This window comes from Rhineura floridana, chromosome 4, assembly GCF_030035675.1.
Source record: "Rhineura floridana isolate rRhiFlo1 chromosome 4, rRhiFlo1.hap2, whole genome shotgun sequence".
Classification (NCBI taxonomy): domain Eukaryota; kingdom Metazoa; phylum Chordata; class Lepidosauria; order Squamata; family Rhineuridae; genus Rhineura; species Rhineura floridana.
Genome location: NC_084483.1, coordinates 136,365,084 through 136,608,253, shown reverse-complemented (window position 1 = coordinate 136,608,253; position 243,170 = coordinate 136,365,084). Strand labels below are relative to the sequence as shown.

The following is a 243,170-nucleotide window of genomic DNA, read 5'->3' as shown; positions in this document are numbered from 1 at the left end:
CGCCGACACCATCTCCCTAGAAAGGTCTGTTTGAGCTGAGACCGGGGTGATGGTCCAAGAGCCTCTGGAGGGCGAGGAGATTAAAAGATTTTTCTTTACCGAATGCCCCCTTTACGGACGAGATGCAGCTGTTGCTGGAACTCGTGCTGCGCTGAAGGTCCTGCAGGAATCTCCCTTGCCGCACACTCGGAGAGCGGACCACGGTGAAAACCGTGGCAGCTCAGTGCATTGCATTGCTGGTTGGTGCCCATTGGCACTGATAGGGGCAGAAGGCAGAGAGCCCGAAAAAGTGGAGCCTGGGCCAACTAATTTGAACTTGAAAACTAAGGAAGAAGTCTACAGCCAGTACCACCCCCTGGACTGGTCTGTAAGAAGGCAGGCAGTGTAGGGGCTTGCAGAGAGAGGTTAGTTGGGCAGCGCCCCAAGTGGCGTAATGGAGCAGAGTATACAGTACAGTACTCACTTTTTAAGTTTCAGATCAAGCTCACACTCTTTCGGATTTTTATACTGCTGCCAGAGTTCATGATGCAGGTAAACCACTTATGGGGCAGGGGTGGGCAGCCGTTTTTCTCTTTCCTTGCAGCCAACTTCAACAGGTGATCTCTCTTCTCTCGTCCTACGCCATGGAGGTGCAGTGATGTGGTAACCTCCAAGTTAGATTACTGCAATGCTCTACATGGGGCTGCCTTTGAAGGTTCAGAAACTGCAGCTTGTGCAAAATGCAGCAGCCAGATTGATAACAGGGACCAGACGGTTCGAACATATAAAACCGATTCTGGCCTGCTTGCATTGGCTGCCTGTATGTTTCTGAGCTCGATTCAAGGTGCTGGTTTTAACCTATAAAGCCTTACACGGCTTAGGACCATAATACCTGATGGAACGCCTCTCCCGACACGAACCCACCTGTACACTACGCTCCACTTCAAACGCCCTCCTCCATGTGCCTACTACGAGGGAAGCTCTGAGGCTGGCAACAAGGGCAAGGGCCTTCTCTGTGGTGGCCCCCAAATTATGTAATGATCTGCTTGACGAGGTGTGCCTGGCACCAACACTGTTATCTTTTCGGCACCAGGTCAAGACTTCCCTCTTCTCCCAGGCATTTTAGCATGTTTTTTAATTATTATTATTTTTTAAATGTGTTTTTTAAATTTGTGTATTTGTTTTTAATGTTTTTAATTGTTGTAAACCACCCAGAGAGCTTCGGCTGTGGGGCAGTATGTAAATGCAATAAATAATAATAATGTAGGACGCTGAACAGTTGCATTTCTGCCTTAGCATTGTTAAAGGCACAGGAGCCTTACCAGAAAGATAGAATCATAGTAGAGTTGAAAGGTGCCTATAAGGCCAACAAGTCCAACCCCCTGCTCAATGCAGGAATCCAGATCAAAGCATACCTGACAGGTGGTTGTGCAGCTGCCTCTTGAATGTCTTCAATGTTTGAGAGCCCACCACCTCCCTAGGTAATTGGTACCATTGTCGTACTGCTGTAACAGTTAAGTTTTCCCTGATGTTCAGACAAAATATGGCTTTCTGTAACCTGAGCCTATTATTCTGTGTCCTGCTATATCTCCCCTCAGTCTTCTCTTCACCAGGCTAAACATGCCCATTTCTTTCAGACTCTCCTAATAGGGCTTTGATTCCAGTCCCCTGATCATCCTTGTTGCCCTCCTCTGAATCAGTTCCAGTTTATCTGCATTCTTCCTAAAGTGCCATGGTCCAATACTGGACACAGTACTCAGATGAGGCCTAACCAGTGCCGAATAGAGGGAAACTAATACTTCACACAATTTGGAAACTATACTTCTGTTAATATAACCTAAAACAGTACTTGCCTTTTCTGCAGCCACATCACAGTTAGTTGTTATTCAGCTTGTGATCAGCAACAATCCAAAGATCCTTCTCACACATAGTATTGCTGAGCCATCTTATAACTGCACATCTGGCTTATTTTTCCTAGGTGTAGAACTTTGCACTTATACTTGTTAAATTTCATTGTTGTTTTCAGTCCAATGCTCCAGCCTGTCAAGATCCCTTTGAATTTTGTTTGTCTTCCAGGGTATTAGCTATCCCTCCCAATATTGTATCATCTTCAAATCTTATAAGCATTCCCAAGTCATTAATAAAATGTTACAGTAACAACTGTAACAGCAAACAATTATGCAGATGATCATACAGAAGCAAAACACAAAACATTAGTCTAAGCGGATATCAATGTTCTGGGTACTTCAGTGTGCATGGAATAGAGCAGCAAGGGAATGGAGCTCCTGTTGCATCACTACTAGGGCTAAAATAATAGCACCATAGCAGGTATGAAGATGACAAGACACTTCTTTAAAAAACTGATTTCAAATATGCAGCAAACCAAGAACTTTGGAAAAACCTTTAAAGGGTTTTTGTGCATTATACTATAGTCAGCATGGATTTTTCACCTTCCACAATGTTAAATTGAAAATACCACCCATGCCATTCTGATGCTTCCCATATGCTCATTTCAAAACAAAACCTTATAAAACGTATAGTCCTGAAACTCCTGCTTAACAACCCTCTAAATTTTCATGATACACAAAACAGAGAGAATCGAGAGTTCAAATTGTAAAGAGAGGGGAAAAACAGACCCCTTTTGGACTTTTTGGTCAGAGTTCTCATAATGTTGAAATTAATTAAAAATCAGCCATGTTCACAAAGTACCTGTAATCCTATTACTGACCTTGCCCCATACTCTGACCTTCATCTTCTGCAGTTTAAAAGTTAAAAAAATGCCTGGCTGATTTGTAATTAATTTAAGAAATTTTGCATTGAAGTCTACCATAACGTCGGGCATGCTCAGTAAGAACCATCAGTGTTCAAGTCAGACTCAGAGCTGCTGGGCTTGCCTAACCAGAGGGCCACACCCACACCAGCCGTTTATTTCACTTTAGACAGTCATGGCTTCCTCCAAAGAATCCTGGGAAGTGTAGTTTGTGGAGGGTGATGAGAGGAGACTCCTACTCCCAACAGCTCCGGTGGCCAAAGTGATTTAACAGTCAGCCGCTCTGATTGAAGCTCTGTGAGGGGAATGGGGCATCTCCAAGCAACTCTCAGCACACTTCACTAACTACACTTCCCTGGATTCTTTGGAAGAAGCCAAGGCTGTCTAAAGTAAAATAAAGGTCTGGTGTGGATATGGCCAGGGACAGCTTTTAAATTTGGGTGGGAGGCTACATGTGCCTACTGTAGAATAAAAAAGTGGGGGAAACCCTGAAAAAAATGATACTGTTCATGTTTTCCTTTTGGAAATGAAATGAGCTTCCCCTCTGCCCAGTGTCCACCCACCCAATCTCCCCCCTCCCCTTCCTGCTCTCCTCCTCCCCTTCCTGCCGTTACCAAATTCTTCCAAACTACATAGGAATTGTTTGCATTTTTACAAATTTGTAGGGTAGTACAGTATGTCAGAGAGGAGGTCAAGTCTCCTGCTCCCCTGGTGCATTCACTATAGCTGCCCAATTTCCCTGCTTTTTAAAGTTTGATAGAAATATCTGTGGGCTATAGGTACGTTCTTAAACTGCAAGGTTTTTTTTTGCCTATTAGTGATTTTTTTAAAAATCAGAATGTTTTAGCAACAGACTTCCCCGTCTCCCATTAGAAACAAGCCGCTTACTCCTTCCTCTTCTGAGATTTTTCTTCTCTCAGACTTGAAATTAATTTTTTTCTAAAGTCACTGACATAACGGGTCTTTAATAATTGCAGTCTAGACTCCTATGGAACCCATGTATTACGCATGTTTACCTGCATCTGTGCCAGAGGTGTTCAGATACGCCATTCCAGATATTGGGATGGGGAGGCATCATAGTGGTTTTCAGCCAGTCAGAGGTGTGAGAGATATCTAATGGACACAAAGAGAAGGGCTACTTCTTCCCTAAGTGGTTTGCAGGTCAGGGCAGCTGCATGCCATTGATATTCCATGTGTGTATCAATTTAGTACTACAAGATGGGATGCGTTAGAAAATTCACCACTGAACAAACAGCTCTCTAGTGGTTCTGGACTGCACTTGTGAAGATGGAACATAAACAAATTAAACTAAACTTCCATTCTCCCCTATGAAGCAGGTGAGAAAGGATGGCAGCAGTAAGCAGAAGTGGATTTTTATACTTACTTTCTATCCCCCCCCATCTGCAATCCTTGGGGCTTCTGTTCGCATGTCTATTTAAAGGTACACAATTGCCATCTCCTGCAACCTTACGCAAACGCGACTGAAAGATCTTGGTCCCTTACAGGGCCAGTTTATAGAGGACTGCAGATGGGACAAAAATTACTTAAATAGAAGTAAACAGGAAGAGAGGGATATTGATATTGCATGGCTACATTGTCTGTTCTCCCACAGAATATATGGTCCTTGTGCTTCAGCAAAACTGATGACTAGCTGAGCTGGGATAGGTTGCTATTACCCATTATGGTTAGGCCCTGGATTGATTTACCTACTTCCTGCACCCAGTTTGACAACACATGTCCATTTTAAAGCATATATTAATCCATTGCCCAAAGGCTAAGGGAAAGGAAATATAAACGAGTATAATACAAGCCAGGACAAAGCAAACTGGATAAAACCCAACATTAATAAACCAATTAAGTCAGAAATTCATGTTCTTTTGTAATAATTTCTGGAAATGTGTCTTGTAGTCAGAATTAAAATAAACCCACAATCAAAAGGGATTATAAAGTTCCAGAGTAAGAGTTAACAGCTTTATTTTAATAGAATTTCTAGCAATATTGCATAAGCAGCTGAAAACTCCAAAACTTATTCAGGGCACATATAAAACACTCACCCCTTAATGTATGCTTGAGAGCAGTTCCTATGCAGCGGTGATAGAAATATCATAGTTTCCTTGAGTATTTCAAAATTGTTTCTTGCAAATGTAATTGCCAATTGTGTCAATTCTCATTGTCCCTGAACATTTTGCTTAAATATTCAAGCAATGCTGTAAGCCCAGGGTTCCCCTCAAGTGATTCAATTTGTTTATAAGCTTCAGACTCTAGTTCTTTTAATGTATTCCGTGTATATTCAAAGGAGCCCACATTCTCAAGGTAATGTACACAGTATTTTTTTATATCCACATTTTCAGTCCTTTGTCGCAGAATATTCTGCACTTGTGTGCTTTCTGGCCTAGACCATATGGCGTGGATAGTTGGGAAAGAGAATTTCCCTTCAGTTAGGTCTTCACAAAAACTTTTGTTCTCGCTATATTCTTTGGAGTGCAAGTTTGCATAGTCATCCCTAATTTGAAAGAAGAGCCCAAGTGTGTTAAGGAGTGGTTTCAAATCTTTTTTACAACTAGAGAACAATTGCATGAGGCCCACGGCTAGTCCAAAAAGGCCACCTGTCTTTTGCAAAACCATGGCTTTATACTCTGCTTCTGTTGGACAGGTGTAAGTATCTCTCCAATAAATATCCAGCCCTTGGCCCTTATGAAGTTCCAGAAGTTGGCGGGTGAACACTTTTACAGCATCAGGATGATCAAGTGTTAGAACTTTTTCCAAGCCAAGGAAATACACAAAGTTTGCACAATTTATTACAGATGGTATTCCATAGATGCTATGGGCCACTGGAAACCCTCGTCGTAGTTTTGAATTGTCTTCTATGTCATCTATAAGCAAACTTGCATTGTGCAACATTTCGGTCACTTCAATGATAACCTAATAAAAAGAAAAGAAAAGAATCACGTTCTACTTGCTGCTTTTACAATAATTCACTAGCGTTTTTACTTTCCCATATGCTGTTGGGAGATCTTAACTTCTGATCCCAATGTATCAATATTATTCTCTACACTTCTCATACTTGTCATTCCAATTCTTTTAAGGCTGATATACTGTATGCATAATTGCCAATACCAATGAAAGCATGTGTTCCCCTCAGTGCTCCTGTGTGCCTAAAAATCATGTGGACGCTTTATGGCTCCCCACCTGGGGACACCAGTGTACCCAGTGACCAAACAGTGCCTGCCAGGCTCTCCACTCCTGAATGCCCCATTATTCTTCTCCTGAATGCCCCAGTTTCTTCTCTCTTTAGCCATTGTCTGCTCTCTAACCATTCTGATTGGCTGACACAGGAGATGAGACCAGTTCTAATTGGATGTTTCCAGCGAGTGTGACAACTCTAAGGAGATAAGTGGCTGTGCCTTGGAGGAAGATGGTACATGGGGAGGGATGAGAGATGTATGGGTAAATACTGGGAAAATAAAAGTGTGCATCAGTGATGATGGAGGGATGGAGGAAGATTAGCAATCATCTTGATGTGCATGTGCCAGAGGGCTAAAAGAAGGGTTAAGTTCTCATTAATACTGATGTTTGAAAAATATAAGATAAAGGACTGGAAAGATAAAATCTACCTTAACATAAACACACACAATGCTCAAAAAGGAGGTAAGGTGCACATATAAAAAACAAAAGGAAGTATAATAAACATTTAATGCACATATATTATAGAACCAACATGAAATCACAACTGCAGTTGTTGCCACCACTCACCATATGCTCAGAGGCACATTGGCAATTTTCCCCCAGCTACACAGGAAATGGACTGGACTGTGAAAGACCAACCCAAATTTCATTTGCATCTTTACAAAATTGTAGGGCAGTACAATATCTCAGAGAGGAGCCCAGGTCTCCTGCTCCCCTGGTACATTCACTATAACTGCCCAATTTCCCGGCTTTTTAAAGTTTGATAGAAATACCTGTTGGCTATAGGTACGTTCTTAAACCGCAAGGGTTTTTTGCCTATTAGTGAATAAATATATTCACTACTGGGCCTAAAGATGCAGCTCAGCTGTGGAATTTATTCCTCCAGCCATGAAGCATGTAACATACCTCAGCTGGAATTGTCAACAATTTACATTAACCCTTGATAGTCCACCAGAAGCACTTCACAATAAAGACAGTAACATGATAATTAATAGCACCTATGAACTCAGTAAATTTAAGAATAATAATTCAATATATACATTTCAAAAATACAAATCACAAAAATAGAACCTCATACTCTGCAAAGAACCAATGAAATAGGACCCAAAACAATTATTACATCACAGGGGTATAGTTCAGGTCTTCATTTAGTCCATCTGGTACCATAGACTTCAAATGATACATCTAGAAGAGTTCCTTTCTTTTCAGTCTTGCTTCCAGTTGTCTTTCTACTCCTGTAACTTTCTCAAGAGTCCAAAATCTTACTTCCTTTTCAGTATGTCCACAAATTATATAATGTTTTACCATAAGGGCACGTAATCTATTTTTGATAGAACTCTTATGTTCACTAATTCTCATTTTGATTTTTCTAGTTGTAATCTTATATACGTAGGAATGACAAGGGCACTGTATAGCATATACAACCCCCTTGGTGTTACCGTTGTAAAACCCTCCGAGGACATACCTCATACCTGATTGGTATAATTTATTTATTTATTTGTTTACTTATTAAACTTGTATACCGCCCCATAGCCAAAGCTCTCTGGGCAGTTTACAATAACTAAAAACAAATACAATTTAAAATACATCTTTTAAAAAACAATTTAAAACACAATAAAAAAAATTAAAACAATATAGAATGCTAAAATGCCTGGGAGAAGAGGAAAGTCTTGACCTGGCGCCAAAAAGATAGCAGTGTTGGCACCAGGCGCACCTCATCAAGCAGATCATTCCATAATTTGGGGGCCACCACTGAGAAGGCCCTCTCCCTTGTTGTCATTCTCCAAGCTTCCCTCGGAGTAGGCACCCGGAGGAGGGCCTTTGATCTTGAACGTAGTGTACGGGTGGGTTCGTATTGGGAGAGGCATTCCATCAGGTATTGTGGTCCCAAGCCGTGTAAGGCTTTAGAGGTCAACAATACCAGCACCTTGAATCGAGCTCAGAAACATACAGTCAGCCAGTGCAAGCGGGCCAGAATCAGTTTTATATGTTCTGGTCCCTGTTACCAATCCGGCCGCTGCATTTTGCACAAGCTGCACTTTCCAAACCGTCTTCAAAGGCAGCCCCACATAGAGTGCATTGCAGTAATCTAATTTAGAGGTTACCAGAGCATGGACAACTGAAGCCAGGTTATCCCTGTCCAGATAGGGACGTAGTTGGGCCACCAACCGAAGTTGGTAGAAGGCACTCCGTACCACCGAGGCTACCTGAGCCTCAAGTGACAGAGATGGTTCTAGGAGAACCCCCAAGCTACGAATCTGCTCCTTCAGGGGGAGTGCAACCCCATCCAGGACAGGTTGGACATCCACCATCCGGTCAGAAGAACCACCCACTAGCAGCATCTCAGTCTTGTCTGGATTGAGCCTCAGTTTATTAGCCCTCATCCAGTCCATTGTCGCAGCCAGGCACCGGTTCAGCACATTGACAGCCTCACCTGAAGAAGATGAAAAGGAGAAATAGAGCTGCGTGTCATCAGCATACTGATGGCAACGCACTCCAAAGCTCCAGATGACCGCACCCAACGGTTTCATGTAGATGTTGAACAGCATGGGGGACAGAACTGACCCCTGCGGAACCCCATACTGGAGAGTCCAGGGTGCCGAGCAATGCTCCCCAAGCACCACTTTCTGGAGGTAAACTGCCAAGTAGGAACGTAACCACTGCAATGCAGTCCCTCCCACTCCCAACTCAGCCAGTCTCCCCAGAAGGATACCATGGTTGATGGTATTGAAAGCCGCTGAGAGATCAAGGAGAATCAACAGAGTTACACTCCCCCTGTCTCTCTCCTGACAAAGGTCATCATACAAGGCGACCAAGGCTGTTTCTGTGCCAAATCCAGGCCTGAAACCCGACTGAAATGGATCCAGATAATCGGTCTCATCTAAGAGTGTCTGGAGCTGGCCCGCAACCACTTGTTCAAGGACCTTGCCCAGGAATGGAACATTTGCTACCGGCCTACAGTTATTAAGATTTTCTGGGTCCAGGGAGGGTTTCTTCAGGAGTGGTCTCACTACCGCCTCTTTCAGGCCGCCAGGGACAACCGCCTCTCACAGACAGGCATTAATCACCTCCCTGGCCCAGCCGGCTGTTCCATCCCTGCTAGCTTTTATTAGCCAAGAAGGGTAAGGATCAAGAACAGAAGTGGTTGCACGAACCTGTCCAAGCACCTTGCAAACTGTGAATTTGACACAATTGATACAGGTACTAACACTGATTACATGGGAAGTTTCCAGTGGCTTTGATGTAAATGCACGTTTTTCCCCATCTTTTTTGAACATTGAAAATATAAGATGCCACCTCTCCCTTAACCCTCTGACACACAGGTATGAAGGTGGTAAACAGTTGAAAAAAACTCCTGCTATTGCACTGAGATCTGGATGTGTGCCACTGGGTGTCCTGCCCATTCATTTAAATAAATATTACATTTGTTAGTCACTTTATTAAGAAGTTTTAGTAAGATTATAAAAATTAAAACCAGAAAATGTTAAATAATGTACAATACAAAATACATAAAACACTCACCCAATAACATAAGAAAAGTCCTAACCAACTTACTAGAAGATGAGCACCATTGCGGTGGCCAGCTTAGTTACCAAAGGCCTGTGAGAATAAAAGGCCTTAGCCTGGCACTGAAAAACTAATAAAGATGGCACTAGGCATTCCACAGACAGGGGGCCACCATGGAAAAGGCCTGTTCTCATGTGGCTACCCTCCACATCTCCCTCAGGTGAGACACAGAGAAGAGCTACTGATGAAGACCACAGGCTCCAGGCTGGTTGATATGAGGAGAGGTGGCCCTTGGGGTATGGCAGTCCTCAGCTGAGTAAGTCTCTGGACCATTCTCTGGCTGACTGGCTTCAGAGATCAGGCAGATGGTAACATGAGATGGGGCCTTTTCTGTGGGTAGTTCAGCTGGCTAGCACCCTCCCACAAGGAAGTCTTTAGGCACTGGGTCAAAACTTTTATTTGCCTGGGCAAATATGTGATGTCTTATTCTTCTGCTGTTATGCTGTGTTTTCTGCTGATTTTACTGATGACTTACTAAAGGCAGAGTATAAACATAATGAATAAAATATTAGGGCTTGTATACACATACAGAAGTTCAAAAGCCTGCAAACTGCTCTCAATCTTATCCTCAAAGCTGCATAGCATTATGTACAAATTTAAAGTTTTCAATCCCTTTGGTGCATTTGTACATGTAGCACAGAACACAGGATGTTGGTCCTGGCCAGAATGGGGGATCTAAATATATATATATATAAATAAATCATAGCTCTGCTTCTCCAGTACAGGAGCAAAGTTAGCAAAAAGGAGTTGATTATCTTGTATAATATGATATCACTACAATTTAAAAAAAGATGTATAGATTTACACGCACATCAATTTAACTTTAAGAATGCAACTTACTTGTAGCTTATCTTCAGGAACATTTAGCCAGTGATTAAAAGCTTGGGAGAGTTTGGTTCTTACTTGTTTTCCTGTAATTTAAAAAAGTTAAAGGCATTTTTACTTTGAGAAAGCATGAAAGTTTGTGAAATTTCCAAACTAGTATTCACCTCATAATTATACTTCACTGGGAAAGTGGTGTATGAGTTTTTTGTATGCAAGTGGTCCAAATTCAGGAAAACTTTGCTATGTAGATCAACAATGAGTACTTCCAAAGTTTATAAACAGTTATGTTTATAGTATGAGGTAGAATAGACAATATATGTTGTCTGGCCTGGTTGGAATCTTTACTTACTTCAGGTTCTTGTGAAGATATGTTTACTATGCCTCTGTGCTGGGACACATACCCTGAGATATGAGAAACCTAAGGAAGCCACACCCTGTATGCTGCTTTATATTTTCTTTATCTACTAAGCACTACCACAGTAAATCCTAACACTGTTTTAGACATGTACACTGATCACAGCATTAAGTTATTAAGGTGCGGTTATAATTTGGTATGCTTAGAGCTAAGTCTGTAGGCAGACTACCACATTTATGAAAAAAAACATTCCCTGGTGTACCATAGTCTGGGCAGCCATTTGTTCAGATCTTTACAGCTGCATCTGTTACAAGCCAGAAGAATGTAGTTAATTAGCATATTTTGTCTGCATGTTATTGATATAATCTGGACATAATCTGAGGATCGTGGCTGCCCCCCAAGCACTATGGGCTGACATTGATTTTATTTTACCAGATTATATTTCCGTAAGTTTAGCATTTATTTTAAATCAACTCAGATGTCTTTTGTTAGGTTCCAAAGTGCTCTACAGGAATTTTATATGTATACTATAGGGCTTCTGTAGCTCCCATTTCCTACTGCAGGGTGCACCCTATAGTACTTGAACAACTGTGACTGGATGTTGGGGACTCCCTGTATGGTATCCACCAGTACAGGGAACTGCTGTCACAAGAGGAAATAGATGAAATTCCAGAAGCACTTAAGCATGCATAATGTGCTACAAGATCCCACCACTTATGAATTTAGAAGTCATGAGATTTAAGGGTGAAAAAAAGGCAGATGGACTTTTTACTTGCTTCCGGGGTAGATGGATATAGATAGATCATCGAGAAAAATACCAATTTAAATAGAATTTCCCATTATTAAATTCATACATGTAATTAACAAAAATCTGAATCTGGGACAGTTCTGCCACTGGCAGGCATTCAGCTCTAAGGTAGTGGTGGAGCTGAAACAAACCACAGCACAAGATACCATAGCACATCTGTATTACTTAAACAATGCGTTTGTTAAGAGTGCGTCATGTAACAGCTGAAATTTCTCAGCATTTTGGAACTTAGGTTACATGGAAAGCCCTTAACACAACATGCAAAACCAAAATGTTTTTTGTTAATTGAATTTGATTACATTTTGAGGTTACATACTTTCTCATCAGCAAAGTTGAAGTTGAAAATGAGAAAGAAAAAGAAAGGAAGAAAGAAAATACACCATTGAGAAGGTCACAAGCAATTTATCCTATCTCTACTAATTGGCTAATTAAGTGAAATAAGGTTAGAAATAAGGAGTGCCATCTTTTTTCGTAACCAGGATCCTGTGTCTTTACTAAGGCTACCAACTATTACTGGCTGCCACTCCTCTACCTGCAACAACTGGTTCATTGGGAGTCATGTTGGTTTCCATGCTCTACAATCACCCTAGCTGATTTCTGCACATTGTATTGTGACAGATTTGCTCTGTTCAGGGTAGAAGTCGAAGCATACTGTCTATGTAGCAGGCTGTGAGCCTGGCAGTTAAGCTGCACCTTAGCTTTCCTTGAAGCAGATGCCACATCAAAGGGGAGAGAGTAAACTCCCTCTCCTTGTATTAGCACACAGGAAATTTAGGATTCAGGAACAAGTGTTCAGATAGATAAGATAGTAGATTCCTCAATATATCTGAATACATGAAAGAAATACAATAAATTGCAGCTACAGAATGACATATTAAATCTCTTAGACATGGCAAGGTATCTGGTATGCATCTGAATGTACAAAGAAATTATCAATTTAGGAATGTTTTTCAGTGTTTATACAAACAATTGTCTGACTGAGTGGAACTCCTTAACGCAGCCTTTCCCAACCGGTGTGCCTCCAGATGATGTTGGACCACAACTCCCATCAGCCTCAGCCATTGGCAATGCTGGCTGAGGCTGATGGGAGTTGTGGTCCTTCAGAAAATGGAAGTCTTGTCCGAATGAAGAAAATAAAAAAGAACACAAACTCTGGCAAAAGAAATGCAAGAAGACAATAAGGGATGCTAAAAAAGAATTTGAGGAGCACATTGCTAAGAACATAAAAACCAACAACAAAAAATTCTATAAATACATTCAAAGCAGGAGACCATCTAGGGAGACAATTGGACCCTTGGATGATAAGGGAGTCAAAGGTGTACTAAAGAACGATAAGGAGATTGCAGAGAAGCTAAATGAATTCTTTGCATCTGTCTTCACAGTGGAAGATATAGGGCAGATCCCTGAACCTGAACTAACATTTGCAGGAAGGGATTCTGAGGAACTGAGACAAATAGTGGTAACGAGAGAGGAAGTTCTAAGCTTAATGGACAATATAAAAACTGACAAATCACCGGACCCGGATGGCATCCACCCGAGAGTTCTCAAAGAACTCAAAGGTGAAATTGCTGATCTGCTAACTAAAATATGTAACTTGTCCCTTGGGTCCTCCTCCGTGCCTGAGGACTGGAAAGTGGCAAATGTAACGCCAATCTTCAAAAAGGGATCCAGAGGGGATCCCGGAAATTACAGGCCAGTTAGCTTAACTTCTGTCCCTGGAAAACTGGTAGAAAGTATGATTAAAGCTAGATTAACTAAGCACATAGAAGAACAAGCCTTGCTGAAGCAGAGCCAGCATGGCTTCTGCAAGGGAAAGTCCTGTCTCAGTAACCTATTAGAATTCTTTGAGAGTGTCAACAAGCATATAGATAGAGGTGATCCAGTGGACATAGTGTACTTAGACTTTCAAAAAGCGTTTGACAAGGTACCTCACCAAAGGCTTCTGAGGAAGCTTAGCAGTCATGGAATAAGAGGAGAGGTCCTCTTGTGGATAAGGAATTGGTTAAGAAGCAGAAAGCAGAGAGTAGGAATAAACGGACAGTTCTCCCAATGGAGGGCTGTAGAAAGTGGAGTCCCTCAAGGATCGGTATTGGGACCTGTACTTTTCAACTTGTTCATTAATGACCTAGAATTAGGAGTGAGCAGTGAAGTGGCCAAGTTTGCTGACGACACTAAATTGTTCAGGGCTGTTAAAACAAAAAGGGATTGCGAAGAGCTCCAAAAAGACCTCTCCAAACTGAGTGAATGGGCGGAAAAATGGCAAATGCAATTCAATATAAACAAGTGTAAAATTATGCATATTGGAGCAAAAAATCTGAATTTCACATATACGCTCATGGGGTCTGAACTGGCGGTGACCGACCAGGAGAGAGACCTCGGGGTTGTAGTGGACAGCACGATGAAAATGTCGACCCAGTGTGCAGCAGCTGTGAAAAAGGCAAATTCCATGCTAGCGATAATTAGGAAAGGTATTGAAAATAAAACAGCCAATATCATAATGCCATTGTATAAATCTATGGTGCGGCTGCATTTGGAATACTGTGTACAGTTCTGGTCGCCTCATCTCAAAAAGGATATTATAGAGTTGGAAAAGGTTCAGAAGAGGGCAACCAGAATGATCAAGGGGATGGAGCGACTCCCTTACGAGGAAAGGTTGCAGCATTTGGGGCTTTTTAGTTTAGAGAAAAGGCGGGTCAGAGGAGACATGATAGAAGTGTATAAAATTATGCATGGCATTGAGAAAGTGGATAGAGAAAAGTTCTTCTCCCTTTCTCATAATACTAGAACTCGTGGACATTCAAAGAAGCTGAATGTTGGAAGATTCAGGACAGACAAAAGGAAGTACTTCTTTACTCAGCGCATAGTTAAACTATGGAATTTGCTCCCACAAGATGCAGTAATGGCCACCAGCTTGGATGGCTTTAAAAGAAAATTAGACAAATTCATGGAGGACAGGGCTATCAATGGCTACTAGCCATGATGGCTGTGCTCTGCCACCCTAGTCAGAGGCAGCATGCTTCTGAAAACCAGTTGCCGGAAGCCTCAGGAGGGGAGTGTCCTTGCACTCGGGTCCTGCTTGCGGGCTTCCCCCAGGCACTTGGTTGGCCACAGTGAGAACAGGATGCTGGACTAGATGGGCCACTGGCCTGATCCAGCAGGCTCTTCTTATGTTCTTAACATCTGGAGGCACACTGGTTGGAAAAGGCTGCCTTAACGATTTACAATATAAGTAATGACTTTATTATCAGTGTGATTTAATTGCTCCTCATTGATGGTAGTCACTCTGAGATGTTATGTCTTGGAGATAAGCTTAACGTTTATGATTTTATGGCTAGAGATGTTTTAGTGTGGCACCAAAGGTGTTCTGTTTTCTATCAGATGCCATGATGGTTGGCCCATCATGAATAGACAAAGGGATGACTATTCCCTGTGTATTAAATTTAAATGTGCTCCATTTGATTGCAGGGAATTATTAATATGAATATTAGCTCTGAATCCTCCATCATCTCTGGGTCCAGCTAGGTTAGGTAAATGGGAGTATTTGCCACAGGATGGTTGTTAATGGCACAGGAACTGACCCAGCTAAGGGGTTTTCAGGTCAACTGGCAAGTCTAGCCTTTAAATCAGCGATTCCCAACGTGGGCGGTAGCGCCCCCCTGGGGGTTGTTACAGCCTTTCAGGGGGGCGTTGGCGTGACTACAAAGTTTAGGGGGGGCGTTTGGGTTCATTAGGGGGCATTGACATTTGGCGGTCTGATGCGACAGTTGAAGCATTTAAGTTTAATTTTATTTAATACACAAATCATTAATTTTTAAACTGTTTTGTCCCCAGTTAGAATGTATTTAATAGTCTCAATTCATGGAAATAACACTATAGTGTGTGCTCTTCAGTAAAGAAATTCTGAATAGCACCCAGTGTCATATCAAGGAATGGGGATATTAGCCATGCCCCGGCACTAGGTAATGTTCCGATGCTGTCTTGAGGGATGTTGGAACCAATCATGAGAGAGTGTTTGATAAGCTGGGTGCATTGGTGGAGGGCGCATTCTTCCAATGGATGAGTGCTGTGGGCAAACGGGTGATGCAGAGAGTCAGTTATTCACTGGTTTTCTTTAGGAATGGGTCACACTCGCTACCCACTGTTTTTGTGATGTTTAAATGAACTTGTTTAACGAAACAATGCTGGTAAACTGAATGAGTTTGTTGTTAAGTAACACAGTGTATTCTATCCGTTGGGATATTGTTAGTCGTGGTGACTTAAGACTATTACTATCCAAGTATACTCCAGATAATGTGAAGTTAGCCAAAACTCATCAAGCTCAAGGATCACACTAATATTTCATAATAAATCTCATTTTATTTACTTTTCTATAACTATGTATGTATATTAATAAATCATATTAAGAATTCAATGTGTAATCTAAGTGCAATAAAAAGGCATAATAAAAACGATCAGTAATAATCACTGAAAATACCTTTTATGCATTACTCATATTTTAAGGGAAGAATAGGAAGCATTGGAATATTCTTAATCTGAGGGGGGCATTGGGCACAAAAAGATTTTGCAAAGGGGTGCTGGGTCAAAAAAGGTTGGGTAACGCTGCTTTAAATGCTGCAATGGAAGTAGACAAGATTCAGCAGATAAAGCACACACAGCTGCCCCTAGATTTCCCTCCGTCTTTCCTTTGTGCCTTCAAATGCTGCCCATCAGAAATCCAACTGCTGTGTACATCAGATATATTTTCCCCTCCCTGCATGCCTCTCAAAACTGTTTTTACTGATCTCCTGCAATTTCTTCCTCCCTGTCACCTTTTATATCTAACTTCTAACCTGTTGCCTATCTAAACTATAAACTCTTCAAGGCTTTGCCTGGTGTATGAAAATCGTGCCCAGCAACAGCAAGCTTCTATACTTCCAGAGACTAAGATTGACCAGAAACCATTGCCTAGCAACAGTAGAATTAGCAACTCCATTGACTTATTGGCCTAAAAATGCATTTTAGTAAGAACTACAAATATTACCCAACCCATGGGTAAAATCACATGCCAGATGTTCCCCGTGGCCTAAAACAAACCAGTTCCCAAAACACAGTACAAACAGAGAAATCTTTCCAGAAAATCCACCCCAACAAGAATAATGCACAGGTCAACATGCTAGAGTCTCTCAAATATTCAACAAAATAAGACACTGCAGCTCCTTTCAGCACTGTTAATCCTCAGATGTATCGCTTTTACACTTTTGTTGTTATGTGCCTTCAAGTCGACTACGACTTATGGCAACCCTATGAATCAGCGACCTCCTACAGCATCTGTCATGAAGCACCCTGTTCAGATCTGGTAAGTTCAGGTCTGTGGCTTCCTTTATGGAATCCATCCATCCCTTGTTTGGCCTTCCTCTTTTTCTACTCCCTTCTGTTTTTCCCAGCATTATTGTCTTTTCTACTGAATCATGTCTTCTCATGTGTCCAACGTATGATAACCTCAGTTTCATCATTTTAGCTTCTAATGGTAGTTCTGGTTTAATTTGTTCTAACACCCAACCACACCTGGTTGGCCACTGTGAGAACAGGATGCTGGACTAGATGGGCCACTGGCCTGATCCAGCAGGCTCTTCTTATGTTCTTATGTTCAATGCAGGAATCCAAATCAAAGCATTTCCTATTCCACCATAGCCACGTTTCCTGCTTTAAATTCAAGTCAAGAGTTTTCTCTTCTCCCAGGCATTTTAGCATGTTTTTAAATTGTTTTTTAAAAATGTGTTTTTAAATTTGTATATTTGTATATTCGTTTTTAATGTTTTTAATTGTTGTAACGCGCCCAGAGAGCTTCGGCTATGGGGTGGTATACAAATGTAATAATAATAATAATAATAATAAACAACTGCAGATTGTTGTTACATCCAAACTAATAATTGCAATTTAGCATTAAGCTTCATTTAAACAAGGCAGAATTAGTGAGATATTAGTGGGTGCGTCCTATCTATGTATGACATGCTTTGCACTGCCCTGATGTGCATGAGAAAAGCAGGACGGTGGGAGAGTTAAGCCCAAACACAAATATTATCGAGGTGTTTAACAATAAAAAAATAAAACTATAAACATTCTAGTATAAAACAGAACTAAAATAAAACCAGCCTCAGTGAAGGATTGATACAGCTAAGGTAAAAACATTAAAAGCTCTTAGGATTCCAAGTTAAAATGCCTGGAAAGATAAGGTCTTCACCTGGCTCCAAGAAGACTTTAACATGGGCACTAGGCAAAGTCCTTTGAGGGGGCCTTCCACAAGCAGAGCGCCATCACCAAAAAGACTCCCTCAACATCATCTCTCATTTGGTGGGAACAACTGGAGAAGGGTCTCTGGAGATGACCTTAGGATCTGGGTAGATCATCTTCACATATGTGCAAATGTTTACAGAAGTTATCAGATGTTTTTTTTTTTTTTTCAATAATTTTTATTCAGATTTTCATAAAACATACAAGACGAAATCATAAAACATTCAAAGACAAAAAACAAAATCAAAAATAGTTAAACAAAAAGAAAAAAAGGAAAAAAAAAAACAAAAATAAAAAATAAAGAGTAAAATATTGACTTCCCATTTGTCAAAGATCAAATCAGTTATAAGTCTATAATATATAACAATCCTGTCTCTTAAGTCATATTATAAAATCACTTTCCTCCAGTAGTTATCTTACTTAATCATCAAATCTCATAAACATTACTTTATTCTTTCCACAAAAAGTCAAAGAGAGGTTTCAATTCTTTAAGAAATATATCTATCAATTTTTTTTTCCAGATAAGCATATCGATTAATCCATCTCATTACTAATTATGATAATCTTATTGTCATAACCATAGTCAAAATAAACATTTCAATTAATCCATCACATCAGAATCTGTTAGGTTCAGTAATTTCAATAGCCATTGTTCTATTATCCCTATTAGTTCCATTTTCCATCTTCCATCTTCAGTAGTCTTGTTAAGTCCAGTAATTTCAGTATCCAATCTTCCATTAACAGTATTCCATAATAATCTTGCTGTCAAAGCCATAGTCATATAGTAAGAGTCTGATGGGAATTACCTCTATCCCAAATATTTTCTTGCCATCCATTCTGAATAGGTTGCTGAAATACTGCTGTAAAATCATATCTCTGTTCTTTTTTTCAAAATACACTGGGTCATCTCTTGAAAGTTTTTCCATTGTCACATGGCTGCAGTTAATTCCATAGATTTTCTCTATATTGGGCTCCATCACATCATTCCAGTCCAGAAGATTATCCATGCCATTGATAACTTTATCTCTAGAATCTTCATTAATTTCTTCAGAGATAACATTGAGTTCCAAACAATAGATTTTATTTCTAAAGTCCATAGACTCCAAATCTTGTTCCTGTTCCACGTTTGTTCCAATCTCCGGGATCTCCTCTCTCACAGGGACCCCTGTTCCAGTCTCCAGGGTCTCCTCTCTCACAGGGACCCCTGTTCCAGTCTCCAGGGTCTCCTCTCTCACAAGGACCCCTATGTCTTTAATCTCCTGTGTCTCCAAACAATAGATTTTGTTTCTAAAGTCCATAGACTCCAAATCTTTTTCCTGTTCCACGTTTGTTCCAATCTCCGGGGTCTCCTCTCTCACAGGGACCCCTTCCAGGGTCACCTCTCTCACAGGGACCCCTATATCTTTAATCTCCTGCTTCATTTTACTCAATTCAATTTTCAACTCCTTACAGCCCTGTCGCAGGTTTTGTTTCGTTATCTCAATCTCATCCATTATTTTCTGAAACATAGTTATTTCCAGATTCTCAGCCACTTTCTTAATTGCCATTTTAAAAGAAAAATATAGGAAAACCACTTCTTATTTCAGCAACAATTGGGTTAATACTCCAAACTTGGTGACATCACAGTATAAACAGAGCAGACAGCCTTATCTCTCCATGCTTAAGTAAACAAAATGCAGTTCCCAGGATCGAAACAATTAATGGCGGTCGTCAGGAAACAGATTCGTCAAAATAAAATAGACCAAAAAGAGAGTAGTCTCAGACAATATAATATTCTTCAAAATAAAAATCTGGAATAGAAATCCCTCTTCTGTGTATATCTTTAGAATGCAAATCCAGGACAGCTTTTTGCAACAAAAACAGAGATAAGCTATTAATTAGTGAGTAGCAGAGAGAAGTTATGGCTCCCCAGTGAGATGTCAAAAACCGATCAATCTGGCAAATCTCTTTTAAACAGCAACAATTTAAGTCAAGTAAAAGAAAAATATAGAAAGAAGGGTGCTTGCCTGTTAGTGCGTTCTCTCTTAGAAGATAAGATGAACGTTCGCTTTATCAGATAGAGCTTGTTGTTGAAAATCCGTCCCACCTTCGTCGGCTGGACCTCGTCCCATAAATTAATGAGATCTGGTCGTCCCAACAAAAATAGGCTTTGAGGTTAATCTCTTCGTTTCTCCCTACCCGGGAGAAGTTTAATCAGTCAAAAAAAAAAAAATCTGACTGATATATCTGAATAAGCTTCTTTTGAGGCAGGAGCCCGTCTCAAAAGCAGGCACAGGCTAAGTCACCCTTCCCGGAAGTTCCAAGTTATCAGATGTTTTTAAAGATGCTAGCTGAAGTGGACTCAAGAACAGAGACCAAAAAAGTTCGGTAATAAGATACACGTAGATCAGATTCACGTACCATAAAAGCATTCTAACAGGAGCAGAAACCAAGTCATTTATAATTGTTCTTTAACCAGAAAACTGAGAAACCATATGATCAGGCACAATGAACTATCTGAAACTTCAACAGTTTACAGCATTGCTGAAGCTAAGCAGGTGCAGAACTGGTTAGAAATTTGGATGAGTCATGTTGAGAGTATAAAAGTACAATTTAAAAAGGGAAAACATAGAATATATAATGTCAGGCGACAATGGGAAGAAATCAGAGACTGGTTTGAGAGCTTTGTGACATTAAGCTTAGGTTTTAAGCTAAAAAAAGCACACTAGCAGAACAAAGTGAGTGCTATGGCCATCAGTCTGGATACTAGTTTCAGACACTACTAAAACTCAAAGAATGAAATGTTACCTGGTAATTGAAGTAGGTAGTTATACGGCTCCAACAGAATTCTTTTAGATGTCTCTTCTACTTGTTCCATTTTTTAAAATTTCTGAAAAGGAATGGTTCAATCTGTTTAGAAAAAATCTATTAAAATCAGGCTCCACAAATTAGGTCCAGACTTGGTAGCCAAACATTATTTCTAATAGCCAGCAAGAATATAGCAAACATGCCCTTTCTAAAAAGCAAGTGTGCCCTGCCCCTCCAATAGAATTAGAGAGTAGAGCTAACAGTGTAGATGCCATTGCTCCCCATAAGCCTAAGCTGCCCACATGGCTCTTTCTGAAGCTTCCCCTAGCAAGGGTGTTATAGCCACACTCTTGGCAAGGAAGTGCATGGGGGACACACGCCCCCAAAATATTCAGCCCTGGTTTTCCAAACTCCCATGCAGCAGTTATGCACAATTAAAATACTCCTTCTCCAAATTCTCTTAACTCCCTTGCCATAGGTTAAGCTCTGTTTCTTGCACCCACCCTGACAAAGGGCGTGTCACAGTGAAGCCCAGCAAGCACCTTTTTTAAAAGTCAGGGCTTAAAGGCTAGGAAGCAGCCCTTCATTCTTTCAAAGAAATTCTCTCCAGATTTTCCTTCATTCCCTGTAGCAGTTCCTTCCCTTGCGATCCAGTCATCATTTTCTGTCCCCTATAATAGCCTCTAGTTTCTGGAGGACAAAACAAAGGAAGTTGGTGCAAAACTTCTGGGGTTTTTGTTCTGCTACAGAAAAGTGTGTGTGTGTAATATAAGCCAGTTGTAAGTGGGGCTGGGGAACAGCGAACACTATAGATGCACACAGAGAAAGAAGCAAATACAGTCTAAGGGATGTAAAAGGGAGGTTTGAAATTCCCACTTCCTTCTCCTTTTCAGTCAGTCAGGAATGCTGGGATGGATGAAGCAAGATTGACAACAAGACACAGTAGCAGCCCCTTGTTCTTGCTATGAACTTTATCTGATTAATAGGGAAAATGACAGTAAAAAACACAAAAAGGTAAGACAGGTGGCTTTGCCTGGCTGCTCTCCAGAATTAAGTTCTTGATTGTCATGGCAACCGTGGTGACCTTATTTGCTGACTGTTAATGTAGTTTACAGATTTCTTAAAACATATAAAGCTCTCACAGTGGAATATGGCATAGGGAAAACAGAGCACGGATGCTAATTTAATACAAGCTGTGGGGCCAATATGCAGATGACAAAAGCAAGTGGGCAGTCCCTACAGGCTTTACTCTAAAAATACTATTTCTTAAGTAATTTTTACATGATGTCACTCCAAGTAGCACTTTTACAAAGTTCCCAAGATTAGTAGTCTGCCACATTACTCAGAAAGCATCACTACAAGAACTTCCTGAACACATGCTTATTTATACACATCCCCAACACAAATTATCTTAACTTTTTATCTTAACTTAATTATCTTAACTTAATTATCTTAACAATTAATTAACAAATTATCTTAACTTAATATTGTCCATCATTTCAGAATATACATTCTTACACACCCTGTACAGTTTTCTCATCTAGAACTTTCTGAATTTAGGGAATTTATATTCTCAAGCATCGTTTAGGCATGCTTTTCTGTGGAAATCAATACAATTCTTTTCCTCCTTCTTACCTATGTTTCTTGCTGCACTGCAGATGCATCTGCTTCAGACTAAAACAATTTGTCTCATGCAATTCAAATACAGAAACTGCAGTAATAACATGGTCCCATGCCAATTCAGCAATCATTGTTGACTAGCAGACACCTAACAAGTTGTTGCCTGGCATATAAATTCCCAGTACTTCCACAAATTTTCTTTGTAAAAGAGTAAGTAATGGGATAGTGCAACACCTTAATTGTAGAAAACAAATACGAAAGCATTTATCTATCACTATGCTGATAAGTGCTTGCTATCCAGTTTGAAATCCAGAAAGCACTTTCACAGACTTTGTGTGAAAAGCACAAAGTTACAAAGACCAATAATGTTGTGAAGCCTACACAGCAAACCTATGCTGAGTTTTGTAAACCAATCATGCCACCTTAACTACTGGTCAATAAAGTTTTAACATCAGTGCTGAACTGGAATTTCAGGGGAGGGTTTTAAATTTCCTTAGTAATCAATTTGCCAATGCTTAATTAAAGTTGCAAGGGTAAGATTGCAGCTTCAGATTGATAGACAAATAGTCAAGGAATACCTAATCACTTTGAACAAGTTCAAATCTCCAGGGCATGATGAACTGCATCCTAGAAGGAACTAGCTGAAGAACTCTTGGAACCACTTATTATCTTTGGAAATCATGGAGGATAGGTGAAGTGCCAGATGACTGGAGGAGGGCTAACATTCCTATCTTTAAAAAGGGCAAAAAAGAAGAACTTGGGAACTATAGACCAGTCAGCCTGACATCTCTCCACACTTCAAGAAGGATGCAGAGAAACTGGAACGGGTTCAGAGGAGGGCAACAAAGATGATCAGGGGACTGGAAACAAAGCCCTATGAGGAGAGACAAAGAACTGGGCACGTTTAGCCTGGAGAAGAGAAGACTGAGGGAAGATATGATAGCACTCTTCAAGTACATGAAAGGTTGTCACATAGAGGAGGACCTCGATCTCTTCTCGATCGTCGCAGAGTGCAGGACACAGAATAATGGGCTCAAGTTGCAGGAAGCCAGATTTCGACTGGGCATCTGGAAAAACTTCCTAACTGTTAGAGCCATACAAGAATGGAACCAATTACCTAGAGAGGTAGTGGGCTCTCCGACACCGGAGGCATTCAAGAGGCAGCTGGACAGCCATCTGTCGGGAATGCTTTGATTTGGATTCCTGCACTGAGCAGGAGGTTGGACTCGATGGCCTTGTAGGCCCCTTCCAACTCTACTATTCTATGACTCAATCCCTGGGAAATTTTGGAGCAGATTATAAAGAGGTCAATCTGTAACCACTTTGAAAACAATGCAGTGATTACCAGAAGCCAATATGGATTTGTCAAGAACAAATCCTGCCAGGCTAATCTTATCTCATTGTATGAATAGGGTAACCTCTCTGGTAGACCATGGGAATACATTGGACATAAAACACCTCAACTTCAGCAAAGCGTTTGACAAAGTGCCCCATGATATTCTAATTAGCAAGCTAGATAAATGTGGGCTGGATGGAACAACTATCAGGTGCATCCACAGTTGGCTACAGGATAATATTTCAACAGTGCTTATCAATGTTTCCTTCTCAAACTGGGGACAGGTAACGAGTGGGGTACCACAGGGCTCAGTCCTGGGCCCAGGCTCTTCACATTTTTATTAATGACTTGAATTAGGAAGTACAGGGAATGCTGATCAAATCTGCAGATGATACAAAATTGGGAGAGATACTTAATACCCTGGAGGACAGAAACAAAATTCAAAGGGATCTTGATAGACTGCAGCACTGGTCTGAAAACAGAATGAAATTTAACAGGGATAAGTGCAAAGTTCTACAAGTAGGAAAAATAAACGAAATGCACAGTTATAAGATGGGGACCCTTGGCTCAACAATACTACATGTGAGAAGGATCTTGGAATTGTTGCTGATCACAAGCTGAATATGAGCTAACAATGTGATGTGGCTGCAAAAAAGGCAAATACTATTTTAGCCTGCATTAACAGGAGTATAGTTTCCAACTCATGTGAAGTACAGTACTAGTTCCCCTCTATTCAGCACTGGTTAAGCCTCATCTTGAGTACTGCATCCAGTTCTGGACACCACACTTTAAGAAGGATGCAGACAAACTGGAAGGCATTCAGATGAGGGCGGCAAGGATGATCAAGGGACTGGAAACAAAGCCCTATGAAGAGAGACTGAAAGGACTGGGCATTTTTAGCCTTAAGAAGAGAAGACTGAGGGGAGATATGATAGCACTCTTCAAGTACTTGAAAGGTTGCCACACAGAGAAGGGCCAGATTCTCTTCTCCATCCAGAGTGCAGGACACAGAATAACGGGCTCAAGGTACAGGAAGTCATATTTCGACTGAACATCAGGAAAAACTTTCTAACTGTTAGAGCAGTATGACAATGGATCCAATTACCTAGGGAGGTGATGAGCTCTCCAACACTGAAGGCATTCAAGAGGCAGCAAGACAGCCACCTATCAGGTATGCTTTAAACTGGATTCCTGCATGAAGCAGGGGGCTGGACTCGATGGCCTTAGGCCCCTTCCAGCTCCACTGTTCTGTTATTCTAATCAACATTTGGTATCAGATGGCCTATTAATGTCTGAATCACTTTTGGTCATTATCCTGATAATGGTCTTATTTTTATAATAAAACCTTCAATAAGACATGCTTCACAATAGTTACATCATTTATTATTTTTTCTATTATATTAATAAAGAGGAATAGAGGTTATATCTGCATATGTGTCTGTATGCATCAATTCTGAATAAATCATAAGCAGTCTTTAAACTTTAAACAGACATAACCTAGAGCACCTTATATGAAGACAAATCAATGGTTGCCATTATACCTCAGATTATTTCAGAGACTGCCAACTAAATTGCCAAGGCCAGTTCACAATACATCATTTTAACATAGAAATTGCTACTTATACAGAAAGACACTAATCAATTTTGTAGTTTTCTTTGTTGTTTTTTTGCTGTGGTGACAAAGATGAGTTTGTGCAAATCATGTTTGCAGTGCATCTTTCATTTGCAGTGCACATTTAGCGTTACTTGTGTACATTAGTACCGATATTTAACCAATTAAGAACATAAGAACATAAGAAGAGCCTGCTGGATCAGGCCAGTGGCCCATCTAGTCCAGCATCCTGTTCTCACAGTGGCCAACCAAGTGCCTGGGGGAAGCCTGCAAGCAGGACCTGAGTGCAAGAACACTCTCCCCTACTGAGGCTTCCAGCAACTGGTTTTCAGAAGCATGCTGCCTCTGACTAGGGTGGCAGAGCACAGCCATCACGGCTAGTAGCCATTGATAGCCCTGTCCTCCATGAATTTGTCTAATCTTCTTTTAAAGCCATCCAAGCTGGTGGCCATTACTGCATCTTGTGGGAGCAAATTCCATAGTTTAACTATGCGCTGAGTAAAGAAGTACTTCCTTTTGTCTGTCCTGAATCTTCCAACATTCAGCTTCTTTGAATGTCCACGAGTTCTAGTATTATGAGAGAGGGAGAAGAACTTTTCTCTATCCACTTTCTCAATGCCATGCATAATTTTATACACTTCTATCATGTCTCCTCTGACCCGCCTTTTCTCTAAACTAAAAAGCCCCAAATGCTGCAACCTTTCCTCGTAAGGGAGTCGCTCCATCCCCTTGATCATTCTGGTTGCCCTCTTCTGAACCTTTTCCAACTCTATAATATCCTTTTTGAGATGAGGCGACCAGAACTGTACACAGTATTCCAAATGCGGCCGCACCATAGATTTATACAACGGCATTATGATATTGGCTGTTTTATTTTCAATACCTTTCCTAATTATCCCTAGCATGGAATTTGCCTTTTTCACAGCTGCCGCACACTGGGTCGACATTTTCATCGTGCTGTCCACTACAACCCCGAGGTCTCTCTCCTGGTCAGTCACCGCCAGTTCAGACCCCATGAGCGTATATGTGAAATTCAGATTTTTTGCTCCAATATGCATAATTTTACACTTGTTTATATTGAATTGCATTTGCCATTTTTCCGCCCATTCACTCAGTTTGGAGAGGTCTTTTTGGAGCTCTTCGCAATCCCTTTTTGTTTTAACAACCCTGAACAATTTAGTGTCGTCAGCAAACTTGGCCACTTCACTGCTCACTCCTAATTCTAGGTCATTAATGAACAAGTTGAAAAGTACAGGTCCCAATACCGATCCTTGAGGGACTCCACTTTCTACAGCCCTCCATTGGGAGAACTGTCCGTTTATTCCTACTCTCTGCCTTCTGCTTCTTAACCAATTCCTTATCCACAAGAGGACCTCTCCTCTTATTCCATGACTGCTAAGCTTCCTCAGAAGCCTTTGGTGAGGTACCTTGTCAAACGCTTTTTGAAAGTCTAAGTACACTATGTCCACTGGATCACCTCTATCTATATGCTTGTTGACACTCTCAAAGAATTCTAATAGGTTACTGAGACAGGACTTTCCCTTGCAGAAGCCATGCTGGCTCTGCTTCAGCAAGGCTTGTTCTTCTATGTGCTTAGTTAATCTAGCTTTAATAATACTTTCTACCAGTTTTCCAGGGACAGAAGTTAAGCTAACTGGCCTGTAATTTCCGGGATCCCCTCTGGATCCCTTTTTGAAGATTGGCGTTACATTTGCCACTTTCCAGTCCTCAGGCACGGAGGAGGACCCGAGGGACAAATTACACATTTTAGTTAGCAGATCAGCAATTTTACATTTGATTTCTTTGAGAACTCTCGGGTGGATGCCATCCGGGCCTGGTGATTTGTCAGTTTTTATATTGTCCAGTAAGCTTAGAACTTCCTCTCTCGTTACCACTATTTGTCTCAGTTCCTCAGAATCCCTTCCTGCAAATGTTAGTTCAGGTTCAGGGATCTGCCCTATATCTTCCACTGTGAAGACAGATGCAAAGAATTCATTTAGCTTCTCTGCAATCTCCTTATCGTTCTTTAGTACACCTTTGACTCCCTTATCATCCAAGGGTCCAATTGTCTCCCTAGATGGTCTCCTGCTTTGAATGTATTTATAGAATTTTTTGTTGTTGGTTTTTATGTTCTTAGCAACGTGCTGCTCAAATTCTTTTTTAGCATCCCTTATTGTCTTCTTGCATTTCTTTTGCCAGAATTTGTGTTCTTTTTTATTTTCTTCATTTATTTTCTTCATTCGGACAAGACTTCCATTTTCTGGCTTTTCGCCTCTAAGAGCTTCCTTGACTTTGCTCGTTAACCATGCTGGCATCTTCTTGGCCCTGGCGGTACCTTTTCTGATCTGCGGTATGCACTCCAGTTGAGCTTCTAATATAGTGTTTTTAAACAACTTCCAAGCATTTTCGAGTGATGTGGCCCTCTGGACTTTGTTTTTCAGCTTTCTTTTTACCAATCCCCTCATTTTTGTGAAGTTTCCTCTTTTGAAGTCAGATGTGACCGTGTTGGATTTTCTTGGCAATTGGCCAGTTACATGTATGTTTAATTTAATAGCACTGTGGTCACTGCTCCCAATCGGTTCAACAACACTTACATCTCGCACCAGGTCCCGGTCCTGTATAATACTTCAATATATCTATTTTAACTAGATTATGACTAACTTGGTAATGGTTCTGAAATTCTTCATTTCTAAATTATCATATTGTCAACATGAGATTATAAGTCTATTAGGGCTCATCTTCCATCTTTCTCTTATATGCTCAAAAAGAAACGATGACGCTTATGTAATAAAGTAAGCTCTCAAGGCTCACACACGGCAGTCTACACACTGCAAAAAAAAACACCTCACAGCATAATCACTTATTGTAGCAAACGCGAACCTTCCCACCACCATCAAGGGGTACAAACATGGTAAAGGGCACAGCAGCCCTAAACGAAACCCTTGTATAGGTCAACTCCATTAAACTAGTCACATTTCAATACAGTACAGTACTGCAAGCATTCCTGAAGCTCAATGAAAACACACACAATTATACCAAACATTTTAACAACAGCTAGAGCTTTTACTTTATTTACCCAGTGCCAGAAGTTTAGGACAGCTTACAAGGAACACTTCAAACCGTAAGCGAACTAAGTTAACCCTCTGAGCAAGCACCCGTTAAAACCATACAAGCAACATCGTTATTCCACCCTCTTAACCGGGACTCCACAGACCCACTTTAAGAAAAGTAGAAACGCACACCCGTTCCCCACAGAGAAAGAAAGAGGGTTATTAAAGTGAATTAAGTCATTTTGAATGCATACCTGGTCCTTCCCCACAGAGAAAGAAAGAGGGTTATTAAAGTGAATTAAGTCATTTTGAATGCATACCTGGTCCTACCGGATAGCAGCCTCTCTTGAACGCGAGCTACACCCCCGCAGCTGACTGCGCCAAGTTGAGAGAGGAGATGGGAAGAAGTGAGCGGGTAGGAAAGACGAAGCGCCGGGCAAGAGGACCAACAGCAGCTGCTGCTTCGCCGGCCACTCCTGACAACACCAGAAGAACTCGCCGACGGCACCGCGCCTCAGCTTTATAGCAGCCAGCGGGAGAGGGCGGGAGAAAGGAGCCTCCAACGAGGGAGCGAGCGAGGAAAGGGGAGGAGGGAGGAAACCCGGCACCCCTTTCTGCCGCCCGGTTTACAGGAAGCCAGGCGGTTAGGGGTGGCGGAGAAGGGGCGGCGACGGAAAGGAACCTCTTTTCGAACAGCGCCGTCTCCAACCTACCGTGGTCTCCACCGCTTCTTCGCTAGCCCACACCAACCTCTCTGGCAGCCCTCAGCCAGGCTCGGCCCAGTAACAGCGGGCACAGTGCCCCACCCCCTTCCGCCTCAATCACCACCTTCGCCTGATGGGGGGAAAATGCGCCACCGGAGCTTGTCGGCGCAGGCGCGAGCTCCTCCCACACCCGCTTTAATAATCTCCCTTCGGTTCTCTCTACCGCCCCCGCCCCCATTTTCATCGCTGCTTCCCGATGCACTTTGGGAATTGTGGTACAGATGAGGGAAAAGTCCCGTTGTCAATTGCGACAAAAGGGCTGGTGAAAAACTATGCTACCCAGGACGCCGCGCGGCGCCGAGTCTCCGTTTCCATAGATCTGGGGAGAGAATTACATCAGTGTTTCTGAGAGAGGGGCTAATGGCGCTAGAAAATAGGCGGGCTTTGTAGTTTTGAAGCCAATAGCGGGCAGGTAAGGCGGAGAGAGGGTGGGCTTTCAGTTGTCACTCACGCTTCGGGTCTTGGGGGAGGGTAGCGAAGAGCTTGGAGCGGAGCCGCTTCTGTCGCGGTCGCCACCGGGGTTCGGACGGGAGGGACTGTTCTGCTGTATTGCCGAGCGGGAGCCCTCGCCTGCCTTCAGAGCCAGGCCAGAGATTGCTCTATAGACGCGTGATTTTTGGCCAGGGGATCGAGTCGAGAGCTGGGAGGAGGCTCCATCCTCCTCGTCCCCCCCCGCAGGTTTGGGGGGGACCAGCGAGAGAGCGGGCGACAGCCGTGGAACAAAGGTAACGTAGTCCGGTGTAAGATCTTCTCTGCCCCCGTGACCCTACGTGGCCGGTAAGGCTCCTCTGTGGAGACTGGTGCCTTCTGCAGCGGTGATCAGAGAAAAAGAGAGGGGGAAAGAAGCGCTTCTGGTTTGTTGTTTTTCTCCTTGTTGAGGCTGCGTCGGGACTCGCCGATCCCCCCCACCCCATCCGAAACCTTCGGGTCTCTCGAAGGAAGGAACTGGGGGGTACTTGTCCGGGAGCCTCCTTTGGAGGTCGAGATGGGAGGGAAGGCGCCTCTTGTTTCTCCTTTACTGACCGTCGTTTGCTTGATTTCCTCGATCGCTGACCTGCTCTGAGCAGGGAGCTGCGGCTGTTGCTGAAACTCCTGCCGTGGAGTCAGCGTTGAGGAGGGGGGGAGCAAAGAGAGAGAGAGGAAGACAGGTTGCTGTAAGGTTTTTTGGGAGCCGCATTTCTTAACACGGTATGGGGAGGAGAAGGAGAAGAGCTACATGTCGAGCCCCCCCCTCCCTTCGCTCCTTGTCCTAGTACAATGGAGAACCTCCCCTCCCGCAGGGAAGAGTATGTGCGTGTCTGCATGGACGAGAAAGCGCCTCTGTCCTGGCTGGACACCCTCACAACCTGTATCTCCCTTATCCAGAGACCCCTTCTTATTTGGGTGGGTGAGGGTATAAGAGCCACTCCCAGTGAGCCAAAGGCGAAGGGCTCCTTCTTCCTCAGGCGGTACCCAGAAAGGGGGAGCGGGGGGGTGTTAAGAAACGGTTGTTGTTGTGGCAAGTTTCTCCTCTGACAGAAATGGCGTCAAAGGCAGCGAGTGAGGGGGAAGCCGAGCCGCGGTGTGTGTGAGGCTCCGAGAGGAAGCGGCGGCTATAACTGAAGTGGCGAGGTGGTGGTGGCGGCAGGGAAGAAAGGGGGCCCTGTGTAGAGGGAATGAGAGAGGTAGGGTAGGGGGATCTCGGGAACGGGGGCGAAGCTCCTGTGGAATGCCCCCCTCGCAGAGCACGAAAAGGGGGTGGTGCGGTGGCTCAGTGCTTTGTTTTAAATTTCAGGTCCAGCCTCGGCAGCTCAACCTCTTTCGGGTTTTTCTACTGCAGCCTGAGTTCATCATGAAGGTAAACCACTTATGGGGCGGGGGATGGGGAGCCGGCGGAGGGTTATGTCTATTCTGGTGTGACGATTGGAGCCGTTTCAAGATCTAGACTGCGGGCTGTGTGTGTTGGTTTGGTTTTTGTAAACTCTTCCTATGCTGTGCAGAGGGCATAATGTTAATGTAAATCTAGTATGCTCTAGTTTTTCTTCTGCAACACCCTTTCAAAGGAGAATGAGGACATGGCTGCTTGGGCCAGCCTTGGTAGTTTGGCGGAGGAATAGGGGATGTTTGTTCCCCTTAGGAAAGCACGAAGTTGGGCTGGGGGAGGTCTCCTAACCACTTGTATTTAATTAGTTTGAGGCTAAATAATAGATTTAATTTACTTTTTATTTATAGGAGCCCCACTGAATTGACATTTGTGGGCTGCTGGAAGGGTCTATATGGGAGGGAAGATTATCTGCAGCAGAAAATATTGCTGCAAGATGCAGAAATATTTTTAAAACTGCTTTTTGCTGTTGGATGCAGTGAGTATTTGTATGACATGTTCCCATTAAGTGCAGGCACTGACAGCTAGTGATGAAAATGTGATGAAAGAAATATTAATACAGTGTTACTTATTTTAAAAACTGGAACTGTCTGTGAGCACAGAACCTGGTGTAGGATATTATCTAAACATCCAGAGCAAGCCCCTAATCAAAGTCTAAATCTGGCTTTCAGGCTTTACAAAACCTGTTACAGGCACTTCCTGAATAACTGAAAATGGAATACTGCAGAATACTTGAATGATATGCACTGTCTACCATATTTGTTATTAAATATTGTAAGCTGCTTCATCTGTTGAGTAAGGCCTTTCTTGAGGGATGTGGATAGCTACAGTTATACATCAGCTGTTCCGGAAATGCTAACATAAAATCAAATGTTTCACACAATTTAAGTTGGTAGTTCTCACCAAATAAGCTCTGTGACTATATTCTCTTTTGATAAAATAGTTGTTTTCCCCCCAGAAAGAATTAGTGAGTTGTATCAAAATCTGTTGTTTTTTACGTTAAGGCTGTTTGTGATAAATAAAAGCATAGTCTTTTCAGTCCAAAGACTGTTTGTTTTAAAAATATGTATAACTTAATTCTTGTTGCTTATATATGCAACTTTAGGACTTCTGTAGGGTGAAAGATTCATGATTAGATATTATTTGTATAGCAATAGCCATGCAGTTCTAAAGTATGGAGTCATGCAGTTCTGCAGTTGTTGAAAATAGGAGGCAATATTGTAGTGTAGTCTTTGCTTTGTAACAATTGAAAACCCTGTTTGTGTTAAATGAAAATACTTTTGAAAGTGCTGAGTATATTTATTTTTAGTTTCTTAGGATAAGTGTATGAAATGAAAGTAACAGTGTATTTCATACTTCAGAAATGGGTGTACTTCAAAAATGGGTGTTTATCATTTTGATTCCATAATATTATAGTTTTAGCTCATACCAATCTTGTCACAATCTGATTTTGTACATGTTTGTTCTGTCTGCATCAGCCAATGATTTTAGCATATAGAACTTGACTCAAATATATATGTTTATTTAGAAATGTCCCACTTTATTCAGTGGGCTTAATCCCAAATAAGTGTTCATAGAATTGGATTGAAAGAACTGAAATAAAATAGATCAATAATTTATAAAGACTTATAAATAATTTATAATTTATAGCTATTATGAAGAAAATCATGGCAGAAATATGCATTTTGGAAAATGGCCACTTTGCTTCCTCCCAGATTCTTGGACAGATGAGATACTTATAGGTGTCAGTAGTTTCTGTCCTTTTGGGAAAGCAGAGCCTTGGCTAAAACAAGAGGGCACAAACTTTTGCCGCTCCATAAAGAGGATGAACTTACAAAAGGCAACATTCTCAATGCCATATGGCTTTGGTCACTGACAGCTGTAGTATTCATTCTTTATACTCTGGCAGCATTGAATTCTGCATATCCTGCTCCAGACTTCATTCTGTTGCATGTCAGCACTTTGAGTAATAGTCAGAATACACGTGCAGAGAAGGAAAAATAAGGAGCATCTAGGCATTAGTTCACCCTGTAGTACTGTTAGTGCTGTGACTCATCGAGATGTTCCTTTTTGTTCTGTACTGGGGAATAAGTTACTTCCCAGCTTCAGGATTATACCCTCTACTATCTTTTCTTCGATTGCACCATGCCACAATGTAACTGAATGCCTTATATCTGTAAATGGGTAATATATTTTTTAAAACGTTGGCTTTAAACTTTTAGAAAATAACTCATTGCTTTCATTTATAACCCATGTTTAAAGAATGCTTTGTAGTATATCAGTACTGCTGTAAGGGTAACACTGATAAGAATAATAGGACTGTAAGCAAGGGTGGTTGTTTTTCTTTTTCTATTAATATTATGTTTTACTAGAATGAACTTGTGTAAAAAAATGATGTGGAAGATAGTGCTTCAGTAGATGAGAGGAAGCAGTGAAAATTTTAATTGTGTGTGTGAACTCGACAGAGTCACCAACGTGGAAATAAAATTAATTATAGGACAATGCCACAAGCTCTGACTGATGGGCCTACTGGCTGTTTCCTTAAGTGAAGGAGGCAAAGTTGTCTTTATTGGTTCATGTTCAAGGCTACTGGTCTGAAAAATCCATTTTTTTCCAGCTTGCCATTTTGCTTTTTTGCTATTGTTTGAAGTTGCACAAGGGACTCTTCTGTGCTACAGTCCCTTATCAGTAACTGAATGATAAATGTAATTTTTCTCTTGAGTTGACCACACTCAGATGTAGGTATCATTAAGTACATAAAAACAAAGATTCACTTTACTTATATCTTAGCAAGTTGCCTTTATTATTAAGGTGTGTTGATAATCCCTAGGAGCATCTGTGCCAGTTCCAAGACATTTAGTCCCTTTGTGTGAATAAATGAATGGAATAGAAATTAATAAACTATAGATTTGTGATGAACTAATAATCCTGAAACAATGGATTTTAAATAAGTGTTAAATGTCTCTTTTCCCACTTTAATCTCATAGTACTCATTGTAACTAGAGATCAATTAGCTCAGTATGCCAGGGAACAGCATGAAAAACTGTAGTAATTTATGTATTATGGGGATTATTGCATATTTCCTTTGGCTTCACAAATAGTCAGTCATGCAAGTTTTTAAGTGTACTTCAATAGATCAGTTTCCTTACTGATGAATATACCAAATTCTCTGATAAGAAGCACTGATTCAAATGTATTTTCCAATAAAGAAGGTGGATGATTAAGGAGCAGTCTTCAGTCATTGCCTTTTTCGTCAAGTCATTATAACTTTTGTTTCTTTATATGTCTGGAATAAAACTAATACAGTAAGAGTGAATTGTTGTGTTCCTGATTCCACTATAACTGTATATTGTCAGCTTTTCATGCTCTGCTGTAGAGCCCATCTTCTTTTAGAACATGTTTGGACACTCCAGTGTCTCAGACACGTGGGAGAGGTGAAAGGAAAAGAGGTGTAGAGATAGGAACGTTTTTTCATATGTGGTTGCAGTGTGTACATGTTCAGACATTCTGTATTGCAGTCCTCACAGAAATAGGTAAAATCACTAACCAGATAATTAATCTAGATCCACAATTGGTCTTACGCTATTCAATAGGGAATCCAGGAATATTTTGCCTAAGTGACCTGTCCGTTGGCAGCAACAGTAGCAAAACATTGGAAAGTGATGGTTGTAAATGTGATAGAAATTAGATATCAGCAGATTTGGAATCTAGCATTCATGAAAAAACATACACACATTGAGAAAAGGAACTGCTAGAAACAGATTTCATGCAGTATGGAATTGCTTTATTACATACGTTGCTAAAATGGAACGTGAATGTGGTCTTCTACTGACATATGGTCAGTTATGGAAGAATGAGGTTGGATAAGGCCTGAAATGGATGGATTAGTAGCAATATCTTGTGGTATAATATTCTGGATACTCTACTTGGCAAATGCTTTATATTCTGTTTCTGTTGTTTTTTATATCTAAAAATAAATAAAATGTTAAGGAGTGAGGCCTCCAAATACACATGTGCTCTTGCAGTTGACTTAAAATGCAGTTAAATTATACAGCTAAAACTATAAAAAGATGTATTGTTGAAAAAATAATATTTGAAGTGCTTTAAAAGCAGGACATTTTAAACTACAGTTCTTCATTTTGGGAATGTGCTTTATAGAATCCCTTAACCTATTATAAGGTGGTCATTCAGAACAAGGATCACTTCATCAAATGATGAATTTTCTTCATGAGTATTAATTTCCTACACAGAAAATATACGTATGCTGTAGTACGCTTTGTGTCAAATACAGGTGTGTCTTTTGGACCATGTAAACACAGAAAGCTTCAACTGGCAATGGATTCATGCAGACTGCACATGTGGTGAAAGGTGTGTTCATTGACGGTGTGTGACACAGGTTGTGTGAAATATCTTTAAGCCTCTTTGTGAGGAGGGTATGCTAACATTCATACTGTTGATATATCCACTTCTTTAACCACCTCTGCCCTCTTCCCCCCCAAATCACTGATGTGCTCATAGATCTTGCTGTTGCAGTGACTAAGAGAGGCAGTGAAGGTTTTCAGGGTTGTTGTTTTGTAACAACACTGTGAAGGAATATCAGTCATTTGTGGTGGTGTTTCTATATAAACTGCTTGAAGTGAAATAGTACCATCACGCTTTGGTTGAAAGCTCAATTGTTCTTTCAGACAATGTGCCATAACCTAGTTAAGAATTTAGCAATGTTCCCCTTTTCTAGGCAACTGGGTAGAAACAAATACAGGATTAAAACAGAAATGCTTTTAAGAGTGCAGACACTAGAAGTAAGATAAAGCAGAAAGGAAGGAAATACTTATAGGATGTTTATCTCTAGAATTGATTATGAAGTTGTGAAAGTAGCATTTCATGAAAGAAATACTTGCTTATATACCCTTTCTAACCTGCCACTGGTGTGCCTTGTTTCCCTTCCTCCTTTTCCTCATGCTTGCATAACTCTAATGCAATAACAAAAAGAAATGTTTAGACAATACTATTGTGTGTTACTTTATAAAGTCTGTTATTTTAAGAACAGTAATCCAAGATCTCCTTTAGATTAAATATTTGCTCTAATTGCAAGAAAGTGTGATGAAGAAATATTTGAAAAAAATGTTTATAGTTAGTTTACTCTCAGGAACCCACAGATCTAGCCAGGCCACTATTAGTGGTTGCTACCACCACATGCTTTCCTGAATCCTGTGCAAACTGCAGAGAACCCAGGAAAGGAAAAGTGTTGTGCCCTTGTGTTAGACTTTCAAAGAAGGTAGTAGTAGTAACTTGGCTGTTGTTACCTTATGCAACAAGCCCATTATGAAGAGAGAGAGAGAAACCAGCCTTTCTTTTCTATCATACCTGTGGAGAAAGGGAGGCAGGCTTCTCTTATTCATGATGATATTTTGTAGGAGGTGTCACTAGCAGCTAGGCTATACAAGGCTTCCAGAAACCTCGCATGTCACCCCACCCCACCTTTCCTCCCCCAAATTCTCCATAGAAGACCTGTGTGAGACAGACCAACTCTCCTTTCCACCATGCAGACTTTGGGTGAGAAAATGAGGGAAAGTTGTCCTGTGAGGTTCGTTTTGCTGGAAGTGTGGAGTTTTCCACTAGAGAGGAAAGAGTTACTTGCCATTGTCAGGCACACAAGTTGAATTTATGGAACCCTGTTAACTGCAGATCAGGAAAGAGATCCTAATTAGCTCTTCTAATGATATTATGCCTTAAATGGTCAAGAAATACTGGGATGGATCCAGACTTACCACTCCATGAATGAAAGGGCTCCTTCCGTTTGTGGAGGGTACCAGGATCCAGCAGACTTTGCTGAAGGAAATGGGGGGGGTGATTTTCACTTAGTCCCCTCAGCCCTAGCTCTCCTGCTATTTCAGGGGCTTCTTCCAATCTTCCTGGGGAAGTATTAGGAGATGCAGCAGGAAGGAAGAATTGGTGAAAATTGCCTTCCTCCTGTGTAAATAGAACTTTAATGAGTGTGATTCTGGATTCAACCCAGTGAGTTTCATTTGTAGGAAGTGTCTCATTAAAGTTTTTTAAACTTGCAAATTTATTTATTTCTATACTTATATTCTACCCTCATCGCAAATGAAGCCCAGGGGAGTAAACAAAAACACTAAAAACACCCTAAAACATCTTAAAAACAAAAGACTTTAAAACATCTTAAAACAGCTTAAACAATCTTTTAAAAAATCTTTTTAAAAAAGCTTTAAAACAGCTTAAAAAGTAATTGCAACACAGACACGGGCTGGGATAAGGTCTCTACTTAAAAGGCTTGTTGACAGAGGAAGGTCTTCAGTAGGTGCTGAAAAGATAACAAAGATGGTGCGTGTCTGAAATTTAAGGAGAGGGAATTCCAAAGGGTAGGTGCCACAACACTAAAGGTCTGCTTCCTATGTTGTGCGCAACAGACCTCCTGATAAGATGGTATCTGCAGGAGGTGATCAACTGGGTATATAAGGGGTAAGACATATTTCAGGTATCCTGGTCCCAAGCTGCGTAGAGCTTTATAAACCAAAACCAGAACCTTGAACTTAGCCCAGTAGCTAATAGGCAGCCAGTGCAATTCTTTCAGCAGAGGTGTAACATGTTGGTGATACCCTGCCCCAATGAGCAGTTGTGCTGCTGCATTTTGCACCAGCTGCAGCTTCTGAACAAACCTCAAGAGCAGCCCCACACAGAACACGTTACAGTAATCCAACCTGGAGGTTACCAATGCACGGACAACACTGGTTGGGCTATCCCGGTCCAGAAATGGCCCCAGGTGTCTTATAGCCGAAGCTGGTAAAAGGGATTCCTAGCCACTGGGGTCACCTGGGCCTCTAGCAACAAAGGTGGATCCAGGAGCACCCCCAGATTACAAATCTGCTCTTTCAGAGAGAGTACTACCCCATCCAAAACAAGCAGTTGACCAATTATTCGAACTTGGGAACCACCAACCCACAGCAACTCCATCAAATTCTTAAAAGGTTGGGTAGAGAAGTTGTAGCATGTCTTTTATTTATGATTTTCTGGGAGCGGGGGAATTAACGAAAACTAGACAGACGCCTGGAAGAAAATGTGGGGTTTTAGCTCAGTTAAATAAGAAACACTGTTCTTTTTAAAAAATAAGAAATGTAATACAATACAACAGGGATGGGAAATCTGGGGGTCTTCAGATGTTGTTGGACTCCAGCTGCCATAATCCCTAACCATTGGTCATGCTGGTTGAGGATTATGGAAATTGGAGTTCAACAATATCAGGAGGGCCACAGTTTCCCTATCCCTGCAATCAGGGCTGTGGAGTCGGTACGCCAAACTTTCAATGCCGACTCCTCTATTTTTCTACTGTCTGACTCTGACTCCTTCATAAATGGCAAATGTATATTAACTAGTAATAACAAATTTACTGTAGTAAAATGGTAGCACAAGGCATTTCATCGCCATCACGTGAATCATCAGGCTAGATTGATAGAACATAAAATATATTTATTTGATTAAAATTTCTGAACAAGAAAAGGTAAAGGTGTCCCCACACTTATAGTGTGAGTCGTTTCCGACTCTTAGGGTGACGTCTTGCAACATTTACTAGGCAGACCGTATATATGGGGTGGGATTGCCAGTTCCTTCCCCGGCCTTTCTTTACCCCTCAGCATATGCCGGGTGCTCATTTTACCGACCACAGATGGATGGAAGGCTGAGTGGACCTTGACCCTTCTTACCGGAGATTCGACTTCCTCCTTCCGTTGGAATTGAACTCCGGCCGTGAGCAGAGCTTTTATTTTGAAGCTGGAGTCAAGAGTCGGTGACATTTCTACTGACCGACTCCAACTCCACCCAAAATTGCTTCCGACTTCGACTCCACAGCCCTGACTGCAATATATACTCATTTTTGAGATACCAATAGTTTGGGATGACCAAAGTAGGTAGAACAAACTTTTTTGCCCCATGTGCACCTTGAACAGTGCTGAGTCTTGGCAGGCCACTTAATGATTTTTCTGCCTGTTGTACCAATTGTAATGTGTTGTACTTGATGCCATATGATTTTTCATTGTATTTTGTAACTTTCTTAAAGGTTTTCTTTACAATTAAGCAGTATACCAATTTTGTTAAATAAATACAATTCTATAGACATGCCATAGACCTCTTGAATAAAACTTGTGGACCACCACGGTTTGGAAACCTGTGATGTAGAAAAAGGAGACACCTTAGGATTGTGTGGAACAGTATCTTGTCTATGAATTTAAACAAAATGACAGATTTTCACAAAATACAAAGCCAGGAAAATATTTTGGACCTTAATTTTCCTTTATATTTGGACAATGATATGCTAACACTGACACTTTGCTTCTTTGAAATATCTTTTTCCCTAGGACTAAGCAATTGAATTTGAATCTGGATGTAGTCATCCTTGCTCATTCATGTTCCCATGAAGCATGTTTTGTCCCAAAGTAGTTAAGAGTAGAGCTGCCACTGGAATACCATAAGTAAGAATATTGTTTAATATTTGTGTAACATGAGAATTTAAAATGTATGTGTGTAATACAGTATGTTAAGGCTGCAGTGTTTGCAATTTACTAGCACTGTCTTGCCCGTGTTTCCTCCATATGCCGAAGCATGCAAAGATTTTGCAGAACAAATTTGACAAACTTTAAAGCTTAAATTTAGAGGTGGCATCTATTTCAAAATTATGCACCATATAACTGCTTCCTGTGAACCCAGTTAGTTTATAAAATTGCCAGGTCACAACCTGGAAAACTTCCTGTTCAGAGGCCCATAAATTCTCTTGCCACATGAACATTCATCTCACTTCTGGCAATCATAGCATGTTCCCATTTTTGTCTCAAGCTTGGAGCTCAGGCTATGGCAAGGGATTATCTCTGCAGTCATATGATACTTTTGAGGTGCTTCAGGTGGCTTTAAAGCACAGCATGTCATAAATGTGTTCCCACTCTTTTTCTGAGCTGGGGCAGAGGATGTTCTCTAACCTTCTGCAAGGGATGGCCCCTGACTTCTTTAGCACTTTGGGGAAAGTAAGAGGTGTAGTGTCTTGATGCCCACAGAGTTACGTTGGCTACTAAGGCCAGTTTTGTGAATAGCTCCAGCTGCAAAGGAGGGTGTGGCCATGGCTTTTCTTGCCTTGTCCACTGCTAACCATGGTTCACACGCTCTGCCATACCTTGCTGCAGGATGTATGACTTTCATTTTGCCTTATATTAGGCCGGAGAAGATGGGTGCTGGTACTGTGTGAGATGTGGTGAAGAAATTAGGACTGTAGGTTGGTATAGATTGGAGGGTTGTCTGAGTTGCACTTGGCAACCCTGGTGGCTAGTTCAGATGTTTACAGAGTGGTCTGAAGGATTCCATGCCCCTACCTTTCACAAATAAATTATCTCTCCCTGCCCTTCTTTTCTTGCATGGAAATCTCCATTGCCCACCTGCCCCCATCTTCCATATTCAGCATTATGTGTGACTGTTGCTAACTCTGTCTTGGAATGAATCTGCTCCTAAACTTGATTTGAAACCCTTATTTTAATTGGGTTTTTCTAATTCAGTTTAGGATCACACATGAATTCATTTCTCCAGGTGTAATAATGAATATACAAAACACCAAGCCTGAGTTGAAAAGGTAAGGGGAGAGTACACATGACCCTATGGCCTGTTCCTGGTCCTGAAAGTTCAGTTCCAGTATTGTGTCTGAATTAGGCCTGTGGATGTGAGTCCATAAAAACAATTTATATTGTGTAGAAACATTACGCGAGGATTGAGTATAGAATCTTTATAGTATCTTAAGGTGAGACGAATGCTCCTCTTTGAATAGGAATTGGGGTTTCTAGGAATTTGTTCTTCTGCTGCAGTTGTTGCCTTGTAAGCCTAAATAAGGTACAGGTTCCTTCTTGTCCTTTTGTTTGCGCATTAAAGTACAACGTTAGCTACCTCTCAGTGCTTGATGAGTTTTCATGACATAAAATCAGAGTCACTGCACCGATAGTCATGACTCACCTCTCATTTCTGTTTTGCTTAAGCAGAACATAAAGATTGCCTTGGAAGCATGACCAATATCCAAGTATTCTGACTCTGTAAATGGGGAGTAACAAACACAGACCTATTAGAGAGCTATCCATTCATATCCCACTCCTAGCAGCAAGTGTCTTCAATTAATGAAGAGACAAAGGAATGCCCCAAGGGTCTTGTTGGCACTTGGTCCCTAACATGTTATTTACAATACATTAACAGTTGAAAATATTGTTTAGTAAGTGGTACAGGGTTATTAGTGAAAGTTAACATTATACATATGACTATGAAGAAGATTTTCCTAACAATTTGATTTGCAGCTCACTTGAAATATTGAAAAGGAGGAATAACTTTGTAAGTTGCTGGGTGATATGCAACTGTGTCTGTCTGCTAGCAGAACAGACTTCCACTCACACACCAGGACCTTCCCTTCCTTTCCTTCTTCTGCACACCCACCAAATGTGCTTAGGAGGGTTGGGGGACCCTCTGAAGCGGTTTTGTGGAAATGTAGACAGGAGAGGAGGGGAAAATCCACTTATGCAACATTGGATATCATTCTCTGATTGTTACAAGTTGAGTTATTACAGGCTGGTTAGCTTAATGTCTGTCCTGGGAAAACTGGTGAAAGTATTATTAAAAATACAGTAACCAACTGTAGAAGAACAAGCCTTGCTGAATCAGAGCCAGCATGGCTTCTACAAGAGCAAGTCTTTTCTCATGAACTTTAAGAGTTCTTTTGAGAGTGTCAACAATAGATAGAGATTATACCATTGACATAGTATACTCAGACTTTCAAAAAGCTTTCAACAAGGTAACCTCACCAAAGATTACTGAGTAAGCTTAGTAGTCATGGAATAAGAGGAGAGGTCCTCTGTAGATTAGGAATTGGTTAAGTAACAGGAAGCGGAGAATAAATGGATATTTCTCCTGGTGGAGGGCTGTAGACAGAGCTTGGAAAAGTTACTTTTTTGAACTACAGCTCCCATCAGCCCCAGCCAGCATGGCCACTGGATCGGGCTGATGGGAGTTGTAGTTCCAAAAAGTAACTTTTCCAAGCTCTGGCTGTAGAAAATGGAGTCCCTTAAGGGTCAGTATTGGGACCTGTACTTTTTAACTTGTTCATAAACTATCTTGATTTAGGGGTGAGCAATAAGGTGGCCTAGTTTGCTAATGATACTAAATTGTTCAAGGTTGTTAAAATAAGAGATTGTGAAGAGCTCCAAAAGGACCTCTCCAAATTGAGTGAACGGGCAGTAAAATGGTAAATGCAATTCAGTGTAAACAAGTGTGAAGTGATGCATGTCAGGACAAAATTTCACATATACACTCACGGGGTCTGAACTGGAGGTGACTAGTTAGGAAAGAGACCTTGGGGTTGTAATAAATAGAGCAATGTAGATGTCAACCCAGCATGCAGCAGCTGTGAAAAAGGAGAATTCTATGCTAGGATTCATTAGGAAAGGTATTAAAAATAAAACTGCTGATATCATAATGCCGTTATACAAATCTATGGTGCAGACACATGTGGAATGCTCTGTACCGTTCTGGTCATCTCACCGCAAAAGGATATTGTAGAGTTGGAAAAGGTTTAACAAAGCGCAGCCAAGATGATCAAGGGAATGGAACTACTCCTGTATGAGGAAAGGTTGCAGCATTTGGGGCTTTTCGTTTTGAGAAAAGGTGAGTAAGAGGTGACATGATAGAAGTGTATGGCATGGAGAGAGTGGATAGAAAGATTTTTTTTTCTTGCTTTCTCATAACTCTAGAACTCGTGGATATCCAGTGAAGTTTAATGCTGGAAGATTCAGGACAGATAAAAGAAAGTACTCTTCATGCAGCGCATAGTTAAATTATGGATATCTTTTCTAAAGGAGGCAGTGATGATCACCAACTTGGATGGTTGGAAAGAAGTTTAGACAAACTCATGGAGGATAAGGCTATCACTGTAGCCACAATGGCTATGTTCTGCCTCCACAGTCAGAGGCTTGTTTGTTTGTTTGTTTATTAATAATAACTGTTTATAGCCATTGGCTGTTACAGAAGTAATACAAATGTATATACATCAAGACATAAAACCATAATAACTCAGAATTAAAATCAAGAACATAATTTAAAATGTTATTTATGTTGGTCATTTTTAACATAATTAGCTCTGAGCTTCTTTGCTGCCAGCGCGAATTTAGCTATTGAGAATATTATATGTGGTTGGGGTGATGATAATAGAAAAACCACTATCTGGGGTGCGCCTTAAATCTTTATTCTCAAGAAGTATGGGAGATAAGAATTTTGCTCTCGGTGGATCAAATAAAGGGCAGTCTAACATGTAGTGAATCAGGTCCTCTGGAACCTTGCAACCAAATACACAGAAGCAGTCGGGGAAGGGAATACCCAGGTATCTGCCTTGCAAATTTGCAGTGGGCATAACCTGGAGTCTCAATTCTGTGTAGGCTTTGCGTAAGGGGGCCTTCGTCAGTATATCCAAATAGATGGGCTATTCATGGTTAGATTTGATAAGGGGAAACCAGCTGGAGAAAGGCGATGTAGAGATTACTGCTCTGTCATGTTCTGCGTCATAATCAAAAATCTGATTGCGCAATGCCTTAGAATTAATTTCTCTGAGCAAATTAGTTAGATGGTAAGCAGGTCCCAAAACAGAAAAGCTGGTCGCCCAGCCTTCATTTCCCAGCTGGTCCTCCCAGCATAATTTAGCAAGAGAACATGAGTTGGTTACCGACAATTTCCTCCAATAGCGTAAGAACTATAAATCTATCCTGGCCGCTAAAGAGGGGAGGTTTAGTTCAGCTCTCAAATGAGCTGACGGAGTACCTTTTGGTAAGCCCAGGATTTGCTTAAAAAAGGAATTTTGAATTGGTTCGAGAGCTGAGCGTAAAGAGGGGCCCCAGATTTCAGATCCATACATGATTGATGGTAAAATTTTTGCTTCATAAAGTTTGGACAATGGTCTCACCAATTGTCCGCCTTTAGAATAAATTTTTTTTTCAGTTGCCCAAGTGCCCTAAGCTGAATGGCTATGTTCTGCCTCCACAGTCAGAGGCAGTATGCTTCTGAATACCAATTGCTGGAAACACAAGAAGGAGGGAGTGCTGTTGCACACAGAACCTGATTGTGGGTTTAGCTACTGTAAGAACAGGATGCTGGACTAATTGGGCCATTGGCTTGACCCAGCAAGCTCTTATGATGTTCTTATGAGAGGATGGCATGGTGTCTAAGAACTAGTGTGGCTTGAATCTGGTGCCAAATTTAAAAGGTGCTGAAAATGAACCCTTCTTGCAGAGGAACCATCAGGAGTGCATTCTGAGGCTCCTGATTCCAGCAGTAGCTTCACCTGCAACATCAGATATGGAATAGGTGGAGATGGATGGGGGAAAACAGCCTTGTAGGGCTGGAGGTTCCCCATTCCTGTTCTACAGTTTGCTTGTAGGTTTAATAGGTTCATCCTATAGTTTTCTCCGCTGGACAGTGTTTAATGGTGTCTCAGAAGCTTTGCACCCATTTGATCTTATCCATCTCATAGCTCCTTGTTCAGAGAATTGGATTTTGCTCTGTAACTTTTTGTTTGTATAAATTAGATCTTTTTCTGTCAGATCATGGACTTGTTTTCTCTGTATGAAATGTACGGCATTATCTTTTGATGGCAATAATAAACAGCAGTCACTTTGCTAGTAAGCATGTAGAGCTCTCAGGTAGTCTATAAGTGTGTCCTCTCTCTAATAGTGATTGGAAATATGGCAACGATACAATCACATGTCTTTAACCTTTTTCTCTTGTCACCTCTTATGTATAGAAATCTCTCCCTTGAGGCATTTGGCAGGCCTTATCTTTGCCCCTCCTTTAAGAAATTATTTTAAGACTCCTCTTGCATTTCCCTCTTGATGATCTATTTCTAGTCCTTTGATTCTTTTTCATTATATAGCTTTCATTATAACACCTTCTGGTTAGTGAATAGATTTTCAGGCAAAGCAATCAAAGTAATAGAAAGCTGGCAGGAGGGGGGTCTGGTAGAGGAGGAGTCAGTGGGAAGCTCTGCGGCATCCACTTGTCTTTTGGGAGCCACCAGGCCAACTGAACACTGACTTAGCTGGGAGCTGCGCATGGGGACCAGAAGGTAAAAGCCAGCTCTGACAAATCCTCCTACAGGGGAGTAAGTGCTCCCCATTGACCGCCATTATAATTATTTACCTACACCAACCTTTTTCCTGGCGGAAATTTTGGGCAGATTGGGACCCGAAGGAGTGCTTCGTGGGGGGGTGGGTTGAATATAGTGGAAGTCCTTTCCCCTTGGCTCCACCTCCACCACACCCCCGGAATGTCCTTTTTTCAGGGCTTCCACTGGGCTGGGCTTATCCGGCAGACCTCTGGCTGAGCCAGTAAGGTCCTGGTGGCTTTGCAGCACAGCCAAGTTGAGGGGTGTCTGCTGCTGAAGCCCAGCAGTGCCAGGAGCCTGCTGGCTCAGGCAGGGATGCATCACATCCAACTCCCCCAGCCCGGTGCAAATACAAGTTAGATTGCGCTATAAATAAGTGCAAAGTTTTGCCTCTCAGAGTCCTCTTCCTTTTATCTTGTTTTTTTCTCTAGATTGTGAGCCTGTGAGTAGGGACATGTGTATCTAAATCACGTACAGTGCTTAGTATATTTTAGATGCTTCTATTTAAAATGATGAAGAAGCTGTGAAAATCATATCCAGTATTTTGTAGGAAGTGGACCTCATATATTCTCTAGGTCTAGGTCCGAGTACTAGAACCAGAAAGGATCTAAGCCATGCAAGGTTCAAAACATGGGTCCACTCTCCCCTTTTAAAAGTATATTTATTGAAATTTGTGTACAAAGAACAATATATGAAACGGGGAAAAACATAAACAAGGTCTCATTTTTACAGTGTTACAGTCAGGGTAGGAAGGAACAGAGAAAAGAGTGAGTTAGACCAAATGTACAAACTACACACACCATGTTTAATGAAGGAAGCCTCTCCAGAAATGCTGAGGAGCTACTGGTGGACTTTGTCTCTTAGTCGACTCATTGATAAAGGACAAGAATGGAAACCAAACTCCTCAAACATATACAATTTCGTATAGTCCCTGGCTCGACAAACTGAGCCAGTGAGTTTTTCAGACAAAGCAAGGGACCAGATCCTGACATACCAGTTATCCAATATGAAGTCAGAGAATATTTTGCATCCTCCCCCGTTCATGCTGCCACTAGGAGAAAATAGAGTAAGTCCATGTGCAGCAAGTTAGGACTCGGCTGTAGTGAAAGTAAAGTCAAGGCTGGGGATTTAGGCATTGATTGAGTTGTGTTTCTGGAGATATGATCAAACATCAAGTCCCAAAAGCTTGCTACATATTGACAATGCCACCTCTTGTGCAAGAGGGTCCCCCATTCAGAACACCCTCTCCAACAGTTTGGGGAGATAGAAGGGTTCACATAACTTAAAAAAGCTGGGGTCGATGCCACTGATGAATCACTTTCAGCAAGGCTGCCCTAACCAAAGCCAAAATAGTCTTGAAAGGAGGTCTAACCCCCTTTTTCCTTTAAAAAACAAACATAAAACCTGTCACCAGGTCTCCATTAAATTTATTTGGTATGATATGCAGTTGGGCCCAAATTTTTAAAAATGCAGATATTAATACTTCACATACTTCACACCACTGGGGTGTTTCTAGCTGCACCACCACCCCCTGCCGTTGGAGGGCTTGTAAGAAGTGTCTGCAGGAGTGGGACTCTTGAATACCATCATGAGTGGGGTATCTCTAGAAGCAAAGTTGAAACTAATCAATTCCCTTTTTATTTTTGCTATATTGCCAAGAAATATAATGTCGCCTGCTAACGGTGTTATATTTATAGTGTTGAAAAGATTTTTGTGTTTGCTATGATATTTGTTATGTTACTGTTTTATTACTGCTGTTTTATTATTTTTATTGTTATGAAATTGTTTTTGTAATTGTTTACTTTATTGTCAGCCGCTTTGACCACTTTTTTCGTGGAAAGGCGTCATACAAATAAAAAGCATGATGATAATGTGATATTCTCTTAAACATCTGTACATTGATAAAAGTTTATTAAGTTGAATTGCAGGGCCGGAGGCCAACGCAAGTAACACAGTAAAAATACAATACAAACATGATATAAATACAATAATTTATAATCAAACAAGGGGAATTAAAAACGTGCCTAGATGATATTTGTTGAGGCGATGTGATTTGCCCGAAGTTTTCTGGCCGCTATTATAAAAAGGGATACATTATGGGTTACTTCTCGGATATGGTCAGCCATTAAGAAAATAATTTTTTCATCAGGTGAGATAAGCCAGGGAATGTCTAGCCATTTCTTAAGGAATCTAGATCTTGGTTGGATATATATTGGGCAATAGAGCAATACATGAGGGAGGTCCTCCAGTGTTGGAGAACCACAGACGCAAATCCTTTGATCCTTAGGGACACCAGCTAATCGACCTTCCCTATCAGCATTTGGTAGGGAAAAAAAGCGTAAGGCTGTAAAAGCCTGTCTAAGAGCAGAGGGTATAGGTTGTGTGAGGTATGTAGCGCATTGAGGGACGAATTTAAAACGCCAGAACCAAGGAGAAACCTTTGAGTTGGTAAGAGTTAGCATATCTAATTTCAGGGAGTAAAGAAATATACGTTCACGTAAAGATTTGTTGTTTAGGTCTGAGTTAAACTCCAATGCTGAGAGATGGTATGTAGATAACAAGTTATTTAGCTTAGAGCCCCATAGGGCAAAAGCAAAAGAGTGTTTAAGGCACAACTGAAGTAATGCCCTAGACTGAGGCTCTTTAGTAGATCTTAGAAACTTCAAAAGAGTGAAATGTATATGTGCTATAAGGGGAGGGGAGCCAGTCTCAGCTCGTATCATTGCTGCTGAGGTACCCATCGGGAGAGATAGTAAGCGCCTGAGAAAACTGTTTTGTATAGTTTCTAGGGCTTTAACAATGTGGTTATCCCAACCCCATACTGAGGCTCCATATAAGATCTGTGGGATCACCTTGGCGTTATAAATTTTTAATGCTGGGTGGATCTGATTGCCACCCATAGTGCGAAAAATTTTTAGTATTGACCCTGCTGTCTTAGACGCGAGCAGTTTAGTATATTGTCGATGGTATTGCCAAGAGAGGGTGTCCGAAAAGTAAATTCCTAGATATTTGAATTCACGAGGTTGCTCTAGCTGATGTTCAGCTATATGCCAACAATGGCCTTGGAATTTCTTCCCAAATACTAAAACTTTGGTTTTAGCGTAGTTTATGTTCAAGTTTTCCTTTGAACAATAGGTCTGTAGAGATCTCAATAACTTTCTAAGTCCGATAGGGACTAAGGAAAGGAGGACCATGTCATCGGCGTAAAGAAGTGTCGAGACTTTCCTTTGGCCAATAGAGGGGGGGGGGAAATTGAGGTCCTGATAAGAAAGGGATAATATCATTTAAAACAGGTTAAAAAGCAGGGGGGCTAACAAGCAACCTTGCTTAACACCTCTCTCTACCTCGATCGGGTCGGTGAGGGCTCCAGAAAAGGGAATTCTTACCAGTGCAAATGTATTGACATATAGAATACGAATTAAATATAGAAGGCGGGGGTCAATGTTCAGTTTGTACAGCTTGTGCCACAGAGCGTTCCTGTCAATCGAATTGAACGCTGCAGCCAGGTCAACAAATGCTGCGTATAAATGTCGGGTGGGACCGGCGATGGACTGTTTTGCCAAAAAATGGAGAGTTAGGCAGTGATCGATCGGGGAGGAGCCTTTACAGAAGCCTACCTGCTCTGGGTGAATGATCTGTTGTGTCAGAGCCCAGTCTTCTAATTTAATTAAAAGAAATTTGGCGTAGAGTTTAGAAACTACATTCAGCAGGCTGATTGGCCGGAAGTTGGCAGGGTTAGAGGGATCACCCTTTTTATAAATAGGGATGATGATGTTACATCTCCAGCCCTCGGGGATTGCACCAGTGTCATTTATTTTAGTAAATAAGCGGGCCAAAAATGGGGCCCACCAGTCGGAGAATTGTTTAATGACCTCTGGTAAGAGAAAATCTTCACCCGGGGCTTTTCCATTTTTTAATGAGTCAATCAGTGATTTTATTTCTTGGATTGAAACTGGGGGCCATGGCGGCAAATTCTTGATTTCTGACATTGGGAGAATATTGTGTGGAGACGAGATTGAGGAATAGAGGTTTTGAAAATGAGCTTGCCAAGTTGAAATCGAAATTATGTCGGGCTTAAGAATATTGCTCAGCCCTTGTCCCGACTTTACTAAAGTCCAGAACTGGCGTTCTTGGTTCTCATTTATCGACTTTATTAAAAGATTCCAACGAGATTCAGCAAAGTCTAGTTTTTTTTCCTTCAAAAAGGCTCTGTAAGAGGCCTTCTTTAATTTAAATGCCATAAGAGATTGGGGGGACGGGAACTTGATTGACCACTGGAGAGATTTTTTTAGAATTTTTTTGGCCTCTCTACAGTCTTGATCGAACCATTGGCTCGGTTGGAATTTACTGGAAGGAGTATTATTTTTATTGATCATATAAGGCCTGAGTAAAGATAGAACGGATTGAAATGCCAATAAAGGGTCTTGAATTTCGTTCAAAACCTCATACCGTATTAATTGAAATGTGTCACTCTCCAGTAGATGAGCGACTGATTTGCACCTCCTGTCTGACCAAAAGACTCTTTTTTCAGGGGCAGCTGGCTTTATAGATAGAGGGTATATCGGGCTACTCTTAGGAGCCTTAAGTCTGAGTGAGAGCGGGAAGTGGTCGCTCTCAGTCCTTATGTTGAATTTAAAGTCTATAATATCTTTTAGCATCAGCTGAGAGACCAGTATATAGTCAATCACACTAGAGCCACGTGGTGTCCAATAGGTGAAGGAGCCATTTAGTATTTCCAGAAGGTGTGCTGATACGAGTTCAATTAGTAAGGAGCCTTGCTTGTTCGACTTTAGGTCTTGTATTGAATTATGGGAGGGCAGGTTTTGAATGAGGGGGGCTTGATTAGAGGAGTTGATATTAAGCTGCCAGGATTGATAAAAGAGAAAGTTACATAAACAAATAAAAATTAACATTTTTGGTGGAGTTTATTATTTTTTCTTCTTGAACAAGTGTGATTAATTGAACTAATTTCTAAATGATTATTGTTCATTTAAAAAAAAATCAAGTGAACTCATTTTACTGTAGCTTATCTATTGTTTAACTTTTCTGTACTAACGGTCACTATAAGGTGGAATTCTTGTTAGTATAACAAATTTTGTTCCCTTCTCCCATATGAATTTTCACACTTTTGTTGGAACTTGCCCACATAAACATTGATTATTTTGTTGTACAAAGAATAGAACAGCTTTTCAGGTTATGCAATGTTCTACAAATATTTCATGTTTGATTAACTGTCTTGCATGATTTGCCTTAACCACAGAATGCAGTGTCAGATGTGATCTATAGACATTCAAAAATAAGTTACCTTGCAGTTTCCTCTTCAATCTCCACCTAAGACAGTAGTTATCATTTATCAAGATTTTATATCTACCAGGGTTCCTTTGTTCTTATATTGTAAACCTACCCATACAGAAATTAGATCCTAATACTAGAATCCTGGCCTCAAATGTCTCGAATTTTATCCCAGATATTTAGTAATACTTCAGATAAAATATGTTATAAGGAAAATATACTTTTATCCTTTTCTGTAGGAGATATTTTAGTGGTATGGGGGCACAGTCCTTTTCTAACTTGCTCCAACGTTGACAGGTTGTTTTAAACCAGGATGTAATGTAACTCAAATTGTAAGCATGAGGGCATAATGTTACGTTATGGGCCAGGGCCACTAAAGTTTTCACTAGTTAGAATAATTTGTAGGCCTTTGCTATGAATTCTAGGGTTAATTTCATCACCCCAGAGAAAAATTAATAGCATTAAGTTTCACTCTGTTTGGAAGTTAAATTAATCCTGAGGTATTTATCAACTTTATACTAATTTTAAAACTGGCAGTTTATTTTAAACCAGAACAATTGTTAAAAATGATGCAACTCCAGTTTCAACTTGTTTAGAATCATTAAAAGTGTTTGTATGATCATTTTATTTGCAGTGTGTATGCTGTCTACACAACTTCTGATACTGTCTTTTGATCTGTTAACTGCTAGAGGTTCAATACGTAATGTGTAAGGAGCAACCTTGGCAGATGCCTTTGTACAGTTCATATTGTCTGTGATGTTTGGAGCAGCCTTCCTTTCCAGTGCTTGCCATCTTCCAACCCTCCCTCCTGCCCAAACTGGCATTATTCTCTTCAAATAAACCATTGTACACATAAGAAACACCTTCATTCCTTGGAACAAATTGCACTTCTTTTAAAATAACATGTATTTATTTCTTACATTTGTATCCCACCTTTCCTCCAAGGAGCTCAAGGTGGCGTTCATGATTCTCCCCTCCCCGCAACAACCCTGTGAGGAAGGTTAGGCTGAGAGACAGTGACTGGCCCAAGATCACCCAGTGATCTTCATGGCTGAGTGGGGATTTGAACTCTGGTCTCCCAGGTCATAGTCCAACACACTAACCGTTACACCTCATTGGCTCTCTCAGTTTCAAGAGGTTTCACCTAAACGTGGCACACATTTAGATGATTCATGAACTAAAGAATTTACTAATCTCAAGTAATTTACAGAATTCTCCAAACTTTTACCAGTTATTACCAATTATACTGGATAACACATTTAATGGGGAATTGAAAAAACTCTCTTGGAGACATCACAAATAATATAAAATGTATACAGGAACCAGGTATTCATTTTGTTTCCCAAATACCTTTATCTAATGAAGGATCTCTCTAATCACAGAAATAGCTCTTGAAACAAACTTCAGCTAAAAGCAGCAAAACACTGATATCCTTGAGAGGAGAAAAGTACCTTTAATAAGAGTACTTCTAGTGATACAGTAACAAACATATACTTCAAACAATATAGATTAATGTAAGTTTGATTCTTCCACAAAGGGAAAAGCAAGGTCTTTTTGCAAGTTACTATACACCCACTATGCACCTATATTTGTGGCTTTCAAATTGCACACTATTTTCCTTATAATTGGGACTTTGCAAGATAAATCTAAGATTTGCCTGAAGTAGGTTCACTCAAATCAATGAGGATGCTACAGGTCCATGCTAAAGAACCAGAATCTAGAGCTGCTCCTCCAACACTTGGGTTGAGGTTGTAGAAAGCTAGACAGGTATATGCAAGTTGGGCAGTAAACTGTGTGAGAAGGAAGGAGTTCTCTCAGTAAACGCAGGCATGGAAAAAGAAAGGGCCTGCTGAAGGAATGATCCACTGACCCCATGTGCTAATAACATCCTCCATTGCTAGTTCTTCCTTATAGACTAAGTTTGGCAAAATTTTACTTGTGATTGTAATTGTGGCTTCTGGGTAATTTAAAATGGAAGTTGGTGCTGTTATAATGTTTCGATCTTTTATCCACCTTGAGCATCTCTGGGTGGGAAAGAGGGATATAAATTAACTAATACAATTCATATAATGAAGAGAGCTTTTATGGGTGTGATGATAGTTTGTAGAGTGAAGCAAACACTTATTGTATCTTGTCATTGTACAAAATAGACAGATTTTTTTTCTTGTGATAGGAGGTGGAAAGCTAGGTTGCAGTCACCTAATGTTAACTATGGAGGTACAAGTAGTGCAAAGATTGTCATGGTGGAGAAATTGTAGTGGGGGGCAGTTCTGCTAAACTGGAATCAATGGCAGGCAAGACAAGAGAGGAGGTTATTTCATTCACAAAATAAATTAGGTCAGGCATGTGAATATTTATATTGGCGCTTTGTATAGTGATAAATTTTAGTCACACCAACCTACTTCAGGTTTATTGTATGTCTCCCACAAATATGTTAAGGTTCTGCCTTAACAAATATGCTGATGTGATCTAAATTAGCTATTATTATCCAGGAAAAGCAAATTCTGTGTTTGGAACTATTCGGAAAAGGACTTAAAATAAAACAAGTACCATAATGTCACAACTACCTAAATTTAAAAGAAGTTCATGTTTAGGAAACTTTTTACAGCTGTAATCAACCCATCTCATAAAGTACATCACAGAACTGGAGAAGGTGTATACAATGCCAGCTAAAGAATTTGGAGCTTTTTTGTTTACAAAAAAAGGCAACTAAGGCTTGAGTACCTTGCAAAGCCATATAAAACTGTTAAGAGAGAAATTGTTCTCTCTCTCTTTCAAAACACTAGAACCTTGGATTCATGTAGTGAAATTGATCTGTTGAGAGTAGGTTAAAGGCAAACAAAAGTAAGCATTTCTTGAATTAATTGCAGCTTAGATGAGTAGCTTTCAGCCTTTTTACACTTAAGAGCCCAACTAGTAACGTGGGAGCCACTTTCAATTTTTATGGTGAAAATGGGACCTTGCACCAAATATTTGCCTTGTGTAATGTTTCTGTACAAGGTTCCAGCCAATCCGTTCCATTCCCCCTCCCTGTGGGCCACTGAGCATGCCTCATTGGCTGTTTTGGGGTTTCCCCCTCCATTTTGGATTTCTATCATTTTTATTTATTTATTTATTAAATTTATATGCCACCTTTCCTGCCAGAAGGGATGGGGGTGAATACATTTGTGCCCAATCCCAGCTACATTTATTTCTTTAATTTCTCATTTGATGTGTATGGGCAGCTTTTGTCTTCTGTCCCTTGTGGACATTTAAAAATAGCTTCTCAGTGTGAAGTGAACTATCCAATGAGATTTATTTATTACAATTATTTGTATCCTGCCTTTTAGGATATTTTTCACCTGTCGCCCCTTTGCCCCATAAAAATCTTATCTGGATGATTGGGGGATCCTCTGGAGCAGCATGAAAGGAGGCTGCAGGGGACAGGGGAGATTGGCAAACAATGCCACCCTGCCCCCTATACTCCAGCAAGAGCTTCCACTCGTTCCCAGGTTCCTCTGTTAACAGAAGCAGCTCTTCAATTCAGGGACAACTAGTTAAGATGCAGGCCAGAGTGCTGAAATATATGGATCTTTTACATGATCCAACAAAGAAAAAGTTTGGCCATTTATGCAGACCCGAATTCTAAATTTATTTGAACTGTAAAGAGGATTTGAAATTAGTTTTCATCTACTCATCTCCTCCTTTAGTCACAGGTCTACCTACCAAAGTCTCTCAACGCATAGTTAGTTCCGTCATCCCACTTGGAGATACAGTATTTTGAGTTCACCACTAATGTAGTTAACATTACAGATGTTTGCAAAAGTTAAACAATATATGCATGTTAAATTTATTTATTTATTCGATTTATATCCCGCCCTTCCTCCCAGCAGGAGCCCAGGGTGGCACTAAACGGCAATATACTATTGCTAGTAGCTTTTTTCATGAAGAAAAGGCACTTGAGGCGCTATGGGGATTCCTTTATGTGCCATTCTGTCATGTTTTCGTGGAACAATAAATTTATTCCTTCATATTTACCAAATACATCAGGCCTGCTCCAACTGAAAGGTGTGAGGCACATAACAAAAACATGCACATGCACAGAAAGTGTTCTTTTTGTAGGAACCTGCCTTATACTGAACCATTAGTCTATCTAGCTCAGTATTATCTATACTGACTGAAAGTTATGCCCTTTCCCCATATCAGGTTATGGATCAGCAGTATCATGCTCATGGATAAAATCCATCTTACCTGGTCTCCATTTGCCAGTCATGAAGCAAAAGAGATGTGGAGAAAGAGTCATCTGTGGCAGCAGAACTTGTGACAGGACAGGGTATAGGTTGAAAGTGTTGTCCACCACTCCTTACCTACTTCTCATAGTTACCCTTCAGGAAAATGTGTAGGGGAGCAAGTAGTACAACTATAGTTCAATTTGGTTTTTCCTCCAGAGGAAAGGGTGGTCTGGAGATGGGGGGGTGGATGCCACCCCATTGCTGTGGTCAAACAGCTTCCTGGTGAAGTTTAGACATATGGCTCCAGTCCTCCCTTGCAGTGATGGTGGGCAGATTAAGATGGTCCACCCCCAGAGACCAATGGGATCCACTGGATTCCTGAATGCCCTGTGGGAGTTTCTGGTAGATAGATCAGGGGACCATGTTGAAGCCCATGTAATGCTGTGGAATGAGACACATTGGGTTCTTAACATGGTTGCCTCTGAGCGCCCTCTCTGGCATTGTGGACCTCAGTTTGCATCTTGGTGCACTAGTGAACTAAGGGCAATGAAACAGACTGGATGATGGTTAGAGTGCAAGTGGCAAAAGATGTGCTGTGAGGCTGATCTGGCACGAGTAAAACATCATAACCATGCCTACTGTGTGGCGGTGAGGGCAGCGAAGAAGGCCTACTTCTCTGCCACCATTGCAGAGTCATCTCCATTGTAGTCATCTAGTTGGAGCTTTTTCATATTATCAGGGGTCTGTTAACATCAATTGCAGGAAATGGAGTTTTAGACCCTTTAGAAGTCCACTGTGAAATCTTTGCAAGTCACTTTGAGGGGAAAGTTGCTCGCCTTGTAGAAATTTTGATACCCATCTACACCTATTGTAGTCCCTAATGAGGAGTGCAACATCTGCCACAACTTTTTGGGATCAGTTTCAGTTGATGCAACCTGATGATGTGGACAAGGTGCTGTGACAATGCGGCCAGCAACATGTCCACCCAACCCTTGTCCTTTGTGGCTTATTAAAGTTTGCCGAGGAGGTATGACGAAGTGGATCCAGGGTATGGTCAATGTGTCTTTGCGAGAGGGAGTGGTCCTATCTGCCCTGAAAGACACAGTGATCTGACTGCTCCTGAAAAAGCCCACCCTGGGTTTGTAAAACATCACCTGGTTGCAAATACAGTAGGGCTCTGCTTTTCGGTGTTCTGCTAATACGGCGGCGCCAGTGGGGCGATCAGCTGGAGCACGGGGAGCTCGCATGCTATAGCTGATCGCTGTCAGATAGAGTGTGGCAGGTGGAATACCGTAGGGCCCCACTTTTTGGCGGTTTTCGCTTTTCAGCGGGGGGATGGAACGTAACCTTTTGTATGTGTGGGGCCCTACTGTACTCCCTTGTCCGGGAAGGTGCCGCAGGGTACCATCTTGTCTCCATTGCTGTTTAACATATGAAGTCCTTGGGAGCGGTCATCAAGAGATTTGGGTGAGGTGTCAGCAGTACTCTGATTATACCTAGCTCTATTTCTCTGTAACATCTGAATCAGGAGAGGTTGTGCAAGACCTGGACCAGTGCCTAGACTTGGTGGTGGGCTGGATGAGGGCCAGTAAACCGAGTTTGAATCCTAGCAAGACAGAGACACTGTGGGTTGGTGGTTCCCGAGTTTGGATAATTGGTCAGTTGCCTGCTTTGGATGGGGTTGTACTCCCTCTGAAAGAGCAGGTCTGTAGTTTGGGGGTGCTCCTGGATCCATCTTTGTTGCTAGAGACCCAGGTGACCTCCATGGCAAGGAGTGCCTTTTACCAGCTCTGGTTGGTAAGACAGCTGCGGGCGTTTCTGGACCGGGATAGCCTGACCACTGTTGTCCATGCATTGGTAACCTCCAGGCTGGATTAGTGTAATGCACTCTTTGTGGGGTTACCCTTGAGGTTGGTCCGGAAGCTGCAGCTGGTGCTAAACAGAGCTTGGAAAAGTTACTTTTTGGAACTACAACTTCCATCAGCTCCAACCAGCATGGCCACTGGATTGGGCTAATGGGAGTTGCCATTCAAAAAAGTAACTCTTCCAAGCACTGGTGCTAAATACAGCGGCACAACTGCTCACTGGGGCAAGGTATAGCCAACATGTTACCCCTCTGCTAAAAGAATTGCACTGGCTACCTATTAGCTACTGTGCCAATTTCAGTGTTCTGGTTTTGGTGTATAAAACCCTATGCAGCTTGGGACCAGGATAGCTGAAAGACTGTCTTACCCCTTATATAACCAGTCAATCACTGCGCTGTGCAGGTGAGGGCCTTCTGTAGATACCATCTTATCAGGAGGTCCATTCTGCACAACATAGGAAGTGAACCTTTAGTGTTGTGGCACCAACACTTTAGAATTCCCTTCCTTTAAATCCATCTTTATCTTTTCAGCGCCTATTGAAGACCTTCCTCTTTCAACAGGCCTTTTAAGTAGAGACTTTATCCCACTCTGCCGGAATTGCTTTTTAAGATTTTTTTAAAGTTGTTTTTTAAAGAAATTTTAAGGTGTTTTGTTTTCATATTTTTAAAGATATTTTAATACGTTTTAAAGTGCTTTTAGTCTTCCCTGGGCTCCTTCTGGGAAGAAGGGCAGGATATAAATTTAATATATAATAATAATAAACAAATAAAGTAAATTGGTTAACCCATCTGCTAAAAGAAAATGAAAAATAAAGCATGTATTAAAATACTTCTCAAAGACAAGTATTTGGTGGTCTCCACTGGATAGTCCACAACCATGGACTGCTACAGAGGACACCAGTATATGTGCCCAGATGCCAGATTTTGCTACATACCACAGTTAAGCAGTCCAAATTGATCTTGGAACATGGTGGGAAATCTAAGAGACCAGTGATGTAGGTATCCCAGAAAATTTTGAATAGGAACATTTTCTTATGCAAATAAGTCTAATTTACATTGGGTAATTACCATTGGAAAATTCTCAGTTTGCATTGGAATTTTTCTGATGCCCTAGAGAATGATCTAATTTAGCATCTTTTATTTTAAAAACATGTTTGTATTTAAAAAACAAACTTCAAAACTTTGAAACTGCCAAGATTCCCTAATGCTGTATTTGCAATTGGGATCCATTTATTCCTACTAATAAACTTATGAAAAGGAAAATTTTCTTTGGAAAAATAAAGCACTAGAAAATGTTGCTGCTCTGCTGAACCATTGCAGGCAAAAACGAATTGGAAATATTCGTATAATGGCCAATAATAAAAGCTGATGTACAATATAATTTGCTCACAGTAACTCAGTACTATCAAGAGTTAAGCTGCTCTGTGTTTGTTCAACGTTTTTTAAAACTTCCGAAGCTTTCTGTTAGGCATTTAAATTCTGGGCAAGGGAAAGATGTCAGAAGTACGATCATAGAAGGTGATGATGTTTAGTCTTTAGAAGACTTTGAATGAAATGATAAGTGTATAGTCCATTCTTTCTCTAAGTGCGCAGTGGATATTAAACACCTCTGCTGAAGACTACAGGATTGTGGAAATGTGTCTGCAGAATGGGATTGCTTGCTAAGGGCTTGTATATCTGGAAAGGGAAGAAAGGGAAGCTGAGAACACATGAGAGCCAAGATCATGGGGAAGGACTGGAAGTTAGATAAATAATCTCATCTCATTTTCGAGGATTTAGGAGTATTTAACTTGGGTTTGGTATACCTGACAGGTAGTGAAAAATGGGGAAAGAGAATATCAACACATTGGTCTATGAATTGTGATGTCGGTGGAAAAGGGAGTTTAGTTGTTTTGATTTACAAATATGTTTGTATATCCCTTTTTCATTTCAAAAACATCAGAGCAGTTTACAATGAATAAAAACCATACAGTAAAAACCATTTTAAAATAGTACAGTAAAAACAAAGGTCAACTACTGCAAAAAAAGACATCCACTTAATTTCCTACATAAGCCTGGTGAAGCAGAAAGGTTTAAAGGTTAAAACAGAAGGCGTCTGCTAAACCTTTGTTGGCAGTTAAATGTTAAATGAATCTTGCCAACCCAGGGAACAACCAATACCACTCCTGCAGATGATCTCAGTGATCGAGCTGGGATACAAGGTTTCAGGCAATCCCTAAGATAACTTGTTGTTCAGGACTGTCAATTTAAACCCTAAACCTGGCTCGATAATAGATACGCAGCCATTTGGGATCATTGAAGAATACGGAGGACGTGTGTGTGGTTCAAATTAAGGGGTACAGATAATATTAAGATAGGTTCAACACTTTACCCAGGTCGTTGACTTGTTACATTGCACAGGAATAATCTGATGAAATGAATAATGTATGGTATGAATTTTGGCTTCACACATTGGCTTGTAGACAGGGATAGAAGAATACAAACAGTGACATCAACAGCTGACTACATTTTTAGCCTTTTAGAATAAGGAAAGAGTGCCTACATGGAAGCAGGATTATTTCTCACGGTTCTTACATGTTTATTCTGTATAATTATACAGCCACGAGAGTGGCTGTATACTATAGCCAGCATGGATTTTTCACATTCTGCAATGTTAAATCGAAAATACCCCCCATGCCATTCTGATGCTTCCCATAAGCTCATTTCAAAACAAAACCTTACAAACCTTGTAGTCCTGAACTCAAAAACGCTTGCTTAACAATCCTCTCAATTTTCATGGCGATACACAAAACAGTCAGAGAGAAACGAGAGTTCAAAGTCTAAAAAGAGAGGGAAAAAACCCAAAGCCCTTTTCGACTTTTTTCTGCCAGAGTTCTCATAATCTGTTAAAATTCATTAAAAATCAGCCATGTTCACTGAGTACCTGTAATCCTAATACTGACCTTGCCCCATACTCTGACCTTCATCTTCTGCAGTTTTAAAGTTTAAAAAATGCCTGGCCAATTTTTAATTAATTTAAGAAATTTTGGCTGGCACCTAGTGATAACGTGGGGCATGCTCAGTAAGAACCAACTGTCAGAGTTCTAACAGCCAGACTCAAAGCTGCTGGGCCTGCCTAATCAGGGGGCCACACCCACACCAGACACCAGTCATGGCTTCCCTCAGAGAATCCTGGGAAGTGTAGTTTCTGAAGGGTGTTGAGAAGAGACTCCTCTTTCACTGACACAGCTTCAGCGGCCAGACTGGTTTAACAGTCAGCCACTCTGATTGAAGGTCTGTGAGGTGAACAGGGCGTCTCCTAGCAACTCTCAGCACCCTTCACTAACTACACTTCCCAGGATTCTTTGAGAGAAGCCATGACTGTCCAAAGTGAAACAAAGGCCTGGTGTGGATGTGACCAAGGACAGCGTTGGTTTAAATTTGGGTGGGAGGCTACATGTGCCTGCTGTAGAATAAAAAGGTAGGGGAAACTCTGAAAAGCAATGATACTGTTCACAATGTTTTCCTTTTGCTATCTCTGCTATCTTTTTGGCACCTTTTGAAGACTTTTCCTCTTTCAACACGCCTTTTAAGTTGAAACCTATCCCAGTCTGCGTCTGTGTTAGAATTGCTTTTAATATGTTTTCTTTAATAATGTTTTAACCCTTTTTTAGAAAATATGTTTTTAAAGCTTTTTAAAAATGTTTTTGTTTTGTTTTAATGTATTTTAATGTCTTTTTATGATTTTTAAAAATGTTTTTAGCATTTCTGTTTGCTGCCCTGGGCTCCTGCTGGGAAAAAGGGAGGGATATAAATCAAATAATAAATAAATAAATAAATAAATAAAGGAAAGGGGCTTCCCTTCTGCCTAGTGCCCACCCACCCAATCCCCTTCCCCTTCCCTCCCTGCCCTTCCCCCAGGTCAGAGTTGGACTATGACCTGGGAGACCAGGGTTCGAATTCCCACACAGGCATGAAGCTCACTGGGGGATCGTGGACCAGTCACTGTCTCTCAGCCTCAGAGGAAGGCAATGGTAAAACCACCTCTGAATACCGTTTACCATGAAAACCATATTCATAGGGTCAACATAAGTCGATATTGACTTGAAGGCAGTCCATTTCCATTTTAAAACATGATTGCACAGAAATAAATCCCACTGAACTCAAAAAGTATGCAAACGATCAAACCCACCCTCCCTTCTCCTCCCTCCTATCCCTTCCCTCTTGCCCCTTCCCTCCCCCTTCTTTTGCCCCTCCCTCCCCTTCCAATACCCTCTTCCCCCTTCTCCCTCCCTTCCTCCTCCCCATGGTAAGTTTTACTTAAGCATGATTGCACGGAAGTAAATACCATTGAACTCTATAAGCATGCAAATGACCAAACCTGCCCTCCCCACCCCACCCCCTTCCTTTGCCCCCCTCCAATACACTCCTTCCCCCTCCTCCTCCCCATGATCAGTTTTTCCTATCCTAACCATGATTGCATAGGAGTAAATCCCATTGAACTCAATAAGCATGCAAATGATCAGACCTGCTTTTTCAGTCCTTCCCCTGCCCTCTCCCTTCCTCCTCCCCTCCCTTCTTCCTCCTCCCTTGCCCACTCCATCCCTCCCTCCATCCCTCCTTGGTCAGTTTTACCTATCCTAAGCATGATTTCACGGGAGTAAATCACACTGAATTCAGTCAACATGCAAATGACCAAACCTGTCCTCCTCCCCTTCCCATCCTGCCTGCTCCCATCCCAGTCCTCCCCTCTGCATTTCCTCCCCTCCCTCCTCCTCCTCCTCCCCTCCCCATCCCCTGTGGTCAGTTTCACCAATCCTAAGCATGACTGCAGGGAAGTAAATCTCACTGAACTCAATAAGCATGCAAATCATCAATCCATTCTCAGCAAACTTGGACAGGATCCTATTTCTTGCCTCCCGGATTAAAAATTAGAGAAATTCACTAATAGGCAAAAAACCTTGCGGTTTAAGAATGTACCTATAGCCCACAGATATTTCTATCAAACTTTAAAAAACAGGGAAATTGGGCAGCTATAGTGAGTGCACCAGGGGAACAGGAGACCTGAACTCCTTTCTGAGACATTGGACTGCCCTACAAATTAGTCAATATGCAAACACAATTTGGGTTGGTCTTTCCTGACACTGAGATATTGTACTGCCCTACAAATTTGTCAGAATGCAAACACCATTTGGGTTGGTCTTTCACAGTCCAATCCACTTGCTGTGTAGCTTGGAAGAATTTGGTAACATGTGCCTCTGAACATATGGTGAGTGGTGGCAACACCTGCAATCAGCCTAAATAACAGGAAGAAGACATGTGCTGTGCTGATCTTGTTTTAGCAGGGAGGAAGCAACATTATTAAGACAGTTGATATAGTTCAGATAGTCACTTTAAATATGTCTGATTTCCTTTGCAATTTTAGTGAAGTTTCCTATAGGAAATCATTTTCTTTTGTTTCTATTTCTGTGAATATGTGAAGTACAGCAACACTTAGCAAAATTTATACTAAAAAACTCCAAACATAATTGTGGAATAATGGCACTGACTTCTGCAGAGTAGTCTCCAGTGGATCTCAGGAGTGTCTCAATTTGCACAAGATAAAACTGGGAGGTGAAATATATTCTAGTAAAATTCTAGATGTGCCCTATGTTTTTAATTGACCATGCCCACCTTGCCTTAAATGAAGTGGTTTAAACATAGCAGGCTGAAAACATGCATCCTCTTTTTTCTGACAGCTAAGAATCATTGCTGAAGTAGCAACATATTGTAATAAGTCTGATTTTACATCAAACTGCAGTTTCAGATTCAACTGTTAATGCACCCAAAATAGAAATATAGCATAACCTCCAACTTGAAACACAAAAGGCTGTCTTCACCATCATATGACATTGAACAATAAAAAGGCTTTGAAATTAATAAAAATAAATTTGACACAGATTTGTAGGATGAATAATGAGGGAAATAAAATTTTCTAGTTTAGATTCTCTGTAGAAACATTAGTAACACAGGAAAGAAGCAAAGTAAGAAGAACACCAACAAACAGACAAAAATGTAATTATCTTTGGAGATGGCAGATGTTTCCACCACTCACCATATGCTCAGAGGCACATGTTACCAAATTCTTCCAAGCTACTGAGCAAGTGGATTGGACTGTGAAAGACCAACCCAAATGGTGTTTACTAGGCAGGCCGTATATATGGGGTGGGATTGCCAGTTCCTTCCCCGGCCTTTCTTTACCCTCCAGCATATGCCGGGTACTCATTTTACCGACCACGGATGGATGGAAGGCTGAGTGGACCTCGACCCCTTTTACCAGAGATGCGACTTCCTCCTTCCGTTGGAATCGAACTCCGGCTGTGAGCAGAGCTTCGGCTGCGTTACCTCCGCTTACCACTCTGCACTACGGAGGGCCATTAGTGCATTCACTATAGCTCCCCAATTTCCCTGCTTTTTAAAGTTTGATAGAAATATCTGTGGGCTATAGGTACGTTCTTAAACCGCAAGGTTTTTTGCCTATTAGTGAATATTATTATAAATCAGAATGGATATATCACTGCCATAATTCATCCCATCCAACAGTTAATAATATATAAACAGTACTGAGCTTTGCAAAATTGGTGGATGTTCTTATTTTTTCAGACTTAAAAAGTTGATGCATAGAAGTGAGACTTAAGGTCACACAGGAAGCTTGCTATGTATGATGCTAAGAACAGAAAACACTTTGTCTGCATGCCCTCTTTAGTGGCAAGGCCATCTTTCCTCTTGATTTGCTGCATTACTTTTGTAATAATCCTGCAGTGTCCAAGTATTTGAATGTTAGAATGTTTAATAGCATTTGTGAGAAAATAGTGTATATCATAGGATCTGCCTTGTGGGCCAAATTTGACAGGTGGGTGGGACTGTCCACCTGTCAATAACATGGTGTCATTGTGATTGGCAGATGGGTGGCGCACCCACCTATCAAAATCCCTTGTGCTTCCCTTAATTCTCCATGATTGGGGACTTAAAGAGGGAGGGAGGAGATGTGTAAAAGCCTCCTCCAAGTCTCCCCCCTCCCCCTTTAAGTCCCCAATTGTGGAAAATTAAAAGGAAATGCAGGGAGGCTTGGAAAACATTTTTGCAATTCTCCCTCCTCCCCTATTAGGTCCCTGATCTCTGAGACCTTAAGGCATCCCCTGCATTCCTGTCTGAGCAAACAGGAGCGCAGGAGCTGTCTGAAACCTTCTTTAAAGTAGCACACTTTTTCACAGTGCATTAATCTCCACTCAGCTGGTGGGAGGTTGGGCATGGTTTCAGGAAAAGGGCCTTGGGCCAAATTGGACCCCTTGAGGGGGCATGATTGGCCTGGAGGCTGGAGGTTCCCCACCCCTGAAATACCAGAATGCAGAGCAGACTCAAGCAATAGCTTATAATTATATCTACTTGTTGGATAGTCCAGAATTTATTGAATAGTGCAGAATCTATTACAGAGGATGCACAGTACTTACATGTGTTCCTTTGTTCATGTTGTGCATGCATGTTTACATGGTGTAACTATAATCTGCTCTCTTCCTTTTATCCTGACAGTCTGTGGAAGCAGGCAGCCTTCTGTACATGCATTCACTGGGCAAGAAGAACAACCATGGGGAGTGGCAGAGCTAGTGTGCTTCTCCCTGCTGCCCCTCCCTTCATATGTTTAGTTAACATGTTTAAAGAAGGCCTGAATAGAGTATGTAGGGTAGGCTACATAATATGGTATGTGAGCCGAACTGGTCTGATAATATTTCAAATTCCTAGAAGTCATCAAAAATTTAAGGTCTGTTGGTAAACGAAAAGGAAAACATTTGTTCATTTATTTTCTTAAATTTATATCCTGGCTTTCTTCCATCTGGAACCCAAGCATACAAATGGTTCCTAGATGATCACTCAACCAGGCACTGACCAGACGTAGACTTGCTTATCTGGAAGGCTAATGTACTATCAGATCATGCCCTGGAACTTAAATACCAGCATCATTTTTTTAGTAACTGGGACAATTCCGCTTCTGCCTTGGAAAGATGCAACAGTTCTTGGAAAAGAACCACTTAAGAATTCTTAGATGTAAATGTTACATTTGTCCTTTCATTCATTTCTGCAGATAGGTCATTTGGCTCCTAGTTGTGTGAAAGTGTGTACATAGGAAACACCTGTGTAAGAAGGCGCCCTTGAGAATTTATTCCTGGACCCATTCATACTTAATTACTGATTACCAAGCAAGTCTACTAAGGAATACCATGACTCCCCTATTGTCTTGAAGACAGCTGTGGCCTCATAGCAGCTGGCCTATCTCCATGTTACTTCTGATTTGCTCTGAAGGCTGGAAATATTTGGTGCAATCTTTCAGGTGCTTTGGGAAGTTGAGGAGTGGTACAGGAGTCATTTGGGAGAACTGTAGCTTGGGAAAGTTAGAAAGCCAAGTCTCTGGAAAAGGCCGTAAAAATGCTGATTGTTTAGCTAAGTAGAACACCTGCATATTGGCAGATTGGAGTCCAGGCTTATAATTATTCTGTATTTTACTGAGACTTAGACCCCTGAGTGGCCCTGACCAGGAACCACAGCACATTTAATAATGAATTGATGTAGATCAAAACTGAATACATTTTTATCAGTTGTAAGAACCCTAAATGTTGCTTAATAACTGCACATACTATATTTACAAAAGAATGGTTATACTGGTGTGCCTTGCATGTTGATGTTGAAGTGTGATTAAAACCATACTATATCATCTTTTTTCACGAATACCAGTAGCATCTAAGAATGGTGGGGCAAGTTATTACACTGATACCGTACATTTGATTCAATATATGCTTGGGGGGAAATCCAGAGCTTATTATCAGTATATTTATTTCATTTTCTTTTATTTCTCTTTATGATATCATAGTCAAGAAACTGTAAATCACTCACAGAAGCAAATAAATATGGACATGGTCCAGCCAAGACTAAACCCTTTTAACACATGGATTTCAGCCAGAGCAATTTTATGTCCAGTGTAGATTCACCAAACCACACTTTGCAAAGCAGGAGCCAACTTCAAAAATGTGTGCATTCTCACACTCTTTCCTTGTCTTTCTGGAATGAAATTTTATCTCCCTTGTTTGCTTTAAACGTGGGTTAATGATGCATCAGCACTGGTGATAACCATATTTAAGACTAATCAACTTTGCTGTACACCAGGATTTGTGAACAAATCCTGGTTTCAGACCTTGGTTATGAGAACCGTGGTTATCATATCCATGGTAAGTGTTGATGCAGATGTGCTTGTTTATTTATTTATTTTATTTATTTAATTTAATTTATATACCACCCTAAGCCCGAAGGCTCTCTGGGCGGTGTACATAAAAGGTAAAAGCAGGCACAATATATAAATACAATAAATATAATAACTCAAAAAACAAAAACACACAAACAGTACGAGAACCAAACAACATCCAGAATACAACATAGTAATAAAATACTGTAAAAATACACTTTAAAATGCCTGGGCGTATAAAAAGGTTTTCACCTGGCGCCGAAAAGATAGCAGTGTCGGCGCCAGGCGCACCTCATCGGGGAGACCATTCCACAGTTCGGGAGCCACAACTGAAAAGGCCCTATTTCTAGTCACCATCCTCCGAGCTTCTTGATGGGATGGTACTCGGAGGAGGGCCTTAGATGTTGAGCGCAGTGTACGGGAAGTTTCATATTGGGAGAGGCGCTCCACCAGGTATTGCGGTCCCATGCCGTGTAAGGCTTTATAGGTCAAAACCAGCACTTTGAATTTAGCCCGGAAACAAATAGGAAGCCAGTGCAGACGGGCCAAAACAGGTGTTATATGAGCGGACCTTCTGGTCCGCGTCAACAATCTGGCCGCTGCATTCTGGACTAACTGTAGTTTCCGAACTATCTTCAAGGGCAGCCCCACGTAGAGCGCATTGCAGTAGTCCAATCTAGAAGTTACCAGAGCATGAACGACTGAGGCGAGGTCGTCACTGTCCAGATAGGGACGTAGCTGGGCTACCAATCGGAGATGGTAGAAAGCATTCCGTGCCACTGAGGCCACCTGAGCCTCAAGAGACAGGGAAGGGTCGAAAAGAACTCCCAAGCTACGAACCTGTTCTTTCAAGGGGAGTGTAACCCCATCCAGAACAGGGTGAACATCCACCATCTGGGCAGAGAAGGCACTCACTAACAGCGTCTCGGTCTTGTCTGGATTAAGTTTCAGTCTGTTAGCTCCCATCCAATCCATTATCGCGGCCAGGCAACGGTTTAGTACGTTAACAGCCTCACCTGAGGAAGATGCAAAGGAGAAATAGAGTTGCGTGTCATCAGCGTACTGGTGACAACGCACTCCAAAACTCCTGATGACCGCACCCAGCGGCTTCATATAGATGTTGAAAAGCATGGAGGACAGTACCGATCCCTGTGGGACTCCACAATGGAGAGTCCAGGGTGTCGAGCAGTGTTCCCCAAGCACTACCTTCTGTTGACGACCCACCAAGTAGGAGCGGAGCCACTGCCAAGCAATACCCCCAACTCCCAACTCCGTGAGCCTTCCCAGAAGGATACCATGGTTGATGGTATCAAAAGCAGCTGAGAGATCAAGGAGAATCAACAGGGTCACACTCCCCCTGTCCCTCTCCCGACAAAGGTCATCATACAGGGCGACCAAGGCTGTTTCGGTACCAAACCCAGTCCTAAAACCGGATTGAAACGGATCAAGATAATCAGTGTCATCCAAGAGTCCCTGGAGCTGGCCGGCCACCACCCGTTCCAGCACCTTGCCCAAGAATGGAACATTCGCCACAGGTCTATAGTTGTTCAAGTTATCTGGGTCCAAGGAGGGTTTCTTCAGGAGCGGTCTCACTACCGCCGCTTTTAGGCACTCAGGGACCACACCCTCTCGCAAAGAGGCATTGATGACCTCCTTGGCCCAGCCGGCGGTTCTGGTCCTGCCAGCTTTCACCAGCCAAGAGGGGCAAGGATCCAGCACAGACGTGGTCGCCCGCACCAGTCCAAGGATCTTGTCAACATCCTCAAGCTGCACCAACTGAAACTCATCCAATAAATGAGGACAAGACCGTGGTCTGGATGCTTCATTGAATCCAACTGCTATAATATTGGAGTCTAAGTCCCGGCGAATGCAAGCGATCTTAGTTTGGAAGTGTCCAGCGAACTCATCACAACGGGCTACAGATGAATCTATAGTATCCTGAGGGCCAAGATGTAAAAGCCCTCGTACAGTTTTAAAAAGCTCCGCTGGGCGGGAGAGTGATGCCTTAATACTGACAGCAAAATAACTCTTTTTTGCTGCCCTCACCGCTGCTGTATATCGCTTAGAGCAGGCACTTACCAAGGCATAATTGCATTTGTCAGGAGTGCGCCTCCATCTGCACTCAAGCCTCCTCCTCTCTTGCTTCATCGCTCTCAGCTCCGGGGTATACCATGGGGCTGTATGAGCTCCACATAGGAGGGGGCGCATGGGAGCGATCGTGTCAACCGCCCGGGTCATCTCCGTATTCCACAGTTCAACCAGGGCTTCAACAGGAGCGCCAGTCTTCTCAGTTGGAAAATCCCCTAGAGCCCTTTGGAAACCCTCAGGATCCATTAGTCTCCGGGGGCGGACCAATTTAATAGGTCCCCCACCCTTGCAGAGGGAAAGGGTCGCCGTAAGCCTAAACCTCAGCAAGCGGTGATCTGTCCATGACAATGGGGTAGATGAAAAATCCCCAACCTCCAGATCACCATCTCCCTGCCCAGTGGCGAAGATCAAATCAAGGGTATGTCCCGACACATGCGTCGGGCCAGTAACAAACTGAGACAGCCCCATGGTTGTCATGGACGCCATGAAGTCCTGAGCCGCCCCAGATAAAGCAGTCTCGGCATGAACGTTGAAGTCCCCCAGTACCAACAGTCTAGGGGACTGCAACAATATCTCCGAGACTACCTCTGTCAGCTCAGTTAGGGAATTTGTTGAGCAGCAGGGCGGGCGGTACACCAACAAAATTCCCAACCTGTCTCTCTGGCCCAGCGCAAGGTGGAGACACTCCAAACCAGTCGTCACCTGTACAGGGTGCTTGGAGAGTGAGAAAGAACTCCTATAGACCACGGCAACCCCACCTCCCCGACCTTCGGCTCTACCATAATGCTGAACCATGTACCCAGGTGGGCAAAGCTGGGAAAGAGCAACTCCTCCCATATCACCCACCCAGGTCTCGGTTATACACGCCAGGTCAGCCGCCTCCTCCACAATTAAATCATAAACAAGGGAGATCTTATGTTGTACCGACCTGGCGTTTAACAACAGCATATGGAGATCCGAAGGCTGACTGATAGGACAACCAGCAGTCCTGGGGATGTGAGGAGAACCGGAACAGGTCACAGACACTACTTGTCTGGGACGAGTTCCCCTTACCTGGCATGTTCTCCTCACAACACCATACCTCCCATTACCCGTCACTACGCTAATTGGGGCCCCCGAAGGTCTCCCCGGTTGATGTATAATACACTCTCCCAGGCACATATTAAAACAGATAAAAGCACCAATACACACACACCTGATCACATTCATACCAAATAACAAATAATACCAAAAATTTATATCAAAATACACACACATACACACACTTAATCAATAATACAATACAATAAACATACACTCAATACACTCAAACAATATTAAACTACAACACAATTCCAACTAAAGACTCACATATAGTAACAATTCAATCATTCACAAAACATAAACACATTCAAAGCTATTTATTACATCCAGGTGGCAGCAATGAGTTAAAAATGTTGCAAACTCAGAGCCGCAACTATATTAACAACACTGGCCATTCTTACGAGGATGCAATAACAGCAACAATCATACAGTCATTCACACCACACTAATCCATACACACATACAGGAAAAGAGGACTGTATTTGCTCCAGAGGAGGGAGGCGGACATATAAACATTTCTGAAGATTGTTTCCTATTTGCAAGGTATAATTTGTAGAGTACCATCATTGCATCTGCTTTGGACCCATAAGCATGTGCTGAACTTTTTCCTTAAGATCAGTTCTTTTTAAAAGTACATCACTTTGGCTGGATCATGCCCATTATTTCTTTTTAAGGGAGAGTTACAGAAAATGAAACCAACAGGGCAACCTACGGTCCAGAAAATATAGCTGCCATTATGCTGGAGCATACATTGGTGTAACTACTTGGGATCCTATGTTCCTTCAGCAGAAACAAAAACACAGTAATAATAGTGGCGGGGAAAAGGTACAGCAACAACGATGGGCCCTCTCAGTGTGCCCCTAGTTGGTGTTGCCAACCTTTTTGAGCCCATGGACACTTCTGGAATTGAGTGAGTGTTGGGGACACTACTCCCTCTGCTTGCTTCCCGCCTCCCTGACAGACAGAAAAAGTGCATGCATGCATACGTGCACATACAGGTACACACATTATTTGCTTTCATATGGGGTTTTAGTAAAAGTCAGATCCAGTAGAAAAATGGATCACTTGAATTTACATGTTTTCCAGGGGATCTCCAAAAAATCATCATCAAATTAAAACATACATGTATGTATGCATTTACCTATATGATCTTAGGAGATCACAGGAGATACATCATAATCATAAATACTGGCTCTGGGGGTGGGGGAGGGGAACAGGTTTATATTTATATTGCTGTATTATCTATGTTATGTTTTTGTATAACAATAAAAGCCTAAAAAAGAGAGTGACATTCTATTTCCTTTTCCACCTTTATGTGCTTGGAGGGTGGGAGGTTACCACCTTCACTATTTTGTGAGCTGGGGGGGGGCTTGGAAGTTTTGTGGAAGTATGAAGTACAATTTCAATCACAACAAAAAGGCAGTTTCTTATCCCAGTGATTAGGAAGCTTGTACATAGAACACATAGGCCATAGACCCACCAGAAGAAGGTTGTGAGTCTCAGTGTGATACTCGCAGTTCCTCATAGACAGTGCTGAGAACACTGTATCCAACATGCTTTCATTGGTGCTTGTGTGAAGGGAATACCAGGAACCAATTCGGATAACGAAAGATGTACATGTAGCCTGCATAAGGCAATGCTTATTTGTGGGGAGGATGCTGCTGGCAACAATAATTTAGATGGAAGAAGGATGAGGCAGCATGCCTAGAACTTAGGCTGCTTGGTCCAGAACACGGTACCTGAACCACACAGCCACTGGAGTACAGAGAAATACATTATGGGTCCTTTGTAGTCTGCTGGGGCCCTCGCCCATTACATGTTCCTTTCTTCTCCCCATTGGCCTCCTTCCTCAGTATACATCATACCCAGGAATACCAGCCATATAAACCTTTACTGAAGGGGGGCTTTGGGGGAGCTGTTGACCAATGAAAAAGCACAGACTTCACGTACAAGAGGAGCCAGGTATGGGCTCTTAGGAGAAAGGGCCAAGAACAGCCTCAGACATACTCAATTGAAACAACTCAGTGCAATAGCCAATTGCAGGCATATCCATGCATCAGGATACCCTGGCAGCCTTATACAATCTATTCAACCACACTTTCCCAATCTTCATTTCCGCAGTCATTTTATTTATTTATTTATTTATTGAATTTCTTAGTTGCCCATCTGGCTGGCTTTCCAGCCACTCTTATTGTCAGTGCTGAATGCCACAATAGTCTTGCATTCTCCATGGCAGCAGTACCCATGAGTTATTTTGAGGACATTAAACTGTTTCTATACACCTGATTAGTCTGCCTCATTACTTCTGATATTCACCCATCAACAGAAACAACTGACCTAGCCAGTGTAGGGAATTGTAATGGAACCTCTATCCAGTTTCTCTGTTTTCCTCCATGTTCTACGGCTCTTATCCTGCAAATAAAATCAGTCAGTAGTGTTTGGCCAGCAGTTGCAATGGGTGGAAGTGGTTGCCAGTAAAAGTAATAATCAAAAAGACTTACAGGGAACCCCTAAATACTCCCAAGTATAGCTTATTAAGAACAGCATATTGTACGTACTGCCTAAAATCCACAAAGCCAACAATCCTGGTCGCCCAATTGTCTCAGGTAACAACACAGCTACTGAAAGGATTTCTCTGTACATTGACTTAAATTTGGAAAATGTGGTGCAAAACCTCCCATCATATATCAGAGACATCAATGCCTTCTTACTTAAAATCAAGTCTTTAAACAAGCAGTATCAATTCCACAACAATACTGTAATAGCTACTTTAGATGTCACATCTCTTTACACCAATATACCACATGATGGGATTCAGGCTTTAAATAAGTTCCTTAATGCCAGAGATACAAACAATCCTCCAACAGAGGTTATCACAACTTTAGCTACACTAGTCCTGACTTGCAACAACTTTACTTTCAATGGAGAACACTACCTGTAACTACAAGGCACAGCAATGGAGACTTGCATGGCTCCATCATATGCAAATCTCTTTATGGGTAAACTGGAACAAGAGATCCTCAAAAAGGCCATTAACAAACCACTTATATGGTGGTGATACATTGAAGACATCTTTATAGTCTGGACAAATGGTAAAGAGAGTTTAGAACAATTTAAAAATTACGTCAACTGTCCATCCATCTATTAAGTTTACATTTAATAGTACAAATGATAATCCACACATTCCTTTTCTTGATCTCACCATTGAAAACAACAAAATAGCTACTGATCTCTACTGCAAACCCACTGATGCCCACACCTATCTTAACTGGAAATCCTGTCATCAAAGCAATTAAAGAAAAACATTGTGTATAGCTTAGCTCTGAGAATCAAACTTATTTGCAACAATGAGGATAAATACCAGAGAAGGATCAGTGAACTTAAAGAACACCTTCTTCTGAGAGGATATCCTCCACATATTATTGATTGCAGCATCCACCGAGCCTCCATTCTTTCCAGAGAAAACCTCCTCCATCATAATGAGGTGTCAAAGAACAACGGATTCCATTTGTGGTAGATTTCCATCCAGCATCTAACTATAACTGAGCAACTAGGGAGAGCTACCCATTGCTAGCAAACTCTGAACATCTTGCTAGAGCCATCAACAAGCCTCCTTTTGTAGCATTTTGTCAGCCTCCTAATTTACACAGACTGTTGGTGAAAGCTGTACTGAAGCCACCTATCAGCAATCCTGGGTCTCATCCTTGTCACTCAAAACGCTGTATCACCTGTGTGTACCTCAGGGAGACAGCCACTTTTACAAGCACTAGGACAGGCAGGACATACTACATCAAAGAGAACATCACCTCCAGGTCCTACAATATAATTTGTCATCCAATGCAAATGACCAGGATGTCATATCCAGTACATAGGTAAAACTACAAGTGACCTACGCACAATATCTCAGAGAGGAGGTCAGGTCTCCTGCTGCCCTGGTGCATTCACTATTTCCCTGCTTTTTAAAGTTTGATAGAAATATCTGTTGGCTATAGGTACATTCTTAAACCACAAGGTTTTTTGCCTGTTAGTGAATTTCTCTGCTTTTTAATCTGGGAGATAAGAAATGGGTCCTGTGCATGCTTATTGAGTTCAGTGGGATTTATGCCCCTACAATCATGCTTAGGATAGGTGAAACTGACCAGGGGGGGAGGGAGGGCTGGAGTAGGCAGGGAAGGAGGAAGAAGGAAGAGGGGAGGGGAGGGGGAAGGAAGAGGGGGAGGGGAAGAGGAAGGGAGAGGAGAGGAGAGGGGAAGGAGGGAAAAGGCAGGTCTGATCATTTGCATGCTTATTGAGTTGAATGGGATTTACTCCTATGCAATCATGGTTAGGATAGGTAAAACTGACCATGGAGGAAGAGGAGGGGAGGGGGAAGGGGAAGGAGCAGATTGGAGGGGGGCAAAGGGAGGGGAAGGTAGGTTTGATCATTTGCTTGCTTGCAGAATTCAGTGGTATTTACTCCCGTGCACTCATGCTTAAGATAGGTAAAACTGACCATGGGGAGGAGAGAGGGGGAGAAGAGGAAGGAGGGGATTGGAAGGGGATGGGGATGGAAGGGCAAAGGAAGGGGGAGGGAATAGGAGGGAGAAGAAGGGAGGGAGGGTTTGATCATTTGCATACTTTTTGAGTTCAGTGGGATTTATTTCTGTGCAATCATGTTTGAAAATGGAAATGGACTGCCTTCAAGTCGATCCCGACTTATGGCAACCCTATGAATAGGGTTTTCATGGTAAGTGATATTCAGAGGTGGTTTTACCATTGTCTTCCTTTGAGGCTGAGAGGCAGTGACTGGCCCAAGTTCATCCAGTGAGTTTCATGGCTGTGTGGGGATTTGAACCCTGGTCTCCCAGGTCGTAGTCCAACAGTGACCTGGGGGAGGGGAGGAGATTGGGTGGGTGGGCACTGGGCAGCGGGAAAGCCCCTTTCCTTTTAAAAAGGAAAACATTGTGAACAGTATCATTGCATTTCAGCGTTTCCCTCACCTTTTTATTCTACAGCAGGCACATGTAGCCTCCTACCCAAATGTAAACCAAAGCTGTCCCTGGCCACATCCACACCACACCTTTATTTCACTTTGGACAGTCATGACTTTGAACTCTCAATCAATTCTCTGACTGTTTTGTGTATCAACATGAAAATTTAGAGGGTTGTTAAGCAAGCGTTTCTGAGTTCAGGACTATAAGTTTTGTAAGGTTTTGTTTTGAAATGAGCTTATGGGAAGCATCAGAATGGCATGCGGGGTATTTTCGATTTAACATTGCAGAATGTGAAAAATCCATGCTGGCTATAGTATGCAGCCACTCTTGTGGATGTATAATTTAGAGACAGAATATGTCAAGGATTATCACCATATACATCATTATTTTATAATGAATTTATAAGTTATATTAATGGAATGTTACGAGACAAGTGGCATCAAGCAAATTTAGATTGTATAAAAGACATAGTCTTGGAACACCGAATCATATCATACATAGAAATTGTTAACTCAGTGGGCAGTCACAGACCTCATTTATATGAATGTGTAAGTAAGAGAGGCATTAACATGTTTATTCAGGAAATACAGGCCACTAAGGGAAGAGAATGAGTTTGAAAATCTGTTAAGCTCAGGGAGAAACAAAGGTGTAGTTGGAAAAATTATTCTACAATTATGAAACTTAATAATAAGAAAGAAGCATTTGTGAAAAAATGGGGAAAATATACTCAACAAATAAATCTGATGGAATGGGCATGGACTTTGGTCAAAAATACCTTCTTGATTAATATCAACTGATTTTAAAAAAATCCATAAAGTGCAATACCAATGGTACTTGACACCGTACAGGCTTTCAAAGGTATATCCTGCGGCACTAGGGTTGCCAGGCTCAGGGCCTGAGAATGATTCTGTATCTTTGAGAGAAGAGAAAATTCAGCCAAGTGCAGGTTTTCTTGCAACATTGTAATGGGAAAAACCACAAGGTGAAATTCTGAAGGGAGAAACACAATGATGATGTCCTATGCTACATCTTGATATCTAAATTGTTCCCTTTCTGGAGCTTTTATACTCTTGATGCAGTGTGGTGATTGCTACTAAGTTAGGCTACAATCCTAAACAGTGGCCATCAGCAACTGGGCATGAATGAGTGAAGCAGCCAACGCTGCATCCATACCCCGCTGTTTGTGCTGGCCAGGGCAGGGAAAAATGGAAAAATGCTGAAGTTGAAAAGGGGGAAAAGGCCATTAGACATGTCCATGGGTTTTTCTTTTTATGGTTGTATTTTTTACAGATGTGTTGGATTTTTATCTAATGTTTTAATCACATTGTTTTTGTTTTTAATCGTATTGTACCCTGCCTTGAGATTATATGGTTAAAATATTCTTTCATTCAAAAAAGGGCCGTATTTTAAATTGTGAATATACGTATGTGAAGTAATAAAACATAATTTTGTATTTCATGGGCATTATTCAACTAAAAAGTTGCACTAAAACAACAACCAGGGCTCACACAATGGAATTCTCCCTCCTTCCCGTGTGCTGCCCCCAAATCTGCTCTGGAGGGTTGGGAGAATCCCCAAAACAGGTTTAAGGGGTATGGGGGGGGAAGAAGAGGGGGAGATTGTTCCGTGGCCCAAAAAGAAATCCTTGCACTGACAAAATGATCTGCTTAGCTCTATGTTGAATACAACCCCATACTTTTATTTGCTCCAGCATATTTTATACTCGTCAATTTGTTGTTATAGCACATAAAATGTCTGTAATACAAAATAGTAATTATATTATTTTATACATGCTAAACATTACTAAAAATCTGACATTGCTACTAAAAACAGTAGTATAAAATGCAGTGATACTGATGATACTTGCCCCTTCCCATTCTATAAAGGGATAAGCACACCCTTTAGAAAAAAACTTAGATGACTGAATGTCCTTTCGGGCATCAGTAGTTTTCTGCTGCTTGGCCAATTTTTAGAAAACATTGGGGGTGGGGATGCTGTATTGAAGTTATTGTAGAGGTTTACTTCTTGTTACATTTTTGTTTCCCTGACAGGATTTACTGTCAGAAAAGGTAATATGTGTTGTCCACAATCTGGAAATACCTCTGTTTTATCTCCTAATTTGTTTTAATCACACTCCAGTGCATTCAAAAGATAAGCATGGTTATCCATGTCTACCACAAGTACTTCAGGCTTACCACTCCCTTGCTTTTGCCATGGAATCTAGAATTGGGGTCAAGGAGAGGAAGAGGGATATGATTGGGGTTGTGTGGGGGAAGTGGCCAGCCTAGCTGGAAACCTATCCTCCCCCAGCAGCAGATCCTAGATCCCTCAGCATAAAATTATGGCAGCAAAATAGCTGTCCTTTGGAATTGATGGAGAACCCAAGAGGAATGTCTCCACACTACACCTTCATAAATGTGCCAGGCTAACGAGGATGAAGCATGATAAGGGCAAGGCCCTTCCTAAGCTTACGTGCCAAGCCAGAAGTCCAGAAGCGAGGTCAGTAGAGGTCCAGGTTCAATTGCCAAGGGGTCAGTCCAAGATAAGATTTAGGGAAACTAGAAACACACAAAGCCACGCCTGACATTGTAGTCAGCAACAAGCTGAACCCAAGGTTTGACTTTTAAGGAGCAGATTTGTCAGCAGGTGTGAGCCCTCAGTGTTTTGGCCTTAAGTGGACAGGCCTGCCTCTCTTCTGCCTGACCTTCTGCTGTCTATGTTCTGCAGGTGAGGGGGGAGTCTCCTGTTCACTGCCTGCGTCTGGCTGAAGGGCTTCAGCTGTGTCTGGGGTGCTCTGCAGCTGAGGGGGAGAAGGAGCTGGGTTCTCAGGAGTTTCCTCCGTTTCTCCTTCTGGGTCTGCTGCTGTTACTCCCGAGTCATCCTCGTCTGATGAGTTCTCTGATGGGGCCATGACACTGGTTCTTTCTCTTTCCCACAGTAAAGCTTGGCTCACCATTAGTCTTTCTCCTTCATCTCTGTAATAGTAATTAAGTGAATAGCCCAAACAAGATTATTAATCCATTCTTTTCTGTATTGGTGTTTCAAGCCACAAAGCTGTTTTGTTGCTCCTAATTTTAAATTTGTTTATATTTGCATGTTACCTTTAAACATTTTTTTCATTTATAAATATTATATTTCCACCTGCAGTGTAGTCCATGCTAAATTCCCCAAATTTAAGCAAGGTTTTCAAAGCTAATACAGTTCTGTTTGTGTACACACACAATAGCCTCCAGTAATGAAGGAGAACTGGAGGCTGAATAGCATTAGATTGACCTTAACTGAACACAAAGTTCTAGTTGTTTGCTTTTCTTACAGTTTCAAGTACATGAGAGAGGGGTTTTCCTAGATCAAAAGAGGAGACTACTAGTGGGACCTAAGTTTTCCATCATGACAAATGAGTGCAAAGTGTGTGGAGTGAAAGATTTTATATACAACTTTTGGATAGAGGTTCTGCACTTGGAGGGATACTTATAAGTAGTGATGTGTTTATTGGTGGTTGCAGTGCCTCGGGCATGGAGTTTCCTTTGCCAAGACTGTAAGATGGCTAGTTAGTGGACAAAATGGGATTTCCTAGAGGCAAAGTACTGGCTTATATTTAAAATGGCTGCAAAGCTGAACTCCGTAGTAACACTATATAAAAAGTGTGTTTTAGAGGTGCATCTACATTTCTGTTCCTTTGTTGTTCTTCTGTAGCATTAATCAAAGAGTAGCAACTTATTTAACACCCTGTGTACATGCTTGTGTGCAACATTCCATGGCTATGATGTAATACTAAGCCATGGCAGGAAGATAGGCTGCCTGTTTTATATTGTCTCTCTTATGTCATCTGAAATATTATGCCATGTCAGTTCTTAAGATGCTTTGGAGATGATGATACATTAATACATTTCTCAGTTGACATTCTTAGGGTTTGCTTGCAGATGTATGCACTGCCAAAAAGAAGTTTTCTACACATATTGTGGGCCAGATGAAATCTATTTGAAACTATTCAAAGACTGATTGGACTCTAGTAAAATGTTTCATTGCTGTGTTTAACAGCATTTGTTTCTCTTCATAAGCCCCATATTTTTAAGTGTGTCTTTTTGTGGGAATTCATTTGCAGAAACAACTCCTGGCATGTTGAAATGTCTTTCAACCAGCTGAGTCTTTCAACCAGCTACGATCACCAAATATCCTATTGGTAATAATCCCCAGTGTACAAAATCATGCCCTTCTGTTCAGATTTTGAAAAATACCTTTTGTAAATGCTCCTTCATAGTTTTTTCTCCTAATTGTCTTATATTTATTATTTATTAAATGTTTCTCTTTCTCTTCCTTAATCTTTTGTGCAGGCATGAAACCCAAAGTATTCTTTTAAAAAGCTAATAATTCTCAGGTTTTGACAAGATGACATATCAAACTAGATGAACACATTTTGTTAGTTAAAAGCTTTACAAAATCAGTCTGACACCCACCCTCAAATATATATATTTAGTGGATTGAATTCAGGCTTGCCTCTCCATGAACAGAAGGGATCCTTCCAGTTCTTGGAGAGAAATTGGGATTCAATGGAAGCTCCTCAATAGGGAAGGTGGGGGGAGAGGTTATTTTTGCTGATTTTCTCTTCTCCCATGTTGTACTGGAGGATCTCCAACACTCCACAGCAGTTTTTCAGAGAGCTGAAGGAGGAATCAATAGAAATTGCCTCCCTTCCTCCAGTAGGGAGAAAAAACTTCCATTTACAGAAGTATGCTTTACATATTAATAAACAGTCCAAGTGAACAAAGGCTGTCTGAAGGCCAAAACAGATGTGAATTTCTATGCAGTTTAAAAACAAAACTTTAAAGCAGGCCCTGAGGGATTTTGATGGTGATTGTATTTCTCCCCCCCCCCGGCTAATAGCAGCTTCAAGAAAAGGATTAATGGCCACAATATAATTTGTTCAGTCAACTTTTTAAAACAAACCAGTGTTACTAAACTATTTATTGAACACCGAGGAATTTAAATATTTGCTATTGGTCCTCTTGTTCATTTTCAGGCACTTTTCCTGATGTAATGTCAGAAGCTCAGATTCACCCAAACCCTGGGGATTTAGCCTTTTTTCTTTTCTTTTTTTAGTTCAGCTGTCTATTCATGAAAAGTCTTGCCTGCAACTTCAGTCCTTTTGGGAGGACAAATTAAGATCAACTGCAGCCCTAATTTAACATAGCCATGGAGTAAATTCACTTGCCTCCTGGCCTGCTGCCAACAATCCAGCTGAGTGGCCTGACCACATCTGATTGCATCTGGGCATGATGTCATCTTGATGTGGGTGAACCTAAAGGAGGGTCCCAACTGGGCTACAGGTGCAGGAGGGCTATGGGAAGTGCAGTGTTGGAGCCCCAAAGGGAAAGGGACTTAAGAAGCACCAGAAGAACTGGAATGATAACAGCAGAGCAGGAGAGACAAAACCAGGCGATGGAACAGATCAGTACTAGGAGGCTCCAAGTGCCTACCCCAACCAAGGAAGACCCAGTGTGGACCTTGTACAGGGAGACTGCATATGAGCTAAAAGGCCTAAGAACCTGTGGCCATCTGGGCCTCTGCCTGAACCCATGAGGCCTGCCCCGTGAGACAACAAGGAGGAGAAAGGCTTCTCAGTGGAGAGAGGAGGGAAATAGAGGGGCAAATGCTCCTACTTTGCTGAGTAACACCATGGGACTGAGTCAGTACAAATCTGTTCCACGTTTCTGTTCATTAAACAAAAAGACACAAAGTAACACATTTTGGGAGTTGGCTGTTTCTCTTAGACTTTTCCGTGAACATACACTGACAACAGAAGGCCTTGTATAACACATTAGAAAGACAAAGTTCACATGGTTTTTACCAGGGTAAAAATATAGATTAACTTGTCAAGAATAACTAACTTTGAGTTAAAGTTGGTCAAGCTAAAATGGTTCAGCTAGAGGGAATTCTGGGAGCTTGTAGATCCCTGGGATACTCCGCTGGAGAAGTCCAAGTGCCAGATAGGCAATTTGCTAACGTCAAGAAGATGCAGCTAAACCTTAACTGTTATCTCTTATCTGCTTCCTGAGATCTAAGTCAGGGAGAGTGGTATTGCAGATCAGGACCACTGGGTGGGACTGTCTAGCCCCCCTTATCTTCAAAGAAGGTGATCACGGAAGGGGCGCCTAGGATGTCTAGCCCCCTCTTATCTTCAAAGAGGGTGATCACAGAAATTAACCCCCCTCCCTGTTGCCAGCTAAACTCCATAAAAGTGAAGGGTGATCCTTCAGTTAGTTGTTCCCATTCCTGTTTCCTAATTCCATCTACTTCGACCTGCCTGACTTGCAGTTACTCTGCTGGGAACCAAACATTTTCTGAAGTGAGTATGGATAGGTTGTGGGTTTGTTATGTTCCATCATCTGTTTGAATCTCTCACTATTGTTATGCCAATGTATCTCTTGTTAGCCCGGTTGAGGGCAATTAGCTTTTAAGAAAACAGATGCTGCTTTCTTTTTGTATGTACCTTTCTTTTCTTTTAATTAAACTACCCTTTTATTAATGGTGTGTATTGCTTGGGACTAATGACTGTAAATTCAGTCTTTGATCAATGGATGCTACTGACTACTGTTGATTAGTGTGCGTTAATGCCCTAGAGCAGAGGGTGTAACAATAGGTCTGCTCTAGGATCTCAGTTAGCACTCTGAGGTCCCCTTCCACAGGGTAGGGAGCTAGGAAAGGGGTGGTGGCAGTTTCTACCATGGAACTAATTCTGGAAGAGGGAGAGTTTGCCTGGGAAGCAGTGACCCAAAGGAATTGGGACTGTTCTCAAAAGCAAAGAACCCCCTTGGGGTGCTGAGGTCAAGGGACCCCAGGGGGACAATCTTTGACACCATATGGTCCTAGTATTTGCTTTTCTGGGATTTTATTGTTTCATTTGGAAGCATTGCTTTTAGGTACATTGTTGGTGTGTGTGTATATATATATGGATGAGGGTGTGTGTGCATGAGTGATACTTAGATGTATGTTTTATTTATTATCTTTATATAAACTGCTTACAGATTGTTCTGGTATGGAGCAATATGTAAACATATGTAGTAAATAAATAATAGTTCCATTATCTTGTAAAAACTGGTTTATACAGAAGGCTGCAGTGTGTGTTAGCAACTGCTCTTGGGCAAACTGCTCAATAGCAAACCTACATTTCTCTTTTCCTCTCTACATTCTTTTGTCCACTTGCACAACATAATGCTTCGAAGATGCCTAGTCCTTTAAAGCCAGGATTGCCAGCAGCCACAGCTGAGCACTATAATGGCGGAACTTATAGTTCTCTCTGTCTTCTGCATCAGCAAGTCTTTTAGGCTAGCAGAGAGATGATAGGGGTGAGATTTTCAGAAGAGTAGCTGTGTTAGTCTGTTGTAGCAAAAACAAGCAATCTTCTGGCACCTTATGTTTTATGACATAAGCTTCCGTGGACTTCTTCATCAGATTCATAAAGGGTAATCCTGTGGGGGTATCGAGGAACAGGTTGATAGGGAAACAGACTGCAAATTGAATAAACAGTGAAGATTAGCTAAAAGCAAGATAGTCATGGTAGCAATACAAACATTCTGCCATAGGTACACACACACAGTGTGATTTTTAAAAAGAGTGCAATCTCTATTCAAGCCACATGTGACAGAATTGAACTGCCTGATAAATACTGTGCTATATTTCCCAGCAGCTATGTACAGTTGCCATTCTCTGCACACAGCTGACCCTTCCTTTCCCAGCTTCAAGTGGGACTGTACTTTTCAATTGTAATTTACACCATCAATTCTATAGAGGTTTATGCTGTACTATGTATCATTTTCCTGCATAAAAATCTGGATCAAAAACTTCCTATCCAAACTAGGCCCCACCTCCTATAAACAGCCAAGGCTTGCATATCACAGATTGGTTGATTTCTTAACCAAATCTATAGAAATCGTAAAAGATTATTTAAAAAATGGAACCAATTTCTGGTTTTTGTACAGGATGAAACTTCAGGTTACTTTACACTCAAAAGTTTAAAAAAGGACATTGTTAAAATAAAAGTTAGCAACATACGTCTATTTTCACACTCCAAACTAAAGTTTCTTGATTCCATGAGAGACAGATCTATTCAATTTACAGTTGCTTAAAGGAAGCACTTTGACAGCTAATGCCCGTTTCTGTGTTCCTGATAAAATGTAGGAACTTGATCCCATATAAAAGAAAGCAAATTATACTGTAGCCAACATGGATTTTTCACATTCTGCAATATTAAATTGAAAATACCCCCATGTCACTGTGCTACTTCCCATAATCTCATTTCAAAACAAAATCTCACAAAATTTATAGTCCTGAACTCTGAAATGCTTGCTTAACAACCCTTCAAAAGCCTGATTAACAGCTGTTTGGCTTGGCTAATCAGGGGGCCATACCCACACCAGACATGGCTTCCCCTAATGAATCCTCGGAGGTGTAGTTTGTGAAGGGTGCTGAGAGAAGACTCCTATTTCCCTGGCACAGCTCTAGGGGCCAGAGTGGTTTAACAGTCAGCATCTCCTTCCAGAGAATCCTGCAGATTGTAGCTCTGTTATGACCCAATTTCCTTCCCCTCCCTCCCCCCACTCTTCCCACTTTCCCCCTCCCAGCCCCTCCCCCGGGTCAATTATGCTTAGGAAAGGTTTCACCTTTCCTGGGCCTAATTGCTCAGGAGTAGATCTCATTGAACTCAATAAGCATGCAAATGATCGAATCTGCCCTCCCCTCCTCCTCCTTACTTAGAACAATACAATGACTCTTTTTTCAAAAGTGCTTATTTGATATACACTTGAATGCTATCTTTAATTACAAATTATTTAAGAATTCATCTTGTATGTGAACTTCTAGTAATTATTCTTTATGCATATTTGAATTGTTTTGGCATGATAAAGATCATTAGCTCGATTATTTCCACTAAAAGGTTTTCATGTTGAAGTTAGTACTGTATTAAAAGCCAATTGTGTTCCATTTTCTTCTCTTCTAGGCCCTTGATGAGCCTCCATATTTGACAGTAGGCACTGATGTGAGTGCAAAATATAGAGGGGCCTTCTGTGAGGCCAAAATCAAGACAGCAAAAAGACTGGTCAAAGTCAAGGTATGTATGTGTTTGGTTTTCAAATAGTATATATTTGGAGCACTCCAACATGTGGGTCTCGCAGTGAGGCATTCTAAGACTGGTGATTGAGTGAACTTCTTTCCTAGGAGGAAATGGTCAACTGTTGTTCTTTTCCAAAGATTACAAAGATTAGCTTCGTAATATTTTCTTAGATCACTTTGGGGGTGGGGGCACCAGTCATAGGCAGCACCAGTTATAGCATTAGGTTTTTTTTAAAAAGCAACACCAAAAGATATAAGTTGTGTAATTTTTTAATATCTCTGCTGAATGTCATCATCCCACTAATATATTTGAAAATAAAGGAAGTCAATAGCCCTCTTCAAGTGCTCTGATTAAGGGCTAAGGGGACAGGGCTTCAGGGATAACTATAACAACCTCAACAGTTTTTGTTACCCTCCACAAGTTGGAAATTCTGAAGTGGGAAGCCCCCTGAATTCATGGATGCTCCCGTGTATTTTAGAAATCTGCTTTTATAAAATATCACCTGTATTAAGGCACAGTACTGTTTGCTAACAGTTTAGTTCATCAGTTAAATCCAAACCTCCCACTCATAACAGTCATGTTTCATGGAATTCCAATTTCCTGCATATAGACAGAATCATCATAAAAACACAGAATGGTTTTCATAGAATCATAGAATAGTAGAGTTGGAAGGGGCCTATAAGGCCATTGAGTCCAACCCCCTGATTAATGCAGGAATCCAACTGAAAGCATACCTGACAGGTGGCTGTCCAGCTGCCTCTTGAATGCCTCCAGTGTTAGAGAGCCCACCGCCTCCCTAGGTAATTGGTTCCATTGTCATACAGCTCTTACAGTTAAGACATTTTTCCTGATGTTCAGTTGAAATCTGGCTTCCTGTAAGTTGAGCCCATTATTCTGTGTCCTGCACTCTGGGACGATTGAGAAGAGATCCTGCCCCCGCTCTGTTTTACAACCTTTCAAGTACCTGAAGAGTGCTATCATATCATATCTCTCCTCAGTCGTCTCTTCTCAAGGCTAAACATGGCTAGTTATTTCAGTCTCTCCTCATAGGGCTTTGTTTCCAGTCCCCTGATCATCCTTCTGAACCTGTTCCAGTTTGTCTGCATCCTTCTTAAAATGCTTCTTTATGTCCCTGTCTACTAATTTATTTATTTATTTTATTTATTAAATTTATATACCGCCCGACTAGCGATAGCTCTCTGGGCGGTGAACATAAAATAGTATAAAAATACAATGAATAACAAAATAATATTAAAATACAATCAACAATACAATAAACATTATTAAAATTAGATCAATGTAACTTAAAATGCTTCAGAGAATAGGAAGGTTTTGACCTGGCGCCGGAAGGAAAGCAGAGTCGGCGCCAGGCGTACTTCCTCAGGGAGACTGTTCCATAGTTCGGGGGCCACCACTGAGAAGGCCCTAGATCTTGTCATCACCCTCCGGGCCTCCCTGTGAGTTGGAACCCGGAGGAGGGCCTTCGTAGCAGAACGTAGTGCACGGGCCGGTTCATATCGGAAGAGGCGTTCCGCAAGGTATCGTGGTCCCGCACCGTATAAGGCTTTATAGGTTAATACCAACACTTTGAATCTAGCCCGGAAACATATTGGCAACCAGTGCAAGCTGGCCAGAACAGGTGTTATATGCTCGGACCACTTGGTCCTTGTCAGCAATCTGGCCGCCGCATTTTGCACTAGTTGTAGCTTCCGAACTGTCTTCAAAGGTAGCCCTACGTAAAGCGCATTACAGTAATCCAAACGTGAGGTTACCAGAGCATGTACCACTGATGTAAGGTCCTCTTTACTCAAATAGGGACGTAGCTGGGCTACCAACCGAAGTTGGTAAAACGCATTCCTAACCACCGAGGCTACTTGAGCCTCAAGTGAGAGGGAAGAGTCTAAAAAGACTCCCAGACTACGAACCCGGTCCTTTAGGGGGAGTGTAACCCCGTCCAGGACAGGGTATATATCCACCATCCGATCAGAGAACCCGTCCACCAACAGCATCTCAGTCTTGTCTGGATTGAGCTTCAGTTTGTTAACTCTCATCCAGTTAATGCTTCCAAAGTGGGAGAGTTGGAGGAGAAAGATGCAAGGAGACATTCTATATTTAGTTATTTAGATATTTAGTTATAATTAGTTATTTGACTGCTAGTGGTATAGTTTGCAGCTACTGTTTGTCCTGGCTCACTCCTTCAGAATCAGACTCAGGATCACTGAAGTGTTTTTCCCAGTTACTTTTAATGTGGAACTTAACTCTAGAGCGGTACATAGATCAAACTGCACGTTACACAGGTCTCTGATTTCCTAGGCATTTCCTAGGCTTTTCTAAGCACTACCACACAAGATTTATTTATTTATTTATTGTTTGATTTATATCCCGCCTTTCCTCCCAGCAGGAGCCCAGGGGGGCAAGATGTCGCAATGGACATGCCCCCTGAGACCCCTTAAGTAGTCCCAGGGTGGGCGCATTACTTCCACAGGAACTGTCTCCCAGACCAGGATTGAGCCAGCAAGTTGGAGGGCAGGCTTAGTCTGTTTGCGCCACTGCAAACGGCAGTTCATCCTTGGCGATACAGGAGGAGGCATCTTGGCTTGTTCTTTCCTAGACTCCTCTTCCTCTGACTGCTCCAGCACTAGAGGTGGAGTTGGAGGTGGTCTGGGAGGCAAAGCTGAGTAGGAAGGTATGGTGATCTTCAGTTACAGCCTCATCTACCTCTGCCTGCACCTCAGGGGCGGGGCTGTCGCCGGGCAGACTACTGGAGTCTTCAGTTTTACCTCCCTCCCTTTGCAGACCGTTAGGCCCCTCCCCTGCATCCCAGTCCTCCTCATCATCTGACCCACTCTGCCAGGAGTTTTGCACAGGGCTCATGACCCTGTCAACTGCTTAAATTCAGTAGCTGTACACCATGTGGAGGCTTGGAAAGCCTTTTTGGTAGTGGCACCCCGATTGTGGGGCGCTCTTCTCTTAGTGATATGTTTAGCTTCTGTTCTTTTCTCATCATTCTCAACTTGAAGCCTATTGATTTGCCCAAGCATTTACAGAATGCTAGCTTTAATTATTGCTGGAGATTGTATCCCATTCTTCTTTTAGGGTCTGTATTTTAAAGATTTGGGTTTTAATCATATTTGTCTTTCTTGCTCTTGTTAAGTGTTTGTTTAATTTGTATTTGTATTGTACCCCTCCCAAACATTGGTTATAATGACAGGTGGGCTAGAAATATTATAAATAAATGAATGATAAAGATAGCTATACTTGTCCTGCTGCAATGATCCTTTGATTTGTGTATTCTAGGTAACATTTAAGCATGATTCGTCAACTGTGGAAGTTCAAGATGATCACATAAAAGGCCCTTTAAAGGTAATACATTTGAATGATTAGCTGAAAAAATTATTGTAAAGTTAGATGCAATTATTGAACAGTCCAGCAATGCAGCATCAAAATTGTCTTCTGAAGCATGAAAATGTATTGTTCAAGCAGGATAGAATGGGTTGGGATCCAAAGGCTTACACAGTATTCTGGCCTCCCCTTTGCTGCAGTTTCTTGGGCTCCCCTTCTCCACCCCAGAAAAGCCACTCTAGGGGACAGTGCAGAATGGTGTGCAATGTGTGTGCCAGGGATTGGCAACACACACTACAGTGTACATGTGAAAGGGCCTTCTGTTCACACATGGGCCTCTTTGGATCCCAGATGGTGTCCTGTGCAGTATCTTGGCATAGCTTAAGTCGCACCTTTTCCATAGGAAGTGGGCCATCACTGTGGGAAATAGTTCCACCTATCGTGCGAAGGCAAGAATGTTTTTGAAGTCAAGACTAGGGACGTCATGCCCCTCCCACTCTCCAGTTCATTCTTGCCTTCGTACGAACAAGATTGGAATTTTCATAGCATTTAGCTAAGTCTCGTATCTGTCTTTAAATCCTTTCTCTTTTTCTGTTTGTGTTTAGCCTCTGAGGGTTCCCTCAGGGACCGCGGCTGCGGCTTCCTCACCCTTCCCTCAGAGCTATTCAATCTATTTTTATTTACTTGACTGGGGGCTCCCTCTGAGACCGCGGCTGCGGCTCTCTTCGTTTTGGCAGTTTCTAGCCCCCCCCCCTCAGTTGTCTCTTTAGCCAGGGGGCTCCCTCGAGGACCGCGGCTGCGATTCTCCCCTTTTGATCGCTTCTGATCCTGATCGCTGTTAACCTCTACCCCCCCGATCGGTTGCCGCGGCTGCGGCTTATCCGATCTCAGCGGGAGCTTGCAGCTGCGGCTCCCGCCGTTAACCCTCTGCCTCAGATCGCCCTCGCAATGTGGCTTAAATCCCACTGAGGGCTTTACAGACCGCGACGGCAGCTCTCTCTGCGGTGGCTGCCGTTTTTCCCCCACCTGTTTTCTCCGGGGATTTTTTGGAGCCGCTACTGCGGTTTTTGGCGAGATCGGCTGGGCAGCCCTTCCTCCAGTTCGCCTCCGACGGCCGCCATTGCTTCTTCCCTCTCTGCCTTTTTTTCCCGCTTCTTTTTTCCGGGCGCCATTTTTTTCTTTCAGAATTTGAATTTCCCGCCCTTTTTGTTCCCCTTATTATCGGATACCTCCCCTACAGACTATCTATCCGTACGTTTGTGTATATGTGCTGCTGACTAATTTACACACAACTGATTTACACACTTTACTGTGGCTGTAATCATAGTGGCTGAATTATATTATCAAGGCTGGAGCTCCAATCCTAGTGGGCTGGATTGTATTATCAAGGCTGGAGCTTTAATCTTAGTGGCTGGATTACATTATCAAGGCTGGAGTTTTAATCCTAGTGGCTGGATTACATTATCAAGGCTGGAGCTCTAATCCTAGTGGCTGGATTACATTATCAAGGCTGGAGCTTTAATCCTAGTGGCTGGATTACATTATCAAGGCTGGAGCTTTAATATCAGTGGCTGAATTGTATGAAATCTGATTTACATTACATATCCTGCCCCCTATGGGGCCGTGAACAAGCCAAAAACCCAGCCTACAGCACTAATCTGAGTGTGCCTACTCTAAACAGCCTATATTATATTAACGCTGATACTTCTGTGCATTCTGCCCCCTCTGTGGCAGTGCATTCGCCATCTGCCAGTGTATCCTACCCCCTCCGTGGTAGTACGCTGTGCCAGTTCGGGTCTTTACATCCTGCCCCCTCCGTGGCAGTGTACTGCACCCAGGTTCATATAAGATGGCAGAACAGCCAGGCATGTCACCATCAACACACATGGTGCCAGATCAGCCAGACATGCCACAATCAGCCAAGCCACAACATCCTAACACGTCTAAGACCAGACATGCCAAAGCACTGGCTAAGACAAAACATCTTTCCAGCCATAGTAAACCAAAGCGCCCTCGTTATGTCTCTGTGCCAACAACTACCACAGCACAGACACACATAAGTGATATTTTCCATTCTCCTGCTACGGCCTCTGATGAGGAAGAGTTTGTTGGCTTTCCCCCTCACGGTTCGCCTAACGAACCTACCTCTGGCTTACCGCCTCAGACATCTGTTCCAATAGCCCACCAGGCACATACATCTCACACATCTGGTCTGCAGCTGTCTCCTGATTTCCTCTCCCAACTCCAAGCCATGCTGGCTTATTTCACACGAATGCAGTCACTACCACAGGTTCCTGCCATACCCCCACTCAACATGGACCAACGTGCGTTCCATGCTGCTCATCCTTCCTGCTCACCAGATCCCTTTGATGTAGCCAGAGGCAGATGTACGGACGAAGCCTCGTATGCGGAGGAGTTAACTTTCACTGACCATGTTGAAGGAGACGACTGGAGCGACTATTCAGATCATGAGGAGGATACATCGTATCGCTTGTTCAATACCTCAGATTACCAACCGCTCGCACGTAGGGTACTTCACACCCTTGGTCTCCAGACTGCGCCTTCAACTTCGTCCGCTCCAGCTCTCAAAGGGGCCAAGGTCCTCAAATCCCCTGTACCTACTGAACACTACATCCCGGTGCCGGACCCAATTGCCAAATTAACTTCCGAAGAATGGGCCCACCCACTCAAAGCTCGACGCTCCAAGAACATGGCTGACAGACTTTACGCCCTAGCCCCAGACTTTGCCACCAAGTTAGATGTCCCTGGCATAGATGAACCGATCGCTCGCCTCGTTTCACGATCTATCTTGCCCAGGGAAGGGGAATCCCACCTAAAAGATACTACTGAGCGTCGAATAGACTTCGCCCTCCGCAAGAACCACGAGGCCACTGCCCTAGCCATGCGTGCCTCCGCCTCAGCCTCCATCTTCTCCAGAGCATCTATGATGTGGCTGGATGACCTTCTAGAGGATGATAACCCTGATCCTGTCGCCTTCAAAAGAGCACTATTGAAATTACGTAAGACAGCAGCCTTTGTGGCCGATGCCACTTTGGATGCCACCCAATTAGGGGCACGAGCCATGACGACTCAAATAGTCGCTCGTCGTACCCTCTGGCTTCGCCACTGGCAAGCTGATTCAGCGGCCAGATTGAACCTGTCGAAGGCTCCTTACTCCGGATCTCTACTCTTCGGCGAGGAAGCTCTAAAGGCAGTTCTGGTTGATCCAAAAGACGCCCATAAACCGGTTCTAGCCACAGTCAAGAACATCGACCACAGGCCCTTCAGGCGATTTCCCTCCTTTCATTCTAACCAGCCTTTTCGAGGAACGCGGCCAGGAGGACGAGGCCGCGATTTCAGACCCTATGATTCCAACACATTCAGGGGTTCCTGGAACCGACGCTTCCAGGGCAGAGGTCAGTACCAAGGGCGCAGGGGCAACTCATCGTCCTCATATAGGGGAGGTCCTCGCCTACACAAGTAGTATTAACGCCATCCCCATAGGTGGCAGATTACTTAATTTTGGAGATCGATGGCTGCGCCTTACTACAGTCTCCTGGATCAGGGACCTCTTCACTTATGGCTATACCATAGAGTTCTGGGCAACCCCATCAGACAGATTCCACCCGTCTCCTTGCCCAAGGGCACCAGCCAGGCACAACATCATGCAGACAGCTATACATCACCTCTTGCACATAGCGGCAATAGAGCCAGTTCCCACAACTGAGAGATCGGAAGGGGTGTACTCCCTCCTATTTGCTGTGCCAAAACGAGATTTATCTTGGAGGGCGGTATTGGATCTCAAGTTTGTCAACCGTTTTGTAACATACCGCAAGTTCAAAATGGAATCTCTCCATTCCATTACCGAGAGTCTGCATGAAGGAGACTTCCTGGCTTCTATCGACCTTAAGGAAGCGTATCTCCATGTACCCATTTGCATAGCCCACAGAAAGTTTCTTCGGTTTGCTTTTGGCCACCAACATTTTCAATATAGAGCGATGCCTTTTGGCCTCTCCTCTGCTCCAAGAGTATTTTCCAAGGTGCTACTCATCCTAGTGGCTTACCTTCGGACCCAAGGGGTTCATATCTACCCATATTTGGATGATCTGCTCATACGGGCCAAGTCTGAAGAGCTGGCTCATCATCATTTAATGATCACCCTCAATGTTTTGCAGACCTACGGCTGGCTTGTCAACTTCGACAAAAGCCATCTCCAACCAACCCAACGCCTACTACATCTTGGGGCAATGTTGGACACCCTGCAGGCAATGGTCTTCCTGGCTCCAGATCGCATCACTGCCATCACAAGCATCGCAAGGTCCCTGATGCAACAAACATCCGCAGACGTCATGCTTCTCGCCAGAGCGCTCGGGATGTTTATCTCCACAATCCACATTGTGCCCTGGGCTCGAGCTCACACTCGGCCCCTTCAGTGGACTCTGTTGCCTTTTCAAAAAGACATTGCCAGCTCCAACCATCGCAAAGTTCGTTTGAGCCCCGCTCTGCGCCTCTCCTTCCGCTGGTGGACCAAGGTTCAACACCTCTCCAAGGGCACGTCGTTCAGAGAACCCCGCAGAACCGTCGTGACCACAGACGCCAGCCTCATAGGTTGGGGAGCCCACTGCAACTCCCAGTACGTTCAGGGGGGTTGGCCCAACGCAGAGCAATCTCGAAGCATCAACTGGCTGGAACTAAAGGCTGTCCACTTGGCTCTATGTCATTTTCAGTCTCTGTTCCCTTTGCATCATGTGCTCATTCGAACAGACAACACGTGTGTAAAATCACATTTGAACAGACAGGGGGGCACCAGGTCTCGTCCTCTGCAGGACTTAGCCTCCCTCATCTTTGTCTGGGCAGAACAACATCTACAATCCCTGAAAGCAGAGCACCTCAGAGGGATATGGAATGTGACAGCAGACTGGCTCAGCAGACAACAGGTCTTCCCGGGAGAATGGAAACTTCATCCAGCCATTTTCCATCGTCTCCAGTGTCGGTTCGGCGCCCTCTCAGTCGACCTGTTTGCTTCCAGTCACAATTGCCAGCTTCCAAGGTACTTTGCTCGATACCTGGACTCAACAGCAGAAGCAGTGGACGCTCTGACAACACCGTGGCCAGACGGTCTATTGTACGCCTTTCCTCCCATACCATTGTTAGCCAAAACCTTGCGGAAGGCGCGAACCGAAAGGGCACAGCTGGTTCTGATAGCACCATTTTGGCCACGCCGACCGTGGTTCTCAGATCTTCTGGCAATGTCAATGATGGATCCTTGGACACTTCCAGTAACGCCAGACCTCCTATCCCAGGGCCCAGTACTGCACCAGGACCCTACTTGGCTCAATCTAACAGCGTGGCGTTTGAACGGAGACACTTGAGGTCAGCTGGACTGTCTGACGCTGTGATTGATATTATTTTGGCCTCGAGAAGACCATCTACCACTCGCATTTATCAACATACCTGGGTGGCTTTCTCCAAGTGGTGTCAGTCCCACCACCACGATCCATCCCAGGCCAATGTGCACCAGGTGCTCCAATTTCTCCATAGTGGCTTTATGATGGGACTTCGACCCAACACTCTACGTCGACATGCGTCTACTCTGTCATCCATTCTCTCAGTGTCCTCTCCTGGAGATCATATTTCCTCACATCCGTTCATCAAACGTTTTTTGAGGGGAGTCGCCCTACGTTCTCCGGCTGTTGTCCATCGGTTCCCCTCATGGAGTTTGCCGAAAGTTCTGCAGGCTTTGCAACGCCCTCCGTTTGAACCCATCAAAACTGTGCCCCTACGCATACTGTCCTTCAAGGTCCTGTTTCTGATTGCAATCACATCTGCCAGACGCGTTTCGGAGTTGGGCGCATTGTCTTCTGCTAGACACCTCTGCGTCTTCCATAAGGACTCTGTTGTGCTGAAGACTGACCCTTCCTTTCGTCCCAAGGTCGATTCAGTTTTTCATTGCAACCAGGACATTGTGTTGCCTTCCTTTTGCCCGGATCCTACCCATCCTCTTGAAAAGGCTTGGCATTCGTTAGATGTCCGGAGGGCTCTCAAGACCTACCTGTCTAGGACCCAAGAGATTCGACGAACGGAGTCTCTGTTTGTATCCTTTCATCCAAGGTCTATGGGGCATAAAGTATCCAATCCTACCTTATCCCGTTGGTTAAGGGCATGCATTACCTTAGCATATGAGTCCCTGAAGCTGCCAATTCCTGCTAGTATAACAGCTCATTCTACTAGGTCAGCTGCCACTTCGGCTGCTTTTGCTACTAATGCTCCTGTTGCCGATATTTGTAGGGCCGCAGTCTGGTCTTCCCCACACTCGTTTATAAGACATTATAAAATTGATCGTTATGCCTCTGCTGATGCTTCTTTTGGCAGACGAGTGTTGCAACAGGTTCTTAATGAGGATTAACATGTGGGTGGTCCCTCCCTATATGGGTTGCTTTGGTACATCCCACAGTGATGGCCCACTTCCTATGGAAAATGTACCATTGGTCTCACCTGAAAGGTGATTTTCATAGGAAGGGGCCATCACGACCCTCCCAGTTGGAGGATGACTAGCGATTTTATCAATGGGTTACATGTTATTGTTTCCATATTATATTTAAATGTAAGAGTGAAGTCAAGACTTTTAGTTCTGTTATGTTATGAAGTTATGTTAGAGTCATGTTGTTATGCATGTGACTATTATGTTATTTTCCTGGCGGGCCTGTTGGCCTTGTTCTTGTATTTTTAGATATCTCTTTTAGACTTGCTACGAATGAACTGGAGAGTGGGAGGGGCATGACGTCCCTAGTCTTGACTTCAAAAACATTCTTGCCTTCGCACGATAGGTGGAACTATTTCCCACAGTGATGGCCCCTTCCTATGAAAATCACCTTTCAGGTGAGACCAATGGTACATTTTAGTGAAGAAAGGTTTAGGCCAAGGTCCACTGTGCTACACAGAGTCATGCAGGGGAACTGTGTTAGTCTTTCAGAATTTAAGCCTTTCCTCCCCACCACTTCTTTGAACAGCTGGACCCCATCTCCTATCACAAACTGCTTTTGAAATACCCCTCAGTTTGAAAAAGCATTTTGCCATGTGGTGTGGGGCTGCTGTTCAAGAACAAAAATGTATTGAGCTCTCTTGGAACTAGTTTCATAGTTCTTTGGATGATAGACCATTACCAAGATCTTAAGCACCCTTGCTGGACAATAAGTCTAATTATATCTATTAGACTTTGTTCCAAATAAACATGTTTAAGAAAAGGTGCTAGGGTAATTTTTTAGAGATTCCACAAGGATTCTGGTAGTTGTTTTTTCTTCACAGAAATGCTTTGAAATTATTTTAGTGAATGAATAAGTTTAGGAAAATGTTGGGTTGGAACATCTTGTGAATTTTGCTGTGAAGATAAATGAATGGAATACCTAGACTCCTGGCAGTTCCTCCTCACAGATCTTTTCTGAAAATTCATGTGTTTTTTTCTATTTTCTAGTTGTTTGGCACATCTGAAAATATACACTCCTGTATTTGGGGGGGGGTGCCTTTAATTCATGTATGCTCTTTCCAAGTTTTTTCATAATTAGTTTGCAGCAGATATTAACTACATTCAGAGCTGCATACCTGCAAATATGACGTTTTGAGAACTATATAATGTTGGCTTGTGAGATTAATAATGAATTTATTATTTTAAGCAGTATTTTAAACAGTATAAAATACTTTCATTTTAATAGGCAGGACAGACAATAACTGGGATTCTCAGTGGCTGTGATCCTGTTCATGCAGCCACATACCTTCTCACTTCTCAGTTGTTTGAAAGGTTTACTTAAATCCAATAGCAGCCAATGGAACTGTGTGTGTTGGAATTCCTTGTTGCTGCTACAGAGCAATGAAGAGAGAGGGGAATTGCTGCTGTTACCTGCATGCGCAGGGAAGCAGTCCTGAAGGCAGAGGACATTGTGATCAGCACTGTGCAAGTGCACAGTTGCTACCAAGCAGGAGAGGCTGCCAGGCATTCAGCGACCACACACTTCCACAATGTAGACTGTGAGACCCCCTGTCTCAACACCACCTCCTAGTGTTTATGTGCAAGGTGGGGAACTCTCCTTCCATTTCATCTGCAGCAGCAGTTGGCAATTCTGCTCAGTCGATCGATTCACTGGCTGATGCTGCTTAAACCAGATCATACATCTGGTTCCAGCAGTTTACAGATACTTCTCATAAACATATCCTACCTCAACCAGAGACCACCTGCTATTATTTTTCACGTATAATTGTTCCCTTTGCACAGTGTGGCACAAAGAATCTTGTAAAGTGCTGGATTTCACTTTACATTACTGTAAAAGGACTGTGGACACAAATTGCTCCCCAAATAAGCAAATGTAACCGCTAGACTTCACTGAAATGGTGTGTATTTCGCTAGATCTTTCTTTATGTTGATGAATAAAGCTCAACAGTGATCCATCTAAAAATGTAAACTGCACATTACAGAAAACTATTAAGTGTCTCATAGAAAACGATGTCTCTTCATTGCCATTAAAATGTAAAGCAAGTGGTAGTCAGTATGATGCAGAGAATGTAGCTTTCCTTTTTTGTTCTTTGCAATATTAATTGCTCCTTTCCTGTGAACTCTACAGAGAGCATAATACTGGAGACACCAGAAAGGAAAGATCATAGTTAATTAAAAGAGACATGCAGATTTTAAACAGAACGCTTGCAAGAAAGCTTTCAGCAGTTCATGCTCATTCAGACTTTTAGGACATAGTACTAAGAAGTTTGCTTGACTCTTGTTTTAGACAAATTGTTCTAGGGAACATCTTTGACCATCAGCTCTTGTTCACCATCTGCTGGCAGTAAAACAGTAGTAAGTAGGCACATCAACATTCTGAAAAATGTCTTTAGGAGAATTTTTGGGTAAAAATTGGGAACTTGACTTTTTACAATGTAAGCATGCTGTCTTATAAAAACAATGCTTCTAAGCAGAATTCTGAAGTTTTTGCCTAGTCCAAAATGGCAGCTGTGTGCTGGTTAATTGGATTTGTTTGGCTTTCAAATATCAATATATATAATTCAATATGCTCAACTGAATCCAGACTTCTCTTGAGTAGATCTCCATTCACAGGAGGAACTAGAAGAAGGGGAAGGCAGTTTTCACTGGTTTGTCCTTCCTCTTGCAGCCTCATGTGCCCCCCCCCAAAAACCTGTTCTGGAAGGCTGAGGGACCCTCCAGAACAGTGTGTGATAGAAAAGAGAATCAGTGAAAATTTCCTCCTCTCCTTCCAGCAGCAACTTCCATTGGATCTTAGTCCCTTTTGTTCACAGAACAAACCCTTCCATTTTCTGGATGCAACTCAAGGAGGTGTATCCTGTAAATTATTGTTTTGCTGAATGTATGTGCAGGTATATTATACCTGTCTGCATTGCCATTTATATATTCCTAATGGAGGAGGACTTTGTTTGAGGATGGAGGCTAGCTGGCAACCTACTTCTAGGTATGTCTGAACAGTTACGCTATTAGGTGTTCAATTTTGCTGAAGTTAGTTGTCTATGGCAGAAGCCTGGGAACATGTTTTGGATTTTAATTTTGTCTCTATATTGTACGTAGCAAACTTGTCCCATACTAGTGTTTTTTAGCATCTGAATTCAGGGTTATTGGTTATAGAGTTACATTTAAAGGTCTCTCCAAGCTAAAATCTGGATTAGAATTGCAAAACTGCACTTTCTGTAGGCTGGGATCCAAAGTATTCTGTGAGTGCACCATGGCTGTTCATCCCTTTTTCCCTGTGAAGGTCAGGACACCATCACCCTCTACAGCAGCATGCAATGTAGCGTGAAGGGCTACTAACTATCTGCCACATTTGCCTAGACCTGTCTCTGTACACTGTCCTCTTTGGATCTTCATCATAGAACATATTTTGTCAGTTTTTTAAAAAAAAACTACAACATCTGAATATACAGTTTTATACAGTGCACCTTCTGATATTCCGTTTTCTTGCTGAGTGAAAAAAAATCATTTGTAAAATAATCCTATTAAATAGTTTTAAAAGACACTGTCTTGGTACAAATACATATAGATTTTAAAGTCTGAAAAGTAAAAACTGACATACATTACCTTATTTAGATTGCCTCAGAGGTACGTTACAAACTCATCCTCTTGTGAAGATGGTATGTTTTCCAGATCTTTTTTCAGAAATTTGGCTACACAGTATATGCATAGATTGGTGTTTGAGAAGAGAAACTGAATTTAATAGAATAAAAAATGAAATGTTCTTTTCTAATTTGAGTATCACCTTGGAAATTATCTAAGTGGCTTTTATGTTTTAGGTAGGAACTGTGGTGGAAGTAAGGAATCCAGATGGAACTTATCAGGAGGCTGTCATCAACAAATTAACAGATGCTAGTTGGTACACTGTAGGTAAGGAAAATTAACTTCATTTTTCACCAATCCAAAAACTACAGGTTTGAAAAATGCATTTACTTCCATAATATGTATTGAAATTCAGGCCTGTTTTTTTTAAATTTAGTGAGTACTTTCTTAGTCTCAAAATTATCACTTAAATTGAAATCTATATATGGTTTTTTAAAAATATTCTTGGACAAGCTGCTTGACAACAACAGGAAGAGGCAGTAGGCATGAAGATGGGAATGGGAAGAAACAAATAAAAGATGGCTTAGGAAAAAATAGTGAAGATTTATGCAGATTGTTTTAAAAAAAACTTAATCTGCGATTCATTTAACAGGTTTGAAAGGATTTTCCCCTCTTTTCAGAATTTTAAGACTGTTTCCTCCCTACACACAAATATATAATTTTATACAGGTTCAAATATTAAACAGCATTTACACTACTATATACTAGTTTTTCAAGCAGAACAACTGAAATTCTGTGCCCTTGGGGTTTGGAAAAGCTATACTTTTAGAGCTGATTTTAAAATCAGAATTCATGATGAAACTAGGATTCTGGCGTTCAAGTTCCTTCATTTAGGGCTCTCAGAATGATTATTTTGTGTCCTTCTTCAGCAACCTTCATGACAAGTAAATACCACTTCACTCTTAGTGAAAAAATCCAACATTTGGCAAAATATGAAATTTATTTGCACGGATTGTCAGAGTTAGTTAATATTTCCATAAGCCTGTTATTTTAAAAAATGAGTAAAGATCTGCATTCCAAAAAGGGCTGGATTTTTCACCTGTAGAACCAGGGCTGTGGAGTCGGAGTCGGAGTCAGAAGCAATTTTGGGTGGAGTTGGAGTCGGTAGAAATGTACCGACTCCGACTCCAGCTTCAAAATCAATTTTGATTGACAAATTTTTTAAAATATAAATTCAAAATGTCAAAGAAGCTTCCCATGAAGTCAGCAGTATTTGAGCATTTCACCATAACTCAAGATGGAAAACGTTTTGTGTGTCAGTGTATGACACAGGACCCAGATGAAGACAAATGCTGTGATGCCAAGATCAGCGCATATTCAGGCAGCGATAAAAATGCTCCTATGAGAGCTTCCAATTTAAAAAGACATTTACAGCCCTTTCCAGGGCTGTGGAGTTGGAAGCAATTTTGGGTGGAGTTGGAGTCAGACAGTAGAAAAATAGAGGAGTCGGAGGTTTGTGCAGAACAGTGCCTAACTTCGAGCTGCCCCTAACTACAAATCAGATTTTAAGATTGCCATGCTATGTATACTTTCTTGAGAGTAAGCTGCACTTGCTGCTTAGTTCTGAGTAAACATGCGTACATTCAACATTTGTCATTCAGTCAGAAGAAATGAAGCCTTTTGCTTTTAATTAGAAATACAAACAATCTTATGAAGACCACATTTGCACACAACTGAGCCAAGACCTATGCTAGTGCACACATTCCTAGTACTTTCACTTCTCCCTTCCATAAACAGATAAACAGAGCATGAACAGCCAAGCTTAGAAAGTTACATCCAAGCCCAGGATTGTGGTTGGTTTATTGTAGTGGCAAATTCAAAAGGGCAGGGTCCCTTCATAATAGTCACACCAGTCACATCCTTTTTCCACTTTGCCTCATCTCCCTTGTTCTCCCTGTCGTCTTGTAAACCCACAGCCTACTACAGTCCTAGAGAAGTCAATCAGCATGAAAGGGGAAGCTGTGTGTTAGCTGCTGAAAAGAGTCTTCTCAGTCTGACTCCCCTCCTTTCACTTTGATTTGCTCAAATTAGCAAGAAAGGAAGAGGGCTCTTCTCAGTGGCTAACACACTTGGTTTTCATGCTGATTGGCTCATATATAGGGACCTGGCTGGGACCTGCTCCCCAAAAAGTAACAGGTCTGTGATCCCCGCAACCCTGGACGACTACACCCCTGGTTTCACCCAACAAACCATGACTGCTAAGCTGCCAACAAGCATGGCTTCAACTTGGCTAGCAAACTTTTTGTTTGTCTGAATGATCCCAGGTACAGACTTTACACTGAGTAAGCCTAAATTTGGTTTTAAGATACTCTGTTTTTGTATAAAGCAACTAGTGAAAGCAGTTATTATTGATGATGATGATGATAGCTTATTGGTGTTTTGTTCATATGCTTGTGGAAAAGAGGAACGAAATGAGAACACTAGGGCTGCATGCATCATGGCCTCATCCACAATATGGTTTAATAAACCATGCTTTATGGCTTAGCGTTATGTGTAAACACAGCCAAAGAAAGTGAACATTTAAATTGCTGTCTGAAGTAGTAACCCCTCCAAAGAGAACGAGGGAAGTATCCAGCATCTGTTCATCCTATTCCTTACTCTTTTATTTCTGTTTGTATTTATTTTTGGTATTTAGTCCCTTGTAGTTCAACACAGTAGTCTGAAATTTTAGAACTGAGTGAATACAAAAAGATTGCACACTGAAAGGGAGGATCAAGCTTCACTCTCCGTGTCCCTCAGCATTGGTTTTTAAGTTGGAATCCTTGCTATCTCCAGTTGAAAGTATACAAAAGATAACTGAACAAGCCTTCTCCTAAAGAATAACTGGCTTGGCTTTCTCTGTTACCACACTTTTTTGAATTTAAGCTAATCATTATAAACAATAGTAGAATTTTAAAACCTTGTTACCACCTCATTTACTTCCCAGAGAAGGGTGGCCTATCACCATGATTACTGAGGTGAATGGATTTGTCAAAGCCTGGATTAGAGGCTGCACTTCTATGCAAATATTTTCCTAGCCAGTTCTTTCCTCTAATGGAGAAAGACAGCTAGTGTGTGAGGATGCAGCCCATCTTCAGTGGCCTCCAGCATGTTACCCAGATAAAAACTCCAGCTATGCAACTAGCTAGCAGACACCAAATCTGACAAATCAGGCCAGTGTTCTCTGAAAACAACCTCTTTCAAGATTCTCTTAAAGCTGTCCAATTCCAAAAAGGAGAAGACCTCTAAACACTACGACAATGGAGCTGTGTGGTCACGAGACAAATCCCAGAGGAGCATAAACTCTCTGGGATTCAAGATACTCAGACTGGCATTGATGTACTTCTCCCACCTTCTACAAGGACATCATCTCCTGATCAAGATGGACAAACTGAACCCTCAGTACCTAATTCTTTTAGAACCCTTCCAAACATTTGAAAATTTTAGCAATGATCTCCCAACTGAAAACCTGGGATGAAGATTGTCATGCAGGGATAGGCTTTTTGTTTTTCTGTGAAGTTGGACTTGGGTTTGTGTTGCTGTTGCCATCTTGGCTTACAGTCCTTAGCAGGCTGCAGTAGAAGAATTTGTAAGGACAAAAGGATCAAAGCTGTTTAGATCATCTTGATCAGGAGATGATGGCCTTGTAGAAGGTGGGAGAAGTACATCAATGCCAGTCTGAGTATCTTGAATCCCAGAAAGTTTATGCTTCTCTGGGATTTGTCTCGTGAACACACAGCTCAAGATGGACAAACTGAACCCTTAGTACCTAAAAGGGAGAGAATCTTTAAGTGTAGCAGAGTAATTAGTAGATTACAGGGTGTTCAACAGAGTGATTTCCAGATTTGGACATTCCCTCATGGACCTGTTTGTGTTACTGTTCAACAAGTTTTAAGATTTATTGCAAAGTTTCAAGGAGGACCAAGATAGAATATTCTTTCTTATCAGACTGGCCCAGAGACCTAATGTATACCCTTTATCCCTCACTGCCTGCGTTACCAAGAAGATGGGGGAGCAGAAGTAACACTAATGACCCTTAGAGATCAGACCTGGCTATCCTTTCCAATCAACTAGAACTTCCTACACCAGGGCCCTCTTATTCATCAAGAGTCAGGGCTCCTGAGTCTGCCCCCCTGGAGACTAAGTGGGACATCCTAATCCATCAGGACTACTCATCCTAGTTTCTAGGCATTCCTCTACCAAAAGATCTTTGCCTTTCTTAAAGGTGATATAAAAACCTACAAAAAATATAATGTAACACACGTATAAATCCTTTATTGACAAGTTGGGATATTGTCCCATAGAATCATAGAATAGTAGAGTTGGAAGGAGCCTATAAGGCCATCGAGTCCAACCCCCTGCTCAATGCAGGAATCCAAATCAGCATTGCCAACAGATGGCTGTCCATCTGCTTCTTGAATGCCTCCAGTGTCGGAGAGCCTGCAGCCTCTCTAGGTAATTGGTTCCATTGACTTATGGCTCTAACAGTTAGGAAGTTTTTTCTGATGTCCAGTCGAAATCTGGCTTCCTGCAACTTGAGCCCATTATTCCATGTCCTGCACTCTGGGACGATTGAGAAGAGATCCTGGCCTTCCTCTATGTGACAACCTTTCATGTACTTGAAGAGTGCTATCATATCTCCCCTCAGTCTTCTCTTCTCCAGGCTAAACATGCCCAGTTCTTTCAAGTCTCTCCTCATAGGGCTTTGCTTCCAGTCCCCTGATCATCTTTGTTGCCCTCCTCTGAACCAGTTCCAGTTTGTCTGCATCCCTCTTGAAGTGCGGAGACAAGAACTGGATGCAGTATTCAAGATGAGGCCTAACCAGTGCTGAATAGAGGGGAACTAATACTTCACGCGATTTGGAAACTATACTTCTGTGAATACAGCCTAATATAGCATTTGCCTTTTTTGCAGCCACATCACACTGTTGACTCATATTCAGCTTGTGATCAACGACAATTTCAAGATCCTTCTCACATGTCGTATTGCTGAGCCAAGTATCCCCCATCTTATAACTGTGCATTTGGTTTCTTTTTCCTAAGTGTAGAACTTTGCATTTATCCCTGTTGAATTTCATTCTGTTGTTTTCAGCCCAATGCTCCAGCCTATCAAGGTCCCTTTGAATTTTCTTCCACGGTATTAGCTGTGCCCCCCAACTTTCTATCATCTGCAAATTTGATAAGCATGCTTTGTACCTCCTCATCCAAGTTGTTAAAGATGTTAAAGAGCACTGGGCCAAGGACTGAGCCCTGTGGTACCCCACTCATTACTTCCTCCCAGTTTGAGAAGGAGCCATTGATAAGCACTCTTTGAGTATGATTCTGGAGCCAACTGTGGATCCATCTGATAGTTGTTTCATCCAGCCCACATTTAGCTAGCTTGCTAATCAGAATATCATGGCGCCCTTTGTCAAAAGCTTTGCTGAAGTCGAGATATATTATGTCCACAGCATTCCCACAGTCTACAAGGGAGGTTATCCATTCAAAAAATGAGATGAGATTAGTTTGGCAGGATTTGTTCTTCATAAATCCATTTTGTAATGACTGCATTGTTTTCAAAGTGCTTACAGATTGACTGCTTTATAATTCTGATCCAGAATTTTTCCAGGGATTGATGTTAGGCTGGCTGGTCTGTAGTTCCCCGGTTCCTCCTCCTTCCCCTTTTTGAAGATAGGGACAACATTAGCTCTCCTCCAGTCATCCGGCACTTCACCAGTCCTCCATGATTTCGCAAAGATAATAGACAGTGGTTCTGAGAGTTCTTCAGCCAGTTCCTTCAATACTCTAGGATGCAGTTTATTGGGCGCTGCCGATTTGAACTCATTCAAAGTTATTAGGTATTCCTTGACCATTGTGTAGGCTGTTGGAAAGCATGATGTTCTGTGTTTTTCCACAAAGACAAGAAAAGACAAGTAATGGGTTAATACTGTGCAGCAATCCAAGGCCGGACTGCAGCTGGCACATAAACCGAAAGTGTATAAAACCTTGGGTGAAGAAACCGCAAGGTGTGGGGGTTGTTAGTTGGAGGAAAGAGACTTGTATCGTGTTAGTACTTTGCCTATTGAATCAGTAAAGATTCTCTTTACAAGAACTTGCTGTAGCGTGTCTTTACTCTGGATATTCTGGGAAACAACTGGCGCATTTTCTGGACACAGGCCTCTAGATTCATACGCTACACCACACATTGGTCTATCAATCTCAAGCTCCAAACCTGCCCCTTCTACTTCATGTTTCCCGGGAGGGTCATAGACCCTTTTTTGGGAGAAGACTGAGCCAAAGTAGGAATTGAGCACTTCTGCCTTTTCTTTGTCATCTGTTATCATTTTGCCATCCTCATTGAGTAGCTGTGCCACCATTTCTTTTCTCTGTCTTTTACTATGGACGTACCTGAAGAAAGCTTTTTTTGTTGCTTTTACCATCTCTAACCTCAGCTCATTCTCAGCTTTAGCCTTTCTGATGCCATCCCTGCAATTCCGTGATACCTGCCTGTACTCTTCCTTTGTGGCGTGGCCTTCTTTCCACTTCCTGTATGTGTCCTTTTTTTGTTTTCAGGTCATCTTTAAACTTTTTGTGAAGCCACACTGGCTTCTTCTGTTGTTTCCCCCCTTTTTTCCTTGTTGGAATTGCTTGCCATTGAGCTTTTAGAATTTCCTTTTTCAGAAACTCCCACCCATCTTGGACTCCTTTTCTCATTAGGGTGGCTTGCCATGGAACCTTACTTCCAATTGTTCTGAGTTTATTAAAGTCCAGGGTGCGCATATGGATACTCTCAGCTTTCGCTTCTGTTAAAATCAAGAATTCAAGTATGGTGTGGTCACTTTCCCCCAGAGTTCCCATAACTGCCACTTCATCCACCAAATCATCTCTGTTGGTTAGAATCAAGTCCAGGATAGCTGATCCTCTGGTTGCTTCCTCCACTTTCTGTAGGAGAAAGTTATCTCCAACCCAAGTCAGAAATTTCTTGGAGGGGCCGTGTTTAGCAGAATTTGTCTCCCAACAGATATCGGGATAATTGAAATCCCCCATTACTACTACATCATGACTCCTCGAAACATTGGCAATTTGCTTTTCAAAAGTTACATTCTCGTCTTCTCCTTGATTGGGTGGTCGGTAGTAGACTCCAAGCACCACATTCCTTTTATTACTTGCCTCATTAATTTTAATCCAGATACTGTACTTAATCAAGACTCTGCTTTTTAATAAAATGTTTTCAGATGAAAAGTATCTACAGAGCATAACTACCTACATTACAATTTCAAACAAAGAGTTTCATATGCAATATTTCTCATTAATTGATAGTTTACCCTTTTATGAAATATTGAATGCCAAAGTAAAGCTCAGTGCCTTGACTGACTAATATGGGGAGTTGTTATTGGTGATGGATCTAGAAAAGAGAATTCTTGCCTGTGTTTCCCCAAATCTGATTTTGTCCTTGCTATTATTATTCAAGGACAAAGTTTAAGTTGTTATGAAATATTTGCTTAGTAAACAGAATGTTTGAGATAAAAATATAATTGTTAAATTATTAACACATTTGTGTACATCAGTGGCATTTTCTGTCATCTACTCTTTACTTTTCCCACCAAGAAGGTATTAAAATAGGGAACCACGTAGACACTATAAATAATAGGGTTATGGGCTCCATGGAGTGTTGATTTGATTCTGGATGCTGTAACCTTATACACTTGAATTACATTTAATCTTCAAAATACACTCCAAGTCCACAAGTCATTTGAAAGAATACACTTTTAAAGTACTGTATAAGACTGTAAGTGCATGATTCAAGTATTGGTTGGCAACCCTTTGCATGAACAAAAAATGCTTCTGGGCACACATAAATGAGTTTTCCCTTCTGGATGCATCCACGTTTCAAACCCTGCTCCAAGGAATCCTTTGACCTTTCATAAGTTGCTTTTAGGCAAGTAGAAGGACTGTAGAGGGAATGGAGGATCAGAAAAGGCCTTGAATCACAGTCCTTTGGATCCTGGCCATTTAATTTGAATTCTATAAAACATATTACCAGATGACACAAAAATGCAGGCTAAACATTCTTTTCAGTTCTTGCAATTGGTTATGCCAATAACTAACTTGGTTGAGTCCTTAGAAAGTTCACAATTTATGTGTAGTAGACTTCAGTGAGTTTTTTGTGTATTTTTTGTTGAATCCTTTTATTGATTGGCTTCATCAATTAATCACTGATCCTCTTAAGAACATTATGACTTGCATAGTGGTTGGTTTCACTGGACATACTGTTACAAATTAGATATTTAAGGCTACTCAGAAGTAAACTTCATTGGGTTCAATGGGACATTCCCAGGTAAGTGTGTATTGGATTGCAGCCTAAGTTAATGTCTTTTAAAATGTATTTGTTTTAAATTTGTAGAATCCGTTATGGATATGTTCTTATCATATCTGGGGTATAACCAAAGCACAGTTAGGATTAGTTAATTCTTAATTCTTGTTTAAATTAATAAGACTTAAAGTATACTTAGCTTTATATTGAATTGAAACAGTAAGGCAAGGATTGTTTGTTTTTTAATTCTAATGGTACAAGTAACTTGAATTAATAATTAGTGCTTCCTTTTTACATTTGGTAACAGTATTTGATGATGGAGATGAGAAAACTCTTAGACGCTCTTCGCTTTGTCTGAAAGGAGAGAGACATTTTGCTGAAAGTGAAGTAAGTATCTCTGATTAAATGAGAAGTAGCTTGTGCCTTTTTGAATTTTATTTAGTTATGCTGAAGAAATTGGCATGCTCTCATTGAGTTAACCTAGCGATTAAAGGAATGTATGGACATTAATAACATGTCTTCACTGAAAATAATGGATCATGATATGACAGTCTAGGAAATTATTACTTACGGTTGAAGTTGCATGCTTATGTTACCATGGCTTGAGCCAACATACCTTTTACGTTAAGATTAGTTTTCTGTAGAGTGGAATGGGGAAGACTGGCCATTTATGGAATATATATTTTAACAAAAATCATGCTTTTATGTTTCAGTGATGATAATGTGTGTTAAAATGCAGAGGCATGCTTATGTGAATCAGACTAGCTTTGCATGTCCAGCGGCTCAAATTAATTATACAGCAATAAACCCAAGCATGTAATTTGCTCTGAAAATTTATATTTACTGTAATATCAAGTGAGAAGTGAATTTCTGATTGAATTCTTAAAATACACTCTCCCTCCAGTTTGATGTTTTTATGTATATATGTGTGTGTGTGTATTATTATTATTATTATTATTATTATTGCCTTTATACCCCACCATTTTTCCAAAACTGGAACTCACCATACCATACCATACCATAGTAACCTGGTTAAGTAACTACCAAGTTAGGTTATGAATTCTCAGCTGAAAATTGCTAACATATATGGTGACCTTTCCATATATGCACACATACAGCTGAGAACCATGGCTGAAATTCTTCCCTTACAGTGCAATCCTACACATGTGTCTTCAGAACATTTAAGTTCAATAGGCCTTATTTCAGGTAAGTGGATATAGGACTGTAGCCATTAATCTGTTTTTCTTTCATGCTTTGTTTGGGATTTCTGCAGCAAGAGTTATTTCTTTTTTTTTTTTTTTAAAAAGAAGGCAATTGGCTGCTGTTCAGCATAGTGAGAAGCAGATATTTTGAGACTACTCCAAGATGGGTCCATTGATGACCTGCATTCTTACAAGCCTGGTGTTATTTGCTTCCGCATTATTTCCCCTTGATTATTCTTTGTCCTGCTGCAGAGGGCAGCTACTGCCATTGAGAGCAGTGTATCTCTGCTCTGGAGGAGGAGAACTTTAAAGAGAGTGGGGAAATCAACAGGAATAATTATATTTATGCATTTGTTTCCATGCAATTGTTAGGTATTTTAGAAGGGAAGGGGGCTTTTCTGCAGTGCCCCTGCAGAATCTGTAGAATGCTGTCTGTAGAAAGGCTCACCTCACATTAGGAGCCTTTGGCTTCAGGCAAAGACTTTTCTTTTCTCCCAGGCCTCATAGCAAAATTTTGTTGGAAACAGCCTAAACATCCAAATGCTCCATTTACATTGCTTGTGTGTTCTTTGCTCCTTCTGTTCCATGAGGACGTCTGCCAAGTCTAGTTTCACTTTCAAAGAATTTTGGCTTAGCATTATGTATGAACCAGGAATCCTGGTTTACAACATATTCTGGTCACTTTCCTAATAAGCTCATGGCTTAAAGCCAGCTTGTTTGGCAATTAGTCATTGTTGTAACTGGAATCCTTGGTTTCTTGTATAAATCTAAACCAGAATTGACTGAAAGCAAAACTAAAGTCTGTAGTAGTCTTCCTCCTGGCTGTGCAGGAGGAAGATGAGGAAACACTTTGCTCAAGCTATTGGAATCTTCATGAAGCACTAAACCATGGTTTAGCCTTACATAAAACCTGGACCAATGCCTACTGTACAAAGTCACTTTTTAATTTAATTTCAGTTTTCAATTTAATGCATTCATTAATATTCACACACACTTGTTTGATGAAAATTCTTGAATCAGTTCAAATGGTAATACATGTAATGTGTTTGTCAACAGACATTAGATCAGCTCCCACTTACCAACCCTGAACATTTTGGGACTCCTGTCATAGGAAAGAAAACAAATAGAGGAAGGAGATCTAATCACATGTGAGTTTTTTTCAAGTTGTAATTGTTGATTTATTATTATCTTGATTTTCACCGGATTATTTGAAGATGGTAAAAATCATGAAAAGAAAGGCAGGGTATAAATGTAATAAATAAATAAATATTACTGTGTGATTCATACTTTTAAACTGAGAGTGCTGCTATATAGCCCCTGTATGTAGCAGAAGCAGTACCCAAAGGGCTTTTTTGATACAGGCAAGATTATGAATGGAGTGGGGCAAGGTTACTGCTGAGTAACATGAAAAGAATCCTGCTGGATCAGACCAAAAGCCTAAATAGTCCAGCATCCTCTGTCACACACTCAGGGCAAAAAGACAAAAAAAACCTTCTGCTTTTGTTCCCCAGCTATTAGTACTCATACACATACTGCTTTTGAACCTTGAAGTTGGCTGTTGATAAAGAGGTCCTCTTTTAAAGCCCTCTAAGGCAGTAGCCATCACTAGATCCTGTGCCAAGCCATAAGAAAGCTATATGAGCACAGGCCCTGTGCCAGAGGGCAGCTAGATTGGGCACTGTCCGAGGGCCCTGTAGTCCTGAGGGGCCTCTTGTTAGGCTGGGAGAGTGGCACTCCTGATCCATGATCTGTGCCAGCATCAGGTCACGAGTCCCAGCACCCTGATGCTGGTGCGGAGCAGGAGCTACACCCTCTCAAGAAACACCCTGCAATGCAGACAGGTTGGGCTTAAATAGGCCTGCAGTGTGCGCATGCCCACAATCACCCAAGATGGTGGCAGGGGAGGCCTTAAGGGTTTGAGAATGATGGGTGATGGTGATGGTAGGTGCCCACATAGCATGCTACCATGGTGACATGGGAGACAGGTGGGATGGGCAGGCCTATATAAGCCCACAATGCCTGCATTGGGACAGTGTGTTGGGGAGCATGACAACGTGGGCCTAGCTCAGTCTGGTGCCCAAGGGCCCAGTCATGCCTGGTGCTGGCCCTATATGAGCAAGTCCTTTTCTGGTCATTCCTGAATCTGCTGCCAATCATTTTTGGTGGTTGACTTCCAGGTACTGGTAGCCGTAGAGTAGAATTGGCCTTGAACTAGTGCAAGTGCAGTTTCTCCCTTGTATATTATTAGTGAGTAGAACAGAAGCTATCCAAGTCTGTCATGTTTGTTTTGCACAAGATGCTTGTGCTGTGACATTTGGAGATGGGGATTATATCTGGCTGCCCATTATTTAAAGTTGTTTTTGTTGCATTGCCCACCAACAGAAAATAATGGAGATGATCACTGATACCATGTTATCAGTATAAGTTATTGAAAAGAAGCACAGGTGACAAAGATGCTGTTCTCTGAATTTTACCTTGGCAGATCAAACACTGAAATAGATCAGTGGTTCCCAAAACTTTCCCCGCACATACCACTTGAAAATTGTTGAGGGTTTTGGTGAACCACTTAATGGTTTTTCTGACTGTTGTGGCAATTGTAATGCAATGTACTAGATACGGTATGATTTTTAATTGCATTTTTATAGACATGCAATGGACCACCTGAATGAAGCCCACAGACCACTGATGGTGCACTAGTGGTCCATGGACCACAGTTTGGGAACCCCTGAAATAGATACATAAATGCAAATGTAATGATATACCTGTAATAAATATATCTATTGTGTGTTTGCATATAGCAAAACACTGTTTAAGAAAATGTACAAAGAGTTACAAGATATACAAGACACCTTGACACTGAAGTATCTTTGCCAAGTATAATGTGAATAGAAGCACTTAGATAATGGGTTTTATGATACTAATCTTAACACTTGTTAATACTGTTAAAAGTTTTGTTTTGTTTCATCTGTACACTTCTCTCATTTGCAGGCAAAATATTTTGTCTTTAATACAAATTAACAGAGTTGTGGGTTTTTTTGCTTAATACTTTGTTTATATCAGCACTGTCAGTGAGGCCTGCATAGCTTTGGCAATAAACCTGATCCCTTCGTTCCCATCCATAAAATAATTCTCACATGCACATACACTTTGTCCCAATTACTCACCCCAGCCTGGTAAACATCCTCAAACATTGGCCCAGTAGATGTCTTTATTCACCTTTTGAAAGACCAGTAGAATTGGGCTTGGTAAGTGTCTCTGGGAAGCTGTGCCATAAAGTCAGTGTCAAAACTGAGTTGTTCTTTTTTTCATCCCCATCAGACTTACAGAGGTACTCTGATTAGGGTCCTGTGAGCATATCTCAGAAGATTATTAAACTTGTTGCAGGCAGTGGAAGAGAGCAGGATGGACAGAAATAAAAAAATGTAGAAGAAACCTCTGTGGAGTATGTGTTTGCCACTGTTTTAACTGAATGCTTTAACTAGATACTCAGTGCACTCCTGCACTGTGGTTGTGAGTTATCCCATTGACTGATTTTAACCTAATGATTGCACACAAATAAGAGTTGGAGGGAAGGAATTGTGGAATTTAAATAAGAAATGTGTGATGTTCCCTGAAGGTCCCCCCCCCCGAAGTCTCTTCTCCTTATTCAGCAGGTGTGCAGCCAAGGGTTTCAGAATAGAAGTCCACTTATCTCACTGGAATGTCCTTTGTCACCTGTCTGAAGGCTTAAGCTCAGGAGCCAGGATTAGAACTCCTCCCCTGGCACAATAGCTTTCACGGTGAAATTGCCCATTTTTCTGTCTTTTATCCAACCTTTTCCATGTGATGAGCATGTCCAGAGCTGATCATTTGGCTGAGTCATCTGATACTTGGGTAGACCAGTTACTGGCGTGACTGCATCAAAAGATCTCATTTATCAGAAATAACATTTTAGAATATACAAAGACCAGTATTTTCTAGAAAGAATCATAGAATAGTAGAGTTGGAAGGGGCCTATAAGGCCATCAAGTCCAACCCCCTGCTCAATGCAGGAATCCAAATCAAAGCATTCTTGACAGATGGCTGTTGAGCTGCCTCTTGAATGCCTCCAGTGTCGGAGAGCCCACTACCTCTCTAAGTAATTGGTTCCATTGTCTTATGGCTCTAACAGTTAGGAAGTTTTTCCTGATGTCCAGTCGAAATCTGGCTTCCTGCAACTTGAGCCCATTATTCCGTGTCCTGCACTCTGGGATGATTGAGAAGAGATCCCGGCCCTCCTCTATGTGACAACCTTTCATGTACTTGAAGAGAAATATCTGTCTTTGCTCTAGTAACCATTTAAAAGAAATATTGCCCATGCTTCAGATTTGTTTTGGTTTGATTTAGTCAATTTATATCCCTCCTTTCTATCTGAAGGAGCTCATGACACAAAGTCCAAAAAGTATCAATATAAAAATATTAAAAATAGTTAAAAACTCAACATCAGTAAAATAAGTCAGAGGCAAACAGAGGTAGTAGATAAAATATTAGATAATATTATTTTAAAATCCTTGTAATTTATTACACCAGAATTAGAGCTGTCAAAAAGATATACTCCCATTCTTTTGGGAGGGGGGAACCTAATGCACCTTTCCAGCAGCTGCCATTCCCCACCCTCAGTGATCCTGGAATGACACTGCATCATCATGTGGCATAATTCTGGAGGAATTTATGGATTTAAAAGGTGGTGGCTACCATATATTTGCTCACAATTCCCCATAAAACAATACCCCATGGTGTAGTGTCATTCCATGGGCATTGTAGAGGAACATCGTGTCTACCAGCCTGGAAGCCTGCTATCACAGTCTGGAAGACTCCTATCATTGCACCACCAATGATGGTGGTGGCAAAAAGAAAAGAGAGAGAAAGAGGTCGGCCCATTTTGCAGCCTCCCTTCCCAAAATTCAAGCTAAGGTTTATCTTTAGTTTAAACCTAATCAGAATTCTAAACTATATACTAAAGTTTAACTTGGGACTCTTTTTTCTCCAGTGGGCACCAGGACACCCCCAAGTGGTTATTGTGTTCCTTGCTAGTGCTTGAGGCAGGAAAGAGTTAATACTCCAAACCGACCGTTAATGCGGCCCCTCCCACGGAGTGCCAGTTCGTTTTCCTGCCTCGCTTGAGCAGTACTGATTTTCGCCTTGCTCTTCAGTCTGGCCAAGTTATATCTATCTTTTTCTCTATTTATGTTATTTATTAGCAGTTAATGTTCACTTAACTCTTCTCTCAGTGTTGTATATAGGTGTTAGTCCTAAGATTAATTAGTACAATGTTTCTCTTCAGAAATGGATTTCCCTGTGATTTTTCCAATTAATGCATTCCCTTAGTGATATTTCCCTCACTTAATGGTTTTCCGGGTAGATTTTCCTCACTAATTAATTTCTCTGTGATTTTTCAATTTATGCATTCCGTTAATATTTCCCTCATTTAATGAATTTCCGGGGAGGTTTTCCTCAGTAATAAATTTCTCTGTGGATTTTTCTGTTAATGATATTTCCCTACGTTAATGAATTCCGGAGTGATTTTCCCTCGTTTAATGATTTGAACAGTAGCTTTCTTCCCATTATAAATTGGTCTTTCCTGCTGAAAGCAAAATGCCTAAGGAGCAAAAAAGTGTCTCTTCAAGGCTTTCCAAATGAACGGTTGCAGCGCTTGGTGCGGTAGCACCTACAGCTCGCTCGCATGAACCAGCAGTTAAAAAGACGAGCCGTTGCAGCGCTCTCAAAGACGGTCGCCATTTTAATCAAACAGCCTCACAGGCACCGCACGGCCCAATCACTCTTGCGGTAGCACAGAGAACGGCCGTTAATCAACATGCACCTGTTTCCCCTGTAAGCGATGAGGTATCAGAGCAATCAGGGTGGAAAAATTTAAAAGCACTTAACGATACTGCATTCCCTGTAGCTGGTGCGGTAGTACTGCAATCAGGACGTAAAAGTATGGAAACAGTTAAAGGTGCAGAAAAGCCTGTCAGCACTGCGGTAGCAAAGCAATCAGGACGCAAGCATATGACTAAAACAAAACATACAGTTAGCCATACAGCAGAGCAATCAGGAAGGGTTGCTGCTGAGGGAGCCACAGAATATAAGAAAAATGCTTCCTTACAAAGCAGAAGGGCACTGTATCTAGGACAACAATCACAGCAGCTGAGTACAGTAAATGCTGAATTGCCCTCACAGCAGGACGAGATTCCAGATCCCTCAGTCCTTTTTTGCTCAGATTCTGAGGGAAATGATGAATTTACAGGTTTTAATATTCATCACCCTGAGGTTCCACAGAGCACTGGGGCTATAGAGCCTGTAAGTGATATTGCAGCTAATGGGCACAGTCATCAACAGCAGCACAGAGTTTTGCGTGAGAGAACTAATCATAACCAGCATCAATTCAACTCCACACAGATGGCCTCTCTTGCCACCTCGTGTTCGGATCAGGAACTTCAACAGGTGAAGTCTTTTCATTTAGGAGCTGCAGAATTAAATTATATTAGAAAGGCTCTCATGGGTGATATATCAGCAGAACTAGCTGCGCTTCGCCAATCTTTTCAAGTGGTTCCTGTACAGGCACAACAGTGCAGTCATGCAGCAGGGCAAAGTCACTGGCAACACCATATACGACAGTGCAGTGATCAGATGAATCAGGCAGGTTTCCCCGAAGTTCAGCAACATGAGCTCCACACTGAACTTGCAAATGGATCACCAGATCCACATGATGTGGCCAGGGGTAGAGCACTGGGCTTATTAGCTGGCAGACCAGACAGATCAAAGTTTGCTAGGTAACAGTTTATGCACAATGATTCAGTGCTTGATTTCGAAGACGAATCAGATGAATGGAGTGATACTTCACAACCGGAAGAGCACCACTCCAATAGGTTGTTTCATAGCACTTACTATCTGCCTCTGCTATGCAAGGCTATGGCGGCTTTAGATTTGAATGATGTTGTTACAGAACAGGCACCTTCTACCTCCAGAGGAGCATCTGTCCTTCCGGAAACAAAGTCTACCGATAAGGTCATTAAGGTACCATCACTGCTCAGACAAATAGTGAAATCTGAATGGGACTCACCAGTTCAGTCTACCAAGTCAATGACGTATGCTAAGAAACTATACTTATTGGAGCCAGAGTTTATGGAGCAGCTCAAAACTCCAGACATTGATTCTCCAATTTCTGCCTTAGTTTCTAGAAACTTCCTTTTAAGAGAAGGGGATGCTCAGTTGAAAGATCTTACAGAACGAAAGTTAGATATGGCACTTAAAAAGGTCCATGAAGCGTCAGCCTTGTCGGTACGTGCATCTATAGCAGCAACAATTTTGAAGGTATCAAGGACACAGGCTTTCATTGCAGATGCAACAATGGATGCTACTCAATTCGCAGGTAGGGCCATGGCTGCTGAAGTTGTAGCTAGGCGTATTTTGTGGCTTCGTCATTGGGAGAAGGACGTTTCTTCTCGCATGGTGTTGGCGACAGAACCATATGCAGGCAAGAAATTATTTGGTGAAAATGTGCTCAGTGAAGTACTAGTTGAAACAAGAGACAAGAAGAAGGCAATGCCAGTAACAAGTAAAAAACGAGATGACAGGCGACCTTTTCGCCGTTTTCAGCCATACCAGTCCTTTCGTCCATCTAGGTTTGGAGGAAGGGGGCGAGATTTCCGTGTTAACAGACAAGTTTGGAGTCGTCCAAGATTCCAGTTGTGCAACCAACAACAATCAGCAGCGCGAAATACATTCTCAGCTACCCACAGAGGTGGAAGGCAACAAAGACAATTCTGACTTATTGCAGATACCAGTGGGAGGCCGCCTGCTGAAATTTGCACACATTTGGCAGATGACAACATCAGACCGCTGGGTAAAGAATGCTCTACAGTATGGGTATCAGATAGAGTTTCAGGCCACGCCTCCAAACAGATTTCTCCCGTCACCTGTTTTGGCACATCCCGAGAAGCGCAGGCTACTACAACAGGCAATACAACATCTGTTGCAGATAGCAGCCATAGAACCGGTTCAGCAGCACCAGAAATATCAAGGGGTTTATTCTGTTCTCTTTCTTGTGCCCAAAAAAGGAAACAGTTGGAGAGCGGTGCTCGATCTAAAATTTCTAAACAGATTTGTCAGATACCGGAAATTTTGCATGGAAACATTGGTGTCCATAAAAGAAGCTATTCAGCCTTGAGACTTCCTAGCTTCCATAGATCTAACCAAAGCATATTTACATGTGTCAATCCGTCCGCAGCACCGCAAGTTCCTCCGCTTCGTTTACAACAATCAACACTATCAGTACAGGGCAATGCGCTTTGGCTTGGCGTCAGCGCCGAGGGTCTTCACAAAAATTATGGTGACCCATATCGTGCATCTCCGTCAACATGGGTTGAATCTTTACCCATATTTAGACGACATTCTGATTTGTTCACACACAGCACAGGCAGCTTATCAGGACATTCACACCATACTAGCAGTTCTCCACAATCACGGATTCTTAGTCAACATACCCAAGAGTCATTTGCTCCCTCAACAATGTTTACAGCATTTGGGAGCAATGATAGATACGGAACTGGAGACAATTTCTCTTTCGGAAGACAGAGTTCAAAAGATAAAGTTGGCTGTTCAACCATTGTTAGCGAAGCCTGCAGAGGACTTAATGGCTTAGCACAGGTTTTAGGCATGCTTGTTTCCTCTATCCAAGTTACGCCATGGGCCAGATTTCATGTTCGTCCTCTACAATGGACACTGTTACCATACCAGTGGCAGATAGCACATTCCATGCATCTCCAGGTTCCTCTGACGTTACGACTGAGAACCGCTCTTCATTGGTAGACAAAGGATTGCAATCTACGCAGAGGACTTTCCTTAAAGGACCCACCACGGGAGACTGTCACATCAGATGCGAGTCTCCAGGGGTGGGGAGCTCACTGCAGAGGTCAAATCCTGCAGGGATCTTGGTCCCCTCACGAATCAAACCAAAGCATCAACTTACTCGAACTTCGGGCAGCACGGTTGGCGCTGCAACATTTTGTGCCTTTATTCCATCTCAAACATGTGCTGCTGAGAACAGACAACTGTGTGAAAGCGTTCATAAATCGTCAAGGAGGGACGAAGTCACTGGTTCTTCATCAGGAGGCATCTCTACTAATTTCCTGGGCAGAGCACATGCTACAATCATTGACAGCGGAATATATAAAGGGAGTAGACAATGTACAAGTGGACTGGTTAAGCAGACAGGAGGTGTTGCCGGGAGAGTGGCAGTTGCACAAAGATGTGTTCAAACAGATATGCAGAAGGTTCGGAAGGATGGATGTGGACCTTTTCGCTTCAGATGTCAATCATCAACTGAAGAGGTATGACACTCGCTATCCATCTCACAGAGCAGAGGGTGTAGATGCCCTAAATTCTCCTTGGCCGAAGGCAACACTGTATCTTTTCCCTCCTTTTCCATTGCTACCTCGGGTGATGAAAAAGGTAAGGATGGAGAGGGCCAATGTTGTTCTACTAGCACCAGATTGGCCAAGGAGGCCATGGTTCTCAGAGCTAGTCATCCTATCTGTCGAGCCCCCATGGCGTCTGCCTCTTTGACCAGATTTGCTGCTACAAGGACCACTTCGCCACCCCGATCTCCAATGGTTGAGCTTAACCGCATGGAAATTGAGCAGGGCAAACTGCTGAGGGCCGGATTACCAACGGAAGTGGTAACCACAATATTGACATCTAGAAGACAGTCCACAATAAGAAGCTACCAGTATACATGGGCGGCCTTTTTGAAGTGGTGTAATAGGAATCATGTTACACCTAGGAAGTCGGGAATTACAGAGGTTTAATCCTTTTTAAATGCTGGTTTGAAGAATGGGTTGAGACCCAATACTTTGAGACGACAAGCATCTGCGTTGTCAACAGTGCTGTCTAAGTCTTCTTATGCATCACTGGGAGCTCATCCCTATATGAAACAATTTCTAAGAGGGGCTTCACTATTGTCAGCACCTGTTCATCATCGTTTTCCGACATGGAATCTTCACAAGGTCTTGGCAGCTCTTCAAAAACCGCCATTTGAACCATTGAAAACGTCTACGTTACGAATACTTTCCTTCAAATTATTATTTCTCATAGCAATAACATCAGCTAGACGAGTATCTGAACTTGGAGCTCTCTCGGTGGCATAACATCTATGTATCTTCCATACTGACAGAGTCATTTTGAGAACAGATTCTACTTTCGTTCCAAAAGTTAATTCAGCCTTTCACTGTCAGCAGGAAATAGTATTGCCAACATTTTGTCCTTCGCCAAAGCATCCTCTAGAGCACGCTTGGCATTCATTGGATGTGAGGAGAGCACTTAAAGTATATATAAATAGGACTAGGCCAATAAGGCAAACTGATTCTTTGTTTGTTTCTTACCACCCAACTACTCTCGGTAAAAAGGTGTCCTCCTCTACTTTGGCGAGATGGATTAAGGGCTGTATTGCCTTAGCATACAGTTCTCTAAACATACCATTACCTTCAGGCATCCTTGCTCATTCCACTAGAGCAGCAGCTGCCACTGCAGCTTATTCAACAAATGCATCTCTTCAAGAAATATGTAGGGCGGCCACTTGGGCAAACCCTAATACTTTTACTAAACATTATAAAATAGATATTTATGCTTCAGCTGAAGCAGCCTTTGGGAGGCGAGTTATTCAGCAGGTCCTGAGTGATCATTGAACATTTATGTACCCACCCAATCAATACGTCAGCTCTGGAACATCCCACTTGGGCGTGTCCTGGTGCCCACTGGAGAAGGAACCGTTTTACTCACCAGAAAGGTGTTTCTCAGTGCGCGCCAGGACACCGCCCACCCTGGGATACAAACGACAGGAAACATGATAATAAAACAGGTGGACACTGAAGAGTCAATGATCACTCCTATCCCATGTATCATTCGGTGGAGGTGGCAGTCGCTCTGAGTAGAGACTGTATAGTTATTTTTGCAACTTAAGTGTAAAGTGTATGTTTTCGTGATAATTACAGTTAATGTTGTCACGGTTTTTTAGATATGTATAAGTTTATATTTTAAGCTTGGCCAAACGGCGAACTAGCACTCCGTGGGAGGGGCCGCATTAACAGTCTGTTTGGAGTGTTAACTCTTTCCTGCCTCAAGCACTAGCAAGGAACACAATACCCACTTGGGGGTGTCCTGGCGCCCACTGAGAAACACTTTTCTGGTGAGTAAAACGGTTCCTTTTCTTGCAGCCCAGAGGAAGAATCTTCTTCATCCTCAAGTGATGAAGATGAAGATGACAGAAAACAAACTGATGAACTCTTAGGAAAAGTTGTTTGTGTAGACTATGTTGGTGTGGATAAAAAGAAAAATCTGTGGTTCCCGGCCTTGGTAAGTATTTTGCTTTATTTTTTTTAATACCTTTATTCTGAAGGGAAAAAAGATGTATCTAGAAATCATATCTTGCGCTTTGGGTTATAGTTCTTGCATTACACAAAAATATCATGCTAAATAAATAAGGTCAGAATATTTTTACTATCAACAATTCATTTGTGCACACAGGGCAGTAACTTCATAAAGTCCATATACTGTAAAACTGTACTGTTTTAATAGCCAGTAAGTAAGAGGAACTGTAAGTACCAAGTCGGCATGTGTATACAATAATATAGAGAGTATTTTTTATGTAAAACAGAACCCATTTTGTGATCCCTATCAATTTCCTTGCTATTCATCCACCACCCAATTGCATAGAAGAAGGAATTAAAAGGGAAAAGCTGCTGCCTTCCTTTTTTATGCCACAAAACATACAGATTGATGAATCTGTATTCAGAAGTGGTGTGCCTCTGAATATCAGTTGCTAAGGACAAACAGTAGAGGGCTATTTTTTTCATGTGATCACCAGACCTAGTTTTAAGCCACCAGTGGTAACTGAATAATTGAAGGTCTTTTATTGCTCATTTGAGAGAGAGAAAATTGTTGGAAAAATAGCCCCATAATAAAAAACTTTAAAAAGTTTACTTTGTTTTATTCTCATGGTTTTATTCTTCATAGTATGAAATACTACTTGATAGTGTTGTGGTGGGAAAAGGTTACATGAGTAATTTAAACTCTTGCTGAGATCAGTAATGAAAAGGGATCCACTAACCCACCATTATTTGTGTTCACCGAGGATCCCTCTCTTCCTTGAATCCTCCAGACAATTCTGAAGAGAAGAAGGGTGTCTCAGTTCATGCTGGGCTTTGGAGAAGGAGAGGCAGCAAGAGGCTTCTGCCTTCTCTCAGCTTGGACAAGTACAGAGAAAGCAGCTTGAAGGAACATTGCTTGTTTTCTTACCTGACTCTCAGTGTGAAGTGAGATAAAAGGGCTCTCCCCTCAAGTCCTCTGTGCATGCAGAGGACTCGGGCAAAGGTGTGTGTGCCTTTTATCTCACTCAGTGCTGGACTTCACAGAAGGCAGAAGTCATGCAAATCCCGTTCCACTTGTTGCCTCTGTATCTTCAAAGCCCACTGCAAAATAAGAAGACATCTCCCCTAAATTCTCTGCACATATCAGAGCACTGTTCGTACTCTGTTCATAGGGTTTTCGTGGTAAGAGGTATTCAGAGGTGGTTTACCATTGCCTTCCTCTGAGTTTGGATGCCTCTTAGTCTGGTGTCTCAGCTTTGACCATTCCGCCTTGGGTGCCCCTGCTAGGAGTCTAGCCTCTTGGTCTAGACTCCTGATGGCATTGCTCTCAGCTTCAACTTACAAGATCTGAACAGGGCGGTTCACGACAGATGCTCTTGGAGGTCACTGATTCATAGGGTCACCATAAGACGTAAATGACTTGAAGGCACATAACAACATCAGAGCACTTAGAGAGGAGCGGGGACTGTGTTTTTCATGCATGGTACAATGGAAGACTGCCTTCCCACAAGTTCTCTAAAGTTTTCAGAGAACTCGAGGGAGGGATTTTTTGTGCAGGGGATCCATGGCAGGGGCAGTCACTGTGGTGAGCAAATTTGTGGACCTAAGATATGAACTAGAAACAAATTCATTGAAATCTTTTTATATAAATATATTGTACCATTCTGAGTTTTTAAATATTTCCTTTCTTTTTATGCAGGTGGTCTGTCCAGACTGTAGTGATGAAATTGCAGTGAAAAAGGATAACATTCTTGTTCGTTCTTTCAAGGATGGCAAGTTGTGAGTGAAAATACATACTCCAATGTAGTTGTTATTTATACCAACTATCTAATGTCATTTCTACTGAAAGAGACAAGGCTTTTTTAAATCTATGCTAATAATGGGGAGGGACAGGAAGCACAAGCCAGTTTGTGTATTCTACCTTCCATGCCACTCTGGTCATGTCAAAACACACGAAGTGCCTATTATATATGTTAAGAAGCAGTTTGCAGTTTTGTGCAGCTCTAGAAGTAGATGGATAGAGACTTTCAAGACTAGTTCTGTAAGTGAAAGTTTATTTTTATACTCTTCTGTTGATTAACATGCTTGTGTATTGCTGTAAATCCTGGGAACAGTCTTATTTCAGCTGGCTTCAAAATGATGGGCCCCTTTCTGGCCTGATTTATGCCAGTTTTTCACTTAAGCAGAATTTCTTTTCTTTAAGAATGTTGAAATAAGGAGCTGTCAGCCTGTTCTCCTTTTATAAAGTAATTTGTCTCCCCTCGTGGCTTGGAAGGCATTCCTACATGGGAAGGCTTGGCTGAGGACCCATTTTCTTAGTGGCGGGAACTACTGAGAAGTCTCCCACCTTTCTTTCTGCTTCACATAAGGAGGCAGGTGGAACTCCCCAGAGTAACATGTAGAAAGGGAGAAACAAACAAAAACTGTTACAACTTCCTCATTTCAGGAACAGCAAGAACAATTCTGACCCTTTCAGTTTCACAGTGCCTCAAGTCCCTCACACCAGGTTGGTGGAGAAAAGCCTGTGAAAACTTCGGTATTGCCAATCAGCATGCTCCTACCCTTCAGGCATTTCACACACACACACACACATCTTTTTTTTGTTCCTCTCTCTGTGTGAGGGAGAATCAAAGAGACAATTTCTACAACCTTCTATATGGCTCAGAGGAATTTGTCTGCAGGAGACAAGATGCATGCTCTCCTCTTCAGGGAACCAAGCAGCTGTCAGCTGTTCGTTCAACCCTAGCTAGCATCCCTAGCACTTTGGAGGGCCACAGTGAGACAGCTGAAGTCCTCCTATCCCATCCTGAGTTTCAGAAGTGGCTAAAAGCCTTGTTTAACTATTGCCTGTAAGGCTTACAAGAATGAAAGTTGCTGCTCTCACAGCCATTGTCCCTCGTAATGTCAGCACTTTACTGACAGACGCAGCTCCTACAGACATGTCTCCTCTTGCTCTTTCTTCGAGAAGGAAAGGGAACTCTGGCAGTCACCAGGAGGATTGCCATTATTCTTTCAGTTCTTGGGAGTGTAAGCAGGAAAGAGAAATGTCTTGCACCTAGAGCAGATGTCACTCAAGGAGTAGATCATGGAGTCAGGCTAGTCACTGTGCCTCATTAAAAAGCCATGTGGGGGGGTTGCATGCCTCCACCCTTGTTTGCCAGGTGTTCATGATCTCTCTTAAATGAGGCAGATTATACCTCATGACAGCCTTTCTGGACCAACCTAAGGGTCAGCATCCTTCTCTTCACCCGTCCCAAGTCACAAGGTTTCCCCTAGATCTAGATCTCCCTCTGTGGTCTCTTGGGGAATTCTCCCTCTAGGGAGTATAGTTAGTGGTCTGAAGAAGATGGGATACCTTCCAGACATCCTCAAAATATTATTTTCTTTCCTGAATGCTTTCAAAACTTCTAGACAAGGGTGTATCCACCTTGAACTTGCCTGAGTTTCCTACAATTCCTTCCAAATCCTCCAAACCAGTGGGAATATATTTGACTTTTCCTTGCCCCCCCTTCCACAAGGCCCTTTGTTCAGTTCCCTGTGTGCTTTGACCCTGCCATAAAAAATGCGGTGAGCTGTCTAGGAAGGTCTATCCATTCTGAGGTCAAGAAATTTTATTCTTCTACTCAAAGATATTTTGTCTGATGTTTAGGTTCTTAAAATGGATGTTTCTGTGGATGCCTTAACTCCTCTAAAACTGTTTTGCCAACCAATCAGAAAGACCAAAGAGCTTAAAGTGACGTGCAGAGGGTTTGAGGCATCTTCCGTGTTTTTGTGTGCTGGGCCTCCTCTATTGTCGCCATTTTTACCAGAACCACCTTCATGTGGACCAGTCAACTGGCTTCAGTTTCTGATTTTCCTAAAACTGTCAGACCATCTCTAAAGGATTTCTCTTACTTCAGCCTTTTTGGCAGCTGCATCCTTGGATGCACTGCAAATGAATGCTCAATCTTTGACCTCCAATATGGTAGCCAACTCCTTCATTAGAGTGTGAAACTTTGTTCAAATGTTAGCCTTGCCAGTGTTCATTTAGAGGTCAGAAACATTTTAAGAGACCCATTTGATGTTACATTGATTGAGACAAAAGATAAAATGAAGGCACTTCTAATGTCTCCCAAGAAGACTGTCAAGAAGATTTCCAGTTATAGGCATGCCTTTCATGCTTCTCATAATGTTTATTCTGGGAGGAATGAGATGGTCAGCAAGTCTAAAATGGAAACTTCAAAACAGAGGACAAAGGAATTTGTTCTCACAAGAGGCAGTGATGGACACCAGCTTGGATGGTTTAAAAGAAGATAGACAAATTTGAGGAGGATAAGACATGAAGACTGTGCTGTGCCACCATAGTCAGATGCAGTATTCTTCTGAATAACAGTTGCTGGTAGCCACAGGAGGGGAGAGTGCTCTTGCACTAAGTCCTGCTTGTGGGCATCCCATGGGTGTCTAGTTAGCCCCTGACATCTAGTTAGCCCCTGTGAGAACAGGATGTTGGACTAGATGGGTCACAGGCCTGATCCAGCAGCCTCCTCTTATGACAGTTTCAGTCACAGCTCCGGAAAAAACCTTCCTCTTCCTCTTGATTGCAGGAACTTCCAGTTCAACTCCTTATTGGAGGCAGACTTCAGGCCTTCACAGACATCTGGTGGGCAGTTTCCCCAGATCTGCTTCACCAAGATTCCCTCCTGAGACCTCAAACTCACTTGTTCCATCTAACTGCCTAGAGGTTGAAAGGAAGGCCCTCTTAGACTAGGATTGTCACTCCAGGGTGATTTCTACTCTGCTTGGCTCTTGTAAGCCATTAGGGTATACAACATCTCCTGGAAGACCCTTTTGAAATTGTGTAGCATGTAGCAATTCTGAAGCACAAAGGGCTGAAGGAGTATATTGCCCCTGCTTACTCTTCATCCTATTCGTAAGTTCCAGAAGGTGTTCTAGTGTGTTCAGTAAGGTAGCACAGCTACCTCTGCAGCTTTTTGAGAAGATTTAGAGGGTGTCTACAAGGGCCTCTGTTCATACCTTTCCAAAGGCATTACAAAACTGATACCTATGCCTCGACTGAGGCAGCTTTTTCCTGTCAGGTTCTTCAGACAATCCTCGAACCTTAGGACTTGATATCTGCAGAAGTGTTTGGACATGGAGTTTTCTCTATCCTGTGAATTTACTTTTTTTTAACATCCCATCTAGGAAAGTCTTTTTAGGGGGAAAAACAAAATTCTTACCTGGTGAACTTCTGTTCTTTTCGTGTCAAGGACATTTTGTCCACCCCTTTCCTTTACTCAGATTCTCATTCTCTGCACTCTCATATGTTTCCTCTCTGTTTTCTCTACACTCTCCATGTTTTTTCAGTTCATAGCATGTGAGCCTTTTTTTCACTTGTGCTTAGTACACCATGAAGTTTTGGTCCTCCCTGATATTTCCTTTGTTTACTTCTGATTTTGACCACTTCGTTGTAGTTTATTTGTTTACTGCAGATGTTCCTTTTTTAGTTATTTATTTATTACATTTAAATACCACCTTTTCCCTCCAAGGAGCTCAAGCTGGTGTACATAACTCTCCCCATTTATCGTCACATCAACCATGTGCTAGTAGGTTAGGCTGAGAGATAGTGACTGGCCCAAAGTAACTGAGTGAGCTTCATGGCTCAGAGGGGATTAAAACCATGGTCTCCCAGGTCACAGTCCAACACTTGTAACCATCCTGGAGTAATTCCCATATCTCAGAAAATGGCACTTGAGCCCTGCCCTTCTGGTCTTAGATTTTTTAAATTGTGTTTTTAAATTGTTTTTTGCATTTTAAAATTTATATATTTGTTTTTAATGTTTTTAATTGCTGTAAAGCGCCCAGAGAGCTTCATCTATGGGGCGGTATATAAATGTAATAAATAAATAAATAACCCAGCTAGGAATATCCTATCCTCCTAACCATGAAAAGAACAGAAGTTCACTAGGTAACCAGTTCATAGTATCACTAATTCATTTTGATTCATAGCTTCCCTTATTCCAGTTTTATATTAACTGATAAAGCACATAACAATGACATGGAAATTAAGGTTGCAATCCTTTACACCTGGGAATTAAATGCCATTGAACTCAACAGAACTTACTTCTGAGTAAGGATTGCATTATTACACACCCACCATGCTCCACCACTGATACAATTGTCTGTTCCCACTGCATCCTCAGTCTCTTGATACTTGATACCTTCTTGATACTTCTTGCTAAATGAACGTAACAACAGATGAGACCTATATTAATTTAATGGCTGCGGACCTTGTTTTTCCAAAATACCAGGATACTATTATTGATCATAGATGGATAATGAAAGAAGGATTAGATTATTTTATATGTTTAAATATTTGTCTTTTTAAAGGGTTTTTTAATGCTATATCATTATTTTTTTAGCTCATCAGTACCAAGAAAAGATGTCCGAGAAATTAGTGACTCTTCACCAAAGCCTGATGCCGTACTAAAGCAAGGTAAAAATAACCTAGAAATTATTAAAGAGAACATTTTCCAGTTCACTTTGGCAAGAAGTCAGTAGCATATACTATGAGGAGCAACTGTGCCACCAAAAAGTGAGAGTGCTACAAATTTGACCAGCTGCTTTTCCCAAGTTCAACCCACCCAAAGCTGCTCCTACCCCTCCCACTGCAGAAAGCCCCTTTTATCAGCCATGATAGCTAAATGAAACCTTCATGTTCTGGGGCAGTATACTCCTGAACTATATACTCATTGAGCATACTCAGTGAATACTGGATGCTGGGGACAAACACAAGAGGAATGTTGTTGCCCTCACGACCTACTAGTAACTACTATTTGGTCAGCATTTGACTGACCAAATGGTGCTAGCCTAAATGGAGATCAGTGATTTGCCCAAGGCTTCAAACAGTATATGGCAGAAGTGGAGTCTTAAACATTAGAGCACTTCTGTGATCCCACATTGGTTGCGATCTATTGAGGCTGAGAGATTAGTGTCTTATCCAAAACTGCTGCCTGAGTATTAAATAGAGCAAGGAAATAAGCCCCCAAACTTCCCAATTAAATTCCCCTTTAATTAACTTACCTCCCCAAATCAATTCTTCCTCAACTAATTTACACCCAATATACTCATTTATTTATTTATTTATTTAATTGCATTTCTAAACCGCCCTATACCCACAGAAAGAAAGAAAAACACAATTTTCCTTTCTCCTTAGCCTCTCCAAAGCTCTTGTTGTACAGCAGGGGCAGGAAATCTGTAGCCCTCTAGATGTTACTGGACTCCAGCTCCTGTCAGCCACAGCCAATATGGCTAGTGGGCAGGGGTAATGGGCACAGTAGTCTAGCAGTATCTGCAGTGCCACAAGTTGCTTACTGCTGTGAACACTAACAGTCTTCTATTCCTGCCTACAGCTCAGCTCAGAACAAAAAAGGCCTGAAATTTAAAACTGGCAGCTGCTGTCCAGTCAGCAGCCACCTGATATGCTAGCCAGCCCTGCCTGACTCCACTATATCCCCCTTCCCTGCGGCTCTTCTACCTAAGAAACACACATGCACTCTCTGGCTTCTGCTGTTGTGGCAGGCAGAAAATGAAACTTCCAAATTCCTTCTGAGCCCAGAAAACGACCCATGCTGCAATATCAGGGAAAGGAAGAAATAGAGTCAGCTGAATTTTCATTATTTATTCATTAAATGTATTTAAAACATGTATGCATTGCCTCTTAATTGTAATTTCTGAGGGTGCTTATAATATATGTATATTAAAATGAAAACCAACATCATACAAGACAAGCAGCTTTAGTAAAAGTGGACTAAATACCATTTTAAATAGCTTTAAAACCAGTTTCAAAAACAGCACTTGAGGGATACCTTACTTGTAATGGAGCAGTGTCTCCAGCTGGCATCTGAAAGTTATCAGAGATTGCTAGGCTAATGGACAGGAAACGAGTTCCATAAATGTAGGGCCACAACTGAAAGGGCCCTGTCCTTTACAGCCACTCACCATGCTTTAAGAGGTAGGGCATTCTGCAGGAAGTAGGGCCTCTGATTGTAATATTCAGGTTCATTTGGATAGGATTACGTACTTTTTCAGATACCCGGGTCCCAAGCCATTTAGGGCTTAATAAGTCAGCCAGCACCTTGAATTGTGTCCAGAAATAAATGGATAGCTTGTGATCCTTTTCTTAGGTAGTAACAAGGTACGTCCCCTGCTATTTGCACCAGTTAAAGGGTATGCTGTTATTCTGAGCTAATTGAAGTTTACAATTGTTTTTTCGAAGAACAACCACAGGTGGCATTCCAACCGAGTTGGTTAAGGTATTATGATCCATTGAGCATTCATCTGTAAGATTGGATCAAACACCACTGCCAGGCTGCACACCTTATCTTTTAGGTGAAAGCCTGTCTTGGCCAGTCACATGACAAACTATATCAAGACAGAATGCACTGCTAATTTTGTATATTTATAAAACTATTTGTTATGCGCCTTCAAGTAAACTGTATTTAATGTTATTAGAATGAAATATAGTGAAAGGTGAGCTATGATTAAATGAACACATTGCATTACTTTGATTCACAAAAATTATGTGATTGTACCAGGTGTTTGCCTTGGCTGATGGACACATGACTCATAGCCAATCTGCTAATGGTTACTTGAAAGTGATATGGTAGTATTTAGCTATAGTAGATGCACCTGTAAACATTTGTAATGCCAAAAGCATAGATCCGTGAATGTGCTTACTATGATCAGTTGACCAAAGCCCTCCAGAACAAAGGTGGGGATTATCTCTTAGGATAAGGGAAATCCAGTGGTCAAATAAAAGTAGGATCCTTAGGGTACTTACTGTATTTTCCTCACAGGGTAAAGGTATATGGCCTGCACTAATCTGTCTCCAAATAGAATGCCTGAATGAGCCCTGTTTTTCTTCTTTTTGTGTTTTATGAAGCTGATCTTTTTCTTTTTGCTAAGTTTCGTTTTTTAAATGCAGGAGCAAACTTGGCATTCAGTGTTAATAAATTGAATTCCATTTACAGCTTTTGATCAAGCCTTAGAATTCCGTAAAAACAGAACTGTTCCCAATAACTGGAAGACTGAGTTGAAAGAGGAAAGCTCCAGTAGTGAAGCAGAAGAAGAGGAAGAAGATGAAAAAGAAAAAGAAGATAACAGCAGTGCAGAAGAGGCAAGTACAGCATTGTAATCTAGTGAGGTCATGTTAGGATACTTCCTGTTTGGAGTATACTGGTTGTTGAATTACAGTGGTGGCACAGACAATATCAAGACTTTTATTACATTGGGTGGCATTCTACTAAATAATTATGCTAGTGCAACAGAAGTATCCTCCCTGCCACTCCCACGTGCTGCGTACCATCCCTAAATCTGCTCTGGAGGGTTAGTGGAACTCCCAAAATAGATTTAGGGAGAGGAGAGGGAGAAGACTTTCTGTTGTATGAGGAAAAATCTTTGCAGTGATAGAACAAACGTCTTAGCGCTAGGTTGAACACAACCCTTTAGCATACAACTTCCATACATATAGTCTATATTTGTGAACCTTGATTAATGAATGTAGCCAGCTTTCTATATGCAGCAAAGAAAATTAGTGTGTGATCAATGTGAACTTCTGCAGGAAATAAAAAAACTGCCACTTGGGATTTCTGGCCTATATGTTACAATTTTATTTAAGTTCAAGAAACACGTAGAAAGTGTGGAAATGAGCATGATTGGCAAGAATAAAGGAGGGCCATATAATGTCTTTTTTCTGTTACTTGAGTTTGAGTTGTGGCCAGCAATGTGTCCTCTTGTCCCTTTCCCTTCTTGGCTTCTTAAAGCTTGCTGAGGGGGTCTGACCGAGTAGATCCAGGGTGTGGTCAGTGCATCTTTGTGAGAGGGAGTAGTCCCAGCCACCCTGAAAGAGACAGTGATCCGATGGCTCCTGAAAAAGCCCACCCTAGACCCATTGGTTTGTGACAACTACCACCCGATTGCAAATACTCCCTTTTTAGGGAAGGTGATCGAGAGCATTGTGGTGCAGCAATTGCAAGTACTCTTGGATGAAACATTATCTTGACCCATTCCAATCTGGGACTGAATCAGCCTTGGTTGCCTTGATGGATAACCTTTATCGGGAGAAGGATGGTGGGAGTGCGACCCTGTTATTCTTACTTGATCTCTCAGCGGCATCTGATGCTATTGACTATGGTAGCCTTCTGAGCTGACTTGGTGAGATGGATATTGGAGGCACTGTTTTACAGTGGTTCTGATCTTATCTTTCAGATATTGGATTGGGTGATTGTTTTTCAGCCCCCTGGCAGTTGTGCTGTGCTTGTCCCCAGTGCCGTTTAACATCTATATGAAGCCCTAGGGAGCGGTCATCAAGAGGTTTGGGGCGAGGTATCAGCAGTACACTGATGATACCCAGCTCTGTTTCTTTGTAACATCTGAATCAGGAGAGGCCATGCAAGCCCTGGACCAGTACCTGGACTCAGTGGTGGGCTGGATGATGATGATAAACTGAATCTGAATCCTAGCAAGACAGAGGCGCTGTGGATTGGTGGTTACCAAGTTCAGATAATTGGTCAATTGCCTGCTTTAGATGGGGTTATACTCCCTTTGAAAGAGCAGGTTCGTAGTCTGGGGGTGCTTCTGGGTGCGTGTTTGTCGCAAGAGGCCCAGGTCACCTCAGTGGCTAGGAGTGCCTTTTACCATCTTCAGCTGGTAAGACAGCTGTGGCCGTTTCTGGACCAGAATAGCCTGACCACTGTTGTCCATGCACCAGATTACTGTAATGCACTCTACATGGTGCTGCCCTTGAGGTTGGTCCAGAAGCTGCAGTTGGTGCAAAATGCAGCGGCTCAGCTGCACACTGGGGCAGGGTATCGGTATTGCCAATATGTTACTGCTGCTGAAAGAATTGCACTGGCTGCCCATTTGCTACCAGGCCAAGTTCAAGGTTCTATTTTTGGAGTACAAAGCCCTACACAGCATGGGACCAGGATACCTGAAAGATCATCTTACCCCTTCTATACCCAGTCGATCACTGTGCTCTGCGGGTGAGGGCCTCCTGCAGATACCATCTTATCAGGAGGTCCACTCTACACAACATAGGAAGCAGACCTTTAGTGTTATGGCACCGATACTCTGGAATTCCCTCTCCTTAAATATTAGGCAAGCACCATCTGTGTTATCTTTTCAGCGCCTACTGAAGACCTTCCTGTTCAACAAATTAAATAAATTCATAATTTAAAAAATGGGCTGCTGATGCCATAACCATTGTGGTTAAGGCATTGAACAAGCAGCATAACCGAGAAGGGGAAAAGCCAATCACACACGCCAGTTACGAAGTGGACTGTTGTACATGATCTGAAAAGTCTGCATACTTAGGCCGCCAGTGTCCTGCTTAGAATCCTTCTTAATATTAGCTTTGTGTTTTCCTCAATCCCACTTCTAGCACGCATGGCCATGTGCAGTGTCAGCAACAACTGCTTTTCCAAATGTTTACTGGAAATTGTTTTTCTGGTCTCCAAAAGCTAAAGAAATAAAGAACAGGGCAACAAAAACAAACAGTGCACCTTCCCTCCCAAAACCAAAACCTCAAAATGGTGCCAAACTATATGAGGAACTCTAATAAAAATGTCAATTTGCTGATGCATGTCAATGGAAAGTGGAATTGGTTTATCAGTCTACAAAAGTTACCATCTGCACAACTGAATATTTTTGTTCTGGAGAGGAAAATGTAATTCCTGGTTGGCTGCTATAATCAAATCACAGAGAACAAAGCTCAGCTAATTATTTATCTCTAATTTGATATAAGCTTTTATTATGGCACTTTAAGGCTGCAATTCTGTGCACATGTGTTTAGCAGTAAGTCTCATTGAATTTACTTCTGAGTAGACATGCAGATGAATGTGCTGTAAATATGTATTTATTTATTTTTCTATGCCTCCCTATAGTGAAACTCTGAACATTTTGCAATGAAATTAAACTTGAAAATAGTCATTAGTTTAAGATATGGATAAATAATACTTGTCCTCAGAGATAAAGTACTGAAGCATTCTATAACTGTTCTTGATCTTTTAAAATATAAATTTAATTCCCTGCAGTACGTTTTATATAAAAATTTGATGATTAGCAGAATAAGCTAACATGTTCTTTTGTTATTGCATTATTTAAATTAGGAAGAAATAGAACCCTTTCCAGAGGAAAGAGAAAACTTCCTACAACAGCTTTATAAATTCATGGAAGACAGGGGTAAGCATTTCGTTATATTTTTATAGAGTTTGCTTTACAGTACAAAAATGTAGTACAGTAGAAATATGTAGTGCAGCTGTGGAAACTTGTTTTTTGTTGCTTTTCATATATTTATTATTACATTTATATTCTGCCTTTCAAGGAGTCCAAGGTGGCATGCATGGTTCTCTTCCTCTCTTTTTTCTGCTCACAACAACCCTAACCTGTGAGGTTAGTCTGAGAGACTATGACTGGCCTAAGGTCACCCAGTGGGAGTCTGAACCCTGTCCAGGGGTGGGGAACCTCGGGTCAAATGTGACTCCCCAGGCCTCTTTATCTGGCCCTTGGGACTCTCTCCGCCCACACCCTCTTTCCCCAGGCTACACCCCTCACCAGCCTTGCTTCATATTCTCCTTGACTGTTTTCCCAGGCTGCAATGTGTCCTTGAACTCTGATAATGAGCCTTGCTTGCCTGGATGGATGATAGAGAGGGTGTGTGAGAGTATGTTTAGAAACTAGCCTATTGTGCAAAGGTAAACATTTATATTAATTGCTCCACCCACTTTTGCTTCTGCCCTGCTCACTACTGATATGTGGGCCCAGAAGATTCTCCAGAAGAGAATGCAACCATCAGACTCAAGAAGGTTCCCCACCCCTGTCCTAGTCTAACACGCTAACCACTATGCCACATATGATTGCAAGACTTGCAATCCATCAAGACCAAACACAGCCCACCAGCCATATGTTTTGGCCTTACAGATGCTTGATACCACTCCATTTTTTGCAACCCCAAACAGGTAGTTAAAATAGGAGATTTATCAAGCCCTCAGTGGCTGCCATGCATGGCTGGTGGGGGGTGTTCTGCTTGGTGAGTTACAAGTTGTACAGACCTAAGATAAAAATCATTGTAGAGCAAATATTATTTCAGTATATTTTAGTCTTGAACTGTATCATAATGCCATTTGTCCAACTGCAACTTTGCAGTTATAGGGCAGAATGAATTGATGTGAAAAAAGCTGGATTAAATTGATTCATCTCTTGTTTTGCAAAGACTTTATGTCAGATAACTCTTCCTGTATGTGTTGCTAAAGTCTTCGCACTTCTTTTTTTGCAACTTTCTGACTCCATATATTTTTGATAATGATTTTACCAATTATTTGGTGGAAAATGTATCATTTGAGTTTTGTTACATGATTGTTAACTAGGAAAGTAAGGCTATGGCTGCAATCCTATGCACGCTTACCTGGAGTAAGCCCCATTGGAATTACTTCTGAGTAAATATGCAAAGTATTGAGCTGCACAGAATATATGTGGTATAGTCTGTTTGTGTGATTGAAACTCTGAACTGATTTATGTGCATTAACATCAAATTGAGGAGTTGTCCTTGCCACGCTAAAAAGCCACACTTCAAAATACTTTCTTTCACAGGGACTCCTATTAATAAACGACCTGTACTTGGATACAGAAACTTGAATCTCTTCAAATTATTCAGACTTGTACATAAGCTTGGAGGATTTGATAATGTAAGTACTATTACTCAGGATAGAAAGAATTTAACAGTATAAAGAAAAGTTAATAGTGCAGCTTTAAAACAATTAGGAAAAGAGATTTGTAGATGATGATGTGGACATAACACTTAAGGCTTTTTATGTATTAATTTTTCCAACACAGAGATTATTTTCCAGGTTAAAAAAAGCAACTTGTAATATTAGTTTAGCATATACCCATGTATCTGGGAGTAAGCCCCCAAAGAACTCAGTAAGACTTACTTCTGAATATACATGTACAGCAGTGGTTCTCAAAACTTTTTGAAGTGGTGTAACCATTCACTTTTAACAAAACATCAGTGGAACCCTTGCAGTAAAATATTTTTAAATAATTTAAAAGGTTGGGGAGGAAGCTGATTATTGGGGGAGCAAGCCAGGGAGAGCCTGCCAGAGCAGTAACTTTTAAAAAGCAGCAACTTTGAGACTTTGAAAAAGTTTTGCTGACAATCTCCTCTGATAGAAGCCTTTGTTTTGTTTGTCAGGGCTTCAGGTCTTATCAGAGAGCTCTTGGGCCATATTCAACTAACTCATTGCACTAATGGAAGCCAGCTCAAGGATTCCTGCAAGGGCAATGGGATTGCCCCCCGTGCCCACTCCAAATCTGCTCTGAAGGGTTGGGAGAACTCCAGAACAGAATCAGTGCGGAGGGAGGAGAAAGGCGATCATTCTGTTAGGCAAGCAGAGATTCTTGCACTGACCCAACTGTCTCCTGAGCGCTATGTTCAGTACAACCTCTTATCTCTGTCAGTGACAGTGCCAAGGAACAGCATATTTAACCTTTGCTGCCAAGCTGCAGCTCAGTGGAAGGTGCTAAGAGGGGAATGAGGGATTCCCAGGACAAGTACCTGAATGACACATTTAACCCAGTAGCGGGGCATCATGGGCAGCACAGCATTGCTTTCCTAGCTTACCAACGCTGCCAGTTACCGAGTAGTGCAGGAGTGGTGGATTGGCTCCACTGCTGCTGCTGCTGTGCCCAGCTCCCTGCCGCCTCTACTGATTTAAGCAAGGGGAGGAAAGAAGGGAAAGGGCTTCCCACGTCTATTGTTTGTGTAGTGCATTTAATCTCCACTGCTCCAGCTCAGTGAAAATTGCACATCGTGTGTGCTTGTCCACCGTTACAACTTTTTTCTTCACGGAACTCCTTGGACTGCTTCATGGAACCCCAGGGAACTTTTGTGGGACAGGTGAAAAACTGTGGTGCATAGGATTGTACTGTGAGTGCCCTTTTTGGGCTCGCATGAAAAAGAATACACAGTTTGCAAATCAAACATTACATTGCTGTTTTACATGGAAAAATAATCTCTTCCTTAGAAAAACATTAGTCATTAGTGCTCTAAGCTAATACATGTGTCCTTTTACTTATCTACACAATGAAATTATGATTAACAATATGTGGAGTTTTTAACAGGCCTGTATGTATTCTGTGGTTCATTTCTAGGTTTAACTCTTCCTAACTCTAGCTACTGATAAACTTCAAGGGAATGAGCAATGTGAACAGTATAGCACTCCCAAAGTACTTCCATGTGGTTCATTTGCTCTTCCTGAAATTCTAGATCTTTTCCCTTTGGGTTAATAAAGGATGTCTGCTCCAGGGGTGTACAGAAATTATGCCCTTATTTTTGCAGTTTTACTGAAAAGGCAGAAAACCAACAGGTGTTTACATTTTTTAACCAAATTAGGGCAAGGGGCTGAATCCTGATTTTCAATATTCAAGACTTGCAGTAGAATAGATTGCTTTCCATGGTTTTCAGGATGAGGTAGTAAGGAGGGATAGCAGTGCAGACCTGGCCTCACTGCTGCATACCAGGACAGTGCAGGAGTGGAGCAATGGTGAAGTCAGGATGGTACAGGCACAGGAGTACCAGACTGCCACACCATCCGAGTGTGTGGCAGCAACACTGTTGCCAAGACCCAGATTCACGCCACTGCCTGTCCCTCCAGCTGCTCCTGATGATTTTGATTGTTGTAACACTCAGATAATGAGATGGGACTCATATCTATGAAAATAACATCTACAAGCCAACAACAGTCTTTGGGAAAGGATTTTGCAAGTGTGATTTAGAATTGGCCCGGATTAAGTGGAAGTGACATACCATGCAGAATGGCATGCACAGATTTGTGTTGGAGTGACAACCATGCTGCTAGTACATCATATGAAACAGGCCTCACAAGGAGATGGTAGTTGTCTGTGCAGTGAACTGACCACTATGTGGTATTTAAAAGTGAAGTAAAAGTGCTGTCTTACTGCAGTAATGTATTCCGTATTAATTACATCACAAGTTCTTAGACTAATTTTCATTAGGCTATACTAAGATATTGAATAGAACATCATTACAGAGTCATCTTAATCCCTTCCTCAGTGGAAAACCATATTAATCCAGAACTCTGTCTGTGGGATCATCTGCTGGAGGAAGACCATTTTTGTTAATTCATCCTGTGACTTTTGAAAAGCTGCTCTGGCAGGTCAGGGGACCCTTCTCCCTTTAGTAGAAGGCTTTGCTGGATCACAGTCCCTTTCATGAACAAAAGAAGAGGGGTGCCTAACTTTTTTTGGGCCAAGGACTATGTTGACCACTGGTCAACCTCCATGGGCTGCATGTCAAAGCAGGCATAGGTAAAGTGTAAAAATAGGTCTGGCAAGAATTGCTGTTGTCCAGGCTGCCTTCTGAAAGGCTCCCCCATCAGCTATTCTGCATTATTTTAAAATGCTTTTTATCATTCATTCTGCATTGTTAAATTCAGTTTTAAAAATTAAAAATATTTTTCTTTTAAAAAGGACACATTTGGGGATGCAGTCACAAAACCCTTCTTGACATTACAGCAAGGGGATCTGGTCAGTTTTTTAAAATTCCATTTTTTTAAAAAAAATGGAGAAATTGGAAGGGCACAAACATTTTGGCATCACAGCAGGGACCCACAGGAGTGGTCTCCTTTAAAAATGATTGAAAATGCAAAATTGGGTTTGTTTTTGTTGGGGGCAAAGTGTGGGTTAGCCACCCTCGCCTTACAGAATGGCAAGTCTGGATCCAGCCCTGTATAAATATCTACACAACATTTGCTTGAAATAAATCTAACTGAATGCCAAAGAGCCCTTCAGGCTACTTTATGTGAAGTTCAGAAGGGGGTCCAGTAAGCCACGGGTGTACCCACACATGAATTGGCAGTGTAAAGTGGTAAAAGTGGTACAATTATTATTCTGTTTGGCAAGTAGGGGAATCTTTATTGTGCCATTTCACATTTTGACACTTGAGCAATAATCTAGGTCCTTCCAAAGATGCAGAAATATTGATTCCCATCTGTCTTACCCTGCTGACCCTTTCTAAGGGAGAGAGTGATTATTTGGGTGCCGCTACTTCAAGTTTCCCCGAATGCCTTCTGGCAACAGCATCCAACAACCCCACTCACATGCTTTTTTTGCTTTGGAGCAGGAAAAAAACAGTGGTTAAGGAATGGCTGGCAGGGATGAGGGAAGGAAATTCTTGAATCCAGATCACAAAGTAAACTCATCAGATCCACATCTCCCATACTAATGTGACGATCAGTATGTGGCCTCAGATAGATTAGCCTAAAGGGAATGTAGCTCTAAACAAAAAAGACTGAACACCCTTGTTCTAAACCAGGGATAGTCAACATGGTGCCTTCCAGACATTTACTAGACTGTAACACCCATCATCCATGACCATTGGTCGTGCTGGCTGGGGCTAATGGCAGCTGGAGCCCCAAAACATCTGAAGTGTGCCATGTTGGCTGCCCCCATTCTACAAAGTGATCCACTGAAGCACTGTTCCAACATAACTCAAATATGTGTAGACTATGTGCTTTGGGGCAGTGGCATTGTGCATAGCCCAGACCAAAGTTGCCTCTACCTGTTATGCTACTGGAGCCAGGTCACCTAAGCTTATTGGGCATAATGTGTGGCATTAACCAGAGGTACATTCCAATGCACAAAAAGCCACCAATAATGTACAATCCTCATATTGCCAGTCATAGATCTCACTTTATTGGGCTCAGATGCATCACACTGTACACATGGTACACACTGCAATGTTACACCCAATGTATGTGGGGGAGCTGGTCGTGGGGCAGAACAGGTGGAAGTGGATTTGCGTACTCTCAAGGTATGGGCTTGTATTTACTGGAAATGCAATTGTAATGTGGCTTAAAACAATGTACCGTTTTATAAGCATGAACAAAGTATATGTCCATCTAAATACTTGTTTTTCTTGTACGTTTAGACCCTTTAAGTCTGAATCAGAATAAATTGTTTCATAGAATCATAGAATGGTAGAGTTGGAAGGGACCTGTCAGGCCATTGAGTCCAACCCCTTGCTCAGTGCAGGAATCCAAGTTAAAACATACCCAATAGGTGGCTTTATTTATTCATTATTGCAGAATTATTCATTTAAACACAGACACAGTGTTTTTATTGGGGTAACAAGTTTCATTCTGTTTTATAGATTGAAAGTGGAGCAGTCTGGAAGCAAGTGTATCAGGATCTTGGGATCCCTGTCTTGAATTCTGCTGCTGGTTATAATGTTAAATGTGCTTACAAAAAGTAAGGAGATCTAATATATATGACATTCAGTGCTGCATTTGGTACTCAAAATGGAATGCTTCATCTCTGCCAAAATAAATATTGCATATGCATTCTGTTTTATAGCTGGCATTATTTAAGAGAAAAATGTCCTAATGAAAAGACATTTGTACTATGAAATGCTTGTTTATTCAGTAGTTTAAAATTCTCTATAGATTTTTAGGACTGACTGTCCTCCTAAGCTATTTACCTGGAAATTAGTGAAATCAATTAAACTTCACACATTTATGTATAAAGAGCTATAGAATTAGTTATTAATATGTTTTTGAAAGTATATCTCTTCAAAGACAGTGAACTGTATCCAGTTGTGTTTCTTCGGTCACAGAAGGCTCTTTGATTCAGTGGAGGCTTCCATGAACAGAACAATGGGGAAAGCAATTTTCACTACTTCACACTTCCCTCTGCACCTTTTGCACTATCACCCCTAAATCTGTTCTAGATGGTTGGGAGACTCTTTGGGACACGTGGGAGGGGGTGCAAGGGACTTTAAGAGAAAGGGGGAAATTGCAAAAAATTCAATTCCCAGGAAAAAAATCCATTCCCATAAGCATCCATGAAGCAAACAGCATAATACTCTGACAATGCAATCTTATATATGTCTTCTCAGAAATAAGTCCCATCCAGTTTGATGGGTCTTACTCCCAAATAAGTGGATATAGTATTGCATCCTCTTAACTATGGTGCTGTCTGTATATCGTGCCTTGTGTAGTAACAACTACTCAGATCAAGCATGCTGTTGTTACAGAGGCTCAGAGAATGCCAGTTGTACCTGCAAGCTCTTTCCAATTTGCTTAGAAGTTAATTAAAGTTTACTTCTGGGTTTTTAGACTGACCAGATACAATATAACTGTATTTCAGACATTTTCGTTGATAAAACAAGTTAACCCTTTTGGCCATTAAGAAAAATACAAATTATTTAGCTGGTACCAGGTGGTTTTTTTAAAACAATTTAATCTTAAACTATTGTTTAGCTAATCAGTTAATATCCTTAAAGCATAGTTGTTTTATAAAGAAAACTAATGTTCCCTGACCTTTATGTTGCTGTCATCTTTTAGATACCTCTATGGCTTTGAAGAGTACTGCACATCAGCTAATGTTGAATTTAAAATGGCATTACCAGAGAAAATAGCAAGCGAGCCCTGTAAGGACCTTGAAAAAGATGTGAAAAAGCATGAAGAAGCTGAGCAAAACATAAAAGAATTCAAGTTGGAAACTGAAGGAGATGATGAAATAGTAATGAGGAAACAAGAAGTTACACCAACTGAGAATGAGAGTGAAAGAAAAGAAAATGAGACATCCTTGTCTTTGGTAAGAGCTGTTCCATTCTGTCTTGTTGATTTTATAAAACATATTCTTGTGTTCTGTTACATTAACTTGAAATTTCATTGTATTGTACCTGTGCAGTCACAGGTTTTATTGTAGCAGTAACGTACTGTATTATTACCATTTTCAGTGTTAATAAGCATACTACCTGTTAACCAGATTCACTTTGACAGATCTTTGATTGTTCTACTAAGCAATATGTTTGTGGGACCCCTGCAGAGTTCTAAACAAGGTCCAGAAAAAACTCTGTTTAGGCTGAAATCAAACACTGTAGTGTCTGGTTCATAGAATCATAAAATAGTAAGAGTTGGAAGGGGCCTCTAAGGCCATTGAATTCAACCCCCTGCTCAATGCAGGAATCCAAATTAAAGCATAGGTTATATTTGGAGATTGTGCCCCAAGAGGTATGAAGAAGACTTTTGTCTGCACACTCAGCCCTTTGCCCCTCTCTTCGTGTGGCTCTTGTCAAGCTCCAGAACAAGCCAAAATCTTAAAACATGGTTCAAAGCCTCCTTGCACACATAGAGCTCATCACATGGTCTTAAGGATTCCATGTAGCTATAACTTGCACAATACAGTAGGACCCCACTCACACGGCAGGTTAGGTTCCAGACCCCCGCTGGAAAGTGAAAACCGCCGAAAAGCAGATCAGCTGTAGCGCAGGGGTCTGGAACCTAACCCGCTGATCGCACCAGAGGAGGAGAAGATCAGATCTTCCCCTCCTTTGGCACAATCAGCTGGAGTGCGGGAGTCTGACTGCCCTGAGGAGGATAAGATCAGCTGTAGCATGCTACAGATGATCTTCCCCTCCTCCGGCACGATCAGCTGGAGTGCGGGGAGCTCCAGCCCCCCCCTCCAGCTGATCACCCCGCTGCCACCGTATTAACAGAACGCCGAAAAGCACGGCGCTGAAAAGTGGGGTGCTACTGTATGGAAAATCAGAATTCAGTGCTTCTGCTGTTGTGCTGGAAACAAACAATCTTGAAAGTGTTGATGGTATCATAGTACCTCATAATGTAAATTGCACTTCTACATGCAAAAAATGAAATTTAAAAGGAACTCAATGGGCAAGGGTTATTGTTCAGTGGCAAAGTACATGCTTTGCTTGCAGAAAGTCCCAGGATTAGTCTTAGCATCTCTAGTAAACAATTCTCAGATATCAGGACTAGGAAAAACTGTTTTTGTTTTTTTCCTGAAATGGGAAAAAAAACATTTTGAGGGATTTGAGGTAAGGGAAAGGGAGGATTCTTATAAAATTCTTTCTTAGAATAGCGAGCAAGATGGTCTTCAAAGCAGGGTTTATAAGTAATGTTCACTGCTGCAAATCTTTTGAAACCAAGATTACTGTTGGTGATGGAATTTCTGCTGCATTTGATTGGACACTAAATAAACAACACACTTAGGATTTGATATTAGAAAAGTATTTCCAAATGTTGCAGAATTCAGAACATCTTTATGTGTTTGATCCATGGATCTGTCGAGCATATTTCTCCTTCAACATAATATAATGGTTTTTGTGTAACATAGCCTTTTTTATTTGCCTCAGATTCCTTCCATTTTATGCATCAAGTGAAATAAGTTGATCAATATTTGAAAATACTCTTGCATAGTTCAACTATGCAAGAATGCTTAGAGTTTCAGACTGTCTATGATTAAATCTTACTGAGCAGTCCAATGTCCTTAAAATGTATTACTATTACTATTATTAAATGCCCACCCTTCACCAATAGGTTCCAGGGTGGGTTACAAAATCTAAAATACGATATTAAAAAGAATTAAACCAATCACAAGAATAGGGTGGGTTGTGAAAACATAGATATCAGGAGTTAAAGCCCAGGGTAAAGAGGTGTGTCTTTAGCATTCGCTGAAAACTGTATAGTGAGGGTGCCAGATGCATCTCTGTAAGGAGGGAATTCCACAACTTAGGGGCTGCCACAGAGAAAGCTCTCTCTTGGGCCACCATTCCCCAAACTTCTGAGGATGATGGAACTACCATGACGATCTTAAGAGGGTCCATAGGGAAGGAGGTGATCTCTGAGATATTTGGGACCTCAGTTGTTTCGAGCTTAAACATTAACATGAGCACCTTGAATTGGCCCAGAAATGAACTGGCAATCAATGCAACTGTTTTAGAATAGTTTAGAATAGTTTACTATTATTATTTAATTTACGAATCGCTTCCCATGAGGCATCCCAAAGTGATTTACAATAAATAAAACGTATATAACATCATTATATGTACAAAAACAGTTAAAACAATTGCATATATGAAAACAATTTTAAAAAACACATATATATATATATATATATTTAAAACAACAACACATATATAAAATCAATTCAAATCAAATACACATACAATAGGGGAAATGGTTGGTGCTGATGCGTCCTAATTGAAAAGTTAACAATTTTTAAAAAAAATAATTGTGAGCTATAGCAATGTTTTTATTTCTCTTAGGGAAGCAAAAAAAGTTTTCAGGAATCACACACTGACCAGGAAAAGGAATTAAGAATATTGAAAACAGATGACGAACCCAATGTGGAATGTAAAGAGGATGAGAAGTGTAAGGACTTGGAAAATCAGAATACCAGTCTTGAAACCGAAGAGAGGGAGAAAAAGTAAGAGTCTTTTGTTTTCAGTTAATCTTCAATTAATCTGAGGGAAGGGTTTCAAATCAGAGTTGGCTTTGATCACAAAAAGATTTAACTTAAGAGGAACTGTGTAATGGCTTAGGCTGCAATCCAATATACACTTACCTGGGAGTAAGTCCCATTGAACCCAGCGAAGCTTACTTCTGAGCATACATGTATTGGATTGCAGCCTTAGGCTGTAATCCTAACCTCACCTCAAAGTAATCTTGAATTCAATAAGATTTACTTCCATCAGTATGGTTACGTTTGCAGCCTTACTGTCAGAAAAATACAGTGACGTGCTCTTATCTTATTTAGGAGTTCCCTTTTTTCAGGGTTGGTTCAGTCTGTCCAGTTAACTTGCTCCCTTATTCTGAATACTACAGAGGAGGCATCTGCTGTCTTCTGATAAAAAGATCAGTAAGAGTGAAAGGGAAAGCAAAGAACAAAAAAAGCCCTGCTGAATCAGGCCAAAGGCCCATCTAGTCCAGCATTCTGTTGTCTCAGTGGCCATCCAGATGCCTGTTGGTGGCACACAAGCAGGACATGAGTGGAACAGTGCTCTTCCCACTTATGGTTCCCAGTACCTGGTAATCAAGGGCATACTGCCTCTGACAATGAAGGATATGAGAGGAGTAGAAATAAAAGCTAAAATAAGTGTGTAGGATAGTTTAAAGAAAAATGTATGGAAAAAACTCAAAAAATAAATTACGGGCAGAATAAGTTATAGCAGGAGTTTTCAAACTTTCTATCCCCAGGGCCCACTTAAGACTGCTGAAAATTACTGAGTGATTCAGTGGCAGTGCTAGTCACAAAATGATGACGGATGGAGACAGAGTTTCACATAATCAGATGGCAATTAATGACATTTTCTACTGATATCTTGCACATCTTTGGAAATTGTTAAATCCTTTGTTATTGCATTTTCCTTGTGGCAAAGAGTTCCGCAGCTCAGCTTCCCTCATGCTGAGTACAGACATTTGTTGTGGAGATATTGTGACTCAGCCTCCCTATTTTAGGTAGAATTGCTTATCTAGGGGCTCTGCGTGGTGAAGGTTTTTTCTTTTATCTTTTCCCCTTCTCATTCCCACTTGTCTCTCAAAGTATTTTTTACCAATCTCATGTAATTTCTCCTCCTATTCTTCTCTCACACTCAATTTACACCTTTTCCCTCCCCCATGCCAGTTTTTCTTCCTATTTACTTCTTCCTCATATAACAGCTTTCCTCTCACCCCCCCCTTCTATTCCTGGCTTATGTATCTTTATTATTAATAATAAATATTAAACTTTTATCTCACTTTTTAATTACCTTCAACAACTCCTCTGGCCCTTCCCCCTAGAGGAAGGAAACCTTCCTTCCCTCTTTGGCTTCTGAACTCTCTCCCAACCATCTTTACTCAGCATGCAAGGAGTAGCTGATGCTAGCATTGGTCCAGTTAGAAGGCTTTGACATATATGAAGGCTATGAATGAGACAGAGTAGGCAAGTGAGGAGACGCAGGCAGATGGTGGCACCAAGACCCACCTGAAAGCAGCCCAAGGCCTATTGGTGGGTCCCAGCCACAGTTGGAGAAACACTGAATTATAGAAATGTGGTCAGTGTTTTAAAATATTTTGCTTAGCTGATGTCCACCACAAGGAAAGAGCCCCTTTCTTAGCCAGAAATTAGCTTAGTATAAATTAAGACTCCATAATTTTATTATTGTGGAAAGTGGCAACATCAGTAGAATTGATACTGCTACTTGGTTGAAGTAGCTGATAAATTATTTATCCTGCCAACACTCCCCTAATTTTGCTGCCAGACTTTGACAACTATGTTGAATATCCAAACAAAATTATTGTATTGCCATTCTGCTCTGAAATGAACATGGGCGTGTCTATGATCTGGATGTCATGCATGTGGCTGGACTTAATTTAGTTGGCACTCAGACATGTATGAAAGTGTTGATGTCTTTCAGGCATAAAGGTAATTGACTGATCAATTTTGTATATTAAAAAGTATGCAAATTTATGGTATATTGTAATATATTGGAATTAACCCATTGTGTTCTCATATTTTGTTATTAAGAAGAGCTTACTGCTTTTTTATATTGAAGCTTGCGTACTTTATTATGAATTGATATTTCAGGAACTTTTTTTAGGAGAAAGGGAATATTACAGCTGAACGTATAGCATTTTTAGTTCAGTGGGACTAATAAGTTCATTTATGCTTCTCACTCTTACACGTAGTTTGTAACTATCTTAGATTTGTATATTTGCCTACAGTGACAATTGTGTCTGGTATTACCAGCTCAGTGCAAGAGGCTGTTATATGATTTGTGGTGTTTAGATGTTAGGGGGTTGGGGTTGGTTGTACTGAGGAGCTGTGAGGAATGTGGTGAAACTAAGTAAAAGGAGCCATTCAAGAGAGTAACTAAAGGGAACAATTGTGAGGCAAGAGCCTTTCTTGTGGAGCACCTTGCAAAAAGTTTTTGTAGCAAGGAAAGGAGGAATATGCATGCCATCTTTTCTTGTCCATGCTCTAGACTTAGATAAGTAAGCATGCATCACTTTTGAATATATAGGGGTTTTTTTTACAGGAGATGCAGATGTAACAATTAGTGTACTGTGTTGCCTTAAAAGAAGTACCTCTCACATTATTTACTGCATTTAATTGGTAGCTCCTACTAATATTAGTACTTGGTTTTGCTATGTCAGGGATCAACAAGCTGTGGCCCAAAGCCTGATGTGACCCCGTCCTCCACCCTGGTGTGTTTGTGTAGTATGAACTATTTATTATGTTGGAATTCTAGGACTCCCAGCTATTGTTGTTTAAATGTACATTTCTAGCCATCTTGGTTTCAGGAAAACTTTTTGATTTGATTCTCAGGGACAAACAAGTGTTATATCCTTGTATATCTAGTATATGGTAGTAATGTTATTAAAGCTTTGGTTGCCAATTTCTTGATTTGGGGCTTAGGAGCAGTAAAATGCCTCTATGTAATTTTCATATGACAGAATTGGTCAGAATTTATCTTTCTGAAGATATCGTTTGCTACATGGAAGCAAATTCTTCCTTTCTGATGTCCTGTAGCAATTCAGTTTCATGACTTAGGAAGTACAGTATTAGTAATTTGACTTTGAACCTGCAGCTTTGTGCTGTTAGCCCCTTTTTTGTTTACAGGAACACATTATTTATTCATTTATTACATTTATATCCCGCTCTTCCTCTCAAAAGGAACCCATGTACACATTAACCTTCATTTCTATGGTGGCATTAAGTCAGGATTGCACTGGCTCTGTTTCATCTCATACGTTATAAAAAGTACTTATAATAACAGCTAAAAATAACCATTGGCTTTGTGAAGCTCTTTCATATCTACATACAGACATTATGATCTGATTTCTTGTATGTTATTCATGCAATAGAAACATCTGTATATAAAGAGTATACAACTATGTATAAAGATTATAACTGTGGCCTCTAATTGCCCCTACGATTAAAAACATAGATCAGACTATGTGGTTGTGTGGTTAGTTTTTTATCAAAAGTCATGGAGATATAGCAAACAATAAAAAATCGACCCTGACAGGTTAAGAACTTTTAGCCAAACTGCTTCATCAACATAAAAGAGCTATGGTGGTGGATGTTAACAAAAACAGCTGTGGCTACTTGGATTTAATTGAAATGAAAAGCATTTTAATATAGTTGGGGTATAAAAGGAGGCTTTTATCTTTGATAATCCTAAAACATACAGTAATGTATGTGGTTATAACAAATGGTTCTAAAATATTTATTTATTTAATTATATCCCACCGTTCCTCCCAGAAGGAGCTCAGAGCAGCAACGTGTAAAGCATGTATCAAATATTTGCGTTCTACACATTATGCCACTTCTATTCTGTTCACAAATTCTAACAAATCCAAAGCTCTGATTTATCATCCCCAGGTTCTTTAGTCTATGTATCAGTAAGTTTATTAATGTATTGTCTGGGACATTTACATTTGTGTTTTACTTGTAATTTTAGTGATGGGTATCAGATTTCTAATGCTTTGCAAATGTGTGCATCTTGCTCCTGTGAGTTGTGCAATACTGTAATGCTTGGACACAGATTCAGAAGTTAGGAGGGATGGCAATCTGCTAAAGCTAACGATAGGAAGAACTCGGCGAAGCAGTGATTGAAACCCATGAAGTGTATAAAAGGAATTGTAATAATTAAGCAAAATCACTATAATTCTTTCATAAACTTGGAGATGAGCTGTCTTTCTATCATGAAATTATAGTTAATTGTTACAAAGTCAGAATCGTTTAAATTGCCATAATTGTTCCCCACCTCCACCTTTTAAAGATGTTGTGTGTCCAAAAGTTGACTGAATTTGTGCAGTTGTGGAGACGTTGCCTATCTCTTACTTTTAATGTACCATATTTTAAAGTGTAGGAAACTTCCTAATGTTATTTGGTCAGTCTGTGATAATTTTTAAGACTGGCGCAGCAAATGCACTGTCAGTTCCCTTCAACCATAGTTTGTAAAGTTGAAGTCTGATTTGGAAACATGAGTCTTCCCGATCCCTTCTCCTGTACATCCCTTCTCCTGTTTTCACCATGGAATCCTTCCTTCCTTCCCTTTATCAGCCTTTTCCATGGTTTAGTGTACATTCACACCAACACTAATAATAGTTAATGCTAATTAGAGTTTGCAAACCCACTTCAGATGATTGCAAACACGTTATTAATCATGTTTTAGTGTCAGCACAGCTGCGGTTAGGTCTAATGATGGAGAAAATTTGGACTGAGGAAGGACAAAACGAAACTGTATTTTACAGAGGCTGGTTTCTGTTGCAAACCATGATTTTCAAGGAGCCAGAGTTGGACCTTCAAAAAAGTGTAAAAGCATTTTGCATGTTAAACTGACTGTAGGTTTTTTCAGCCAGGGGAGATTATTGTATGACTCCATTAGCATCTTTTATTTCAATAACAATTGAAAACACCTTGTAAAAAAGCATGTGGGAGTGATTGCCCTCTCTGCCCCTTTCGACTCCTTGGGTATTCTATTTATTTAGTTATTTATCTTTAATTGACAAAATATATATACCGCTCAAATGTAAAGACCTCTAAGGGTGTTTTTTTTTAAGTTTCTGCAGTGGGCACCAGGGCTGCTGTAGCGTAGCACTACCATTTCCCATAATGACTATCAGTGCACAGACATTTTCCTGGTGCAAACCCCACATAATGCAATGCTGCACTTCCTACTGGAACACACTGTTGTACCATTGTGGCAGGTGCCCTTTCTCAATGAAGGAGATGGCACTACTATAGCACTACTGCATTGCATAGATCTCTGAAATACAGAGTGAGAATTGGAATTATGCTGTAGATGTTAGGGTAACAAATCCATATGTGTTCAGGTAGAACAGCAGTAGGAAACCTTTTTCAGCCTCGTTCAGAAGGGCCACATTCCCTTCTAGGCAGCCTTTCTGGGGGCCACATGCCCACCACAACACATGTAAATTTCACCTTTGTACAGTAAGATCGTTCGGACACAGACTCACACATCCGTCTCTATCCTCCATCCAGGCAAAGCAAGAAGCATTGTCAGAGTTCAAGGACACATTCCAGCCAGGCAAAAATATTAAAGGAGGGTATGAAGTAGATCCAGTGAGTGGTGTGACCTGGGGAGAGTCCCAAGGAATAGATAGAGAGGCCTGGAGGGCCGCATTCAGCCTGAGGTCCCGTCCCCCCATGCAGAATTTAGGAAAAACAAGCAGTACAATTTTGAACTACTTTGCCTCTTCGCTTTGTGTTTAAAAAAGTACTTTAGGTATATGTTTGTACTGGATTCCATGTTTTGAATGAAAGGCACTAGGGTTGATTTAGGATTTCAGAGAGAATATTAATGAATGGTTTGGAATAAAAACTTAACATTTTCAGACAGTAGAATAAAAGACAAAATTAACAATCTCTTCTGCCTAGATAGCTTTTGAGTTGTGTTATAAAAGTGGACTTGCCAAAAGATGAATTTGCTGATTTCTTAGAAGTTTTACAGTGAATAATGTGCAATGGCAGAATGTAAAATTTTGGACATAAAGGTGGAGGGTTTATCATAACTGTCTTCCTATTTAGAGAAAGATTTAGAGCATTCTGCCCTAGAACAGAATATTTCTTGTGAAAATGTGCAGCTCAAACAAATACATAGTGAAAACAAATCCTATTTCAAAATTTAACTTCTGTTTTTCCTATGACTGCAAAGGAAAAGTGGACTTCTTGTGCAATGGGACTTCCCCTTCCTCTCCTTCCCTCTGCAGCCCTGCGGACTCCCCAAATGTGCTTCAGAGGGTCTTTCAATCCTGCAGAGCAGATTTTGTGGACATGTGGTGGGCTGCAGGAGAGGAAGAGGAAGTTGCATTATGCGACTGGAAGACTATTCCACTCTCATACAGAACCCCTTTTGGATACAACTCATAATCTTTTTTGCATAGCCATATTTATAGTTACACTAAGATAACTGGCAATAGCAAGTAAAACAATTTACTGATGACTTACACTGGTAAACCCTCATTGATTTCTGCCAAATACTGTTGTTGAGTATTAGCATGAACTGAAGAAAGTTCATGGAAGTTTTTGTGCTATTATCGCAATAGATTTTGAAAATCTTAAGAAAGCTACGCATATCTAAGTCCTGTTTGAAATACTGGGCTTTTAAGTATTTCAGTGGGCTTGTCCTATTGATTTATATAGGAATAAAGTGTGCCTTTCCTTGGATTGTGTTGTTAGAGACTTGCAAATGATGTTTCTCAAGAGAGAAATTACCTGAATAAATGTTTTATATTATGTGAAGTGGCCACTAATATAGAAGTAGTTGTTACTTGGAAAGGAGATTTACACTAAGCGGGATGCAGGGGAAATTTATATTTTTCCTTTTTCAAATATAAATGAAATGCTTACTGCATTGTATAGTGATCTTTCACACGCTTAAACTAATATTCAAACTGGTCTTTTAACAGTATTTACTTTCATGATTGTCAAGTATGTTTATTCCCTATAAATATTTTAATGAAGTTGCTGCCTTTTGTTGTTGCTGGCTGGTTTCCTACATTTTCCCTTTTTTGAAGGTTGAAGCTCCTGTTCTTTGGGACAGGTTTTACTTCAACTGCTTGAGGTAGCTTGCGTATGGGAACTGCTTACATCATCATCTTATCTTATTATCTTATTGATGTACTTTTTGATTCTATAGCTCTAATGAACTGGCCCTTCAGTTGTCTGCTTTACAACACTGCCATTTTTGTACTATCATTTAGCCAAAATCTTCATATTGCTGCAATTTTTTGAAACCCATGTAAGAGCTTACAGGCATCATCTGCTATGCAAATACTTTTTCTATTAGGTTTACCAAAATTGGAATACAAGAAATCTAGCTTTTGTCTGTATGCAGATATGGCAAAGTAAGGTTTCTTGAAGGCACACTGGCCTATCCTGGCTACAGTTTCCCTAAGGACATCTTCTTCATGGTATTCAGTGCTTTGCTTCTTTTCTATACAGCAAGATTTTCAATCTGGGAATAGAATGCTATGGTCTTCATAGTACAGATCTACAAAAAAAAAAAAGATATATTGAAAAACATGGAAGCATGTATTCTTGACAGTTCTGCTGTTCCCTGAAGTGAATATCCTTGACTTTGGTTATATCTTTGTATCTTCCATCAGTGATTGCAAATCACTCTTCACCCCTTTTAAATATAAATATATATATTAAAAAATGATCTCTGCTTTTACTTTCTTATGCATCCTGGTATTTGCTTCCAGAAGATGTTACAGCCTGCTCTGAGGATTTGAGGATTATTTTATTTCCTGAGCTTTTCACACTTCCATATTTTTTTCAAGCTTTTCTTTGCTACGTTGAAGGTTAGAAAACTCACTTTAAAAGAAAAGCAGGAGAACTGAAGAGAGCCAGTGGCTGTGTTATGCCTTTTTGTGATTAAACAATGAAGATTTCATAATATCTTAAAACAAAAATGTATATAATGTTAAAAGGATATAGGAACTCATTCATCAGTGTGTTGCCTTATATTTAATAGATTTTTTTAAAAAAGTTGAAAGCACTGATAATGTAAACTTGTTAGAAAGCAGGGGGTAGATGAGAGAGATGCAGGTGTTCATAAAACCTTTCTAGATAAGAACATCTCTTAGAATTTCCAGAAAATGAGAATCAGTTACTAACTCCGCACATCCCATAGTGCTTTTCTGTTTGCTTTTAAAAGTCTGAAAACCCACCACCACCATGCACTGCTCAACAAAATCAATTTTGAGGTGGTCATTTGAGTGTGCCTCTCTATATGCTGCATGGGGGGGGGCTACTGTTTGAAGAAAAACAATTTAAAAATCATGCTTGATGAGCTCAAAATCCCTTCAGTTGCCATAACAGACCCTGAAATAGGTTGTATCATGGATAATTTTGACTCCCGTTGGACATATGGGCATGTTAAGATTTAGTTTGGTCTGGGAGATGGATCCCTTTTTATGTGGGAAAAGCATCTGAATTATAATGAATTTGTATCCTTGAACATTGGGAGAGGAAACTATATTACTATTTGTTTATATGAGAAAGGGCTTTTATGAAATATTTAAAGTTTAGATAGTATATTCCTAGCAGAGCCTTTTTCTCTAGTTGAAAACTGTTCAATAACATTTTACCACAGTTTTGAGATTTTCTCTAGGTAGTGCTCACTTATTAAGCATAAATGTTTTTAATCTACACACGATGAAGTACGTACGCTGTCAAATTAAGTTTATGATTTGAGACAAATTGGAGGGTAGATACCAAGAAGGGGTGTGAATAACACAGGAGAGAACAGCATGCATAACTGAAACTTTGCTATCTCTTCTGGTCACAGCAGTTCACCCTGACTAAGAGACAAACAAATTTTATGCCAAATAAAGCCTTAATTCTTCAGCAGTAGAAACTGCTATGGCAAAAGCAGCTAGGAAAGCTTAAGCTGCTCATGTGGTTCTCTCTCATCCAACTTGTCCCCTTTTGGGATTCTTGCCAAGGCTTTAAAAAAACAGCCCTTAATTTTGGATTAATTTTGCCTCTTCAAAATTTAGGATTAAATTCAGTGGGAAATGTGGCAAACCTGCTTAGCACTTCTAGAGAGAGAGAGACCCCAAAAGATATCTATTTTTAAAGCATGATAAATATTGGATTGAAAATGTAGACCACTACTTTCTATGCCTACCAGGATCCAAAGAGCTATTTTATGCACGTGCAAGGGCATGGATGTGTCCATTGAGATTTTTAAAACACCTTTCTGTGAAACAAAAAGACACACACTCTCACCCTCAATCACAAAGTACTATTGAAATTCCTCTTGGTTTCCAAAGAGATTTAATGCGAGGCATGGTGTGTTGCTGCTGATTGAAAATCACAAGTCCAAAGGCTCTTTGAGTGTGCGGAATTAGTTTAGCAACCCAAGCATACCTCCTTTCCAGGCAGTTCTTTACTAATTAATGTCCTGTAACAAAACAAAAAAGCAGCCCAAATGTATATAGTATTATATACTGTATTTTGAAGGCTAACTATGTCTTCACTGAAGAAGCACACAGTGAAAATTTCAGTCTGAACTATATGTATCTGCATTAAGAAATATGGGCCTGGGCCCAAGATGGGTGGGGGGAAGATTTCAGCTAGGAGTAGTCAGCTTCATTAGCATCATAGCATATGAGTGCATCTTTAGTCTTCATAGATGGTGGTAGACGTTATTTCATTAGATCAAATCATCTTTTTAGATCTTCAGTTAGTTTTAAAGCTTCTTTCTGTCAGTGTCCTGGTTGCTTGGCTGTATTCTGTCAGTTGACAATATAAATTAAAATTTCTCATCTTTTAAGGAATTTCATATATAGACACACACATATATATATATGGAGCCTGCTGTTCTTCACCCTCTATGCATCCACAATATTAATCAGTATACGCCATTTGGCACTGAACATTTTTTCAATATTTTTATTAACTGACATTTTTTAAACCTTTCAAGCGATGGCACCATTAAGGAGGAGGAAGAAGATGATGAAGAAGCAGAAGAGGAGGAGGAAGAAGAGGAAGATGACCACAATGACAACAATGAGGAAGAAGAATTTGAGTGTTATCCACCAGGCATGAAAGTCCAAGTGCGGTATGGACGAGGGAAAAATCAAAAAATGTATGAAGCTAGTATTAAAGATTCTGATATTGAAGGTGGAGAAGTCCTTTACTTGGTGCACTACTGCGGATGGAATGTGAGGTAACTGAGATTTAGCTAGTGATTACTTCCTTAAAATTACTTCTAAAATACACTTGTGTATTTTAAATACACTGAATATTGGATTTTTTTTCAATATTGCTGCTCTATGAAGATCATTGTACTGTATAAAATTATTTATATTATAGGATATGATCACAGCAACTTAGTAGCATATAGTGAAGAAAAATAATCTTGTTCGGACTCCCGTCTCAGCTTTATTTTAATTACTACGTAACAATGAAATGGCTTATAGATCCTCTGTCTGTTAGTTCTGCTCATCATGTAATGATGGGAAACACAGCTAGTTCTCTACACATTTCTCAAAATCTAGCATGGAACACAAAACATTTGTTTTACTATGAAGTGGAGGTGAGGTTTCATTTGGAATAAGTGGATTTCTTTTTGGATGAATGCGTGCATGCAAGAATCTATAGTTCATTTTCAGCGTTCAAACCAGATGACCAGCCTCTCTGAGTACCTTGATTCCTTATGTGCACCTTTGCAAACAGTTGACTTTCACTTGGTCAGACCTGGTTTCTTGTTGCCATACACTTCTGAAGAAGATTCATCTTTGCATAGTTACTTACGTTACTGATTTTATATCTGAGCATCTTCCTCTTATTATGGCTTGTTGCCATAATTTAGTGCTTTTGGAGAATGGTGGGTTTAATCTTTTGCCAAAAATGTTCTTGACATCTTTTATGCCATTAACTGAATTTTCTAGTCTGAGCCGTTCCCATATTGCTGAATCCTCAGGCTCTTTCAAAAGTTTGTTTTATGGATATGTGCTTTGCAAAGGCTTTTGTAACAGGCTCCATATTTCTCGTTTAATACTCATATGGACTCCTTATCATCTTTCCTTGCCATTTGGATCTGTGTTATTCTTATAGTTATTTTTGTCTAAGAAGGTTGGAGAGGCGCCACATTAGACTTCTCTAGTGTTAGCAGAGTCAGCCAACATGAGTCATTGTTGGAAAAATTTGTCATCCTACCTCCTCTTTTTTCATAATGGAGCTATGTTTAATGAAGTCATTGCTAATCAGAAATAATAGGCTGATATGAAAGATTCTGATTTTTAGGCTTCTTGCAGTGTTTTGTTAACTGTTGCCTTACTCACATGCACCTTCAATCCAAATGGAGCATTATTGCAAAAGAATAAAGTCTTGAATTTTATGTTCAAGTATAAGTGGTGATATGCAGCGTATGATTTGCTTACTGACACAGTGCACTTTCATAAAAACCTTTAATTTTCTTGTATTTTATTTCCTTTGGAAGGAATGTATATTTTAGACTACTCAAGCAACTCTCTTCATTTCTCTCTAGCATTAGCAAGAAGTTGAAACTTGAGCACAGTTTTGCAAGCTTCGCTTACTTCATTGTGAAAGAAATGTTTTCAGTTTAATTTATAGGCCAGTATAAGAGACAGAAGAACAACTGTAGTTAAGATTTGAATCGATGCTGGTTTTAGTAGGTACAAGGTACAATTTGTGAGCAGTTTATAGTTACAAAGTCTTAAATCGTGGCTTGGGTAGTTCCTGTTGAACGTTAAATGTATCCTTATTTGAAACTCTTGCTTTTGAGGGAAAGATTGAGAGAGTACTTTTATATATAACATAGAGAATCCTCTTTATTCATAGGATCATTGTTTAGTTACTGGAATTTAAAAGGGTGTTTATTATATATGTTTAACTTGGAGTGTGATCCTAAGAAATGTTGTACTCAATAGCAGATACAGTATAAAGGCAATGTGATGCTATTTTAAATTTCCCCTGGAAGTCATGCTATGAGACTCTTGCAGAGTTCTACAAGTAATGCAAACACTAAATCTATAGCTTAGACTTCTCAGGCTACAAAGATAGAGAACAGAGTAGACCTTTTCATCCTGGAATCTCGGTATACAGTGCTGATCATGTATATGTGTGTGAGAGGAGAGAAAGAGAACAAAACAAAAAAAGTGTTTTTGCTGTCGCTGTGTTCTTCATGTTCCAAGGGGAAGCAGTTTCATAATGAAAGTAGATTGTCATAGTTCTCTGTAGCGTCTCACCCCCCACCCACCAAAAAAGAGTGAAATGAGATGGCTACATGTGTATTTCAACTTATAATATAGAGAGAGCATGCCTCACATCAGATAGAAATATTATTTTATAAAATATTAGTTAGGAATATTGTGACTGTAGAAACGTCATTGTTGGTTTGCAGTTTTTTTAACCCTTGGACAGACTATGCAAGTTGACTGTACATTGATATTTATACTGATGCTTTAGGCTAAAGAGCCCATGTTTATTCTAAGCCAGTGTTTCCCAAGCTTTTTCCCCCAATGGATTGCTTGAAAATTGCTGAGGATCTTGGCAAACCACTTGAAAACTGTGAGGATTTTGGTGGACAACAATGACTTTTTTGCCTGTTGCATCAGTTGTAATGTGCTGTGTTAGATGCTGTATGACTTTTAATTGTATTTTTTTAATTTCTTTTATAGTATTAGGGTTAGCATTCTGTAGAATTCAAGTTGTCAAACAATAAAATACCATATAAGAAATAAAAGAAGCAATAAAAATACAATTTAAAAATCAATATGAATATTTTATGTGGACATGCCATTAGACCACCTGGATGAAGCTCGTGGATCACTGGTGGTCCACGGACCACAGTTTAGGAACCCTTTAGGAAATCAAGAAATTGTCAGCTTTGTATAATCGGATTTATTTGTTTGTTTGTTTGATTGATTGATTGATTGATATCCCTCCCTTCCTCCCAGCAGGAGCCCAGGGTGGCAATTAAATGTTTACAGTACCAGAGACAGAAAGGGTGGGGAGGGTCTAGTACAGCCTTTCCCAGTCTTTGGGTCTCCAGAGACTGCTGAAGTACAACTCCCATCAGCCCCAGCCAGCATGGCCAGTGGGTGGGAATGATGGGAATTGTAGTCCAGCAGTAGGGGACACAATGGTTGGAAAAGGCTGGTCTAGTACATCCTTCATATATTTGTGCATTAGGAGACACATAATGCTTAGATGAGTAGGTAGTTATTTTGTAGGATGTGTCAGCAATAGATAAAGGTAAATTCCTCAATGATCGGAGTGGTTGTTTCTGCTCTATTAGCCAAAGACGTCGTCTTCTTTTCTGGAATTAGTGAAAAAAGAAAATAGCACTGATTCATACAATTTCTGTTCAGACACTTTTTGAGGTGGGGAAATATGACCTCCTTCAGCCTGAAACAGTTGTTAACCATGAGTTTACACGGCTTATGTTAACAAGGTGGTAACTCATTCATACTTCCTCTTTCTGTTGAATTTTGAATGTCAAGCCATTTTCATTCTGTCTCCTGAGAAGTGTGACTGTGATTGCCAGAATTCTGGAGGATATGCTATTAGTAAATGCAAATAATCTATGTATGGTTGTGCATGTGTTAAATATTTTATTTTTCATTTTATAAGAGTTATGTTGAAAACATAAGCTACATTTAATTTACATGAAAAGTGTCTGAACCATCCCAAAGAGATTACTGGAGATGCATGTTTTGTTTTTTAAAGTTAGCATCCACACTGGAACCAAACCAGACAGTTGTAATATACCAATGAACCAGAACTTAAATATAACCCTTTTTTAAAAAGCAGTTTAAGTCTTTGAATTTAAAAGCAGTTGTCACTTATACACAGATGACCAATTTGCTCTCTTTCCTGGTTCTCTGCCACTGACTCTGAGGTCTTCCTTGTTATATATTGTCTGACTGGTGTTGGTTAGAAAGAATTGTGGTAAAACTGAAATAATTTAGTTGTATTAAATGTAGGCATACAGAATGAAGTTGCCCCTGGTCATTCAGCTTCCCCTAGTCATTCAGATCTATAGTCTTGCAGTGTTATTTTTTTATTCTAGTTGTGTCCATGGCGAGTATGAGTGAGGGTTGCCGCCTGACTCACCATGTTACTGTTAGGCCCAGATGAGTGGCTTCTGAGTCTAGCTTCATTATTTATACACTTCAAGCAAGAATCCTGTAGTGCTCTCTACATTGAATGGCTGTTGATGTTTATTAATCTGGCATACAACATGGTATCTATTTTTTGTGATTAATAATTAAATGAAGATGACATCAGTAGATTATCTCTACAGAGATTATTTTCCACCACCTCATGAACAAATCAGCACATGTATTTTGCTACCAGTGTCTGTGAGGCTCTTTTTTAGGCAGCTTCACGTTAATTTTTAAAGGTGCACACTTAAAACAGTGTGAATGCAACAAAGAGGAACACTCATCAGAGTGCAAGGATTAGCTGAAGTTCCTATTGAGTATACATTTATTAGCAAAAACAGGATTGTGATGTGTGAAATAGGCCTTAGTGTTCCAGTCACAATTAAAGCCATCCTTTACATAGATTTCAATGGGTCTATTCAGCATACAGCACTGGAATGGATGGTATCTGACTCTCAGTGTCAAAGCAGAATTTATTGCTTTTGATTGGGCATTTTCTGTGTTTTTATGTTTAATATAGATGAGTTGATGCTGCTTTCTTTAAAGAAAGTATGAAATATGTTCTGAATAGGAAATGCTAGCTTGAAGCACTTTTATAGTGAATGGCCTTGTTGACAAGGAACTGTGCACTAGTGTTTTGAATTTTATACATTGTTGAGAAAACTACAGAAAAATTAGGGTAGTTGGTACATATAAAGATTTTACCACAAGATGTAGTGATGCCCATCAACTTGGATAGCTTTAAAAGAGGATTAGACAAATTCAAAGATGATACAAAATTCAAAGATCAATGGCTATTGGCTATGTTCTACCTCAAGTAATGGTGTTGTATGCCTTTGAATACCAGTTGCTGGGAATCACAAGTGGGGCAAGTGCTGTTGTGCTCATGTCCCGCTTGCAGACTTCCCATAGGCATCTGGTTAGCCACTCTGAGAACAAAATGCTGGACTAGATGGCACTTTGGTCTGATTCAGCAGGGCTTTTCTTAGGTTCTTAAAAAGATCTTATCTTAAAGGTTTTTTTTAACCAGTACCTTTGGATGTATTGTTGTAATAGTAAATCTTATCCTAGCCTTGTAGATGGTTGAATTTATGGAGATAAACTATTGATAGTATAAAATAACCAATAGTACTGATTTTTTATTCTTACTCGAAGAAATTGTTCCAATAATCTGCTTATCGTATTGCTCAATAGTCTTTCTGGTGTCCAATTTGCTTTTCCCCCTGCAACTCTAAGGTCTATTAAATGGAGTCAGGAATAATGACTGACAGTGGAGGGAAGAACCTGAGGCAACTGATGGCTCAGGAAGTAGGGTTAAGTACTTCTTGCACCCCATGAGTCATACATTGGGATAACTTGCAGATACAAGTACAAATCTATGTATGGGTTACTACAGACCAGAAATTCTAAACAAAAACCTAAAACTGCCCAGCAGAGCTGTAATACCCATTTTGTAGGTGAGGAACTTTGGAAGCTAAGAGATTTGCCAGCCATAGCAGATTTTTTAAAAAAATTGCAATTGTTAAAAAATATCCTGAGTCAGAAACCGTTGCTGATCTACTACACATCATCCAAAGCTCTGACAAGATCCTGATCCACCTTCTTGCCCTACTTTAGAATATCAAAAGTGCTTTACATATATCGTCTTATTGAAAACCTTACAATAACCTTTAAGGTAGAGTTAGTATTATTATCCCCATTGCGTAGCTGGGGGCTGAGACAAAGTGTTGGTTCAGATATAGTGCTATACTATGGTTTAGTGCTATGTGGATGAGCCCAAGCAAGCCTTTGCCTTAGCAAAACATTGAGCTCACATGCTCTCCCCTTCCCAAGGCCAGGAAGAGGGCAATTTGCTTTGTTTCAAAATTTATTTATTTATTGCATTTGTATACCGCCCCATAGCTGAAGCTCTCTGGGCGGTTTACAACAATTAAAACATTAAAAACAAATATACAAATTTAAAAACACATTTTAAAAAAGCAATTTAAAAAAGAATTGTGTTATGTGCAAACCAAGAATCACAGCCTACAACAAACAACAGTTAGTTGCTAATGAATCTGGCTTGTTTAGCAACTAATCATTCTAAGACAGGATTCTAGGTTTGCACGTTACATTGCTGAGATTCTTTGTCAAAAAGTAAACTCTCCAGAAACCTCCTTTCTGGCTGTGCAAGTGGAGAGGGAGCATGTGAGTCCAATGTTTTTCTCAGGTTCACTAAGGCTCATCCATACAGTGCTAAACTATAGTTTAGTGTTATGTGTGAACAGCCCCAAGAGAGTGAGTGCCTTGCTTAAGATAATCTAATGAGTTCAAGGCTGATACAAGATTAAATTTGAAGCTCAGTTTCTAAGCCAATATATTATACTAGGTTTCTTTGTGTTCCAGTTCATTTTCTTGGGACACAGAAGTCCTCTCGTTCTCTAACTCTGGTCAAACTCTGCTGTCTCTCCAAATACTCCATTTAATACGGAATCTCCTTCAACAGCAGCAGAAAGCTAACAAGACTATTGAACAATAAGATACGCAAATTATTGGAACAGTTTTTTAGAGTAAGAATAAAAAATCAGTACTATTGGTTATTTAATACTATCATTAGTTTATCTCCATGAATTCAATCATCTACAAGGCTAGGGTAAGATTTACTATTACTATCAATAACATCCAAAGACTGTCCACCCAGGCTCTCACATATTCTATAAAAGTTAGGTTATTGTTACTGTTATTCGTGTAATATCATTTCTAGTGGAGTGTGTGTGTGTGTGTGTGTGTGTATATATATATATATATATATATATATATATATATATATATATATTTGTTGTTCCTGTATGCCAGACATAGCCAACCTTGTGCCCTTCAGATACTGTTGGACTCCAATTACCGTCATTTCTGACCATTTGCCATGCTGGCTGGGGCTGATGGGGCTTGGAATCCAACATCTGGAAGCACCACATTGGCAACCGCTGCTGTAGACCATGCTTTGAATCTTTCTCAAAATGTAAGTTTATGTATGTTTATTACCTTGTAGGTATGATGAATGGATAAAAGCAGACAAGATAGTGAGACCAGCTGACAAAAATGTGCCAAAAATAAAGCATCGGAAAAAAATAAAGGTAGATCTCTTTGAACTACTACTGAATTTATCATATGAATAGGAGGAGGAGAGAAGACTACATATTTTGTACGTCACCCAGAGTGACTGGTTAGCCTGCCAGATGGGCGACTAAGAAATCCAATAAAAAAAATTAAAAAATAAACAATCTCTTATTTATGACAGCAGCTATTCTAGTCGGAGGGATATTCAGTACCACAAAAATAGAGTTTTATATTTATTTGTCATTATGTACGGCGTAGTGGTTAAGGTGGACTATGACCTGGGAGACCACGGTTCGAATCCGCACACAGCCATGAAGCTCACTGGGTGACCTTGGGCCAGTCACTGCCTCTCAGCCTCATGAAAACCCTATTCATAGGGTCGCCATAAGTCGGAATCGACTTGAAGGCAGTACATCTATGTTTTTAACTCTGAGTTACATAATGCTTCTGATTGTGAAGGACAAAGCCAAAAGTCCTGTATCAAAGTCATATTGTGTTTGGCAACTTATTAATTGAAACACACCAGTAGGCACAGTAGTACTTTTTATTGGCCCAGTTGTGTTAAATGAGATAACATTTTTGTTTATTTTATAGGTTTGTATCCTGCCCTTCCTCCAATATGGAACTTGCAAGATTTCCATTCTCAGAGAGCTTTTTCCAAGCAAATATGAGAAATCCATAATAGAAAAAAACGGCAAATTAGTAATGCAAACATCCAGAGTCTGTTTGGACTAAACTGTGACTGTTGCCAGCATATAAAGAAGCTCTTCTCCTGTCTATAGTTATCACTATGTTTTGAGGTGTCCCCTGAATAGAACTTAGAATAGACTGCTTGGTTAGATTATTGTTTCCCAGAGAATAAACAGGACTCACAGATGGGTCTTAATAATGTTCTGTCTTGTCAGGGTTGAATCCAATGATATCGCTCAGCTGACTAAGGGTTCCATCAGCAGAACAGGGAGGAAAACAATTTTCAGTGATCTCCGCCCCACGCAGCCCTTCACACCTCTCAGTTCAGGAAGGTCCCCTAACCCTCTGGAACAGATTTAGAGGGAGTAGGGGCTGCGGGGGGGGGGGTTGGAATTGCAAAGAATTGCTTCCCTCTCCATTTCACTGATGGGAGCCTTGGTCAGCTGAGCAACACCATTGGATATAACCCTCACTTAATAGATTTAACAATAGGTCCTTAGCATTCTGTAGTTAGACACAGTGTTCATTCCTGATGGGTGAGAAACATTTGTCCCTCCAGCTCTTGTTGGACTACAGTTCCCATTAACCTTGACCATTGGCCATGCTGGCTGGAGCTGATGGGGGTTGTAGTTCAGCAACATCGAAAAGACAAAGGTTCCCACCCCTGATGAATGAGATGAGAAGTGAAAGGATCCTGCATCACAACAGAACTGTAGACATGTCTATTCACCTATCTGGGATTTGTATTTTTTGTGTTTTGTTTTGTTTTGTTTTGTTTGACAAATTTATTTTCAAACAAAGGTAAAATTTCCCTTATGGAACTCTAGTAAAAAGCTTGAGAACTGCTCCACACAAGGTGCGATACTTTTCCATGGGATTTTGATTTTTTGCTCAAATTACTGTTAAGTCTATTATAAGATAACCTGTATTGGTTCATTAACAGAATATATTTTTTCTTTTAAACTAGAATAAAGCTGACAAAGAAAAAGATGAAAAATATTCTCCTAAAACATTTAAATTGCGACGCTCATCAAAACCACCTTTTCATGCCAGTCTGTCACCTGAGACAGTATCCAAATCGGACAGCACTGAAGCCAAAACTTCTGAACCTGCTGCAAATAAATCTTTAGAGATTATTTCTATCCTTAATGGACTTCAAGGTAATACACATGTTCTGATTTATTGTGTAAATATTTTTCTAGGATTAGGGGAAGAGTATGCTTTATGTAGCACAAGCTTGCAAACAGAACCTTTAACCTCTAGTGAATAAGAAGCATCTTCAAACAATGAGAAAAGAGAGCTTTGGTGAGCCTGTTGAAGGGTCACAAATGACTAGCACATGTATGTTTGGGAAGGCCTACTAGTAATTTTTGGTTTTTTAATTATGAACTAGTAAATTCTGACACATTTGCAAGGCTGATACAACAAAGCAATTCAAACTAAATAGAAAATTGCACAGAAAAGAATATTTCATTTAAAAGCTTTGGAAGCTTATTTATGCTTTGTAAATTTTATACCGCGTGTGTATGCTACATGCATTTTACAATCTTTTCTGTAAGGATTATCTTCAGTGCATAACATTTTTCCAAGTTTTCTGGTTTATTTCCTTACATTTCATGTGTTGAACCCAAAGGTAAAATTGAGCAAATGCTCTCTTTATTTCATTTCAGTGGCCAAGGCATTACTGATATGTGTATGTCTACCACCTTAGCATGAGTGTTTAGGATTGCAGGTCTTGAGGAAATTATCTCTACCAATGTAGTCTTAATATAATTTATCTATCACAGAATACATGATTATTTACTCTGGCCTGCTGTAGTTTTTCCATTTCTTATCCATGATTTGTTCTTAGTAAATGAATGGTTACTCTTACACTGGTTGCCAGTGTTACTGATTTCAAAATAAATGTGTTTCCCCTTTTTTTCACTATTTAACCTTTATCTTTGCCTTCTGTCCTTTCCTTGGGTGAAAGTCAACATAATGTTAGCACAATAGGTTGAGAGTTGATGTTGCATGAGCAGTAGCGAGCAAGCTTAACTGTCACAGAGTAAAATAAATAATAGCAGTTGCACTAGGGGTTGCACAACAACTTTTGCAAGACACCCATTGGATTTGGCTGTTGTGCAAGTGGGCAGCCACAGTTGGATAGCATCTTTTTTGTTGTTCTTTAGTTTCCTACTGTCTACACTCATCTGTTACTAGTTTTATACTAACATGTTTCTTTTTTATGTACATCAACACATTTTTTATTATCTGTCTGTTGTAGATATTGCAGCTTTCATTTTAACTTTCTACTTATTTTCACTCCCATCCTAGTAGTTCCATTCCTTCTTAAACAAATCTATGGCTTCCAGTCTTGGGTCAGAATCCAAGGAGCTAATGTAAGGTGCCCAAGGGCTTGTGTTTGGCCAATGGAATTCTTGGCAGATTTCTCTGAATAGCTGCTCTCCATGAACTTCTTCTCAGTTTTAAAAGCAGTGTTGATCAGCAACCTGCTGATCAATAAAATAAAATATAAAGTCCCCTTGGGCTCATGGAATTGGTTGCATAGTTTTATGAATACCGGACATGGTCCCATACAATATGGTATCAATTTATCATTTCTCACAATGGAAGCATACTCTTAAGCTATGCTGTCTGTTTAGGGAGTCTTCCTTCTCGTTTCTTTTCTGATTCTACAGTCTTAGAACATGTGGAACATATTCACTTTTATTCTCCAAAGAATATTGCGTTTCCTCTTTAAAGCTATTTCTTTTATAAATCCTTTTAAAATCATTGTCATTTCTTTTTTGTCTCAGTGCATTTTCCTTTGAATCTGTTTCATCATTTGTCTTGCAAGTTACTAGTTATCTTAAATTGTTTACACCTGTGATGCTTGTGTAAATGTTTTTATTAATTGTATTTAAATGTCCCATTTACATTAATAAAAACAACAAATATGGCTTTTGATGCAAAAAGTTGAGGGGGGAATACTGATATTTGCCACCCTGGGCTCCTGTTGGGAAGAAGGGTGGGATATAAATCAAATAATAAATAAATAAATACTGTTGTTTTATGCAAAGTCATGTCTTAAAGATAGCTGTGTTGGATTGAAAGGTTCTATTCCATGAACAGAAAAACCTCTTCTGCTCATAAAAGGGTTCTTCCATGAATGCTTGCTCATGGAACAGAACCTATGACTCAAACCTCCATAGAAGTGTCATCATTCAGTGGTAAAACACATGTTTTTTATGCAGAAAGTCCCAGGATCAGTTCCCAGCATCTCCAGGTAAGGCTGAGGAAGACTGTGCCTGAAACTTTGAAGAATTACTGCCAATAAGTGTAGATAATATTGAGCTAGATGAACAAATAGCCTGACTCTGTTGTAGCTTCCTATTTTGACTTAAGTATTTTTTTAATACAAGAGGGTGATGTTACACAGCTGGATTGCAGACTAATAAATCACTTGTAAGACTATCCAGTTCATTTTTTATCCATCCAGATTTCACATTTAGTATTTTTTTTCAGAATTTAAGGAATTGACATGGTAATCTGAATTTTATAGAAAACTTATGTTCTTTAAAAGACAAAAAACACAAATTTGGGGGTGAAATTCTTGGTAGTAAAAATGCCTTATCTTACCTGTTTGTTATATTTTTAATTCTAGGGAATAACAGGAGGTATAAAAGTTAAGCTTCTGTGCATTAAACTAAATTATATTAATTTTCCAGTTTTTTTAAATCTTAGTGACAGTTTCAAGCAGACATTTCAATATATGTTTAATTAAAAAACAATATCCTTAATTACATGTTCCTCCTTCTGGCAAACACAGGCTGCACACATAAACAAGCCTTCTGCACAAGGGTCACCAGTCTAGATCATGTGCAGTATATGCAAAAAGATGCTACATTGGTGGAAGCCCCATGTATCTCTTGCACATTGCCAGACACATGATAAGCACTCTCATTCATCTCTGATAGCATATCAGGAGTGGAATCTAAGCACCCCAATCTACCCACCAAGTTATCAGTGCTATAAGACAGGCCACTGTTTGGCTAGGTGACCCAAATCTTTATCTACCCTCACCCCTGCTGGCCAACTTTGATAGGTAGACATGACCACCCACTGTCTGTCATCTGATGTCATAATGACACTTTGACAGTTGTCAAAGTTGGCCAGCAGGGGTGAGGGGAGATAGGGACCAAGCAGGTTTGAATTCTCCACCCATCAACTGATGAGTTTGTGTGTGTGGGGGTCAATCCTGCTTAGTGCAGAGTGATGATGCCCATCAAACCTGCCCATCGAGGTGACATCACCAGATTGAGAGGTGCACATGGTTTAACAAAAATTGTCTCATGGGCCAAATTGGAACCCCTGGCAGACCAAGATAGGCCCATGGGCTAGAGGTTCCCCACCCCCTGCTATAAGAGATGATGGTGTCAATTGTATGCTTAACTGGGGAGATCTTTGCAAATGCTGCTTCTGTGAGCTAACATGTCTTTATCAGAGCCTCAAACAGAGTTGCAAAATACTATGGAAGTTCCTTAGAATAAATTACCCAGAGGCATTGCAGATAAACAAAAAATGCCACCAGTGTAGCTCTTGCAGTTTAAAGAAGTTTAGTTTTCTTAATTTTTTGTGTGTGTTACAACCATAAAGGATTTGAAGCCTAACACAAATGTTGTTTTTTACTCAATATAATACTAATGTATCAGGAAATGTGTTTAGGATGGTGGATTTTGCTGCTGATTTTCTTGTTTCCCCTTTCCCTTCCCTCCACCCATATAGCTTCTGACAGCTCTGATGATAGTGAGCAAGATGATGATCAAACTGCTCCAGGTGTCTATAATAATGGTAAGGAGGAACCTCAAGATGAGGCTGCAAGCCAAGATAATAGTGAACTCTGTCCAAAAGAGCAGAACAGCTTACCCTTTCCAGAAGAGGTTAAACCCCTTTCAGATGCCACAGCATCCAAACCAGTATCCAAATCTCCAGAAAGATTGAGAAAAGAATTAGCAGATCTATCTGATGATACTGATTTTGAGGGCGAGAGTGAAACCACCAAGAAGAAGAAAGAAGTCAGAAAGGAGGCAGTGGATAAAACAAAGCCACCAGTCAAACGTGGAAAACGAAGATACTGTGCCACAGAGGAATGTTTAAAAACTGGGCCACCTAATATTAAAGATGAAAAGTCAAATGGCAAAGACATGCTAAGTTTGGAAAACAGTGGCAACAGCTCCTCAGATGAAGACGAGGGGAAAAATAAAATAAAAATAACACCAACTAAGAAGTACAATGGGTTGGATGAGAAAAGGAAATCCTTACGGACAAATGCTTTTTATTCAGGTTTCTCTGAAGTGACAGAGAAGAGAGTAAAACTTTTAACTAACTCTGATGAAAGGCTTCAAAATACCAGAGCTAAAGATCGGAAAGATGTCTGGTCAAGTATTCAAGGGCAGTGGCCTAAAAAAACCCTCAAGGAACTTTTTTCAGATTCTGATACAGAAGCAGCAGCTTCCCCACCACATGTTGCTCCTGAGGATACCACACCAGAGCAACACCTGCAGACTCTTGTAGAAGAAGAGACGTCTTTGTCCAGTTCTAAAGTTGAAAGACCTTTGCAACTCAACTCAGAAACTAAATCTGTTGAAGAGAAACAAGTTGAAATGAATGACAAAAAAGTTGAATTCCCAAGTAGTGGCAGTAATTCAGTGCTAAATACGCCCCCCACAACACCCGAATCACCCCCATCTGTAACAGTGGCAGAATCCAGCAGACATCAGTCCAGTGTATCTGTGTCTGAAACACTGGCGCCAAATCAAGAAGAGGTACGAAGTATCAAGAGTGAAACGGATAGCACAATTGAGGTGGACAGTGTTGTAGGGGAACTGCAGGACCTTCAGTCTGAAGGGAATATTTCTCCTACAGGCTTTGATGCCAGCATCAGCTCCAGCAGCAGCAATCAACCAGAACACACTGAGAAAGGTATACATATTATGCCATTTAGCTTTTATCCTTTCTCCCAATTAGTACTGCATGGAGTTCAAATGTTTCTGTCTGTCTTGAAGATGGCTTAAACCTCTGTGGAAATTATACTGTTCAGAAAAATGAATATAATTATCAGTGGGTTGAACCAAAGGATTCCCTTCCAGGAACAGATTCAACCCTATATATTTTAGAGTTGAAAGAATATCTCTTATTTTCTATTTAAAATGGGCAATGTTAGAAATCTGATATTAATACTGAACTTTGTTAGCATTTTACTATTTTATCTCACAAATTTATCTCACAAGTGAGAATAAAAGTGTATTTGTTACTTCAAAAGTTATCCCCCCAAAATGTAATTTAATGGCTACAGACTATATGGTCTAGTAGATTATAGTTGGTCATGGGATCTAATAACATTATTTCAAATTTCAGTACAATATTAACTACAGTACTATATTTATATATTTTGCTAAGAGGACACCAGACTGCACATTTGATCTTGATCTGCTTGTCAGTGCCAACCAGTTCTGGTTTGCTCCACAGCATTCTTCCATTTCTGTTCATGTTATCTCTTGTTCAGAACAATAGTTTTACATGACCTGTGAAATGTAGCGTCCTTAGAAGCTAGGATAAAATTTTCTCAGACTTGTTAGATTTATAGTCAGTTGAAAATAACTAAATCTGTTGAAAATGTACATGCATGATTGAGTGTTCTTATTACTATAATAAAATACTTAATATTTAGTTTTATCCCTAATATGGCAGATTTTTATTACAGCAGTACTGAATATTTCTTGCATCTTCTAAAAGGATTTCTAATTATAAAGTGATCATTGCTCTGTCATTCTGTTAATGTGAACAGATTGTTGGTATGATGTATTGAAAGTTTATTTTAACACACTTAATAAATGTACTTTGTTCTCTCAGTTTTAATGAATCACCTCATGAAATCCTTGTTTTGAATAATTCAGAGTATCTACAATTCATATTTTCTGTGGTGGTATCCAGAAAAGGGATATGGGTGTTCAGGAAAGGACCACACACACAGTTGTAACTTCACATCCTGCTTTTGCCACAGTAGTTTCCACTGCCTTAGAGGCAAGATGCTTTCTAAACTGAACAGTTGCGTGCCTCTGCTGGGGCAAAAACAGCAAGCAAAGCTCAGGTTGTGTGTGTGGTTTTCTCCCACATGGGTACATCCCTTCTTTGGGTCTTGGCCTATTTTAGAGAATCTGCATTGAATCAGGAAGCAGATAATTTAAATTAATCCTCCCTCATCATTAAAATTAAACATTGGTGCCTCTGGTAGGTAAGATACATTGTATAATATCTTGTTCTTGCTATTATTTTGATCAAGCTTGTACAGGCCAGAAAAGGCTTAAAGATGTCCAAGGAGGTGGTTCCTCAAAAAAGCAAAAAAGAAGTCACAAAACATCTGTAGTGAACAACAAAAAGAAGAGCAAAAGTAGTAAGTATAGTAGCTAGGTGGAGAGCAAAATTTTGGCTTCAGACTTAAAAGTCTCAAACCTCAATGCCTTTCATATTTTCTCACAACTGAATTTATTTTATATTGTTTGAGTGAAGAAATTGTGGAATCTGTAAAAGAATATTGCATTCTCCACCCCCCATCCAAAGGAGTCTTCATAAATGGTAATGATGGATTTGAAGGGTTGTCCAACCCATAACAGATTATGCAGTCCCCCCCTCCCCTGGGACATGTAGCGCTCATCTATATGGAAATCTCATTCAGTTGTCTAACTGAAAACTGCCATTCTGTTTGTATTGAATGATTGCAGCCAGCTTGTCTGCCTTGAGATGATGGTGATGAAGATATTATTATTATTATTATTATTAGAATGCATTTCCCACCCTTCCTCCCAAAAGTTGTCCAGGGCAGATTAATTTTACCCTTCGAGAGGGAACACTTCTCATAACTGGAAACAAACATTTAAAAAGATGCTAAGGTCTTTAGAAATGTGCTAATCCTATACCATGTATTTGTTGCTTGTTTCTTCAGCAAATAGCAGTGATAGTGAAGAACTTTCTGCAGGAGAAAGTATCACCAAATCCCAGCCAGCAAAATCAGTTCCTGCAGCAATGAAGTCTCAGCATACCAAATCTCCAGCAAGAACACAGTCTCCAGGAAAATGTGGGAAAAATGGAGAGAAGGATTCGGATCTCAAGGAACAGAATAATCGTTTGCCAAAACTTTATAAATGGAGTTTTCAAATGTGTACGTGTAAATTCCCTGTTCCTGTGCCTGGACTCTTGAATGTGTGTACCTTCTGCAACCGCAAGGCTGGAGGGAGGGACAATGGAACGGAGCCCTGCTGGGGGAACAAATTCTCGAAAAATGGCCACGTTAGCCTGTTTGCAACAAAGACAAGAAATTTTGTAGCATCTTAAAGGCTTAACAAATTTATTATAGCATAAGCTTTCATGTTGCATCTAATGAAGCAGACTCTTCACCTCAAAAGCTTATGGCATAATAAATTTGTTAGTTTTCAAGGTACTACGCAGCTGCTTGTGTTGGGGGTTAAGGGGGTTGATTTTTTTGCTTCCTGGTTGAAGTAGCTGCAAGTTGAATGTACTGCATTACATCTGCTATTGCAAGAATAAGCTTGATACTCAGCTGGATCTGATCTTTCCACAGGTTTCTATAAAGAATCATTTATATTTTTTTAACAGTGTGCATAAGTTTGATTTTATTTAATTAAATCTAGGAATTGTATAATGCTATATATTTGTTGCATCCCCTTCAATTTCTTCTATCCCTCATATTTGTGTTATTCTTCATAATGTGGAAGAATTAACATTTTGGCTTGAACTAACAAATATTTTTATATATGCAGCTGACCTAGAAAATATGACCAGTGCAGAGCGCATAGCAATCCTTCAAGAAAAACTACAAGAAATCAGGAAACATTACTTGTCTTTAAAATCTGAAGTAGCTTCCATTGATAGAAGAAGAAAGCGTTTGAAGAAAAAAGAAAGGGAAAGTAAGTAATTAAGCCTTGGTACATGCTAACAAAATTAGAATTTGACTTTTGAATACCTCTTAAAACTGTTGGGTCTTATTTTGTGAATATTGGGTGACTCATTCTGATATTTATCTTTATATTCTGATCCTGCCTTCCCTTATTTCTCCTGCTGTTACTGGCTGTCTCTTCAATGCTGTATCTAGGCAAAGTAAAAAAAAGGGGGGAGGGCATCTCCTAATACAACTCATCCCTTCTCTATGGACAGACATTGTAAAAGAAGAGGGCAGGAATTGCTCCCTATAGACCTCCTTCCTGTCCTATGTGCTTGAAAGAAATCACAAGGAAGCAAACAAGTTTATGAGAAAGTTAGGATTATCTTTTTGCAACCACTAAATCCGTAAGTGCTACCTGACTTGTATTGTTTGTTAGGGCAGAAGGGGGAACTTGGCCATCTCTTTGTTAGTTCAAAGACTAACAAAAGTAGTGCTGACATAGGCAGGAGCTGAAACAAATCTTGTAAGCATCTAGATGCCAGCAATGAATTTCAAGCAACTTTCAGCATAGATGTCCACAAACGTATTCTATAGTTTTTATATTACCACTTCTCATAATTACTGTGAGACTTCCTGGAGAAATGGGAGGCAGGTAGCAATAACAGGACTATTGCGCTGGGAAATAATGTCCCCAGCCCTTTTCTGCTGCACCTGCACTTGAAAAACAACAGCCTGTTGAGGAGTCAGAAGGTTTGGTGAGCTAGACCTCTGAAGAAGAAGAGTAAGAACTTTGTCATAGCTATAACTGTTTCCAGGGAATCACAGGGAATTTATTTGGAGGCTGACATGGACAGCGGATCATCACTGGTGGAGGAGACACCAAAAGCCTCTTCTTCAGGATGTGATGTAGTCGAGGACAAACATACCCCGGGATTTGTTTGTGGATGGGCTTGCTCCTAGCTGAGAGATTGGAGGGTGGGAATGTAAGTTGAGCTGGCTTCCAAGTGAGAGGTGGAATGCTGAGGAGTTGTATCTGGTGAGAGTAGGAATGTAGCTCATGAATGTATATCCAGTGTGATTGGGCATTTTGTGATCTTGCCGTTTTATATTGTTTTTGTATTAATATTCTGTCAGTTGCTTTGTGGGCCTTTGAGGCAAAAAGTGACATATAAATAAACATAACGTACCTAGATAGCAAGAAAAAGCTTACAGCTTGCTTAGCAGCCAAGCCACTTAAATGTGGCCTGCTTAACATTGAAAATCACACCACAGAGTACTAAAATTGCTACTGAAAATCACACCACAGAATGCTAACATTTCCCATCTTTCAACAATGTCCCAGATTGCAACCTTTTTGTTGTTGTTGTTACATAAAACTGAATTGCAGCCATAGAGAACTGAGCCATCCCCATTTTGTATGTCCCCACTTTGGGTTTCATGGAACCCTAGAAATTATATTTTTAATATTTTATGTCTGTAATAATAATGCACAAAAAAGGAATGATTGTGAAACAAAGTGTGAACCTATGTGTGATGGGAAGTGGATCTTGAGATTATATTTCCCTCACCTCTGCTGCTTGTCTTGCTTCAAATGTAATGCCTGAACTGGAAGATAACATACCCCATTTGAACATGGGATATGCCTGACCGAGAAGTCTTAAACCCATCTGGGAAATGAACTCTGAAGCAAGTAAAACTACTACATTTCTGACAAATACCCTGAACCTTAAATACATGGAAGTAAGTGCCTTTGATTTTAGTGAAATTTACTACTTCGTTACTAAATTTGGGATCAAAGACAAAATACTTCAAAAATACTAGACGAGCCTTTCCCAACTAGTGGGCCACCAGATGTTGTTGGACCACAGTTCCCATCTTTCCTGACCATTGGCAATGCTGGCTGAGGCTGATGGGAGTTGTGGTCCAGCAGCACCTGGTGGCCCACTAGTTGGGAAAGGCTGTACTAGACAGACAAGTTGATTATCTACTACTAGTCTTCCTTGTGTTGCAAGACAGAGCTTCATAGAGCTTTTCTTCAGTGTGAAAGCCTACATAAACTTAGTAACAGATCCACTGCAAGGTCTAGGTACACCTTCTTAATGCATTTCAGATTGTGTGGAGCAAAGCAAAACTAAGGCTCCAGTCTTACCCACTTTCCTGTGAGTAAGCAGTGGGCTTGCTTCAGAATAAACATATATGATTGGACTGTAAATCTCCTTAAGATTACATAATAGACTATACATATCATTGAAGACTAGAAAATCACTGAAGGTGTATACAAAATGCCCATATGTCCCAGTTTTATTTGATTTAAGTAACAATTGTTTTCAGGGAGTCTTTTTTTTTTGTCTTACAGGTGCTGCTACCACATCATCATCATCTTCCTCACCTTCTTCCAATTCCATTACAGCAGCCGTTATGTTAAGTTTAGCGGATCCACCCATGTCAAGTTCATCACAAAATGGAATGTCAGTTGAGTGCAGGTGACAGCAAGACTTGCCTAAGCACTTTGCACTTAATGGCTGTTGAGAGCCACTTTTTATACTGCACAGTGGCACAAAATTCAGACAAGCACTATTTTGTATTTAAATTTTTCTTGACAAGCTAACTTTGCACTTAAGTGCACTTTTTTTGAAGAAAAAGTACAAGAAACTGCTTTTCCTCAAGCAATAATTGTTTCCAACTTGTCTGGGAATTGTGTGTTGAATGAGATGAAGGCCTTCCACTGTGGCAAATGAAGGCTATTCACTGCCGGTAGATCGATATGGTAAGCATACAGTTGTTAGGTAGGCCTAATTAATGTGTTAAAATGGCTTACTGTTCACATATTCCCTGGTATTTTGTTAAAGCTGGAGCATTTGATATTTTTCCATTATTTAGGAAAAATGAACCTATTTTCATTTTTACAAGATAATTGTTTTTTAACTAAGCCACCTTATGGTGGCTGTAACTGTACAAGTCAAGCACATGTAATTTAATTCCAAACCTGCCGTCAATAGGATGTTTCTCATCAGACCTGATAACCAAATATAAGGATTCTGTTTAAAAGGCTAATGTTTACAGGTTTGAATTAGGCTAAATAGGTTACTGTGGGTTTTTGAATAACCCATGAATTGGAATGAAACTACTGTACTTTGCCATTTTTCTATGAATCAGTATTTTTTTTAATTTTGATAAAAACACATTGTGAAAAAGGAAGAAAATGGCTAACAAACTGTATTAAATCTTAATGTATAAAGTTTGTATTTAGCCAGTTTAAAGTGTATATTTATTCATAATGAATTATAACACTTATATTTTTGTGTTTTCTTGTAAAAGTTTCTTTTCAGTTAAAGCAACAAATATTTCATTTGTAATGCTTATTTTATTATGTGCTACAACTGAGAGGTCTTTAAGAAGGAGTAATCTATGTTAATATAATTCATGGGTGTTGAGAAGAACATTGCCACAGAAGGGATAGTTGTTTATAATATAAATAGCTAACTGAGTGGTAGATACAGTTTTTTAATTGCCTTGTACAAAATCCAAAATCAACTCAACTGTTTTCACTTCTATTGACTTTATGTTGTATGTATCCCAAGCCCTCTCTCGTTTAGCACTTGTATTTAATTACACAACTTTGTAAGACATTTGTATATTGCGGAAGTGTTCATTCAAGCTATTTAATACCTGGCACTGTTAATACACAGTACTTTATTGTACAGATTGTTTTTCTGTTTTAATTGTAGTTCTGTGTAATTTTTTTGGCTGGGCTTATGGGGGCTGGCATGTTTTTTTCTTTTCTTTTTCTGGCAATACAACATGTAAGAATTTCAAACATTCTGTTTGTAGATGCTAGAGTGTCAGAATCTTTACATTTGACTTTTCTAAGAAAAGCATTTTCAGTCTTAGTGTGTGCTTAAAGGTAACTATTGAAAATGGTTTCAAGCTATTCAGATATGTACAGGACTGTAAAAAATTGTTGACAAACATTGAAGGAAAGGCATATAAAGAAAAGCTATAAAATATATATTAGGTTCTGCGGACAATGGAATTATGTAATATATTGTACAAATGTAAGCAAAGGCCTCCGAAATAAAATGCCATAGTTTGTGAATACTGGATTCTGTTTCTAACAGTTTCATTAAGACATTTCAGTGTTTTCGGGAGCATCAGCTATAAACTTAGTTTAGCTAAAGTATTGGTCATTACAATTGTTTTTGGGGCAAATCATATAAGTGCTCCTTCGAGCCAAATTAAAGTTAATCTAACAGGAATGTGTTCGTCCATTGGCATCTATGAGGCTGCATCTGGTTCCTTAGCTTGCTAACCAGCCACTTTTTGTGCTTGTCATCAAACCCACTTTCCCATTTCCTCTAGCATATACAGTAGGCTTGAGGGAGAGGCAAGAATTTATCTCATTTGCATTGTGGTTGGGAGAAGGTAAATGATTGATTGATTTGATTTGATTTATATCCCACCCTTTCTCCCAGTAGGAGCCCAGGGCGGCAGACAAAAGCACTAAAAACTCTTTAAAACATCATAAAAACAGACTTTAAAATATATTAAAACACAACAACCCTTAAAAACATATTAAACCAAAACATTTTTAAAACATTTTTAAAACATTTTTTTAAAAAGTTTAAAAATATATTAAAAAGCAATTCCATCACAGATGCAGACTGGGATAAGGTCTCGACTTAAAAGGCTTGTTGAATGAGGAAGGTCTTCAGTAGGCACCAAAAAGATAACAGAGATAGTGCCTGTCTAATATTTAAGGGGAGGGAATTCCAAAGGGTTGGTGCCACTACATTAAGGTCCGTTTCCTGCGATGTATGTAACGGAACTCCTGATAAGATAGTATCTGCAGAGCGTAGGAATCGACTGGGTATATAAGGGATAAGACAGTCTTTCAGGTATCTGGTCCCAAGCTGTACAGGGCTTTGTACACCAAAACTAGAACCTTGAACTTAGCCCGGTAGCTAATAGATAGCCAGTGCAATTCTTTCAGTAGTGGAGTGACATTTTGGTGATACCCTGTTCCGGTGAGCAGACTTGCTGCCGCATTTTGCACCAGCTGCAGCTTCCAGGCCAACCTCAAAGGTAGCGCCACATAGAGCTCATTACAGTAATCCAACCTGGAGGTTACCAGTGCATGGACAACAGTGGCCAGGCTATCCCTGTCCAGAAATGGCTGCAGCTGTCTTACCATCTGAAGGTGATGAAAGGCACTCCTAGCCACAGAAGTCACCTTGGCGTCTAGTGACAAAGATGGATCCAGGAGCACCCCCAGACTATGGACCTGCTCTTTCAGAGGGAGTACAACCCCATCCAAGCAGGCAACTACAGTCTCTCCCACCGTCTATTTTATTCAAAACACACAACTGAGAAGCCCCCTGCCTCTGTCACAGGTCCTCTGGCACGTTTCTGCTGGGGTATGTGCCTCAAAATATTTTCAGAGTTTTAAAAGTGTCTGGTGGGGCTCTAATATTTACTATTAGCTGCCAAAATTTGGTTTAGTTCCAGCGCAGTCACTGAAGTTGTACTCACACACTAGCACCTAACAGGATCTTTACTATGTAAAATGGGCTGCAGCCTTCTTTACCTCAATGGACTGATACTGTTTGCTGACTATGATTCTGGTCAGAGAATGTGCCTACTGGAGGCTCTCATAACCAGTCCTTGGAATGCCCCAAAACAGGAGTCCAGCAAGTATTGTTCATGTATTTGTAAAATTTGTATCACACCCTTCAGCACAGACAATCTCTAGGCAAGTGTCAACTTTTAAAATTACATTAACCCAGCAAAAGCATCAAACCAGCACAAACATAAAACAAAATACATTATACTGTCTTGTGATTTTAAATTAAAGCCAATATATAAATAAACAATTCAATACCTAGAAAACAATCGGTCCATCATCATGTTAATCTACAGGTCCATACATCTAAGATACTCAAAGGCCTAAAGAAAAAGAAGACTTTCAGCTGGCACTGAAGGGATGGACACAGTGTTGGCACCAATCTGACCAGGGGGTTGAGTAGGAGTGTGTTTAAGAACCAGGCCGGTATTGTTAAGAAAGTCTCCGAGCCAGCCAAAACCACCCTCTATGATGGTATCTATTGACAGAAGGGCTTCCCAGGCAGATCTCAAAGCTCAGACAGGACAATAGGTGAAGAGGCTCTCCTTCAGGTAACCACACCCCAAGCCTTTCAGAGCTTTTTTATGTGAGAAATAAAACTTGAAATTGGGCTCCGTGATAACCAAATCAGTGTTATATGGTCCCATGTAGTCAGACCCATTAAAACACTGGCTGCTGCAGTCTGCATGAGCTGCAACTTCTGGACATCTTCAAGGGCAGCCGTATGTAGAGGGAATTGCAATAGTCTAAATGGGAGTTTAGTAGAGTATGGATAACTATGACTAGGCTGTCCTTGTCCAGTAATGGTTGAAGCTGGTGAACAAGATGCACACACTTTGCTAACAGCAACACAGTAAAATCAAGGAGTATCCCCAGACTACACACCTTAAGGCAAGGATGGCTAACCTGGGTCCTCTAGATGTTGTTGGACTCCAACTCTCATCAATCCCAGCCAGCATGGCCAATGGCCAGCGATAGTGGGAGTTGAAGTCCATCCTATATCCTGTACCTGGGAACTACCAGCACCTGTCTTGTCAGAATTCAGCCTTAGTTTTTTGGTCCTGATCCAACCTATTGTTGCCACCCACACACTGATCAAGCACTTGCATAGCTTCATCCAATTCAGATGTCTAGGAGGGTCACAGTAATCTGCTTTATCCAAACACCCTTGAAGCTTGCGCAGCTATCTTCCTTTCAAACCCCAAAAAGGGATATTTGTAACAGGGCAGAAAGTTCAGAAAGGGGATACGACAGAAAGCTAAATTAAACAGCCAATTCTGGTCGTCCCCCCCCCTTCAAAATAGTATTTTATTGTATATTAGTCCTTAAAATTGAGCCCACGTGTCCTATCCAACATTAGCAATGGGTCTCTAATACAACTTTACTGTGGGTCTCCTGTTTGCCATACAGACACAGACTGGTAAAGATGTGTACTTAATGGCTTCTACAAAGCTTATTGCTTTAAGAAACAATGTTTTCTGTAGCAATAGTTTGCTTGAATGTACATGGATATCATATATGTTTATTACATGTATTGCCTTTAGACCAGCCTTTCCCAACCTTTGGATCCACAGTTTTTTGTTTTTGCTGGACTACAACTCCCAGCCAGCACAGCCAATGGTCAGGAATTATGGGAACTGTAGTCCAGCAACAAATGGGAACCCAAAGGTTGGGAAAGACTGCTTTGGACAGTTCTATAGCAAGGTGCTATAGACTAAGATGCATCCAAACTCAGAGGAAGGCAATGGTAAACCACCTCTGAATACCTCTTACCACGAAACCCCTATGAACAGAGAATCCAAAATGCAACACGAGATAGTGCTGAAAGATGAGACCCCCCCAGGTCAGATGGCACTCAGCGAGTTACTGGGGAAGAACAACAAGCAAGTACGATTAGAGCTGTGACTAATGACACAGCTGGGTCAAAGCTGAAAGGAAGCCCAGAGGCTGATGCGCACAAATGCGATAGGAGAGTCCGGAGTTGTACGACGCACACCATAGGAACATGGAATGTGAGAAGCATGAACCAGGGAAAGTTAGACATTGTCAAGCAAGAAATGGAACGTATCAACATTACAATACTTGGCATGAGTGAATTAAAATGGACGGGAATGGGACATTTTCAATCAGGCAACTACAAAATATTTTATGCAGGAAATGGGAAATTAAGAAGAAATGGGGTTGCTTTAATAGTGAGAAGTGATGTATCAAAACCAATTAGGAAATACAGGAGCTACAACGTAAGGTCTGACCGAGTGATATCAATGAGATTAAGTGGGAAACCTATTAACATAACCATCCTCCAAGTCTATGCTCCAACGGCAAACGCAGAAGAAGAGGGATTGGATAGATTTTACGCAGAAGTACAGGAAGAAATTGATCACACACCAAAACAAGATGTGCTGATGATCATGAGGGACTGGAATGCAAAAGTAGGGAACAGAGAAGAACTAGGAATTGTGGGGAAATGGGGCTTAGGAGACGAAGCAGGAGAAACACTTAGTGAATTCTGTGAAGCCAATAATTTGTTCCTTGCGAACACATTTTTTGAACAACCGAAAAGACTGTACACATGGACATCACCAAATGGTCAATACAGGAATCAAACTGATTATATAATTGGTAGCAGAAGATGGAAAAGCTCCATACTTTCTGTGAAAACAAGACCAGGAGCAGACTCTGGTATACATCATGAACTGGTAATATCAAAACTCAGAGTAAAGCTAAAGAAGAACAACAAAGCAATCATAATGCCAGAATACAATGTAAATAACATCCCAGAAGAACACAAAGATCAAATAAGGAACAGATTTGAGGCTTTCAACTTAGTTGACAGAGAACCAGAAGAACTATGAAGTCAGAGACATTATCAGGGAAAACTGCAAAAAGATAATACCTCTAGTTAAAAAGAGAGAAAGACCTCAATGGATGACTGAATAAACTCTTAAAATGGTTAAAGAGAGAAGGAAAGCAAAAGGAGAGAGAAACACGGTCAGAACCCTAAGTGCAACCATACAGCAACTAGTATGTTGGGACAAAGGGAACTATTACAATACTGTACAGAAATAGAAGAGGACAACAAAAAGGGAAGAACAAGAGCCCTATTCCAAAAGATTAGAGAAATGAAAAGGAAATTTAAACCAAGAGTAGGGATGTTGAATAATCAACAGGTGAACACACTGACTGACCAAGATGAAATAAAAGGAAGATGGAAGCAATACACTGAAGAACTCTATGAAAGAGATGCCAGGGTGACAGATTCATTCATGGAGGAATCGTATGATGAAGAACCAGAAATTTTAGAATGTGAGTTGAAAGCTGCTCTTAAAATGCTTGGAAGAAACAAATCACCAGAAACAGATGGCATACCGATAGAGTTGCTACAAGCTACTGAGACTGAATCTGTCCAAATTTTGACAAAAATTTGTCAACAAATATGGAAAACTAAACAATGGCCCACAGACTAGAAGCATTCCATATACATTTCAATTCCAAAGAAAGGGGATCCCAGGGAATGCAGTAACTATCAAACTATTGCCTTAATTTCCCATGCAAGTAAAGTAATGCTCAAGATTCTACAACAAAGGCTCTTACCATATATGGAGCGAGAACTGCCAGACGTCCAAGCTGGATTTAGAAAGGAAAGAGGTACCAGAGATCATATCACAAACATACGTTGGATAATGGAACGGACCAAGGAATTTCAGAAGAAAATCACCCTGTGCTTTAGATTACAGCAAAGCCTTTGACTGTGTAGATCATGAAAAACTATGGAATGCTTTAAAAGAAATGGGGGTGCCACAGCATCTGATTGTCCTGATGTGCAACCAGTACTCTGGACAAGAGGCTACTGTAAGGACAGAATAAGGAGAAACTGATTGGTTCCCCATCAGAAAGGATGTGAGACAGGAGTGTATTTTATCACCCTATTTGTTTAACCTATACGCAGAACATATCATACGGAAAGCAAGATTGGACCGAGATGAAGGCAGTATGAAAATAGGAAGGAGAAATATCAATAATTTAAGATATGCAGATGATACCATTCTACTTGCAGAAACCAGTAAAGATTTGAAACGAATATTGATGAAAGTTAGAGGAAAGCACAAAAGCAGGACTGCAGTTGAACGTCAAAAAGACTAAAGTAATGACAACAGAAGATTTATGTAACTTTAAAGTTGACAATGAGGACATTGAACTTGTCAAGGATTATCAGTACCTTGGCACAGTCATTAACCAAAATGGAAAAAATAGCCAAGAAATCAGAAGGCTAGGACTGGGGAGGACAGCTGTGAGAACTAGAAAGGTCCTCAAATGCAAAGATGTATCACTGAACACCAAAGTCAGGATCATTCAGACCATCTACGTATGGATGTGAAAGTTGGACAATGAAAACAGCGGATAAGAGAAAAATCAGCTCATTTGAAATGTAGTCTTGGAGGAGAGCTTTGCACATACCATGGACTGCGAAAAAGACCGATAATTGGGTGTTAGATTGTCACTAGAAGCTAAAATGATGAAACTGAGGTTATCATACTTTGGACACATCATGAGAAGACATGATTCACTAGAAAAGATAATAATGCTGGGGAAAACAGAAGGGAGTAGAAAATGAGGAAGGCCAAACAAGAGATGGATTGATTCCATAAAGGAAGCCACAGACCTGAACGTACAAGATCTGAACAGGGTGGTTCATGACAGATGCTTTTGGAGGTCACTAATTCATAGGGTCACCATAAGTCGTAATCAACTTGAAGGCACATACCAATAGCAAGGTGCATCGTTTAGATTTTTTAATAAAATAACTTTGGTTTAAGATAAGAGTACATGCATTATAAAGCACAGAAGTTGTATATTCTATCCAATTATATCCTTCCTTTCAACATAAAAAGCATTCTCAGAGCAGCTTATAAAATATAAACAGTAAAAAGCAAACAATAATGAAGCATGTTAAAAAGCTTCTGTCCAGATTAAAGCATGGTAACATAAGATGCCAGGGGAGCATTCTATAAGCAGAGTTGAGATGGCTCACAAATGAGAAGGGCCCTCTCCCCAAGTGCCGCCTGCCTCACTTTCAAATCCTTCAGGAACCCAGGTGGCAAGTCATGTAGGACTTTAAAGAAAAGCACCAGTGCTTTGAATGGAGCTCAGAAACTAACCAAGAGCCAGCGCAGCTGTTCAAGCACTGGTGATATGGCTAGGGCTGCCGAGAGTGGGTTCGGGCCCCAGTGAAAAAAAATCTTCACACTTTAATCTTTTATATCATTATTATTTTCTTTGAAATTAACTGATTTTACAATGGATGTCAAAAACAATAGACAAATAATGATACTACTGAGAAAGACAAAAACATATGCAACATAGTTGGGCCCTTGGGCCCCTTCCAGACCGCTGGGCTCCAGTAATTTGTACCAGCTCCCCCCCCCTCGTCCGCCTTGGATATGTCCTCCCATTGACTGATACCAGCTAACAGCCTAGTTTCTCAACAATATTCAAAGCCAACCCCAATCATTTATTTATTTGATATCTTGCACTACTGTAGTCTAGTCTGGCAATTCCCTTAACATCAACATTTTTAGATCAACCATTGGCCAAAATCAGTAAAATACACAAATATAATTCAATAAATAAAAATGACACAAAATTCTCATACAACATAAGCATAAAGCATACATAATCAGTAGTGCCACTAGGACTGTGGGGCACAGATTTGGGGCCCTGTAACTCCTGTGGGACCCCCCAAATGCTGGCACTATTGACAGTGGCAGCCCCTGCAACCTTTCATTTTAAAACATGCACATTTACATTGTAGGTACATTGCTGTATTCAGAGGCCCCTCAGGGCCCCAGGTGGAGACTGAAGAACATATTTGCTACTTTCGTGATGCAGGTGACCCATCTTAACTTAAAATTTTCATGTTTTTAGTGCATAAGAGCATTTGTAAGCACCTTAAAATCAAAGTTTTTTTGATACTAGAATTTCTTTGCTTTTAAAGAAGGAAAATCACTGAATTACATACTTCATGCAGGGATAGGGCAAAATTGACCGTCTGTAACATTTATAATATGTATTATGCTTTTACATGTTGACAGCACTTCACATGTATTTCAATAACCTTCATGCTGATACCACAAGATAGGTCATTTTATTATCTTCATAGTCCTCCTATTTTGAACATTATCTTCATAGTTTGTTTGAATGATTTAAGAAATGCACTAGGCATGCAACACAGTTAATTGTTGTGACTCCCATTTGGCCCATGGGGTGGGGGTGGGGGTGGGGTGGGAAGGGAGTAAAACTTGAGACACTGGTATGTGACCACACTGGAAAGTATGTCACTATTATCATAGACTGCAAATCCAGCAAAGCTACAGCAGAGGCATTCCAGGAAATGTTTCACCCAATGATTTTTATTATGCTGCTGTTAAAGACAGAGGAGAAAAAAATAGCAGTCCCTGCACATGCTACCTGAGGTAGATAAAAAAACAGAAATTTCCATAATCCTTCTCCCAAGCCCGTGTCTACATTTTAGCGTATGTGACCAGTAGTGTAGTGGCAAAGTCGGAAGTGTAGGGTCCCTTCATGATAGTCATGCCACGCCCCCTCACTCGCTTGCTTGCTCTCAGGCCTCATCTCCACATTTCTCAGTTCTTCCCACACAAGCCTTCTCCCACAATAATAGAGGCCCCTAGGAGCCAACCTGCTGAGAAGAGTCTTCTCTGGCTAACTCACCAGTTTTCCGTCTGATTGGCTCCAATCAACAGAAAAGGATAAGAAACCATGTTAGAAGACTCTTTTCAGTGGCTCCCACAATTTCATGCTGATTCACTCCTAGGATTCTGGAGACATAGGTACCATGCTGAGACTGCTCTCAAAAAAATAAGGGGTATAAGACCCCCTAGACAGGATGGCTATACTCCTGTATGTGATCTATTAACATCAATCAATCAATCCAATTTATTTCGGTCGTAGACCAGCGAGTATTAACATCAAAACAAGTTTGTTGTTTTAGTTCATAAGCTTTCACCTGCATATAATGAATGTCTACCTTCTACCAGAAATGAATAACTTCCTGAAGTTACCTCTTACCATCACCTTTAAGCAGCACACCATGCTCTTAATCACAAGGAGGTTCAAAGGATCACATCACTTACACATGGTAATTACATTCTTGAAAAATCCTCCCTGAGTGAGGACGTCTTGGAAGGATGTTTATGGGCTCGGTCAGGTAGGTGGAGTGTTACCACTTTTGCAGGGCCCCAGTTACCAGTGCCGTGCCTTCTGGTTGAATTAAAAACAGTCCTGTTGTAAAAGCAAGATCTCGTCCCCCTTCTCGAAGCAAGTTTTAAAGTCACAAATTGAACACCCTGCAATTTTGTTGCTGTTGTCTTCGTTTAGGTGGGGTTGTACATGCACTGGCCCTACCCTGGCTTCAACTAAGTGAGATGTAATTTTGAAGTGTTTTATATAGGCCAAGAGCACCTATCTTTTAATCCTACTCAGCATCCAAACACTGAGATGAGGCAGCCTTCCAGATTGAAGGATGTTGTTTGCAGACCTAAATCCTAATCCACTGGACACCCTGATTGCAGATAACCCAGCACTGCAACTTTACCAGCACCCTTGGAGCAACTTTATGAGCAGCACTTGACTGCAGCAGAGATGAGAACCTAACAAAAATCTAATCCAGCGATGACGAGATGCCCTTTAACTCCTAGACTACTTTACGTTTGGTTGTTTTTCTCCAACAGATGCACACGTGCTGCTTCTACAAGCAGAGCCTAGCATTTAGCAAAATTACATGGGCAAAAACATAAAAGCAACTTGGGTGTGTTTACCACCGGAGATGTGGGCTGAGAAGAGATGAAGGAAACCATCTTATTGATTGGATAGGGAACTTTCAGGTTTATCCTGGGCACCACATTTTTGTCTCCCCTGGACGGAACTGAGAGCTCTCCATCAAAAGCAGTGGAGAAATCCAGGATTTTAATATACCTATGACTGGACAACACTGTCTCTACCCAGAAACAAAAGGTAGCAACAAAGGTGGCAGTTCATACTCCTTCTAATTAGCAACTTATTTCTTGTGAGTGGTTAAACAAATTTTCCTGCGAGTGCCAGAACCAATATAGTGCTTTATTCCCCATATTGCACATTAGGGGTGAGGAAAGTTGTGTGGCTGGGAAAAATGGTTTACAACAGCCCTGGCATCCACTGTTAATACTACAGGTTAGAGGTTGGTTTGGATTTCCAGCCCAAACTCCCTCATACAAATACCGGACAAGTTGCAGATTCCTACAAATCCAGCACTCAGTTACATGTCTTGTGCTCTGCTGGCTTGCATACAGACTGTACTTTTTACAGTGCAATCTTAAGCAAGCTTACTTGAAAGTAAGTCCCACCCTGTGCAATTAATCTTACTTCAAGATCTGTGTAAAGGGAATAGAAACTTCCATATACCCAGTCAAGACCATCTAGCTCAGCAAGGGCACTGCTAGGGCCAGTATGGTGTAGTGGTATAGAAGCTATGGCCTTGGGTCAGTCTCTGTCTCTCAGCCTAACCTACCTCACAGGGTTGTTGTGAGGATAAAATGAGGAAGGAGAAGTGTGTGTGACACCTTGAGCTCCTTGAAAGAAAGGTGGGATATAAATGAATAAATAATATTTAAAGGACTAAGGGGTACAGAGGCCCAAGACCCAAATTTGCATAAATGTAGAGAGTGCCTCTGGCCAAATTAAGATGGCAAGTGGCTGGAGTCTTACTGGTCCTGCATTTTGCAGCATACAAATAATAACGGAGAAGAAGATCTGGGACTAAGTATGACTTGAGGCCCCTCAGTCCATTCTCTAACGTCCCGTAGCTCAGTATTGCCTCTCCAGGGCTTCAGGCATGAGTCTTTCCCATCTGTTCCTGGAGATGCCAGGGTTTGCAATCTTAATATTTAAAAGCTCAGACATACTGCTTCCCCACACACAATACACACACACAAAACCTGACATTGTAAACAGCTTAAGTGGTCTTTTATTCTTGAAAGAGGTACGTATATTTTGTTAAATGAAATAAATTAGAAAAGAGCGTCTACCTCTTATGTCTGGGAGGACATGCTGGTGTCTTGGATTTCTCAGTTGGTTTCTTGATGGACAAATAGTCTGATGTGGCATAAGTCAGTGTTCTTATGTTCAGTATTCATTTCAACTCAGTAGTACAGCACATGAAGAAAGTCTCAGATTCAGTCCCTGGCATCCACAGGTAGAGCTGAGAAACACATCTATCAGAAAGCTGTGAGGAACCACTCCCAGTAAAGTATAGGCAAGACTGAGCTAGATGGACTAATGGTCTGACTCAATATAACACAGCTTCCCATGTTATCATTTATTTATTTAGCATCATCTATGTACATGGTGTTTTGAAAGATCCAGTCTATGCCAAGCAGCATACTATAATTACACACAGAAACAACAGAGGAAGGAGGTAAATGAAGGCAGAGGTAGGCAGGGAGATAACATGTTTTTATCTTATTTTATTTATTAGATTTATATTCTGCCCTTCCTCCCAGCAGGAGCCCAGGGTGGCAAACAAAAACACTAAAACATTATAAAACATTATAAAAACAGACTTCAAAATATATTACAAAAATATCTTTTTTAAAAAAAATAGTTCTATTACATACATGTGGGCTTAGTTGTTGGGAACTGCAAGTGCGAAGAGCACAACTGCACATGTCTCTTGTGGACTTCTCATAGGAAGCCACTGAGAACAGAATGATGTGCCTCTTGTGCTCCTACAAGAGTCTACGACTCTCTTCCCCAACCTGATACCATCCAGATATTTTGTACTACACCTCCCATCATCCCAAACTGGCTGGGGATGATGGAAGTCCAAAAGACCTGGAGGACACAAGGCGGGGGAAAGACCGGTCTAGGGCAGCCTTTCCCAACCTGGTGCCCTCCAGACGTTTTGGACTACAGGTCCCGTCAGTCAGCACGGCCCTGTTGGCGGGGGCTGACGGGAGTTGTAGTCAAAAGCATCTAGAAGGCATCAGGCTGGGAAAGGCTGAGAGGATGATCGGCATCTACGTTCTATGGAGCATTTCCCGCTTCCGCCCGCAGCTAAAAGAACCGGAAGTTTATGTCTGAGCGTCAAGTCCCCATTCATGCTTGGCTGGGGAGGCGGAAGTGGCTTCTGCAGCGGCCGCGGCAATTGGGGAAGCATTTTCAAGCCGGAGATGAAGCCGTCCAAGGTGGTCAAGGTCCGCCCAGGCACAAGGTGAGGAACGCGGTTGACGTTATTCCTTCTTCCCCTTTTCTCATGGTTACCTTTTCCTCTGATGCCAGGAGCTAACGTTTTGCAGTCTGGGGTGCTCGTTGTGGTCCATTCTGTTCTCTCGTCCCGGTGCCTGCCGGCCAACCAACTACACTCTTGCACACTATACTGCTGCGCACGCGTAGCTTCTAAAACGATAGGTGTCGGGGCTCAAGTCTGCCTTTTAGCCATCACGGCCTTTGCTTTGGAGGGAAAGGCGCTCTGCAAATGCTCAGCGTTGCTCGCTTTTACGTGATTACTCCTCGCATCTTGTGGCTGAGCGTTGGCATTGAAAAATATATTCTGGGCCTACGTGCAAGTTCAAGTTAAACGTATTTATTATCGAATGAACTTTCCTAACTTGAGACTATAAAAATGATTCAGGACCCCAGCCTATATCCTAGCTTTGGACTCGATTGTGGGAGCAGCCGTGTATATGTACAGTCGCTGGTCCCAGAAGTTCTTAACAGAAACAAGCCAGGACTAAAACCCACAAACAACAGGAGTGTTTTAAAATTGCTATCTTCCCTTCCTCTGGTGTGTGTGTGGTTAGCCTACTCCTTAATCTAATTGCTTCCAATACTTAAATATTCTATGGCCCTTAAGAATATAAAAGCTTGCTGACCAAGCCAATGGCTCATCGAGTTGACCATCTCACAGTGGTCAATTAGATGCCTGTGGAAAACCCAAAAGCAGGACCTGAGCACAATCCATTGTGCAAGTTTCACAGCTTTGCACTATTTGAAGCTGGATATTTAAATTGTGGAAGTAGGTTATTTCATTTCTGCCTCTGTAAGCTACACACTAACCTGGGTATGTATGGCAAATATTGCAAGTGGTATCTTACTAATTTTTTAATAACAAAACTATAAGAAGTTATTTTGGTGTGTGATGTGCTGAAGATTAAGTTCAAGAGGAGTGGGCTCGGTACACTAAGATTTATGCCCCTTTGTAGCATGACATGCTTGGGAAAATGGCAAACATTTTCCTAATAACATTTACTGCAGATCAACTATGATGGTACATGAATCTTTCTTAGTGTACTAAGCCTGGTAAACTTAATATTTGTCACATCACACAACAAAATAACTTTCTATGGTTTTGTTATAAAAAATAATAAGACAAACCGCTTGCAATATTTTTGGAAAGACAGAATAATTGCTTCTTCTCATAAATGTAATCAGAGGTGCTGCCTCCTGTTTGTTTTTCTCCACCTACATAGTAATAATCTCCATTAAAGTTATGCTTTTTGAACTGTATTTTGCTTTAATTGGAAACTGCTGTGGAAATTGTCTTGTAAGATTGAAGGGCAAAGTAGGAAATATTGTAGGCTATTGCTTGTGAAGAGCAATGCGCTTATTTTGCCAAAAGAGGAAGCAGGTGCATGCAGAGACTTCCAAATCTGCATATTTACAGCAAATTAAACACTCATGCTGCAATAATTCTTCAAAAAACTTGAACCCACCCAGACCCTGCATTCTTAATCTGTGGCCCTCCTCCATGTTCCCCCCAGCTGAGAAAGGTACAGAGGGTGTTGCCATGAGAACGGGCCTTCTCAGTGGTGGCCCCCCACTTGTGGAATGCTCTCTCCAGGGAGCCACGCCTTATGCCAACATTGTCTATTTTTAGGCGCCAGGCAAAAACCTTCCTTTTACCTGCACTTTTGGCCCTTAATTTGAAGGGCTTCAGGTATTGGTGGCCACCTTTAATGTGGCAGGTTATGCAAGACCTGTTTTTTATTTGTACAGATGTGTTTTAGGTTTATTGACTGTTTGTTACCATTTGTTTAAGTGTTGTTGTAAGTTACTTTGAGTCACTTTTGTGAGGAAAACAATACTTATAAATAATGATGATGATGATATGCACAGTTTGCTTGTTTGTTAGCATGGATATTATGGGTTGGTTTAATCTCTGTTTACTAATCAGGATATGAAACCATGATTATGTCCGAACAAGCCCATTATCTTCGTAGGAAAAACAGGTCTCACTGGCATAGTTTAGAATGAATAGAAATGATTTTCAGTGAGCCCTGGCCTTGTGCACTCCAGTCCCCCCTCCTCTGGTATGGCCAGGAGAAGAAGTTTAAAAATGTTCGCTTTTGCTTAACCATGGTTTGTCATGTCATCTGGACCAATAAACTATGATTAAACCTGACTGTGGTTAGTTTCAAACCAACCAACTTCAAAGCATAGTTACTGAAGCTGGCTTGTTTAAACTAACCATAGTTAAGATTAACCACTGGATAAGACAACAAGCAGTGGTTAATCAAAAGTGGAAGGTTCTTAACTCCTCCATCTGGCCAGGAGAAGGTGGGAGCATGTGAGCCTAAAGCTTGGTGCAGCTCATTCCTATGTTTTCATGTTGCACTAAACTGTGACACATGTGAACACAGGCAGTTTATATGAAGCAACCCTGGGAAGCTGTACTTTGAAGGTCATGCTATGGAGTAAGTGCAAGAAGTTTAAAATACCCACCCACCAAGTACACAAATTTTGATGTTATACTGAGAACTGACACCTTGAAGGTAATTTGCCATATTTTCCCTTTCTTATCATCTACTCCTGGCTTGTTTTCCAAAGATGTTGCATTTCAATTATGAGGTTGATGAATTGATAATGAATGTAATAACCAAGGCCCAAATTTAAAATGAAATAGCATTAAAGTGTTCTTAACGTCTGAATGGACATGATACTACACAGCAGTTTTAAATAAAAGTTAATCAACGTTACAGCTTTACATTTATGCAACTTTAGCAGAAGCCGGAGTTTTTAGTTGACTGAAAGTCAGTTTGCGTTTTCATATTTGCTCTTTTTAAAATGTCTCATAATTTTGATGTCTGTTAAGAAATAAGCATTTCAATAACTCCTTAAAATCTTTAGTGATTCTACAAGAAGTCACTTAAGTCTGTTGCATTTCAAAACCTTTAGTATAAAATGTATCTTACCTGGAGTATATGTTTTATATAAAATCACTAGCAGTACTAAATGAAAACTGATGACAAACTTTATCTTTTTAATAGCAAAGCATGTGGAAAAGAGGATGTTGCTGTATCAAATGAAGATTATATTGTGGGGCAAGTGGCCAACAGCCTATTTCAAAATCAACCCACAGCATGTGGTGCAAGTCCCCTGGTACGACTCTTCAGTGCTCCTGAGGCTGCAATACAGCCATTATATGTTGCTGTGCCAAGAGTAAGTATGTTTCTTTTCCTGAATCATTCCAAGAATGTGAGTTCAGTTCCCACTACTGAGCAAGTGGAGTCTTGTAGTAAGATTTGCCCAGGGGTGTAGCGGTCCAGAGTCTCAGGGGGACTTAGACCCTTTACTTTTTTGGGAGTAGGGTCCCAACAGGGTCCCTATGTCTCCAGCATCCTATGAGCCAGTTGGCATGAAAAAGGAGTGTGTTGGCCAGTAAGAAGAGTCTTCTACCATCCTTCCTTGTCCTTTCCTGCTCATTGGAGCCAATCAGCCAATGTGTGGATGTACAGAGTGGGGTTGATAGGCCACATAACATCAGAGCTAGGGCCAGCAGACATGGTCTTACTATCCTCTCTATGCATTGAGTAAATGGCATAGCAGTGAGTGCCAGAGTAGAGACAATCTTTCCGCCTAGGCCCCCTAAGTCTTTTCATAGCTGTGATGGAGTAATTTTAGCACATACCACTTGTCATTTTATGGTTCTGCAGGGGTCTGAAATCTCTCAGAACGTTATCATTTCTATGGTTACAAAAGATACCAGAGCTCTCATGTTGAAAAGCTAGCCGCCTTAGTGTAGAAATGGATAATGTGTGTAGGGGAGAGCCATAGCTTAGTAGTAGAGCGCATGCTTTGCATGCAGAACATGCCAGATTCAATGTCTGGCATCTCCAGATAGGTCTGGGAAAGATGTCTGCCTGAAGCCGTGTAGACCTGCTGCTAGTCAGTGTAGGCAATACAGAGCTAGATGCACCCATGGTCTGACTCTATATAAGGCAGCTTTATATTGGGCTCTATTTCACCAAAGCTTATGTCACAGTAATTTTTTTAATTTATATTCACAAGCAGTGTATTTGTGTTTGTAAGAATGCCTAAATAAAAACCCTTTGAGATATGAAGTTCTTGGACAGATCTGTTACACAAGTTAATTCATGTAACTTCTCCCTCATATACAATAATTTTGTATAATTCTTTCTTCCAACTGTTACAGAAAAATCTTTACAAAATATGTACATGAATGATTTTCCAGTCCATATACTAATACAACAGTAAAATGTGTTAGTCTTTAGGGTGCCACAAGGTCTTCATTGTTTTTACTATGTTTTAAGTGGCCCTAGTATATCCCATACTCTTAGCAGAAACCAGTAATGATTTGAAACGAATGCTGATGAAAGTTAAAGAGGAAAGCACAAAAGCAGGACTACAGCTGAACGTCAAGGAGACTAAAGTAATGACAACAGAAGATTTATGTAACTTTACAGTTGACAACGAGGACTTTGAACTTGTCAAGGATTATCAATACCTCAGCAGTCATTAACCAAAATGGAGACAATAGTCAAGAAATCAGAAGAAGGCTAGGATTGGAGAGGGCAGCTATGAGAGAACTAGAAAAGGTCCTCAAATGCAAAGTTGTATCACTAAACACCAAAGTCAGGATCATTCAGGCCATGGTATTCCCGATCTCTATGTACGGATGTGAAAGTTGGACAGTGAAAAAGGCGGATAAGAGAAAAACCAACTCATTTGAAATGTGGTGCTGGAGGAGAGCATTGCGCATACCATGGACTGCGAAAAAGACCGATAATTGGGTGTTAGAACAAATTAAACCAGAATTGTCACTAGAAGCTAAAATGATGAAACTGAGGTTATCATACTTTGGACACATCATGAGAAGACATGATTCACTAGAAAAGATAATAATGCTGGGGAAAACAGAAGGGAGTAGAAAATGAGGAAGGCCAAACAAGAGATGGATTGATTCCATAAAGGAAACCACAGACCTGAACGTACAAGATCTGAACAGGGTGGTTCATGACAGATGCTTTTGGAGGTCGCTGATTCATAGGGTCGCCATAAGTCGTAATCGACTTGAAGGCACATAACAGCAACAACAAAGTATATCTGCAGTATTGAGAAAAAAAGTAGAGATTCCTAGGTAGCTTCCTAATGAGTTGAGTATCTGTGGTTATATTCATCATATTATCAGCCTAATAGTTATAATATTTCTTATTGTGCTTAAAACAGGCCTGCACAAATTATTTATTTATTATTTGACTTATATCCCACCCATCCCAATAGGAGCCCAGGGCAATAACATATTTGGTAATAATCCCCAAAGCCAAGCTTTGTACTCTGGCTTGCCAGGTAAGTGACCTACCTCCTCTGGTGTCTTTGCAATCCTAGGCAGGCAGCAGTGGTAGGAAGTTTATTACGACTTTGGTGGGCATGTTGCTAGTGAGCTGCATTCTGCAAGTTGTACTGGCCTGATTTAAGATAAAAATTGAGAAGTGCTGCAAGTGAGATTATTGTTTGCATTCAAGTTGCAGACAATGAATTTTATGTAAATCTGCTTCAGTAATGTAGCTGACTATGGGTAGTAGGCAACTAAATAATTGTGTGAACGGAATGACTTCTGCTTGCACGATGAGAATTCCCTCATCCCCCCACCCATGCACCCTGTGCCATACTCATATCTGCTCCAGAGGGTTGGGGGGAAGAAACCCAGAACAGATTTAAGGGACGCACCGGGGAGAGGGAGCATGTTCCATTGCACAAGGAGAACTCCTTGTGCTGATGGAACAAGAGGCTACATTGAACACAACCCTATATCAATACACAGAAAGTAGTAGACACCCGTATATGCCTTTTAAAATGCAAAAATCCAAACCAAAAACACAAACCTCTGTGCTACTCACATATTTCAAGTCCTGACCCTGCAGAATTCAGTGGAAGATGATACATTTTCTACTCCGTTTATAACCTCATGTAAGGTATAAAGTTTGCTGAGTAACTGACAGCATTAACAGTTCCATAATATTTCATTGGCTTAACCAAACTGAAGACTGTTTGCATTCATGTTACAGAAATTGAAAATGATAATTTTGTTAACATAAGGATGGTAATAGCACTCTTATTTTTCACACCAGGTTTTTGTTTAAAACTGTTGATCTGTGAGTAAAATATACATCCTTTGTGGTGGTGCAGGCCAAGGACCAGGCAGCTGTTGTTAAAAAAAAAAGATTCTCAAATACAGCAGCTGTGCCATCCTGATAAGTCTTGAGAGCCATAAAATCTTTTAACAATTGCTCCTTCATTGAAAGCTTATGAAACCCAAAGGTGTTTCAATATACTGTGTTTGTCAACTGTCATTAGCAGTGCTTAGACTTTTTTTGTCAGAGAAGCATCAACACAGCATTTGCCACCAACAAGCAGTATATACAGAGCCTTCAACAATCTCAAGTGATGCTTCATTTAACAATTTAAGCCACCCAGCTTGTGAAAGCAGAATTTTGTCCAGGTGCTCATTTCTTTATTTCAACATACTTCATGAAAATGTTTTCTCTACTGATAGTCTGTAGAATTGTATGATTATTGATAAATACAACCTTGAATTTTCTTTTTTAAAAAAACAAATCTGTTTTTCAGTTCTGATGGAGGCCTGATTCATACTTTACCAGTGTAGCAAGAGGCTTGTTTCCACTAGGGCTGGTCCAATGCTGCACTGTTCATGTATGCAAATAGAAACTACACTGCACACCCATGTAATTGATGGGACTTCTGCAGTGTGGAAATAGGCCGTGTAGAAGCTACTCTGATTAAACACATACATTGTGCCCTTAGCTCATGTGGAGTAAGAAACTTTAAGAGACAGACACTAAGCCTTTTAAATCTTTCAAAATCTGTTTAATGTCATCTGCACCTTTATTAAAAACACTGTTTAAAAATACTTTTCAGTATAACAAAACAAAGCCTTGTGTTTGAACATCGTCTTCACTATTTATCTCCGATTCCAAAATCTACAACCTGTTAACAAAACTTATATGCTTCCTCTCAAAACAATGAGAGCCAGAAGAAAATATATCTGAGAGCACATGTGTGAAGTTGTTTAAGGGTAATTTTTTCACATAAAAACTATATTTTTTAGGTAACAAGTGAGCTGTCAGGGAACAAGCAGTCAAATAAATAATACATGAACAAAGGGGTCTAGATGTCCCCAATGTACATATTTTATCACTGTCTGGTGGCATTGTATTTTTTTCTCATTTGACCACATTCTAACAAACTTTTAAAAAACCACTTCTCTAAAAGGAAAATAAGAAACGGAAGCATACGGAAGAGGCAATTGCCACCGAAGTTCAGAACCTATCTACTAAAGGAGAGCCTTTGAAAAAAACAAAGAAAGCTAAAAAGGATCTCTCTCTAGCAGAGGAAAAAGTAGCAAGCAGGTAAATGAAGCATTTTAAAACTTACTAAGCTCAGAATTGCCTTTTAATGATAACCATCTCCCCCCACTATCTAACTTAAAGACTCAAAAGTAAGTCTTATTGAATTCAATAATGCTTACTTCCAGGTAGGTATTGCAGTCTAAACTGTTTGCGTTAGTATGGAGCCCTTAATATATTCCAAATTTATCTTGCTTGCCAGCTTTATTGGTTGGTTATCTTCTCTGGGTCCTAGAGATGAGGCAGATTTCAGAAATACAGAATGAATAAAGGCACATAACATACCTGTCCTTTTCTGTTAGCAGTGTACATTTTACAGAATAGAACTATTGTAAAAGTAAATGCACTCTTAGATTAGAACAATCTGAAGGCCAGTAATGTTAACAGAACAAAACCATGCCTGTCTATTCCGAAGTAAACCCAACTAAGTTCAATTGGGCTTACTCTCTGGTATGTATAGAATTACAGCATAATTTTAGAGTGCAAGTCATATGCGTGTCTGCTCAGAAGCAAGTCCCATTCGTTTCAGTGGAACTTACTCCCTGGTAAGTGTATGAGAATGCAGCCTTACTTTAGTTCAGTTTTTTTTCAACAATTTGTTAACTGCATGTAGCTTAAATGGCAGTAACCACATGCTTTTAACATAGTTGTTTTCAGTCTCTCTAGCAATGGATTTTTTCTCACACAGTGGCTTATTATATAGAATTTTTGGTGGCTTTTAAAAATACATGCTAACAACATGGTCATAATTTTTCATTGTTTATCAAGGGAATGTGTTTTGGATGAAGCAGATGAAGAGGAGAAGAAAGAAGAACAAGAAATTAAGCAAAAGCTGAAAAATAGACATTCCAAATTGGTTACCAAAAAGCTTTCAACTTCAGATGAAGACGCTGGACTAAAACGAAAGAAAACACAAGTTAACCTGGCTGAGGAAATGCTCAAGAATAAGAGGACTCTCTTTGTAGGGAATTTACCTGTTAGTTGTACGGCACAGGTGAGTAAATTTGGGCATACTGCACTCTCTGTGTAATATTTGGTGTATAATGTATATGGTTGTGGTCTCAAGCAGACTTCATAGGAGGTATTTATGTCAGAGCTTAAGTGGTCATGCATGGTACCTCCATGCTCTCATTTTTTATCCTGTTATGTCTTATTGCCATATTTTTCTCTGCCTCTTTATCCTAATTCCAGAATACATAAAATTCAGCTTTAGAGAAACCAGGTTTTCCAGTTACATGTTTATCTTTTGTATTTTTTCTGCTAGTACATTTCCCCCCAAAATACTGCAAGACCTTGTTTTTTCTATTCTTAATACCATAAACCAAATAAAGTTGGGTGGGGACAGTGGAGTTCCACTCACTCTGTATGTTTGGAATTCTTGCTGCTTATTCACTGTTGCTCAAGTTTGCATTGACAAATTAAACCAAATGTCTGTCTGAATTTAGATGCTGAAGATGTTTTTCAAGGAATATGGACAAATTGAATCGGTTCGTTTCCGCTCTTTGGTATGTTTTGTTTGGTTGTTAATTTTTATAATATTAGCTGCGTGCATCTTCATTGGGAGGGAGCCTCCAGTCTCTTGACAGGAGCAAAATTGAACTGCATGTGGGAAAGTGGCTCCTTCAGCCTTTACCCAGGGTCTGTTATGTTTCTGCAGCACAAGGGTTGGTGGACACGCCATCTTGGGACTGGCAATTTCTCATGGTGGAAAAGATGCTAGTTTTAAATTAGGGGAAATATTAAAATATGCTAATAGACATTCATTCATCAACATTCATTGCTTTGTGGTGGTTTTGCAATAAAATGATTTGTTTACTTGGAGCCAAGTTCTGCTGAGTTCATTTGGTTTTGTTTCCTAATTAATATATTTAGAGTTGAGCCTTAATGAAATATAAACAAGTGCAGGCTTTGGTGTAAAGCTGGATGATAATAGTTCAACTTATCTGCTAAATTAAAAAGAGGATGTCTCAAATGAGCGGAAAATTGAACTTAGGTGAATAGAAACTGCCATAAGTACTTAGCGCATCTGGCTGGCTGCAATAGACAGAACTGTTTGTTCACTGCACATCATGACAGGAGTTAATAAAAAAAATCCAACTATTTGTTGTTCTTAACATAGAAAAATGTTCTCTGTAATACATAGGCAATCTCAAATGATGTAGAAATGTTTATCATTTGCACTGAGATTTGTTACCCTAAGCCAAAGGCTTATATCTATTAGTGTTGAATTTAATATGCAAGACAATTCAATATACGGTTTTGTCTCTGTAAAGTTCATTTGGCAGTTGCATGCTAAATCTACATAACAGAATTGCATCCTGGACAAGAGGTTAACGCAATTCCATAATGTCTCAACTCAGTTCCTCCGTACACTTGTTACTCTAGTCTGGTTATGTAAATTTGGCCTACATGAGTATAATTTAGGACACTATTAGCCCTATTAGTCTAAAATGAGTAACAATTGCCAGTGGAAGCGGTAACAAAATTTATCTGGCCTTTCCACTCCCTTTTGTGTACTCATTTCCTAACCACTGTTTGTTCCAGTCTTAAAGGGCCACAACAGGCAACAGAGATGGTGCTGCAGTTTTGAGACAAGCAAAAGGAAAGGTGGAGAAGCAAAAAAAAGGGAAGGGAAATGATAGGAGTAGGAAAGCATCTTACCCAGAGTTCACCAATTTTGGCTTGGTTTAGCCAAGGCATATTTTCTAGTTACCATACTTCTTCCAAGTTCTCAATCCATGCTCTCTCATATCGTGCTGGGCTTTGGAGCTGCCAGGAGGTGCAGCAATGTGACCTGAGAAATCTCTCTCCCCTCCCACTAGAGATCAGGAAGGAGGGATCTAGTGTGGTGTTGAATTCATAATGTGATATAATAACTGAATAGGACCTACCAACTAATGCACTCGTTTTTTCCCTCCCTTTAAGATTCCAGCTGAGGATACTCTGTCCAAAAAAATGGCAGCCATAAAGTAGGTTATGCAACTTGTGTTTCATTTTTAGGAGGGGAACACATTTTAATTTAATACTTTAAACTTTTTTTCTTTCTTGCTGTTAAATTTTGGTAATTGTTATTTCCAAAATAAATATATTCAGTAATAATGCATAAGGAAAGAAATCCTCCTATAACTACCTATATAGCATTACAGTTTGCTAACAATCAGGTATCCTTTCAACTGTTCTGGAATTAAGTGGGAAAGGAATCTGCCATTCATAGTCCTGTTCTAGAGCTCAGTATAAATAGTAGAGCAGTGAGAATGGCTTTACACTATAGGCTTGCAAGCACAATGAAGTACCTCCAACTCCTCACCTGGAAAAAGTAGAAACTGTTTTCTATGCAATCCTGTAATATGGTCAATTGATTGAACATCTATTACACAGAGCTGATGGAAGCACAGTTTTTCAGGCAAAATGATGTTTCTTAGGACTCCTGAGGATACTTCCCAGTGGGTCAGAGGAAGATTCTGTCTCCCTCAGCCCAGCAATATTGCCTAACATTTGGGCTCGAGTGGAATTTCTGATGGAGAAATATCAGAAGAGACTGATACTATCACAGCATACCATTCAGAAGTTCCTCAGGAAGGATGCTAAGTCTCTTTGAATTAAGAAGAATTTTTGTCTTAAGTAAACACGTTGAGTTTTCTGCTGTTCATTCTAAAGCGGGTGGAGAACTTGTGGCCCACAAGTTGTGGACTCCAACTCCTATCAGCCCTAGCCAGCATGGCAAATGTTCAGGGAGGGTGGGAGTTTCGGTTCACCAACAACTGAAGGGCCACAGTCTCCCCACACCTGTTCTAAAGCCTTTTAAGGGCCAGTCTTATATTTAGCTTACAAATGTTTTATTATTATTATTAAGTTTATTTATACCCCGCTGTTTTTCCAAATTGGAACTCACGGCGGCTTCCAGATAAAAAACAGATACAATTAAAACCTACCAAAGTTAAAAGCATATAATACATAAGTAAATAAATATAGACAGATATAATTAAAAAATGAGCTCTAATTTAAGATAGCATTAAACTGTTTCTGATATTAAAAACTATACTCATAAAATCAGAATAATTAAAAAATAAACGATCAAGAGCAATATGACCTCCTTTGGGGCCTATCCTTAGCCGCCTTCGGAATCAAAGGCTTGCTGAAATAAGAAAGTTTTTACCTGTCGACGAAAGGACTGCAGGGAAGAGGCCATTCTTATCTCCTTAGGGAGGGAATTCCAAAGCCTAGGGGCAGCCACCGAGAAGGCCCTATCTCGTATCCTCACCAGTTGTACTTGTGTGGATGAAGGTATTGAAAGAAGGGCCTCTCCTGAAGATCTCAGGGCCCGGGCAGGCACATAGAGGGCGATGCGGTCTGACAAACAGCCTGGACCCAAGCTGTGTAGGGCTTTATAGGTCAACACCAGCACTTTGAATTGTGTCCGGAAACAAACTGGCAGCCAGTGGAGCTTTTTTAGCAGGGGAGTTGTATGGTCCCTGTAATCAGCCCCAGTTAGCATTCTGGCTGCAGCACGCTGTACCAGCTGAAGTTTCCGAGCAGTCTTCAGAGGCAGCCCCACGTAGAGCGCGTTACAGTAATCTAAACGGGATGTGACTAAGGCATGTGTCACCATGGCCAGATCGGACGGGTCAAGGAACGGGCACAGTTGGCGTACTAATCTCAAATGTGCAAAAGCCCTCCTGGCCACTGCAGAAACCTGGGAATCCAAATTTAAAGCTGAGTCCAGGAGGACACCCAAACTGCAAACCTGTGTCTTCAGGGGGAGTATAACCCCATCCAGCACAGGCTGTATCCCTATTCCCTGATCTGCCTTACGACTGACCAGGAGCACCTCTGTCTTGTCTGGATTAAGCCTCAATTTGTTCATCCTCATCCAGTCCACAACTGATGTCAGACACCGGTTTAAAACTAAGACAGCTTCCTTGGAAGAAGGTGGAAAGGAGAAATAGAGTTGGGTGTCATCAGCATACTGGTGGCACCGAACTCCAAACGCCCGAACAACCTCTCCCAGCGGTTTCATGTAGATGTTAAATAACATAGGGGACAAAACTGAACCCTGAGGGACTCCACAGGCCAATGGCCAAGGAGTCGAACAGGAGTCCCCCAGTACCACCTTCTGGGTTCGCTCCTCCAGGAATGACAAGAGCCACTGTAAAACAGTGCCCCCAAGTCCCATCCCAGCTAGGCGGTCCAGGAGGATACCATGGTTGATGGTATCAAAAGCCGCTGAGAGGTCCAGCAGAACCAACAGGGACACACTCCCCCTGTCCAGTTCTCTGCGTAGGTCGTCCACCAAGGCGACCAAAGCCGTCTCCGTCCCATACCCAGGCCTGAAACCAGATTGAAATGGATCTAGATACTCTGTTTCATCCAGGAATCTCTGGAGCTGGGAGGCCACCACACGCTCTATTACCTTACCCAAGAATGGAATATTGGACACTGGCCGGTAGTTATCCATGTTTAAGGGGTCCAGGGAAGGTTTTTTCAATAAAGGTCTCACAACTGCTTCCTTTAGGCACCTTGGAATTCTGCCTTGTTGTAAGGAGGCATTGACCACTTCTTTCACCCACTCAGCCAGTCCCTCTCTGGCCTTTTTTATAAGCCAGGAAGGGCAAGGGTCCAGCAGACATGTGGTGGCTCTCACCTCTCCAAGGATCCTGTCCACATCCTCAGGCTGCACAAATTGAAAAGAATCCATCAATATTGGACAGGCAGGCGCCAAAGTTACATCCCCTGAGACTGTATCAATCCTAGCGTCTAAGTCGGAGCGAATCTGAGCAACTTTACCCGCAAAATGTCGTGCAAACTCTTGACAGCGGGTTGTTGAATGGTGTATATTATCCTCTCGGTGGTCCAAATGTAAAAGACCCCTAACCACTCGAAACAGCTCCGCTGAACGACTCCCCGCAGATGCAATGGCAGCAGAGAAAAAAGATTTCTTTGCTGTCCGTACTGCCACGGAGTAGGCCTTCAAATAGGCTCTAGCCCGTGTTCGGTCATACTCGCTCCGAGTCTTCCACCAGCGTTGCTCTAGTCTCCGTCTTACTTGCTTCATCACCGCCAGCTCCTTGGTGAACCAAGGGGCAGGTTTGGCTCCACTACGTGAGAGGAGACGCTCAGGAGCGATCGTGTCCACCACTCTGGCCATTTCCTCATTCCAGAGGTCAACCAGGGCTTCGACAGGATCGTCTGCCAAGGTGGCAGGAAAATCCCCAAGAGTCCGCAGGAACCTATCTGGGTCCATCAGGCTCCTGGGGCGGACCATCCTAATCGGTCCCCCACCCTTGCAGAGGTTCTGAGTCCCAGTGAGTCTAAACCCAACCAGGTAGTGATCTGTCCATGACAAGGGAGCCAAAAAAAGATCCTCCACACCAAGATCACCATCATCCTTCTCCACACAGAAAATGTAGGCATGTAATTTTCAATTAAATGTGCAATAAACTTGCTTTTTTTTCCTTCAGGCGAAAAGTGCATCCTAATATGAAGTATATTAATGCTTATGTCGTTTTCAAGGAGGAATGTGCAGCTAATAAAGCTTTAAAACGGTATTTTTTTTAAAACAAATATAACAGTCATTCTTGATTTTATAAACTATCAAGATAGGCATTTAATTATACAAATCTTAACAATTAAAAGCATATCAATCCTAAATTGTAAAGACTTTTTCTGAAATAACACAGAGTGCAAACTAAATGTGATGATAATTAGCTGTTTTGTTCTGATGACTTTTTCCTCTTATGGTTTTAACAGTAATGGGACAGAATTTACCAGTGGATTCCACATAAGAGTTGACCTTGCTTCAAAATCCACATGTGTAAGTAATTAAACTGCTGTAGGAAGAAATTATTTTCCAGAGTTGTTTCTTCAGGCTGTTGATTCAGCTCTTCTTGTTCACTTGTTTTACAGCATGATAACAAGAGATCGGTATTTGTGGGAAATCTCCCTTATGGTAAGTGTTAGGTGGAATTTTATGCTCTTCAAATGAATGTAGACTTCTCTAGCAGAAAAAAAATTCAAAGACTTATCAAATACACTCTTTGTAGCTTTTGCAGACTCGTAGGTTTAGACTTTACCTAGAAAAAAATATTAATAATGTATTTAAATGTGTACTTAACATAAATCACACAAGTCAATAACTTTGCTTTGCTACAAAGAGTCAGATGATGCTCATTATGTATTGTCACAGCTTAACAAGAAATATATATTCCTGCACAAGTTCACAGGTGAAGTTGTCATTGCTGGTAGTAAAAAGTCCTCCATTTCAATCTTGAAAATGTTTTGAATTTTGGCCACATGCCTAACGCTATTATGTTTTAACACCAGCACACTTTTCCCCCCAAATATTTTTGCTTGCAGAAATTGACGATGATACTGTAAGAGACCATTTCTCTGAATGCGGAAGCATAATCAGTGTACGAATTGTGAGAGATCGGAACACGGGCATTGGCAAAGGTTTTGGTTATGTTCTGTTTGAGGTATGTTAATTCAGTATCTGTGATGACAGAAATTTGACATTGCATTATATTTAAGACATGGAATGCTTGCTGTGGTTGAAGGGTGACAACGCCAGTGTCATATGCTCAGCTGACAGCAACACTGTAATAAAACTGCAGTAACAATGATGCAGCTGCTAAATAATTCATAGAAACTGCACCTAACTGTTGATGGTGACATGACACTTCCTATACAGTTAAAAAATGCAAGGTTGGAAAAATAAATAGTGCAGGATTGAGGAACTGTGGTCCTCCAAATGTTTCTGGACTACAACTCATCATCCATGACCACTGACTGTGTGTGTTGGAACATTTGGGAGCTGGAGTCCAATAGCATTTAGAGGATCACAGGTTCCCCATCCCTAGCACAGGACAAGCACCAGTCATAATGGAGTAACTACTGCAGGACTGAAAACATGATTTGCACTGCAGGATTGAAAACAGTTAAAAGCAAGCAATCTCCCACAACATGATTACTGGGTTTTACGGAGGGTATCATCCTTCCACTCTAAAATATCTATAATCATGGATTTGTGGCCCAGCAGATACAGTAACTCTTGTAAGAACTGTGCAATCCTAACCATCTCTACTAAGAAGTCCAGTTGAATTCAGTGGGGCTTTCTCCCAGATAAATGGGGTTAGGATTGCAGTCTTGGGCTATAATTCAACGCATGTCTACTCAGAAATAAGTTCCATTGGGTTCAATGGGACTTACTCCCAGGTAAGTGTGTATTGGATTGTAGCCCAAGACACCAAATCCTGCTGCTGGCAAATGGTGTCATACTGCATTTAACTTTTACCACCTGCATGCAGTGTGTATTTTTCAATACAATCCAAAGCTTACGTATATGGCCATCTATAGTTGGTTTTTAAGTGAAATGTTCACCGGAAAAAAGGATTAAAGGAGCAAAGTCAACATAGGTAGCCTCTTATTTGCAGCATGGATTTGTTCAGAGTTGATGTGCTTGTGAACAGCAAAATCTGCTTCCATTTCATGCTCCAAGGCAGTTAGATGGCTTACCTAGTAATTATGTCACAGTATACTGTTTGTTCTGGTATTCACTTTGTGTATTTTGGGTAGACCTACAATTTTATTGTTTAAAAATATAATGCTATATAGAACAAATAGACTTCTATGTCTAGTCTGGATGTGCTGGCATGATCTTAAAGAAAACTTCTGAGCTGACCTGTTTTGTATTTTGTGTGGTTTTATTCTTATTGATTATGTGAAGTTTTTTTCAATTTTTGTACATTTCCCTAAAAGGAGGGGTATAATAATCAAATATGAATGGCTAAAATGTTAGATGAATGCCTGATTTTAGGTGCTGCCTTTTTATTTTTAACATCTTATTTTTCATCAAGACCACAGATTCTGTACACCTTTCACTGAAACTAAACAACTCTGAACTGAAAGGAAGAAGGCTCAGAGTGAAACGCTGTGTTGAAAGAGAAAAAGCTCAACAGAAATGTTTAGTCAAGAATGTTACAAATCCTGTTGGACTGAAGTATACAAAGGCTTCTTCACTGAAAAATGCAAAAGGCTGCTCCAGTAACTCTTATGCTGGCGAAAAAGCAGCCTCAATGAAAAAGAACAAAAAAGGCAAATCAAAAAACCAAATGAAGAAAAAGTTGAGAAAATCCAAGTGAAATGCAAATTTTGAATTGTATTTTTAAATAAAAGGTATTTTGTAGTCTTTGGGCGGGTTACATGTTCTTTCTCCAGTCTCAGTTTAGAGATTGAGTTGGATTAATTCATTATGTTAAAGATGGAATATAAACTAAGAAGATTCAAAGTAAGTAATCCATAATAACTTTTTTAGTTCATCTTCACTCACTGCATAGTAATTTGGGATCTAAAAGGGAAAGAAACAATCAACTCCTTGAACACTTCCTTAAAGAAGGTTTACTAACTAGAGGCACGGGTCATTTACAAGTCTCTTATTACTACTAATTGTCCTAGCTACTCAAAGTGTGACTTGTTATTATAATTATTATTTTATATTCTGCCCTTCTTCCTAGCAGGAGCCCAAGGTGGCAAACAAAAGCACTAGAAACATTAAAACATCATAAAAACAAACTTTAAAACAAACATCTTCAAAAACGTTACTTAAAAAAGCTACCAAACATCATTTAAGATTAAAAACATTTTAAAAAAGAAAGTTTAAGGACATATTAAAAAGCAATTCCAACACAGATACAGACTGGGACAAGGTCTCAACTTAAAAGGGTTGCTGAAAGAGGAAAGTCTTCAATGGGCACTGAAAATATAACACAGATGGTGCCTGTCTTAATATTTAAGTGGAGGGAGTTCCACAGAGTAAGTGCTGCCACACTAAAGGTCTGTCTCCTATGTGGTGCGGAATGGACCTCCTGATAAGATGGTATCTGCAGGAGACTCTCACCTGCAGAGCGCAGTGATTGACTGGGTATATAAGGGATAATATGGTCTTTCAGGTATCCTGGTCCCAAGCTGTATAGGGCTTTGTATACCAAAACTAGAACCTTGAACTTGGCCTGGTAGCAAATGGGCAGCCAGTGCAATTATCTTAGCAGCAGGGTGAGATGTTGGTGATACCCTGCCCCAGTGAGCAGTCTTGCTGCCGCATTTTGCACCAGCTGCAACTTCTGGACCAACCTCACGGGCAGCTCCACATAGAGCACATTACAGTAATCCAGTCTGGAGGTTATATGAACAATGGTCAGGCTGTCCCGGTCCAGAAACAGCCGCAGCTGTCTTACCAGCCGAAGCTGGTAAAAGGCACTCCTACCCACTGAGGTCACCTGGGCCTCTAGTGACAAAGATGGACCAGGAGCACCCCCAGACTACGAACCTGCTCTTTCAGAGGGAGTATGACCGCATCCAAAGCAGGCAACTGACCAATTATCCAAACTCGGGAACCACTAACCCACAGTGCCTTCATCTTGCTAGGATTCAGACTTAGTTTACTGGTCCTCAACCAGCCCACCCCCAAGTCCAGGCACCAGTCCAGGGCTTGCACGGCTTCTCCCAATTCAGATGTTACAGAGAAACAGAGCTGGGTATTGTCAGCATACTGCTGACATCATGCCCCAAATCTCCTGAACACTCCGAAGGGCTTCATATAAATGTTAAACAGCATGGGGACGAGATGGTACCCTGTGGCACCCCACAGCACAACTGCCAGGGGGACAAAAGACAGTTAGGCACTGGGGAACATTTTGGGACAAGCCGGGCCTGTACAAAAGGGACGGGCTCCACTTGAACCAGAATGGAACCAGACTGCTGGCACTTAAAATTAAAAAGGTAGCAGAGCAGCTTTTAAACTGACTGAGGGGGGAAACCCGACAGGAGCTGAGAAAGGTCCGGTTCGGAATAAACCTCCCCCCTGGGATAAAAACCAAAGAAATGATGAAATTTTAAAAGGGGTAGGCCTAGAAGTAGGCATTGTGAGAGCAGGGGCACAGGATATAAATTCAGAAGAGCAAAATTACCACAGGCCTAACCACAAGTGCCAAACACACTTGAAGAGAGACACTGCTTACAAGTGCCTGTACGCTAATGCTAGGAGCCTCCGAACCAAGATGGGAGAGTTGGAGTGCATGGTCTTAGAGAAGAGCATTGATATAGTAAGCATAACCGAGGCCTGGTGGAATGGAGAAAACCAGTGGGATACGGTTATCCCTGGATATAAACTATATCGGAAGGAAGGACGTATTGGTGGCGGAGTCGCTCTATACGTGAAAGAAGGCATTGAATCCAGCAAGCTCGAAACCCCAAAAGAGGCAGACTCCTCCAGAGAATCGTTGTGGGTGGTGATACCGTGCCCCAGGAGGGACTTAATACTGGGAACGATCTATCGTCCCCCTGATCAAAATGCTCAGGGAGACCTTGAGATGAGATATGAAATTGAGGAAGCATCCAAACTAGGAAATGTGGTAGTAATGGGTGACTTCAACTACCCGGACATAGACTGGCTGCATATGTGTTCCAGTCATGACAAAGAAGCAAAGTTTCTACATATTCTAAATGACTATTCCCTAGATCAGTTGGTCATGGAACCGACCAGAGGGACTGCAACCCTGGACTTAATCCTCAGTGGGGACCGGGACCTGGTGCGAGATGTGTTGTTGAACCAATTGGGAGCAGTGACCACAGTGCTATTAAATTAAACATACATATAACTGGCCAATTGCCAAGAAAATCCAACACGGTCACATTTGACTTCAAAAGAGGAAACTTCATAAAAATGAGGGGATTGATAAGGAGATTGCAGAGAAGCTAAATGAATTCTTTGCATCTGTCTTCACAGTGGAAGATATAGGGCAGATCCCTGAACCTGAACTAACATTTGCAGGAAGGGATTCTGAGGAACTAAGACAAATAGTGGTAACGAGAGAGGAAGTTCTAAGCTTAATGGACAATATAAAAACTGACAAATCAGCGGGCCCGGATGGCATCCACCCGAGAGTTCTCAAAGAACTCAAAGGTGAAATTGCTGATCTGCTAACTAAAATATGTAACTTGTCCCTCGGGTCCTCCGTGCCTGAGGACTGGAAAGTGGCAAATGTAACGCCAATCTTCAAAAAGGGATCCAGAGGGGATCCCGGAAATTACAGGCCAGTTAGCTTAACTTCTGTCCCTGGAAAACTGGTAGAAAGTATGATTAAAGCTAGATTAACTAAGCACATAGAAGAACAAGCCTTGCTGAAGCAGAGCCAGCATGGCTTCTGCAAGGGAAAGTCCTGTCTCAGTAACCTATTAGAATTCTTTGAGAGTGTCAACAAGCATATAGATAGAGTTGATCCAGTGGACATAGTGTACTTAGACTTTCAAAAAGCGTTTGACAAGGTACCCCACCAAAGGCTTCTGAGGAAGCTTAGCAGTCATGGAATAAGAGGAGAGGTCCTCTTGTGGATAAGGAATTGGTTAAGAAGCAGAAAGCAGAGAGTAGGAATAAACGGACAGTTCTCCCAATGGAGGGCTGTAGAAAGTGGAGTCCCTCAAGGATCGGTATTGGGACCTGTACTTTTCAACTTGTTCATTAATGACCTAGAATTAGGAGTGAGCAGTGAAGTGGCCAAGTTTGCTGACGACACTAAATTGTTCAGGGTTGTTAAAACAAAAAGGGATTGCGAAGAGCTCCAAAAAGACCTCTCCAAACTGAGTGAATGGGCGGAAAAATGGCAAATGCAATTCAATATAAACAAGTGTAAAATTATGCATATTGGAGCAAAAAATCTTAATTTCACATATACGCTCATGGGGTCTGAACTGGCGGTGACCGACCAGGAGAGAGACCTCGGGGTTGTAGTGGACAGCACGATGAAAATGTCGACCCAGTGTGCGGCAGCTGTGAAAAAGGCAAATTCCATGCTAGCAATAATTAGGAAAGGTATTGAAAATAAAACAGCCGATATCATAATGCCGTTGTATAAATCTATGGTGCGGCCGCATTTGGAATACTGTGTACAGTTCTGGTCGCCTCATCTCAAAAAGGATATTATAGAGTTGGAAAAGGTTCAGAAGAGGGCAACCAGAATGATCAAGGGGATGGAGCGACTCCCTTACGAGGAAAGGTTGCAGCATTTGGGGCTTTTTAGTTTAGAGAAAAGGCGGGTCAGAGGAGACATGATAGAAGTGTATAAAATTATGCATGGCATTGAGAAAGTGGATAGAGAAAAGTTCTTCTCCCTCTCTCATAATACTAGAACTCGTGGACACTCAAAGAAGCTGAATGTTGGAAGATTCAGGACAGACAAAAGGAAGTACTTCTTTACTCAGCGCATAGTTAAACTATGGAATTTGCTCCCACAAGATGCAGTAATGGCCACCAGCTTGGATGGCTTTAAAAGAAGATTAGACAAATTCATGGAGGACAGGGCTATCAATGGCTACTAGCCATGATGGCTGTGCTCTGCCACCCTAGTCAGAGGCAGCATGCTTCTGAAAACCAGTTGCCGGAAGCCTCAGGAGGGGAGAGTGTTCTTGCACTCGGGTCCTGCTTGTGGGCTTCCCCCAGGCACCTGGTTGGCCACTGTGAGAACAGGATGCTGGACTAGATGGGCCACTGGCCTGATCCAGCAGGCTCTTCTTATGTTCTTATGTTCTTAGTCACCCAATGCTATTCTCTGAGAATGACCTTGGAGATGGGATCAGAATCACTGTAAAACAGTGCCTCCAATACCCATGTCACCAAGTCTGCCAGAAGGATACCATGGTTAATGGTATCAAAAGCAGCTGACAGATCAAGTAAGAATAACTCCCCCTCTCCTTCTCCCGATAAAGGTCATCTATCAGGGCGACCAAGACCGATTCAGTCCCATAACCAGGCCTGACCCAGACTGGGATGGGTCAAGATAATCTGTTTCATCCAAGAGTACTTTCAATTGCTGCACCACAACCCTCTCAATCATCTTCCCTAAAAAGAGGGTATTTGCAACTGGTCGATAGTTGTCACAAACCAATGGGTCCAGGGTGGGCTTTTTCAGGAGTGGTTGAATCACCGCCTCTTTCTAGGTGGCTAGAACCACTCCCTCTCGCAATGATGTGTTGACCCCACCCTGGATCCACTCAGTCAACCCCCCATAGCAAGCTTTAATAAGCCAAGAAGGGCAAAGGTCAAGAGGACACATTGCTGGCCGCACCAACACATGCACCTTGTCTATGTCATCAGGCCGCATTGACTGAAACCAGTACCAAGTTGCAGCAGATGTTCCACTGGACTGCTCCTTGAGGATGCGATGGTGACAGAGAAGTGGGCCTTCTTTGCCGCCCTCACCGCCACACAGTAGGCAGGGTTATGATGTTTTACTTGTGCCTGATCACCTCACAGCACATCTTTTGTCACTTGCACTGTAGCCATCATCCAGCCTGTTTCATTGCCCTTAGCTCACTGGTGTACCAAGGTGCAAACCGGGCTCCACATGCTGGAGAGGGCACTCGGGGGCAACTGTGTCAAGAGCCCAATGCACCTCACTGTTCCACAGCATGACAAGGACTTCAACAGGGTCACCTGCTCTATCTACTGGGAACTCCCCCAGGGCATTCAAGAATCCATTGGATTCCATTAGGCTCCGGGGGCGGACCATCTTAATCTGTCCACCACCCCTGCAGGGAAGGATCGGAGCCATAAGTTAAGTGGTCTCCCCTGTCTCCAGACCACCCCTTCCTCCATCTGGAGCAAAAATCAAGTCGAGGGTGTGCCCCGCCCCATGTGTCAGGCCAGTGACAACTTGAGACAGCCCCATGGTCGTCATGGAGGCCAAGAAGTCCTGAGCCAGAAAACCAGAGGCAGTCTCAGCATGGGCATTGAAATCACCCAGCACTATCATTCTGGGCTCCTCCAACACCACAGCCAAGACAGCAACCGCCAGCTCGGTCAGAGAAGCAGGGTGGATGATACACCAGCAGCAACCCTAGTTTACTGTCTCCTCAGCCCAATACCAGGTGCAGGCCCTCACAGCAAGTTCCAAGACAGAGTGATTTTCTGGTGACAGAGATGGAAGTTCTGTTGACCACAGCAACTCCTCCGCCCTGTCCTTGCAGCCTCTGCTGGTGTTGGTGGGCAAAGCTGGGTCAGATCCACTCCTCCCAGCTCACCCACCCAGGTTTCGGTAATGCACACCAAATCGGCACCTTCATCCATAATCAAATGATGGATGAGAGTGGTCTTGCTGTGTACCGATCTGGCATTAAACAACAACACGCCCAGGCCAGTGGGCACAGCAGATGAGCAACGAGGAACTCATCCATGAGAGGAGTGGCAGCAAGGAACAAGGCGCACATAGCCTTGCCCTCATCTATGGTAATTCACCACCTCCCCATGGCTATATTTCCCTCTACCCGTGATTACTGAAATTGGGGTGGCATCACTCATGTTCCTCCGTACTAAGACTCCTCCTAAACACCTGATATGGACTCAACACGAGCCTACCAACAAAACCTGCCTCAGCCAATTATCCCAGTAGGCCTCTGCGAGAATTGGGAACAGTCATACCCATTCAAACTTTTTCCACAGAGGGCCCATCAGGGAGGGCCAGCCTTCTGCCAGTTACAGACTCTCATTCTGAAGGCATCTGGTGACTTTCTCCTATCATTCAGTTCACTGCACAGGCTCTCACCCTGTGCAGGAACTACACATGCCCCTCATGCCCTCCCCACCACCAATCACCTCTAGATTGGTTTAACAGAAAAATAATAAAACAATTTTTTAAAAAAAGGTAATAGAAGGGGGTAGTTTTTTTCTTAAAGATTTCTTGAATTTGAATCAATTGATGAAGTAATCTTGTGGCTGTTGCTTGCTCCTTCAATCCCTGTTGGTATTTGAAGAAGGCAGCATAGATCCAAATTTTGGGGATTAAGACTGCAATCCAATATACATTTACCTGGGAGTAAGTCCCATTGAACCCAATGGAGCTTACTTCTAAGTAGACATATATTAGATTGCTGCCTAAGTTTGGTAAACTGCCTTGATGGCTTTTTAATTTAGAAGGGGAGCAAATACCCTAGATCAGCCTTTCCCAACCAGTGTGCCTCCAGATGTTGTTGGACCACAATTCCCATCTTTCCTGACCATTGGCATTGCTGGCTGAGGCTGATGGGAGCTGTGGTCCAACAACATCTGGAGGCACACTGGTTGGGAAAGGCTGCCCTAGATATTACTTCATTTCTGGCTTTTCACACTTGGAACTGTTCCTGTTGTACTGTCATCTTTGAAGAAGCTATCCAAAAAGGTCTATGCAGCTAGGGCTGGCTTTAGGGGTGGATGAGCTGAGCAGTTGCCCGGGGCACTGACATGAGGGGACGCAAAGCTGAGCCCAGTGGCTGTGTGGGTATTTTCACTGTACTGTCTGCAGTGAGCTAGGGTGGCCAAAAACAAGTGTCTGTAACTTTTTTTCAAGTTCTACAGGTTGTTTGGATACTAACTATAAAATGATTTTCCTTCAGTTAGCTTTAATGTATGTTTCTTTTTCAATTTCCACTTTGATGTCATTTGCGCTACGTAAAAACAGTGGAACGCAGCTTTACTTTAAGTCAATGTTACCAAGCACTTAATACCTCAAATCCTATAAACATTATAAGCACTATATAAATAATAATAAAATTAAGCTGTTAGTTATAAGAGGTCAGTTGGATACCTTTTTTATATCTTTTCTGTATTATTTTAAAGAAAAGAAAGTTATTCTAAAATAACACTTACCAAAAGATAGGAACTGCTACAAAAAGATGAAAGTAACACCTGTGGTAGGTGAAGAGGGCATGCAGTAGGAGTTATTTTGTGTGTGTGCTGAACATAATAAAGATAGAGGCTTACAACTCCATGAGAATAATTATTTGAGAGCCATACATACTACATGGCAGAGACTTCATTGGGATCCTAGAACTGGAGCAGGAGTGCACTGAAGGCATAACAGCAAATAAGAGGTAGCTCACTCTGGGCCCATTTCATAGGCATTGCTGAGGAAAAGCCTGGATGTGGTAGGGCCTGTTACACTGCTATGCTTTGGAATCCTGCACAAGCCATACAACTTCTTAATGCTACAAATCTGCAGGGCTGCCCAGGTGGGGTGGCAACTGGAGCAATTTGTCCCAGGCCCCCACAAAGCAAGCTGCCCCCTACCTCAGTTCCTGTGCAAACCACTGGCTCCTGCCCTGACCCTTCCATGTTGCTCACCAGAATTCTTGGAATTTTGTTTAAGTTTTCATAAAAAGAAATGGTGTATTAGAATGAAAGTCAACACTGAATCTCAACATGTAGTTGTGACATAATGGGACCTCTCCCTAGCCATGATGAATATCTTACATAGCTGTGTATGAAACAGACTAGATGCTAATTGGAGGCTTAAATTGGCTGTAAAATGTATCCTTGGGAGGCTGGCAGGAAAAAGCCTGCTTAGTAGCTAGGCCTGCATCCCAACTGTGAGGGAGTCTAAACCAATTATGGTAATTTATGTCTGGGCAGCAATAGAAATAAGACTGGTCAGGCAAACTTATGATTGGTCCAGGCCAAGTAGCCCTAGCTACAAAGTTTGTTTTAAGGAGAGAAGGAACAGGGAAGGCTTTAAGGAGGATTTTACTGTTAGTGCAGGCAGTCTCTGTCACAGAAAGAACCAGGCCTGCCAGGGAAATAGTCCAAGGAGTGAATGAACAAAAGCCACCCAAGATTTCCAGGCAAGGTGCCACTGGAGAGTAATTTTCTTTGGCAATTACCACAGGAAAAAGCATAGGAGTGGTGTGAGGCCAGGTCTTGAGAGAGGAATCCTTTCTGAGTGAGCAATGGAGAAGGCCAGCAGCAGGCCACAGCCAGAAGACCTGTGAGACTAGCCTCAGGAAGTAGAAACTCCCCCAGAAGGGGTTTGGAATTTGGAGGTACTCAAGAGATGCACAACTCAATCCCTATTTCCTCATCCCCATGTAAGAAAAAATAAAGTGCATATATCATTCTGCTTGATCCCAGGGCAAGAAGCTGCAGGTGAGAACTCTCACATGTAGTCCATGCATGCAATAATTCTTGCATGTGACCTCTAGGTTTGTGTACACATACATGAGTTCTTGAGGAGGCAGTAGCAGAGCCCCCAGCATCACACCTGTACCAGGTCCTATAAACCCTCTCGGTGGCCATACAAAGCTGACCAGGGGGCACCTAAGGCACTCCTTACCCAGGGTGCTATTTATCCTATGGCCAGTCCTGTAAGCAGTATCTGATAAGGAGAAATCCGGTCATTTATACTAAGGATTTCTGTAGATTGCAACAGAAAGCACTACTTTGGTATCCTGGTCTATAAATCCATACTGACTCTGATTGCCATCAGAGCTGGCTGACATATCATGTAAAGAATTTCTTTGTGATTTTGCTCAGTTCAGTGAAAGGTTCCTGGGAATATGAATGTCAGTTAATAAAACCTTCCATTTGTCTGCAATATTACTAGCTTTAAGAGCCGTTTCTCTAAAGTAAGTAAACTTTAGTGGGCCATCTATTTCTTTGAACCCATTTTTTAGAAGTTGGCCCAATTCACTTTTAGAAATGTGAAGGCTCAAAAAAAAAAGGCTTCTCCCTGAAAAAAAAAGGGGGGGAAACTGTGTTTTCTGATTTTTTCCAGGTGTTCACATCTCTACTTTTAATCTGGTATAGGAAACTCCTTTGGAGGAATCTTGTTTACTAGTCATCAACATTTTGTATGAATTTTGTCTCTGCAGGATATGACTTTAAACTATTATCATGGGAATTCTGTTAACACTGGCAACTTCTAGCATATGCCTCTGATCCTAGTCTACACTATCTGTTGCTGCCAGAATTCCACAGCCAAAGGCTTTTTTCCCCTTCTCTGTGGAGGAGGCCAGCCCTATCCCATCCTAAGCAAAGATATATCATCATTGTGATGCTGAGGTGTATTTGCTGCTTAGCTTGCTAATTCTCAAAGGGCCAGTTTACAACTACTGTTTTTGCCAAGTCCTGTGAGGTACAGAAGAAGCAACAGAGAGCAAATAACTATTTTCCATTTGCTGCTGCTTCACCAGCTAGGCTGCTGTGGGGTCAAAGTATTAACTAGGCCCCTGTGAGCCTGCAGACGGAGCAGCACAAAAATGCTTCAAGTGTTTCCGTAACAAACGTATTCCCAGAGCAGCTTGCAAACATCAGAAATAAATCTTGCAGTATAAGAGAGCGGACACAAAAAGGAATGAGCTTAAGAGGGAGGAGGAAAAATGCTACCTCAGACTAGCTTTTAGGTATGAAGTTTGCATTGGAGTTTGGTAGACAGATAGATATCTGGGAAATGCAGAAATGAATAGTCAGATAAGACTGGTGGTTGAAAGAATACAGAAAGTTAAGGGGATATTCAGTGCTAGTCCTAGTCATGTCTATTAACTTTGCCACCCTGGGGTCCTGCTGGGCGGAAGGGTGGGATATAAATCAAATAATAAATAAACAGCAATGGTCTATTCTATGGGTCTTCTTTGAGTAGTGTTACACACATATCTATTGAGAATCATGTGTGAATCTGCCACCCATATATCCCTTGAACCATGCCTCCTAAAGAGGAGGGGGATCTTTTACTAGATAACCATGTGCTTTGCCCTGAAATGTTGATCCAAACCAAGTTAAAGCAAAGGTTTCTTTTATTGAAAGAAAAGAGAAGAATAGAGATACAAAATTACTGGGTGTGTGGTAGCATTACTGTACTTATTAATAACCTAACCCATTCATAACTCTAAAGAGATAAAAGGTCCCTACTGCTATAAGAGATATCAGGTAAAAGTTACCTCTCCTAGGCAATGGAATACGCTGGAGTGATGTAAAGGAGCTCTGTTCAAAAAGCAGGAAGGAATCTCTTTGCCTCAAGGTTTGCACTGGCTTGTCCTGCCACTACCTTCCTTGAAAGCATAGTTACAAGTTAGAGCTCATAAGTTGAGCTTATGTCTCAAATCCTGCTCTTAAATACACCTTTCCCCTTGCAAATCAACATGAAATGGAGGGTCTGGCTATGAGGTGATCTCATGCTATGAATGCATTTCTTGCTGACACTCTGAGAAAAAAACTAGTTCTGATTTCTAATGCTATCTTAAACAATGGGATTTGCTACTAGGCATAAGGGAAGTCTGCCAAGGAGGCAAGGTAACACTCAATTCAGGGTCTCCATGTTCCTTGGGGAGCAGCCAAATTAATTAGAGGATTGTTGCAATAAATGCCTACATCCATGTCTTTTCAGTAATAACAGTTCAGGAAAACAAGAGGAGGGGGAGTAGTCCAGGATGCCTTTACAGTTGCCAAATCTCCACCTTAAAATTAATCAGATGCTGGTCTGCCACAGGCACATGAATACAATTTTAAGATTTATTACTCCTGGGAAATAAAGCCAGAGTACTGACATACATATGGCCATTGTGGAGTCATGAGGTTTATTTTATTTATGACATTTATATACCCAAGGAGCTCAAAGTGGTATACATGGTTCCCCCCCTCCATTTTATCCTCACAACAACCCTGTGAAGTTAATACCAACACTAAGAAGTAGGAAGCAAATACAGCCCGAGAAAAACAATCTACTTATCAAGAAGTATTAGTTACTACCTGCCTTTCAGCAGACGGGTTACAACTTAAAATACATCCTTAGTTATACTTACTAAAGAGGGAATCGGTGAGGAGAGAATAGGTTGCCTTTCTGCCTATCACCCCTTACTGGTTCAGGTTACTAGTTACGAGCATTGGTGCTTTACTCCCGAACAGTGCGGTAGGGCAGCGGGATTTAAAGCCGTATGTAAGCACCGTGGAAGGGCTGCTGCGTCGCCTGCTGGTAGCCGCAGTGACTGCATCTGATAGCGGGAGGGGTGGCGGGCTTTTGGCTGGAGTTGTAGCCAGGCACTATAGAGAATGTTGGTCGTTACGTTTCTGTGGTGCGTCTCGCTCCCAGACACAATAACGTGCATTTTGGAATTCTGGTGTTTGCTGCTTTGTTGCCTGGAGGTACAGTGCCATGTTATTGCCTTTGATGTTAAACCGCATTTTTAAAGGATTTAGTTTCAAATCACCACTCGTTTGAACTTAGGACGTACCAGGAAAAGAGCGGGCGGCGGTTAAACGGGACAGACCTCTGAGTAAACAAGCACGAACTCAGTCAGCACAGGAGCACCAAACAGGCGTGACTTCTTTCACAGGGTCGGGGGAAAAGATCCGCGCGAATTTACAACTCGTGCGCATGCGCAATGCAGCTCGGAAATCGGCTCAATTTCCTTCCTAAGCCCTTGCCTCGGGCTTAGCGAGTCGTTTGTCGTCGTAGTCGTCGCTCGCTGATGACGAACGGCGCCTGCAGAAGCGTGTGTGGAGCCTCGGTGGGTGGGGTCTTCCTCTTCTGCTCTGTCCGCTCCAAGGTGCCTGTGAAGTACAAGGCGGGCTAGAGAGCCAGGATGATGGGGGGCAAGACCAGCGCTATCGCCGCGGGCCTTTGCGGGGCTCTCTTTATCGGCTACTGCATCTACTTCGACCGCAAGAGGAGAAGCGACCCCAATTTCAAGAACCGACTTCGAGAACGTGAGTCGCCTCTCCTCGTGCGCCGCCACCTGAGTTTCCTCTGTCCCCACCCCTTTTGAACCCTCGCTAGATTGTTCTTCCCGCTCCTCTTTCTCCTCCCTTTATGGCTGAGTGGGTGAGGGTCGCACTACAGGAACTTGCCTGCATTCTAGCCTGCTTTCAAGGCTCTCTTCCTGCCCCGGGTTGAGTCTTCTGTGGCGGAGGGTGGGGTGGGGTGGGGTGGGGTGGGGTGGGGACTGGGGATAGGAGGATGTCTTGGAGGGTCCTTGCTCATCTTTTTGGAGCATCCCAAACTCTGCACACAAAGTAGAGCAGGCCTCTGACTGGATATCCCTCTTGTACTGTCCTTCGGTGTCATTTGATATACTTGCTTAAGAGAGATGACCTATCCCTCTAGCGTCAACCATCACTGTGCTCGCTTATATTTGAAAGGTAACTAGCCAGTCCCAAGTTTTTTGACTGATTAGAATTTTATCCCAGTCTTCCTCCCAAAGGAGTCTAGGGTTTGATACATGTTTGGATGAGGATAGCTTCATACATTGTTCCTAGCGTATGCACGCACCCAGTGTCTTTTCTGGATACACAGTGTTAGAAACATGCACAATAACGTATACATGCAACAAACACATGTTCACTGCTGCATGTATTGCTCCTGGAAGTTGGATTTGCCTGTGGCTCTTTGCTGTAGATATGCATGGATGATATGTTGGCCCCTGCATATTGTAAGAAGTGACCCGGAGGCTGCAGAATCTTACTGCATTTTTAATTCTTTGTTTTGTATAAGTTTTTTAAAACTTAATCTCTCATTTGAATTTCTTCCTCCTCAGGCTGCATGGGAAAGAGACTAGAGCCCTCCTCAATTGTTCTTTCCTCCTGCCCCGTGATTGCCATTGCATGAAGGGGACAAGTGGGGACAAGCCCAGTGATTCCACTTCTTCCATCAGGCCATCTTTGTCACCTTCTAAGTATTTGGGGATGAAGCCTTTTCTACTCGTGTAGATTTTACTGGTGCTTTAGAAACCTGATCTTCTGCTGTAAGCAAGACCCAACTGAGGAAGTGGGCTTAACAGGCTTGTCCTCACTCTCCCCCTCAGCATGTCAAACTTAAAACATCTGAAGAAGGTTTAGATTTATCTGTGTACTTAGGGTATGCTTATGTAATCCAAATCTGTACTGAAGTTCTGCTTTTGAAGAGTCATCATTCCCTCAAACAGCAATGACAGATACCTTAGTGCCAACAGGATTGGAACCTGAAGTGGGGCCCTGAAAAACCAGAGGGAAGTATTGGTATGCTCAGGGGAAACCTGAGGTATGCAGAAGTGGAAAATGTTTTTAAAAAACAAAAGGGGGCAAACACCAGTACAGCATACTCAGTGGCCTCCAGGAGCCACAGAATGTTGATTGTCAGTTGGAAAAGAAAAGCAGGAAAGGGCAGAGGGAGCGTCAATTGGCTTGCTTGAGCTCCTTACTAGTATCATGGAAAAGGGAATAACTGGCTGGTGTGATGCCTGAATAAGAGTACACTTTTTATGGTGAGGATATACTGCTGCATTTTGTTACAGGCCCTACTTTTACAGTGATATAATCTGGATGCCTTCATATACTGAAATGGACTCATATTTGTCCTTTTGGTAAGAAGAGGTAACACTATGTAGCTGATGGCTGAAAAAGCTAGGGGGGAGATAATTTCAAAAAGTTAATCTAAGTGACTCCTTAGTTACTTGCTGTACTGTCATGCATTCTCAAACCCTCCTGGTATTGTTGCTGTTATAACTTCCAGGATAAGGATGAATGCAAGAGAAGAATGTAGAGTTATCCAAAATGCAGAATGTTCTCTCATACATCTGTATTATTTCATCTCTTCAACAAGAACTGATATCCTTTAACATGTTCTTTCTTAAAAGGCGTGCCTATAGAAACAAGCTGTGTAAATATTTTGTACCCCATCCTCTCCTGTTGCTCAAATTACCTTTCAACATAATTTGCAGTAGAATATAGTACAATATGATGCAATTAACTTGTCTGTTGATGGTGGGACAGTCAGAGGACGTTGGGGCATGTGATGTGAAAAGCTTCTTCCTAGCTATCTAGTATTTCTGCCCTGCTGTTAATATTCTTATAGGGCATGTGACCTATTGAGGCAGAATAGCTCCCCATCACCTGGAAGTGTGCTTCAAGGCAGCATTGGGTTTAATTATGTCACTAGGTGGTAGGGCCTCTCACAGTTAACACTTTTCCTTGGCTCCTTGGTTGCAGTGGTCCTGCTGTTGTATTTACAGGGCCTGCAGTGAGTACAGAGGAAATAGCTCTACCCTAGGAGGGAACCACATATAATCTTGCATAAATTCTTATTAATAATTGCTCTATACGCAAAAAGGCAGGTATTTGTAGGTTTGTCTAAATATGAGTGTCTACCTATATTTTGTTTTATTTCTATAGTACATTTCAGAATGATCACAAGTGTTCTTTTTCCCCCAAAGTCAGTTTGGAATGCAAATAGTAGTATGCTTTAAAAATCAACATGTCCTTATCAAATCTGAATCTGTAGATTACTAGAAAATATAAACTGAAAATGTGTGGTTTGTTTAATTCATAGGACGGAAGAAGCAGAAGCTTGCCAAAGAAAGAGCAGGACTTTCAAAGGTACTGATACCTTGTTGTCTTGAGTTCAGCTTTTACAGGATTCATTTCAAATTGGAATTTGGCTTGAATTTATCATGCTAACAGTTTTTCTGATATACATTATTGGATCTGAATCCAGAGAAGTCCCTCTCACCAAAAGTGTATTTCCTGTTTTTTTGCAGTCCCTCTCTACTCCCCAAACAGCAGACATCCCATTCTGGAGTCTCCCCAACCATCAGAAGAGGCTTTGAGGAGGCGGGAAAATTACTCCGCAGTCCCCCTTCCATCAGTGCTTCTTTGGATCCAAACCTATATTAATTTATTTTCATGGCGTATTTGTGGCATATAAAGTTTGATAAATTGTAGTTCATTTCTATAGCAAATGCCAATGTGATGGTGACTCCATGAATTTCGGATGTCTTGCCAATGTTTAACAATCTGACTTTTTTAAAAAAACTAGAGTGTAATATTTCCAGTAAAAGTTGTATTCTTCCAGGAGACCACTTAATTTTATAGACTATCAAATATGTAAATATTCCACAGTACTATATCTAAACACATGTGGGAAGAGGTTGTTTTGACTTCTAAATGGCTGATTGCTGAAATGTCATTGTTACAGTTGCCTGATCTCAAAGATGCTGAAGCAGTTCAAAAGTTCTTCCTTGAAGAGATACAGCTGGGCGAGGAACTACTAGCACAAGGTGGTTGCAAGTTTAATTAAAAGGGGGAAGGGGGAGTAAGAGACATTACAGTACAAAGAATGCAAATTATTGAAATCATTGTCTGGGAAGCTGAGGGATCTGAATGACCTTTACAGTGCAATCCTATATATGTCTGCTTGGGGAGTAAGTCTGATTGAGCTCAGGGTGACTTACTGTTGCATAAGAGTTTACGGGATTGCAGTCTGTGTCGGCTACCAAGTTTATTTGATCTTTTACATTTTTATTAGAAGTGTTTCTATTCCACCTTTCAGGACACAAATCCCTTCAAGGTGGCTTACAAGTCACATTATGTTTTTAAAAAGTGCAGTGAACAATATTAGCTGATTAAAAAGTCATCAGGACCTGTCCCACAGGGCAGTTGGTGTTAAAAAAGGCCTGGTGGTGGTGGGGAGGGATAGTCCTGCTAGGTCAGGCTCTGAAGCGGTCTTCCCTCTGTCCCCTCATATATTATAAGTTGCATGCATTATATTTGGGGGGGGAGTCTTGTAGTACCTAGAAAGCATAACCTTAGGAATTATTTGTTTTTAAATAAAAAAGAAACTAAGAAAATACACATTTGGGGAGATCATATCAGCTTCAGCTGACCCCACATGTGGTTGCTCTGCTCCTCCCTTTGCTTGAGCTGGGAAATAAGCCAGTAAGTCTTCAGCTAACCATAAGCTTTCTGTTGCATCAGAACTGGAAAACTATGGTTAATGGCTTCCAAGCAAACCTGAACACAAAGCCAACTTTTAAAGTATGGTTTTGTGAACTTGTTTGGACATAATGGGAAACAACAACAGTTAACTGAAGACTTCCTGGTTTGTTTTCTCTTGCATGCCAAGTGGCTGTTGCAGGGTGATGAGATTCATTTGTACCTCAGCCTAGTACGCCCAGACACGATTGTCCGAATGCAGCATTTTTAATAAGATAATCATCTCATCTTAACTGTTGTGTTATATAAAACTAATACAGAATTAGTATACTATCCAGACTAGGGATAGCCAATGTGGTACCCTCCAGATGTTGTGCAGTACAGCTCCTATAAGCCCCAGCCAGGACAGCCACTGGTCAAGTAGGATGGCACTATAGTCAATAACATAAGGAGGGCACCACAGGCTATCCCAGTCCAGACTATCAAAGACCAGTTGCATTTAGAATTATAGCCGTAAGTGTTCAAAATAATATTTATTACCATGATTACATTATTATCACAGCCATCCTACCTTAGGAATATGACCATAGAGATACTATATTATGAATTCCCTGTAAAATAATACAATCTACCCCCCCGGGGGGGGTTGTAGTGCCCATTCCAGCACTGAATGAACTGATGTGAAATTGGGTAAAAGGTCCTGATCTTAGAGCAGTCTTTCTGCCCTTCCCTAAGTCAGTTTCACCACATATTAATTATTCTGTGCCTCTCCTAATCAGTCCCCCACATGAAGTTTTACCATCTTCCATTTATTTGCATACTCTATTCTATGTTGACCAGAAATCCCTCCCAGTGCTTACATACTATCCAAACAACCCACAAATAGTCTTAAGGGTAGTTAGGATTTTTTTTCTAGATTTTTTTTTTCTGTTTAAGAATTGCATCTTGGGAATAAAGTGTTGGTATACTGATTTCAGTTCCCTTGGAAATATACCAAGATGTACTTTTTAACTGACAAATGAAGTCTGAAAGTTCCAACTTAGTGATTTGTCCTTTAGGTGTCCTTTTTTTCCCCCAGTGACAAATTACATAGCTTAGGGACATCAACCTCATTTAATGAGTTTTGCTTTGAGATGGAAGATAAGTCTTCTTCAGGCATTCAGAGGCTACATGGGAAAGTCAAACATAGGGCTGCACACATCAACCCTGCTCCTAACAGCTTTGTTGCTCCTGGCTCCACCCTGAACTTTACACACTGACGCCAAAAATCTGAAGGGGGTTCTTCCTTTGCACGTTCAGCTGAACATGCTAAAATCTTCTGCATGATTGGGAATTCAGTTCAATGAGAGGTCCCCATCACAGGGAGATTTCTCAGCATGTCCAGGCAAGCAAGCAAAAAATTGCTTTTCAGACCTTGCACTCAATGTGGGAAGGTTGGGAGTGGAGGCAGCAGGGATATTGGGGGTAGGACTAGCATACTTCATTTAATCCATTTGTTCTTGGAACACCAATAGGGCTGAAGTTGTTTACCACTGGTGGTTCCAACCTGCTTTGAAGGTGAAATTCACGACATGCATTTTAAAGCTAATGTAACATGCTTAATTTTATACAGGAGAATATGAAAAGGGGGTTGATCACTTGACAAATGCTATTGCTGTGTGTGGACAGCCACAGCAGTTACTACAAGTTCTGCAACAGACTCTTCCACCGCCAGTATTCCAGATGCTTCTTACTAAACTCCCAACAATTAGCCAGGTATGAAAAACTATTTTTACGTTATTTTTTGTACTTTGAAGTAGGAGTAGTCACAATTGCCGCTGTTTGCATGCCCCATGCATGTTTATTCCCACTGATTTTAACAGAGTTGCCGCTCCTGAGTAAGTGTGCTCAGAATTGCAACTTTACAAATGGATTTTCATAGTTTTCCTGATACTAAGACAAAGGCCTAATTCATCATCTCTTTCAACATTAAAATTAGGGATGTACTCTTAACTGGCATCAGGCCAGTGGTGGACTTGTTTTTTAATTTATTTATTTAGTGCAGGGATAGGCAACCTTTCTGACTCCACTGACCAGATCCTTATTAAGATTAGCCTAATGGGCCAAATTTGACAGGTGGGCAGGGTTGTCCATCTATCAGTCACATGATGACATTATGATGTGACATGATTGACAGGTGGTTTGTCTAACTGGCAGGTGCTGCTAGCCCTCTACTCAGTGTTTTAGGAAGTGGGGAAAAGAAGTCTGTATTTTAAGGCGGCAGCAGGAAGTACAAAAAGCCTGCCTTTTACAGGCTTTCTTTGGCTGTGCCCTGTTCCCTGAGCAGAATTTAACCCCTGTTCATAGCTGATGAGCGGGAGTTAAATCCTGCTGCGTTGGCTGTTGGCACCTGTTCCCTGCTGCAGCCAGTGAGGAATCAAATCCCACCCATCAGCTGATGTCACAAATAATGTCAGCTTATGGACAGGCGGGTGTAGTTTCAGGGAAAATTAGACCCTCTGCTGGGCCAATCTTGGCCCACGGGCTGGTAGTTCCCCTCTCTTGAGTACTATAGTCTTCAAAGCAGTTCATAGCATTTATAGATATACAGTAGGCTACAGATTTAAAAACAGCTGGCTCCACTTGAGCAGGATCTAGGATCCCACAGGGTGGTTGGTGTTAAATGGCCCTGGGGAACAGTCGAGTGGGAACAGAAGCAGGCATCTGGTAGTATTTTTGTTTCTCCCTTGCCTCTTATTATGGTATGGTTATTACATTTCTCAAAGCACAGGCCAGGCAGCTTTTGTAGCAATTGCTGCAATTGCATTCCTGCTTGCTGTCCTTGGAACCAAGGACTGCTTGTAAGGGAGAAGATCTGTATCAGTCACATCCATGTTAAGCAATTGACGTAGCTATGAATCCAAAGGTTCAGAGTTCTTTAAGAAGTGTGGAACACGAGGGGTCCTGCGGCCTGCCCTCAATGTAAATCTGGAGCTTATACTAAGGAGTCATGAACTAGGTTTTAATAAGCCACATGCGGCTTATTCCAACTCCAGGATGCTAAAAAATAGTAATGAAATATTTCCAGACCTCATTAAAAGTATGGAAGGGCACTCAGTCCCGTTTTATTTATCTGTTTAACATTTATATCCTACATTTCCATCATTTACAAACATGGTTAATTAAAATTCAATTTCGACAGGGGTAGACTCCCACAAGCACAAGTATTATTTATTTGATTATGTAGATCCTCTGCCTTAGAACAAAGGAACAGAATCTCCCGCCCTCTGCCTGATGTCTATTCAGGCTCTGCCTGTTTTGTTCTCCATGGTGAGGCAGTGAGTAGCCTCTCCCTGGAAGCTTGATCCCCAGACCAAAACCAGGAGCATAGCAGCCAGGCCTTGAGGGCTTCTTTCTGCCAGTTACTTCCCCAGAGAGCTTCTCGGACAGAAAGTGGAACATAGGAAATAGAAAAACACAGAAAGCTGCCTTATACAGAGTCAGGCCACTGATCCATCAAGCTCAGTATTGTGAATACTGACTGGCAGCAGCTCTTTAGGGTTTTCAGACAGAATGTTCCCACCACCACTGTGGAGATTCTGAGGACTGAACCTAGGACCTTCTGTGCACGTAGCAGATGCAATACTATTGAGCTATAAGCAGATGCAGTACTATTGAAATAAATAAACTTTGACTTGTTGTTTTATAATAGAGCATAACATTATTCTGTTATGACTCAAGTTTCTCTTTACACCATGCATTTTGAGGCTTTGTTGCCTAAGTAGTGAATTTGTTTTTTGTAAAACTGCATGTCATATTGAAATGTAATGCTAGTTTTTAATTATTGACTTCTTAAAGCAGTAAGAAACTGGAAGTGTATGTTTATATGCAAGATGCTTTTATAATATACTGACCTGTTAATCTTTGACTTTATAAATCAAGAAGTTGAAACAGTCAGTTGTGCACCCTTCTGGCTGAAAAGTCAGTTACCATACATATTTATCTGATTTTTATTGTGGAGAAACAATGCCAAAGTAGCAGCCCTATGCAGACTACATCTATATGTTAAATAAATGGGGGGGGGTTAGCAGCAGAAGCAAACAATGGGGGAGAGCAGAGAGGTTCTAAAAACATTTGGGGGAGCCCTCAGTTACATAAGAGTCCCTGCTGCAGGCAGTTGCCTTCCATACGTTGGAAGCTGACATGACAATAATGGCGAGGATGGAGCTACTGCACCACCTTCCTGTGTTTGTTTAATTCTTAAAAGTAAAACCTGCTTAGGGTTTAAGTAGGCATAACATCATACTGTGCTTTTGTCTTAACTGCCTAGTATCAGGTTCTGTTCTGTTCCACACATCAAATAGGGTTTTCCCCCAGCAACAGTTTGTGTCTTCTCAGTTTTTATTGGGAAAGAAAACCCTTTCTGTTAATGGTTGACAGTCTCAAGGGAAACAAGGACCAGTTTTGTGAATGGACTTGCTTTGAAAGACTAACTGAAATTGACTTACATGCATGTTCGTCTTTTCAAACTGGATTGATCCAATGCCTAAATCATGGCCTCTCCAATCTACTCTGGAGGATCACCCAACCTTCTTGAGCATATTTGAGCGGGAACACTCTGGATGTTAGAGGAATAGAAAGGGGAGTCTCATAGCATGGGTAGAAGTTCCTTCCACTGGTAAAGGGACATCATTGGAGTTCACCCACAGCCTGTAACTTTCCAAACTTCTTGACAGTAAGAGCTAGAAACGACATTTAAAAGCAAAACAAATTAGACCTGGGATTCTCAAGATCTTGCAGCTGCAGTCAGAATTTGGAAAATTTCCCACAATTCTGTCTGTGCAGAAACCACTAGCTTTCTATAAAAGAGCTATTTCAGTGTTTTCATTCCGGCTTAAGATAATATACCTGCATAACTAAGACTTCTTGGTATTTGTTTAATTTAGTTAATTCCAAACCATCTAAATACAGTGGAGTAAAATATTAACGTTAACACCATATGCAGTGGTGATTGCTGGATCCCAAGTGAGTGAAGTGTAGCTGATGTTCTCTTGGTCAAATATTGCACAATTCAATCGTTATAAATATTTTATTAGCAAGGTTAGATATTCCTTGCTGCTTAATCACTAGTCTGATTTTCATAAAAGAGGGAGAATCTAAATTTAATTTTGCAGGTTACAACTCAGCAATTCACCTGGCAAGAGAGAGAATACCCTTTGTAGTTTTACTCTAAGATTGTTCAAATATTTTCTTTTACAGAGAATTGTAAGTGCACAGTGCTTGGCTGAAGATGATGTGGAATGAGACTTTCAGCTGGAAAAAGTGTTTCTTTCGCCCAAAAGATGGGCATCATTGGGGTTGGGGGAGGGCAACGAAGAGCAGGGTAAAGGAGTAAACATAGTTGTCATAATGGACTGTATACCACATTTAAACCTACCAAAGTTAATTTTAACTTTGAGTAGGTTGATTTGGCTGGACTTTATTTATTATCTAGTGCAAATTGTATTTTGATAAATTCATTTTATAAATACACCATGTTGAGTTACAAAAAGTATCATTAATGTCATTTATTACTAATACAGTTGCAACCTTGTACATATAAAGATGTATAACTACAACGTAAAATACCCTGTGCTCATTTTTGAAAAACACACAGCGAAGGCATTAAAGGCTTATCTGTGCTCCCATGTGTATGCGTACTCATTCAAATGTCAGGATTATTCTTTCAACAGAGTTGAATCATGTGAAAACCATGAATAAAAATAGAGTTTTTATTAATTTTATTTAGTCCTCAGGAGCTGCAAGGCATCTAACAATGGGTAAAAGAACAAAGTAAAACAATCCTATTAAAAGAAGGAAGTTATACTGTAATAAATCTGGAAAAATATGGGGGCATGACAGATCACTTTGAGGGCCACTTTCCTGTTAACTCAATAGGATATCACTACCAAATTTACCATAGAAAAGCTTTTTAGTTAGAATTAACTTAAGCCGTTCCTGACTTTTTCATGTAGGTAAAATTGTTGTGCCTTTAATTTTTAAAGAGAATGGGACCTTAAAAGAAAATGTTTTAGGGTGGTCTTTGCCAGATTGACTTTTCCCTATAAGTAACAGGACTTTGTATTCCAAAGCCTACAACTATGGCTTGAATTTTCTGTACTTTTTTGTCAAGTACCTTGTTCAGCCCAGAGCTTGGAAAAGTTACTTTTTTGAACTACAACTCCCATCACCCAATCCAGTGGCCATGCTAGCTGGGGCTGATGGGAGTTGTAGTTCAAAAAAGTAACTTACAAGCTCTGGCAGCCTTACACAATGGATGACATTGCTGTATCTTAAAGTGACAGAGTTAAAGACTGAGCAAGCTTGTTCTTTAGGAAATGTTCAGACCACATAGTCAACCTTATGTACTTGACTCCCTTTTGAGTGCTTTATCATTGATTTGATACATCTGTATCTATACATACTTGCTTCTAAAATTAATTTTCTGTCTTTTAAACATTACTTAATATTAGCCTACCAAATAAAACCAATGTACTGGGTTTCATACAAAGCAGCAATTGCCCAGAGCAAATTTCCCATCCCTTCTCCTTCTTGCATCCCTACCCCCAAATGCCTCCCCTGAGGGTTGGGGAGTCTCAGGAAAGGCCTAGAATGTGGTGCGGGGTTTTTTTGGGGCTGAATTCATTTTGTGCAAGCACTGGTTGGATGTGGTCCAGCATCTTGGAGATTTGGTAAAAAATAATTTCCTCTTAATATCATTGCCTGAGTGGAGAGATGAACACAGACTGCAGACCAGCTAAAGTTAGTCTAGCTTAACTATAATTCTGTCTAATAGTTAGATGTGCTGGATGAGGAAAGGATCACTATTAAATTCCTTAATGCTTTGTTGGTATGGCAGTCACTGACCCAGTTTTGTTGTGTTGCCATAGCTGTGATGCACTGATGGTACAAAGGCCGAAAGAAGACAGAAGTGGAGGGGGTAATTGGAATTAGTTGTGCTATGCCCACACAATGGTAGGTCCAACCTCAAAATCCAGTGGAAGGTTATACCTGCAAAAATAACTATTACAATGTTCCCATTGACGGTAAATGGGGAGTGCCACAGCTGTTAACCATGTCTCATTACAACAAGGATGGGGAATGTGTGGCCTCCCAGGTGCTATTAGGACTATAATTCCCATCACCCTGACCATTTCCTATGTTTGCTAGGGTTGATGGAAGTTGTAGTCCAGCACCATCTGAAGAGCTTCAGGTTCCTTACCCCTGCTGTATAACTCCATATTATTCTTGTACAACTGGTTCATGCATAGTGGCAACTGCAGAGCCTGTTGTTCCTTTGAGTATGCTTTTTCTAGCATGGCTCTGGCTCCTTTTCAGTAAGGGAAACCATGCACAGAGTTGTACAAATGTGTGCATGGTGTGCAGAAAGCGAATATGTATTTTCTCTTGTAACACTAGAACCTAGGGTTAGCCAACTAAGCTGAGTAGTGGGAGATTCAGGACAGGCAGAAGGAAGGACTTTCTTCACACCACACTTAGTTTCAACTATGGAATTCACTGCCAACAGATGTGACAGCTGCCAACTTAGATTACTTTAATGGGAGTGTTAACTACTGTTGGAGTGATCCAAACGCCTTGCTAGATGACAAGCTTTCATCAATTTGTATATTAGAGGATGGGGTGACCTCTCTGCCTGCTTGCTTATTTATTTATTTTATATCCCAACCTGTGCCCACTGGCCTGTGTGTGTTGTTTAACGCCAGATCGGTACATAATAAGACCACTCTCATCCATGACTTGATTGTGGTTGAAGGTGCCGATTTGGTGTGTATTACCGAGACCTGGGTGGGTGAGCTTGGAGGGGTTAATCTGACCCAGCTTTGCCCACCTGGATACTCGCTGCAGCACCAGCACAGGCTGCAGGGATGGGGAGGAGGAGTTGCTATGGTCTACAGAACTTCCATCTCTGTCACCAGGAAACCACTCTGCCTTGGAGCTGGCTGTGAGGGCCTGCACCTGGTGTTGGGCCAGGGAGACAGTAAACTAGGGTTGCTGCTGGTGTACCGTCCACCCTGCTGCCCGACAGCTTCTCTGACCGAGCTGGTGGAGGTCATCTCGGCTGTGGCATTGGAGGAGCCCAGAACAATAGTGCTGAGTGATTTCAATGTCCATGCTGAGGCTGCCTCTAGTGTTCTGACTCGGGACTTCATGGCCTCCATGACAACTATGGGGCTGTCTCAACTTGTTACTGGCCCAACACACCCTCGACTTGGTTTTTGCTCCAGATGGAGGAAGGGGTGGTCTGGAGATAGCAGGGGTGCATGTCACCGCATTGCCATGGTCAGATCACTTCCTGGTGAGTTTACATTTATGGCTCCGATCCTTCCCTGCAGGGGTGGTGGACAGATTAAGATGGTCCGCCCCCCGAGCCTAATGGCATCCACTTGATTCCTGAATGCCCTGTGGGAGTTCCCAGTAGATAGAGCAGGTGACCCTGTTGAAGCCCTTTTCATGCTGTTGGGCTCTCGACACGGTTGCCCCCGAGCGCCCTCTCCGGCACTGTGGAGCCCGGCTTGCACCTTGCTACACCAGTGAGCTAAGGACAATGAAACAGGCTAGACGACGGCTAGAGCGCAAGCGGTAAAAGACGTGCTGTGAGGCTGATCGGGCACGAGTAAAACATAACTGTGCCTACTGTGTGGCGGTGAGTGTGGCGAAGAAGGCCCACTTCTCTGCCTCCATCGCATCCTCAAGTAGCAGTCCAGTGGAGCTTTTCTGTATTGTCAGGGGTCTATTGACATCAACTCCAGGAAATTGAGTTTTAGACCCTTTGGAGGCCCACTGTGAATTGTTTGCAAGGCACTTTGAGGGTAAAGTTGCTCGCCTCCGTAGCAGTCTTGATGCTCCATCCACATCTACTGTAGTCCCCAATGAGGTGTCCAGTGCAACGTCTGAGGCAACTTCTTGGGAACGGTTTCAGTTGATGCAGCCTAATGACGTGGACAAGGTGCTTGCGATGATGAGGCCAGCAATGTCCTCTCGACCCTTGCCCGCCTTGCCCCCTCAGAGGGGGTCTGACCGAGTGGATCCAGGATGGGGTCAATGCATCATTGCGAGAGGGAGTGGTTCCAGCCACCTTGAAAGAGGCGGTGATTTGACCACTCCTGAAAAAGCCCACCCTGGACCCACTGGTTTGTGACAACTACCGACCGGTTGCAAATACCCCCTTCTTAGGGAAGGTGATTGAGAGGGTTGTGGCGCAGCAACTGCAAGTACTCTTGGATGAAACAGATTATCTTGACCCATCCCAGTCTGGGTTCAGGCCTGGTTATGGGACTGAATCGGTCTTGGTCGCCCTGATGGATGACCTTTATCGGGAGAAGGACAGGGGAAGTGCGACCCTGTTATTCTTACTTGATCTCTCAGCTGCTTTTGATACCATTGACCATGGTATCCTTCTGGGCTGACTTAGTGAGATGATTATTGGAGGCACTATTTTATAGTGGTTCCGATCCTATCGCCAGGGTCGTTCTCAGAAAATAGCATTGGGTGACTGTCTTTCGGCCCCCTGGCAGCTGTGGTGTGGGGTGCCGCAGGGTACCATCTTGTCCCCCATGCTGTTTAACATGTATATGAAGCCCTTGGGAGTGGTCATTAGGAGCTTTGGGGCGAGGTGTCAGCAGTATGCTGACGATACCCAGCTCTATTTCTCCATAACATCTGAATCAGGAGAGGCCGTGCAAGCCCTGGACCGCTGCCTGGACTCGGTGGTGGGCTGGATGAGGGCCAGTAAACTCAGTCTGAATCCTAGCAAGACTGAAGCACTGTGGGTTGGTGGTTCCCGAGTTTGGATAATTGGTCAGTTGCCTGCTTTGGATGGGGTCGTACTCCCTCTGAAAGAGCAGGTCCGTAGCCTAGGGGTGCTCCTGGATCCATCTTTGTCGCTAGAGGCCCAGGTGACCTCAGTGGGTAGGAGTGCCTTTTACCAGCTTCAGCTGGTGACACAGCTGCGGCTGTTTCTGGACTGGGATACCCTGACCACTGTTGTCCACGCACTGGTAACCTCCAGACTGGATTACTGTAATGCGCTCTATGTGGGGCTGCCCTTGAGGTTGGTCTGGAAGCTGCAGCTGGTGCAAAATGCGGTGGCAAGACTGCTCACTGGAGCAGGGTATTGCCAACATGTCACCCCACAGCTGAATTGCACTGGCTGCCCATTTGCTACCTGGCCAAGTTCAAGGTTCTAGTTTTGGTATACAAAGCCCCATACAGCTTGGGACCAGGATACCTGAAAGACTGTCTTACCCCTTATATACCCAGTCAATCACTGCGCTCTGCAGGTGAGGGCAGATACCATCTTATCAGGAGGTTCATTCTGTACAATATAGGAAATTTAGTGTGGCAGCACCTACCCTGTGGAATTCCCTCCCTTTGAATATTAGGCAGGCGCCATCTCTGCTATCTTTTCGGTGCCTTTTGAAGACTTTCCTCTTCAAACAAGCCTTTTAAGTTGAGAGCTATCCCAGTCTGCATCTGTGTCAGAATTGTTCAATATTTTTTTAATAATGTTTTTAACCTTTTTAAATTTGTTTTTTAAATGTTTTTAATGCTGTCTTGTTTTAATGTATTTTAAGATTTGTTTTTATGATGTTTTAAAGTGTTTTAGTGCTTTGTTTGCCACCCTGGGCTCCTGCTGGGAGGAAGGGCGGGATACAAATTAAATAAATAAATAAATAAACCTTGCAGAAGGAACCCACGGTGGCAAACAAACACTAAAAGTACTTTTAAAGTCTTTTGTTTTTAAGATGTTTTAAACATATTAAGATAAAATATCTTCAAAACATTTAAAAAACAACTTTAAAGATATCTTAAAAAGCAATTCCAGCACAGACGCAGACTGGGGTAAGGTCTGTACTTAAAAGGCTTGATGAAAGAGGAAGGTCTTCAATATGTGCCGAAAAGATAACCTAGATGGCGCCTGCCTAATATTTAAGGGGAGGGAATTCCAAAGATCAATGTCACAACACTCAAAGTCTGCTTCCTATGTTGTTTGGAACAGACCTCCTGATAAGATGGTATATGCAGGAGGCCCTCACCTGCAGAGTGCAGTGATCAATAAGGGGTAAGACAGTCTTTCAGGTATCCTGGGCCCAAGCTGCGTAGGGATTTGTACACCAAAAGTAGGACCTTGAACTTTGCCTGGTAGCTAATGAGAGCCAGTAAAATTCCTTCAGCAGTGGGATAATATGTTGGTGATACCCTGTTCCAGTGAGCAGTCACACAGCTGTATTTTGCACCAGTTGCTGCTTCCGGACCATCCTCAAGGACAGCCCTACATAGAGCACATTAATCTAGCCTGGAGGTTACCAGTGCATGAACAATTGGTCAGGCTATCCTGGTCCAGAAACAGCCAGAGCTGCCTTACTAGCCAAAGCTGGTAAATGGCACCTTGCCACTGAGGTCACCTGGGCCTCTAGCGACAAAGATGGATCGAGGAGCACCCCCATACTACAGACCTGCTCTTTCAGAGGGAGTATGAGCCTGTCCAAAGCAGGCAACTGAGCAATTATCTGAACTAAGGAACCATCAACCTATAGCACCTCTGTCTTGTGAAGATTCAGACTCAGTTCGTTGGCCCTTATCTAACCCACCACCAACTCCAGGCACTGGTTCAAGGCTTGCATGGCCTCTCCAGATTTAGATGTTACAGAGAAATAGAGCTGAGTATCATTAGCGTACTGCTGACACCTTGCTCCAGATCTCCTGATGACTGCTCCCAGGGGCTTCATATAAATGTTAAACAGCATTGGGGACAAGATGGATCCCTGCGGCACCCCACAGCACAACTGTCAGGGTGCCAAAAGGCACTCAATGCTATTGTGGGAAAATGACCCTGTAAAACAGTCTGTCAATACCCATCTCGTCCAGTTGGCTCAGAAGAATACCATGGTCAATGGTATCAAAAGCTGCTGAGAGATCAAGTAAGAATTACAGGGTTGCACTCCCCCTGAACTCCTGATAAAGGTCATCCATCAGGGCTTAAACATGATGGAGGAGTAGAGAAACTGGATTATCTTAAAAGAGAGAGTGTATGATGGCACCAGTTGCCTGTCTGGTGCTGCTTTTTCAGACGTGAGAGCCCCTGCAGGACCCAACAAGCTTGGGTTCCCCTGTCCTGTGTGTTGCTTTCAAAACTCTGCCACTGTGAAATAAAATCCTGAACTCTTTCAGCTGCATTTCTGTTCCGGTGAGGGTTAGCAGAGATGAACTCTTCTCCCACCATCTGCTTGCTTCTCTTCAGGATGAAGCTGCCTCCTGTTTCCTTGAGTAGCGCTTTTCCCCAGAGCTGCCTGGCAGGCTGGAGGTTTGCCTGCTGTAGTCCTCATTCTTCCTGGTGAAAAGAGTTGCTCCCCTCACACAGACGTGCAGCATACAATGTTACCAGCAACTTCTGGCTGGAATCCTTGGTCCTCCTGGACCCACCGGGAAGGGGGGGGGAACCGCTTTTGGTTTAACATGCAAGTATTTCTGAGTTACTGACCTATGGAGCTGGCTGACATATTGGGATTACACCTAAAGGCCCCTTTCATACATTCACACCTTAATGATACCTTCTTCAGAGGGGTCTGTGCAAGTACATCCCAATGCATATAGACTCTGATCACACACTTTGCATCTCCAGGTATACAGCTGTTTCCAGAAGTTACATGCTGTGTGTGAAACGGGCATTATTTAAAGGGCTTGGACACAGGCCCATGACACTAATGTGCATAAAATTAGCATATGTTTTATTTAGACACTTAAGTAGCTGCCTTATATGGAGTCAGACCATTGGTCCATCTATCTCAGTAGTGTTGACACTGACTGGCAGTGATTCTCTGGGATTTCAGACAGAGAAGACAGCCCTACCTGGAGATGCTGGGGATTAAACCTGAGACCTTTTGCTTACAAAGCAGTTGCTTTACCGGAGCTATGACCTTTCCCCTATTTATTCAATAATGTTTTTATACCACTTACCATTGGAAGAAATCTCAAATTGGTTTCCAAGAATTAAATATATATTAAAATATTTCAGACCACACCCACACACACACACAATCACAGAAATCAACAAAAATACAAGACAGTAGAATCCAGGGTGAATGGTCAGGGAAAGCCTGAGCAAATAGGCAAGTGTTTGATACATGTGGGAAGGAAGCACCTACCTATTTATATGTATAAGATGCCTCTGGGCAAATGAAGATGGTGGGAGACTGGGGGTCTCATTAGTTGTGTGCTTTACAGAGTGCCCAGCCACCATGTAAGTGAAATTTTTGCAAACTAGGAAGTGACTTTTTAAAAAAGGAACGAGTGGAGCAGGGAATCCAGGCACAGTGCAAAAGACCCACAGCTTGTTCCCCCCTCCAAACTACCCACTAACAATGGGGTGTTTGCCAGAAAGAGCCTGGCAGATGCCATCATCATTCCCTGGTATGCACTTTGTCCGTCCACCCATTAATTAAGGTGTTAGTAGTGTGTTTACTGTATGTGTGTGGTTTGTATTACCACCACTCAATATATCTTTTGTTAAATTATTCACAATTGCTAGTCTCATGATGGAGCTGCTTGATTCTTTTTTTGAGATCCCCCCCCCCAATACAGGTTGATTGGTCTTGGGCTGTAGGTTCTTTAAAAAGTGATCTGATATAATGTAGAAAGATCATGAATGAAGTACATGGCTCCGGTTCGCTTAATTTTCCTTCAAGGGGATGTAGATGATTTCCACCCAGTTACTCAGGGACCAGGACAAAAGAATTAGCTGCTGCTAAGAGGCCTATGGCAATATGCAGTTTGGATGCTCTTTGCTAGTTAGCATGTACTGTTGATGCAGCTACTGCAAATTACAAGGGCAGGATATAAATTTGATAAATAAATAAGTTGTGATGGCTTCCCAATGCGAGGACACCTGTGTTATTAACAACTTTTCTGTATGAATGGCCACTCTTAATAATATAATTATCACTGTCTATACTTTCTGCATTTCCTTTCCTTTCTACATTACATTTCCCTACCCTACCCCAGCCACATATACATAATCCTGTCACATGGGCTAATACTTCATGCATCTGATGAAGTGGATTGTAGTCCATTAATGTTCGTAAATAAACTCCATAAGTTCCATAAATAATCAAAGACAAGAGGGAAGCCTATTATACTCCTTTATTTATTAAAGAAGAACAAAAATCCCTCCTCCCCCCAAAAAAACCTGGAGCCCAAATAGGCTTACAGTAAAATTATCTGACTATATCTACATAAAAGGATCCAAAATTTGCCAAAACTGCTTCTTCATTCACAGCTACAACTACTAAAGCCAGCTATATGAAGACTTGGAAATACAATATATTTCTATTTCAAGGACAGATCCCTCCAAAAGCTTGGATAGTCTGAAGTTGCAGTTCTAAATGGTTACCACTAGATGGCAATGTGGCACTCTTGCAGTCAGATAAATTAATTTCCCCTCTTTCCTGTAAAACACTTTCCACCGCGCCCCCCTTACTTATCTCCCTTGAATTGATAATTTCATCCACTACCCTACAAAGAGGGAGGAAAAATGGTTTGATGATCCATTACAAATGATGTACTTTTGGACCTGTTCCCAGTGCTATTTCTCATGGTAGGAAACAGTGGTTCAAAATTTATCCTTACTCCCTCTCCAAAAACAGGTAAATGCAACCCTCTTAGGAGCAATTAGTTCTGAGAAAAGCTTTTCTCAAACAATTGCCAGGAAATATTGTCTTGACAGATATTTCTGATGCAGTGCTGGCTTTCTCAGCGTTGTTATTCTGAGCAATTCCAAAGCAGTGGGGTTCAAATCCATATGCTGCAATCAGCCGTGCACCCTTCTGCCTCTTAGGTTGTATTCCTTTTTTTAAAATAACTGAGATACTTGCAAGAATGTCAGGCAGCTTGAAAGGGATTGGCAAGTAAATAAGAAGACACAAAGGTAGGTTCCCTCTATCGAGATCCCTTGGGGAAATTGCAATTCTGTGAAGGTTAGGATGAGAACAGGGACGGATAACTCTTCTCAGCCCAAGGCCTGCATTTCCTTCTGGGCAATCTTCTGGGGGCCACATGGGCAGAGCCAGAGGCCAAAGTGGGCAGAGCAATGAACGTGAATTGCCCTTTGTACAGTAAGCAACTTTCCACATACACTCACCATCTAGGCAAGCAAGAAGCACCCTCAGAGTACACTTACACCCCCCAGCCAGGCAAAAACACTCCTGGTGCAAAGCAGGGATGAGAGTCCCACGGACCAGACAGAGAGGACTAGAGGGGCCACATTTGGTTTCCAGGCCTGAGGTTTCCCATCCCTGGGCTAGAAGCTGACAGAGGATTTTTGGCACCTCGTCCCACCTACTTGTGAAACGTTGGACAATAATAGAACAAAGGTAACTTTATCTTTGAAAACAATAACACATATTCCCACAAAAAGGTCTGCCTCCCATCCTCTTTCCTTCCCAAGGATCTCCCCACTCCTACAGGGAACCCAGCCTACAGGGAGTAAAAGTTGATGTGATCCACCCAGCCAGCACTCATTGTTCTTTCACAAGAACATTTTAGTTGTCTAAACTTTCAAGGAAAGGTGGTCTGCTGGAGGGACTCTTGTTCTGACACCACCTCCTGCTGTGTACAGCAGCAGCCATCCTGTACTTATTCTGGCCAGGGATCATGATAGATGTTTTAAATTGCACTTGCATTGAAATCTGGAATATAAGTCCTAAAGGATGGATGCTTGGCTGAGCCTGTGGCCTATAGCAGACGTTCACAGTGTGCAGTACAAATGGATGGGGAGATTGCAGTTTACTGAATAATAGCAAAATAATCCAGGCCCAAGTTCAGTGTTAAAGTCACAGTCCTGCCAGCCCATTCATTCCTAAAGTCCTGGATCAAAATGTGGGCTAAGGGAGCACAATAAAAAGGAAAAGAACAATGAACTGCCTATCTTTGACTATGGAGGGCACACTGTATGCAGTGCAGCATATTATATATTTGGTGCAGTATAAGAATTCTTGGCTTTAGTTTTCCGCTTGTTTTCTTAGGTTGCTTCCAGATGACCTGTTTATTCAGTATCCATCCTGATTCCTCTGCAGAAAGTTTTGTGGGGAGAGTATACGATGTCCACTGTTTACTGAGCATTAGTTCTGATTTTTTTTTGCTGGGAGGTTATATGATGCTGCATCAAGCAATTTTTAACAAATATTTCCCAGTGCATTTCCCTGGTCACTTTCCTTGTTGCAAAAAGTCAAATTTTCTTTGAAGTGGGTTTGTTCAGCAGGAGCTTCAAATCTACTTTAATAGTGCAACCTGAATTTGCTGCTTTGTGATAAAATCCCACCCACGATAATGACAGTCTGGAACATGCCTTAGATCATGTTTCCAGACCTCATCATAGTTTTGAAAATGTGCTGTTTCTGGTGTTTGGAGTAGAGGTATTAAGCAAATCTCTGTACATTTTATTAATTTTCTAATTTACCTGCTGGGAATTTTTTCTAGAGTGGAATTAAAATGATGAGGGAAATGCTTCATTTGCTTTATTTCTGTGCATCATACTGGTGTTAAAAGCGCTGGAGCAGGGCTTTGTAAAAAGTTGACAACTCTTTAAATATGTGTATTTTTATTACAGTTTTCTTGTGCTTACACAATCTCTCTGTCTCTCAGTCACAGAGAGAGAGTGAGAGTTTTTGAGCATCCAAACATGCGTATAAGTAAATCGATAGAGGTTTGAGAAATCAGCTTGGCTCTCTGGGACAGGGTGTGAACTAAAAGCACATTCTGGAAGGCAGACAGCAGTGTAACCCTTCCATTCAGTCCCGTCTGCAGCTGCTTTTTATAAACTTGGCATAAATAAGTACTTCGTGAGGCCAGGACTGTGTATCTGGAAAATATTTTCCACAATCCCATCCTCCCCCCGCCTTCACCCTCCCCCCCAAAAAACTGGACAAAGAACCCAGGAAATGTGCATAGCATGGAATGGCCTTGCTTGTGGTTATTTTCCATTACTTCCTCTGCTCATTTTTCTGCAGCCAGTTGTAGAAGCCCATAAGTCATCAGTGTTAAATTTTCTCAGTTAAAATGTAACTCTAAGAACAAAGCAATATGATACATTAGAGCCAAGTAATCTTCCTTTTAGAGGCTCTGACTTAGGAAAGGCTCCCTTGTGCTGGCTGGGTTGTGATGCTGGGTCAAATGAGTCATGTGGGCCCCTAATGTGTAGCTCTTACAGGCAAATAGTTTCCATTGAACTGAATGGGATTTCTTCTGTCTCCTACACATAGCCAGTACTGTACTGTCAGGGAGCACCCAGACAGGGCTTATATAAAAAACAGGTCATTCAAAACCATTTTTTAATGTCCGCACATCTAGCAAGTCAACTTCCATTCCCATTTTTTCATTCATGGATATTTATTGCCATTATGCTTGCTTGCCATCCACACCAGTGGGCAAATATTGATGGAATTATCTGGGCTATGCTTTCTTTCATCCCTCCCCTTTGTCACTCCTTTGCCCTCCACTGCCTTTTCCCATTCTGGGCATGCATACAAGTATTTCTGTACCTCGGTGGCAGCTGGTGCCCAGTAGACCTGGTAGGGCTGGTAGGATGTCACAGGGCTAGAGCCAATGAGGTCTTAGTGGCATGGCCAAGTTCTACCTGTCTCTCCATCAAAATTTGTGTGGCCTCCACCTGTTCTGTTTTTCCCCCTATCCTCTTTTGCAAAGAAACAGTGGACATTTAAACAGTAGTAATACTTAACACCTAACAGAACAACTTTAGTCATATGCTTGCTCTTATAACTCTGCAGTGTGCACACATTTGAGTCATACCTCCTCAGTAGTGAACAGAAACCTAGATCTTTGCTCATTCAGTAATGCTTTCCCAATCCTGTTTAAACACAAACACATACACACAGAGTGAGTGAGTGAGTCGCTGGAAACTCACATTTAGTGGGCACTATAAAAGGCTTTAATCCTATGCTTTAAAAATTGTTTTGTGGCAGATCAAGTCATTGCTATTAAAGTGCACAGAAATAGCAAAACATGACTTTATTTTAAGAAAAAAAATCCGCCCTAGTAGGGATGGAAGGATCTGTCAATTTAAGTTCTCTCAGTTTCTCACCTTTCTTAAATTCAGTTCTCCAGCTTTCTGCAGCAATTTGTGAATTTCTTTTTTTTAATCATGAAAATTCATCAGCATTTTGGTGCAAATTTATCCTAATAAAGATATTTTTGTATGCAGTTTTGACTCATTTACCAGTCTTTGCAAGCATTTTCCCCTAATATGCCGCATTTTGTATGTTGCTTTCTCTCATATATTATTATGCACACTTTCCTCTAAGATAAGGATGGCTCTGTTTCGATTATCATATTTTGTCAGAAAGTGTGAATTTGATAGATTTGCCTTTAAGTGCAAACTGAATCAAATTTGTCCGCTATCCTAATCCCTGACGGATCACTAGGTCATCAGCAAACCATGATGGGAAAATAAAGGCAATCTAGGAAGCTGCCTTATAGTGATTCCAACCAATGCCTATCTAGCTGAGTATTGTCTATGATGATTGGCAGTAGCACACCAGACTTTCAGAAAGGAATTTTGCCCAGGCCTACCTGGAGATGCTGGGAATTTAATCTGTATGCACTCCCCCAGAAGGATAGCACTTTCCCTAAGGGAGCAAGTTTGCAGATTGCTGATGTGTGCTTGCTCTTGAATCTGTCACTGGCAATACAAGTGACAGCGCTGTCAGAGCCTTTTACAAGCTTAGGCTGGTATGCTAGCTACAGCCCTATCCAGATTCACAGCTTCTGGTGTCCATGCTATGGTACGCTCCTGTTTGGATTATTGTAATGTGCTAGACCTGGAGCTACCTTTGAAGATGGTCCACATTAAGGATAGATCTGTCCATTTCGGTTCTCTCCGTTTCTCATTTTTCCAGTCTTAAATTCAGTTCACATTTCTGCGAGTTACAACTTTTTAAAAAAACCTACTGAAAATTCCCCAGCATTTAGTGCAAATTTTTCCTAAAAAACAGATTTTTGTAGGCAATTTTGACTACTGTACACATTTTTGCCAGCAATTTCTCATCATATAATGCATTTTGCATGTGATTTCATTCATATATTGTTTTTATGCATACTTTCCTTTAAAATAAATTTGTGTAAACAACGGCTGGTTGGTGAACTGCACTGCAAAATTTGGATAAGTGCAGATTTTGAAGAACGGCTGTGTTTCAGTTCTCATTCTGTTTCAGAAAGTGCAAATTTTGATAGATTGAGCTTGTCCGGATATTTCAGCTGGAGCAGAACATGGTGAGGAGATTGTTAACTGGGACCAGGAATTATGAACATATTACACCAGTCCTTTCTGAACTTCACTGGTGTTCAATTTATTTCAAGGCCCAATTCAAAGTGCTACAAAGTCCTACATGGCTTAGGGTCACAGTACCTCAGTAAAACCTTCTCCTGTATATATCTACCCATGCTCTAAGATCATCAGTGGAAGCCCTTGTCTGAAAGTCTCCTCATTCTGATGTATGGAGGGTGGCTAGAAGGGTATGAGCCTTTCGGAGAGTGGGCCCATGTTAGTGGAATGCTCTCCCTAAAGAGTCTCACCTGCTGCCCACCATAATGTCTTTTTAGCAGGGTTTCGTCTAAGCTTTTTTTCCTACTGCTCAAGCAGCCAGCACACTGCCCCCCACAAACTAGTAAAGGAATGTGTCCCATAATATACAATTAGCAGGGCTCTTTTGGGACAGTACTCACAGTATGGAGTACCTGCCCCTCTTTTTTTTTTTGGCAGCTATTTTGTGCTGGCACCCACAGTACTTTTATTGATATATTATTACTGACAGCTCATTTTTTTTTACTGAAAAAGCACTTATTATTGTTATTATTATTATTATCATTATCATTATTATTCATTTATATTTGTATTTATATCTCACCCCTCCTCCTAGTAGGAGCCCAGGGCGGCAAACAAAATTACTAAAACCACTCTAAAACATCATAAAAACAAACATTAAAATATATTAAAACAAAACATCCTTAAAAACATATTGAAACAAAACATCTTTAAAAACATCTTATTTAAAAAAGCTTTAAAAACATCTTCTTAAAAATAGCTTTAAAAACATATTAAAAAGCAGTTGCAATAGAGATGCAGACTGGGATAAGGTCACTACTTAAAAGGCTTGTTGAAAGAAGGTCTTTAGTAGGTGCCAAAAAGATAACAGAGATGGCACCTGTCTAATATTTAAGGGGAGAGAATTCCAAAGGGTATGTGCCACAACACTAAATGTCCGCTTCCTATGTTGTGCAGAACGGACCTCCTGATAAGATGGTATCTGCAGGAGCCCCTCACCTGCAGAGTGCAATGATCAACTGGGTATATAAAGGGAAAGACGGTCTCTCAGGTATCCTGGTCCCAAGCTGTATAGGGCTTTGTACACCAAAACCAGAACCTTGAACTTAGTCTGGTTGCTAATTCATTCAGCAGCAGGGTGATACATTGGCAATACCCTCCCCCAGTGAGCAGTCTCACTGCCACATTTTGCACCAGCTGCAGCTTCTGGACCACCCTCAAAAAAAGCCCCACATAGAGCGCATTACAGTAATCCAGTCTGGAGGTTACCAGTGCATGGACAACAGTGGTCAGGCTATCCCGATTCAGAAATGGCCACAGCTGGTAAAAGGCACTCCTAGCCACTGAGGTCACCTGGGTGTCTAGTGACAAAGACAGACCAGGAGCACCTGCAGACTATCGACCTGCTCTTTCAGAGGGAGTATGACCTCATCCAAGGCAGGCAACTGACCAGTTATCTGAACTTGGGAACCACCAACCCACAGTGCTTCAGTCTTGCTAGGATTCAGACTGAGTTTATTGGCCCTCATCCAGGCCACCACCGAGTCCAGGCAATGGTCCAGGGCTTGCATGGCCTCTCCCTATTCACATGTTACAGAGAAATAAAGCTGGGTATTGCCAGCTTACTGCTGACACTTTGCCCCAAATCTCCTGATGACCACTCCCAAGGGCTTCATATAGATGTTAAACAGCATGGGGGACAAGATGGTATCCTGCGGCACCCCACAGCACAACTGCCAGGGGACCGAAAGTCAATCACCCAATGCTATTCTCTGAAAATGAACCTGGAGATAGGATTGGAACCACTGTAGAACAGTGTCTCCAATACCCATCTCACCAAGTCGACCCAGAAGGATACCATGGTCAATAGTATCAAAAGCTGCTGAGAGATCAGGTAAGAATAATAGGGTTGCACTCCCCCTGTCCTTCTCCCACTGAAGGTCATCCATCAGGGTGACAAAGGCCGATTCAGTCACATAACCAGCCCTGATCCCAAACTGGGATGGGTCTAGATAATCTGTTTCATCCAAGAGTACTTGCAATTGCTGCGCCACATCCCTCTTGATCACCTTCCCTAAAAAAGAGGTATTGGTGACCAGGCAGTAGTTGTCACAAACCAATGGGTCCAGGGTGGGCTTTTTCAGTAGCGGTCAGATCACCACCTCTTTCAGGGTGGCTGGAACCACTCCCTCCTGGTCGATCACACCCTCGTCAAATCCCCTTGGCAAGCTTTAATAAGCCTAGAAGGGCAAGGGTCGAGAGGACACATTGCTGGCCGCATCGTTGCAAGCACCTTCCCCATGTCATCAGCTTGCATCAACTGAAACCAATTTCCAAAAAGTTGCCGCAGACATTGCACTGGACACCTCATTGGGGACTACAGTAGATGTGGATGGAGCATCGAGATTGCTATGGAGATGAGCAACTTTACCCTCAAAGTGCCTTGCAAACAATTCACAGTGGGCCTCCAAAGGGTCTAAAACTCAATTTCCTGGAGTTGATGTCAACAGACCCCTGACAATATGGAAAAGCTCTGCTGGTCAGCTACTTGAGGATGCAATGGTGGCAGAGAAGTGGGCTTTCTTTGCCACCCTCACCACCACACAGTAGGCATGGTTATGATGTTATACTTGTGCCCAATGAGCCTCACAGCACATCTTTCACCACTTGTGCTCTAGCCATTGTCCAGCCTGTTTCATTGCCCTTAGCTCACTGGTGTACCAAGGTGCAAACTGGGCTCCACAATGCCAGAGAGGGCACTCAGGGGGAACCATGTCAAGAGCCCGACGTGCCTTGCTGTTCCACAGTGTAATAAGGGCTTCAACAGGGTCACCTGCTCTATCTACTGGGAACTCCCTCAGGGCATTCAGGAATCCTGTGGATGCCATTAGTCTCCAGGAGAGGACCATCTTAATCTTTCCACCACTCCTGCAGGGGAGATCGGAGCCGTAAGTCTAAACTTCACCAGGAAGTGGTCTGACCATGACAATGGGGTGACATTCAGCCCCCCATCCCCACACCACCCCTTACTCCACCTGAAGCAAAAACCAAGTTGAGGGTGTGCCCTGCCCTATGTTTCAAGTTGTTGAAAACCTGAGACAGCCCCATGGTTGTCATGGAGGTCATGAAGTTCCGAGCAGGAACACTAGAGGCAACCTCAGCATGGATACTGAAATTACCCAGGACTATTGTTCTGGGCTCTTCCAATACCACAGTCAAGATGGCCTCCACCAGCTCGTTCAGACAGCTGCAGAGCAGCAGGGTAGACGATGCACTAGGAGCAATCCTACTTTCCTGTCTCCTTGGCCTGACACCCGGTGCAGGCCCTCACAGCCAGCTCCAAGACAGAGTGGTTTCTTGGTGACAGAGATGGAAGTTCTGTAGACCACAGCAACTCCTCCACACACCCCATCCCTGTGCTGGTGTTGCTCCAAGTATCCGGGTGGGCAAAGCTGGGCCAGATCAACTCCTCCCAACTCACACACCCAGGTCTTGGTAATACACACCAAATCAGTACCTTCATGCATGATCAGATCATGGATGAGTGTGGTCTTATTGTATACAAATCTGACGTTAAACAACAGCACACACAGGCCAGTGGGCACAACAAATGAGCAAGGTTAGTAGTATAAGGTTATGAAGATCTGAAAGGAACCAGTATTTATCTCATTTTCTATTTCTTTTAATCTTTTCTCATTTATTTCTTTTTACAAAGTATCTAGCTCCTTATTAAATCCCATATTCTTAACTGCACAAAAACTTATTTCACACTGCACAATTGTTTTTGACGCTGCACAAAATGTGTCTAGCTGCAAGTTAGTGTCAAGCAAAGATGCTTCTCCCAGGCCTTTTAACAGCTTTTAACATATTTTAAAACTTTGAAAATATTGCCTCAGTCTTATTTAATATTTGTCTCTGCCACATGCATGTTGGTAGGTTTTAGCTCATGTGTTCAGTTAATAGGTTTTAGCTCATGTGTTCATTTTCTAGCTCTTTCTATATGATTAAATGATTTTTGGCTAGAGCTGAAATGTGCTCATTTTATACTAGGCTTGATTATTAGCATGAACTGTTTGCATTCTGCTTTAATTTTTGTTCTATAATAATGCTGTGCTAATGAGTTGACCAATAAATATAACCAATAAATAAATACCATTGAGATCTAGCCCTCGCTGTAAAACACATAATTCATTTTCATTAGTGACCGCTGATCACATGGAAAGACGAGATTACTGTTTTGCTGCAACCACTTGGAGATCCAAGAAAGAATGGGGGTGTCAGTTTTTTTTGCCACTTTCACACCACAAATGGTTTTTGAAACCTGTCTCTGTCCTCTGACCAGGGATAGCTGAGCTGGCTTACAGATTTGGCAGATGAAAATGTTGGTCCCATCCTAGCAATGACTCACATTGGCAGAATACTACCATCAATCTGTTCCTTCTTCTTCATGTTTCTGATGCAGAAGAGAGGCTTGGTTGGGTGACTTAAAATGCAGAACAGCTGCTGCCCGACCCCAGTTAATTCTGCAATAAAAGCTCCTGCCCCTGATCAGAATTTAGAATTACCTTTTAAAACCTTGACAGTCCTGGGTTTAGTTCTACCTGGCATGTCCCAGAATAGTGAGGTAGGTGGAATCAAAGGGCAGAAGTCCTAATTTCAAAATTGTTTTAAATTCTCAGCTGTGGGGCGAAGGATTCACTCCAGTTTGCTCTCTGTAAAAAGGGCAGAAAATTCCATCTCACACTAAATTGGGAATAAATACAGTGAAATCAATGGGTGTTGTTTCACTTATAACAGATATGCTAAAAGAATCCAACACCATGTAATTGCTGGAGATGAGGAGCTCTTTTCCTGCCAGGACAAAATTAGTGTAGTCTTCCCTGATGGTGAGGAAACAAACAAAGCCAATGAATATTGGCTGTGTTTTATATTTTTGGAAAGCCAATTTCTCAAAGCCAGTTTTCAGCATCTTTCCTGATGTCAGTTCCTGGGCCATGCCCATGACATCATACATGGGAGGTGGTAATGATTAAAGCCTCCTTGTTTGGGTAGGGTCGCTTGCACAATAAAGCAGGCAGCCAGCCAAATAAAATAAAATAAAATAAAATGGCTAAGGCAGGCTCTCCCCCCCACTTCTGTTTCCCCCCCCCCCATGATGGTACATTTCCAGCTGTTTCAACAGGAAGATTGAAATTACCTCTTCTATTCTCCTCTCCTTTCCCTTTTCTCCAATAAATAAATTAACAAATAAATAAAATTATTTGCTCTGCTCATCCCAACATTGTTGCCCATCACACGTCTTTACAGATACATGTTTTCCTGTAACAATATTATAAATAATTGTGATATCTGTTCATTTCAGCTACGTTTTTCACATTTGAGGTGGGTTGGAGAAGTTTGGAAGCGGGGAATGCTACATAATTCCACTCAAGTTGACTCAGGAGTAATTCCCTTCCTCCAGCGTCTTCCCCAACCCATCCACCACAAATCATGTGATAAAGTCTCCCAAGTAAGCGTGCACAAAACAGCAGCATTAATAGCATTTTTTCTAGAGTTGCTTGACTGATTTTTTCAAATATCTTTGTGTATGAACCATGCTCAGCGGATCTCTTGAAAACTGACTTTGAGAAGAGACTTCCATTGATACTCACTGTAATTTTGTACTCAATTATTTGTATAAATGTGAGACAGAAGCAAGATCATTAGATATTTTGGGAGGTTGCTGGGCTCAACACTTAGGTTTTCCATTGTTGTGGAATGCCCTTGCTTTCTTACATAAACCCACAGGAGACATCCATTTGCACCTTCAATACAACAAAAGGCTCTCCAATTCTTTCTGATTCATCTGCATCTTTTAAAAAACTGTGAAACAGAACTGTGCTATTCATAACTATATCAATTGGCTATGAGGGACAACCATTGACATGCCAGCTGCCTGGAGCTTTTTAGCAAGTGCCTGATGTTTTAACATTTTCCCAAAAATTCATTGATTCCTTCCCCACCCCACCACCTTTGAACAAAATCGTACATTAGTACTGTCAGATATAGAAGACATCTTTCTTTCTTTCTTTCTTTCTTAACAGACATTTCTTAAAAACAGGCATACCAGGAATTGTCTTCCAGTGAAAATTTGGGCTATTCAGACAAACCCAGATTTAATTGCACAAGCTTTTTCATGAGAGCCAGTGCAAAGGAGTGAATAAAGTACTAGATTCATACTAGGGAGATCTGAGTTCAAATCCCCAATTGACCAGGAAGCTCACTCTTTGACCCTGGACTATTCACTATCTCTCAGCCTAACCTACCTCAGAGGATAGTTATTTTGACCCTATTTCCTCCACAGAGTTACAATCCCCAGAGTTCCCTGGGAAGACGAATTGACTGTCAGACTGCTCTGGAAATTGTAGCTTTGTGAGGGGAATAGGGATCTCCAAACAACTCTCAGCAGCCTTAACAAACTACACCTCCCAGGATTCTTTGGGGGAAGCCATGATTGTATTAAGTTGTATGAGGCTGCCTTAAATGTATAGGGCAGATAGGGCCTAAGAGGAAGGGGTGGGAATGGGGTACAGATGTGGTAAGTAAGCATTCACCCACGCAGTCCTTGGATGCTTGAGGCTCAAATGAGATGCATGTTTCATTTTTTGTTCCAAGGATGCTGACTCAGAGCCACTTCTCTCTTAGTAATGAGAGAAGCACCTTATCTTCTTATGACTATGATCTCATCCCAAAATGCCAAACATGCCACTCTATTTCAATGTGCACCATCCAGCTTTTCTTGACCTAGTCTGGAAGCAAACTGGCTGTTGTTTTCCCCCCAGATTTATTTTTTCCTATGAAGTGAATCAACTGGAAGAGAAATATGTGGCCCATCCCATCAACTCATAAGCTGAACCTGAATATCTCCAATTAACCGAGCATCTTTTCAGCAGGGCAAAGTGTGTGTTTCTGTGGAAAAGCTCCTCCCATCAAATAGAACATGAGTGGGAGAGGAAAGAAAAAAACTGCCTTAATGTATTAAGACAGGGGTGTACCAAGTATTGCACCAAGGAAAATGTGGTGATGTAGGTGTGGTGAGCTTAATATTCCTTCTGGCTGGGATCCAGAGAGGCCCATGCATGTATGCAAACAAAAAGGGTGGTTGTTGATGTGTTACATCTCATTGGGTGCCATATCTGAGCGTGATGACCTTCAGGAAATCTTTTTATAGGGATGCAGCTGGAAGAGTTAGTTGAAAAGCCCATGTATGCATGCAGAAAGGTATCAACAGTAATGTGTGTTTAAAGAGATTCATGCGGCTCAAAGATTAATCATTAAACCACCAGGTGTGTAAACTAATATAAGGTATATAAGTGCCAGTGGGTTGGAGTGTTAGATTAGGAATGGAGAGGCCTAGGTTCAAGTCCCACTGAGCCACAAAGCTCACTGGGTGACCTTTGGCCAATCACTATCTCTCAGATATGAAGGGTTGGTGAGAATAATGGGTGCATGGGTGGATGAGTAGGGAGGAACTAAGTACACCATACTAAGCTACTTGGAGTAAAGTTGGGAAATCAATGTAATCAATAAATGCATGAGAAAACAAAATAGTTTTCAAGGAAGTTTGTTACTGAATTCCAGTGGGTGATAGCCAGCCACCTTCATGGGAAGACATTTGTTAGGTGACACATTCATGGCGAGCGGGATGCTCTCTCTCTCTCTCTCTCTCTCTCTCTCTGTGTGTGTGTGTGTGGTGTGGTCTGTAGTTGCTGGTAATTTGAAAGTTTTTACATGTCAGAGTCATATAATCAGAACATAGTTCATTACCTCCTGTCTGGCTCAAACCAGATCTTGACATTTTCCATTTTCATGGTAAGCCATGGTCTAGCTACATGCCTATGGCTTGAAAAACATGCAGGTGACTGGCAATTGTGCCAAGAAAATCACTCATATCCACCACCAGTTCAAATGGTCATATGAACGCACTCAGTATGGTAAATATTGATGGGAGAATACTGCAAAATGTGCACTAGAGAGAAGCCAAATCCATGACCTGGAAGCCAAAAACATGAGATTAACCTCTTGGCAGATAGTCTGATTGTATTTGGGGTTCATCTGCACATCACTTTTGAAAGATGATGGGTGTTTATCCAATGTTCATTTGACACCTGTAGTTCAACACACTGGCATTTTCAAAAGGCTTGGATCCCTCACTTGTTTCTGCTCATCCACAACACAAGTTCAGGCTGCCGTGGGACCAGTGTGGAAGATATAATCTGCATGGTAAATAAAGCAAACAGAGAACTGAACCTCAAACTGATGAATAAAAAAGGCTCCTCATTTTGTATTTCTTTGAAACAGGAGAACATCTAGAATCGTCCTTGATGGTGACAATACACTGTTGAAACACATTAGGGTGCTTTTGTTCAGTTCAATGCATTCTCCATTGTCCTTGATGCTCACCTCTCTCTTTGTCTCTTTTGCCACATATGCTGCTGCCCTTCTTTCTCCTCAGCATGGCAAGGTGCCTCTGAAAACAGATATCCCCGTTATGCTCATATTTCTGGGTTAATCCAAAAGCAAGCATATAGGAAGTTGTTATGTGGCCAT

General features: G+C 41.3%; 4 protein-coding genes and 1 non-coding gene across 12 annotated transcripts; 4 read left to right on the top strand and 1 right to left on the bottom strand.

Annotated features, from left to right (window-relative positions):
- Window positions 1-4,690: 4,690 nt before the first annotated feature.
- GGPS1 (geranylgeranyl diphosphate synthase 1) lies at window positions 4,691-29,069 on the bottom strand. Of its 3 annotated transcripts, XM_061624533.1 has the most exons (5): window positions 28,879-29,069; window positions 28,486-28,540; window positions 20,548-20,629; window positions 10,343-10,413; window positions 4,691-5,671 (listed from the first exon to the last, which is right to left on the bottom strand). In XM_061624533.1, the coding sequence occupies exons 3-5, from the start codon at window positions 20,615-20,617 to the stop codon at window positions 4,910-4,912; spliced, it is 903 nt and encodes a 300-aa protein (XP_061480517.1). In that variant the 5' UTR covers window positions 20,618-20,629; window positions 28,486-28,540; window positions 28,879-29,069; the 3' UTR covers window positions 4,691-4,909. The 3 variants fall into 3 exon arrangements, with proteins under 3 accessions (XP_061480517.1, XP_061480515.1, XP_061480516.1); XM_061624531.1 differs by having other exon boundaries at window positions 28,486-29,069; XM_061624532.1 differs by lacking the exon at window positions 28,486-28,540.
- Window positions 29,070-29,236: 167 nt separating this feature from the next.
- Window positions 29,237-170,514, top strand: ARID4B (AT-rich interaction domain 4B). Of its 6 annotated transcripts, none has more exons than XM_061624525.1 (24): window positions 29,237-29,341; window positions 30,704-30,766; window positions 82,720-82,830; window positions 86,131-86,196; window positions 96,475-96,565; window positions 104,878-104,957; window positions 106,829-106,920; window positions 117,004-117,142; window positions 118,856-118,935; window positions 123,555-123,628; window positions 126,165-126,310; window positions 129,303-129,375; window positions 130,783-130,877; window positions 135,362-135,459; window positions 136,554-136,806; window positions 139,280-139,440; window positions 149,459-149,704; window positions 156,697-156,781; window positions 158,422-158,614; window positions 162,222-163,418; window positions 164,779-164,889; window positions 165,439-165,654; window positions 166,274-166,420; window positions 168,752-170,514. In XM_061624525.1, exons 2-24 carry the CDS (start codon window positions 30,761-30,763, stop codon window positions 168,880-168,882), a joined length of 3,891 nt encoding a protein of 1,296 aa, XP_061480509.1. In that variant the 5' UTR covers window positions 29,237-29,341; window positions 30,704-30,760; the 3' UTR covers window positions 168,883-170,514. The 6 variants fall into 6 exon arrangements, with proteins under 6 accessions (XP_061480509.1, XP_061480511.1, XP_061480508.1 ...); XM_061624524.1 differs by lacking the exon at window positions 29,237-29,341 and adding an exon at window positions 29,362-29,654; XM_061624526.1 differs by lacking the exon at window positions 29,237-29,341 and adding an exon at window positions 30,471-30,490.
- Window positions 170,515-182,095: 11,581 nt separating this feature from the next.
- RBM34 (RNA binding motif protein 34) lies at window positions 182,096-198,921 on the top strand. The gene is made up of 11 exons (XM_061624530.1): window positions 182,096-182,282; window positions 185,338-185,509; window positions 189,602-189,738; window positions 190,504-190,729; window positions 191,181-191,240; window positions 192,661-192,704; window positions 196,194-196,277; window positions 196,483-196,546; window positions 196,639-196,681; window positions 197,089-197,207; window positions 198,588-198,921. The coding sequence occupies exons 1-11, from the start codon at window positions 182,098-182,100 to the stop codon at window positions 198,870-198,872; spliced, it is 1,419 nt and encodes a 472-aa protein (XP_061480514.1). The 5' UTR covers window positions 182,096-182,097; the 3' UTR covers window positions 198,873-198,921.
- Window positions 198,922-210,924: 12,003 nt separating this feature from the next.
- TOMM20 (translocase of outer mitochondrial membrane 20) lies at window positions 210,925-220,871 on the top strand. Its single transcript, XM_061624535.1, has 5 exons — window positions 210,925-211,231; window positions 213,828-213,874; window positions 214,473-214,554; window positions 216,822-216,964; window positions 220,448-220,871. The coding sequence occupies exons 1-5, from the start codon at window positions 211,108-211,110 to the stop codon at window positions 220,490-220,492; spliced, it is 441 nt and encodes a 146-aa protein (XP_061480519.1). The 5' UTR covers window positions 210,925-211,107; the 3' UTR covers window positions 220,493-220,871.
- Window positions 212,966-213,105, top strand: LOC133384748 (small nucleolar RNA SNORA14). Its single transcript, XR_009762678.1, has one exon. It is a non-coding gene; the product is annotated as a small nucleolar RNA SNORA14 (small nucleolar RNA).
- Window positions 220,872-243,170: the final 22,299 nt, after the last annotated feature.

Coding starts and splice junctions, on each gene's coding strand:
- RBM34 (XM_061624530.1), top strand. CDS start 182,098: ATGGAGCATTTCCCGCTTCCGCCCGCAGCTAAAAGAACCGGAAGTTTA. Junction 192,705..196,193: donor AAAAAAATGGCAGCCATAAA/GTAGGTTATGCA, acceptor TTTTTCCTTCAG/GCGAAAAGTGCATCCTAATA. Junction 196,278..196,482: donor GCTAATAAAGCTTTAAAACG/GTATTTTTTTTA, acceptor TGGTTTTAACAG/TAATGGGACAGAATTTACCA.
- GGPS1 (XM_061624531.1), bottom strand. CDS start 20,617: ATGGAACAAGTAGAAGAGACATCTAAAAGAATTCTGTTGGAGCCGTAT. Junction 10,414..20,547: donor CTACCTACTTCAATTACCAG/GTAACATTTCAT, acceptor TTTAAATTACAG/GAAAACAAGTAAGAACCAAA. Junction 5,672..10,342: donor TTCCTGAAGATAAGCTACAA/GTAAGTTGCATT, acceptor TCTTTTTATTAG/GTTATCATTGAAGTGACCGA.
- TOMM20 (XM_061624535.1), top strand. CDS start 211,108: ATGATGGGGGGCAAGACCAGCGCTATCGCCGCGGGCCTTTGCGGGGCT. Junction 213,875..214,472: donor AAAGAGCAGGACTTTCAAAG/GTACTGATACCT, acceptor TCATTGTTACAG/TTGCCTGATCTCAAAGATGC. Junction 214,555..216,821: donor CGAGGAACTACTAGCACAAG/GTGGTTGCAAGT, acceptor AATTTTATACAG/GAGAATATGAAAAGGGGGTT.
- ARID4B (XM_061624525.1), top strand. Junction 82,831..86,130: donor AAAGACTGGTCAAAGTCAAG/GTATGTATGTGT, acceptor TGTGTATTCTAG/GTAACATTTAAGCATGATTC. Junction 136,807..139,279: donor ATGAGACATCCTTGTCTTTG/GTAAGAGCTGTT, acceptor TATTTCTCTTAG/GGAAGCAAAAAAAGTTTTCA.